The sequence below is a fragment of the Salmo salar genome, chromosome ssa08, assembly GCF_905237065.1.
Source record: "Salmo salar chromosome ssa08, Ssal_v3.1, whole genome shotgun sequence".
Classification (NCBI taxonomy): domain Eukaryota; kingdom Metazoa; phylum Chordata; class Actinopteri; order Salmoniformes; family Salmonidae; genus Salmo; species Salmo salar.
In genome coordinates, this window is record NC_059449.1 from 16,916,992 (window position 1) to 17,168,808 (window position 251,817).

The 251,817-nt window shown below is 43.2% G+C and overlaps 7 protein-coding genes across 12 annotated transcripts in view; 6 read left to right on the forward strand and 1 right to left on the reverse strand.

Annotated features, from left to right (window-relative positions):
* Positions 1–884, forward strand: part of LOC106610336 (bifunctional 3'-phosphoadenosine 5'-phosphosulfate synthase 1) — a 21,435-nt gene extending 20,551 nt beyond the window's left edge. The window contains exon 12 of the mRNA XM_014209634.2: positions 1–884. This exon is cut by the window's left edge and continues 735 nt beyond it. The gene's annotated coding sequence lies outside the window, so the exon portion shown is untranslated.
* Positions 885–34,321: 33,437 nt separating this feature from the next.
* LOC106610362 (dickkopf-related protein 2) lies at positions 34,322–51,702 on the forward strand. Its single transcript, XM_014209683.2, has 4 exons — positions 34,322–34,930; positions 46,096–46,246; positions 46,941–47,081; positions 49,167–51,702. Exons 1-4 carry the CDS (start codon positions 34,730–34,732, stop codon positions 49,415–49,417), a joined length of 744 nt encoding a protein of 247 aa, XP_014065158.2. The 5' UTR covers positions 34,322–34,729; the 3' UTR covers positions 49,418–51,702.
* A 35,411-nt stretch (positions 51,703–87,113) lies between these two features.
* Positions 87,114–106,599, reverse strand: aimp1a (aminoacyl tRNA synthetase complex interacting multifunctional protein 1a). 4 transcript variants are annotated; one of them, XM_045722874.1, is made up of 7 exons: positions 106,581–106,599; positions 101,588–101,730; positions 101,187–101,300; positions 98,859–99,026; positions 96,243–96,442; positions 92,262–92,430; positions 87,114–87,512 (listed from the first exon to the last, which is right to left on the reverse strand). In XM_045722874.1, exons 2-7 carry the CDS (start codon positions 101,694–101,696, stop codon positions 87,346–87,348), a joined length of 927 nt encoding a protein of 308 aa, XP_045578830.1. In that variant the 5' UTR covers positions 101,697–101,730; positions 106,581–106,599; the 3' UTR covers positions 87,114–87,345. The 4 variants fall into 4 exon arrangements, with proteins under 4 accessions (XP_045578830.1, XP_014065107.1, XP_014065106.1 ...); XM_014209632.2 differs by lacking the exon at positions 106,581–106,599 and adding an exon at positions 106,434–106,558; XM_014209631.1 differs by lacking the exon at positions 106,581–106,599 and adding an exon at positions 106,025–106,155.
* LOC106610360 (TBC domain-containing protein kinase-like protein) lies at positions 106,419–174,536 on the forward strand. 2 transcript variants are annotated; one of them, XM_014209681.2, is made up of 26 exons: positions 106,419–106,686; positions 107,111–107,367; positions 115,126–115,198; positions 116,096–116,210; positions 116,403–116,476; positions 119,157–119,298; positions 119,497–119,557; positions 119,663–119,724; positions 120,220–120,281; positions 120,605–120,753; positions 121,110–121,248; positions 122,862–122,961; positions 125,518–125,567; positions 126,056–126,185; positions 126,625–126,723; positions 127,587–127,649; positions 127,796–127,922; positions 128,081–128,131; positions 128,242–128,325; positions 128,978–129,063; positions 131,591–131,627; positions 137,188–137,349; positions 149,462–149,643; positions 155,073–155,236; positions 161,118–161,277; positions 174,140–174,536. In XM_014209681.2, exons 2-26 carry the CDS (start codon positions 107,175–107,177, stop codon positions 174,248–174,250), a joined length of 2,676 nt encoding a protein of 891 aa, XP_014065156.2. In that variant the 5' UTR covers positions 106,419–106,686; positions 107,111–107,174; the 3' UTR covers positions 174,251–174,536. The 2 variants fall into 2 exon arrangements, with proteins under 2 accessions (XP_014065156.2, XP_045578828.1); XM_045722872.1 differs by lacking the exon at positions 106,419–106,686 and adding an exon at positions 106,852–106,870.
* On the forward strand, positions 121,263–122,849 carry LOC106610361 (uncharacterized). Its single transcript, XM_014209682.2, has 2 exons — positions 121,263–122,387; positions 122,478–122,849. The coding sequence occupies exons 1-2, from the start codon at positions 121,311–121,313 to the stop codon at positions 122,556–122,558; spliced, it is 1,158 nt and encodes a 385-aa protein (XP_014065157.2). The 5' UTR covers positions 121,263–121,310; the 3' UTR covers positions 122,559–122,849.
* A 4,966-nt stretch (positions 174,537–179,502) lies between the features above and the next one.
* loxe3 (Epidermis-type lipoxygenase 3) lies at positions 179,503–191,251 on the forward strand. 2 transcript variants are annotated; one of them, XM_014209592.2, is made up of 15 exons: positions 179,503–179,635; positions 180,141–180,304; positions 180,958–181,165; positions 181,410–181,491; positions 181,615–181,737; positions 182,419–182,522; positions 183,058–183,230; positions 184,592–184,735; positions 187,181–187,384; positions 188,841–188,927; positions 189,204–189,373; positions 189,510–189,631; positions 189,849–189,949; positions 190,152–190,322; positions 190,477–191,251. In XM_014209592.2, the coding sequence occupies exons 2-15, from the start codon at positions 180,158–180,160 to the stop codon at positions 190,654–190,656; spliced, it is 2,016 nt and encodes a 671-aa protein (XP_014065067.2). In that variant the 5' UTR covers positions 179,503–179,635; positions 180,141–180,157; the 3' UTR covers positions 190,657–191,251.
* A 30,084-nt stretch (positions 191,252–221,335) lies between these two features.
* Positions 221,336–225,258, forward strand: LOC106610315 (hydroperoxide isomerase ALOXE3-like). Its single transcript, XM_045722615.1, has 4 exons — positions 221,336–221,545; positions 221,781–221,867; positions 224,729–224,898; positions 225,180–225,258. Exons 1-4 carry the CDS (start codon positions 221,339–221,341, stop codon positions 225,256–225,258), a joined length of 543 nt encoding a protein of 180 aa, XP_045578571.1. The 5' UTR covers positions 221,336–221,338.
* The last annotated feature ends 26,559 nt before the right edge of the window (positions 225,259–251,817 follow it).

Below are 251,817 nucleotides of genomic sequence, written 5' to 3' on the forward strand. Positions count from 1 at the left end.
GCATGTAGGAAGTCAATGCCCCTCTTAGTAATGTACCCTACAACTGTTACCGTGTCCATGGCTAATGTGATCATATTGATTCTTTTGAGTGTTTGGCTTTGTCCCTTTGTCCCCATGCACACTTCAAATAAGTTACTGGAAAGCGTAGACTCATTTAGTGATCTTAAAACAAGCCATCACTGTGTCGCTGCAGTATGTGGGTAACTCATCTGAGGTTGTTGGCCTGACTGGAACTGTGGTTTGAATTGGAGTTTGAGGTCAAGTTGAGTGCCTTGTCTTTTGTCAATCGTTCTCACACAGAGACATTGCATTCACACACACACACACACACACCAACACACACCTGTTCATTCTCCCACTTGCCTCTGTTACGTTAAAGCGGTCCAATAGATCCAGGAAACAATCATGAGACAGGAACTAATGACTAAACCTTTAGAAATACTTCCTGTTTTACCATTAGCTTTATTTCTCCATACTGATAACATCGTTTATCTTTTTACCTTGATGTAGCATGTAGTGAAGTGTTCACCACCGATGACTGTTTTAGTTAACTCAGTATTTATTGTTTTGTTGGTGGCATCTTACTTGGGGAGGACAGGCTGGTGGTAGTGACTGGAGCAGGATAGGTGGAATGGTATTCCATTTGTTCTGTTCCAGCCATTATAATGAGCTGTCCTCCCCTCAGCAGCCCCCTGTGGTCTGCCACTATATATACATTTTAGTTTGTTTGCTTGTTTTAATATTCTTTGTACTGAGTTATAATATTTTCCATTTGGTTACTACTGTACAAACATGGGTCTGCTCTGCCAGTATGGCTGGAAGAAAAGATATCGGTTTATATATTATTGTCCATGTTCTCCAATAAACCATTTTTAGCAAATGGATACATTTCGTTTCATGTTTTTTGTTGGTTAGCCACAGGCCACGATAGCTACATATAAATAAAATGGTTCCAGACTCTCAAATATACTGTGTCAAAGAATTCATGTTTAACTCAGAACAAAATCTAATTTGCTTCAAAAAGAACTACTATTGATGAGCTTTTACTGACTTAAACCAGAGTAGGTGATCTCATTCCCAATGTATACCGTTAAAATACCCCGCCATCTCCCATCAGGCACATCTAGTGCTGACGTATGTGTGACAACCTGTAATGTTTCAACTGGTCCTGTTGTACGTCTCAGTGCCTCACGTCCACACGATTTATATAGGAATTTCCATTCGCTTTTAATATTCTCAGACCCGGTACATTGTGCTCACTGCTCAATCACGGTAAAGAACCCCTTCATGCTCCATCTCTCTCCTTCTGTCTCTGTTTCTGTCACACACACACACACACACACACACACACACCATCCCAACTCCCAGCTGTGGCCCAGATGCGTGGGCCCTGTGAAAGTGGAACACACAGGGTTAATGCATGGCCTTAGGTCGCCCCTCTCAGACAGGAGGACCCTGGATATTCCATCTAATCCACCTCATTAACCTCCGTAACCAATAGACCTGGCTGCCAGCAGCCATTTTCCTACACCGCGTTGCCAGAACTTGTTCAATCTCATATGGTAATCAAGCTCGGACCTCGATACCTCTTCAAAGGGAGTGTTGTTTTTTTTTAGCTGTAAATGAAGGAATGCTGTAGGGATTGGGAAGCTTGCCTTACATTTTGGTTGTCCTTTTAACTTTCTCTGAGGGAATGAGGGGGTGTAGTTCTCTTTTGGGGGGGGGGGGGTTCACTGCAGATTCCCTTCAACCCTTGTGATGTTTTAGATGGATCACACACATTGTATAAGAAGTGATTATACCATCTATCACTCCTTTTCATCTGTATGAAGAATCAAGACCATTTTTCAGATAGCTCTACCTTTAGTCATCTCTGATTTCATCAAATTTGCCAAAGAGTATTCCTTTACAACATGGCTGGCTGCCAGCCCAAAATATATTACTAGAAAGATGTTAATGCTTCTACTAATGTTACTGTGCCATGTACCTGTCTGTCTACTCACCTGTGTCTACTCAGCTCACCTGTCTGTCTACTCACCTCACCTGTCTGTCTACTCACCTCTCCTCACCTGTCTGTCTACTCACCTGTCTCTCTCCTCAACTCACCTGTCTCTCTCCTCACCTGTCTGTCTACATTTTTTTACATTTACATTTTAGTCATTTAGCAGACGCTCTTATCCAGAGCGACTTACAGTAGAGTGCATACATTTTTAAATACTGGCCCCCCGTGGGAATCGAACCCACAACCCTGGCGTTGCAAGCGCCATGCTCTACCAACTGAGCTACAGTGGGACAACTCATCTCTACTCACCTGTCTGTCTACTTACCTAACTTGCCTGTCTACTCACCTCTACTCACCTGTCTGTCTACTTACCTAACTTGCCTGTCTACTCACCTCTACTCACCTGTCTGTCTACTTACCTAACTTGCCTGTCTACTCACCTCTCCTCACCTGTCTGTCTACTCACCTCTCCTCACCTGTCTGTCTACTCACCTCTCCTCACCTGTCTGTCTACTCACCTCTCCTCACCTGTCTGTCTACTCACCTCTCCTCACCTGTCTGTCTACTTACCTGTCTGTCTACTCTCCTCACCTGTCTGTTTACCCACCTCACCTATCTCACTTATTCATATTGACTTGAATTACAGTCTCACATCGTCAGGACAGTCTCACCATTTACTTTTTGTCATCTTGGCTTAAACTGTAGAACAACTTTGCTGAAACTGTTTCCAGACAGTTTTATGTACAGTACAGTTTTTGAGATTGCCAGAAATGCTAGACTTGACTGGAGGTGCTATGGTGTGGTACAGTGGGGGGGGGTATTTGATCCCCTGCTGATTTTCTACGTTTGCCCACTGACAAAGAAATTATCAGTCTATAATTTTAATGGTAGGTTTATTTGAACAGTGAGAGACAGAATAACAACAAAAAAATCCAGAAAAATGCATGTCAAAAATGTTATAAATTGATTTGCATTTTAAAGAGGGAAATAAGTATTTGACCCCTCTGCAAAACATGACTTAGTACTTGGTGGCAAAACCCTTGTTGGCAATCAGAGGTCAGACGTTTCTTGTAGTTGGCCACCAGGTTTACACACATCTCAGGAGGGGTTCTCACCCAAGATTTGACGGTACATGGCCCTGTCCATTGTCCCTTTGATGCGGTGAAGTTGTCCTGTCCCCTTAGCAGAAAAACACCCCCAAAGCATAATGTTTCCACCTCCATGTTTGACGGTGGGGATGGTGTTCTTGGGGTCATAGGCAGCATTCCTCCTCCTCCAAACACGGTGAGTTGAGTTGATGCCAAAGAGCTCCATTTTGGTCTCATCTGACCACAACACTTTCACCCAGTTGTCCTCTGAATCATTCAGATGTTCATTGGCAAACTTCAGACGGGTATGTATATGTGCTTTCTTGAGCAGGGGGACCTTGCGGGCGCTGCAAGATTTCAGTCCTTCACGGCGTAGTGTGTTACCAATTGTTTTCTTGGTGACTATGGTCCCAGCTGCCTTGAGATCATTGACAAGATCCTCCCATGTAGTTCTGGGCTGTTTCCTCACCGTTCTCATGATCATTGCAACTCCACGAGGTGAGATCTTGCATGGAGCCCCAGGCCGAGGGATATTGACAGTTCTTTTGTGTTTCTTCCATTTGCGAATAATCGCACCAACTGTTGTCACCTTCTCACCTAAGCTGCTTGGTAATGGTCTTGTAGCCCATTCCAGCCTTGTGTAGGTCTACAATCTTGTCCCTGACATCCTTGGCCATGGTGGAGAGTTTGGAATCTGATTGATTGATTGCTTCTGTGGACAGGTGTCTTTTATACAGGTAACAAACTGAGATTAGGAGCACTCCCTTTAAGAGTGTGCTCCTAATCTCAGCTCATTACCTGTATAAAAGACACCTGGGAGCCAGAAATCTTTCTGATTGAGAGGGGGTCAAATACTTATTTCCCTCATTAAAATGCAAATCAATTTCTAACATTTTTGACATGTGTTTTTCTGGAATTTTTTGTTATTCTGTCTCACTGTTCAAATAAACCTACCATTGAAATTATAGACTGATCATTTCTTTGTCAGTGGGCAAACATAGAAAATCAGCAGGGGATCAAATACTTTTCCCCCCTCACTGTATATCTACTTTCAAAGCAGTTTAGAAAATGGCAATGCATATACTAGAACGGAGGCAAATGCAATAAAAAAAAAATGCAACTCAAGTAACATCTAAGGACTTACATATAACTAGTGGCCAGCTGATCAACTAGTAGTGGCCAGCTGATCAACTAGGTGTTCATGGGCAATGCAACACGATGCCATAGTACAGCAAGCTTAATGTACTGTAATGCCACTTGTGATTGATGCTCTGTTTCTCCTCCAGCACATCCACCAATATCTCTGCTATCCCAGAGATACTCCAGTCCATAGAGATGCACAGTGACCCATGCGTGGCATGTATGATGACATCACACCCCTCTCCACCGCCAAAAGGTTCTGCTGCTTACATGGATTACAGCTGCATTTAACTTCAATTTCCCCCCATCTGGTTCTAGTTCCATTCAAAGGCAGCCATTATAAAAACAGGCTTCTTCTTCTTCTTCTTCTCTGCAAAATGCAATACAATGGTATATACACCAGGATGTCTGGGGACTCTGGACAGATGAATCAAAGCAAAGCCAACTCCAGCCTGTCATAAAATAGGACAGGGGGATTGTCATCCTTATGTCTCTGTTCCCAGATCAAGTCCATACTGACTCCATAGCATCCTGGTCACATGGTCTAGAGAGATGACTATATAATAACAGCATAGTACAGTAGGCTAGCCTGGTTCCAGATCCGTTTCTGCTGTATAGCCAACTCCTATGGTCATTTGCATGACAACGATCAGGAACCAGGCTAAATACAGTATACTAAGTCTTGGAGCTTGGCGTAACATTAAGGGGTGTTGTGGAGACAGCTGTGGTTGGGTAATGATCGTTTCTCTTTATCGGAGTATCGTCACCACGGTGTTTACACTGTCGCTATGTGATCCTATGACTTTTTTTGGCTCCCATTATGAATTAGTGTAGTGATGTCATCCAAAGTGGACATAAATCTCTGAAAAGACTTGATAACATCAGCCTGGGGGTTAACGACAAATGATTGGCCGCTGCCACGTAAACACACATCGTGCAGCCTTGCTACTTCTTCTACTCGCTGTTGATATATGATACTGAAGACATGTTATTACTATATCTCGGCTGGGATAAATCCATTACGGTTTATTATGTTATCCTGTCTGTTGGTCGTGTCGGAGTGAGACGGGACAGGCCGGGAGACCATTACCTCAGAGGGGGAAGACTAGAACATATGAAGAGGAGGATATCATTCATCAAATGATCCTGCTCTGGCCCGCCGCACATCAAAAGGCTAAGCATCTGTTTCGGGCAGGGGAGGACCAAGGAGGAATTCTTCCTGGCTGTTTTACCACACAGGGGTAAACTGCCTGACAGGCACGTACTGAGGTGGGCTTTGAGACCAGCCTAGCTCCAGGCCAGCTCCAGCCTGCTGTATCTACCCAGCCCATCGCCTTCCCCCTACAGTCCCACCTACAGGGCACTAGCTGTTTGACAATGGCAACATTCCACCTGCCTGGTATGCCTGCCTGCCTACCACCTACCTGGAGGAAAGAGAAGAGGGATTTTCATGATGTCACTGCTGTGTGCAGTCCCCAAGCATGTGATGTCATTGACTGCATGATATGGGGACAGCAAGGTGGGAGAAGCTGGGCCTAGTTCTAGCAACATTACCATGGCAACAGCATCTAAACATTTCTTTGTTTTATTTGCGAATTCCACCAGACCAGTCAGCCCTCTCTCTCTCTCTCTCTCTCTCTCTCTAGAACAACTGCAGGCATCATTATGGAATTGTCAGTCAAAGACAGCCACACGTGGTTGTTTATAATGGCAGGTTTTCAATGAGCCTTGCTTGAACGCAAGTTGTCAACTGCCTACTAACAAACAAAGTACAAAGATGATGAATTAATCGTTGATAGTAGCCTTTGATAGCATGACACCGTTTATGCCACTGCAACACAGAGGGGATGACCGTGACGTTCAAGTGATAGGCTGGCACGCCAGTAGTCATTGTGAAGAATTCCCGCTCATAATCTCTATCAATCTCCCCACACGCCTCTCATGTTGAACAACGAACTACATGTAACCGCCAGAATAAAGGAAAGGCCTCAGTAAATAAGGGAAACAAAGTATATTGAAAGGTTAAGCACGAGTTAATTAAGCATTTAACATCCCATCGTGCTGAGGGTCATGTAGAAAATGCCCAGTGGCCCATTATTTTGGCTACCATGTCTAGAAGAAGAGATCTCAGTGACTTTGAAAGAGGGGTCTCAAAGGAGCTTAGGGGGTTTAAAGGGTGTGTATGTGTGTATCTCAGTCACCAGACATCAACCAAATTGAAGACTTATGGGAGATTCTGGAGCGGCGCCTGAGACAGCATCAACAAAACACTCAATTATGACATTTATCATGGAAGAATGGTGTTCCATCTCTCCCGTAGAGTTCCAGACACTTGTAGAATCTATGCCAAGGTGCATTGAAGCTGTTCCGGATAGCCTTTATTTTGGCACTTACCTGTATATTTCTTCATGAAGGCTTGGAGTTGTAAACTTGGTTTCACTACTGTTACTATTGATACTTGGAAGTTGTGCAGCGAAGGGATGTTACTATTGATACTTGGAAGTTGTGCAGCGAAGGGATGTTACTATTGATACTTGGAAGTTGTGCAGCGAAGGGATGTTACTATTGATACTTGGAAGTTGTGCAGCGAAGGGATGTTACTATTGATACTTGGAAGTTGTGCAGCGAAGGGATGTTACTATTGATACTTGGAAGTTGTGCAGCGAAGGGATGTTACTATTGATACTTGGAAGTTGTGCAGCGAAGGGATGTTACTATTGATACTTGGAAGTTGTGCAGCGAAGGGATGTTACTATTGATACTTGGAAGTTGTGCAGCGAAGGGATGTTACTATTGCGAGCAATGGACTTTTGAAAGGTGAGTATCCTAATGAAATAGAATACAAACCTGAATGTTTAAAACTATAGTTTATAGTGCTCAATAGTCAGCAAACTTGGCTAGCTGTGAATGCTAACTATTGTCATTGGCTCCTAGCTCTCAACATCGCAGGATGTAGCTTTTCCTCTAGTCTAGGCCCATGTCCAATGACCTCCTGCATATTTCACACCTGCACCATAGTACCACGCCTCTGGAACTACACAAGCCCCAACAAGAGAACCATTCAATCCACTGTACTGTTTGCAGGTGCATTTGAATGGCATGAATGAATAGACTTAAAGCACCTGGACACACATGAGGACGACAACACATGGATTGTTCCCCCCCTGCACAGCGCCTCTGTCTGCATGATATCTCCTGTCTGCTGGGGTTCCCCAAAACTTCACACCTTGACACGTAGTGTACTACTCTACTGTTGTCCGCATGCCAAGAAGGGTTGATCGGTCGCTCGCTCAATATATATCTATATATCGTCCTCATTCTCTCTCAAGAAACCACTGCCAGTGCAGTTGGAGCATAAGCAGTGTAGGATCCGAACACATCACATCTTTCCTAAACCAATCTCAGAACTGTAGTCAGACTGTAGACAGTGGAGATACAGTATGCCTGAAGGGCACAGGAGAGATAGGGTGCTACAGCAGGCAGCCTGTTATGTCTCAAAGTTGAAAAGGGTTTGGAGAGAGACAGAGTGAATGGGTCATTTTGATGCATAGAATATGGGGGAAAGAATGTTGAAGTATAGGCCTAGGTCACGTGATCAAGCTTATAGTACAATGAAGGAATGTCAATCCAATCTATCCACATTGAGATAAACAGGTGTCTCCTGACATGATCTCCACTACGTCTTTGCACCTGGAAATAAATCAAACCGACCACATGTTTTTACTGCTTTTAATAATCCACTTTACCGCGATACCGCCGCTATACAATAGCTCCCTGTACAACATCTGTGTGTTGACCCCATATCATATATCCTGTGCAACGTAGATCACACAACACAGGCACCTGAGTTCACTCCAAGTTCACAAGGTAAAACTCAACGTCGTAAGGGATAATTAGTACCTGTGTGAGTGACTTCCAGACGCTTGTTGTTCAGTAATAAAGTGTAGTGATGCGGTTTCAGCTCTCAGCAGCCTCTACCTTGGCAGGGCACCTTTTGGCAGTCTCAGCTTCCCCGTGTATCATCAGATGTGCCGCTATCCGATGTCACCTTGTGTTGGTCTTGGACATTGTTCTAGCTTTGATCATAAATTGCTGTAATTATTCCGGTGGCCTATACTTTACAGCCTACTTCCTGTAAGAAACACAATTCATGGAACAGGAGAAGCCGGTGCTGGGGTAGTTGTACAGTACACAAGCACAGCGGGGTAAAGGGGAGTGGCCTACCTGACTGGATAAATGGGCCCCATTAAATGCGTCTTTTCTGTTTTTCATCAGCAATGCACTTTGCAGCTCTCGCTGCGGCTATTGTGCCACGTCGTCTCTCAGGCTCTTCATGAGTGAGTCCGGATGTGTAAACGAACCGAGGGTGAAATTGAACCAGCTTTTTTTTTTCTCTACCTCCTCCCTCCCTCCAACCTCCTTCTATTTTTCTTTCATCTCCAAAACACAGATAAATAAATAAATACATGAAGAGAACCTGAGAGGTGAATGCGGGGAATTGTTCATTTGCGGGTTCCGGAAAACAGGAGAAATCAGGACTTAGACAGGGGGTGTTTGACTGACTCATTTGGCTTTTAATAGTGACACACACACACACACACACACACACACACACACTTAACCCTAGAGTGCCCACAGCCCACACCTTACCGTAATCACATAGGCTACTGTGTTGCTTGTCTTTCTTATACCCTCTTGTATATATGGCTGGGAATTGCCAAGGACCTCACGACACGATATTATCACGATACTTTGGTGCCGATACGATAGGTATTGCGATTCTCACGATTCTATATGTATTATGATTTGATACTGAAATGTTATTGCGATTCGATGTTCCAAACATATTGCTCACCATATGTCTATTGCAGAGGGACAATAGAGAGCCATGAGAAATCAAGTTTTGATCGGTCATGGAAATAAAAGTGGTGAAAACAAATTGGCTCCTTATTTAAAAAGAAGATGGAGAACAAGCTATGAAGGAAAAATACTGGAGTTTGCAGGTACAGCCAACTTGTGTAAAAATAACATTGTGATATTGTCAAATCAAGCTTTATTTATACATCACATTTCAGACATTGAATGCAATGCAATGTGCTTTACAGGAGAAAAAAAAAAAACTATGAAAATAAAAGCTGAAATATTTACTACACAACAAACATAAGATAAAAAACAAGATAAAAACATAAGATAAAAAACAAGAATGACACAAACCGGACACTAAAAAGCACCCTGAGGAAAAGCAAGCTAAAAAGATGTTTTAAGATCTCTTTATATGTCCACAGTTTCAGCCCCCATTTCAACCCCCTCAGGTTCATATCGTCCAAAATAATATCATGTTATGTAACTGTAGCAACTTTTCCCCCCATCACTACTTGTACACAATGCTAACATTTAAGCAATGAGACCCAAGGGGGCGTGGTATATTGTGAATGTACCACAGCGAAGGGCTGTTGTTTGGCACGATGCGTTACCCTTTCTTAACTTGTTATTATATGCAACAAACATGTAAGAATTCACAGCATCAGTGATATGTTCATAATTTGTATGTCGCTGAAACATTTTCCCAATTACACAGTCATTTATTTCTGTCAGACATTTACTGCAGACCACTTACTGGCTTATTCTGGTCATTGTTTTCTAGTCGTTAAAGCACTAAGACTTGGTCTGTTCAGTCAGTGTGGTTATCCAGAAATATGGAGAGAGAAATTCCAGTGATTCTCTATTTTTGCCCATAAAACATTTTATTGCTGTGAGAATTATGGGATTCCCTTTTCACTGTTCGTTGGAGAGACAGTGCATGCAGTCTCCCTGTGGTATAGCCATTCTCATTGCTCCCCACTGGAACTTGTGGCTGCAGGTTGAATGACTGTCTGAGCAGCTCCTGAAGTAGCCTAGCTGTCTTGACTGGCTCATTACTGATCATCAGCAAAAGTCCTATACCATCGTCCTCCTCTTTAGCAATACACAGGCTACGGCTGTATCAACGCATATAACTTCAGTCAGAACTGAGAGGAGAAACCGAATACTGCTTCTCCTTCGCGTTCCAAGGGGTTACGCATGTTTTCGTTTCCATTGTCCAGAAACTCCCTCGTCCTCATATCACAGTTAGTTAATCACTCGTCTCCACCGAGGCCTGGTGCCCACAGACGAGCTGAGCTGAGCTGAAATTTTGAAACCCAATCATTGTTTGCCCTATAACACAGTTAACGTAAGCCAATTTTCAAGGTTAAGTGTAAAAGCTAATTCAATTTTGATCCTCAGGATTTAAACCGCCGATGACTATCTGAGAAAAGGAGAGACATGGCGTGGCACTCAGACAACAAGAACGTGAAAATCACAGTTTGGAACGGAACACTGGCCCAGACTCAAATTGATCTCCAACATGATTTTTCTCTCAGTCTTTTCATTCTCAGCCACTTACCGAAAAAGGCAATATTATGAGACATGCCCTGATCTAGTATAAAAAATATGACTTGGACTGGGCCTGTAGTTATGTTGAAATGGTAAGTGTTATCATCAGTTGATCTGTCACGTCCTTGTAACGGCCGTCGAAAGGAGTAGACCAAGGCGCAGCGTGGTGAGTGCTCATCATTAACTTTTAATAGAACACTTTCAACAAAACAAGAAAACGAACGACAGCTAAACAGTTCTGTCAGGAACATGAACTAAACAGAAAGTAACCACCCACAAAACCCAAAGGAAAACAGGCTGCCTAAGTATGGCTCCCAATCAGAGACAAAGATATACAGCTGTCTCTGATTGAGAAACCCAGCCAAAACAAAGAAATACACAAAACATAGAAAAAAGGACATAGAATGCCCACCCTAGTCACACCCTGGCCTAACCAAAATAGAGAATAAAACCCTCTCTATGGCCAGGGCGTGACAGTCCTGACCAGTGAAAAAGGGTCATTTGCCATAGTAGTATAGTCAGGGCGTGGCAGGGGGGTTGTTTTGTGTGTTTTGGGGTTTTTTGTTTCTAGGGGAATTTGTTATAGTTTTCTATTTCTATGTTTCGTTTTCCATGTTTGGCCGAGTATGGTTTCCAATCAGAGGCAGGTGTCTTTCGTTGTCTCTGATTGGAAGCCATACTTAGGCTGCCTGTTTTCCTTTGGGTTTTGTGGGTGGTTACTTTCCGTTTAGTTGTTGTACCTGACGGAACTGTTGAGCGTTTGTTATTTTGTTGTTTGAAGTGCATTCATTAAAATCTAAAGATGAGCACTATACACGCTGCGCCTTGGTCTAATCTGTTCGATGCCTGTAACATGAACGTGTTTGAATAGGATTAAAGGAAGTTGCAATTTTTTGTCCTAGTGTATAACCTCTCTTGATATATGGTAGTAAAATACAACACAGAAAAGATGATCTCTCATATCCAAGACTAATACGAAACAGCTTTTTCTGGCCTGTAGGCCTGCAGAATATTCATCCTTATTGCACAGCACAATGATTCATACGTTTCTACAAAATCAGAATTCTCTGAAAATGTATTCTGGTTGCCGGGGACAAAACTCCTCTAGTAGTTTGTCCAAAAAATAACTGATGATAATTGAAAACCTGACTTTCTGTCATTTCAAAAGGGACCTCGGCGCCCACAACAATTATGAAATGCAACAGCTGGCCTCTTTACTTTATAGAATGCCCTGTCTTGGAGTTTGGACATTGTGCATATTGCTAAATAACATGGTTCCAGTTTCTTTACCGTGACATTTCTTTTTGGGAATCGTCTTGGTAACAGTAATGAAAATATAGACCCATCAACAGTATCAGATATACATCCTCTGGGAGGTCATTACTTTATGATGTGGTATGTTCAGAATCAGATGCCATCCACAAAGGATTCACCAGTCCCAAAGACGCTTCCTTGCGTGCCTTGTGTCAGTCAGTCAACCCTTTGCTTTGGGTACATATCACAGGAGGCTTCTGAGGGCAGGACGGCTCATAATAATGGCCGAAGTGCACTGAATGGAAACCATGTACAGTGCATTCGGAAAGTATTCAGACACTTTTTACGCATTTTATTATGTTACAACTTTATTCTATTATTACATTACAACCTTATTCCCCTCATCAATCTACACACAATACCGCTTAATGACAAAGCCAAAACAGGTCTCTAGACATTTTTGAACATGTATTAAAAATAAAAACCAAAATATCACATTTACATAAGTATTCAGACCCTTTACTCAGTACTTTGTTGAAGCACCTTTGGCAGTGATTACAGCCTTGAGTCTTCTTGGGTATGACGTTACAAGCGTGGCACACCTGTATTTGGGGACTTTCTCCCATTCTTCTCTGCAGATCTTCTCAAGCTCTGTCAGGTTGGATGGGGAGCGTCGCTGCGCAGCTATTTTCAGGTTTTTCAAGAGATGTCTGATCAGGTTTAAATCTGGGCTCTGGCTGGGCCACTCAAGGACATTCAGAGACTTGTCCTGAAGCCACTCCTGTGTTGTCTTGGCTGTGTGCTTATGGTCGCTCCAGTCTGAGGTCCTGAGTGCTCTGGAGCAGGTTTTCATCAAGGATCTCTCTGTACTTTGCTCTGTTCATCTTTCCCTCAATCCTGACTAGTCTTCCAGTCCCTGCTGCTGAAAAACATCCCCACAGCATGATGCTGCCTCCACCATGCTTCACCATAGGGATGGTGCCATATTTCCTCCAGACGTGATGCTTGGTATTCAGGCCAAAGAGTTCAATCTTGGTTTCATCAGACCAGAGAATCTTTTTTCTCATGGTCTGAGTCCTTAAAGTGCCTTTTGGCAAACTCCAAGTGGGCTGTCATGTGCCTTTTACAGATGATTGGGATCTGTGTGGCCACTCTACCATAAAAAACCTGATTGGTGGAGTGCTGCAGAGATGGTTGTCCTTCTGGAAGGTTCTCATATCTCCACAGAGGAACTCTGGAGCTCTATCAGAGTGACCATCGGGTTCTTGGTCACCTCCCTGACCAAGGCCCGTCTCCCCTGATTGCTCAGTTTGGCCGGGCGGCCAGCTCTAGGAAGAGTCTTGGTGGTTCCAAACTTCTTCCATTTAAGAATGATGGAGGCCTGTGTATTATTGGGGACCTACAATACTGCAGAAATGTTTTAGTACCCTTTCCCAGATCTGTGCCTTGACACAATCCTGTCTCAGAGCTCTACGAACAATTCCTTTGACCTCATGGCTTGGTTTTTGCTCTGACATTCACTGTCAACTGTGGGACCTTATATAGACAGGTGTGTGCCTTTCCAAATCATGTTCAATCAATATAATTTAACACAGGGGGACTCCAATCAAGTTGTAGAAACATTTCAAGGATGATCAATGGAAACAGGATTCAACTGAGCAAAATTTACCCCATTACCCTTTTTTTGGACAAGCTAAGTTTCAAAACTGTAATGTTTACATTTATTCTGATTATTTCCAGGGATAAACAACATATTGAAATATATGTAGATATCTTTGTTAGAAAGAATACTATATTTCCCTTGACGTAATAAGTGTGAATGTAAAGAATTGCTCAATATACCCCACTCTCCCATATATGTAAGTTATTTGTTATTTTTACTATGTATAAGGTTGATTGGGATGCCAAAAGCTGTTTACATACACACTGCCTGACACCCGACTTTTGCCAACAAACGTCCAGCCACCAACCTACATGTGACCTGTCATCTGGCATGTGACAGGTCTGCGGTGTTTGTCTCCCCTGTGGCAACATTGTGCTAACATTAGCTAGAGTAGTGTTACTCCACTTTTTCCCACTCTTGAAAAATTGCAGCGTTGAGAGGCACCAAAGTGAGAAATACAAGTGCAAACAGCTTCGCTCCCTCCAACACTGCTGAAATACACCATACTGCCAAGACACTAGCTGGGTACAGTATAATTCAGTCTTTGGCTCCCTGTGCTATTAAGCTGTCAAATATAAAATCCAACTGTATTATGACTACTGTTTTCTGCCTAGATGCAATACTTTAAAGCGACTCATAAAGAGGCACAATCATTTATTTCCAGACTTTTATTATGTATTTTCACCTTTTTATGTTGCAATAACAAACATTTATTTGAATAATGATTTTAAAAATAAAGAAGGTAAAAAGTATTTTTATTGGCATACAACAATTTAAAAAATAATCTTAATCCAAACCACACCAAGACAAACATTTGATATAACGAAACTGAAAAGCACCTCCATAAAGCTCTGAGAATTTTCATCATTTTGTGGTGGAATTGGACACTACAATTATCTTTGAAATGAGATGCTAAGTGTAAACATTTTGAATAATCAAATGCAACTGGTTGGCCATGAACAATAATCAGAAATTGTATCCAACGGACATATATAAAGGTAATAGCTCTTTCGATTAGTCAAATCAAATGTACTTGTAATACCGTGAAGTGCTGAGATAGGAAGGTTTTTATGGTACGTTTTAAACTTATTAATGAACCTCTATATCTGCCGCTCATCCTTACTGAACCCTGTTCCTCCTGTCTGTCTGCTTTAGCTGTTTATTTGCTAGTTCGATTGTCTGGCTGCAGCTCCCAGCTTTCTCTGAGATTTTTCTACTGTAAATCACAGCGAAGCAGACAGTCTGACTGCCTAAAGCCCTGGCTGGTGTACAGAAACTCAACCTTTCTCAGGAGATAGGTTAAATTAAAGGATTTAGTAGTACGCTGATCTAGGATCAGGCTTCCTGTGACAATGCACACCTGTACATTGGAACCGTCATGAGATCTGAAGCTGGTCTTCTTTCTCAAAACACTGACGGATCATTATCGTCTCCACGCAAGTGTAATTACTGTCATCGAGAAAGGTTGTTGTTTAATTATGTTAACACTATAATCTGCTTGCTGCTAGTTGGCTTTGGTAAGCTCAGGTAACATGTGGGTGTGTTGGGTCTGTTGACTAGATGAAACCACACCAGATAACACGATGGGACAGTATGGGGACGGCGATGTAAGACGACATGCTTCAGCATGTATTGTAAAGGTATCAATTCAAGTCAATATTGTTCAAGTCAAGGGCGCAACTTTCACTGGGGGGGCATGTCCCACATTCTGAAATTGCATTTTTGTCCCTCCCAGTTTTATCATTGGAATGTGATCCTAAACCAGGCAACAGTGTGTTTTTAGGACCATGGGGACGTCTCCAAGCGGTTGGGTACGCTGTTTGGAGTGTCAATCCGACTGGATAACAAAAAAACGAACAAAAATGATTATGTCCCCCCCCACTTCTAAAACCAAAGTTGCACCCCTGGTGGGGGACGGTTATGTAAAAGGACATGCTTCAGCCTGTATTGTAACGGTATCAGTGTACTCAATCGGAGACTGTTTGTTTAAGTCAATATCAAAGTGTCTTAGATTGCCTGTTTATCTCATATTCCCCCTGTGTAACAGTTCATTAAAACAATTTCCGTGCCCATTTGTTGTTAGTCGGACTCCCATGTCATAGGTGCACAGATTTTGTTTTTAACATGGCCCATAGCTCTTATGATCTTATTAAGAGTCAACATTTCTGGGAAATATTTATAGCTGCACTTTACATGGAAAGGAGGGGACATTTTGTTCTTTGCCGTCGCTTGGTGAGACGGTTTTCTCTTTGTGGCGGCTCAGTACAATGGTTTTCGGTGGTTTCCCCCCGTTGACCACAGACACTTTGTTCACTTTCTCAAGGCGGAATTCCAGGCCCAGCGGCCAAGGCCGCCTCCGCATAGTGACTGAGCATCAAAACATGTCCAATATGCATCACATCTGCCCCCAACAACTCCCATGGGGACGGTATGTTGGCGAGTCAGTTGGAAATGACGTTCTCCAGACCTGGTCTTAGCTTCTCAACCTGTGAGTGTAGCCCAAAACGCCATAACAAATGTGTTTCTCTGTGCCACAATTAGGCCCCAGACTACAATTTCAAACTAAATATTGCAGCTGAAGACTTGAAGTGCAATTGTGAAGGACATCATGAGCCTTCTACGCTCTGTTAAATTAGAATTTACATATCCTGATTTGGCTTTGGCTTCCACTTATATAAACGGCTCTCCAATTGTTGCCACTTTTATTAGGGTTAACCTACTGGAGTTCGTTAAGCGTGGGTGTGGTGACAGACCAACAGACCTCCATGAAGTCTAAATGGGGTAGGGACGTCCAAAGGATCCCCGATAGCAAGGACCGTCTGAAAACTAGACTAGTGGTGGAGCTGGCTAGCCATTCTTGGTATCTAGTTAGCTAGTCATCTAGTGACATTGAAAGCTAGCCATGTTAGCACCTGGTACTGTACTAGCCTCACATAGTTAACGTTAGATTACTTTGTGAATGTTGAAATAGTTATGCAAATGCGTGAACCAAGGTAGTTTGTCAGCAAACTAAACGGATTGGAGTATGTTACGCAAATACACTTGTCCCATACAGGCCTACATTTCTCATCACTCACCCTTCATTGGTGCCATCTCATTCAGTCACCGAAACCCAGGGTTTCCCAAACTCAGTCCTCGGGACCCCAAGAGGTGCACGTTTTGGTGTTTGCCGTAGCACTACACAGCTGATTGAGATAATCAACAAATTATCAAGCTTTGATCATTTGAATCAGCTGTGTAGTGTTAAGGAAAAATACTAAGTGTGAACCCCTTGGAGTCCCGAGGACAGAGTTTGGGAAACACTGATAACCATCCTCTCTCACACAACGTCTATCCAACCATGTGTCAATACACCGTCAGCCCATCCTCCATCAGTATAGCCTCTCATTTGTACAAGTGGACTAAGAGATTTACTACAGCGCAAGTCTTTCACACCTAATCAGTCTTCATAGTGGAGGGTTATACCCAGGACTTCCCAGCTGGCATGCATTATAACATAGGCTTACATATGCTTGCATACACACACACACACACACACACACACACACACACACACACACACACACACACACGCAAATGTTCACATACACACACACTCACACTCACACACACAATGCTTGCATACACACACATGCATGCACAGTACACACACACACACACACACACACACACACACACACACACACACACACACACACACACACACACACACACACACACACACACACACACACACGCTGTTATAGCGTAGGTAGACACAGTGTGTAGTTAAATAACCCTGTCAGAGGGACAGTCGGATCCCTGCTTGCACATGGATCCTATTTGTAAAGCTGGAGCCAACAGGGCCCTCTCTAGTTGTATCTCCTTATGAATCATTTTAATTCAGTCTCGTTGTTAGTGACACATCGCTCCAAACCAGTGGCGTTGTTGGTGCTGATGAATACGTTGTCCGTGTCTGTCAGACCAAGAAAAACAGACACCTCGCTGCGTGGCTGCTGTGCTGAGATGGATCTAGTTCAAATAAACGACCGAAAAAGTAGGCTATACTGTAGGTGCCAACTGACCTGAACACCTTATGTCCATATGGGATTGGTGTGTTTCTCAGGGAGGGTTCTTCTTCTCTGTTCTAGAGAGTGAGAGGGTTCTTCTTCTCTTTTCTAGAGAGTGAGAGGGTTCTTCTTCTTCTCTTTTTTAGAAAGTGAGAGGGTTCTTCTTATTCTCTTTTCTAGAGAGTGAAAGGGTTCTTCATCTCTTTTCTAGAGAGTGAGAGGGTTCTTCTTCTCTTTTCTAGAGAGTGAAAGGGTTCTTCTCTTTTCTATAGAGTGAGAGGGTTCTTCTCTTTTCTAGAGAGTGAGAGGGTTCTTCTCTTTTCTAGAGAGTGAGAGGGTTCTTCGCTTTTCTAGAGAGTGAGAGGGTTCTTCTTCTCTTTTCTAGAGAGTGAGAGGGTTCTTCTCTTTTCTAGAGAGTGAGTGTATTTGAATCACTGTACCAATCTGGAGCATAAAACCACCACAACAAGAGACAAGAACAACAACAAAATAACACGTGTGCTTTGTATATCCCTTTTATAACTAATATATTCAGCCTCTACCTGTTCCTGAGGCGTTGTGTTTTAGTTTTCTACTGTCCTGAAGCTCCCAATCTCAGGTCAATTATTTCAGGTTGGAATTCAGAAATAAATCAGTTGATGGTCGATGCCAAGTTTACCTCAAACATTATTAAAGGCAGAATCTGCAGTCATACTGTAGTTGAATGATTTAGCGAAGACAATATCTGCCCTCATGCCGCGGATTATCTTGTCATTGGATGTCATAGGTAAATGGAATGGAATGGATAGCTCCATTCCTCTCTAGCTTTCTTCATAGGTTCCTGGCTTCTAGGGAGTTTCTCCTAGCCACTGTGCTTCTACATCTGTATTGCTTGCAGGTTGATGTTTATTGTCCTGAATCTTGGCCTGGAGGCAGAACTGAGCGATTTCCACTAGATGGGCCAGTTGCAAAGTCAAAATATTGTAAAAATTCATGAAAACAAAAATGTGCTTTTCGGTCTTCATTTAAGGTTAGGGTTAGGCATTAGGGTTAGCAGTGTGGTTAAGGTTAGGTTTAACATAATATTCTATGACTTAAAACCTGTTCCAGCTAGTGATCACTATGCAGAGCTGCCTCCAGTTAAAATGGCGAAAAAGGTTAACCTGTGCATTGCTTGCTCTTTGGGAGTTTTAGGCAGGGTATCTGTAAAGCACTTTGTTACAACTGCTGATGTAAAAAGGGTTTAAAAAATACATTTGATGGATGGATGGATGATACATAAAGTGGAGGGAAAAGGATGAGTGATTTATAATGTTAATCATCCCAAGCAGCATCATTGGTCAGTTGAGACTAAAAGAAGCCACTGATTAGATGTAAGTGGAGAGAGAGAGAGAGAGAGAGAGAGAGAGAGAGAGAGAGAGAGAGAGAGAGAGAGAGAGAGAGAGAGAGAGAGAGAGAGAGAGAGAGAGAGAGAGAGAGAGAGAGAGAGAGAGAGAGAGAGAGAGAGAGAGAGAGAGAGAGAGAGAGAGAGAGAGAGAGAGAGAGAGAGAGAGAGAGAGAGAGAGAGAGAGAGAGAGAGAGAGAGAGAGAGAGAGAGAGAGAGAGAGAGACTGACTACCTCACCAGTCACCACACAATGGTAAAGAAGAGAAGATTGAGATTTTTGGACCGAAGACACATAACAGGATGTTATCTTTTGGAATAGTCTCCTCTCAAAGACCATCCAGTTTTACCTCATCTTCCCTTACCACCGTTAGCATAGAATTGCTTAGGTTTTGGCTTCACTATGGTGAAATTGGAAACATACCCCGAGTCGCTGGGCACGCCGCTCTCTTTCTTTTTAAGTTCCTCCTTCCTTTTTAATGTGGCCTTTTGAGGAGAGAAGACAAAACAGGCTTTCGCAGGTCACAGTTAACACCTTGAACCATCTGGACAGAGAGCATATCCAACCAATAAAAACATCAAGGCCCAGGAGGGATTATAGTCTGATCGTAGTAAAAAACAACCCACCTCTCTGTTAGGAGGATTAGTGTGTGTGTGTGTGTGTGTGTGTGTGTGTGTGTGTGTGAGACCCATGGAATATAGACAAAATAGAGAAAGAACAGTAAGAGTGGGCATTTCACTCTAAGGTGAATAATAAAAAAAAAAGATTTGAAGAGTCCATTTGTTTCAGTATACTTCTCCTTGTATGGATGTTTTCCTACTAGACATACTAGATGCCGTCTTCAAATTATTATATAGATACAGGTAACTGCCAAAATAAAGGAAACACCAGCATAAACTGTCTTGATAAGGCGTTGGGCCGTCACGATCCAGAACAGCTTCAATGCATCTTGGCATAGATTCTACAAGTGTCTGGATTTCTATTGGAGAGATGCGACACCATTCTTACACGAGAAATTTCATAATTTGGTGTTTTGTTGATGGCGGAGGAAAACCCTGTCTCAGGCGTTGCTCCAGAATCTCCCATAAGTGTTCGAATGGGTTGAGATCTGGTGGCTGAGACGGCCAGGGCATATGGTTTACATCGTTTTCATGCTCCTCAAACCATTACGTCACCACTCGTGCCCTGTGGATGGGGTTATTATCATCCTATGGGGGCATCGCCATGGTAGCCAAAATAATGGCCTGCCCAGCATGATGGGATGTTAATTGCTTAATTAACTCAGAGACCACACCTGTGTGGAAGCACCTGCTTTCAATATACTTTGTAGCCCTCATTTATTCAAGTGTTTCCATTATTTTGGCAGTTACCTGTACGCACTGCAGCCTATATTAATTAATGACAGTGAGGAGATTCAGCTCACCAACACATTACCTTTTACAGTACCTCCTCAACATGTTTTTGTCTTTACTGTGTGTGTGTGTGTGTGTGTGTGTGTGTGTGTGTGTGTGTGTGTGTGTGTGTGTGTGTGTGTGTGTGTGTGTGTGTGTGTGTGTGGTATGTGTGTGTGTGTGTGGTATGTAGTCACAGGTGGCTGAAATGTGTTGTTTACCGCTGCATCTGTTTCCTGTATGTCCCTAACCATGGTCACACCCAAAGACTCACATTTTCCCAGTCGCCCGACCGCATCACTTCCTGTATCTAGCGTCTGTAACTGACCTCAAAGACTTTGGTAGGCAGTGTTATCTATCTTCTCTGGCCTGGCTATAGTGTGCATCATGGGATACGACCGTCTTGTGTGCGTGTTGGAGATTACAGTATGACTTCGGTCCTAAGGAGGCTGTGGCCAAAGCCTCAAAATGGGGTGTGAAATTCCTCTTTTGGCTAAATGGTGGTTTGTGTTGATTGCATGCTTACTCATAGTTGACTGTTCCCCTTCACCAAGATAGATCATTGTCCATATCTTCTAGGACATTTTTCCCCAAGTAAAAGTTTTTCAATTTTTTTTGTCCAAACCTCAAATTATCACAACACCGACTCACATATTTTGGTGACCCATGACTGAACTGGATCAAAATACACACTGAAGTTACAGAGGGGGTATTCACAGTCACACACGGATTCTTGCGGTAGAGAGTGAATTGTGGGTATATTTCATTTGAAATGTGTCTCACAATTCTCCCCCTGACACCCTGAAGGTCTTCTGGAATCAATTGTCGCCTCAACAGAGTGTCAGCACTCTCAAAGAAAGACTGTCTCTCAATAAACCCACAGTCGCTTCTTCTACAATATTAACTGTCCTGGCTTCAGGCATTGAGTGGCGGTTAGGCTAGGGTACAAACATTCACTCATTGAGAGAATGTTACTTAATAGAAATGAATGATTATTACCTCTGTAGCTCGGTCGGTAGAGCATGGTGATTGCAATTCCAGGAATGTGGGTTCGATTCCCGGGACCACCCTAAATGTATGTGTGACAGTAAATCGCTTTTGATAAAAGCATCTGCTCAATGGTATACATTATATGTTATAGGTGGATATAATGTAGGGTAATGTTCTCAACAGTGGGTCATCATGAAGTTAAGCATTGACTCATTGTACTACCAGAGCTCATCCCTTTCATGCAGCTTTTTTCAAATCATCATTAGAGTTGCATCATGCAGCCTTACCATGTATTAAACATCATAACATATAGCCCAACGTTTGTATCACAACTAAAGTTGGATAAATAGCTCTAAATGAAGCATATAGGAGGACCTGCTTCTTTGTTAACCACTCAACACAGAATAGCCCCATGTGCGCACTGCCTCAAATCGTTTGGAGAAAATATCCTTTCTATTTTATTGATCTATGTTCAATTGTATTCTTCATACTATAAAATAATATAAAATAATGTCACGGAATTCTAAGCAAATCTTGTCTGCTAAATGAACTAGTGTAGCCCACAGACATCAAGGCCTAACATAAGGACAACTCAGAGTATGCTATTCTGCTCTTCTGAAATAGACGACCTTTTCTTCATATCGTATTTCTTTAGACCTGTCTAAAATAACTAATGGATTTATTGTGATGGTACTACTTAGTCACCTCTTTGAAAATCAGCCATAGAATGCCAACTATTTCATATAGTGTACCTACAGTACTTAAGTAACGCTAAGGGGTCACTGATGTGTTGGGGGAAGATCTAAAGGGGAATTTAGCTTATCGAAACCGACACTTGAAATCAGTATATGGGTCCCGCTCTGTGACTTTCCTGTCTGCTGCCAACATCACAGGTTTGGGGACAATGGCACATTGTGTGGTCGTCATTCAAAGCCAGCGCTGCCATGCCGTAACATTGACACTGAGTGATGGCATAAAAATGATGTCACCGCGGCTGCCTTCGGGGAAAAACAAAGACCTACTTAACTTAAGACATGGCAAATCTGATCTGTGGTCAGATTAAAGCCAGAGATCACTGGGAAGAAGAAAGACCTGCCTACAGTGAAGACAATCTGATCTGTGGTCAGATTAAAGCTGTATGGATCACTAGGAGCGTGAAGAGACCCTAATAACATAGATGGGCTCATTGATTACACAGCAATAAGGGACTCCAACTTCTCCTCCAGAGTGACGGAGTGGCAAAGATATTTTGTTGACTCTTTCTGGGGTTTGACCCCTCGCCGCCTCACATCAAGATGCTCCAGAATGACTTCAGTTTACATACCTCTGAGCTGAGGGATGACATCTGCTTATTTAGTATCTCAATGTGACATGCACAGCAGAGGAGGCTGGTGGGAGGGGCTATAGGAGGACAAGCTCATTGTAATGGCTTGAATGGAATATTATATAACGGTATCAAACACATTAAACATATGGAAACAACATGTTTGATACCGTTCCATTTATTCCATTCCAGCCATTACAATGAGCCTGTCCTCCTATAGCTCCTCCCACCAGCCTCCTCTGATGTTCAGTACCACTCCCAGAATACTCTATCTTTACTGTCCCTCAGTAAGCTTACCGTAAAGAGGCCGATCATTTACTTCATGGTCTATTTGTTTTGTTTCATGGCACAAATACTGCATTATTTCTGCCTGCTGATTTGAAAAATGTCTCTGGACTCAGATGGAAACTAAGTAGTTGTACATTTTCTCCTACAGGGAGTAACAAAATGCATGCCTTGGTAATTTTTGTGGACATTTTTACAGAAGCCCTCTACAGTAAAGTGTTGTGAGTGTGTATAATAACACAGGACCAGCATCTATACTATACCACCATGTGTGCATACATGCATACATACTGTACATGCTTACACGCACATGCATGCACGCTCACACACACACTCACACACAGATAGATTTTTCTTACCCAATCAACACTCTTCACAACAATAATTACCCTTACATTGATCTGCAGCTGTCCACACTGCCTGTAAGTCTTCCATTAACAATACCACAGTACGGTATTGTCACATTTTCGAGGTTGACCATTGATTCAATGGAATATTTGGAAAATCACAGTTTACAATGAGAACATCTTTATACGCTATATTGGTCAAGCACGTCGTAAATCTCTCCCAAAGCGTTGCCCCCCCAATGCATGCTGGGATTTTGGAATACTATACATACCTTGCTACAAGCGCTTTTCAGTCACGCTCTAGTGTAGTCAATAGACAGGCGTGCATAAATGCTCTGCTTAGATATGTCAGACAGCCACGGTGTGGAATAGTATGACTTTATTTGGTTGTGGAGATGAATAAAAGCCTTACTAGTATCTGTATTTATCATTGCTCTCCATACTCCACCTGTAGACAGATACCATGAGGCTTTAGGTTTAATGTCCTGGTAAGGCTTTACTGTGCATCTAACGCATGAGACATCATCATGAAACGCTACCAGTCTCCAAACGTCTTTTAATCTCTCATATCAGTTGTCTGTAGTAGCGTATCAGTAGGAGATCTGTCCCACTGAGACATTTCAACTCAACAAATATATGTGATGACGTGGAATCAACGTGGAAAACTGATTGGATTTGCAAAAAGTCATCAACATAAGGGCATTCCGTCTTGTTTTTCACCCAACCTTTAACGTAACATTGTTGAATTCACGTTAGTTATCATTTTAACCAAATGTAAATGAGAACTAGACGTTGAACTGACGTCTGTGCCCAGCGGGGTGTCTTCTTCAGAGACCTGCGACTCACTACTGTCACACTGCTGACAACAATGGTAGCGTGTCAGTGTGTCTCCACAGCCCCAGGCAAGGCAGAGGAGAGGGCATCATCAGACGGCCGTTTGATTTAGAGTCAGGGGACGGCCTTTCGGGACACTTGATTATCAGAGCCCGGCTTTCATGTGGTCAGCGTTCTCGCTAAAGAGGGGTCACTGTTATCAATTCAATAATCTGAGGCATTTAAAGGGAGCAACAGAGCGGCATTCTTGTTTCCGAAAAGGCTTGACTCTTGGCAAATAAACCTAATCCATCTTCCAGGCAAAACAGAGGAATTGCCCCCGATAGGTAGGCAGCAGCATCTCTTTAAACAGAGCCACACACGCGCACACGCACACACACACTCCTTTTCAAAATGCCTCCAATTGAACTTCCTGGAATGTGCTCCACAATGTGAGAAGTCAGAGCTTGCGCAAGAAGTCGCCCAGTTTTTGATTAGAGTGGAGGAAGCTAACGATGCAAATCAGAGGAACGGCAGGACTTGTATGTAGTCTGGGTTACAGCCATGCAGAGGCCGGAACAATGACCCGTTTGAATGAAATGTACTGTAGTTCCACTGAGATGCTCAATCGCCTTATAACGTACAGCTACTGTAAACACGTAGCCTATGGATAGGCTAACATATAGAACATGATGTCAGTTACCAGCCATAGAAATACAAAAAAATAACAGCACTATTTTCCACAATTAAACAAAACACAATTTTCAATTGGAAGTGCATGGGATAACACTTTCTTAGCCTAACATGCAGCACATGTACAGTACAGGGGCGGAAATCCCGGGGGGGACACGACCCCCCCATCCTGGGAAAAATTTGATTTGTCCCCCCCCCAATATATCACTGAAACATAACTATGTAATTTAAATAATATTAATAATACGCAATGAAAGCAATTGTGCTGATTATAGACACTTAATAGCGCGTTTTTAAGTTTCAAAAGATTGCGACCCCCCCACCCTTTGCCTCACAATGGTTTGATCCACTGCCAGTTCCTTAGCTTGCTAGGTAACAGAGAGGTCGTATCTACTGTCTGAAAGGCACTCAATGCACGTAACTGACGTGAGGTTAATCCAGTCAATCGCGCACACACACTAGCTGAATATGCAGAGCTAGCGTGCAAATATTAACTATTAAGCTAGCTAGTACCTATTCCATTTATGTGGCATCGTCAAAGATGGAATCTTTGCTATTGTCAATTTATTCCAAGTTCAGCATGCAGATGATGTAAGTTAGTGCTTCAAAGTCCCTGTGATAAGGTTAGCGATAAACTGAAGTCCAAACTGAACAGAACTACACTCTCTTCTACCATTGTCTTAAATATATTTAATGGTCTCGTTGCAAAAGCTAAATTGTCGCAAGATAACTTTTATTTATTTATTTTATTTCACCTTTATTTAACCCAGGTAGCAAAGATTATAGCAAACACCACTGAAACTGAATTTGCAAATTCAGCTATTGTTGGAAGCCAGCCAATATGAAACAAACTATTAAAATTACAAAAGGTTGCAGCATATGTTGTGTAAATGGTGAACTCATACAGCTGTCAACTCTTGTCATTTTAATCCGTTTCACATTTGCTAGCTACCTTTTAGATCGAAGCCGAAATAGAATGATTGAAGATGATAGAAGCCCATCTCCTACTGTAAATAACCTACACATTGTGTGTGTGTGTGTAAACCAGCCAGCCAGCCAGGTGGAAAAATGGCAGAAAAATAAAAAAGACGGACATCAGAGTATTTTTCAATACACCAAAACGCATAGTAAGAACCCTAGTAGCCTAATATCTCAAAGACTAGTTGATAAAATGTTCATAAGAAAGAAATGAAATTCTAATGGAAATGTTTCACAATGATGTCATTAGGCAGAGCAGGCAACAGATGGCACACACACAGCAGTGTTGGGGACAGATATGCAGGGACAGACTGGCAGAGACAGGGAGTCTCAGGTAAGTTTGTTAAGTCTTTGTTTGTCAACATTATGAAAGGTTCTCAATTTTTTTTACTTGTAAAATAGGAACATAATTGGAAAATGCCATGGATACCCCCACTCTCAACTTAAACTGGTGACTGAACTAAGATTTGTTATTGCTGTTGTGATTAGTTGTGTAGTTTGGGGTACCGGTAGTTAGGGGTACGGCAAACACCTTATTTCTTTGGTTCCTCAATATACATTTACCATATTACAATGTAGGCTATGTGTTACAGCACTACTTTTGGTGTCCCCCTCAGGAATTGCTCTTGAGAAAATTTCATGTAATTGTCCCCTCCAAAATTGATATCAGATTTTCGCCCCTGGTACAGTAGTTGCGTCCACGTAGCCTATGGATAAACAGACAATATTCACTTAGAAATAGAAAGCATTTGAGTCATGGTTAATCAGTCCTTGAGGGCTTTAAATGGAATTGAGTGCCAAGCCTTAACAAGATGGCTGGCAGATGTAGTAGGAAGTGGTGGTGCCTCTCCAAAAACACAATGTGTTCCTGTCTAATCCGTCTACGTCTTTGTCTTCTTGGTGATAATAGTCAAGTATGAACAAGACCCTTTTGATGCTCTCTCCAGGATGTCGTCTTCACTACAGATGTAGGATCTTAATTTGATCACCCTGTTGCAGGAGAACATTCCTGTAATACAGGACATTTTAAACTTGTAGTGTATTAGTGGTTTAAAAAGGTTTCGGAAGTTTGTAATCTCCTCTTGTCTTTCCCTTACCGAAAATGTTTTGTCCTTTACAACAACCTCCATGAATTATAATCCACATAATAATTCCCATTTCCTGTTGCTACAGGATTATTTTCCTGCTGTAGAAAACGGGCTCAAATTTAAGATCCTACATCTGTAACTGTCATCTGCCCACTCTCCTTCTCTCCTGTTAGCCAAGAAAACGGAGGACTTGACTTTCCCCTCTTAATATTGCCAATTTCAATGATTCATTCATTATTTTCTTATTCTGTGGTCCTGATAGGCTACATTTAGTAAGGGATGTATGTTGCAGCTGACGCACGTAGTTGTTGCTTATTGTTTTTCATTTGGCAGGAGTTGAAACAAAACCCATTTCACATCATGTAGTTCTTATCAGGATTTCACAAGAAAAATGAATAACTCAGTCAAATAATACTGGAAACCACATGCTTTATTTTTCCAACTTTTTGTGGAAATACATTTCCAGACAGGCCGTTAACAACGGAATAAGTGATTTTATTCCAGTCATAGAAATATGAAAAACACAACATTATTATCTGCAATTAAACAAAATAAAATATTCTCCGTTGGAATTACATGGGATAATGGCTTTCTTCTTCCAGGATCTCATTATGGTTCACGTTCCGGAATCAAACATGTTTGTCCTTCCTTTAATGGCCAACTGTGCTACAAATGTTTAGCCACCTGCTGAAACGACTCAGCCATCAAACGGTTCAAACCGCGTCATCATCATCACGTTGTCATGTCCTGACCATAGTAAGATGTTATTTTCTATGGTAGAGTAGGTCAGGGCGTAACAGGGGGTGTTTTTCTATGTTTTCTATTTCTATGTTCACGTTCTAGTTTTGTATTTCTATGTTGGTTTTGTTTGGGATGATCTCCAATTAGAGGCAGCTGGTCCTCGTTGTCTCTAATTGGAGATCATACTTAAGTAGGTTTTTTTTCCACCTGGGTTTTGTGGGTGATTATCTTTTGAGTAGTGTATGTTTCACCTCTGCGTCACGGTTTGTTGTTTTGTTTATTCAGTTTATTTATGTATTGCATAGTTTCACAGAGTAAATAAAATGTGGAATGACACACACGCTGCACTTTGGTCCAGCCTGTAGGGATAATCCATGGCAAGAAGCCTGTAGGGATGATGGCCTGCAGCCCGGAACCTCCTGAGACGGCCTGCAGCCCGGAACCTCCAGCGACGATCCACAGTCCGGAACCTCCAGCGACGATCCACGGTCCGGTGGTACAGAAGCAGAGGGATCAGCGGGCGGAGCGGGGGGATGAGAAGGTTATGGGTACTGCACCAGAGCCGCCATAGACAATAGTTACCCACCCTGCCCTCCCTTTTTTTGGGGGGGGTTGTTGTTTTGTTTAGGTGCGGTCGGAGTCCGCACCTTTGGGGGGGTCACTGGTTTGCGTCACGGTTTGTTGTTTTGTTTATTCAGTTTATTTATGTATTGCATAGTTTCACAGTGTAAATAAAATGTGGAACGACACACACGCTGCACTTTGGTCCGCTCCTCCTTATGACAACCGTGACACATGTCTGCTTGGACCACAGAGGTGGTGGTGTATACACTACAGGAGACAGACAGACCGCTTGGATCATCTGTTTATCGTCTAGCTGGCCTGGGTGTGGCCAGCCCATCTGCAGGAAACTCAGTGACTCACATCAAAGTCATACATAAAAAAGAGCGCTACATCTTCTCTGGGTTTGACTTTGACCACACCAGCGACCAACCCCAACGTCACCACGCATGATTTATAGATGTCTAGTCTGGACCCAACTGTGGGGATGGGGAACGCTGATTTTACAACTGCACAGGTCACAAGCCTTCCGATTCAACTCCCCTCAATCCAAGTCAGAGGTAGTCAGGGTGGACTCCAGGCAGCATACAGGGCCAGTCGACCTGCCCTTGCCCCCTGATGTTTTTGGGATTGATGCGTGGGTGATTGTGTCCGACGTGGAGGGTGGAGGAGGCGAAACCCAACCCAACCCAACCCAAGGCAATACATGCTGTGTGATCCATTAATAAGAACCAGTTCTGATGTGCCGGGTCGAGAAGGTTTACAACAACATGGGTTGCATCCAAGACCTAAACCACAATTACTTAACCAAGTTCCCAGCGTTTGAATCTCCCAGTCAGTGGAATGCTTTAAAAGCAAACATAAAAGCATCATGTCATTCATTTCCTCAACCCCTCCCCCCACCCATACATGGTAACGCATCTTTCCATATGATGATTAAAGATTGTAGACATATTGTTTGTTTAGAACCACAGACTGACAACCAGCCGCGAAAGAGAAAAGGCAGTCTGCTGTAAATTCTGTAAGTCAACACAACGGCCGACAGTCTCTGGGTATACATTATGTACGTACCCTTATGTTGTTGTTTGGAATATATATGGATTTTACTGTATAGCCTGTGACTTCAGCAGACAGATTCAAATGAGGATGGAAAATAATGCTGAGAGAAGTGATTTGTGACTGTTAGTGACCCCCGAAGGAAAGTTTGCATCTGGCTCATTAATTGGCAGATATGACCACCTTGGTCATGGACTGTAAGGCCGATTTTTCTCATGTTGCCATGACTCCATTGGGCTGGAGTTGGTCCAGTTATGGTCTGGCATAGAGAGAGAGGGACTCTCTACCTGGTATTGGATTCTTCCTTTAATCTTTGACTTCATAATCGTAATCAAAAACAACGATGCCTGCCTTCTCTGTTGTCAGTTTGTCTCCACATATCGTTTTACAGATGGTTTGAATCTGTTCAATCGATAAATCGCCAGGACTAAATACCTTTTCGTTATTCGAGCGCATAAACATGGCATGATAGTGGTCAAAACTCAATTACCTTATGGTCGCTGGGGTGATGATAGAATCTCAGAACACCAACACTGTTCCAAACATTCCGAAATCAATTACCCCGGTTAGCACTGGCCAACTGCTTTTACACTGCATACTCGTCAATCGTCGCTGCTGTGAAGAACTCCCAAACCTGCTGTTTCCTTTAAATGTTATGATGATCCAATTTTTGGGGGCATGAAATCTTCATTCAATCTTTTTTTTCCTAGGGACTTGTCCATCATTGCATCGAAGAGGTGCCAGGGCACCAGATCAACCTCACAGCCATCTCCAAAACCTCTAAATAACCTCCAGATAACCCTCTCCAAAACATCTAAATAACCTCCAGATAGCCCTCTCCAGAACCTCTAAATAACCTCCAGATAGCCCTCTCCAAAACCTCTAAATAACCTCCAGATAGCCCTCTCCAAAACCTCTAAATAACCTCCAGATAGCCCTCTCCAAAACATCTAAATAACCTCCAGATAACCCTCTCCAAAACATCTAAATAACCTCCAGATAACCCTCTCCAAAACCTCTAAATAACCTCCAGATAGCCCTCTCCAAAACCTCTAAATAACCTCCAGATAGCCCTCTCCAAAACCTCTAAATAACCTCCAGATAACCCTCTCCAAAACATCTAAATAACCTCCAGATAGCCCTCTCCAAAACATCTAAATAACCTCCAGATAGCCCTCTCCAAAACCTCTAAATAACCTCCAGATAGCCCTCTCCAAAACCTCTAAATAACCTCCAGATAGCCCTCTCCAAAACCTCTAAATTATCTCCAGATAGCCCTCTCCAAAACCTCTAAATAACCTCCAGATAACCCTCTCCAAAACATCTAAATAACCTCCAGATAGCCCTCTCCAGAACATCTAAATAATCTCCAGATAGCCCTCTCCAGAACCTCTAAATAACCTCCAGGTAGCCCTCTCCAAAACCTCTAAATAAACTCCAGATAACCCTCTCCAAAACATCTAAATAACCTCCAGATAGCCCTCTCCAAAACCTCTAAATAACCTCCAGATAACCCACTCCAAAACCTCTAAATAACCTCCAGATAGCCCTCTCCAAAACCTCTAAATAACCTCCAGATAGCCCTCTCCAAAATCCTCTAAATAACCTCCAGATAGCCCTCTCCAAAACCTCTAAATTATCTCCAGATAGCCCTCTCCAAAGAAAAAAACAGGTTTTTAGAAATGTTTGCAAATTTATGTAAATAAGGTATTTCTGTTTAATTTGTTAGAAGTATTCAAACGCTTTGCTATGATACTTGAAATTGAGCTCAGGTGCATCCTGTTTCCATTGATCATCCTTGAGATGTTTCTACAACTGTGGTAAATTCAATTGATTGGGCATGATTTGGAAAGGCACACACCTGTCTATATAAGGTCCCACAGTTGACAGTGCATGTCAGAACAAAAACCAAGCCATGAGGTCGAAGGAATTGTCCGTAGAGCTCCGAGACAGGATTGTGTCGAGGCACAGATCTGGGAAAGGGTCCCCAAAAATATTTGCAGCATTGAAGGTCCCCAAGAACACGGTGGGCTCCATCATTCTAAAATGGAAGAAGTTTGGAACCACCAAAACTCTTCCTAGAGCTGGAAGTTTGCCAAAAGGCACCTAAAGGATGCAGAACATGAGAAACAAGATTTTCTGGTTTGATGAAACCAAGACTGAACTCTTTGGCCTGAATGCAAAGCATCACATCTGGAGGTGGTGGCAGCATCATACTGTGGGGAAAGATGAACGGAGCAAAGTACAGAGAGATCTTTGATGAAAACCTGCTCCAGAGCGCTCAGGACCTCTGACTGAGGTGCAGGTTCACCTTTGAATAGGACAACAACCTTAAGCACACAGCCAAGACAACACAGGAGTGGCTTCGGGACAAGTCTCTGAATGTCCTTGAGTGGCCCAGCCAGAGCCCGGTCTTGAACTCGATCAATCATCTCTGGAGAGTCCTGAAAATAGCTGTGCAGTGACGCTCCCCATCCAACCTGACAGAGCTTGAGAGGATCTGCAGAGAAGAATGGGAGAAACTCCCCAAAAACAGGTGTACCAAGCTTATAGTGTCATACCCAAGAAGACTCAAGGCTGTAATCGCTACAAAAGTACTGAGTAACAGGTCTGAATACTTATGTAAATGTGATATTTCCGTTTTTTATTTGTAATAAGTTTGCAAACATTTCTAAAAACCTGTTTTGGCTTTGTCATTATGGGGTATTGTGTGCAGATTGATGAGGGAAAAAAAAGTTTTAATCAATTTTAGAATAAAGCTGTAACGGAACAAAATGTCAAGCGGTCTGAATACTTTTCGAATGCACTGTATGTCATTCATTCATGGTGATGTTTGTGATTGAAATCCTCCATCTTCTCTGGTCTTCCTGGTGCTCTGGGCCACTTGTCTTTCATCCCCGGTGGCTTTTTAAACTGTTCCAATGCAAAAACATTGCTGGGGCTTTTAAAACAAAAGCCTAGAGAAACTGACAGATTCCAGCTGAGCAGCGCTTTGGATTTATGGGATAAATCATATTGGTATTACAGACAGTTGATGTTGTGGAGCTTTGTGTTCTTCACTTGGATGTTTGAGTGTGATTTCATTCAAACCACAAAAATAACATCATCAAATCTACACTGCATGGATAGTGTTACTTCAAAGTGCAAAAGTCTACGTTCTGGTTGGTTCCCCTTCCTGTTCTCTATTAAAAGCTGATGGTATTGACGCCTCTTGTCAAACAATGTCTTTTTCTTTTACAACTTCCCTGAGTATAAAGAGAGTAGTGAATAGTGCTGTAACCATCACACCATTCAAAGGCCTCAATGTCACTGTTATGATAGGCGTGTACAAAAATGCATTTGTTCATTCAATCAAGCTAGAGTACAGGCCCATCACAGGAAGTATTCACTATTGTAATACATCACAGAAGCACAATACATCCGTCCCGCTTCCCTGATTGGCTGCTTGCCCAAACAAAAGAGGTTGGCACACTGGTTTGAGGCGTGTGACGGATCACTTTTAAGGTCAGAAGTGTGTGTGTGTGTGTGTGTGTGTGTGTGTGTGTGTGTGTGTGTGTGTGTGTGTGTGTGTGTGTGTGTGCTAGAGCATTGCACATACCATAGAGTCATAGAGACTTTGTGGGTGCAGCATTCTGGTTTCAGTAACTTGCTCTTCATCGTTGATGTTGATAAGGCAGCTGTAGTTCTTGATTAACATGCACTGTGGTTTCTGCTGGTGAATCATATGTTCCATTAATTATCCTTAGAGACAAAAAACATCCAGGTCACTGATAGATACACGAGTGTCTGGTTGATGACGTTTGGCTGATTTCTACAGATTCCCTTATCAGGAATGAGTAGGAATATTGATTTCTGGGCCCATATTCACAAAGCATCTCAGAGTAGGAGTGCTGATCTAGGATCAGGTCTCCCCTGTCAATATAATCCTATTAATTGTCATCTAAAATGCAAAACTGATGCTAGATCAGCACAATGATTCTTCATTCTACAGATCTCACAATTCTCCATAGCACAATTCTAGATACGTTTGTATTCCCGATGGCCTTCACCTAAAGTAAGTATACATGTATTATTCAATGTACCTTACCACTTCAAGAAGGTATTATACTGTTGTGATGTTATCGAACCATCATGAACATAGGTTATTCTGATGCAGGGACCATACACCCAGATATCTAACAAAAGGAGTCTCTATATGTTAGGTATATCACTAACCATATCACTGAGAACATTCCTCGCATCATGAGGGAAGCCTTTCCCATCGGCCAAAACAATGGTTATCTGATTGTCTTATACAAGCTATTTTTGTGAATACCGATTTAAATTGGTGGTGTCAATGAGTCCAAGCCACATCACCCCATATAATTAAGGTGGGAAAGATAAGTTAGTATGTCAATGATGAACCAATGATGTCCTCATGAACCGTGTCATAGAAGGCTACATTTTTATCCCAACCAGATCCACATACGGCAGGGTAGCCTAGTGGTTAGAGCGTTGCAAGTTCAAATCCCCGAGTCTGACATGGTACAAATCTGTTGTTCTGCCCCTGAACAAGGCAGTTAACCCACTGCTCCTAGGCCATATAAGAATTTGTTCATAACTGACTTGCCAAGTTAAATAAAGAAAATACCATAGGTTAAAATCCCATACCTCATTACAAGTACATAAGCACATTATGACTATAGGCCTATTGAAAATAAATGTGTTTGTTGTGTTTTTATTTTTTAAATAATAATTAGATACTTGTCCATTACATGAAGGTGTGATGGAGGTTACAGACCAAGAAAAAATTTGGACAAACTATCTGAAGTTTTATTCATTCCTCTCTTTCATTTCCTTTGCCCCCAACCGTCTCGTTATAAAAAAGGTCAGCACACACAGTTAAACTATACAGTGTATAATTTTATAGGTTTTTCCCCAACAGGGCTTCTGGTGCAGGCGTCTGGGACCAGTCTGGGACGGGGGCTCGAGACGACAATGCGCAGCGCGCACGTACAGATCGGTTTCAGTCTTTGTCAGTTCTGAATGGGGGCGGAGGAAGTAAACCCATTAGAATCCTATAAAAAGAAAGTATCCGAGATCATAAAATATCAGGCTGCCGCACTAAGCATTCACTTACTGCCAGAGAGACAGACTGGAAGTCGCTTGTCAAGTTTCACCCTGACCTTGTGAGCGTCAGCGTTTTTTTATTCATTGAAGCTCATCATTTTGATTTGATTTTTAGATTGACCTATTGGTGTTGCCATAAAAGTGGCATTTATGTCGATGGCAATAACCCGTTTCCTTTTCTGATTCGTTGAAAAGAGAACACTTACCGTTATTGACTTTATTCGCAAGCGGTCAACTTAACCACATGGACACAGTGTAACAGAGCGCGCGTTTCTGTGATACCTTTATGCGTAATTGGCTAGGTCCGGGTCGCCCGCTTTATCCAATTCGAATCAGTTTAAATTTTTTGGGCAACATTTCTAAACAATTGTTTCCCAAGGATGCTCGTCCTGACTCGGAATAGATTCTGGTGTGTTTTCGCGCTGCTTGTCGCGGCCTTGAGGATGGGAGAGTCGCAGAGAGCAGAGCGCTCCAAGCCAAACTCCATCAAAGCGGCTCTGTTGGGAGAGCCCACGCCGGCCACGAACCGTTCAGCCACCCTCCAACCCGGGATCACCAAGAAAGGCAACATCCTTGCGCAGGTAATCTCATCGTTCTCTTTACATTTACACACATATTACTGTAGTTATGATTTGATTGTAACAACTTTTGGCGTGGACATTGGTAATAATTTACTGTTTTGACATCCCTTTTCATGTTTTGAATAATCGTATTGGTATAAGTATTTCAGATGTCTCCGTTTTGCATTTAAATGGCAGGTTACAACTGTTCCAATACATGCGTTTTTGCTTTACGCGTGCCCCCAAACATTGCGCGTGGTGCCCAACTGCCCATGGAAGTTTTTTTGACGAGAACTAAAATAGCGGTATCAGCCCCTGTACCATGTAAACTCCTCTCATGTGTGAATCGTTATTGGAAATTACAGGGATTGGACCCCTCATAAACCTTAATTGCATCTCAGACCTTGACGCCACTGTCGGGTCCAACACGCTTCCAAGGCAAATCATTAACATGATCAGTAGAAATGTGAGAGAAAGTAAGTTAACACCGAGGATTATTTTCTGTCTGGTTCTTTTAATGTCATTAAACCGCTCCAGACGCTTTCTGGAATTATTAGACGGAACTGTGGGCTGAGTGTGAAGGATACTCTTACCGACCACTTAATATGCACTCCAGGTGTTATCAGTTCCTGCTGTTTCAACACAGTGGGGAATTAGCCTGGCTGTCTGCATAGGCCTGGTGCCTCGGGGTAAAGAGCTACACAGTGGTAGAAAAAGTAACCAATTGTCATACTTGACAAAGTCAAGATACCTTAATAGACAACGGAAAATGACTAAAGTAAAAGTGAAAGTCACCCAGTAAAATACTACTTGAGCAAAAGTCTAAAAGTATTTCAATTTAAATATAATTAAGTATCAAAAGTAAATGTAATTGCAAAAATATACTTAAGTAAAAGTATAAATCATTTCAAATTCCTTATATTAAGCAAACCAGACGGTGCCACTTACATCTGTTTAAAGCATGGATAACAAGGAGCACATCCCAATACCCCAACATAATTTACAAACGAAGCATATGTGTTTAGTGAGTCCGCCAGATCAGCGGCAATAGGGATGACCAGGGATGTTCTCTTGATAAGTCCGTGAATCGGATCATTTTCCTATCCTGCTAAGCATTCAAAATGTAACGAGAAAATGTATGGAGTACAAAGTACATTATTTTCTTTAGGAATGTAGTGAAGTAAAAGTTGTCAAAAATATAAATAGTAAAGTACAGATATCCCCAAAAATACTTATATAGTACTTTAAAGTATTTTTTACTTAAGTACTTTATACCACTGGAGCTACGCTATAGTTTGGTTCATGTGTGAATTGTAGAAAAGCATTCTACCTAATTAGTTCTCCAATTGTTTTATTTAAACTGGATCTCAGTTGCCGTACTGTATGTTTAGGTATATAATGGGTTCATACTGTATGTTTAGGTATATAATGGGTTCATACTGTATGTTATGGTATATAATGGGTTCACACTGTATGTTTAGGTATATAATGTCTTCATATTGTATGTTTAGGTATATAATGTCTTCATATTGTATGTTTAGGTATATAATGTGTTCATACTGTATGTTTAGGTATATAATGTGTTCATACTGTATGTTTAGGTATATAATGTGTTCATACTGTGTGTTTAGGTATATAATGTGTTCCTATTTTGTAGGTGAAGTTAAATAAATAGGATACATATATAAATAGTTCCCTCCCTCCCTCCCTCCCTCCCTCCCTCCCTCCCTCCCTCCCTCCCTCCCTCCCTCCCTCCCTCCCTCCCTCCCTCCCTCCCTCCCTCCCTCCCTCCCTCCCTCCCTCCCTCCCTCCCTCCCTCCCTCCCTCCCTCCCTCCCTCCCTCTCTGTACCCCACCTGCTGTCTCGAACCTCTGAATGCTCGGCTATGCAAAGCCAACTGACATTTACTCTTGAGGTGCTGACCTGTTGCACCCTCTACAACCTCTGTGATTATTATTTGACCCTGCTGGTCATCTTTGAACGTTTGAAAATCTTAAAGAACGACCTGGCCTTAATGGCCATGTACTCTTATAATCTCCACTTGGCACAGCCAGAAGAGGTGTGGTTTCTACCTAGGTTCCTGCTTTTCTAGGGAGTTTTTCCTAGCCACCGGGCTTCTACATCTGCATTGCTTTCTGTTTGCTGTTTTAGGCTGGGTTTCTGTATAAGCACTTTGTGACAACTGCTGTGTAAAAATAGCTTTATAAATACATTTGATTAGAATTTTGACATATTCTCATGAGACTATTTATGAACATTTTATAAAGTAAATTAATATGAAAGTTGACAAAATTAGTTTAGATCTTTTTTTTTGTTGCTTTGTTATCAAATGTAAAAGGCAACACTGTTTATGTGATTTCTGGCATCTTCTTGAACAGTAGATGGCGCCACATTTCTGTTTTCCCTGTTACACATTTAAGCCAGCGTTTCACATTAAAAAAATAATAATAATAATTTCAACTCAACAGAGAAGAAACAGCTGATTCTTTTTGTCTTTTACAATCAAAGTGTTTATACCAGGGTAACTACTGGTTGGCTACAGTTTAGCTTTGGCTTGGACTAGTGTCTGCTGTAGGCTTATATAGGTCTCCAGAATGTCACTTGGAATGATACCAGTGGATGAAGTGGATATGCCTGTCTGTAGCCTATGTAGGGAGGTGTGTGTGTGTGTGTGTGTGTGTGTGTGTGTGTGTGTGTGTGTGTGTGTGTGTGTGTGTGTGTGTGTGTGTGTGTGTGTGTGTGTGTGTGTGTGTGTGTGTGTGTGTGTGTGTGTGTGTGTGTGTGTGTGTGTGTGTGTGTGTGTGTGGGAGCTGCTCCCTACTGCTGAGAGCACTGTTCTGAGATCCTACCACTCAGACAGTGAGGATTAAAGGGAATAGCTTCAGTCTCTTCTGCGTAGTGGGAACCATTCCAGCCAACAGAGCTGTGCCAGACCTCTGTTTAAATGTCTGCTTACAACTTTACCATTGCAATAAACTGGAGTGGTTTGGATAGAATGGACCACTGGGGATGAGTGTGTGTATGTGTGGAGACCACCACCATACTGTTATAAGAGTGAAATGCTACGGCACATTTAGATGGCTAATGGTTTCAATGGGAGGTGGTGTGTCTCCCCGTCTCTCCTGTCTGCTAGAATGGTTTCCAACATTGTAACGTTACAGCCAGCACTCAACAACAGCCAGACATGAATCACGGGCCACAGGCAAACTCTATTGACCTGCTGTGTGGCATCTGAAGTGGTTGTTTATGATGTAAATCAAAGATAACGAACCTTGAAGTCTTCACTGGCTTTTAATTGGCAACGTGTGGCATCGATTTGTGATGGCTTATAGGATCTTTTGTTATAGTGTGGATGATACTGCGCAGTCAACCATGCAAATAGTGGGTCATGGTGATTGCTTTGTTTGCGACTAAAGGTCCTCACTAGCTTTTTATGTTAGATGATATACTCATAATGAACAACTTACTCTATAGAGAATGGCCTGACTCTGAAGTGAACCTGCCTTGATTTTTTGATTTGCACCAACACTTGTTCGGTGATCAGGGTGCCTGCCGGGCCAGAGACATGGGGTGGGTCAGAGACATGCGGTGGGTCAGAGACATGCGGTGGGTCAGAGACATGGGCCGGGTCAGAGACATGCGGTGGGTCAGAGCTGTGTGGGTCAGAGACATGCGATGGGTCAGAGACATGGGGTGGGTCAGAGACATGGGCCGGGTCAGAGACATGCGGTGGGTCAGAGACATGGGCCGGGTCAGAGACATGCGGTGGGTCAGAGCTGTGTGGGTCAGAGACATGCGGTGGGTCAGAGACATGTGGTGGGTCAGAGACATGGGCCGGGTCAGAGACATGGGCCGGGTCAGAGACATGTGGTGGGTCAGAGACATGGGCCGGGTCAGAGACATGCGGTGGGTCAGAGACATGCGGTGGGTCAGAGACATGGGCCGGGTCAGAGACATGGGGCCGGGTCAGAGACATGCGGTGGGTCAGAGACATGCGGTGGGTCAGAGACATGCGGCGGGTCAGAGACATGCGGTGGGTCAGAGACATGGGGTGGGTCAGAGACATGCGGTGGGTCAGAGACATGCGGTGGGTCAGAGACATGGGGTGGGTCAGAGACATGGGGTGGCTCAGAGACATGCGGTGGGTCAGAGACATGCGGTGGGTCAGAGACATGGGGCGGGTCAGAGACATGCGGTGGGTCAGAGACATGCGGTGGGTCAGAGACATGGGGTGGGTCAGAGACATGGGGCGGGTCAGAGACATGCGGTGGGTCAGAGACATGGGGTGGGTCAGAGACATGCGGTGGGTCAGAGACATGCGGCGGGTCAGAGACATGTGGTGGGTTAGAGCTGCGTGGGTCAGAGACATGCGGTGGGTTAGAGCTGCGTGGGTCAGAGACATGCGGCGGGTCAGAGACATGGGCCGGGTCAGAGACATGCGGTGGGTTAGAGCTGCGTGGGGGGCATCAGTGGAAAGCGGAGGTGTGAAACCTCAACTATTATAACCAATCTCTTCTGGCTGAAGCTTGGGTATCTCTACCCTGTAGATCTATGAAGACGTTGGCGTAATGTTGAGGTTGTTATAATTGGTGATGAAGCGTTGGCAGAATATTACACCTTCCTTCACAGAGGCAGTGGATCAGGACATGAGTGATCGTCCACTTATAACACTTCTAAACTTCACAGTTTGAGAGACTATCGCCGTAATTCACCATCACATCCATGTCGTCACTTTCCCACATTTCTCCCTCAGATTCCTCCAACAGCAGACCTCAAAAGAAGGGTGTTCATTTTTATACAACATTATTCAAGCTGTTGAAATGTATTCCTTCAGGGCCTCCAATTCTCCGACATGAAAGGATATGCAAAAGATTGCAACATAAGCTCTCAATAAATCACCCCCACTGGCTCACTTTCAAAAGTCACAAATTAGAGACGGGGAGTCGGGGAGGGGAGCACGGCGGCCACCCAGAGAAGCCTGCAGGAAACCCGGGTGTAATTTGGGGTTTAAATGGTCAGATTAGTAAAGTTGGGCTCTATCCAACATGTCAAAGCTATTGGTGGATCTATATAGGAAGTACCATGACAGCCTAATGTTTTTTTGTTTCCCTCGGCTGTTGATAAAGTTTTGCACTGACTTTGCCGCTCTCCGCTCTCGCTGACTATAAATGTCACATGAATCACTTTGCGCTCCAACCTCAAGGTCAGGTTGTGACTGTCCCAAGTGATTCAATCATTACAATTAAGACAAGCTGCATGGGTGTGTGGCTCCGTCCCCTATTCCCCCATCACATTGAATTGACTTGAGTGAAACCAAACCGAAGTAACGCAAAGTAAAAGGCCCTCTTGACTGGGAGATGTTCAGACCCGATGCTCCTGGGTGGCCACTGGTTCCCAGTAAGTTAGAGAACCAGTACAGATGGATGGTATGGGCAGGGAACCTTCATCACCCTAACCTTTGAACCCACAAGGGGAAGTGGAGGCATGCGTACAGTAACAGTGGTTGGCTGTTTCTACCAGTGCCTGGACATCCATATAGTTTTAAGTAGTCTTAAAACGGTGTTTAATTCAACACAGAGATTATTTTAACAAGCCAGGACCGAATCGCTTAGGCTCCCCCTGTAAAAGTTGAGCGCTAGGTCCCCTCTCTTCCCCCCTCTCGCCCCGCCAGCACCCCGCCCTACCCCCTCCAGGGTTAAGTAACTGTTTAGTGATCTTAACGATCTGAGAGGGGGAAACAAAGCAGGCCGAGGTGTGAGTGCTAGTTAGCGCTAGGCTAGCCGCCGTCAAGGCTCCGTCTCCTCCGTCTCAGGGGTCCGGCGGGTCTCCTGGCTGTCTCTCAGCCCTCCAGTCAGGGGGGCCCAGCGGGTCTCCTGGCTCTCTCTCACCCCTCCAGTCAGCAGGCCCTGGAGGGCAAGTGTGGGCCCCAGATGGGCCATAATGGATATCAGGGGCCCTAGCAGGCCAGCAGAGTATCCTGAGGGGAATTCATTTCACTTCCCTCTGTACTTAGACCTGTTAATGAGAGTCAGGAGACACAGAGCCCTTCTCTATCCACAGGCTAACACCTCACAGCTACACCCAGCTCTGACTGGGGTTTCCGGCTCAGTCATGTGCCCTTCTTTTGATCGCTGCTGTTGGGCCAATATGGTTCTGAGTGTATTTAAAGAGTTAGGACATTGAGGTTTCTGCATTCTGATACGCTTCCATGACACTTTAACATTCTACACTGAGTGTACAAAACATTAAGAACACCTGCTCTTTTCATGACCAGGTGAATCCAGGTGGAAGCCTTGATCCCTTATTGATGTCACTTGTTAAATCTACTTCAATCAGTGTAGATGAAGGAGAGGAGACAGGTTCATGAAGGATTTTTAAGCATTGAGACATGGATTGTGAATGTGTGGCATTCAGACGGTGAATGGGCAGACAAAAGATTGAAGTGCCTTTGAACGTTGTATGGTACAGTAGTAGGTACCAGGCGCACCGGTTTCAGTCAAAAACAGTGACGCTGCTGGGTTTTTAATGTACAACAGTTTCCCGTGTGTGTCAGTAATGGTCCACCACCCAAAGGACATCCAGCCAACTTGACACAACTGTGGGAAGCGTTGGAGTCAACATGGGCCAGCATCCCTGTGGAACGCTTTCGACACCTTGTAGAGTCCATGCCCCTACTAATTGAGGCTGATCTGAGGACAATAGGTGTTCCTAATGTTTTGTATAGTCAGTGTACGGCAGCCATGTTAGCTCTCCATTAACATTACATGGGGAATATTTAAACACATTTATGTAACTGAATGTCTGGAATTAGAACAACATACAAAATGTTCCAAGTTGACCCAACTCTCTAAATTCAGCACATGACTCTGGTGTAGCCTATCTGGAGACTCTGTCACCAGAGTCAGAGACCGATACAATCCAGGATTTAACCCGTCAAAGACCTGTGTTTTGAGTGATGAAAGAGCCAAAGTTGTATTCTTAAGGTTCTTATGACGCGTACGTGTTTTATGCTGTCCCTTTGTTATCTGATACTGTGAGACCGTCTCTCCTTAGAGGGCAGAGGGACGTTTGTTTACTTGGTGACATAGTTTATTAGACTCAGTGAGGCTCGGTGCTGCTGACCGTGATTACCAATCACAGTTTCAGGTTTCAATGCTTGATTATCCAAGGTCAAGTTCAATTGCCCTCCAAGTTCTCTTAACGGTGTGTGTGTGTGTGTGTGTGTGTGTGTGTGTGTGTGTGTGTGTGTGTGTGTGTGTGTGTGTGTGTGTGTGTGTGTGTGTGTGTGTGTGTGTGTGTGTGTGTGTGTTACTGTTAAAACGCCAGTCTTTTAATCTTCTTAAGTGAATAGTGAGCAGAGCTCGCCTTTCTAACCAGACTTTTGAACGGTTTGAATACACATTCTGACAGTTGGCTAAATGACAGAATCTTACGTGTCACAGTTGCCCTGAAGTACAGTAGCTGCCTCATCTGCCGTGACTAGACTTGAGGTAAATAACACTCCACTAACTTTGTGTTGTGGTGTGAAGAACATGTGTTACACTCCTATCATATTATGATATCAGTCCTTAGGAATGGCTGATGCTGGGTAAATACGGGCAAATACAGAGTAAGGGACAGGTTCAAAGACTCATGTATCCTGGAGTTAAACTGGTGTATGCTGGAGATTGCTCCCTCCCTCCCTCCCTCCCTCCCTCCCTCCCTCCCTCCTCCCTCCCTCCCTCCCTCCCTCCCTTTACCTTCAAAGCCCAGGCCACTTATAACACCACGAGAGCAGCACGAGACAGGACTTGGGAGCCAGGGACCTTCCCTCATCGCTCCGCGTCTGTCTCCCTCTTTATGGTCTAGCCTGCATGCCCAGAGAGGTACACAGCCCACTTCCTCTAACAGGGATAGCCTCTTGCTTTCATGTGATATGGTGCGTCTAGGGAAAATAGGGGACCGGGAGTGGCGGCGACACAAAAAAAAAGTGGCCAATAAAGTCAGCTAGTGGAGTCGTGATCAAATGAGACGCATCCAAACGAAACCGCCGCCTCCCCTCAGAGGACCGTGGCGTCAGTGAGGTGTTTTGAAACATGGCAAGATAAAGTGAGATTATCGGTCATTGGATTTCAAAGGGCTCCTGTGAAATGATGGAGGCTTGATGGAAGAGGTGAGGGAGGAAGGGGAGGATAGTGAGGGGAGGGAGGGAAGGGGAGAGGCCCTTCCTACAGCAGAGTACAGTACAGCTCCATTGTAATCAATCCTAAACTGCTTAGCCAGGAACCACCTGCTAAAAATCTGAGAGGCAGTATAGGGTACTGTAGGGCCAAAATATGTATCTTCACATTTCAAGATTAAAGGCTATTTTTCAACATCAGAACATAGCTACACACTTTCCTGTGGTGTTGATCTCATTGGTCAATGCTTCAGAGCATTGTGGGGTTAACCAAGTCTTATTTCTTCTTCTCTTAGGGCTAGTTAATTGTTCATGGGCAGCAGAGTTGCCAACGACCGGATACAACCTAGCTTCCTTTTCCGCTGAAGACCGGATGTGGGAACTCCGCTCAGGCGTTTTCTTTCATGCCTGCTACATTAGGTTATGGGCAGCCACAGGCCTAAATTGATACCACTGAACTTGAGAACATGAACATGATCTGAAAGTCTTGGCTATGACGATGTCATTGTGGACATAGGCTAGCATGTAAAATACCCTGTTAGCTCTACATTACATTCGCCTCGCTTCACTGCAGGAGAAATTGGGCACAAGCCCAGTTCAGAAACACGTCAACCTTTTATGGTTGGAAGGACTTGCTTTTGCAAGACTTATCAAGACATTTCCAATTATTATTATTATTATTATTGCTTAATGGTTTCACTTCCAAGAACGTATTATTGCTTAATGGTTATTAATCAATAATACCTTCTTGGAAATGTCTTGATAAGTCTTGGAAAAGCAAGTCCTTCCAAACGTAAAAGGTTGACCTGAGCTTCAATAACAGCTGTGGCACCATTTAGGATATTACCGTGCTGCAACTTATTATTTTTCTGTTTCCTCTTATTGTCATTGTATTACTGGACGTTTATTAGTTTCTCCATGTGTTTTCAATGTGACAAACTCGACGTTGCTCACACAAGGTCCAAATACCTCTAAGCCTGTTCAGTTTATTTAAGCACATGGATATTAAATAACATCTGATCTGAAGATATTGAGATATTCGGGTTTTTGAGAGCCCGCTCGAACATGTGGTGTACATTTTGCTTTAGCAACAAGGCCTGTTATGGTGACGTAACCCTTCTGAATCCTAATCCACGTTCATTATTGTGACTGTAATGATTTTGTGTTCTAGTATTCACATGTTTATTATTCAATGCTTTGCAATGGTGGTCAGTTCTGATGCAGATATGTCAGTACAGCACCAGCCCGACGTAGAGCAGCCCAAACATGTTGCTATTTCGTCAATCTAACATTGGACGGAGAAAACCTAAATAGGCTTTTTGTGGCAATGTCTGTTGTCATTGTTGTGCATTTTTGGGGTTGGTATTGTGTAGCTCATACAAACTGGATACTAATGCATGTTGACGGGTGCCTGGTGGCTGGTGGCATGTTGCCTGGTGGCTGGTGGCTGATGTTGGAGTGGCCAGACCCCAGCAAAAGACTGAAAGAGCCTCATCGATCGACTCTGGACTTTGTCCAAGGAGGAGTTGCTTGTGTACAGTACAGTGTCCCCTCTCACTCGACATGTTCAAAACTCTCTCACAACACTATATAATCTGACTACGATATTATTTCATTTCAACTCGTTTGCCCTCATACTCGTGCGATGCTGGGGGCTACCAGACGTTACGCCATGTGTAAAAAAAAAAAGTACAATCCCGTGGTTGTGTGTATTGCTGTATGCACTTGTTGTGGAAAAAGTGAGCCGGGCCCTTTCGTTATGGCTGCCGTGTGGACTGTGGTTGAATGGTTGCTATGTTTATGGACACACCGCGCTTCTACCTCGGTCATCTCGGTTCACCTAAATCAATGCGTTCAGCAGACCCGGTTGGTGGCTGAGGAATGAAGGAAATCACATTGAATTGTTATCACGTTGCCATCGCTTCACCAGACTACGGCCTATGTCTCAGGCACTGTCTGAAATGGCATCCCGTTTGCCTAAATAGTAGACTTTTGACCAGGTGCCATTTCAGACGTACCCTCAGGGATCTTAGAGAATCAATCTGGGGAATTATGAGATGGAAAAGTAAGAAAAGAACCACGGATGCCAAATACTTGCTTTTCAAATCCCCAGGTACCCAATTAGAAAAACGGTTGGTCGCAAAACGGACTAACTCCATAGCCAAGTGGTGCTATTATCCAATGACTGCTTCATTGAACTATTTAGGCTTCTGAAAGCCATCTCGATATAGAGTGAACCTTGACTTGTGTTTTTCTTGGGTGGGGATACGGTAATGGCTCCATTGTTTGGAATATCTGAAGATATTCCTGGCCGTAGGTTGGCACGTAGAAGCTGAGTGAGAGGCAGTGAGAGGCAGCTGTCCCCCTTCTCTCTCTCTCTCTAGTCTACGGACTGTTTTCCACCGTTGGAAAAAGGTCTGGTTCTTCAGAAGGAATTCCTACAGAACACACTCTGCTAATCTGCTTACTGTCTTGGGCAATTTCTGTTGGACTTTTTAAAGCCGTCACATAAAAATGCCATGGGAGACAGGGAAATTAGTGACGGTTAGGAGAAGTAGTGGAGTCTAGGAGTGGGGTTTATATGACTGTAAGTGGAACCAAAAGCGTTTTCCGTCATGTCTGGTAACCATTACCGACAAAACATTATGTTTTTATGATGCAATTATAAAAAACGGCAACGTTATGGGTGACAGGTTTGTTGAAAGTTAGCCTGAGTTGAACCGCAGTGTCACTGTTCCCTAACTAATGACTGTACGTGACCGTATTAGTGACCTTAGTCCAATACCTAGTGACCTCGTCCAGAGGTTTCAGACCTCTTGGCATAGCCGCTAAGATGTTTTACTAACAGCCACATGCAGGGACCAGGGTTCGAGTCCCGGTCGGGGCTACCACCCTAATAAACCCCAATATTATCAGTTGATTTATTATTTTGTAGGTTCCCAGCCCATACGGCCTAACAAGACACTAACTGATACATACATGTGATCATTATCCATGATTCTAAATGTGTCTGTTTTGACATCTACAGGTGTACCCATGCAGCAGCGATAAGGAGTGCACTGTAGGAAGCTACTGCCACAGCCCTCAGCAAGCACCCTCCCGCTGTCTCACCTGCCGACGGAGGAAGAAGCGTTGCCATAGAGATGCCATGTGCTGCCCCAGCAACCGCTGCAGCAACTGTACGTTGTCTTGACTGACCTCTCTTACTTCTTAAGTCGGCATTTCTAAATTCGGTGTGAAGTGAAAACTTGTCAGCACACCATGCCTCTGTCATATTACAAGAACATTCCTAACAGACATCCTGGATGGGTGTCATGCAACAGAGAGGGATATCTATCTAGTACAGAGGAAATGTAAATGGGGCGGCAGGTAGCCTAGTGGTTAGAGCGTTGGGCCAGTAACCCGAAAGGTTGCTGGATTGAATCCCCGAGCTGACAAAGTAAAAATCTGTTGTTCTGCCCCTGAACAAGGCAGTGTTCCTAGGCCGTCATTGAAAATAAGAATTTGTTCTTAACTGACTTGAGGGAGCAATGAGGGAGCAATTACATTTAAACCATATTGAACACATGCTTTCTACCCATAGGTCAGCACTGAATTCTCTGCTCTGTGTTCTCTGAGAGATGAACTGCAACAGACATGAATGATAACCACATGTACTAGTCACGGAGTAGCTGTAATGGCAATATGACCTCTAATAACACAAGTTAAACAACTGTCATTGACCAACCTCATATATAAATTCATATAGAAGACGGAATATGTATCTATCAAACCCTGGCTTGTCTTTAGCTGTAATGAAATCAATCAATCATGACTATGTGGTGGTTGATCTCACCTCTAACTTCTCTCTCTCCGCTGGCCGTATCCATGTAGACGTCTGTGTCCCTATCTCGGAGAGCATCCTCTCACCTCACATCTCAGCCTTGGACGACCACAACAAGCTCTCCACCAAGGACAGCACTGTCGACTGGAAGAAGAGTGGGAAAGCAGCGCAAGCCAAACACTCTATTAAAGGTAGCCATTTCACCTACTTGTTATACAGCTTTAACAGACCAGGGTTTAAATAGTATTTAAAATCTGCTTAAAATGCTTTGAGTGTTCGATTGAGATTGCCTGGAGAGATGGGTGGGGTTTGTACTTCTGGAACTACTCCATTGGTTCCATTGCACCAGGCACGCTTAGTCAAGCACAGCTGTAGTATGTGAAAGATCTTCGATACCAGTTGAACCCAGGTCTGAAGACTGCCTCTCGGCCTGGCCTGGGAGAAGATATACAGTCATATGAAGGGATCTCTGTTTCCTTTTCCAATTTTGCAAACGCAATATCTCTGGCTGTTCCTGGTCCACGGCGCTGAATCTCTGTTGTCCCTGTTCTCTGTTACTTGTCTGTAGTCACACGAAGTTAAAGAGATGCCAGTCCGCGAACGACCGCTATAATTACCCGCTAGCTCGTATATCAGCTGCGAACCTCAGAGACCACGGCTCAGCATGGGGGCCTGGCTGAGAGAAACCAAACCACAGTGGCCCCTTGCTGTTCCCCACGGCACCTACATAAACCAGGCATACAAACACTCTCGCTGACAGCACCACGCTGTCTCATATACATTTGTGAAACCACAGAATGTAGAGTTGGCGAGGTTCGTAGGGGTATTAATAACTGGAGTTATTATTGAGTCCCCTTTTGGCATTCGTTTTAGCCTGATTCAACAAGTGAATAGGCCTACACTTCGTATAAGCAGTGTTGTTGTCAATAAAGTTCTACCTCTAATGAGACACCTTAATGGCGGTGCAATAAATGCCCTCTGGAGAAAGGAATAGCCGCAATGCAAAATGCCAGTATAAAAAAGGGTGCGGTGTTTGAGGTCATTTTGAGTAAACGCTAGGCCTATTCACTTTTTCATTTGCGTCTGACTCTCATCTTGCTTGCCTCTGCAACTCAATTGCAGTGACATTGGAGGGAGAGTCGAGAGATCAACACAACATATTAAACATTCCATTCAGGCAGAGCACTGAGTGGGAACTTCATGTTGTTGATTGGAACTTCATTTCGAAACAAACCCCTTACAAGAAACGGTTTTGCCAGAGTTACAGGACGGCTGGGGTGGGTCGAGAAAGCCCCTCTGGCACAGGGGAAACTGGGTTGTTTCACAGAAAACTTGCGTGACTAAATAACATGGATCATAAATATTTGTCGTACTAATTACATCCTTTGAAAGACTATATAAACCTGTAATATAAATCTCCTGCCAAGAATATCAAGTTCTACCCGAAATAGGTTAATTTAGTTGATAAATCTGAGGACATTTCCAGTCCACTAATATAATAGCCCTGTAATGTAATTTGAATTGAGATGAAAAGAAAGCTAGAGGTATGGTTGAGCTCTTTCCTATGGAAGTCAAAACAAAGATAATGGGCATTTCCTGTGGCTTAGTAGTTGGGGGATTTTCCCTGTAGAGTGTACTGTACATTTCACATGTAAGAGCATGATTACTCTCTACATATTGATGAATGGCCATGAATTGTCCATGCTCTAAACCAGGGTTTCCCAAACTTGGTCCTGCCACCATCCCTTGATGCACATTTTGGTTGTTGCCCTATCACAACACAGCTAATTCAAATCATCAAAGCTTGATGATGAGTTGGTTATTTGAATCAGCTGTGTAGTGCTAGGGTTTGGAAAACCTTGCTCCAAACCACACATAGATTCAATGTTTTACATTCCACAGTCTAGAACAGGGATGGGCAACTTTGATGGTGGTGAGGGCCACAAAAAAATCTGAATTCATCATGTGGGGCCACAGTTGCTCCATCCATCAATGGGGACCCCCTGGGCTCTAATTCGACCTTGATATATAGCTGGCCGCTGAGTCCGAGGGCCTTCCCCGCAGACCGCCAGTTGCCCATCCCTGGCCTAAATAAGGAATGGTAATAGAATCCACAGTAGGTTATATAGTATTATATACTAGTACATGCAGTAAAGGGTCAGAGTATATCAATACATGCTGAAAAGTAAGAAAAGGTCTATGTTTTGCATGTGCACCCTACATCTTCCCTCATACTAGTCCATGTTAAGACTCCTTTCTCTCCATCCCTTGACCAGGACACGAGGGCGACCCGTGCCTGCGCTCGTCAGACTGCTCCGTGGGCTACTGCTGCGCTCGCCACTTCTGGACCAAGATTTGCAAGCCGGTGCTGCGGCAGGGCGAGGTGTGCACCAAGCAGAGGAAGAAGGGCTCCCACGGCCTGGAGATCTTCCAGCGCTGCGACTGTGCCAAGGGCCTCTCCTGCAAGGTCTGGAAGGACGCCACTTCCTCCTCCAAATCCAGGCTTCACATGTGCCAGAGGATCTGAAGGGTGAGGCAGGGCTGTCCGCCGAGGCCTTTCTCTTTGTCTTCCTCCGACCTGCTTTCGGGGGAGGAGAACCAGGAAATGACATGAGATGAGAGACTGGGAAAGAGAGATTAAGAGAGAGAATGGAAGATGCTAAGGGCTGGTTGATACCCAGCAAACTAAAGCAAAGAAGAAGGTTCTTCTGAGAACATATGGCACCGTTCCATGTATGATCCTTCCTGTTTGGTTGTGTTCCAGCTCAGAACATTCCCACAAACTTCTGAGAATGTTGCATTCATCATTAAGTTGTTCAGCGGGTTCTCGGGGACTTTATGCAAAATAACTTCTTTATGCCGAAGGCTCTTCACAAAGTTGGATGTGGTTTATGTACAAGTTCCTTATAATGTTGCATATATTTTCACGTCATGAAAAGAAAAGACATATCTTTATTACAGCCATCATTAACCAATGGCATAGAAACATCATCCTCTTCCTATCTCTCCTTATGAAGGCAAGACTGCTGTGATGCACCCTTTGTTTACTAGTTCTGCTTGTTTTTGGCACATATTTCACATATGATATTTTCACACTAAGGGAATGACAGAACCCCAGCTAACCGATACAAGCTCTATTGTAATCTCACTATTCTGATTCTATTTGTAATGTTCACTCCAATAGTGTAACCAATGTGGGAATCTCCAAACGAATAGACGCCTACAATAACAATGACTCTCAAACCAACATGTAGGCTCAACCATGCTAGTACAGAACAAAAAGCAAATATGCTTTGTATAGATTATGAACATAGATATACAGGTTACTGTCAAAATAAAGGAATCACCAACATAAAGTGTTTCAATAGGTCCTTGAGCAACCACGATCCAGAACAGCTTCAGTGCACCTTGGCTTAGATTCTACAAGTGTCTGGAACTCTGCTGGAGGGATGTGACTCCATTCTTCCATGAGAAATTCCATCATTTGGTGTTTTGTTGATGGTGGTGGAAAATGCTGTCTCAGGCGCCGCTCCAGAATCTCGCATTCGTGTTCATTTGGGTTGAGAACTAGCCTGGATTTGTCTCAGTTGAGTCTTAAGTGTAGACGTATGCCATAGTAAGGCTATTAAGAGCCTGGAATCCAAACATGTTTAGTTTTCTATATTTTGATAGAATCCAGGCTAGAATCCAAACATATTCAGTTTGATTGCAGGCTAGAATCCAAAGAGATTCAGTTTGATTGGTTCAACCACAGGACTGGAGGGTCAGTGGTGTAGAACTGATACCAGACCCCAAAGTGCCTCTAGTCTTCAAATGACATCCATATGACTGGAGCTGAGACCACAACCAGGAATCCAGGAATTCAATCAGGACATATTGAACACATGGTTTTATCTGTTACTACTACTTACAATTTCTGAAAATATTACCGTAATTGCAAATATGCCCAATAACCTTTTGGTCTTTCCCCCACATTTGCAATCTGTATTCAATTGATAATGATAATATAATTCACTATACAATACCTATGAAATGTGACCTGCACCTTCTAGAATGTTTTTATCTTTTTTATTTGTCATGAGTCTGGGAAAATGCTTACTTTTTACACGTCTTACTGGATGTACAGTGTACCTACCTGCTCATTGTTTTTCATATTAGATGATTTTCAATGTTAAACTTAACCAGTTGTTCACTACAGTACATAGTCAATGCAATAATATGTACCTCCATTTTGTTTTACATTTGTTTTCCAGGCACCATTTCCACCAGTTTTCTAACGTCAATAAGCTCTTATATTGTATATAATGAGGAAATGATTGAAATTGTATTTAAGAATCAATGTATATCATGTACAGATGATAATAAACATTAGAAAGATATGAAGGTAACAACAAAAAGGACTGGGTGAGATGATTAAAAGGGGACATTGCAGCAAGGTTAGTTCAAGTCTGCCGCGTAGGCACTGGTGGTCCTGGGTGGGCTTGGGCCCAATCAGATTGTGCTGTGTTTATAGGCTCTCTACTTGTCAGTGTTCCAAACGGGACATTATTGGTATTTTTACCTAAACATGCAAACACAATCAGATAGACTTCATAGCAAGCAGTGCACTGGAATGACGTTCAGATGAACTGGAATGACATTCACTTTCATGGGATGGGTGGCCAAAAATAACTAACTGAAAGCCACACACCTAATAAGCCACGAATATGACCGCATTGAGGCAAATGTCACTGTCCTACTGTTTTCAGCAGATATTTTCTGTGCATTTACAGTGATGGATGAATAAATAAAGAATGTATTTTGTATTACAAACGACTTGTTACTTTACTGTTATCAATAGTTGATACCAGAACACTCTGAACACTGTTTAGTAGGCCTAAAAAAACGTGCTATCTAGAACCTAGAAGGTTCTTTGGCTGCCCCCATATGAGAACCCTTTGAAGAACCCTTTTTGGTTCCAGGTAGAACTCTTTTGGGTTCAATGTAGAACCCTTTCCACAGAGGGTTCTACATAGAACCCAAAATGGTTTTACCTGGAACCAAAAAGGGTTCTCCTATGGGGACAGCCGAATAACCATTTTTGAACCCTTTTTTCTAAGAGTGTATAGGCTACTGCAGTTTCCCAAACCTCCATCTTGTTCCTTATTTGATACAATACAAGCACACCTGATTCAAATGTCCAACTAATCACCAAGCCCTTCATTAGTGGTCCGCTGTAGCTCATTTGGTAGAGCATGGCACTTGCAATAGTAGGTTTGATTCCCAGGACCACCCATACATGTAAAATACAGTATATGCAAACATGACTGAAGTCGCTTTGGATAAAAACTGCCTGCTTATTGCGTATATTATTATTAGTTCAGCTTATCACCAGGCTCTTCATTAGTTGAACTGGCTGGGTGTAATGGAGGAGAGGTTTGGGAAACAGTTTGCTACAGTTTACTCCAGTCATTTCAGTAGATGTTCATATCTTCAGAGTCCAACAATAAAGAACTAGATGGACTAGGTAAGAGGACACTGTCTTCTGGCCACTGACAATTCTCCACTCATGCTTACGAGACAGTGGTAACCTTCGTATGGGTCTCTCATTGGGCAAGGCACAAGCTGTGGCGGCCAAAGACAAGACAATTTTCTTGAAATATTGGCTAAATGAAATTGTATGTTTGTGAGGCTGAAAATAAGAGGCATTTTGCCTCCAGTTTCCTTTCTACAGTTAATAGTCAACGATTTATCATAATCAATTGTCTAATGCAGAATATAAAGCCATGCTGAGTTAGTGTGTGTTTGGCACGCAAGGAGCAATGCTATGTTCATGTGTTTGTCGGTAATAGGAAACTCTGAAATGTCCAGCTGGGAAATTGGCGAAACAACTATGAGTTATGATGCATCTGGCACGTTATCAAGGGAGTGAATGCACAAATACTAACTTCCTCTCTCATTTGAAGACTATAAATATGACAAAACACCAACAAGTCAAGTAGGCCTTCCATTTTTCACTCATTTGCAACAACCTTGAAGCTGTGGCCTAAATGTGCTCATTGAGAGCGGCATGATTGGCATTGTCGACTGTCAAATCTTAGGTTTGTCTTTGAAATGAACCAAAACAAACAAACAAAGAAATCTTTCAGTAGGATCATTACTCTTACTCCCCACTTCACAAGGCCTGGAAGGCTGGAACCAACCAAATAATCCCTCATTGCTTTACTCAAAGATCACTCTGAAAACCATCAAGTTTGTTCTCAATGGTTGTACATGACTTTATTGAGTCCTGTTTTGTCTGCAGCCAAATCATAGAGATTTATCGTCCACATTCAGATTTTTTTCCATCAAAAGTCTGGGATTGCACAGCTGCATTGAGCAGTCAAAGACCAACATTTGCATTGATAGGGTACAATGGGCTTATATTCTTGGAGATGTTTCTACTTTTTTAACATGATACACACTGTGTAGAACCTACATTGAATGTATACTGTAAAGTAGCTATACAGTAGCCTCCTAATTTTATCACTTATTTTCTGTGGCATTCCACGCTCGGAAATCTTACATTTTTCTACATATATATTTTTTTTCCTAAGTTATTAAACTATTTTACAGACTAAAATGATACTTTTCGGGAAGTGACCTTTTGTTGGAAATGTGTTTGACAGATGTTCAATAACCTTGAAAAACCATCAATACGTCCCTGAAAATGTTTGAATGAGCTTGTTTTTCACTACTTCCACGCCAAAGTGAAATCTGTTCTTTTTCAATTCGGCAGATCAACATATTGTGTAATATGACCGGGCATATTCCAATGGAAATGTCAGTACTGATATTGGTATTAAAATGGATTATTACTATACACTATGGGCACTTTAAAAATGAGGCCCTGTCGGCAATGGAGGTCTGGGTGTGTAGACTAGTAGTACACAAAATCCTCAATTAGTTGGGTCATTTTAGTTGACCTTTTATCACTGTCTCCCTGTGGCTCAGTTGGTAGAGCATAGTGTGTGCAACACCAGGGTTGTGGGTTTGATTCCCACGGGGGGCCAGTACGGAAAAGAAAAAAATAAATGTATGAATTGAAATGTATACATTTGCAACTGTAAGTCGCTCTGGACAAGAGCGTCTGCTAAATGACTAAAATTTAAATGTCTTTGGTGAGTCTTGCTAATTTGGAGACTCTGCAAATGTTCATGAAAATTTTAATTGGGTTATGATGAATCAGCTGTACATCGTCAACCTCAATCACCCTCCACACTACCCTTTCCCACCTGGACAAAAGGAACACCTATGTGAGAATGCTGTTCATTGACTATAGCTCAGTGTTCAACACCATAGTGCCCTCAAAGCTCATCACTAAGCTAAGGACCCTGGGACTAAATACCTCCCTCTGCAACTGGATCCTGGACTTCCTGACGGGCCACCCCCAGGTGGTAAGGGTACGCAACAACACATTTGCCACGGTGATCCTCGACACTGGGGCCACTCAGGAGTGTGTGTTTAGTCCTCTCTTGTACTTACTGTTCACTCATGACTGAGTGGCCAGGCACAACTCCAACACCATCATTAAGTTTGCTGACAACACAACAGTGGTAGACCTGATCACAGACTACAATGAGACAGCCTACAGGACAGCCTACATGGAGGAGGTCAGAGACCTGGCAGTGTAGTGCCTGGATAACAACCTCTCCCTCAACGTGATCAAGACAAAGGAGATGATTGTGGACTACAGGAAAAGGCGGGCCGAACACGCCCCCATTCTCATCGACGGGGCTGTAGTGGAGCAGATTGAGAGCTTCAAATTCCTTGGCGTCCACATCACCAACCAACTAACATGGTCCAAACACACCAAGACACTCATGAAGAGGGCACGACAAAACATTTCCCCCTCAGGAGACTGAAAAGATTTGGCATGGGTCCTCAGATCCTCAAAAGGTTCTACAGCTGCATCATCGAGAGCATCCTGACTGGTTGCATCACTGCCTGGTATGGCAACTGCTCGGCATCTGACCGTAAGGCACTACAGAGGGTAGTGCGTACAGCCCAGTACGTCACTGGGGCTAAGCTTCCTGAAAATTGTCAAAGACTCCAGTCACCCAAGTCATAGACTGTTCTCTCTACTACCGCCAAGCTTCTACCCCCAAGCTATAAGACTGCTGAACAATTAATGAAATGGCCACCCAAACTATTTAAATTGACCCCCCCAACCCTTGTTTTTACACTGCTGCTACTTGCTGTTTATTATCAATGCATAGTCACTTTACCCCTACCTACATGTACAAATTACCTCGACTAACCTGTACCGCCGCTCATTGACTCGGTACCGGTACCCCCTCTATACAGCCTCGTTATTGTTATGTAATTTTATTGTGTTACTTTTTACTTTAGTTTATTTAGTAAATATTTTCATAACTCTATTTCTTGAACTGCATTGTTGGTAAGCTTGCATTTCATGGTAAGGTCTACACTTGTTGTATTCGGTGCATGTGACAAATAAAATTAGATTTTATTTTATTTATTTTTTATTTATTTATTTTATTTAACCTTTATTTAACTAAGCAAGTCAGTTAAGAACAAATTCTTATTTACAATGACGGCCTACCAAAAGGCAAAAGGCCCCCTGCGGGGACGGGGGCCTGGGATTAAAAATAAAAAATAAATACAATGTAAATATAGGACAAAACACACATCACGACAAGAGAGACAACACAACACTGCATAAAGAGAGACCTAAGACAACAACATAGCAAGGCAGCAACACATAACAACACAGCATGTTAGCAACACAACATGATAGCAACACAAAACATGGTACAAACATTATTGGGCACAGGCAACAGCACAAAGGGCAAGAAGGTAGAGACAACAATAAATCACACAAACCAGCCACAACTATCAGAAATAGTGTCCATGATTGAGTCTTTGAATGAAGAGATTGAGATAAAACGGTCCAGTTTTAGTTTGAGTACGTTCCCAACTTAAAAGTCTTAAGAGCAGTGAATCAGATGAACCGCTAGCCGCTGAAGCCACGCTGCTTGGTAATGAAGCAGGGTTTCTCCAAAGTTTCTCTAGATGGCATGGACCTTGAAACTATAAACACCTCCCTTTGCAAAAATAAATATATAATAATTTGCTGCCACATTCCATGGAAACTGCACTTTATGAAGAGATTTATATCATTTTTAATATCCAGGCCAGCGCTGGTATGCTATGACCGTTTCATTCTAAGTGGCCTAGAATTGTTACACCGTGAAGAGGCAATTAGTAAAGCACACTAAGTACTATTTTCAATAATTTGCACTTTTACGGATATTTTACAGCCGCCTCGTTTGAGGTGCTGCGATATGCAATAAATCATTTTCTCACTTCTCGTGACAGTACAAAGAGACAATCTGCCATAATTACAGAATAGCGAGGCCTTAACTCCACGGCGGTTAACAAAGTTACGCTTTCTCTCCGTTAGATGACTGTCCAGACGTTATTTACATATTCCACATGTGTTTCTGATATAAAATAACGACCCTACCCTACCTATGTTGGGAGAGAGTTCTGGAGGCTAGTCTGAAATATTGGCTGTTCCTTGGAGTGGTTGTCATCTACTCAGACTCAATACTACTCACTCAGATAGATACAGGGAAGAGGACCATTAGATTGTATGTAGACTTTTGGGCGCCTTGGAAAAGAACGGTTGGATACTGAGTAGAGATTTTCTGCAGCGATAGGCCACCCGAACAGAGCGTGGTACTCATATAGACGCAGGGAAGATGAGACCAGGAGTACCATGAGAGTGTGAAGACTTCAGGTCTCCCTGGAAAGAGCAGTCGGATACTGAATGCTAATATCCAACTTTTGCTTAGTGGCAGGGCCACCCACAGACTCCACGGTACACATCAAGATTAACGAGGCAGCGTCAAGTCTCTGGGTACACAGATTCCAAAATGTATCAGCAAGAGGAACAAACGAGTCGTCCTCGTAGAAAGTTCTAGTGCTGCCATTGTAGGTTCCAGAAGACTGAAACGCTTGATGATTAATAGAATGCCTTTATTTGGCACTCGTATTGGCATCCAAGGCCTAGACAGGCCGACTATAGCACTTAGGACTGGTAAGAAATCTGTCTCTTCACATACAGCTGATGAGGGTAATGGGAGAGAAGCAGACTAATGACATACTACAGAATGATTCGTATCCTGATATTGTCGTCTTTTTTTGGGCCTGTTTTGGATGTCTGTGTTGGTAAGAGTAGTGTTTGCAATGACAGCTGTCCTTCCTGTTTCCGTAGGACTTTACAAAGAAAAATGGATGTATGACAGTGTTCTTCTAAAGAGTAAGACGTGATGAAAATGTGTACGGTGCATTTCAAGAATTACAGTATGCTTTATGTGTTCGTCTGACCACGGGGTTGGTGTCAGTGTTCATACCCCTTACATTACTTTACAGACCGCTGACACAGTCACTTCTGTGCTCGCCTGTATAGAAAAGCGTATTGTTAGCTTAAACAAAGATGTGTCAGTGTCTCTCGATGACTCTCTCCACTTGTTCATCTGGAGTCTTCCAGTCATAACTTGTCAGCAGTAACCGCAAAGAATATGTGGTCGGACACTCACAAACACCAAGCCCCGTTTCACAGTGTCTTCTGTCTAATGTCTTTGTTTTTGTACATAGAAAATCAAGTCATTTTCCAGGTGGGGAAAAAAGTAATTTGGCCATAAAGTATTTTAGAAAAGCTGATAGACTCATTGTTATAGCAAAGGTGCAGACAATGAATTATATTAATGTCTAAAGTTATTATTTTCCGTTGCTAAATTGCTAAATCTTTCGCTCAACACCAGCTAAGTGGCAGTCTGTTCATTGGGCATGGCAGTCATTACGATTGGCTGAGACTGAAGGCTTTATCATCCTAAAGCTCACATTTTCCATTACCTCTTGTTGTTGCAGCATACTTTTTACATAATCCGTTTTTTCTCTTGCAAATTGTCAAATCATTTCAATCAGCCTAAAATGACGCTTTGCCCCGAGTCCAAGAAAAGAGCCGTTCTTACTTCAGCGGTGATCCAAACAGACTGGCTGCGTAGCCTCATTGCCAACTTCCAATTCCTGGCTGGACCCCTGCCTGGTCCAACCACTGCTCTCTGTCTATTCTCAACTTCTCAGTCACTTTGCCCCAGCGATGATTAAACAGTTGTATTAGTGCCTAATGGAAATACCCAGAGCCATACAGCAAGTATTTAATAGCTACATAATAACTCATCTAGAAGACCATGCTCAAGCGCAGACATCATGGGCCTTGGGCTCTGTGACGTGAAGGATCACCAATTCATCCTGTGTGTAGTGAAGGATCACCAATTAATCCTGTGTGTAGTAACTGTCGGCCAGTCTGATCTACTGTAACATCGGCTTCAGAGAAGAATTGGAAGTATGGTAAAGGGAGACGAGATATAAATGTTGTGTAGTTCAGTGATTTTGTGATGAGAATCTGGATCTCATATAAAATGATGCTGAGGCATTCCTCTGTGTTTGATTTCCTTATCTCTCGTCTTAGTTATTTTAGAGTATGGCCCTGTATCCTCCCTACATAGACTAGTATCCTCATTGGGTCCATATGGTCTATATATTTGCTAACTGTCTACAAAAGCCAAGGTTTCCTGATTTAGGCTACCTGCCCACCCACCCATTCTATGATATAGAAATTCCTGTTTCCAGCCAAAATAATTTCTACAACCACCGATGAAATGTGACCGATTTTATCTATTTGAAGACATTTTAAAGGACAAGCTCTTTTCTTTCATGTTATTCAATTGTTACCATGCACATGCAACAAGATAGCTCAGATGTGCGAGTGCCTATTAGAATTTTAAAGGACAAGCACTAAAAACAAGAATTTGAATACAAGGCGCTGTGTCGACACAAAGTCGAGACAGACTCGTTGTAAACGTGATGCGCATCAAAGTTGCCAGTTGATGTAGACACGTCTGACCGTCCGGCATATCTTTCAAATCAAACGTTTCTAGCCTAAACGCGGGTTCTTATGCAACGTTATTTATCGTATGGAGAATGCAGAAGAAGGCTCCGCCGGTCTGCAATCATGTCCTAAGTGTATTTTACTGGGTTTTACCTGGAAGACGGATAGGCCTGCTGGCACGCACTGGAGCGTCATTATAGACGGATGAGAGCAACAGCGAAAACACTCGTGCCTTGGCAGAACAGGTCCTACCCAGGTTGTTACATGGACCCCTACTTTGATCTCTGAGAGATTTGTTATATTTTATTCCTTAATCAGCCCAGTGGAAATCCTCTGATGTATAGATTGGGAAGGGCGCGCTGAGTAGCGATAAACTGCAGGAGCCGAGAAGATAAACGTTGTTATCGTTTGACTGGTTGAAATAATGGAGTGAGGATGCATGATGGATGATGGAGGTTTATTGATGTGGCGCCAAAGCACTCACTCTCTCCTTTTCCTTTCTGTTTATCCTGGCGGCCATCTTTGTTTTTCTGCCTCCATGAGAACCACATTTCCACCATACTGTACAGGTCCAGGTGTGACCGACTAGTGCATGCCAGCAGGCCTATCTAGGCCCGTTACAAAGAGATCTCCTGCATGTCACAAGACTGTTAGCCCTCTGAGCCGAAGCCTGGGCATTAGCTCTGGGTCTTCAGGTCTCGGGCAAGGGTACTTATCATAAGAGTGTGGGTCACAGAATCACCTCTGTTACAAAGGCCTCTCCTTTGGTTGGGAGGAAAGGCCCATCGATATAGTGCTTGAGGATCGGGCCATCTGTCTGCTGTATCGTACTAGCAGACCTATTAGCAGTGTGATGACAGACTGGAGAATCAAACATGTTCCCCGAAGTTGTTGGTTTCATCACTGTTTCAATACACCTAACAGTTGTTTTAGGGTCAGATAGCCTACTGTGCCACTCACAGACAGGTGTAAATCAAACACCCCCACTTCAGACCCCACACATTCACAGTTTAAATAGAGCCGGGTCTTCAACCCTTAGGCCTTTGGCCTGCAAACGCTATTCTTAGAAAAAATATGATTTGTGGGATGGGTAGGGTCAACCAAAGAATGCTTTACGTTCCCAGGTAGCATCTTATTTCTACCCTTTGAGCTCTCCCTCCGTCTCAGTAGCATCCTGCTAAGCTAACAGATGGTGTTAACCTTTCTCATCATGTAGAGGGTTTTAGTTGGTTCATCCAGACATCCAGTAGCTGTGTTAACACCTCGTACCATTGTCAGTAAGATTGATGGGACTGTTGTTATCACATTTCAGATCCTTTATAGACCAGGACCTGGAGGAAGAGATGGATTTCTCGGGACACCTGTATAAATACAGATGATCGAGTTTCTTGTCCATTTATATTGTCCATGTCAGAATCTCTCCGTTCTAATTCCATTTACACCTGTTGGGTTTTCATTTCTCTGTCTCCCTTTCTCTCTCTATCGGTCTCTCTCTCTCTTTCTACCTCTCTCTTTCTTTCATGATTCTCACTCCTTTGAGCATGGCCCATCTGTTTTTTGGTCCGCCTTCGTCGGCCCTTTGCCGGGTGCCAAGCGCTGCGCAGTCGAGAATTTGAGTAAATCTTAGCGGATTAGCTATTTCTAATATACACAGTGATTTGCTTTTCAGGAAAAGAGCGCAGTAAGTGCAGCCAAACGAATGTGTGCGTGAGCAAGAGAATCACAACGATGTTGTTGTGCTGCATGTCGTATGTCCGCTCTCATAAAAATAGTCAAAAACTTTTTGCGAGCCAACATCATTAAGTCTTGTGGCGAAGGAGTCGTCTCAGACCTTTGATTTATGTGAAGTGGAATGCTTGTCTATTCGAATTGGAAATGACCCATCCATAAAGTCAAACAGCATGTGAAGGTATCCCCACAACTGGACACATACATGTTCCTGCAATGTCCTATGAAAGGTGTCTAGAACTCTGATGTTGTATATTCTGAGAACGTGGTAATCACCTTTTGGGTGTGTGCCAAAGCATGCTCAAGATTTCTCAGAAGGTTTTTTTCTAACGTAGATGGAATGTTCCATAAACTAACTGAAAACTGAACACTCAAACATTACTGGTAACATTACAAAAACGTTCACTCTCCCTAGGATTGTTAGCTGGGAGCAGAGGTGAGGGGTCAACAAATAAGCGGCACACATTGGAAGCCCAGCATGTGAATGCGTTTAGGCAGGAATGCAGGATATGCCATCTAAGATTCACGACCGTGCTTTGATCAGTGTCTGCCCCTGATTTACTGGCCTGGATCGAAGATTTGTGTGTGGGTTTATTGGCGAGAGTAAATTGAGGACAGCGGACTCCTAGTTCAAAACTGTTAGCAGTTTCAAAGTGCTATACCTCCTTCATTCCCAGGTATGTCAGATCAGGTTATGGAGTCATTTTAATGGTGTGGCTGTGTGTGTGTGTGTGGGTGTGTGTTGGTGTGCGTGCGTGCGTGGGTGAACTTTTTATCCGAGTAGACAGCATTTGGTTGTGCTCACCCTTATGAAAAAATATTGCAGTCAGAGTGCAGTATAACTGCAGTATAACTGTAGTTAGAGTGCATTATAACTGCAGTATGCTGAAAAAACGGTGTCCAAAATAACATTTTTTTTACTGCTGTATTTTTGCAGTGTAACTGCAGTTAGAGTGCAGTATAACTGCAGTTCAACTCAAATTCTGCAATTACTGCGTCCAAAATACCACAGTCACCTGCAGTGACTAAACTTTTACTGCAGTTTCAATTGCAATCTTTTTTTGTAAGGGGAGTAGCAACTGATCCATGCTACCGTAAGTCACCGTGCTGGCTGTGATATCACATCTATATGTTTGGATCTATAGAAATACTTCAGCTAAATATGTAGACGTGGATGATGCATGTATCACCTAGCTTTGTCCCAGACCTGTTGGTGCTGTGAACTGTTGTGTCATGCCAAACATGTTTGACAATAGGAGTTGGCAAGACATTACAAAGTGATGCGGAACCAGGATATCATCTACTAGCAGACTTCATTTGACTGGCCCCACAGACTGACCCCTGTCTGAATCACAGGAGCTGGTGGTGAGGTGTGAAACAGGCCAAGTAGTGTTGTTTCTCCATAATATCCCAACATTAAGTCAATCTGTGTTTCGTCTTGGATCAGGACGTTGATAGAAGAGAAATAACCATGCTGTATTGCTCCCCTTCAACTCATTTGCGGGTGGTGGTTCCAATTCATCTAAACCCGGGTTTCCATTTTGTTTACATCTTCAACATGTTTCGGGACCCAAATGAGTCTGCCAGTAAACAAACAACTGCCTGTGTTTGTGTCACGCACCCTTAGAAGTCGAGAGGAGTGACGATTTTGGACGTTCGGGTTCAAATAAGCGGTTTGTGCGGCGGGTGTTTGCGTCCATCTTGTTCTCACATTCTCTCACAGAGCAGCATCTTCCCAAATGTGTTTCATTAGGGATCTTTCAACAGGACTCAAAACGTTTTGCCACTGTGTCCAACACCGAAACACATGTAGGGAAATGAGGACATAGTGCATTACATGGAGAGCTAGGCACCATATTCAAACCCTCCCTAACTTGTATGTGGTTAGAGTACTGTATTTAATACTGTGTTGTTTCCAATATCATCCTAATCTCAGATGAGTCAGCATACAGTACGTAGGGATATGATGTGGCATTTTTTAATCATCAACAACATCCATTGCCGTTCTGTGCTCACTTAGATACGAGCGCTAGCACTTGCCCACATCCTCAGTCAACGGGACTGTGGGAGCTCCATTTGTCAAAGAGGCAAACCTGATACACTGTGTTATTGTGCTACTTTCAACAGCTCCAAACGGTGACACTGCCCCTCCTACTCCCAGGAGGGGGGTCTCAACCACCACCCCACCCCGTCATTCCCCCATCCACTGTCATCCCTCATCTGCAAAAGGAAGGCTTTGTCAGGATGTCTCACTTTGGCAGTTTAACTTGATAGGGAACCATTGAGGGCTTGTGGGTGGCAAAGGGTACAATTTCCTCCTCCTCTATCTCTCTGTCCTCTATACATATGTCTCTTCTCTGTCGCTCTGTTCTCTCTATCTCTCTGTCCTCTATCCATAAGTCTCCTTTCTGTCTCTCTGTCACTCTGTTCTCTATATGCCTCTGTCCTCTATCCATGTCTCCTCTCTGTCGCTGAGTTCTCTATATCTCTCTATCTTTCTGTCCTCTATCCATGTCTCCTCTCTGTCGCTCTGTTCTCTCGTTCTCTCTGTCCTCTATCCATGTCTCCTCTCTGTCTCTCTCTTCTCTATATAGTGACAGAGGACACCTATGTATAGAAGAGAGAGAACCCTATGTTTACGTTGTAGAGAGATTGAGAGAAGAAAGATGAGATCTAAGAGAATAGAGAGAAAAAGAGAAGAGAGATCTAGGAATAGAGGACATCTAGAGCAGACCACAGAGAAGCATTAGAGGAAGGTGGGATATATCACATAGCACAGGCAGCAGCAGAACCACCACTACTTTGATTTAACTCTGAGCAGCACAGTCTCTCTGAGCCAGCTGTCTCTGTAAGCAATCAACACAGAGGCAGAAACACATGGCCCAGCCTCGGCTACAAGTCATGCAATCCTCATTCTTTTGGGTTTATTGTTTACATGCCGGCCCAGCGCCGGCCAAACAGCCACTTCAGTCAGTGTATGCCTAATTGAGCGGACAATGTGGACATGACCATTTTTCCTAGTAGGGTAGTCTAGTATAATTGTCATGACGAGGGCGGCAGGTAGCCTAGCGGTTTGAGTGTTGGGCCAGTAACCGAAAGGTCACTAGTTCGAATCTCAGAGCCGACAGAGTGAACAATCGGTCGATGAGCAAGGCACTTGACCCTAATTGCTCCAGGGTCGTTGGTGATAATGGCTGACCCTGTCTGTGACCCCACTCTCTGAGGATGTCTCATTAGGACAAATGTAAGCACCCACCGAATTATCAGTTGGGGCACTCGCAGCATTCTGGTGCTGGAGAAAATGGGACAGTGGGTGGAATGCTGTAAGTAGTGGAGTGTTCTGGATTGAGTATTCCGGAGTCTGTTAGTACTCCTAGAGAGCTTGTCCAGTACTCCAGTGCTGCGGAGAGACCTTGGGTCATCTGGCAGATAGTGCTCTGTGCGCCACTAGAGGTTGCTTAAGACTAGATGGGTGGTTTTGAGGATAGCAGGTTCTCTCTCTCTTCTCTCCTCCTCCCTCCCTCACTTTCCGGTGGGAGACAGTTCAGGAGAAGTGCACGGCCACACGTACACTAGAGAGAATTCACATTCACGAAGTCCTCGTTCTTGGTTTGTGCCTGATCATGTATTACAGTGAATGGTGTATTTGTAGTTTATCTGACGCCCTTCCAAATGTTTTTTTTTTTTTAAATTCCAAAATGTTTCTTTAATTAATTCGCTCTCTGGATGTAATGACCACCCAGATGCAGCCAATGCCACATGCTGTGAGTCAGGACGTGTGTTGAGCTTGTATTTACATGTACTGGACAATGTGTGCTGTATCACAAATAAACTGTATAAATTCATAGTGAACTTTAGCAAAAGTGCAGACTGCAGCCCTGTTGAATGAATCCAGTGTGTATTGAAAAGGGGATGGAAAAGTCAGGATTTAGCAATGCTGACTCAAAACGCAGCTGAATTTCATTACAAGTCAATTTGTGACCTCTCTTACCATTGGAGACTGGTTTATAAACTACTCACTTTAGAGACTGCAACTTAATAGCATGGCGTGTCGTGATACACTATATATATACAAAAGTATGTGGACACCCCTTCGAATTAGTGGATTCGACTATTTCAGCCACACCCGTTGCTGACAGGTGTATAAAATCGAGCACACAGCCATGCAATCTCCAAAGACAAACATTGACAGTAGAATGACCTTACTGAAGAGCTCAGTGACTTTCAATGTGATACCGTCACAGGATGCCACCTTTCCAACAAGTCAGTTTGTCAAATGTCAGCCCTGCTAGAGCTGCCCCGGTCAACTGTAAGGGCTGTTATTGTGAAGTGGAAATGTCTAGGAGCAATAACGGCTCAGTCGCGAAATGGTAGGCCACACAAGCTCACAGAACGAGACTTGCTGAGTGCTGAAGTGCGTAACGTTTAAAAATCGTCTGTCTGCGGTTGCAACACTCACTACGAGTTCCAAACTGCCTCTGGATGCAACATCAGCACAATAACTTTTCGTCAGGATTTTCATGAAATGGGTTTCCATGGCCAAGCAGCCTCACTCAAGCCTAAGATCACCATGTGCAATGCCAAGCGTCGGCTGGAATGGTCCAAAGCTTGCCGCCATTGGACTCTGGAGCAGTGGAAACGTGCTCTCTGGAATGATGAATCATGCGTCACAATCTGGCAGTCCGACGGACAAATCTGGGTTTGGCGGATGCCAGGAGAACACTATTTGCCCCAATGCATAGTGCCAACTGTAAAGTTTGGTGGAGGAGGAATAATGGTCTACGGCCTTTTTCATGGTTCGGGTTAGGCCCCTTAGTTCCAGTGACGGGAAATGTTAACACTACAGCATACAATGTCATTCTAGATGATTCTGTGTTTCCAACTTTGTGGCAATAGTTTGGGGAAGGCCCTTTCCCATTTCAGAATGACAATGCCCCCTCGCACAAAGCGAGGTCCATACAGAAATGGTTTGTCGAGATCAGTGTGTAAGAACTTGTCTGGCCTGCACAGAGCTCTGACAATAACCCCATCAAACACCTTTGGGATGAATTGGAAAGCAGACTGGGAGCCAGACCTAATCGCCCAACATCAGTGCCCAACCTCATTAACGCTCTTGTGGCTGAATGGAAGTAAGTCCCCGAAGAAATTTTCCAACATCTATTGGAAAGCCTTCCCAGAAGAGTAGAGGCTGGAATGGCAGCAAAGGAGGGACCAACTCAATATTAATGCCCACGATTTTGGAATGAGATGTTCGACAAGCAGGTGTCCACATACTTTTGGTCATGTAGTGTATCTTGTAGTTTTAGCCTTAACTACAGTATGTTACATCTGTTGATACTGTAGATATCTAAATAGTGGATACACCTGGTTTAAGGGTGTACATACTTTCTATACTAACTGGTTGAAGGGTGTACATACTTCTAACATGCCTGATTTAAGGGTGTATATTCCCCATTGGTATCTCTTTTCATCTTTTAGCACCTGTTCCTCTGTCAGTTGGTGGTGGTAGAGTAAACAGATAAATAGTGCAGTAAAATGTCCTATTTTCTGTAGTATGCAGTTTAATCCTGGCCTCAGTATTGCTGCCTTCTGTTATATTTCTGCCGTGTAGTTATTTACTATAGTTGCTGTGTACACTTTCTGAGAATGAGCTGTTTATAACCGTTCTTCTCCTGCTTTTACCTACCATATGCCCTCCTCTCCTGTTTCCTTTACCAGGCTATTCCCCAACCCACTACCCCTTACATAACACCACACTCACTCACACACACCACCCCACCCCCACCGTACTCAGTGGGAACTAAGTGGGATGAATGGGCTACCTGGAAATCTCACTGTTTCAAATGACGGCCGTGTGGAAGTGGAGCTGTGAGCCCTGGTGTTATTATCCTCCTGCCGTTCATTCACAAAAATCCCAGGGACACTAAAGAGGTAGGAAGGGACAGGGAGAGCCCCACCCAGTTACCTACACCCCTCACCCCACCGGCCACCGCTCTCCTCCCTCACAGAGAGACACTAGAGAGGTAGGAAGGGACAGGGAGAGCCCCACCCAGTTACCTACACCCCTCACCCCACCGGCCACCGCTCTCCTCCCTCACAGAGAGACACTAGAGAGGTAGGAAGGGACAGGGAGAGCCCCACCCAGTTACCTACACCCCTCACCCCACCGGCCACCGCTCTCCTCCCTCACAGAGAGATACTAGAGAGGTAGGAAGGGACAGGGAGAGCCCCACCCAGTTACCTACACCCCTCACCCCACCGGCCACCGCTCTCCTCCCTCACAGAGAGATACTAGAGAGGTAGGAAGGGACAGGGAGAGCCCCACCCAGTTACCTACACCCCTCACCCCACCGGCCACCGCTCTCCTCCCTCACAGAGAGACACTAGAGAGGTAGGAAGGGACTGGGAGAGCCCCACCCAGTTACCTACACCCCTCACCCCACCGGCCACCGCTCTCCTCCCTCACAGAGAGACACTAGAGAGGTAGGAAGGGACTGGGAGAGCCCCACCCAGTTACCTACACCCCTCACCCCACCAGCCACCCCTCACGCCAGGGACCTCATGGTGACATCATGTCTCTGCCAGAGAGCAGATGCATTGTTGTCTGTGACTGGCTCAAACGTCCTTTTTTTTATTTCTCTCTCACTCTCTTTCCCTCCCCTCTTTTTTTCCCTTCTTCCCTCCCTCTGTCCTCTTCCCCTTTTTGTGTTTTGTTTTCACAAACAACAAAGGGACGCCAAAGTTTCATCAAGACAGGAGACATCCTTCCTCTCTTTGGCCGTTGAAAAGGGCCGCTCCCCCCTCCTCTCCTCCCCCTTCTCTCTTCCCCTCCGTCCCACTTCAATGGCCACATCACACACAGGCAGGGCGTCTGCCACAGGATAGCTTTACCTTGGTCTTTCCTTTCTCTTCTTCAGCACCAGTGTGTGTGTGTGTGCTTGTGTGTGTGTTCCATCAGTCATCGGTGGTCTGCTGTTTTTCTTTCCTCACAGGCGCTCAAGGTGACGTCCCGCCTCACTTCTCTGTGATTAACTGGAACCAATGGCACCATCTCTGTTCCGCGGGTCGCATCTCAAATGGCACCCTATTCCCTATAAAGTTCACTACTTTTGACTGGGCCCACAAGGCTGTTGTCGAAAGTGGTGCACTATATGGGGAATAGGGTGAATTTGCGATACATCCAGGGAATGATTTGTCGCTGGCTAGAATGAATGGTTCAAGTTCTGGAAAGATTTTCCTGAGGAGTTGATTAAAACATTCTCTCCCTCCTATTTGTGCGGAGTTAATTCATCATTCTTTTTCAGAGAGCTTTCTCTGGGCATCAGCTCAAGAAAAGTCAGATTAAACCATGCAGTACAGTGATATCCCTTGAGGAAGACATCCTTGCGTGCGCACACACACACACACACACACACACACACACACACACACACACACACACACACACACACACACACACACACACACACACACACTCTGTTATGACCTTCAAGATGATATTGATCTTAGATTAGAAATAGCACAATGAATGAATGGAGAAACATATGCCCAGGAAATGATTCTGCATGTATGACTTGGCCTGTGTCTTGATGTTCGGAACATCTGTCTTCTACTAGATATATTTCATCCTTCCTTCTCTCTTTCCATCCTTTGTCCATCGTTCCTGGAGCCTCTGAAACGTCTGCGTTTATCATGTTTCTGGAGAGATACTCATATCAAGTGGAATTATTTAGATTTGTTTAAACCTACATATGTCGCTCAAGGGGATGGATGCTGAATGTTTTTCTGACCATGTACGATTGTATTATGTTGAAATTCAGCATCATGAACATCCACTTTCACTTGGATTGACTTCTTTGAGAATGGTCTGATATCTGACCCTTATTGAATGTCTTTGGAACATCAAGATGTGCTGGCTGCCGAAGGCTCAGTTCCAATGTCCACACAGGCATATTACTTCCAATGAAGCAATGTATTGGCCATGCTAATATGGATATTGGAAACGTAGCCTTTATTTACACCTGGTCCATTAAAACTCCGGCATGCTAACGTTAGGTGGTCATCCCTCAATCTAAAGTCTGGTTGAGATGCACCTCGGGCTACACTGACTTCAGCCGCACTGCAGACAATAGCAGATTCTGTATTCAGTGTCAATGCAGGAATGCTGGTCTAGGAACAGTTCCCCCATGTCCATGTAATGTCATTCATCATGATCTAAAGGTAAAACTGATCCTATATCAGCCCTATGACACGTATATAGAAGTATTATAACATCCCACCTGTGCAGCAGCACCAGAAATGACACCATCTGTTTACCCAGATCAGAGAGAGAGAGAGAAAGAGAGAGTAGGTCTGTGTCCTGTACTTTAAAAAAAATAGATGTATTTCACCTTTATTCAACCAGGTAGGCAAGTTGAGAACAAGTTCTCATTTACAATTGCGACCTGGCAAAGATAAAGCAAAGCAGTTTGACACATACAACAACACAGAGTTACACATGGAGTAAAACAAACATACAGTCAATAATACAGTAGAAAAATAAGTCTATATACAATGTGAGCAAATGAGGTGAGATAAGGGAGGTAAAGGCAAAAAAGTCCATGGTGACAAAGCAAATACAATATAGTAAGTAAAACACTGGAATGGTAGATTTGTAGTGGAAGAAAGTGCAAAGTAGAAATAATGGGGTGCAAAGGAGCAAAATAAATAAATAAATAAATACAGTAGTTGTTTGGGCTAAATTATAGATGGGCTATGTACAGGTGCAGTGATCTGTGAGCTGCTCTGACAGCTGGTGCTTAAAGCTAGTGAGGGAGATAAGTGTTTCCAGTTTCAGAGATTTTTGTAGTTCGCTCCAGTCATTGGCAGCAGAGAACTGGAAGGAGAGACGGCCAAAGGAGGAATTGGCTTTGGGGGTGACCAGAGAGATATACCTGCTGGAGCGCGTGCTACAGGTGGGTGCTGCTATGGTGACCAGTGAGTGGAGATAAGGGGGGACTTTACCTAGCAGGGTCTTGTAGATGATCTGGAGCTAGTGGGTTTGGCGATGAGTATGAAGCGAGGGCCAGCCAACGAGAGCGTATAGGTCGCAGTGGTGGGTAGTATGTGGGGCTTTGGTGACAAAACGGATGGCACTGTGATAGACTGTATCCAGTTTATTGAGTAGGGTATTGGAGGCTATTTTGTAAATGACATCGCCGAAGTCGAGGATCGGTAGGATGGTCAGTTTTACGAGGGTATGTTTGGCAGCATGAGTGAAGGATGCTTTGTTGCGAAATAGGAAGCCAATTCTAGATTTAACTTTGGATTGGAGATGTTTGATGTGAGTCTGGAAGGAGAGTTTAAAGTCTAACCAGACACCTAGGTATTTGTAGTTGTCCACATATTCTAAGTCAGAACCGTCCAGAGTAGGGATGCTGGACGGGCGGGCAGGTGCAGGCAGCGATCGGTTGAAGAGCATTCATTTAGTTTTACTTGTATTTAAGAGCAGTTGGAGGCCACGGAAGGAGAGTTGTATGGCATTGAAGCTTGTCTGGAGGGTTGTTAACACAGTGTCCAAAGAAGGGCCAGAAGTATACAGAATGGTGTTGTCTGCGTAGAGGTGGATCAGAGAATCACCAGCAGCAAGAGCGACATCACTGATGTATACAGAGAAAAGAGTTGGCCCAAGAATTGAACCCTGTGGCACCCCCATAGAGACTGCCAGAGGCCCGGACAACAGGCCATCTGATTTGACACATTGAACTCTATCAGAGAAGTAGTTGGTGAACCAGGCGAGGCAATCATTTGAGAAACCAAGGCTATTGAGTCTGCTGATGAGGATGTGGTGATTGACAGAGTTGAAAGCCTTGGCCAGGTCAATGAATACGGCAGCACAGTATTGTTTCTTATCAATGGCGGTTACGATATCGTTTAGGATCTTGAGCGTGGCTGAGGTGCACCCATGACCAGCTCTGAAACCAGATTGCATAGCGGAGAAGGTGCGCTGGGATTCGAAATGGTCGGTAATCTGTTTGTTGACTTGGCTTTCGAAGACCTTAGAAAGTCAGGGTAGGATAGATATAGGTCTGTAGCAGTTTGGGTCAAGAGTGTCCCCCCCTTTGAAGAGGGAGATGACCGCAGCTGCTTTCCAATCTTTGGGAATCTCAGACGACACGAAAGAGAGGTTGAACAGGCTAGTAATAGGGGTTGCAACAATTTTGGCAGATAATTTTATAAAGAAAGGGTCCAGATTGTGTAGCCCGGCTGATTTGTAGGTGTCCAGATTGTGCAGCACTTTCAGAACATCAGCTGACTGGATTTGGGAGAATGAGAAATGGGGAAGGCTTGGGCGAGTAGTTGTGGGGGGTGCAGTGCTGTTGACCGCGGTAGGGGTAGCCAGGTGGAAAGCATGGCCAGCCGTAGAAAAATGCTTATTGAAATTCTCAATTATAGTGGATTTATCGGTGGTGACAGAGTTTCCTATCCTCAGTGCAGTGGGCAGCTTGGAGGAGGTGTTCTTATTCTCCATGGACTTTACAGTGTCCCAGAACTTTTTGGAGTTTGTGTTGCACGAAGCAAATTTCTCCTTGAAAAAGCTAGCCTTGGCTTTTCTAACTGCCTGTGTATATTGGTTTCTAACTTCCCTGAAAAGTTGCATATCACGGGGGCTGTTCGATGCTAATGCAGAACGCCACAGGATGTCTTTGTGTTGGTTAAGGGCAGTCAGGTCTGGAGAGAACCAAGGGCTATATCTGTTCCTGGTTCTAAATTTCTTGAATGGGGCATGCTTATTTAAGATGGTGAGGAAGGCATTTAAAAAAAATAACCAGGCATCCTCTACTGACGGGATGAGGTCAATATCCTTCCAGGATACCCGGGCCAGGTCGATTAGAAAGGCTTGGGTGGTATGATGTAGTCATTGGCAGGTAAAACAATCCTCTATATAAAAAAGCAGATCTTACACTGTCATGCGACATTAGCAGTAGCACTCCCCTAAGACTCAAATTTTTTCAAGGATATGGCAAAACACTTGTTACCATATAAATGATGGTGGCTCGGTGTGAGGGTATCCATGGAAATTGGAACAACAGCTGTAAAACAAACCGGCGAGGGAAGACATTTTCAGGGTGGGTGGGGATGAGAAATCGGAGGCTTACAGGGTGCTGACGGTGCGTGACCAGGCTAACGAAGTCACACTCTCCAGTCTCCAAGTACCAAACATGTGACCTTCAAAGCATACTCTTTTACGGATAGCAGTCACAGACTGTGACAAATAGCAGCTTTTTATTGAAGAAGTGTGCAACTCGAAACCGAACCAGTTTACAGGATTGGCAGTCTTTGCCAAGAGTGTCAGGGCTTGTATTGTATTAGTGGCTTGATTAAATTGAGATATTCAATATTATACCCATAGAAATATAATTACTAGAATGGGGTTCCCCATCCAAGTCAATGTCCCATGACCTGGTTATTCTTGTTAATAAACTGGGTGTTTCGAGCCCAGTTTATGACAAAAACTGGGTATGACAAAATGTTTATTTTTACTGCTTTAATTACGTTGGTAACCAGTTTATAATAGCAATAAGGTACCTGGGAGGTTTGTGGTATATAGCCAATATACCACGGCTAAGGGCTATATCCAGTCACTCCTCGTTGAGTCGTGCCTAAGAACAGCCTTTAGCCGTGGTATATTGGCCATATACCACAACCCTCGGGCCTTATTGTTTAAATTATCTCTTCTTCTCTCCTCTAAGTAGGCTGTTGTCTGAGGTGACGACAAAATACAACTCAAAACAAAACAACTCCTTTCATGTGTATCGTTCATAAGAAGATAAATGAACAACAACAGCAAAATGTTTCTGTGCTAGTCGCTCCACAGAAACTCATTAAGGAAGATGGCCGCAGAAAAATGAACGTCAGGAGAATGAAACCGTAACGAAGTGAAGGCCTCCAGCACAACTCCTGTTTCATGTGGCCATAGATGTAAGCCAGGAGCTCCCTCTGCTTCACTCACTAGGCCTATCAAAGGCCTATAATAAGAGAGAGTTGTATTATTACATTAAGAATGACATTTGTTCTTCTTCTCTCCTCCTCTCTTGTTTTCCCCTACAGTAGGCCTAATTTCATAATCCACTCGCCAATGTTGTATGGTGGAGAGGCGGCTGCCTCTTAAAATGAAATAAACCCATAATGATAATGTCTACAGGGTTTAGAGGTTTCAGAGGCCTCAAGTGTACATTTCTGCCCCAACCGAAAGCCCTTGACCACACTGAATGGCAGTTAGATTCTGGTTTCCAACTCTTGGTGGGTGGCGTGGCACTGAACTCTGACTAAGTCCTGATTCAGAGGGGGAATTTTCATTGTAGTGCATTCTTAAGTGTTCTCGACATGCTGCTCACTTCGCTGAGGCCCAATAAAAACCTAGTGCTTTTTGCACTTCTCTTGGGCCTTGTTTTTACAACAAGCGAGTGCCACATAGACATAGCATTTTTTGGGGCACAAAACTCAGATAGCCAGCCGAGCACAGATGTGAGTTGTTGGTGGTAGCACTTCATTTGATCCCTCCTTGTCAAAGATTCAGATAGTGAGGGATAGTCAGTTAGAATTGCTCTAGAATGGAAACTGATATGCTCAGTTTCAGTTTCAGGTCCGAGACAGTCTATTCATCCAATTCTGCTTTGGATGAGTTGAGTTGCTGGAATACTAGCCTTAGTAACCTGGGTGATGACAATGGTTGAAGTTGACCTCTCTCACCTTTACTTTCATGGTTTCTCCTTCATGTCACGACCTCATTGACCATCAGCTGACGTGATTGGCCACAGGCCCCTTTCAGCCAATTAGAGGCCCTGGTGAGTCCAGAATTTTCCCCAGGCCACCGTCGATCACGGACTACTCCCGAGCCAAACATCATCCACCACTCAACCAGCACCAATTATTATATCAGGTCTCCTCTCTGGCCCTTTGTCTGGAGGCCTTAGAGGATGTTGTTTTGTGTTTGTTGGAGAAATGATGGCCTGTGTCCGGTCTGTAAGAAGAGTTACCCCCGGAATTGAAGATAGAGGGAACAACAATGGTTTTTCACAATGCCTTTTGCGCTCCTTTCTTTCCCAATAGCCCCGGCTGCAACCGGACACCTCCTCTATGTTACTTCAGTGCTTATTCAAGCGTCTCCGCGGGATGCGACCGCTCACTGTGACAATAAAAAAGTTATATTACCATGTGATCTATTCTCCTTATACAATGATTGGACAGGTCAGGTCTATATTGCACCTGACGAACACAGTTATTTGAAAGCAGAGCTTTTTGTGTTTCCCCACAACCATGGACTGCCCTGATATTCTTTCCCCAGTGATGTTTTCCCCTGTCTGTTCCTCAGGACTATCCAGGAGTGAACAGCACACAGTTTATTATACTGTATAGGCCATTTGGCATATGCTTTTATCCACAGCGACGTACAGTCAGGCGTGTATACATTTTATGCATGAGTGGCCCCGGGAATCGAACCCACAATCCTTGCATTGCAAGCGCCATGCTCTACCAACTGAGCCATACAGGACCAGGGTTTGATGATCAGTTGGCTAGTTGACTCTGGTGTGTTAGTGATGTACTAGAACAAAGGATAGCGATGCAGTAAAAAAAAGGGTGGTGGGGATCCTTGAGGAAAGATTTGAAACCACTGAACACTACTCGAAAACACACGTGTTACTGTAGCTATCCGTGTTGGACAGCTGTACAAACACTGCAAAACAACATGACTCATGGGGAAATACAGCTCAATAAAAATGAATCATTATTGCTCTGGAATTCAGAACACTGGACAGCTCATAATCATAGGAGCCTGGCCTTGCTCATTGACCCACTCCTAAACACTTGTTCACGTGTTGGACAGGGCCGCTTGTATAATCAATAATTGGTATAATCTCTTGTTTGTTTAATAACTTGTCCCAAAGTGACTGGAGAACTCAGAGTTCCAGTACACTGTCCAGACAAAACAATAGGGACATGAAACTTCAGTCTTAGTACCCAAAATACCCCCTCCCCTTCCCCTCCTCTCTTCTCCCCACCAGCTGAGGGAGGCAGGCAACACTACCCATGCATGGTAAGGCAGGCAGAATAGATTTCAGGACAGATAACCCCAATGTGATGGAGATAAACCAGATAAACCATGCACTTATCAGGAGGAGATGATTTACATGGCATCGTCCTCCTTGTTACAAGGAACAATCTCTTGTGTTGATGCTCCTTTATCTGCTCGTTGTCTCTCTTTTCTGTGTTTACTGCTAACCTAATCTGAGGCCTGGAACAGATCAAATACCATCACCGGGGAAGACGGCTATATACTCTGTACGTGACATTGAACATATCTCTCGCTCTCTCCCTCTCTTCGGCTCAATGAAGACAGGGACTTGGTGCGGTGACTCACTGACTGGAGATTCAAACAGGCGGGTCAACCAAATAGGGATTAAACAGGGGGTCACCCAAATGGGGATTAAACAGGGGGTCACCAAAATGGGGATTAAACAGGGGGTCACTCAAATGGGGATTAAACAGGGGGTCTACCAAATGGGGATTAAACAGGGGGTCACCAAAATGGGGATTTGGGGGTCTGTAAATGTTGATGTATGTGGTGATGAGCCCTAAATTGCAGGGTTTAAGTTCTGCTAGTTCTCTCTTGTTGTTTAGGCTGCTGTTACAGTTTTTCTCCATCAACGGAGGAACTGACTGACTCCATATTTCTGCCCCTTGAAACATTGTCCAGTTTAGTATGAAAGGGGAATACTATACAGTAATATGGAAACCCCCTGGCATATTAACGTTAGTATTAGTGATGATGGGACTGCTAGGAATGATGGTAATTCCATGTGGTAGGTTTCACCCACTAAGTGGACATGGGATAAAGCTCTTTGGGAGTGTAGTTTTCCATCCTGTACTGACCTGCCAAGCCTGGTCATATAGTCGGTGTGTTTTTCCAGAGGCATGTCATCTGGGATCAGACCCCACTGAGGCTGGCTGCTTTACTCTGCTGTTGGCCCCATCTGCTGCTGACTGACCTGTGTGTGTATGTATGTATGTGTGTGTGTGTGGGGGGGGGTAAGGGTTTGAGTTAGGGTTAGGGTTTGGGAAAATAGGATTTTGAATGTGACTGAATAATGTGTCCCCACAAAGTTAGTTGTACAAGACTGTGTGTGTGTGCGTGTGTGTGTGTGTGTGTGTGCTTGTAACCAGGACACTCACACAAACAACAGACAGAGGAGAGTGAATCAGAGCTCCCTGGAACACCTCAGGTGTGTGTTTGGGGTCTACATTTCAGACCTAGATTTCTCTCTCTGTGTGTGTGTGTGTGTGTGTGTGTGTGTGTGTGTGTGTGTGTGTGTGTGTGTGTGTGTGTGTGTGTGTGTGTGTGTGTGTGTGTGTGTGTGTGTGTGTGTGTGTGTGTGTGTGTGAGACAGATGATGTCAGTGACTTCTTCATTATTTCCATTGTCTACTGCTTCCTTACACAACTTATTGATGCTTCACTGGCTACTGAAAACGACTCTTCTCATTACAGTGAGTTATAGCCTAACGGAGTCATCTTTGTACAGCAAAAATAGTTCCATAATTATACTGTAGCCATAGAGGCACCTGCCCAATCTGCTTCTGTTCATGATGTGAAAATAAAAACCAATTTAAAGCAGTAAAACATCAGGACCAGTAAAACATCCCTACCTGCCCTCCTCCTCTCCCTGTCCTCCTTCTCCTCTACCTCCTCCTCCTCCATCACAGTGCTAAATCAATCTTAGCTGTGAGTGGTCACAGACTGACTGGGCCTGTAAGGGGAGAACATCCCTTCCTTCCAGCATATTTCTGCCTGGGATCCATAAGGGGTCAAGTCCACACTACTTCAGAGGTTGATTGGGTGCACATGTGGGTTATTGAGTGAGTCAGCGCTGGCAACCCAAAATGTTAAAACCTGGATCAGCAGTTAATGCCCTCTTATAAAGGGGGTTTCCCCTAAACGCCACAGGGAAACTCAGCCAAATCAACAGGCACTCAAACAGCCAGGCACACTATATCTCATTCTGGAAACGCAGAACTGTGGGCACCAATAATGCCCCTCCAATCATCCCCTTTGTTTACACTTGAACCAGCTGCTCCATTGAGCATGCCCTATGTTATTTAAGACAAAGCTGGATTACATGGTGCTGTTCACTAATATCACTTACACCCGTCCGCATTATCCTAATTGACTGCATGCATGATCGTCTCACAATGACTTTCATTTGAGTCGGACGTTGTCTTTGAGGGGGGAAAAGTCCCTTGATGGAGCTTAGAGACGTAAGCTGATATCGTTTGAGAACGCAGCGTAAAAAAACACAACCGCAGAGCACGAAACAAGAGTCTCTGTGTCCAGCCTCGCGCACTGTAAATCAAATATTCCCTTCACCGATTAATTCGACGTCTTAAATTACTGCATTTCTGTTCTGTCGTCCATCCACCACCAAAGCCAAGGAATACATCTTGCTAACCAGCGGCATGCTAATAAGCGGTAGTGCCAACTGATGTTAACAAGGGGGCCGTTAAGTTGGACTGTAACCCAAAACACACCGCAGGTCCTTAATCTAAGCCTTAATCTGTCCCTAAACTCCCTATGTTGATCGTGTCTTGAGTTTCACCTGTAGCGTCTCAGGACACTAGTGTCCTTGTTTGGCTCTAATTACGGTGCTCACCTCAAAGTTTCCCCGGGGAACCCCCCCCTAAGTTCCTGATGCCACATAGGCTGAGACAGTGACTCATTAGGTGTGAAGGAAAATGAAGACACTCCAGTGCTGTCTGACTGTTCAGTTCAGTTCAGACTCTATAGTAGCCTTAGTGTCTGTCTACCTCCTCAATCCCACAGAATGTTCTCCAGACTCCCCACAAGCCTCATTGGCTGGTGAGAGATACTGAGGTACCAGCCATAGAAGATGAACTACTCATTGAAGGATATGTCACTTGAGCTATACTCATGGTATTGTCATAGAGAGATTCTCATGGTTTTGTCATAGAGAAATTCTCATGGTTTTGTCATAGAGATATTCTCATGGTTTGTCATAGAGAAATTCTCATCATTTTGTCAGAGATATTCTCATGGTTTGTCATAGAGAGATTCCCATAGTGTGTTATAGAGAGGATCTCATGGGTTTGTCATAGAGAGATTCTCATGGTTTTGTCATAGAGAGATTCTCATGGGTTTGTCATAGAGAGGTTCTCATGGTTTTGTCATAGAGAGATTCTCATGGGTTTGTCATAGAGAGGTTCTCATGGTTTTGTCATAGAGAGATTCTCATGGGTTTGTCATAGAGAGGTTCTCATGGTTTTGTCATAGAGATTGTCATGGGTTTGTCATAGAGAGATTATTATGGTTTTGTCATAGAAAAATGCTCATGGGTTTGTCATAGAGAGGTTCTCATGGTTTTGTCATAGAGAGATTCTCATGGTTTTGTCATAGAGAGATTATTATGGTTTTGTCATAGAGAAATGCTCATGGGTTTGTCATAGAGAGGTTCTCATGGTTTTGTCATAGAGAGATTCTCATGGTTTTGTCATAGAGAGATTATTATGGTTTTGTCATAGAGAAATGCTCATGGTTTTGTCATAGAGAGATTCTCATGGGTTTGTCATAAAGAGATTCTCATGGTTTTACTAGGCATACAGTACAGTATATTCGTTGTATCTTCCCAGTCATGTTACTTACTTCACTCCTTGCAGCCTGGTTCCTCTCTAGGTTTTATCCTAGGTTCCTGCCTTCTAGAGAGTTCTTCCTAGACCCTGCTCGGCATTGATTCCTCTCTGGGGTTTTAGGCTGGGTTTCTGTAAAGCACTTTGTGACAGCTGCTGATATAAAAGATATTAAATACATGTGATTGATCGATTACTTTGCATATGTTTTGGCCATGGACTGTCCGAGAGGACTGAGGAGACTTGAGTTTCACTGGAGACTCTTATAGGAAGTGTGTATATTTCTCGGCCCTGTGCGTTATCTCCACAAGCCCCATTGGCTGGTGATTGATAAACTCGGTACCAGAAAGGAAACTTTGGACTCTGAGCTTGTCGTGGTTTTACAGATAATTGGGAATCCTAATAAAATACTAAATAAATACTAAATACCAAAACCCCAAAATACACACCTAGAAAAATGTAATGCAAGCTTATATCTTGTTCTAAATGTAAGGGTGAATGAATATCTGTGGAGCCTGTCATTCTAATCTCAATTTACGGTCTCATCTTTTTATGTCTAATGCCTCTATGGGAATCTGAAACAGACAAGCACAATGTGCCAACTCAACCCCTTCTAAAACGCACACACTGCACAATGAATGAGCTCACTGAAGTAGCAGACATGAAACGTTGGACTCGGAGCTTGTCGTGGTTTTACAGCAGACAGTACCCTGGTGTCATCCTGTATGTGTGTTACTTCTCAAAGGTTGCAGCCAACTTCCCTGCAGTTTTCTTTGCAGCTGTCATTGGACATTTCCATAATTTGCTTTAAATTGTGAGCCAGAGACGCCCCCTACTATTCCTGATGAATCATTTCATATTTCAAATATGCGATTCAGTCATTCAGTCTCCGTCTGAGAAGAATATGTTTAGTGAGAGACTGAGGGGATTGTCTCAGTGCACGTGTCAAAACACAACTCGGCCCACTTCCCTTTTCATGCTTTGGAAATGGGGCCGTCCGGTAATCAGCAACTATCCTAACCACATCCTCATTTCCTGTTATGATATTTGAGTTTTCCTTCACTCAATTTTGGCTCATTAAGTAATATTTCATCACATTAAGCATAGACATGAAGTGCTTGCTTTCACCCGTAAATGAATTAGACCATAAGATTATGAAATACATTTGAGCTAAATTATCAGAGGGACCTAGCCTATTGGTGCTGATTGAGACTTTACATACACAAACTATACAGTAGGATATATTCACTTCCTGTTCTTCTTCTTCTTCTTCTCTTCCATTGCACTCAACACATTTCCATTCCAGATATGTACAGCACTATATGAAATTAATAGTAATAATCGTAGTCAAGGAAATTGGACGTGTAATGCCCTGGCCATAGAAAGTTTTTTTTTGTTCGTTATTTTGGTTAGGCCAGGGTGTTACATTGGGTGGGCGTTCTATGTTCTTTTTTCTAGGTTGGTTTGTTTCGTTGATTTTGGCCGTGTGGCTTCCAATCAGGCACAGCTGTAGTTTGTTGTTGCTGATTGGGAGTCACACATAAGTAGCCTGTTTTTTCCTTTGGGTTTTGTGGGTGATTGTTTTCTGTTTCGTTCATTTTTGACCAGACAGGACTGTTTGCTGTCGTTGCTATCGAGTGTTTTGTTTGTAGTGGTTCATTTTTATTAAATATTTAAAATGAATACACATCCTCCGCTGCACCTTGGTTTTCTTACGACGACAGCCCTTACAAGACGGAGAGACAGTAAACAGTAAAAGTGCAGTAGCATCCTGTAGTAGAATGCAACATCCTTTATCTTTGAGGAATTCTCCCACTGTCTCTGTCTAGGAATGTTTATTATTAATGGTGTGGCTCTGCCCTCCTGTGGTCGCCATAGCTACTGGATCAACCTCCCTAGTGCCTCATCAGAAGGCTCAGCCCCACAGAAGCTGTCTGTCCGACTGACTGACAGCCAGGTACTACAGTCGCACTGGCAGAACTGTCATCACTATCTGTAAGTGACATTTTTGATTAGTCCAGTCAAGGGCTGTGTTGAGTAGTTCTGTGACTCCAATGGATGGGAGGGACACTCACAAATGATGACGTTGGGCATTGTCTAGAGTGGCGAGAACAACACGGTGCTCTCACTGCTGTTGTTTTCCTGACCCAATGGGGACATAGTGACAGTGTTAGTAGTATTGTTCTACTGATGGATTATGCGGTGACCATGTTTTCTACCATCCCCTGAATCAGAAACCAATGAGGTGGATTATTCTGTAGTAAACTGTATGGCCCAGAAGGAAATTGTCAGAGTTTCTCTTGTTTTCTAGACTTGTTCAAAGTAGTTCAGTTTGTCATTATGAATTTCACAGGGGAATGGTTTTAGGCTACTACATTGTGGCTGCCTGGCTCTCTGTGTGTTTTTGCCAAATCCACATCACACAGCAGCACTGAGAGAACAAGAACTTTCAGAACCCTGTTCTGTGTTCTACAGAAGACATGCAGAGATGCTCATTAGAATTTGCTGTGTTGGAGGAAACACCGTACACCTAGCGACCTGGTCAGCGTGCACTGCGCCCAGCCCACCACAGGAGTCGCTAGTGCGCGATGAAACAAGGATATCCCTGCCGGCCAAAGCCTCCCTAACCCGGACGACGCTGGACCAATTGTGCGCGTGTCTGCTTTTTTTTTTAAATCTACCAATGGGTGCCCTTCTTTGCGAGGCATTGGAACACCTCCCTGGTCTTTGTGGTTGAATCTGTGCTTGAAATTCACTACTCGATTGAGGGACCTTACAGATAATTGTATGTGTATGTGTGGGGTACAGAGACGAAGTAGTCGTAAAAATATCATGTTAAAAACTATTCTTGGACACAGTGAGTCCATGCAACTTATTAAGTGATATTTCAGCATTTTCTTTAAAATTATTATTATTTTGTCATCTAAAAACATAATTCCACTTTGACATTACGGGGTACTGTGTTTAGGCCGGTGATTAAATCTCAATGTGCTTAGGCAAGTGATTATATCTCAATTTAAGTTTAGGCTGTAATACAACAAAATGTGGAAAAAGTCAAGGGGTGTGAATACTTTCTGAAGGCACTGTATGTAGGTTCTCGTTATTTGCTAAATAATCAGTACAATAATTTGCTTATTAATGTTTTGAAACATCAATATAAATCTTTCTCAAAAGGTCGAAATCTGTCCCGCATAGAACCTTAACCAAGGTGAGCACATTTAGCCTATAAATCCAAATGTTGTCACGCAAGGGCTCTTAAAAGCACAATCAACATGGCCACAGAGACAAAAAAAGCAATGTTTGCTGTTCGTAACCAGCATTTTTAAAAGTCCCTGCTGACCCATTATATGGCTAATAGATTTCCTTATAGCTGAGAGGAGCTGTGGTAATCTGTGTTGATTGGCTAGCCATCAAACCACACAGAGGAGCATGCAAAGAGCTGCCTGACTTTCAGCTCAAGCCAAAATATGTCCATGGAGAGTGTTTTCCCAGTATGCACTACTTTCTACGTATGCGTTTTCCCTCTCTCCTTCTCGCTCTCTCTACTTTTAATATTGACAAGAGGTAAGTTGTCTTGAATAATTTGTAATCCTCCCAATAAAGGTTTTCATAGTGTTTGTACTAGTTGGTTTGATAAGATACTGAAGACATACTGAACACATTTGAATGTGTTAACCATTTAATGTGCAGTCAATCAGTGATGCTTAGTACCCTGTCTCATTGCACACTTGTTTGTCACATTTATTGTCCCTTTTGTGACAGTTTGTGTTTTGTCACATAACACTTTAATTACAGTTTAGTGGGGCAGTATGTGGTTTAGTGTACATATGGATCCTTCGTAGGGGCTAGGGATATAAATGGGTCTGGACCATGGCAGGGGCTAGGGATAGAAATGGGTCTGGACCATGGCAGGGGCTAGGGATAGAAATGGGTCTGGACCATGGCAGGGGCTAGGGATAGAAATGGGTCTGGACCATGGCAGGGGCTAGGGATAGAAACGGGTCTAGGTCATGGTAGGGGCTAGGGATAGAAATGGATCTGGGCCATCTAGGCAGTCCCTCTCCTCTCTCTGTTGATCCATGTGCTGTGCGTGTTCCCTGTTATTTGTCGCTCATAGCAGTGAGACTGTAAGTGCACAAGTATGCTTTGATGATCTTTGTTTATACATCAGGCCCCTTTGAATCAGTAGTGTTCCAGACCGCCATTGTTGTTAATGAATTAGCTCAGTGTTACGTTCAGATGAGAATTTCCAAACAAATTATTTTCATGGTTTTCCTCGCCTTTGTACCACTTTTAAAAGAGGGCAACGGGGGAAATACCACAATACTGATCTAAGTTCTGGTATTATTTGTCTACAAAAAGCTTAATCAAGATTCCACTAGATCACAGTGGAAAATGTGAGAAATTCAACACATTCTTCCTTCGATACAGAATAAGTTTTAATGCTAGCGCTTTCATCAAAAAGAAACCATTGAAAATAATGAAGATAGAAATGATGATTGGTAGTCGACTCGTCCAAGGTGCAGAGTGACAGCCAAAACATCCCTACTCTGCCCTGCCAGGTTAGGATAGAAGATACTCAGTTAACACATCCAATGAGAAATCTGTAGCATTTCTAACACAAAGTAGACATGGAGGAGCCCTCAGAATGGTGTAAATTGTGCCGCTCGCAGATTCTAGAACTGTTCATGGACCAAGTCTTTCTTACATTTGCCAAAGAAAAGAGGTTATCGCTTTTTACTGCTAGATGAAAAAGGAGTATACTCTCCCCTGACAGTTTCAGTTGGCATTTGATCCCTCTTTCTGTATTGTTGATTGTTAACATTGTGCGAAGGCAGTTCAATTAATCATGTATACTCCAGTCCCATGATCTGTTACAATATTCCATTGCAAACCTGGGTTCAAATAGTCTTTCAAATCTTTCAAATACTTATACCGTGCTCAATTGAGCTTGTCTGGCGCAATGGAACCAATAGACTAGTCCTAAAAGTGCAAACGCAGACCATCTGGCACTCCAGGCAGACTCAATTGAACACTCTTTGAGATCTCTCAAACACAATTTGAACCCTGGTCCACATTCTTCGGTGTCATAGTTAAAACATAGTGGCGTTTAGGGGTTACTACAATCTGGGGCATGTGACACTGTAGTGTGGTTGTGCGGTGCAACAAGAATGTACCACAGAGATTATACATTAGGGCAGCATCCCAAATGGCACCCTATTACATATATAGTGCACCACTTTTGACCACGGGCTCTGGTCAAAAGTAGTGCACTATGTAGGGAATAGGGTGCTATTTGGGACGCAATATAAGTCTGGATGAGGTCAGTGTTATACATACTGACAGGGAAAGCAAACGGGCATAGAGTGATTTTCTCACTACATAACACAAGCAAAAGGATAACATGGAATCAAGAGATTATAAATCATTTCAGAAACCAAAACAAGCCATTCATCACATTGACACATTATCCAACAGGTCTTGAAGTAATCAGGAACACATGAACTTACATTAGATTTTCTTCACATCACATGTCATCATTATCACACAATATTGAAAAGGTAATCAACTGAACTGGATGAATCAACACTTTTTAAATGACACGATGATTGTCACACCTCAACTCGGCCTAACGAACAGTCCGATGGTGTTGAAAAAGGAGAGACAGTCCTCACGCACTTTACAGCTTTTAGGAAGTTTCAGCTTTTAGCCACTGGTTGAGTAACTTGTGCTATCATGGACATGCTAGGTGCTGACATGTTTAAAAAGCTAACTGAAGTTTTCCAGTTATAGCTGTCAGGTAGCCTAGGGGCTTTGAGTGTTAGGCCAGTAACCGAAGGGTTGCTAGTTAGAATCCCTGTGCCGGCAAAGTGGAACAATTTGACGTTCTGCCCTTGAGCATGGCAGTAAACCCCCAACAACAACAACTGCTCCTCGGGCACGGATGACGTGATATTGATTAAGGCAGCCCCCCGCACCTCTCTGATTCAGAGGGGTTGGGTTAAATGCGTATGACACATTTCGGTTGAATGCATTCAGTTGTGCAACTGACTAGGTATCCCCTTTCCCTTCCCCATCATAGCCGCCATCAAAGCCGTCCTCATAGCCATCATCATAACCGTTATCAAAGCCATCATCATAACCGTCATCAAAGATGTCATCATAGCCGCCATCATAACCATCATAACCGTCATCAAAGCCGTCATCAAAGCTGTCATCATAGCCATCATAACCGTCATCAAAGCCGTCCTCATAGCCATCATCATAACCGTCATCAAAGCATCATCATAACCGTCATCAAAGATGTCATCATAGCCGCCATCATAACCATCATAACCGTCATCAAAGCCGTCATCAAAGCTGTCATCATAGCCATCATAACCGTCATCAAAGCCGTCCTCATAGCCATCATCATAACCGTCATCAAAGCCATCATCATAACCGTCATCAAAGATGTCATCATAACCATCATAACCGTCATCAAAGCCGCCATCAAAGCTGTCATCAAAGCTGTCATCATAACCATCATAACCGTCATCAAAGCCGTCCTCATAGCCATCATCATAACCGTCATCATAGCCGTCCTCATAGCTGTCATCATAGCCGTAGATAGGAATGGTTTACTGTCTCCATCACCGAGTAAGTTGAGGGTTCAAGTACAGGTGCAGGATGACGTTCTGTAGGAGCCAGGACAGGGTGGAGACGGATAACTATTCAGCAGCTTTAATGGTCAAACCACATTGAACACCATCAGCCACCGGAACTAGAACTGTCTCACTTCCTGTGTCAATAAAGCTTAACCCTACACAATTAAAGCATTTGCCAATAGGAAAACAGATAATTAGTTACCAGGTAAACACAGTTATTTAGTGTAACACAAATTCCCAACATATCAGCAATGTGTATAACTGCCATAAAAATGAAATAATTACTCAGGAAATAATCCTACAACAGCAACACTGCTCTCCAATACTCTCGAAATCTCTCCAATACTCTCCAATACTCTCGAAATCTCTCCAATACTCTCGAAGGCTCTCCCCTTCTTCTCTTCATAACTACTGATATATGAACAGGTTTTTCCCACCACCTATCAAGTCCTTTCAGATCTGTTGCTTTGAGTGAAATGTTGTGGGTGAGACGTGAGAAAATGTTTTTGAGGGTATTGGAAACAAAATTGTAGGATGGTTTTGACTTCTGAGATACTGTCAGATTTCCACCATTTTAATTACGCATATCAAATTCTTTCCAAAAAAACTATTCTCTTTCTCATTCACTCATGACCAACTGATGAGATGTGTCCCATGTCTCAACATTACCCCAGTGGTCTTGGGACACTCATCTAAGTCTAATTGCCCATTCCTACAGGAGAATGAGGGTCATGTTCATTCGGGCAAGTCTATGTAGTCTGGTTCAGTCCGGTTACTAGCCAAAATATATTATTTCACAATATGCATCACATCAGATATGCGAATGACGTCCACACACTAAACAGAGCATCATATAATAATGAAATCTACAAAGGAGGGCAGAGTGAATGGGACATTAAACACTAGGCTATGCTACACTCGGCTTCTTCAGTCTACAGATGTTCAGGCTGTGTGTACATGGACTTGATTACTATCGATGCAAGAGAACAGACCGGCAATGAGGACATATGAATCAGTCCTGCTAGAACCAGGACCCAGACCATTCTAGAACCAGGACCCAGACAGACTGGTATGGCCCCTGGCTGAGGAACCCAGTGCACTCTGGTGTGTCAGAGAGCTAGAACTTTTGATCCAGTCCTTGTTGTTCTGATTGCCTGAGATTATACTAAAGAGATCCTTGATTCAGGTGTTGGTCAGTTAGAAATCAAATGATTTTATTTGCTGTCGTGGAATGCGTGTGTGTTGTAATGGTAGGAGACGGTCTTTCCTGAGGGAAACAATGTAAATGTTCTGGATATGGCTGGATGGTAATACCAGGCAAATGACACTGGTACCAGGAGCCTTCTTTTCAGAACATGTCATCTATATAAAAATGATTCAGTGCTGTGTTTATAATGGGTAACATGTGATTCTGTTAACCATTAGATTCCTTCAAATAAACCAAGGCAATACAAGTGTATGTCATATCATGGGACATGACCTTAGCTGTAGCATATGAAGGGGTACCACTGAAAGAGATTAGTTTGATCCAAAAGCTCAGAGGGAACAAATCTGATGGGAGGAACAGAATTAAACAACACAAGATACTTTGATCCTGAAAAAAACTGGGCTGAGCAACAGCCTTGAAGAGCGGGCTAATGACTGAACCTTGAAGAGCGGGCTAATGACTGAACCTTGAAGAGCGGGCTAATGACTGAACCTTGAAGAGCGGGCTAATGACTGAACCTTGAAGAGCGGGCTAATGACTGAACCTTGAAGAGCGGGCTAATGACTGAACCTTGAAGAGCGGGCTAATGACTGAACCTTGAAGAGCGGGCTAATGACTGTGAGAACAGGAATGGTGGTAGAAGGACTGAGTACATGGGCAATTCCACTTTGTGACGGCACAAACAGTCATTCTGTTACCAAACTTAGCATCTCAGCATCATTCTGTTACCATGGAATTGCCCACTATCCAAAAGGCCTGCTGCGTAGCATCTGTGAAATTGATCCGTCTGTTCGTTGGCTTTGTAGAATGACATCCCCATTTCTCTCCTTCGGCTCATAACGAACCAGAGAAATCAAAGCACTAATCAAACTAATAAATCACAAAAGTGACTTGCAGGATGAGTTCAGAATGCTAGAGAGCATTATAAAGGATTTCTAGGATGTAAACACACTTGTATAGTCTTGTACGACGGACGTCAGGCTTTACAAAGAAGAACCAAACAAGAAATCAACTGCAAGGAGTTTAAGACCAACTGATAACCTTTTTATTGAACATCTTCAAAACATTTCATTTTCCTCCGTCGACATCACCCTCAGCACCATGGATGAGTAGCAGTTCCACAGGCTGAATGAGGACCGTTGCTAGTTCCACATATAGAAATAAAATGACTGGAGCGGTCATTCACACTTTTCCCAATCCCACTTTTCCCCACCATTCTAGTTCTACGGCTCCGTCCTCTGCATCCGTCTTCCTTTATTTGATGCCGCTGTTGCTCATGGTCTGAGCTTTGCATACTCCCTTGCCGGCGATCTCGAAGGGGGCTCCCTTGTAGTTGGCCACACACTGGCCGTCTGTCTTCAGGTCCGGCTGCACCGCCTCCCACACCTTCTTCTTGGGGTTCAGCTCCTTGTCTGGCTCACCTGGAAACATAGGAGAGAGAAACTAGATGACAGCTCCGCTAGTTATGATGACACGCACACCTTGTATGGAGCAATGCAGTGGTGTTATGCACTAGATTTTTTTGAGGGGGCCATATTGAATATCTCATTGTGCATCGCTTGTATCTTTTTGAATAAAATTGGAGGGGGAACGTGCCTCCTTCGTTTCGATGACATGACGCCTCTAGGGGCAACCACAGTAGATGACAACTCCAATGGCAGCACTTATCTGTCTTGCTAGCTTTTCTGTAGCCTTGTGATAGACCATTGGTTTGTGCTGCTGGAGTACTTCCTTGGCGTAGTGTCGATTTTGAAACGTAAAAAAAGCTGAACCAGAAGTTTTACAGAAGCTTTTACTCTTTTAGCGCTAATTCAAAACGTATACAACTTCCATGTTTGTCGGCAACTAATGGAGTCAGGGAGTTCTTCATTACCTCAGCATTGTGTTATTGGCAGTGTTTGGATATTACTTGGCATCTGTATGGATTCATAACTGGCACTCCACATTGGATTCATAACGTGCTTCTGTTGGGGTGTGATCTTTTCCTACTCATCATCACAAACATCCTGGGAAGATATGCGAAGGAATTTTTTTGTCTAATTTTCCCAGCTTTGACACCCTCTACAGTTTGAACAGGAACCCGGACGCTCATTAGGGCTGGTGAATGTGTGAGCAATTACTGTTATCTATCCACACCAAGCCCAATGCTGGACTGACTTACTGACTTGGTGCTACTAGCTAGCACAGAAATGTCACTATAAAATAGGGGTGCACAATTCTGGAAAGTTTCCCAAAGTTCATAGGAAAATCTCAAATTTTGCAAACAGTACAACTCCCTAAAATCTGGAGAAAAATCTGGAATCCTGGGGGACCAAAGCTGACATCAAAATAAGAGAGAAGGAATGTCAAGAAGAGGGAATAATAGGCCATCATCCCGCAATGTCAACAACATCCTGTTTGGAAAAGCGTTGGCCACCACCGCCCCGGCTATGTTTTTTAACGACCCAGAGGTGTGTACAGAACAGCTAGAAACCGACGAGACCGCCTTAGCACCCCTGCCTCCTCCTTCCTTCTCTCCTCTCTTCCATTCCGTGGTCGTTCTCTGTGTGCGTAGAGTCGTAAAAAACACCGCTGGGAATTGAATGACCGCCCTAGTGGGATCGCTCGTTAAACTAACAGCTTGAGGAGGGGCCGGTGAGAGGAGATGAAAGGAGAACCCAGGCTGATGTCAGCGGGCTCCAGTCCTGACGGGGCGTCTGTGTGATGGAAAATCCCTCGTCATGTTCCACCTCTCTCTCTCCCCACAACTCACTCCCCAACTCCCAGTTCAGGTACTGTTCCCTACCAACAACTGCACGACTCAACTCCCCCCCCAGCCCCACAACCATATTTTTGTATTAGCTCCGGGACAAAAACAAATCTAAAATCAGTCACATTGATGGTGGGTTTCCCCCTTCAACGTCAGGTGAGGCATGAGGTTGGATATTCTATGACGTGGAAGGTTTATTCTGGGGGACCAAAGCTGATATCAAAATAAGAGAGAGGGAATGAACCTAAAACCAAGTCCATCATCCTTTATCCCTCACTGTAAACAACATCCTGTTTGGAAAAGCGTTTGCCATCACCGCCGTGGCGATGTTTTTTTAAACGACCCAGACGTGTGTACAGAACAGCTAGAAACCGATGAGACCGCCTTAGCACCCCTGCCCATCTCCTCCCTCCATCCCCTCTCCTCTCTGCCATCCTGTGGTCCTTCTCTGTGCGACCAACCTGAATGTGGCTCTAATTGACGTGCGTAGTCGTAAAACAAGTATTTTTGGCCGAGGGGGATCCCTCGTTAAACAAACAGCTTGAGGAAGGGCCGCTATGAGAGGAGGGAAGGAGAAGAGAGGAGAGGGAAGGAGAAGAGAGGAGAGAGGAGCAGAATAGAAAGGACAGGGGAGAGGAGAATAGAAAGGGGACGGAAGAGGGAAGGAGAAGAGAGGAGGAAAGAGAAGATGAAAGGGTGTCTGTGTGATGGACACTCCCTCGTCCCCATTCTACCTCTCTATCGCCACAGCAACTATCTTAGGGAAACTCCCAGTTCAGTTATTGTTCCCTACCAACAACCGCACAACCCCTCTCCTCACCCCTCCTCCACCCCCCCAAAATGTTTTGTTTTGCCAGCCCCACAACCATATTTTCTTATTAGCTCAAGAGCAAATCTAAAATCAGTCACATCGATGGTGGTGGGTTTCCCCCTTCAACGTCCGGCGAGGCATGAGGTTGGACATTTTATGACGTTCAGGCAGGCTTTCCTCTAGTTCGGGTTTCTGTTCATTTCCCAGGCATGACATTGAACATGGAGTATGGTTAAAAGGCACTGGGATAGTGTATAGTCACTCTGTTAAAGAGGAGTTCCATAAGCTGTGTTTTGTTGGGGGATTTGGTATAAAGAGCTCTTTAAATTCTCTACATCTGAATCAAACCAGTCCTAGGTCCTTGAACAAGGCATTTAGGGCCTTTGAAATACTCTCCCACCTCCTAAACTCCCTACGCTTGGTTGTGGATTCAGATTTATTAGGATCCCTATTAGCCGACACCAATGGCGGCAGCTAGTCTTACTGGGGTCCGACATGACGAAAAAGACAAAATACTTTACATTTAATTGTGGGATTGTGGGAAAAGAGGACCTGACTTACACTTTAGTCAGAGGGAGTTGATTCGTTTGTCTATTCCGTTAACAGTCACAGTCCATTTAGCTCCAATCACTAAAGAGAACAGAGGAGTAAACACTGCAATAGGAAAAACTCTGCGGGGTCTTGAGAAGGCTTTGTGATTCCTCTCTTCAAAGATATGAAAAAAAAAAAAAAGCCTTTGTTACCCTTGGCAAGATGGCAAGAGGACAGTTGGTTTTTCACATGTCATTTCATGTACAAATGTAAAGGCAATAAGGCCAACCATGTTATTTTGCTCAGGGCAATGCATTCAGCCATTTTCCCCTTGGTTGGAATCTATTGATGTTCTTTAGTGTTGGGTCATCTGAAGTGGCTTGTTGGTAATAAATAATTCATGACTCGAGCACACTGGCTGTGTCCCATTCCACCAGATGCAGCTAAAGCTAATGTGGTGTTCCACCATCATACCACACTCATTGTATGCTCATTTTATTTTAACCAGTGGAATGGCAAACATCAAGCCTTCAACTACTTTACCACATTTAAATCAGTTACCCCACGTGACATGGCCTGGATTTGAACCAACTAGATGAACTAACCAATAATTGGTCTACAAACTACTTATACTGAACAAAAATATAAAAACTCACCATGCAACAATTTCAACTATTTTACTGAGTTAGAGTTCATATAAGGACATCAATCAAATAACATATATTCATTAGGCCCTAATTTATGGATTTCACAGCCATGGGAGGGTCTGGGAGGGCATAGCCCCACCAACTTGGGAGCCAGGCCCAGACAATCAGAATGAAATTTCCCCCATAAAAACAGCTTTATTACAGACAGAAAAACCCCCTCAGTTCATCAGCGGTCAGGGTGGCTGGCCTCAGACGATCCTGCAGGTGAAGAAGCCAGATTTTGAGGTCCTGGGCTGGCGTGATTACACGTCGTCTGCGGTTGAGACTGGTTGGAAAAACTGCCAAATTCTCTAAAATGACATTGAAGGCAGCTTATGGTAGAGAAATGATTAAACGCTCTGGCAACAGCTCTGGTGGACATTCATGCACTCAGAATGCCAATTGCTCGCTCCCTCAAAACTTGAGACATCTGCGGCATTGTGTGGTGTGACAAAACTTACATTTTAGAGTTGCCTTTTATTGCCCCCAGCCTAAGGTGCACCTGTGTAATGATCATGCTGTTTAATCAGCTTCTTGATATGCCACACCTGTCAGGTGGATGGATTATCTTGGCAAAGGAGAAATGCTCACTAACAGGGATGTAAACAAATTTGAGCAAAAAATTGGAGAGAAATAAGCTTTTTGTACATATGGAACATTCTGGGATCTTTTATTTCAGCTCATGAAACATAGGACCATCACTTTACATGTTGCGTTTATATTTTTGTTCAGTTTATAAACCTTTGACAACCCCCCTGTATAAAGATATATGTGAAGTGTTATCGAGGTTAGGATACCCTGTGAAAGTGACGGGTACCTCCGCTTTACTTCCGTTTCCCATGCTTTTTTGAATGGCCGTTGTGATTCTATCATCAAATTCATGAAAACGCAGTCATTTAAGATAGATATAAAATATGGTTGAGGATGAATGTACTTCTACCAGATGCCCTTTAGGAAGTTTTTGTGCTTGAAGACCATCACGTTTCGTTTTTGCACATTGAAGATCATAAAAGAAAACTCCAAAAGTTGAAAAACTACAAGGCTGTGGGGGCAGTCACTTCCTGGTTACAGCTTATTAGCTTAGTCAAAAGCAGGTCTAGAGTCAAAAGCAGGTTGAGCTGTCGAGGGTATGATAAAGTAGCCTGGCTAAACCAGACTGAACACTGTGCTCCCCATTGAGTGCAGCATTCAGTCTAGTTTAACCAGGCTGATGAAGTAGACCCTAGAGGTCAGGGCCCATATTCACAAAGCCTCTCAGAAAAGGAGTGCTGATCTAGGACCTGTCCATAGAATCTTCTTCATTATGATCTAAAAGGCAAACTGATCCTAGATCAGCACTCCTACTCTGAGACTTTGTGGATACGGGCCAAGATGGTCAGGGGTGTTACAGTACCTGGGAAGCCCTGGAAGATGACTCTGTCCCCAGGCACGGCACCGCTGGGAGGGTCTAGAATCTCCACCTTGTCTGGGGAGCTGGCACACATCACCATGGCCTGGGACACCACGCCTCTCATCTTAGCTGGCTTCAGGTTGCACAGCAGCACCGCCATGCGATTCTGCATCTGGGGGGGGGGAATAAGACAAAGGGAAAAGGTTTACAACTATACTGAGATATTAAATACATATATTTAACATTCTTCTGACGGACAAGAGGAAAAAGTATTGCAATAAAGAATAGATATTTTACAAGTAGAGAGAGATTAGGGAGCGCTGCTTTGATTCTGTACAAACCACACAGGGCATCTTACAGTGCTGTCTTCAGAATGAATGGCCTACTTTATGACTTGATTGATTGAGAAGAGAAAACACCAATTGGTGTGGTCTCCATTCTCGATCTCTTTGCAGTACTGTGGTTTTCAGAATCCTATTCACACAATTCCCCCATGTCCAATCTTGTCATGTAAAATGACTGCCTCCGGCGGCATATGGTTTGTGTGTATGGTGTGCCTTATTTCAGAAACCAAGAAGAGCGAGAGAAAACAACATTATTCTTTCATGTCTGTGGAGTGACCTCGGAGGTTTACCCAAACTCTGAGAAGGCCAGAAGCCATTTCCATCAAAAGAGAAGAGGATGGAGAGAATACAGTGTACAAAGTCATAGTGCGTGTCACAGCTAGGAAAATAATGAGGTCTTCATTTTGGAAACATCCCCTTAAAAAGTAAATGTTGACATACATCTGCATACATTCCCTTCAGTGTGACACATTGTTTTGACAGCCTTCTTGCGGCAGCTTTTCTTCCTCAAGCGCCATTTGCTTAGCGGGGAAAGAGTGTGTGTGTGTGTGTGTTAGGTGTGTGACGTTAGTTTTGTAAATCGGTCGGATGTGCGGACTACAGAAGTCAAGTTTTGTGCGTGTATGTCACAGCTCTACTCTCACCCTGTGATTATGTGATTTCCTCAATTGAGGGGTTGACATTCAATTTCATGTAATGGCAATGAGGCCTGAAATCACTTGTCAAAGGTTAAAACTGAACACAATCCAAACACGCTAGGATTTGGGTTTCCAGAGTTTCCTTATTCCGGCCAACGTACAAGGGACAAACATGCCAGGGCACTAAAATCAACATGCTGCCAGTGGGCCCTCTACATTGCTGCCAGTGGGCCCTCTACATTGCTGCCAGTGGGCCCTCTACATTGCTGCCAGTGGGCCCTCTACATTGCTGCCAGTGGGCCCTCTACATTGCTGCCAGTGGGCCCTCTACATTGCTGCCAGTGGGCCCTCTACATTGCTGCCAGTGGGCCCTCTACATTGCTGCCAGTGGGCCCTCTACATTGCTGCCAGTGGGCCCTCTACATTGCTGCCAGTGAAAGTGTTTAGCTTTTTACTCCTCATGTCGTTCTTCAGACTCCAGTATGTTCCTTGAAACAGGGAAGGCTTAATGTCTTGTATGCATGGTCTGTCGTCACGTCAACTCTCGCACAATGAATGACTTGACGAGAAAATAAAAGTAAGGATTTTGTTAACTGTGGGTTCTACTTGTCCAAATGCTCCTCGTCTAGCCCCGGTGTGGAAGGAAGAAGGCCGCTCGTCTAGCCCCGGTGTGGAAGGAAGAAGGCTGCTCGTCTAGCCCCGGTGTGGAAGGAAGAAGGCTGCTCGTCTAGCCTCGGTGTGGAAGGAAGAAGGCTGCTCGTCAAGCCCCGGTGTGGAAGGAAGAAGGCTGCTCGTCAAGCCCCGGTGTGGAAGCCCCGGTGCTCGTCTAGCCCCGGTGTGGAAGGAAGAAGGCTGCTCGTCTAGCCCCGGTGTGGAAGGAAGAAGGCTGCTCGTCTAGCCCCGGTGTGGAAGCCCCGGTGCTCGTCTAGCCCCGGTGTGGAAGGAAGAAGGCTGCTCGTCTAGCCCCGGTGTGGAAGGAAGAAGGCTGCTCGTCTAGCCCCGGTGTGGAAGGAAGAAGGCTGCTCGTCAAGCCCCGGTGTGGAAGGAAGAAGGCTGCTCGTCAAGCCCCGGTGTGGAAGGAAGAAGGCTGCTCGTCAAGCCCCGGTGTGGAAGGAAGAAGGCTGCTCGTCAAGCCCCGGTGTGGAAGGAAGAAGGCTGCTCGTCAAGCCCCGGTGTGGAAGGAAGAAGGCTGCTCGTCAAGCCCCGGTGTGGAAGGAAGAAGGCTGCTCGTCAAGCCCCGGTGTGGAAGGAAGAAGGCTGCTCGTCAAGCCCCGGTGTGGAAGGAAGAAGGCTGCTCGTCAAGCCCCGGTGTGGAAGGAAGAAGGCTGCTCGTCAAGCCCCGGTGTGGAAGGAAGAAGGCTGTTCGTCAAGCCCCGGTGTGGAAGGAAGAAGGCTGCTCGTCAAGCCCCGGTGTGGAAGGAAGAAGGTCGCTCGTCAAGCCCCGGTGTGGAAGGAAGAAGGCTGCTCGTCAAGCCCCGGTGTGGAAGAAAGAAGGCATTCTCTCTTTAAATGACCAAAATGAAATCCAGTCATTACAGGGACATGTGCTTGGACTGTCTTGGAGTCTCTGTGTAATTGACTACGGCTTATGACAAATGTCTCAGTGAAAAAGGTTATTTCAGTGGTGAAGAAACACTTCACAATTCAACACACTTCAACTACAGAACGTACATTAAAATGCAATAAAAATGATTGTCAAACAAATGTCGGCCCTTGCTTAGTAATATAGCAGATAGCTACGCAACTACAAGTCTTTCAATAAATATATATAAAAATTTAATAAAAAATGTCATTTCCAATTACTCTTCTCATAGAACCATAGATATATGACTCCGACAGTGTTTGGGTACAAAGAGTCCAACGTGCATGTGCTTTCATTTATAAGGATTATACATTGTCTATGTAAAGCAGGATGTACAAAGACTCCCTATGTTTTGGAGATGAATCAAAAGAGGCAAACCGAGAAAAGAGGTTTGATTGTAAAGAGAAACTGAGGACTTCTGCTAGGTGAATAAGACTGCAAACAAATTACTTTTGCGTCTCGCAGACAAATCGTAAATTCCGGGGCAATAACTAACTGAAAACCAAGTCTGTGTGTGCAGAAACCTAAGTCGTAGACTTTAGAAAGCGTCACGTGAACCCTGACACAGACTACATTGGAGTAGTCACTTTACATGGGCTATTAAAACCAGAACAGGGCCCTGGCTAGCCAGAGTTATAGCACCCGTGTGTCCAATAAAAACAGCTGAATTTATTATAGTGAAAATAAGGCAAAAAAAACCACACAGTAGTGTTAAAACAGCAATCTTTAAAACCAATGTTATTTGACTAACAAAAGCATGTAGACAGCTTTGTAGTCTAGTAGGTCAGCCTCCCAAGTCTTCCTGAATGACCGTTAAGCTCCCAGTACCTGTTAAGTACAGTAACAGTCTTACTCTGTATTGGTCGGTGGGCAGACTGGGTTCCAGACACACAAAACATTCCAAAGGGGCATTTGTCCGGCAGCAACCCGACGAGTTGGTCCGGCAGCAACCCGACGAGTTGTTCCGGCAGCAACCCGACGAGTTGTTCCGGCAGCAACCCGACGAGTTGTTCCGGCAGCAACCCGACGAGTTGTTCCGGCAGCAACCCGACGAGTTGGTCCGGCAGCAACCCGACGAGTTGGTCCGGCAGCAACCCGACGAGTTGGTCCGGCAGCAACCCGACGAGTTGGTCCGGCAGCAACCCGACGAGTTGGTCCGGCAGCAACCCGACGAGTTGTCTGACTGACACAGACCTTGCGTGAATACTTGACATTATGATGCTCTTTGGCTGCGTTTAGACAGGTAGCCCAATTCTGAACGTTTTTTTCCCCCACAAATTTGTCTTTTGACCAATCACATCAGATCTTTTCACATTGGATCGTATTAAGAGCGGATCTGATTTTTCAGAGTGGATCTGACATTTGGTTGGGCAGTAGCCGGTGTTAGACTGTGTTGGTACTAGGCTGTGCATTCCAGTACCTGATCTATGGGTATGTGCTTGACCAGCCCGCTGACCACCGTCCTGGGGGCTGCCTCTCCCACGTCCACCTGCTCCACATAGAGTGAGTCGGCGTCCGGGTGCTTCTCGGCCGTGACGATGCGTCCCACCCTCATGTCCAGACGTGACACATCTACCTTAGCCTCCTCCTGGGGGGCCGCAGGCTTCTTCTCGCCCTTCTCTGTGACAGGACACACAGAGAGGAAAGGGTTAAACCACCACCACACACACACACACACACACACAATATGAACTTGAAGTTAAGTCACTTTGGATAAGAGTGAGTTTGTATGACTGGCATGTAAAGTAGCTTGACAAAGCTGTGGTCCTCTGTAGCTGTGGTCCTCTGTAGCTGCGTGACTGCGGTCCTCTGCAGCTGCGGTCCTCTGCAGCTGCGTGACTGCGGTCCTCTGCAGCTGCGTGACTGCGGTCCTCTGCAGCTGCGTGACTGCGGTCCTCTGCAGCTGCGTGACTGCGGTCCTCTGTAGATCAGTTGGTAGAGCATGGGGCTTGCTACGCCAGGATAGTGGGTCTGATTCCCAGGACCAACCATACGTAAAATGTATGCAAGCATGACTAAGTCGCTTTGGATAAAGGTGTCTGTTCAAATGGTATATATTATATAAGCTACAATACAGGCTCTGCCACAGCAGGTATAGTATACTGGACTGGGTTAAGGGATGCCATACTGACTCCCTGCCTTTATTACATTAAAGGTCCACCAGAGAAGATCATTTTTCCAGGTATCTAATGCAATACTTTTTGTTAAGCCCACTGCTATGGTAGTGTTCCCTGGGGACTCATTAGGATCCATTTGAACCTAGTCTGTGTGGAAACTATGCTGAGTGGTTCAGCCATCTTGACTGTTCCGATCCAATTTACCCCAAAGTGAAAACAAATCTGCACGGCGACTCTGAAGCCCCAGCGTGCCATTCTTGACTGTGATCACCGCAGGCGTTAAATAATAGTACATTTACTTTTCCACCAGAATTCTGAGGAGACTTAAAGCAAATACCAATACCACTGTTAAAACGTAGGCCCCGACAAGCTTTGCACGGATACTAGGGGGTTGTAGCGTGCCAGACCCTTCCAATGATATGGGGTGGATAGTATGAAGTGGTCTCGTCTCCTAGTCTCGTCTCCTTGATTTATTTTCTAGATGGTGAGAACCTTCCAGTTGGGAGCTCAACTCCCCTATTGCTCGAACCAGCAACCTACTGGTCCGCTTCTCTAACCTCTGTGCTACCGACTTAACGCCCCTGTCAACTTCTGCACTGTTACGAAAACAGCGTATTGATGTGTGACGTCATCCGCCCTGGCCCCTGAGCAGCAGAGCACCCCACCATGGGCCGGATCATTTATTGGATTGCCAGGCGATGATTGTTTAGATGAGGTGCGAACACAGTCACATCAAAGCCTTTGTGTGGAAACGAGGATATCCACACGTACTAAAACAAAGCAATCTGCAACAGCGGAGATAAAAAGCAAACAGCATCAGGTATTTACTGCTCTGTTTTCCATTGACATCTGGCAGTCAGAAAAGCCAGATACAAACCGGTTCAGTCTACATCGCAAAGCATTCTCTTCTTCTTCTCTGAATTATAACCTTGTAAATAATCTGGGGGAAATCATTCCTAATTTGTTGCCGTGACAGTTAATTAGCCCAGATGGGTTTGACATCTGAGTGGAACGAGGCTTCGACTGATTTATTGTATATAGAATTTTAATAATAAACCAAAAAAAGTTCAAAAGAATAAAACCCAACACCGCTGCATTTCAATAATTTAGCTGGAAACATATTTTTAGATCTAATTTGACACCGAGGAAATGAACAGCATGTTATATTACACTGCATTATAGCATCTCTGGTTTAGCCCTGGGGGGGTTGTGCAAAGCCTCAAGATGAATGGCGTCGACACAATATAAACATCCAAACCGGAATTCTGCCTGTCTCTCATTACAGCGTTGACACTTCTGCTAAGACTATTCTCTCATCACCGAAACAAGTCAATACATTTTTTTTATTTTATTAAAATCATCAAGGTTAAAAATCTACTTCAGGATAAACCACAGAAAGGTTTCGGAGAAAGTTCATTTGTTTTGGGAAAAGGCCCGTCTGTAACATTGGAAATTGAAACGTTAGGCCAAAGTTTGAAACGGATCCCCTTTATTTGCAGATTCCCCGTGCGCCTTTCGTCCATTATCGCCAGATATTAGAAATTCAGATGGAGAATACCTGCCTGGGAAATCACAAATGGCCATTGAAGTACAGACAGATCGCTGCATCCAGCCAAGCATTGATGGAAATGCTGGATCTAAGACAAGGGCTTGTGTTCCAAATGGAAAGAAATGTCAGAGAAGTGCAGACAAAAAAAACCATCCCAAAGCTAAATCACGGAGCACTTCAACTCAAATTGTCATTGAAGAGGCGCTTAGGACTACTTCAATTTTTGCTGACAAATCGAAAACCCAAATATGACATATTTCACTTTAGTGTGGTGGAACGTTGAGGGGTTTGACAATTATGAGTGTGTGAAATCACAGATGTGGAAGGGCCCTGCAATTTCAACAACAAGTCAATTCTTGCTTTGCTTTACCCTTTTTCTCTGGTTTATTCTTCTTGCCCTCGCTGTTTTTGGGAGGGGGGCTGGCAGTGACAACAAGAGAGGTGGAGGACCTTGCTGGGGATAAGGGCTGAGGTGGTGTGGACTTGGAGGCACACTGGATACTCGAGTCTCCTGCTGTTGGCATGGCCACCTCCCTCACTGCAGAAGGAAAAAACAGAGAGAAGATTAATTGAACACTTTTATCCAAAAGAGACTTAGGGCTCTATTCAGTCTAAGGCTGAAGCATTACAGATTTCGCAATACAAACTTAAAAGTTCATTTCCGATTGAGCTGACATAAGCAGCATTTACCATGAATGCAGTCTCCGCTAAAATAGGAACACTGCCTTTAAATTTCAATCCCGCTGAATCCCCTTAAACTCTGTTCTAATAGTCACACTAGCATACAATATTGGACACATGCTAAGTGGTATGCCAGTATGGATATTGGAATGTTGCCTTACAGTTGACAGTGATACATGAATTAAGTACATCTGGCCCATGCAGGAATTGAACCCAGAACCCTGGTGTTGCATGCACTATGCTCTGACTAACCCACTGAGCCATGAGTGAGGATATTCAACTCCAGTTACAGCAGTACTGCTGGTTTTAATGTGATGCTACTGGTTAGAATCCAGGGAAGTGGTTTGTAACGTGGACATCAGAGGCTGATTATAAGGGATGGATAAAAACCAGCAGAACTGGAGTTGAACGCTCCTCTGCATTACCATTCAGATAGGCTGTATGATACTGTAGCATGATACTGTAGCATGATACTGTAGCAAGTTCCAATAGACAATACATCTTGAGGTTGGCTATTTTGCGTTTGAACCCAGAGGCATTATTAATATCCTTTTTCACACTACTGAGCCAAGCCATACTGAGCTGGCCTGGCTATGCAGCCACCATAGTTGCTGGAATCGTTCAGGAAAGAACAATGCGAAAATAAAATATCCGAACCAGGGCAGTACGGTTTGGGTGGGTACGATAGTATGAAAGGGGTATAACGAAGCCACCGAACCTGACAGAATTTGAATTGAGAATGACGGCGAGGGATCGTTGGATATGAAGGTTTTTCATCGAGCTGTACTTTGCCTAATTAGTTTCAGCAACATCATTTTGCTTAATGATAAAACCTTATTTATAGACCCAATGGGAGGAAAGACCAGCATCCTAAAGCGTGTTTGGAATGGAAAATGACAGTGTCCATGGCAACATGGAAAACAAGGAAATATAGTTTTAAATCTCCTCAATCAATATCCGGATTGTTTTTGGGTGGGGAACCCATCATTTCAGGTTGAAGTTTGGACGTAAAGTCATACTTTATCCACGTTTTAATTCTGTGTTGAGAGCTGAGGTTCGGAACTTTAAAGGTTTACCTTTTAAAAATGCTGTCGTTCCTCCTGCTGTTGCCATGTCGTTCTCTGTTGCTCAAAATGCCCAGACAGGACCCATGAAGGTCTTTACTTTACTTCAGTTAGTCATCTCCATAACAACACTGTGATTTAGCTTATTTTACAGCATCACAAAGCCCCATTGAAACAAACACCAAAAATAAACAGCGGAATTGGATACGTGGAAAAACTTGAAAAACATAATTCTGCACTCCTTTTCGCACACATTCCTGAGCGCTCCAAAAATAACATGTAGAGATAGCCTTTTGATGAGGGCTACATTGCCTATTTGTACGAATCCTCTGGTTTCTTACCACCTAGTTCTCCTCTCTGGAAGCCATTACTGACGTGTTAATGATCACAGAGACTGTTTGCCCTTGTATGTTAATGCCTGACAGAGGTGCGATATCACAACAGGGTTGTAGCACGCCGCCAGTCACGCAGACGGCATGCCGTTTGAGTTTGGCAGTTGGGGGGGGGGGTTGCCTAGTACCCCCCATCATGGCTCTAATGACGGACATACTTGGGCACTTGAGTTCAATTATTTGTTTGAACTTTGATAGTTAAAAAAAAGATCTGGTTGTAATATTACACTGAGACGAGAAGGCATTTTATTAAGATCTAGGACGGTTACTAATACAGCTAAACAAACAATGTGTCGCTAATGAGTTGCCTCAGACACCGTCAACCACTCAAGTGTGAGAACTTTACCCTACAGCTAGCTATAGCTATGTGGTTGATAACATCAAGGCCGTACCAAAGGAATGGCGTCTGTTCTTTGAAGAATCAAGTTCCCCCTCAGGAAAAATTAAGTTCTTCTCAATCGCAGTCTGAACAGCATCAGTATTTAATCTCAGAGGAGGTCTTAGCAGAAGTTAAACAGGATGTGACAGAGGATGGAACACTGTCACCAACCAACTACGTACCTCCTCTGCTCTTCTCCTTCTCCAGCAGTGTTTGCTTCAGTTGCTCGATGTCCCTCTTCAGCTTGGTGTTCTCCACCTTCAGTTTCTTCTCTTCTCTGACGGTGGCCTGCACCTCTATGTTCAGACAGAATGCTCCTGTCAGACTTTTATAGGGTCAAACATGTATCACTTCGTTTTAGCCTACAGCCTCTTTCCCTCCCCAACTTTGGCTTTAAACCGTTTCTCCGGCTAGGCTACTTCGCCCTGAGAATGTGCACTCACGTAGAGTTGAGGTCAAACTCAAAAAAGGATTTCAACGACTTGAGGAATACATTTGACCCCATACTCTGCTTGAGATTGACTGTGCGCATGCATCTCTATGTCTGCTTGTGTGTGTGTGTGTGTGTGTGTGTGTCTCTTACTGGCTTTCTCCTTGAGCAGCTGGACCTGCTGTTTGAGGTAGTCTATGATGTGGTCAGCCTCAGCTGCCCGCTGTTCCAGCCTCATCACGGAGGGAGTGTGACCCGACATCTTGACCAGGGGTAGGGAGCGTGTTACTAGGAACCTGGAACCAGAAAACAGAACCTACCAGTGAGAAAGAACCACAGGTATTTACAGTACAAGACACACTTGAAACAGAGACATTCTGGAATTTGGGAAAGCAACCCCAACACAAGACACAATGAGAAATAGAGAAAGAGAAATAGAATTGTGACAATCCACCGATCAGTTAAAATGGAAAAGTATGTTCTAAGAATTATATTTCTGTGCTAGAGTACAGCACAGACATTTAAAAAATGAGGGATGTAATATACAGGCTCATATCATCAGGGAACCTGGGAAGTTGGAAGCATCCCAAAGACAAGACAACCACAAGAGAATCCCAGGTTGCTGCTACAGCACACAGGCATGTTAGCTCATAATAATAGCGCATGTGGGACATCTGCCTGGCCTATTCAAGAGGCTGGCTTCCTTCCACAAGCAATGCAGAGATAATCAAATCTCATTTTATTTGTCACATGCGCCGAACACAACAAGTGAAGACTTTATTGTGAAATGCTTACTAACGAGCCCTTTCCCAACAATGCAGTTCAAAAGTAGGAAAATATATATATAAAAAAAAAAAGTAGTAACACAATAACGAGGAGATTGTGCACACACACACACACACACACACACACGGTACAGAGTCAGTGCACTGGGATACGTGGTAGTTGGGGTGATTTATTGAGGTAATATGTAGGTTTGGTTAGGTGATTGATTGAAGTACAATGTACATGTATGTAGGGGGTGAAAAGCTGAAAGATAAGAGGATAAAATGTTGATAGTCATAAAAATAGGTCAATAAATGAGCTTATCCCTTCTTTCCCCCCTCCCTCTATCATTCCCTCTCTGGCAATGTAGAGGGAGCTGTTTCTTCTCAGTGCAGAGTCTGGAAACCAAAAAATGGTCTCAACAAGCTCCAGGTCAACTCGGTCAAACCGAATTATTCAATGACACGGCAAAAAAGCTAAACCATATGACAATTAATGAAATAAACTGTTGTTTTCTTTTAATCTCTTTTTGTTGTTTGCTCAGTTTTTTTCCTTTACAGGCACAAATGGGCAAATGACATTATAGACATCATCGGCGATGTGTGTGTTTGGTTTTAGGGATACTTATAAAGTTCAAAAGGGATCAAACGACAGCCTCGTGCCACTCAACCAAAATGCAGCTGGACAACAGTTAGGGCTTTTCTTGTAATGTGTAATGTGCCTTGGACATGTACAGGCTTTGGCAATCCTCTCCCATTGACAAAGGAAAGGAAAAGAGGGGGATTTTTACAAGGGCTCGGGCGAAAAGGGAGGAGAAGAAAACGTCCAACACATCGGCCTAGTACAGGGTGGCGCTGGAAAACAACAGCTGGAGAGAGATGAAAACAAAACCAAAAAAAAAGTCAGGGATGAGGAAATTAGAAACACAAAAAGAGCTGGAGTTGATAATATAGGGGATCAAAGAAGTTTGTTTGCTCGAAGGCTCGGAATCGATTTAACTGGGCTCTGTGGTGGAAAAATTTAGGAGCGCCACTATAGGGCTGTTTTCATTTGCAGAACTCCTGAAAATGAGCCCCGGGGCTGGGGGCGGTGGGGCTTGGCCGAGACACCTCTGACAGTACCCCAGGCCGGGCCTCCAGGCAGAAACAAGGAGTCCCCCAGGGGTCAGTATCCCTACCGTGGACATTGGACAACACTGCAGAGCAGATAGCTTAAAAGAGGAGTTGATCATAATAACTGGCTCTGGATGTCATTCAATTCACAAGTTAGCCCGTTGGAACTAGAACTGCGTTGAGAGCAATGTTCCATCTCATAGTTTTTTCGGCACTGAGCAAATTTCAAGCCTGCTGAGTGCAAACTTGAACGTTGCGAAAATTCTGTGCAACTTCCGGCGCGCGTTTACTGTGAACACGGAGGTGGTACCCACTTTATAACCCGTCACTTACTGAACGGGAGCTGGATTTTTAGCAATAATGCAACCAATAGGTTTATTGTTTGTCCAAAGTGTTTTGGGCATTTCAAGTCTGTTGACGCACCTGATGTGTCAATCTAAGTAACATTAAAAAAAAAATGTAAAGCCCCATCAAAGTCCATCAGTTTAAGCTAGAGATATCAGGGTGGCGTCTCAATCCACCGCATCCGCTTATGTCGGCCTTCCGTATCTGCGGTGGAAGGTGGCCGACCTACAGAGGTGTTTGTCACGAACCTTACTCCTTACGATTTATTTTTTTGACTGTCTTTTTTTTACATTCATGAATGTGTTATTCAATGCGTTTCTATGGGCTATTGTAGTAAAGTCCAAATTCAATATTTTATCAGATCATTTTAAAATATTTTTCCCCATACCTAAAGGGGTCCTAAAATTCGAAATCAAACAGCAGAATGATACATGGTATGAGCTTAGACTTTAATGGCAATAACTGATGCACTGCATGGTCTATTTCTGGGACTGATATTCACATATATAATGATGGGTGCACTTACAGTAAAATGTGTCTGACTGCTATCTGAACAGATCAGTCACTTGATAGATTAGAATGATTTGGGACAATAATGGCGTTGTTTTGACAGAAACCAGTGCTTTGCATGACATTCTCCAATTGTTTTAATGTTGTGGTTCTGGCCAAGACAGTTCTGGCTGGGACTAGGGACATTCTTGTTACATGCCTCCACAGCCTCCACTGTACTTTGACACTTTGTGAGCATTTTTTTGTAACAAGGTAGTTCAGTTCATTTATGTTTGAAAAGACAGTTACTGACAAGGCTAGCTAGCTCTGGGACACAACATCGGGAGTCTGTATTGGGGTGTGTTCATTAAATTCACTCTGGAGTGACAGAGTGTGCTCTGTGCGTTCGTAAATTCAGAGCGTTTCGCTCTCGGAGCGTTCAGGTCGCACACTGGACGCTCTGGCCGAGGAGTAGGGTTGATCTGAGCGTTCTGACCTCACAACTGCAGTCAAGCCCCCAAGCTATCTGGCTAACGTTGGCTAGCTTCTTCCAGACACAAATTAGAGAACAATCACTCTGACCCTTTTACTCGCCCTAGCAGAGATGGTTAGGCTGTTTTCATGTTATTTAGAGCGTTGGTTACTGTAACTGTTATGCCGGCTCAATGGGTGTTGCGTGTTCGTAAATTCATCAGTTATTCTGTGAATTTACAAATGCATCCTTGGTTGGATTTCCTGAGCTGTGCATATTGCATATTATTGGTGGGTGGCGATGGAAAATAATCCACTGAAGTAAAGGCAGTTTCAGATTGGATATTCACACTTTCAAACCTCAATCGCTTTAAAACCACTGGAGCCACAGACTCCAAACAAGTGTCATGTTATTGGAAAAATTCCGCATAACATTGCACTGGTCGTATTTTCACAATTTGGACATTAATTTGGTTTCCAAAGCTAATAAACGTGAGGAAATGTGAGCAGCATTCCGTATTCCTAGTTGAATAAATGATGGAGCATAAACAAAGTACCAACTTTTTTTTACATTTGAATTTCAATAGCTCTTTTGTCACAAAGGGTGTGCAATGTGTAGGCCCACTGAGTGTACATTATGAACCTTGTTTGAGGTGTGTGGGTCACATGACCAACGCGCTGTTGAATTTCAAAAATTAAAATAAATACATTTTAAATAGTGCGAGATGTAAATCGACAAACAAAGTGTGTGCAATAGGTGTCAGCTAGAACCAGTTTTAAAGTTTTAGGAGTAATGGTCAAAGAGCTATTGCAATTTTAAAAAATTTGATTTGTCACTATGTAGACGGTCCCTAACTGATGTTGGTGGACGTAAGGAAAACTACAGGGGAATATCCAACTATAGCCGGCTTTCCTGTCAACAAAAACACATGTATAATCTCTAGGAACTCTACTTACCAGACGTAAAGTCAAATGTGTCCCTCGCTCTCAAATGTACATTTGAGTCCAACGTTTGCCCAAACCGCAACATATTCCTGCTGTGTAAGAAGTCTCGCATGAAGTGCGCGGCCCGCTGTCTAACTTCACAAGAATTTGGTGTGATTTTGACCCCAAAAAATATTCTGACATGTATTTCATAGCAAGGGACACATTTCACTTTATGTCTGGTAAATAAAGTTCCTAGAAATTATACATATGCTTTTTTTTTTTACAAGAAACGTGTGAGCACATGCCGGCTAACGTTAGTTATATAGTTGTATCTGTGGTGAAATAACAGTATTGACGTTAGCTAGCTCAGTTTAGCAATAGGGGTTGCATCGTTCTAACGCTAAAATACCAAGAATTCAGAAATAACTGGCTGATTTGAAATATATACTAAGGATCAGAAATAAACATGTATTCAACTTACATGAAACTGTGACCGCCTGCCTGTGATTGATACGTTTCGAATACCCACAGCTGTTCGAGAAAAGACCCACGTAGCCCCATGCGCATTGTCACTGGTCTGCATACCATCTGGCTAGCTCGGGCCTGCTGGCATGCAATCTCTATCCATATGATTAGACATTTGATATATGCGCCGCAGTTGCACAGTTTATACCATGAGGAGTTTTGGGGCTAACTTGCTAATGCCTGCGTAACCAGTAAATGTATACATTATTTGACATTCAGAAGCAATTAGTAAATTACATTTCGAGCGAATACAAAATAAAAACAGCAAGAATCGTACTACGAATGTTTGGTTATTTTTGTAGAAACATTGTTTATGAGATTTGATCAGGCATAGAAAATAAAGACATGCAGATAAAGTAAGATACCTGTTATATCCTTTGGTTTGTCAATATAAACACTAAGCAATAGATACATTTAACCAAAAGCTACTAACACCGGTTTATTGGTAAGCAAGGTTGCAATGTTTACAAATCATTTTGACAGCTGAGCTTCGTTGCTGAAAAATGACGTACCGGTCACGTTATCTCAGCTGCTCACAGCATCCCGTGAAAGAGAAGATTCTGCAAAATAAAATACAAATAAAATCTATGGTCAGAATTTTTGGGATTTTCACTAAACGTAAGTGTTCATTCAAATTTTGAAAAGTCGTTGCAGTTTTATTCATTCAAAGTTTTCAGCATACTGCATCCCTTATTGTACAAGCTAACTGCAGCACTGTCGCTTGCTTTCGATTTAGTTAGCTGCCTGTATCCACTTTTACTGTTTACAAACCGGTTATGTGCCTCCCTAAATACACTATTAGGTAATGCTTGTACAATATGACAAAGTAAATGAAGTGGATATGAAAGTGTGTGGTAACCATTCTTTTGTGTTATATCTTAAGTTATTTCTGCGTTTAAAAGCTGTGATATAACTTGTATTTTAGCTACATTGCACCTGTTGTGTTTAGATATAGTTTCAAATTAAAATGAGTGTTTGTAAACATGAACCAAACTGTTCATAATTTGTTTCACTGCCTCTAATGTCTCTGTGTTTTCCATAGGGTGTGTGGGTTGGTGGAGCTGTCAACTGTGAGTCTGAAGTGGACACTGGAGCAGTGAGTAGTCATGAGGCCACTGAGAGACGCCCAGCTAGGGGCCTTCACCTTCTTTGCCTCGGCTCTCCCCCACGATGTGTGCGGGAGCAACGGCCTCCCCCTCACCCCCAACTCCATCAAGATCCTGGGCCGCTTCCAGCTGCTCAAGACCATTACCCACCCCAGGCTCTGCCAGTACGTAGACATCTCCAGAGGGAAGCATGGTAGGACTACGCATCTCTGTCTGTTTGTCAATGGGTCTTCTGGGTCCTATTCTTGATACGGTGAAAATACATCACTCCCTCAACCTACCTTCCTTGGAGTAAAAGTGATCTGAATGCACAGAATACACCAATGGTAAAGCACTGGTAGGCCTATATAAGTGCTATAACTGGAATGGTGAAAGATAAAATCAAATTTTAATGCGAGTGTAGATGTTAATGCGAGTGTAGCGAAATGCTTGTACTTCTATTTCCGACCGTGCAGTAATATCTAACAAGTATTCAATCAATTCCCCAACAACTACCTAATACACATATCTTAAGGGGTGAATGAGAACATGTACATATAAATATATGGATGAGCGATGGCCCAGCGGCATAGGCAAGGTGCAATAGATGGTATAAAATACAGTATATACAAATGATATGAGTAATGTAAGATATGTAAACATTATTAAAGTGGCATTGTTTAAAGTGACTAGTGATCCATTTATTAAAGTGGTCAGTGATTGGGTCTCAATGTAGGCAGCAGCCTCTCTGAGTTAGTGATTGCTGTTTAGCAGTCTGATGGCCTTGAGATAGGAGCTGTTTTTCAGTCTCTCTGTCCCAGCTTTGATGCACCTGTACTGACCTCGCCTTCTGGATGGTAGGGGTGTGAACAGGCAGTGGCTCGGGTGGTTGTTGTCCTTGATGATCTTTTTGACCTTCCTGTGACATCGGGTGCTGTAGGTGTCATGGAGGGCAGGTAGTTTACCCCCGGTAATGCGTTGTGCAGACCGCACCACCCTCTGGAGAGCCTTGCGGTTGAGGGCGGTGCAGTTGCCGTACCAGGCTGTGATACAGCCCGACAGGATGCTCTCAATTGTGCATCTGTAAAAGTTTGTCAGGGTTTTTGGTGACAAGCCAAATTTCTTCAGCCTCCTGAGGTCGAAGAGGCGCTGTTGATCCTTCTTCACCAAACTGTCTTGTGTGGGTGGACCATTTCAGTTTGTCTGTGATGTGTACGCCGAGGAACTTAAAACGTTCCACCTTCTCCACTACTGTCCCGTCGATGTCAATGGGGGGGGGGGTGTGCTCCCTCTGCTGTTTCCTGAAGTTCACGATCATCTCCTTTGTTTTGTTGACGTTGAGTGAAAGTTTGTTTTCCTGACACCACACTCCGAGTGTTCTCACCTCCTCCTGTTGTTTAGTCATTGTTGGTAATCAAGCCCACTACTGTTGTGTCGTCTGCAAACTTGATGATTGAGTTGGAGGCGTGCATGGCTACACATTTGTGGGTCAAGAGGGAGTACAAGAAGGGGCTGAGCACGCACCCTTGTGGGGCCCCAGTGTTGAGGGTGAGTGGAGATGTTGTTTCCTACCTTTACCATACGTCAGAAAGTCCAGGACCCAATTGCACAGGGCAGGATTGAGACCCATGGCCTCGAACTTGGAGGGTACTATGGTGTTGAATGCAGAGCTGTAGTCAATGAACAGCATTCTTACATAGGTATTCCTCTTGTCCAGATGGGATAGGGCAGTGTGATTGCGATTGCATCGTCTGTGGACCTGTTGGGGCGGTATGCAAACTGAAGTGGGTCTAGTGTGGCCGGTAAGGTGGAGGTGATATGATCCTTGACTAGTCTCTCAAAGCATTTCATGATGACAGAAGTGAGTGCTACAGGGCAGTAGTCATTTAGTTCAGTTCCCTTTGCCTTCTTGGGTACAGGGACAATGGTGGCCATCTTGAAGCATGTGGGGACAGCAGACTGGGATAAGGAGCGATTGAATATGTCTGTAAACACACCAGCCAGCTGGTCTGCGCATGCTCTGAGGACGTGGCTTGGAATGCCGTCTGGGCCAGCAGCCTTGCGAGGGTTAACACGTTTAAATGTTTTACTCACGTCAGCCACGGAGAAGGATGGGGGGGGGGCCGTGACAGTGGCACTATATTATCCTCAAAGCAGGCAAAGAAGGTGTTTAGTTTGTCTGGAAGCTTGACGTCGGTGTCCGTATCGTGGCTGGTTTTCTTTTTGTAGTCTGTGATTTCATGTAGACCCTGCCATGTGCCTCGTGTCTGAGCCGTTGAGTGTCTGCACTTTGTCCCTGTACCAGCATTTCGCTTGCTTGATTTCCTTGCGGAGGGAATAACTACACTGTTTATATTCAGCCATATTCACAGACCTCTTTCCATGGTTAAATGCGGTGGTTCGCGAGTTCAGTTTTGCGACAATGCCGCCATCCATCCACAGTTTCTGGTTAGGGTAGGTTTTATTACTCCAATGCACTTCCTTATAAACTCACTCACCAAGTCAGCGTATAGATCGATGTTGTTCTCTGAGGCTGACCGGAACATATCCCAGTCTGCGTGATCAAAACAATCCTGAAGCGTGGCTTCCGATTGGTCAGACCTGCGTTGAATGGTTCTAGTCCCTGGTACATCCTGTTTGAGTTTCTGCCTATAAAACGGTAGGAGAAAGATGGCGTCGTGGTCGGATTTGCCGAAGGGAGGGCAGGGGAGGGCTTTGTATGCATCGCTGAAGTTAGAGTAGCAGTGATCGAGTGTATTACCCTTGCGCGTAGTGCAATCAATATTTTGATAGAATTTAGGAAGCCTTGATCTCAAATTTGATTTGTTTAAAATCCCCAGCTACAGTTAATGCAGCCTCAGGATTACGGTTGCAAAGGGTCTGAAACTTTCCCTGAAATTTCCAGAATTTTTCTGAACATTTTCCATGGGAAGTTGAGCCTGGGAATTTGGGGAATTTTCCTTAAATCATCAAAAAAGTTAGCGTATAACAGTGAACCTTTTTTGTGGGTACACATAAGTCAATTCTAGGTCTTGTGGCATATTTTGGTTAAACTATCCCCAATTCAATGGAATTGCAACCCTCTGCATGCACAGTGCATTCTTCCATCACATGTGCAGTGCACTCTTCCATTACATGTACAGCTGATTCTCAAGACCTTGCACACTAATGAGATGCTATTGAGCCCACACTACTACACTGTCTGAGACAAGGACTACATGCTTTCTGGTGAGTTTTGATTACAATACTGGGTTGGGTGAATATATTTTATACGACAAACATGACGTTTTGTTAACTAGTAAATAGTAGCCTACAGCAAAGTGTGTTTAAATCATTTCTAACTTGTTAACAATTTCTGCTAGTTAGTTTTTGCTACCATGTGGGTTTTAGCTTGCTTGAGCCTCCTAACTGAGGAGTGTTAATTCACCTGTGTCCATAAAAGCTGTGTACATTTGCATATACTGTGCCAAATCATATGTGAAGAATGCAACAAAGATGCAGAATCATCTGGCCAAGTGCTTAGAATTCCCTCAGCGCTCACAACAAGCAACCTCTGACAAAAGTCCCTGTACTTCTATTCGAGGTGGAAATGAGGAATCAGACACCTTACTGATAGCAACAGCTCATGGTCCTCAAGGAATCAAATGTTTTTTTTGACTCAATGGAGGAATGTAGTCAGAGAAATGCTGATGAATGTCTTGCTCAAGCTGTCTATGCAACTTCTTCACCTCTGATGCTTACAGGCAATGTGTATTGGAAGAAATTTCTGAATGTTCTTCGCCCAGCATACACCTCTCCAACCAGACATGCTTTATCTAGACATTTTGCTGGATGCAGAGTTCAACAGAGTTCAAGTGAAGATCAAGCTAATTGTAGAGAAAGCGGACTGTATTGCAATCATCTCTGTTGGGTGGTCGAATGTTCGTGGGCAAGGAATAATTAACTACATCATCTCCACCACTCAACCTGTACTCTACAAGAGCACAGACACAAGGGACAACAGACACACCAGTCTCTACATTGCAGATGAGCTGAAGGCAATCCTCAATGACCTTGGACCACAGAAGGTATTTGCACTGGTGACAGACAATGCTGCGGACATGAAGGCTGCTTGGTCTAAAGTGGAGGAGTCCTACCCTCACATCACACCAATTGGCTGTGCTGCTCATGCATTGAATCTGCTCCTCAAGGACATCATGGCTTTGAAAACAATGGATACCCTCTACAAGAAAGCCAAGGAAATGGTTAGGTATGTGAAGGGTCATCAAGATGGCAGCAATTTACCTCACCAAGCAAAGTGAGATGACTAAGAGCACCACATTGAAGCTGCCCAGCAACACCCGTTGGGGTGGTGTTGTCATCATGTTTGACAGTCTCCTGGAGGGGAAGGAGTCTCTCCAAGAAATGGCCATATCACAGTTTGCCGATATGGACAGCCCCATCAAGAGGATCCTCCTGGATGATGTATTTTGGGAGAGGGTGGTAAGCAGCCTGAAACGCCAGAAACCTATAGCAGTAGCCATTGCACAGATTGAGGGCGACAGTGCCATCCTGTCTGATGTTCTGATGTTTGCAGATGTAAGAGAAGAAATGTGTACTGCCCTGCCCACTTCACTGTTGCTCAAGCAGAGGAAACTGCAGTTCTGAAATACATCAAAAAGCGTGAAGACTTCTACCTGAAGCCCTTACACGCAGCAGCGTACATGTTGGACCCCAAGTATGCTGGGAAGCGCATCCTGTCTGGTGCAGAGATCAACAAAGCCTATGGTGTCATCACTACCATGTTTCGCCACCTTGGCCTGGATGAGGGCAAGGTTCTTGGCAGTCTGGTGAAGTACACTTCCAAGCAAGGGCTTTGGGATGGAGATGCAATATGGCAGTCTTGCCAACATATCTCATCAACCACCTGGTGGAGGGGACTTTGTGGTTCTGAGGCTCTTTCCCCTGTTGCCTCCATCATCCTCCAAATCCCACCAACATCAGCCGCCTCAGAGCGCAACTGGTCCTTGTTTGGGAACACAAACACCAAAGCACGCAAAAGGCTGACCAATACAGGCTGACCAGGTTGAAAAATTGTGGCCATCCGGGCAGATTTGGGGCTTTTTGAGCCTGAAACGAGCCATCCTCATCAAGGTTCGAAAGTGACAGTGAAGATGAGGCCTCAGTCTGATGTTCAAGAGGTGGACATTGAGGAGGTCCAGGAAGAAGACATGGACGCCTGAGAGGAAGACAACCAAAGCTTTAGTTTCTAGACTATCATTTTACAGATGTATGTTGAAAACGTTTTTGGGAGATGCGATGGATCATTGGGGATCATTCAATATTCCCTTTTGTTGTTCAGTGAAATCATCCCATGTTAAGAGTCAACTCATTTAATTAAAGTTCAATTAAAAAACTAAATTGTTTACGAATTTCTTTTGGAAGGATTTAATAATTTGCAATTATGTCTACTTATGATAAGGTAAAAGGTTTATGTTTCTGTCTCCATATGATATGGTAAATATATCCAATGCAGAAAAAACATCTACATTTAAATGGTATTAATATTAATTTGCATATTTCTGTTAATTCCCACAAAGTTTCCACTTCTGAATATTCCCCAAAATGTCCAACCCTACTCAGGATATATGGTTTCCAGTTTACATAGAGTCCAGTGAAGTTCCTTGAGGGCCGTCTTGGTGTCTGCTTGAGGAGGAATGTACACAGTTGTGACGATAACTGACGAGAATTCTCTTGGGAGGTAATATGTCCGGCATTTTATTGTAAGGAATTCGAGGTCGGGTGAGCAGAAGGACTTGAGTTCCTGTATGTTGTTATGATTACACCATGAGTTGTTAATCGTGAAGCGTACACCCCCGCCCTTCCTCTTCCCAGAGAGGTTTTTATCTCTGTCGGCACGATGCATGGAGAAGCCCAGTGGCTGAACCAATTCCGAGAGAGCGATGTTTCCGTAAAACAGAGAATGTTACAATCTCTGATGTCTCTCTGGAAGGCAACCCTTGCTTGAATTTCGTCTATCTTGTTGTTAAGAGACTGGACATTGGCGAGTAGTATACTTGAGAGCTGTGGGCGATGTGCACGTCTACGGAGCCTGACCAGGAGGCCGCTCCGTCTGTCCCTTCTGCGGCATGTTGTTTTGGGTCGGCTTTTGGGATCTGATCCATTGTCCTGGGTGGTGGTCCAAACAGAGGATCTGAAACAGAGGATCTGCTTCGGGAAAGTCGTATTCCTGGTCGTAATGTTGGTAAGTTCACGTCGCTTTTATATCCAATAGTTCTTCCCGGCTGTATGTAATAAGAGGTCATTGATGACTGCCTTCCTGGGGTAACAATGTAAGAAATAATACATAAACTAAATACTGCATAGTTTCCTAAGGACTCGAAGCGAGGCGACCATCTATGTCGGCGCCATCTTGAGTGACTTTGTAGTGGAATCCTTGTTTTCCTCTATTCAACTGTATCTGGCTTTCAGTGATTTGTGAAGATGGGAAGAATACATGGAAAATCAGGTATCCTAGTATCACAATACTGGTATCGTGACAACACTTCACTACCAGAAATATCCTAGTATTGGGAGGGTGGGATGGAGAGTGAAACTAAAGAGGACTAGGGGAGATTGGTACTGACGTGACAGACCGACAGCAGCTTTTAAATCAAATCCCTTTCCCTTTGGCATCTACTATTGTATATGACTGGTGTCCTATTAATATCAAATAAAATGTTATTCATCATACGCTTCGTAAACAACAGGTGTAGACTAACAGTGAAATGCTTACTTACGGTGTGCATTCAGAAGGAAGAGGGAACAGAGTGCATTCAGCGTATTCCAACAGAGCCTTGACCTTCCCTTTCTATTTGGAAAAACACCTAATAATCTTGTGTATTGTGTGAAAAGAGGCTGTTCATATTGACTTCATTGTGGTCATACCCATAAGTTTACATGTTGACTTGTACCCCAGTTTGTCATTTACAGTTGAGCAAATATGGAGAAACTTCATCACAGGTTATACCTCTTCAAGAGGCTCTCTCAGCTTTCAACAATGTCTCTGTTTTTGAGTAGTGTTTTCTGTTTCATCCGAGTCACTGTAAAATAACTGAATGTGTTTGGCAAACTCCAACTGCACAATCTAACTTCTTTCGCTTTTGTTTGCCACGCGTATTACCACAATAATGTGTTTTATTAAAAGTCTCAACAAAAAACAGAAATCATCCCAAATCCACAATATGCAGATTTTATTGGACACTGTAATGTTGACACATTAATGATTTTTGGCCAAAGTATACACAGTACTGTCATTATGGACTTCCTGAGTTGTTAAAAGCTTACATTAGCCTGCTTTGTTTCATCCTTTTATATGCCCAGATGTTTTATAGTCATGGCTAGAAGCTTATGTCAAATGTATGTCAAAAGTATATATTTTTTTGTGCATTTTATCTAACCCTAACCCTTTTCCTAACCTTTACCTAATTCTCCAAACTGCTGCGAAAGTTCTCCTAACCTGCTAAGAAAAGTCAATTCTGACATGAACTGTATTCATTTAATCAAAACCATGTTTTAAGGCCCTGAACGCTGGACCCTTTGTCAGATTTTGTAGATAACATTTTGTTTTTCCATTTATTGTGTGGGCTGGGTGGATGGGAAGTTATAAAGGACTGAGTACAGCTTTAAAGCTTTGTAATTGCATATGTATGTTATCACAACACATGGCGCTAGCATTTCATTTAGAAGATTCTTCTTGACTATGTTTAACCAATCATGTGGTGGCTAAACCTTTAACTTAAAGGCACACTCCTTCATTGGAAAAACAACAAAATGACAGCCTTGCTGGGAAAAAAAAAATGGAGACCAAGCAGCAGACCGTAAAACAAATGTTTTGAAATCACATATTAAACTAATAAATGAATAAAATGCCAGGGCTGACCAGTGTCATATTGATCTACCATTTCACACCTTTTCTTCTTCCTTCTTCCAGAACGACTTGTTGTTGTAACGGAACACTACGAAAGCAGTCTAAATGATTTCCAGAAACAGTTTCAAACTGTCAGGTAAGAATACACGTTTTTTTTTATTAGTTGCACTGGGTTGACCAACTGGCGGGCTGAATTTGGCCCCGCTGTTATTTTATTTAGGCCCCTAAGTTTTCTTATATAAAAAGGAAATGTTATTTTATTTTGTATTTTTATTGTTGGACATAAAAGGCTAAAAACACCAGCAAATCAGCTCCAAGTGATTTTAATTTTGGAATCTGTTCCAGAGTATTCCCACACGTTATAGAGAGATACTGTATATGTAAACGTATACAACTGCAAGCAAGGTTTGAAATGGCTGTTTTAGACAAATATTATATCTGTTTAGGATACTTGTGGTCAATTTGCAGTCAACAAATTATTTGTTTTCATGCACTGTCCACCGAAATGCTTTCTTGCAGGTTCCTTCTCGACAAGGCAACAACAATAAGAAATAGTATAATACCCGAAGGCACTATATCTATATAGTACAATATTTACACAATATGAAGACTATATATAGATATAGTACATTATCATTGTACTATGTTATTGAATGTTAGGAGGACTCAGTTCTATATCTCTGTCAGTAGAATGATCATGGTTTAGCTGAACAAAGAAGAATGGCTTCATTACATCAGGACTAGGCTATGCACTACCCTTGCCATCTACTGGTTGACACCGATAATAACACAAACCTCTTCCATCTAAAACACTTACCGAATGAACTCCTCAACTCTACAGACCCGGCAGGGGGAAAATGACTACATATTTAGTACACACAATGACCTGTTGTAGCTTTGTTGGCTGGAAAACAAAGACGCTCTGAGTAACATACATAACTCTTTTTCAAGCCAAACACCACAGGTCCTAAAGCTACGCCCAAGTTCTATAATGTGTATATAATATTTCTCAGGCCTTGTCTGTCTGTTACAGCCCAGAGAGGGTTCTCCAGATAGCCTATGAGGCCTTGGAGGGACTAGAGTTTATGAACAAACATGGGATGGTTCACAGAGCGCTCAATGCAAAGAATGTCCTCATGGACGGCAAGGTAGGTTACCTCCCTTCCCTATCAGTTGGGGTCTAATGGAATGGCTTTTAACGCCGTTTGCCATTGTCATCTAGCCTGGTTAAACCTGTGCTCTCGTTTAAACAGGCTAATTGTCATCACGTTATTGATGCATTATTGATTTATCATAAGGCCATCAATACATTGTCATTTGTAACATTTGTTTCTTTGTAGGGCAAGGTGAAGCTGGCTAAGTTTGGGCTCTATTACATGACAGACCACGGGGCGGATGTGGACTTTCCTATTGGGTAAGTCCTGTTCATATCTAACCTCCCATGTACAACGACTGTGTCGATAGATGTGAAAAGCTATTACATTGTGACTGACATTAGATTAGGCAGTGAAAACACAATTATTTTACATTCTAGTCATTTAGCCGACGCTCTTTGAGCAACATACAGGAGTGAGTGCATACATTGGTGCCCCGTGGGAGTTGAAGCCACAACCCTGGCCTGCAAGCGCCATGCTCTACCAACTCATCTATAAGGGTTAAAAGCAATACATGTTCCACTGTCATATAGAGATAACTATGATAAATGATGATGTGATAATGGAAGATTTTAACCTTGAACGTCTGGAACTTGTAGTACTGTGGATCTTCTGATAATGGAAGATTTGAGCCTTGAACGTCTGGAACTTGTAGTACTGTGGATCTTCTGATAATGGAAGATTTTAACCTTGAACGTCTGGAACTTGTAGTACTGTGGATCTTCTGATAATGGAAGATTTTAACCTTGAACGTCTGGAACTTGTAGTACTGTGGATCTTCTGATAATGGAAGATTTGAACCTTGAACGTCTGGAACTTGTAGTACTGTGGATCTTCTGATAATGGAGGTCATAGGTCCCTCTGTGAACACAACACAGTATTTCATTGCTGTTAGTGAAATAGAATGCATTACTATGACATGTATGTGTAATGGTCAATCTATTGTTTATCAAATCACATTTTGTCACTTGCGCCGAATACAACAGGTGTTGTACAGTGAAATGCTTACTTACAAGTCCTTAACCAACAATGCAGTTTTATGGAAATCCCTAAAAAAGTAAGAGCTAAGAATAACAAATAATTCAAGAGCAACAGTAAATAACAATAGCGGGGCTATATACAGGGGGGTACCGGTACAGAGTCAATGTGCTGGGGCCACCGGTGTCGAGGTAATTATGTACATGTAGGTAGAGTTATTAAAGTGGCTATGCATAGATAATAACAGAGAGTAGCAGCAGGGGTGGGGGGTCAGGCAATGCAAATAGTATTGGTAGCCATTTGATTAGATGTTCAGGAGTCTTAAGGCTTGGAGGTAGAAGCTGTTTAGAAGCCTCTTGGACCTAGACTTTGTGCTCTGGTACCGCTTGCCGTGCGGTAGCAGCGAGAACAGTCTATGACTGGGGTGGCTGGAGTATTTGACCATTTCTAGGGCCTTCCTCTGACCCTGCCTGGTATAGAGGTCCTGGATGACAGGAAGCTTGGCCCCGGTGATGTACTGGGCCGTACGCACTACCCTCTGTGGTGCCTTGCGGTCGGAGGCCGAGCAGTTGCCATACCAGGCAGTGATGCAACCCGTCAGGATGCTCTCGATGGTGCAGCTGTAAAACCTTTTGAGGATCTGGGGGCCCATGCCAAATATTTTCAGTCTCCTGAGGGGGAATAGGTTTTGTCATGCCCTCTTCACGACTGTCTTTGTGTGCTTGGACCATGTTAGTTTGTTGGTGATGTGGACGCCAAGGAACTTGAAGCTCTCAACCTGCTCCACTACAACCCCGTCGATGAGAATGGGGACGTGCTCGGTGCTCCTTTTCCTGTAGTCCACAATCATCTCCTTTGTCTTGATCGCGTTGAGGGAGAGGTTGTTGTCCTGGCACCACACTGCCAGGTCTCTGACCTCCTCCCTGTAGGCTGTCTCATCGTTGTCGGTGGTCAGGCCAACCACTGTTGTGTCATCAGCAAACTTAATGATGGTGTTGGAGTTGTGCCTGGCCGTGCAGTCATGAGTGAACAGGGAGTACATTTACATTTACGTCATTTAGCAGACGCTCTTCTCCAGAGCGACTTACAAATTGGGAGTACAGGAGGGGACTGAGCACGCACTGTTGAGGGGCCCCTGTGTTGAGGATCAGCTTAGCGGATGTGTCGTTACCTACCCTTACCACCTGGGAGCGGCCCGTCAGGAAGTCCATGATCCAGTTGCAGTGGGAGGTATTTAGTCCCAGGGTCCTTAGCTTAGTGATGAGCTTTGAGGGCACTATGGTGTTGAACGCTGAGCTGTAGTCAATGAATAGCATTCTCACATAGGTGTTCCTTTTGTCCAGGCGCGAAAGGGCAGTGTGGAGTGCAATAGAGATTGCATCATCTGTGGATCTGTTGGTGCGATATGCAAATTGCATAGTGGGTCTAGGGTTTCTGGGATAGTGGTGTTGATGTCAGCCATGACCAGCCATTATGATATCCAGGTTTTGGATATTGAAGTAATCCATTGTTTCAAGTACTGTAATAGATAGCTGAAGTCTTATCCAAAACCCAAAGGCCCTCATGTTTTAGAAAGTCTTTGTGGGTAATAGCCTGTTGTTGAATGGGGGAATGATTGTGTGTGTTCGCCGCTGCCTCTGATGTCCTGTGTTATCTAGTCTCCAAGTAAAACATCTGGTTTGAAGATGAAATAAGCTTTATCTGTCTAGTGTTTACGGAGATTCCTTGATATGAAGCAATGTACTGTACATGCATCATTTAAACAATGACTTCAACGAAACAGGAAGTACCTGGAATATTTAGGTAGATTAATCATCAAAGTCTGTTCATTGTCAAATGTTATCTGTTGCAAACATGTTTCATTGAATTTAATTCAAGACAACCTCAACGCTCTCAAGTTTTCTATGCCTTGCGGGGTATTCAATTGACCTTTGACCTTCAATTGACTATCTCTGTCCACAGGTACCCATCCTATCTGGCTCCAGAGGTCATCGCCCAGGGCTCAGTCCACCCTAGTGACCCCTCCCAGGGGGAGAACCCGCTTCCCTCGGGGCCCAAGACAGACGTGTGGACCCTGGGAGTCCTGCTCTTTGAGCTGTGTGCAGTAAGCTCTCTTACACCACCATGTCTTGACCTAATGATTGATTGGTTGATTGAGCTGTCAATCAAAAGTCAGGACTGTCATTGACAGATGTTATGACAGTGTTATATAGCCATTGAACTGAGGGTTCAAGTGAAGTGTGATATTGTGGTTAGGAGGAAGTCATTCTGTCCTCATGTACTATCAACCTTTTATTTACAGGGTAGAAGACTACTGCAGAACATTGAAATAAGCGAGAGATTGAAATTCATCATCACCTTGGGTAAGTGAACGTGTTGCCTTGTCCGTCAGCCTGGTGAGCCACAGATTGGTTATGATGGGGTTGTTCATTGTTTATGGCATGGTGGTCTGTGTTTGTTGTTCTCAGGTTGCATTGACGACATAGTCACAGTCCTTGCAGAGGAGCACGGATGCTTGGATGCGATTAGGGTGAGTTTGAAATCAATCACAAGTCACTATTTATTACACTGGCCCGCTAAAACCACTCTAAGAAAGGTTGATTGTCCTAGAATCCCTAGTTTGCCTAATGTGTAGATTGCCTAATGTGTAGATTGCCTAATGTGTGGTAAAGTCATGCTTTATGATGTTGTAGATAAGACTACTCCTTATTATACTGTATTGTTGATCCAGAGACGAACGTAATTTTAAAGGACTACAATTCATCAAATGCCTAAACAATGCCCTGTAACTTGTAACCACTAGCTGTGTGTGTTTGTGCGCGAATCTGTTTGCGTGTATATGTGTGCTAATGAAACTCATATGCCCTCCATTTGCCGAAGTGTTTTCCTTGTAAAAAATACTTTTAACCTTTCTCAGGCTATTTTATTTCTTTAGGATGCTGAAAAGCCATAAAAGCAGAGGGAGATTGGGGCTGTGGGTCTGGATTGTAGCATAACTAATGTGATTGTCAACGTTCTGTTACAGGAGCTGCCTGAGAACGTCCTAACATTATTAAGGAAATGCCTGACCTTCCTGCCCTCCAGAAGGTAACTCGACCAGAGATGTTTTATATCATGTGGATTGGACTCTGTTGTGTTGGCTATCATTTCCTGTTGGGAGGCCCATTCTCCATTCCTTCTCCAGGTACTTTTGTCATGCAGCTGAACTATGTGCAGGGTAATAACAGGGTAATAACAGGGGAAAGTGATCTTAAACATGCCCAAATGAGGACATGGTACGTTTTAGAGAGAACATTTGAGAACACTTCACATAACATTTTTGTCGTGCAATCTGAACCTTTGATGAAGTGCGTCTATGTTTTTGATGCATGTTCAAAAAGTTTGACATTTCACTCTGTGCTTCCATCCAGACCCACCCCTGCAGAGCTGCTGGTTGACCCAGTGTTTGAGGGCGTGTCGTGTCTCTACGCCCCGTTCCAGCAGCCCGTCGGGCTGTTCTCCTCCTCCCTGCGCTGTGCCCACCTGGAACTACCAGAGGACATCAGCCAGCTCTGCAAAGGTCAGTGCACACATGCATGCCCTGACATGGGCACACCCACGCATGGACACACACATGGACACACACACAAGCAAGCACACACTTACGGACCCACATACATTATAAATTGTTGTTTACCATCATAGACCTGGCTCTATGGATAAAGGATACATCTCAGACGACCACATTTTACCATGTAGAGGACCACAGTGTATCATCCTTGATGCTTAGTGTGGGATTTAATGGAACCCAGGAATGCCTGAAAAACAGTGGCAATTGTTATCGATTGGACTATCCTGCATAAAATGACATTCATTGAAATGTGACTTATTTTGAATGTATTAGACAGTTAAATCAATCTGTCAATCATGTCCCAGATAATGATGAGGAGTACCTGGGGGAGAGGGCCATAGACGAGGTGTACCACCTGTGGTGTTTGGCGGGAGGAGACCTGGAGAAGGAACTGACCAACAAGGAGATCATCCAGTCCAAGCCTCCCGTCTGCACCCTGCCCAAGTACTGTACAACACACCCTTTCTACCTAGTGGACTCTTTCAGATAATGTAGTTATACACAGCATGTCTTTCTACTGTTCTGTTTCAGATAATGTAGTTATATACAGCATGTCTTTCTACTGTTCTGTTTCAGATTATGTAGTTATATACAGCATGTCTTTCTACTGTTCTGTTTCAGATAATGTAGTTATTTACAGCATGTCTTTCTACTGTTCTGTTTCAGATTATGTAGTTATTTACAGCATGTCTTTCTACTGTTCTGTTTCAGATTATGTAGTTATATACAGCATGTCTTTCTACTGTTCTGTTTCAGATTATGTAGTTATATACAGCACTTCTTTCTACTGTTCTGTTTCAGATGATGTAGTTATATACAGCATGTCTTTCTACTGTTCTGTTTCAGATTATGTAGTTATTTACAGCATGTCTTTCTACTGTTCTGTTTCAGATTATGTAGTTATATACAGCATGTCTTTCTACTGTTCTGTTTCAGATTATGTAGTTATTTACAGCATGTCTTTCTACTGTTCTGTTTCAGATTATGTAGTTATATACAGCATGTCTTTCTACTGTTCTGTTTCAGATTATGTAGTTATATACAGCACTTCTTTCTACTGTTCTGTTTCAGATGATGTAGTTATATACAGCATGTCTTTCTACTGTTCTGTTTCAGATTATGTAGTTATTTACAGCATGTCTTTCTACTGTTCTGTTTCAGATTATGTAGTTATATACAGCATGTCTTTCTACTGTTCTGTTTCAGATTATGTAGTTATATACAGCATGTCTTTCTACTGTTCTGTTTCAGATTATGTAGTTATATACAGCATGTCTTTCTACTGTTCTGTTTCAGATAATGTAGTTATTTACAGCATGTCTTTCTACTGTTCTGTTTCAGATGATGTAGTTATATACAGCATGTCTTTCTACTGTTCTGTTTCAGATTATGTAGTTATTTACAGCATGTCTTTCTACTGTTCTGTTTCAGATTATGTAGTTATATACAGCATGTCTTTCTACTGTTCTGTTTCAGATTATGTAGTTATTTACAGCATGTCTTTCTACTGTTCTGTTTCAGATAATGTAGTTATATACAGCATGTCTTTCTACTGTTCTGTTTCAGATTATGTAGTTATATACATCATGTCTTTCTACTGTTCTGTTTCAGATTATGTAGTTATATACAGCATGTCTTTCTACTGTTCTGTTTCAGATGATGTAGTTATATACATCATGCCTTTCCCCTCAAAGCACAAAGTTAGGATAATGTTTACATCTGAATTAGTTCTCCCGAGTGACACAATAGTCTAAGGCACTGCATCTCAGTGCTAGAGACGTCACTACAGACACCCTGGTTCTAATCCAGGCTGTATCACAACCGGCCGTGATTGGGAGTCCCATAGGGCGGCGCACAGTTGTCCGGGTTTGGCCGGTGTAGGCCGTCATTGTAAATAAGAATTTGTTCTTAACTGACTTGCCTAGTTAAATAAAGGTTAAATAAATAAATAAAATAAAAAAATATATATAGTTAACTATATTATTTATAAGTAGATCCGTGCTATTCTATAGTTTCTCATCCGAATGAATAAATGTTGAGTTCAATCTCTGTGTTAGTTTCCTGCTGGAGGACGGGGAGTCGTTTGGCCAAGGCAGGGACAGGAGCTTCCTCCTGGATGACACCACCGTCACACTGTCTCTGTGCCAGCTGAAGAACGTGAGCACACCACTGTGACTAATAGATTTAACATTACCGTACAATAACAGGAGCAAGACATTGTAGTAGTGCATTGGTCTCTACTAGGTCTGTAATGACCAGTGTTCTACCAACACCACACGACAGGTCTATACTAGGTCTGTAATGACCAGTGTTCTACCAACACCACACGACAGGTCTCTACTAGGTCTGTAATGACCAGTGTACTACCAACACCACACGACAGGTCTATACTAGGTCTGTAATGACCAGTGTTCTACCAACACCACACGACAGGTCTCTACTAGGTCTGTAATGACCAGTGTTCTACCAACACCACACGACAGGTCTCTACTAGGTCTGTAATGACCAGTGTTCTACCAACACCACACGACAGGTCTATACTAGGTCTGTAATGACCAGTGTACTACCAACAACACACGACAGGTCTCTACTAGGTCTGTAATGACCAGTGTACTACCAACACCACACGACAGGTCTATACTAGGTCTGTAATGACCAGTGTACTACCAACACCACACGACAGGTCTATACTAGGTCTGTAATGACCAGTGTTCTACCAACACCACACGACAGGTCTATACTAGGTCTGTAATGACCAGTGTTCTACCAACACCACACGACAGGTCTCTACTAGGTCTGTAATGACCAGTGTACTACCAACACCACACGACAGGTCTATACTAGGTCTGTAATGACCAGTGTTCTACCAACACCACACGACAGGTCTCTACTAGGTCTGTAATGACCAGTGTACTACCAACACCACACGACAGGTCTATACTAGGTCTGTAATGACCAGTGTTCTACCAACACCACACGACAGGTCTCTACTAGGTCTGTAATGACCAGTGTTCTACCAACACCACACGACAGGTCTCTACTAGGTCTGTAATGACCAGTGTTCTACCAACACCACACGACAGGTCTATACTAGGTCTGTAATGACCAGTGTACTACCAACACCACACGACAGGTCTATACTAGGTCTGTAATGACCAGTGTTCTACCAACACCACACGACAGGTCTCTACTAGGTCTGTAATGACCAGTGTTCTACCAACACCACACGACAGGTCTCTACTAGGTCTGTAATGACCAGTGTTCTACCAACACCACACGACAGGTCTCTACTAGGTCTGTAATGACCAGTGTTCTACCAACACCACACGACAGGTCTCTACTAGGTCTGTAATGACCAGTGTACTACCAACACCACACGACAGGTCTCTACTAGGTCTGTAATGACCAGTGTTCTACCAACACCACACGACAGGTCTATACTAGGTCTGTAATGACCAGTGTTCTTCCAACACCACACGACAGGTCTATACTAGGTCTGTAATGACCAGTGTTCTACCAACACCACACGACAGGTCTCTACTAGGTCTGTAATGACCAGTGTACTACCAACACCACACGACAGGTCTCTACTAGGTCTGTAATGACCAGTGTTCTACCAACACCACACGACAGGTCTCTACTAGGTCTGTAATGACCAGTGTTCTACCAACACCACACGACAGGTCTCTACTAGGTCTGTAATGACCAGTGTTCTACCAACACCACACGACAGGTCTCTACTAGGTCTGTAATGACCAGTGTTCTACCAACACCACACGACAGGTCTCTACTAGGTCTGTAATGACCAGTGTACTACCAACACCACACGACAGGTCTCTACTAGGTCTGTAATGACCAGTGTACTACCAACACCACACGACAGGTCTCTACTAGGTCTGTAATGACCAGTGTACTACCAACACCACACGACAGGTCTCTACTAGGTCTGTAATGACCAGTGTTCTACCAACACCACACGACAGGTCTCTACTAGGTCTGTAATGACCAGTGTACTACCAACACCACACGACAGGTCTATACTAGGTCTGTAATGACCAGTGTACTACCAACACCACACGACAGGTCTCTACTAGGTCTGTAATGACCAGTGTTCTACCAACACCACACGACAGGTCTCTACTAGGTCTGTAATGACCAGTGTACTACCAACACCACACGACAGGTCTCTACTAGGTCTGTAATGACCAGTGTTCTACCAACACCACACGACAGGTCTATACTAGGTCTGTAATGACCAGTGTACTACCAACACCACACGACAGGTCTCTACTAGGTCTGTAATGACCAGTGTACTACCAACACCACACGACAGGTCTCTACTAGGTCTGTAATGACCAGTGTACTACCAACACCACACGACAGGTCTATACTAGGTCTGTAATGACCAGTGTTCTACCAACACCACACGACAGGTCTCTACTTGGACTGTAATGACCAGTGTACTACCAACACCACACGACAGGTCTCTACTTGGACTGTAATGACCAGTGTACTACCAACACCACACGACAGGTCTCTACTTGGACTGTAATGACCAGTGTACTACCAACACCACACGACAGGTCTCTACTTGGACTGTAATGACCAGTGTACTACCAACACCACACAACAGTTTATTTTCTCCACGTGGTTGAATCTGAAATGAACCAGAACATTTGTGTTGAGAATTAAAATCTGGCTTCTCTCTTTCAGAGACTGAAAGATGTGGCAGGAGAGGCATATTACCCTTTATTGGAAGACGAGTATGAATCCCCTCATCTTTTACTTGTCTTTTGTCACGTATTGACTTGGTCTATCTGTCCTCAGCTCTCACATCCCTTCTCTATTTTTCATTTTATGGCTTGTTCTTTTCAATGACTGATGGAGATGTGTAATGTTCCCTTCTTACTTTTCTGTTCCCTTCTGTCTCGCTCTCTCGCGTGCTCTCTCTCTCTGTGTCTCTCTCTGTCTGTCTGTCTGTCTGTCTGTCTGTCTGTCTGTCTGTCTGTCTGTCTGTCTGTCTGTCTGTCTGTCTGTCTGTCTGTCTGTCTGTCTGTCTGTCTGTCTGTCTGTCTGTCTGTCTGTCTGTCTGTCTGTCTGTCTGTCTGTCTGTCTGTCTGTCTGTCTGTCTGTCTGTCTGTCTGTCTCTCTTTCTCTCTCTTTCTCTCTCTTTCTCTCTCTTTCTCTCTCTCTGTGTCTCTCTCTCTCTCTCTCGCTGTGTCTGTGTGTCTGTCTCTCTCTCTCTCTCCAGACAGTCTAGTCTGTCCCAGTCCAACAGCAGCAATGAGCTTTCTTGCACCGTCACGCTGCCACTCATTATCAGGGAGAGGGACACAGAGTACCAACTTATCCGCATCATCCTCTTCGACAGGCTCCTCAAGGTCTGTGCTCTAACACATACATACACACACACACACACACACACACACACACACACACACCCATTCTCTCACAACCCAGTACAAATGTAATCACTCTTCCTCCGCAGTTTTTAAGATCCCCCTGTTCCCAATGATTCCAGGAATAGAAAGACGAGGTGTACCCAAAGTCACATTTACCCTGTCCTGAGCTCACACTCTTTTACTCATATTTGTGTTCCTGTCTGGTGATTATTAAAGTCTTCTATTGGTGTGTCCAGGCCTTGGTGTCTGTTTTGATTGTATCAAGTGTTGAATTAAAGTGGAGCTGTGTGTTATATCAACCAGATGAGTAATATACAGTGTCTTCTCAATGACTTATCTGGATAAATAAAGGTTTTAATTACAATAGAATCTAATCTTATGATTAGAAAATGATCTGGTTGTGCTGTTTGTCCCACAGGCATACCCATACAAGAAGAACCTGGTGTGGAAGGAGGCGAGGGTGGACATTCCTCCTCTCATACGTGGACTGGCCTGGGCTGCTCTCCTGGGAGTCGAGGTAGGACAAACTGATAACCATAGAGAGGAATACATTGTTTTGTTTGTGGAGATATATCAAGCCGATAACCATAGAGAGAAATGCATTGTTTTGTTTGTGGAGATAAATAAAGCTGATAACCATAGAGAGAAATGCATTGTTTTGTTTGTGGAGATATATCAAGCTGATAACCATAGAGAGAAATGCATTGTTTTGTTTGTGGAGATAAATAAAGCTGATAACCATAGAGAAGAATACATTGTTTTGTTTGTGGAGATATATCAAGCTGATAACCATAGAGAGAAATGCATTGTTTTATTTGTAGAGATAAATAAAGCTGATAACCATAGAGAAGAATACATTGTTTTGTTTGTGGAGATATATCAAGCTGATAACCATAGAGAGAAATGCATTGTTTTGTTTGTGGAGATAAATAAAGCTGATAACCATAGAGAGAAATGCATTGTTTTGTTTGTGGAGATAAATAAAGCAGATAACAGTGTATTCCTCTCTGTGGTTATCAGCTTTATTTATCTCTACAAACAAAACAATGTATTCCTCTCTATGGTTTTGTTTGTGGAGATAAATACAGCTGATAACCATAGAGAGTAATACATCGTTTTGTTTGTGGAGATAAATACAGCTGATAACCATAGAGGAATACATCGTTTTGTTTGTGGAGATAAATACAGCTGATAACCATAGAGGAATACATCGTTTTGTTTGTGGAGATAAATACAGCTGATAACCATAGAGGAATACATCGTTTTGTTTGTGGAGATAAATACAGCTGATAACCATAGAGATTATGAACTTGGTTTACTGCTGATTTTGATTTAATACTGAAGCTATTTTGGTTGATTAGAATTTATTTTTCTCTCCAGGGGGACATTCAAGCCAAATATGACAGCATTGATAAGGATACCCCTATACCCACTGACAGACAGGTACCGCCTCTTCTCGTTATCGACTGGTTATCAGTTGATGGGCAAATGTTATTATTTTTGGCAGTTTTATAATGTCATATTAAACAGATTTCTATCACATGCCTTGGTTCACACACTTCTAATGTGTGTGTGTGTCTTCCTTCCAGATTGAGGTGGACATCCCTCGCTGCCACCAGTATGACGAGCTGCTGTCCTCGCCACAGGGCCACAGGAAGTTCAGGCGTGTGCTCAAGGCCTGGGTGGTGTCTCACCCTGACCTGGTCTACTGGCAGGGTGAGTCTCTCTCTGCTGTCACAATCTGATGCAGTGACTCACATCCACACTGTGTTGTGGTCAATAGACCACTAGGTGGCAGTCAAGTCATACATTTTCAATCTAGCCTATCCAATTCTAGTGTTGTGGTTTACGATTGTATCTCATATTTTGTTCAGGTTTGGATTCACTTTGTGCACCATTCCTCTGGCTGAATTTCAACAATGAAGGTCAGGGTATTTCAAACCTTCTTAAAATGGGGAGTTGTTGATTTGCAGAAGTACAATGTGTCTCGCTGATACTCCTCTCTTCTCCTCATCTTCCTCTTTGTTGTCTGCAGCCCTGGCGTACGCCTGCATGTCGGCCTTCATCCCCAAATACCTGTACAACTTCTTCCTGAAGGACAACTCTCACGTTATCCAAGGTGAGTCCCTCCATGTACAGTGACACTTGAATAACAAGCAGCCTCCATCATCATCCCAATAAATCAGTCTTTAATCTACATAAACATGTTCAATGTATGCCACTGATAGGTGTATTTATAGAACTGCACCTATGAGTTGTCTAATAACACCCTTTTTTTGTGTGATATTCACAATATACTACAGTCTCTCTGCCTTATTACTCAAAGGAAAACTCCACCCAAACTATCTTTTGTTACATTAGTCCATTGTTGATATAGTCCCACAATGTGATCTGGGACAACAAACACAACACTTGAACTCAATGTGGAATGTTGTTTATTGTCCCGCCACAGTCTCATATAATCTCACCAATGTTGGTCGGTCTTGGATTTTAGTGTACTTCTGTTTTGGAATCAAAATAATGAAGCTCAGTTACGTTTTTGTGTAGAGGCCATACACGACACAAACCTCTCTTTTATATTCCTGGTACAAAATATCGACAGACAATGCCCAATCTAATCTGATGTCACAATAGCTTCTGGGTCTTGTTCAATATGGCACAACGTAGTTAAATGTTTTGCAACAGACACCCATGAATAGCGTTCCTCAGATAGGACCACCACTGCTTTCTCGCTAGATTTGAACTCTCCCTCTGTGCTGCACCTGTTTCAGAGTACCTCACCGTCTTCTCCCAGATGATCGCCTTCCACGACCCGGAGCTCAGCAACCACCTCAATGAGATCGGATTCATACCTGACGTAAGCACTGAAATGCCGTCTGGGCTGCGTCGTCCTAACGTAAAAACTGACTGGAGAACAGTGCCAAAGGATCATAAAACTGACATGAGGGGGCTGACCGTCATATGACTGATAAGGGAACAGTTGTCGTGGATGAGCTGAAAAGTTTTTATACACAGACGTCCTACAGCAGAACAGTCTGAGGGGAAGTACTTAACTGGAGGGGCCCTACTGTACATCTGACAGCAGAACAGTGGTGAAGGGTACTTATTAGAAAACGTTTCTTTCCTTCTGTGAGTTTTTAGATCGTGAAAGGTGAGGGACAATGGGGAGGATGGAGAAGTCTGGAATCTGGCCCAGTCCCAGACTCCCTGGTCAGGGATAAAGAATCACCACGATCACACCCTTCTAATAGAATCCTGGTTGTCATTGAGAGTTTTTGTTCGGTTGGCCCCTCTCAGTTTTGGGCCAAGGCCAAGTTGCCTCCACTCAGTACATTTGTGGTAATGTATTCTGGGTCTAATGACAGCCTGGCCTTGCCGTAAGGTCGTCGGACACCCGGCCCTCCATCCCCCGTTCCAGAACACTCTCTCTCTCGTCACACCGTAGCAAGGCTAAAGGCTCTATAGGCGCTAATCAAGGCGTTATCGTGCTGATGAATGTGTGTCACCTCAGTGGACCAGCCCTGGGGACCTCTTCCAGAGAAAGGCTGAGTCTATCAAACAGGGGCCAGGGTTTTATGGTGCCCTGTTTTTAAAGATGGATGGTGGACGTGTCTGATGACGTGTGTAACTCCGCTCCTGTATGAAACACTGACTTTGTTTCAAGTTCACATTTATTTAACCAGCTGGGTCAGTTTAGAAGCATTTCTCATTTACAATGACAACCTGAAACCATGAAACCACAGACCTAATATCAGTGAAACCATGGTGATTAGAAGATGTCCCTGTCTGAAAACACTTAGTGTGGGGAGAAAATAATGACAATTCGATGTTTTACTGGTTTTCCTGTGGGTGTTTTACAGGTTCCTTTTAGGGAAATAAAGGAAGTGGCACACTAAAACAATTAAAGAACCAACTTTTCTGTCCACATCTACATAGTCATTTCAACAAAGGCATTTGTTCTTCTGCTACAAAGCATTACCTTGAGCATATTTCTTAGAATGGTTCTTCCTTTGTCGTCAAGCAACGATGCTGGTGGACATTAGTTTCCAAGCCGCCTCTTCAGAGGTTAACCGAGTGCATGGTTTTCTAATGATGTCATCTCGACACTTGTGAACCGCTGTTTTATTTGTATTTAACTTCCCTTTCAAAGGCGACGGATTGGAATGTTATTTTCCCAGTCTGGTCGGTGATAATGATATTTGAACTCGGTGTGTTGATACAGCTTTTAATGTTTTGAAGTTTTATCCAAACCATAAATAAGTAACTTCTGAAGTTCGCAGGGTGTGGAGAGATGGAGGGATTTCATGAGTGTTGTTCTCTCAAAGTAATAAATCCGTACGGAGGCTATAAAAAGCCCTAATGTTAGACTACCCAGTAACCACAACATGAACCCTCAGTTTGATTTCCCCTGTATACGTGTCAAAGTACAGTGTGCTGTGGTGGTTATACAATAACAGACAATGTCATATAATACTATGTTGTCAAATACACATAAGTCACCAGCCCAGTGTACTGTAGCTGTCTCCTCCTGTAATGCTTCAAGCCATAGGACCTCTACTGCCATGCTGCACGTAGGCTAGACTCCCCGGCCCGCTTGTTCAATTTAGGCTTTTTTCAATTTGGCCACATATATTTTGCCCCCCCCCCCTGGCAGCCATTCACACCTTTCTACGACAACTAATCCCATGAGGCCTAGCCAGGGCTCTGTGGAGGAGACTGCTCAGATTGAGGCCGAGGCTCTGAGTAACTCATTACCCTTGGGTATGGAGGGGGTCTGCCAGCTCCAGGAAGGCAGCCTACCAGCCCCGCTTAGCGTTTTCCTCACCTATTCAATTAACCAGCTGAAATCAATTCCATTGCAATATCCCCCCCCCAACCCTAACCCTGGAACAGGTGGTTGATCGTTTGTGGTGTGTGTGTGTGTGTGTGTGTGTGGGAGGGAGGAGGGAAAGATGGAGGGAAAGGGAGAGAGCGAGATTTCATTGTTATCCGTTTCTCCATAGACTTCAAGTACTCAGCAGTTTGTTCTTATTGCCACCTCTCTCTCTCTCTCTCTCTCTCTCTCTCTCTCTCTCTCTCTCTCTCTCTCTCTCTCTCTCTCACCACACACACACAGAGGCTATGCAGACATCAGATAAGACAAAGTTTGTGTGACTGATGTGGCTGAATTACAAAATGTCTCTGCTGAAAAAGTTAAATCGATGTAACAGTTTAGTGGATTTTGTATGACATTGATTTGATGTGTTTTGGGTTGGAATGTGTACTAACAAAAGTGTATAGCTAGGAATGTTCCATAAAGAATACTACTGTAATGCACAGAACAGAGTAGAAATGCATGACATTATTTATTTCATTGACTAGATCGTCTCTCTTTCACCTTGCAGCTCTATGCCATTCCGTGGTTCCTCACCATGTTCACACGTAAGTTGACCTTCTTTATTATTATGAATGTGCTAGTGTGCATATTCTATAGGCCTTGTCACGGTGTGGGGTCAGCAGCATTTGGAACTCATAACAGAGCACTTTGGAAAGGTCAAAGCCTCCAGTACGGTAAGGATTAGTTGCTTTTGACAGTAGTGTGACCTTTATAACCAACCCTATTACATAATGTCTCTAGTCTACTGGGTTTACATTATACCACAGAAACTGCTGCCATGAAGGATATTATATTCTAATCTATTCTACTCTATTATAATGCTCTACTTGCTATCTTGGTCTATTACTTCTGTGGTAATATCTTCCTATAACCTTTATATGGCCACGTAAAGAGTGGTGTAACGGTCGTTGTATATAGTGGACCAAGGCGCAGCGGTTTGAGTGCTCATATGAACTTTTATTAGAAGACTTAATGAAACAAAACAAGAAAACGAACGAACAGTAATGCAGGCTAACCCTAGCAGTGCAAAAACAACTTCCCTCAAGGGACATGTGAAAACAGGGCTACCTAAGTATGACTCCCAATCAGCAACAAAGATGTACAGCTGTTCCTGATTGAGAGCCATACCAGGCCAACACAAAGAAATACACAACATAGACAGAGCATAGAACTAAAATACATAGAACATAACCGAAAACCCCGGAATACTCTAAACAAACACCCCTCTACATAAACACACATCCCAAAAAACCCCGAACCACATAAAAAAACACCCCCCTGCCACGTCCTGACCAAACTACAATAACAAATAACCCCCTTTACTGGTCAGGACGTGACAAGTGGACATCATTTATACGGCCACGTCAAGAGTGGACATCATTTATACGGCCACGTCAAGAGTGGACATCATTTATACGGCAACGTCAAGAGTGGACATCATTTATACGGCCACGTCAAGAGTGGACATCATTTATACGGCCACGTCAAGAGTGGACATCGTTTTTGTCTACTGGCTGAATACCATTTGGAATTCAGCCAACAAGACAATCACATGATTGTGGCTAGTTATTAACTGAAGTAGCCTCAAAGTATTATTTGCCTACTCAGGATGTACAGTTCCGTGTCATGCAGAAGGTGAACAGCGGGTGGCAGCATTATGCTTGATCCTATAGTCGCCAAGGAATAGCAGACTGAAACGGTAGTGTTAGGACATGTGTAGTAGTATTATAATATCTATTTCATATTACTTTATTCTCAGTTGGAGTTTGATAAGAAGAGGAAGAAGACACACAAAATATAGTGTTTTCCTATTTAAATTTGGGACAAGGATTGACGAGTTGTGCGTTCTGAGATGCAGTTCTGCACACCACTGTTGTACTGCGCTGTTATTTGTCTGTTGGTGGCCCACCTGTTACATTGTACAATTCTTGCAATTCTCCTTCGACCTCTCTTATCAAAAGAGCTGTTTTCGCCCACAGGACTACCGCTGACTGGATGTTTTTTGTTTGTCGCGCCATTCTCGGTAAATCCTAGACACTGTTGTGCGTGAAAAGCCCAGGAGGGCGGCCGTTTGATATACTGGACCCTGCGCACCTAGCACCGTTGATCGTACCACACTCAAAGTCTAACGTTCACTCGAACAGTAACTGAATGCCTTGATGCCTGTCTGCCTGCTTTATAGCAGATCATAGCCACGTGACTCACTGACTGTAGGAGCGATCCATTTTGGTGAATGTGGTGGTGTACCTAATAAACTGAGTCTAAGTGTACAGTGCATTCGGAAAGTATTCAAACCACCTGACTTTTTCCACATTTTGTTACATTATAGCCTAAACGGAAATAACTTCCGTTTAAGTATTCAGTATTCAGACCCTTTGCTATGAGACTCGAAATTGAGCTCAGGTGCATCCTGTTTCCATTGATCATCCTTGAGATGTTTCTAGAACTTGATTGGACTCCACCTGTGGTAAATTCAATTGATAGGGCATGATTTGGAAAGGCACACACCTGTCTATATAAGGTCCCACAATTGACAGTGCATGTCAGAGCAAAAACAAAGGCATGAGGTCGAATGAATTGTCCGTAGAGCTTCGAGATAGGATTGTGTCAAGGCACAGATCTGGGGAAGGGTACCAAAAACGTTCTGCAGCATTGAAGGTCCCCAAGAACACAGTGGCCTCCATCATTCTTAAATGGAAGAAGTTTGGAACCACCAAGACTGTTCCTAGAGCTGGCCACTCGGCCAAACTGAACAATTGGGGGAGAAGGGCCTTGGTTACTCTGACAGCGCTTCAGAGTTCCTCTGTGGAGATGGGAGAACCTTCCAGAAGGACAACCATCTCTGCAGAACTCCACGAATCAGGCCTTTATGGTAGAGTGGCCAGACGGAAGCCACTCCTCAGTAAAAAGCACATGACAGACCGCTTTGAGTCTCCCCACAAATGCACCTAAAAGACTGACCATGAGAAACAAGATTCTCTGGTCTGATGAAGCCAAGATTGAACTCTTTGGCCTGAATTCCAAGCGTCACGTCTCGAGGAAACCTAGCACCATCGCTACGGTGAAGAATGGTGGTGGTGGCATCATGCTGTGGGGATGTCTTTCAGTGGCAGGGACTGGGAGACTAGTCAGGATCGAGGGAAAGATGCACGGAGCAAAGTACAGAGAGATCCTTGATGAAAACCTGCTCCAGAGCGCTCAGGATCTTAGACTGAGGCACACAGCCAAGACAACGCAGGAGTGGCTTCAGGACAAGTCTCTGACAAGCCTGGACTTGAACCAGATCGAACATCTTTGGAGAGACCTGAAAATAGCTGTGCAGCGATGCTCCCCATCCAACCAGACAGAGCTTGAGAGGATCTGCAGAGAAGAATGGGAGAAACTCCCCAAGTACATTTGTACCAAGCTTGTAGCATAATACCTCAAGGCTGTAAATAAAAGACTCAAGGCTGTAATCGCTGCCAAAGCTGCTTCAAAAAAGTACTCAATAAAGGGTCTGAATACTTATGTAAATGTAATATTTACATTTTTTTTTTTTATACATTTGCAAAAATGTAATGACTGAACTATAAATCCTTATCTTCTTGTCTCCCTGGGTCCGGGTCCCCTTTTAACGATCCCTATATCCTCCCTTTCCTCCTCTTTCTAATCCCTCCCTCTTTCCTCGCCCTCCCTCTCTCCCTCCTTCTCTCCTCGCCCTCCCTCCCTCCGCCTCTCCTTGCCCTCCCTCCCCCTCTACCCCTCTCCACCCTTGCTCCCCCTTTTGCTTCTGCATGTATTTAATGGGCTAGGTTGGTGTATTGTAAAAGCACTTTGTGACAACTGGTGATGTAGAAAAGGCTTTATAAATACAAATGTAATGGGGGTATTGTGTCTAGATTTGATGAAAAAACGGTTTAATCCATTTTTGATTAAGGCTGTAACGTAACAAAATGTGTAAAAGATGAAGGGGTCTGAATGCTTCGTGAATGCACTGTATGTTTTACATTCAATGTAAATCCTACAATGCACGCACACACACACACACACACACACACACACACACACACACACACACACACACACACACACTTGAGAATTCTCAAGCATGCACACACACGTACACACGGCTCCCAGGGGCTCTGAGTGTGAGGCCTGCCCTCCATCCTTCCCAAACCAGCGTGAGTCCCTCGCCCCTCTCCTCCATCCTACTTCCTGACTGCTAATGCACACAGCCGAGGAGAGTGTCGGAGGGCCATCTCCCTGCCTCCACACACACACACACACACACACACACACTCTGCCCGTCACTCACACCCACCGGCTGCTCAGTGGACTGTTAATGTGCTGAAGAGTCTCAGCTTAACTCCCAGTCCTACCGCTCCTCTCTACCGCTCCTCTCTACCGCTCCTCTCCACCAGTCCTACCACTCCTCTCTACCTCCTCTCCACCAGTCCTACCACTCCTCTCTACCTCCTCTCCACCAGTCCTACCGCTCCTCTCTACCGCTCCTCTCTACCGGTCCTCACTACCGCTCCTGTCCACCAGTCCTACCACTCCTCTCTACCACTCCTACCGCTCCTCTCTACCACTCCTATCACTCCTCTCTACTGCTCCTCTCCACCGCTCCTCTCTACCGCTCCTGTCCACCAGTCCTACCACTCCTCTCTACCACTCCTCTCTACCACTCCTCTCTACCGCTCCTCTCTACCAGTCCTACCACACTTCTCCCATTCCTCTCCATCCACTCCTCCCACTTCTCTCCCGGTCCTCTACATCCAGTCCTCCCACTTCTCTCCCAGTCCTATCCACCAGTCCTCCCACTCCTCTCCATCCAGTCCTCCCACTTCTCTCCCGGTCCTTTCCACCAGTCCTCCCACTCCTCTCCCGGTCCTCTCCATCCAGTCCTCCCACTTCTCTCCCGGTCCTCTCCATCCAGTCCTCCCACTTCTCTCCCGGTCCTCTCCATCCAGTCCTCCCACTCCTCTCCATCCAGTCCTCCCACTTCTCTCCCGGTCCTTTCCACCAGTCCTCCCACTCCTCTTCATCCAGTCCTCCCACTTCTCTCCCGGTCCTCTCCATCCAGTCCTCCCACTTCTCTCCCGGTCCTCTCCATCCAGTCCTCCCACTTCTCTCCCGGTCCTCTCCATCCAGTCCTCCCACTTCTCTCCCGGTCCTCTCCATCCAGTCCTCCCACTTCTCTCCCGGTCCTCTCCATCCAGTCCTCCCACTTCTCTCCCGGTCCTCTCCATCCAGTCCTCCCACTCCTCTCCACCAGTCCTACCTCTCACACATACATCCTGCCTAGTATCCACTTCTAGGTACTGGTTATGACATTAACAGACGGATGTTGTTTTGATCCAATGTAGTGTATGTGTCAGAGCCTCTCAGGAATAGGTAGAGGACATTAGATTAGCTAAATGGAATAAAAATAAAGCGTGGGATGGTACAGGAAGCACTTGTATTTGGCGTAACAGACCCAAGACCTGTACAGTAAGTTTTCCCATTCCACACAGGTCAATGGTGAATAGCTCTGTGATGTCCTGCAGTATTAATGTGTCCATCACTCCTCCTCCATATATGGGCCTTCTTGGAAACTATTGGACAGCCAGACACTCAGTCCCCCTTCTGCCCATACTGTATACAGCCTTATGAAATGTAAAGAGTTTGAGAGAACCTGAAAAAGCACTTATAGCTGCAATGTTTTCACTTTTTTTTTACTGCCACTAAGGTTGTACTTGCAATTACTATTTGTTAAATGAACCTTGTAATGCACTTTTCTGTCTCTGGTTAAGATCATCTGCCAGATGACTGAACTATAAATCATTATCTTCTTGTCTCCCTGGGTCACCTCTTAACGATCCCTATATCCTTCTCCCTTTCCTCCTCTTTCTAATCCCTCCCTCTCTCCTCGCCCTCCCACCCTCTCTCCTCGCCCTCCCTCTGCCTCTCCTTGCCCTCCCTCCCCCTCTACCCCTCTCCACCCTTGCTCCCCCTTTTGCTTCTGCATGTATTTAATGGGCTAGGTTGGTGTATTGTAAAAGCACTTTGTGACAACTGGTGATGTAGAAAAGGCTTTATAAATACATTTGCTTGATTGAGGGATCTCCCCCTCTTCCTCTACAGACGTCTTCCCCCTACACAAGATCTTCCACCTGTGGGACACCCTGCTCCTGGGGAACAGCTCCTTCCCCTTCTGCATCGGCGTGGCCATCCTGCAGCAGCTCCGAGACCGCCTGCTGGCCAACGGCTTCAACGAGTGCATCCTGCTGTTCTCCGACCTGCCAGGTAAGATGGGGGGAGGGAGTGTGAGCGGGAGAGAGGGAGGGGGCAAGGACCAGTGGCGATAGGAAATCAATCCCTCTTTTAGAGTGCATCCTCAATGGCTCCCTATTCCCTATAGAGTGCACTACTTTTGACTGGAGACCTATTATAATGCACTGCTTTTGATTGCAGGGAATCCAATCCCTATTTAGTGCAAAGTACGTCCACTATGTAGGGAAGAGGCTGCCATTTTGGACAGACCTCCACTCCCCCATTGTTTGATTTGATTCATGTGTAGGGAACAGGGCCAGTGCTGGACCTCCTGGGTGTGTAGTCGTCTTTATTGATTTGTTGAATGCTAGATGTCCTGTTGGTCCTCCAGGACTGCTGATGTGACTTACTGTAAGTGAAGTGGCACCATCTTACAGGAACCACTTAATGAGCCCGCTTGAAACAGACCGCTTGTTTTTATATTCAAACCCTCCTTCAAAAGCCCTCTAAAAACAAGAAGTGCTCTGTACGCACTCGGACACTGCAGGTTGGGGAACGATGACACTTTTAAGATGGTATTTTCTTTCTGAACTACTTCAGTAACCCTCTCCTTCCTTGCATCTGGGGCTCTGACTGTTCCTTGCTTTACTTTTAATGATGTTGTGGCTCCCCAAAGGGCTAATGTGTGTGACTGATGTCTTCTAGCCTAGTGAATGATATCCCTGTAGGGAGATGCTGTGAGGTCTTCTAGCCTAGTGAATGATATCCCTGTAGGGAGATGCTGTGAGGTCCTCTGCTGAGAGACACTCACGCCTTTTGTGTTTTATAAGTGTGTCACGCTGTGCTCGGCAGCTGTCGGAAGACTCGCCCGCTGAGAGGGTGATTTGGGAACGCGTAGACTGCTGGCCGCAGGATAACAGCGTGGCGTCCGGCGCTCAAAATCTTCCTGATGGATCTCTGTCGAGTCGAGTGCAAGGGGGGGGCTACTTCCATTTGGGCTCGGCGTCATTTATAGTGATGGGACGATGAGTAGGGTGTCAGTGTATTACCTGGAGCCTTCAGAGATGCCTTGTGGCGTTAATTCTGTCTAGGCCACAATGGCAGGATTACTCCCCAAAACAGACAGATGGGGGGGAGAATAAATACATGTTGCCATGGTAGTAGAGGCTGGGTAACCAAACTGTCTCGAGCATGCCACTATAGCACTGAAGCTTAACACCCAAAGGTAGTGTTGTGTGTTGTGAAAAGCTGTCCTGATGTGAAGTAAGTTTGTAGTCTAGCTGTGAAACGCTGTCCTGGCGTGAAGTAAGTTTGTAGTCTAGCTGTGAAAAGCTGTCCTGGCGTGAAGTAAGTTTGTAGTCTAGCTGTGAAAAGCTGTCCTGACGTGAAGTAAGTTTGTAGTCTAGCTGTGAAAAGCTGTCCTGGCGTGAAGTAAGTTTGTAGTCTAGTTGTGAAAAGCTGTCCTGGCGTGAAGTAAGTTTGTAGTCTAGCTGTGAAACGCTGTCCTGGCGTGAAGTAAGTTTGTAGTCTAGCTGTGAAAAGCTGTCCTGGCGTGAAGTAAGTTTGTAGTCTAGTTGTGAAAAGCTGTCCTGAAGTAAGTTTGTAGTCTAGCTGTGAAAAGCTGTCCTGGCGTGAAGTAAGTTTGTAGTCTAGTTGTGAAAAGCTGTCCTGTTGTGAAGTAAGTTTGTAGTCTAGCTGTGAAACGCTGTCCTGGTGTGAAGTAAGTTTGTAGTCTAGTTGTGAAAAGCTGTCCTGGCGTGAAGTAAGTTTTTGTAGTCTAGCTGTGAAACGCTGTCCTGGCGTGAAGTAAGTTTTTGTAGTCTAGCTGTGAAACGCTGTCCTGGTGTGAAGTAAGTTTGTAGTCTAGCTGTGAAAAGAAAGGAAAATAACCTGAGAGGAAAAAAAACGGCAAACTTACCGAATGAGTGACAGGATTTGATCTTCCTGTTTGGTCTTGTATCCATTACAGTAGATCAGTGTCCTCGGTTCAACCCCCAGCCCTGATTAATGACACATTTCAAGTGGCTGTGGATTTCAGCTTATAGGTCCTCATTTGGCCTCTCATTACGGAAGTGTGTATTGCGTTCTGAGTGTCTGTCAGCGAGGTAAAAAGTTATTTCGGGGTCACAAATTGTTCAGGGAGAATTTATTAACTGGGCTGCACGGTTCCTAAGCTTGTCTGTGGTGTGCAGTGTGTGAAACCGTCAGGTCTCAGGACATTAGGTACAAGGGTAGCTTTCCTACAGAGGCATGACCATACAGATTCACTTAAAGAGGAACACACACGCTGGCACTGGATCTGAGACGGGACTGTGCTTTAACCCTGTGAAGAAGCCCCGCCTCCCTCGCAATACACTCTAGTCATTCTATTTCTATACTTCCTCCAACCCGACAGTTTTGAGATGCACTGGCATATGACAATGTCATGTTTGCTGATGTTCATGTGATTTATGCAGTAGCATTTGGGGGACTGGTAATCTTCTCTCTTCTTTCTATGCAAGGCTTCCCTACTGAGTTTCTTCCAGCTTTGGGATTTTGAGTGGGTGGAGGAATTTCGGGAATAGACTTTGACAGGTCAGTTGGCAAGAACAAGTACATTTTAATGCAACTTTGAGAGTAGTAGTAGTTTGAGCCTCTACGCCACACAGGAATCAAGTTCTCTAACAACCCCTCTTTCTAATCCCTCTCTCCTCGCTCTCTCTCCTCGCCCTCTCTCCTCGCCCTCCCTCCCTCTCTCCTCGCCCTCTCTCCCCCTCTCCTCGCCCTCTCTCCCCCTCTCTGTACTACCTACCTCTATCATCAGTCCCCCACTGCAAAGTATCAGCAAAGTGTCAGTGACAGAAAATCCAGGGGCCGGCAGCATCCATAATGAATGTATCTCACAGAGCTCTCAACGCCAGTGGAATATCTCAGTCAGTTTCCCTTAAACCCCATTGGCAAACTGAAGCGGTGATTACCCCGTTTGGCTGAGAGGCAGGTGACATTAAAGTTTAAATAACAGTTGTGAGACGGCAGATGTTTTTATGCCAAAGGGGACGCTAGTGTACTCTTACTGCGGATGGCTGGCTGGCTGCTTCCAGTTGTTCTGTCTCTCTCTCTCTCTCTTATTTATTTATTATATATGCTGCTACACTTCACTGTGTTTTATTGGTCCAGCAGGCACGTGATGAGAAAAAACAGGCGAAAGGAGAGGGCTCCTTATAAAGGTAAAATATGTTAGCCCTGGAGGAGTTCTCTCTCTGTGAGAGAGCACAGCTGCCAGCTTCAGTATTACCACTGGTATCCCAACACCTGGGCCCATAGGACATCACTCACTCACCAACCTTTAGGCCTGTACTGACACTTAAAAACTAAGACCCATTCACTCAAACCTATGACCAGGAACAACCCGCTAAATGACTGGTGTTGTCCTTGTTGTAATAGGGGAGACTTGATACTAGGGCTAACGGTACCATGACACTTTGTTGTCACAAGGTGCTTTACAGGTATGAAGGGGTTAGTGGGTTCAGTGCTAGTTTGGTAACCTCCAGGGGTTTAGTGGCTGGTTCAACTCCCAGTTTTAGATTTAGTATGCTGGCGTTGTAGCGCTCATCATTGTGTTGAGACGTGTGGTGCATTAGGGCTGAAAACACTGAGCTCTCTCTCTCTCTCTGACCTGGAGGGTTTGTGTGTATGTGTGAAGTTCACCTTCTGCCAACGGCCAAATCATCAATGCTGTCAGTACACACCTGTGTGCGTGTGCGTGTGCGTGTGTGCGTGTGTGTGTGGGTGGGTGGGAGGGAGGGAGGGAGGGAGTGTGGTTGTTCATGCTACTGTGTGTGTGTGGGTGGGAGGGAGTGTGGTTGTTCATGCTACTGTGTGTGTGGGAGGGAGGGAGTGTGGTTGTTCATGCTACTGTGTGTGTGTGGGAAGGAGTGTGGTTGTTCATGCTACTGTGTGTGTGGGTGGGTGGGAGGGAGTGTGGTTGTTCATGCTACTGTGTGTGTGTGTGTGTGTGTGTGTGGGAGGGAGTGTGGTTGTTCATGCTACTGTGTGTGTGGGAGGGAGTGTGGTTGTTCATGCTACTGTGTGTGGGTGGGAGGGAGTGGGGTTGTTCATGCTACTGTGTGTGTGTGGGTGGGAGGGAGTGTGGTTGTTCATGCTACTGTGTGTGTGTGGGTGGGAGGGAGTGTGGTTGTTCATGCTACTGTGTGTGTGTGGGTGGGTGGGAGGGAGTGTGGTTGTTCATGCTACTGTGTGTGTGTGTGTGTGTGGGAGGGAGTGTGGTTGTTCATGCTACTGTGTGTGTGTGGGAGAGAGTGTGGCTGTTCATGCTACTCTGTGTGTGTGTGTGTGTGTGTGTGTGTGTGTGTGTGTGTGTGTGTGTGTGTGTGTGTGTGTGTGTGTGTGTGTGTGTGTGTGTGGGTGTGTTTTTTTTTTGTGTTGGGGGAGGGAATGTGGTTGTTCATGCTACTGTGTGTGTGGGAGGGAGGGAGTGTGGTTGTTCATGCTACTGTGTGTGTGGGAGGGAGGGAGTGTGGTTGTTCATGCTACTGTGTGTGTGTGGGAGAGAGTGTGGCTGTTCATGCTCCTGTGTGTCTTTGTGTGGGAGGGAGTGTGGTTGTTCATGCTACTCTGTGTGTGTGTGTGGGTGGGAGGGAGTGTGGTTGTTCATGCTACTCTGTGTGTGTGTGGGGTGGGAGGGAGTGTGGTTGTTCATGCTACTCTGTGTGTGTGTGTGTGTGTGTGTGTGGGAGGGAATGTGGTTGTTCATGCTACTGTGTGTGTGTGGGTGGGAGGGAGTGTGGTTGTTCATGCTACTCTGTCTGTGTGTGTGTGGGTGGGAGGGAGTGTGGTTGTTCATGCTACTCTGTGTGTGTGTGGGTGGGAGGGAGTGTGGTTGTTCATGCTACTCTGTGTGTGTGTGTGTGTGTGTGTGTGTGTGTGTGTGTGTGTGTGTGTGTGTGTGTGTGTGTGTGTGTGTGTGTGTGGGAGGGAATGTGGTTGTTCATGCTACTGTGTGGGACGGAGTGGGGTTGTTCATGCTACTGTGTGTGTGTGTGTGTGTGTGTGTGTGTGTGGGAGGGAGGGAGGGAGTGTGGTTGTTCATGCTACTGTGTGTGTGGGAGGGAGGGAGTGTGGTTGTTCATGCTACTGTGTGTGTGTGGGAGGGAGTGTGGTTGTTCATGCTACTGTGTGTGTGTGTGTGTGGGAGGGAGTGTGGTTGTTCATGCTACTGTGTGTGTGGGAGGGAGTGTGGTTGTTCATGCTACTGTGTGTGTGGGAGGGAGTGTGGTTGTTCATGCTACTGTGTGTGTGGGAGGGAGTGTGGTTGTTCATGCTACTGTGTGCCCCATTTCATTTAAAAACACACTCGCGCACACACACTGATTTGTGACACACGTCTGTCTGTCTGTCTGTCTGTCTGTCTGTCTGTCTGTCTGTCTGTCTGTCTGTCTGTCTGTCTGTCTGTCAATTCAAGGGTGTGTGGTTAGTGAAATAGATAATAAACAAAAGTGAAATAAACAATAAAAACATTTACACTAAACATTACACTCACAAAAGTTCCCAAAGAGTAAAGACATTTCAAATGTCATATTATGTGCAAATAGTTAAAGTACAAAAGGGAATTAAATAAACATAAATATGGGTTGTATTTACAATGGTGTTTGTTCTTCACTGGTTGCTCTTTTCTTGTGGCAACAGGTCACAAATCGTGCTGCTGTGATGGCACACTGTGGTATTTCACCCTGTAGATATGGGAGTTTATCAAAATTGAATTTGTTTTCGAGTTCTTTGTGGGTCTGTGTCTCTAATATGGTCATACATTTGGCAGGAGGTTAGGAAGTGCAGCTCAGTTTCCATCTCATTTTGTGGGCAGTGTGCACATAGCCTGTCTTCTCTTGAGAGCCAGATCTGCCTACAGCAGCCTTTCTCTATAGCAACTGTAATTTAAAAAATACAATTATATTAACCTTTATTTAACTAGGCGAGTCAGTTAAGAACAAATTCTTATTTACAGTGACGGCCTACACCGTCCAAACCTGGAAGACGCTGGGCCAATTGTGGGTCGCCCTATGGGACTCCCAATCACGGCCGGTTGTGATACAGCTTGGATTCGAACCAGGGTGTCTGTAGTGACGCCTCAAGCACTGAGATGCAGTGCCTTAGACCTCTGCGCCACTCGGGAGTGGGGGTTGGGGTTGGGCCTCTTTGCCTGCTCACGGCCTGGGTGTATGTATGACTTCCATGTTGAGGCCCTCTTTGTGGGAGTGGGGGGCATGGGGTGGGCAGGAGGGGCATAGTTCTGATCTGAGGGGGCCTAAATGGGGTGCTAAATGGGGTGTGGGCATGGTTGACTTGGGGGGGGTGTCGATTGGTGGGGCTGTGGATGTGGCTGGTGGTGTTGTGGTCTGGATGTAGAGCCTCTCGGTGTGGGTCCTCTGTGTGGGGGGGGTCCCGCAGGTCTGGGAGAGTGTCTCGCTGGTCTGGGCGGGGTGTCTATTGATCTGTTGCTCCTGTGTGAAGTGGTGGGCCTGCGTCTGATGTCCTTTAGGGTCCGGGCGAAGATGGGCACTGCTGCCTTGTATAGGTGGACCTGGTCGCAAAGGCTGTTCTAGTCCAGGGTGGAGTGGTGGGCCAGGAAAACATTTGGTTTTGAGCCACAGTCACAGGAAATACTGTATGGTAGCAGGGTGGAAGTCTTTTGGTGGTAGCTGTATGGAGATAACCACTTGTGCGTTGGGGAAAGTAGAAGAAGCTTTTTCAATCACCCTTTCCTGCTGTGCTCTCAGGTCGTTTGTTCCTGTGTGTATTATTATGTGGCTGTGTGACCCTGGTTGGTCCTCATCAGGGTGGCTGACGGGACGGGGGGGGGGGGGCTCAGAGGGAGTGAGATCCCATGGGCTTTGGGTTCTTCATTTGTCTGTCCCGCTGTGATTTCGACGCTATGGTCAGGGGTGGACTGCTCTGCTATGGTGTCCAGACTTTTGTCCGGTGCCGAGGTGGGCTGTTCTGCTGGCTTCTCTGTGGTGGTGGCCACCTCTCTAGTGGGTTGTTCTCTGTCACATGCCATCCCCCTCACCCTCTCCTCCAGCAGTCTGATCCTCTCCTCTAGTGCTCTGTTCTTCACCACCTCCTGCTCTCTGTCCTGTTTATGCTGTCTCACTACAGTCCAGAGTGCAGATATGTCTCTCTACAGCTCTCCAGGTCTAGTTAAGGGGGTGGTGTTGTGCTGGACTGTTGTCTGGGACTTCTCTGTCTCCCTCTGTGTGTGTCTGTCAGGCCGTGAAGGATTGATATCCTCTTACCTGTGGAGCCCCAGATTCCTTTTGTTTAGTTGCATACTTGTGTTTTACCGGCTTGTAGCTACAAGAGATTCATGTGTACACCTCAAATAAAACCGTCTGTGTTGCAGTAGGAACCAGAAACACTCTACCTCTCCATCAGCATGCAGACAGGCAGCTTTGGTGTCCTTATACACGTACCTTACTACATACAAACCTGCTTTTCATGTGCAAGTTGTCATCGTCTGGCTCTCAGCCAAGTACTGTAAACTTCAGAGCAGCGTATTTCATTTATCTTTCATCAACCAGTCAATTACCCTAGCTGTTTTCTCTTCCCTCGGGTGATGCTATTAATTGTGTTTATTTAGTGCCTAGGCTGCCAAGCAATTTCTGGTTATGACCTTTTACAGGTCGCACTACGACATCATGCCTCACAGTCACTATATATTTGGACAGAAAGTTCATCTCTAACACACACACACACACACACACACACACACACACACACACACACACACACACACACACACACACACACACTGCCATGGAATGACCAGCCGCATGCTGGGGCTTGTTAAACCGGTTGTCAATCTCTCCTCAAGTATTAGGCTAGCCTCTGTTTGCTGGAGGTGTGTGTGTGTGTGTGTGTGTGTGTGTGTGTGTGTGTGTGTGTGTGTGTGTGTGTGTGTGTGTGTGTGTGTGTGTGTGTGTGTGTGTGTGTGTGTGTGTGTGTGTGTGATTGCATGCAATATTCATGACCCTGGGCACTACGACATTATGCCTGACAGTCACTATGTAAGCCTGATAGATAATGTATTAAGCAATAGCTTTTTCGTGACCATAGATTCAAATATTGTAGATAGTTGAATGAAGGGGTATTTCAGACTGGTTAAAATGTTTGTAGTTTATTTTTGTGATGGGGAAAGAAGCACCTCTCGGATTCTCTCTCTGTCTCTCTCTCTCTCTTTCTGTCTCTGAGCGTCGGAATAAAAGTTACCAGTCAAGATAAAGTTACAAGCGAGCGGGCTCTTAAATGATCCATCTCTTCTCCTCTTTTCCCTCCATAAACGGTGAATGGTGCCAGGGTCATTTAATTCTCACTGACAAGACTATTACAGTTAATACCAGGGGAGGACAGTTCCCAGAGTGCTTAGAGGGAGGTGGAGCACGCACACCGTCATAAGGTTCTCTTGGTCATGCAGATGGATCCCAGATCTCTGTCTGAACGACGTCTCTCAAAGTAAAACTGGCAAGAGACACATTAAGGATGTGCCATATGCCTCTATTGTGCCCATCGAGTGACGCTCGGTCTCTGATCTCTGACCCGGATAGCTCTTCTCCTCCTCCGCCAAATCGTTTGGCAAAACTGTTAAACAAAAGTCGCCCACCATGACAGCATGTCAAGATTAGGTGTTATCTTTTGTGTCATTAATTTCGGACGGAAGATTAGAAGGCAGGAATTCGCTCCTGAAATTCAAAGATTGGGAGTTAAAATTGAATTGAATGAGGAACCAAAGCGAGGCAGGACTAAGCACGCTAAGTAAACCGAGGCAGGCACAGAAAGCTTATTTTCGCCCTGCGGGCATTCTAGAACGCAACGTCTCAACCTGCTGATTTTGTCCCCTCTTTGTTCCTCTGTTAGTTCAACATGTTGCCTTTTTAAAGTCATCTGTAACTTTTTCTTGTTTGGAAACTTGCCAACACATGAACACACACGTTACAATGGCTGGCTTGGCATTAGGTAAGGCCCTGTCATGGGTGTACTGATGATGCGGCAGCATTTGCCTTCACGCAAGATTAGCATCCGCCTCAATGAGGAGCACAGCTCACAGGCCTGATGAACTGTAGTTCTAGACATGTAGCTAGGAGTAATACAACCACCAAGAGCTGCCAGACCACTTCTCAGACAGGAAGTCGAATGTTTGGATAGACGGAAGCGGTGAGGATATAAGGGTTGGATAGAAAGTGGATTGGATAGGGTTGCTTTATGGGTTTTGTGTTACGAATGTCACTGTGTGCGCGTACCATTTGAACCAGAATGGCCCGAGAGGCTACAGTACAGCTCCGTCAATCAATTTGCATTTTAAATGTAATCAAAGAAAGTGCCCGGGAGCGTTTTCTTTTCTTCTGGTTTACAGTAGACCATCTATTTACATTCTGTAGACAGTGTCCACATTGACATGTAGGGAGCATTTGCCAGTGATTCAGTTGTCTCCTTCCTTCCGTTGTGTCTGATTGGGGCTGTGGCACTAGTCACTACCCGATCATTCAGAGTCACATCCATCTCCCACAGGGCCGTTGGCACAGACATTTTAAAGGCACAATCTGCGATTTGTGTTTCAACCTTAAAACATAGCCAATGGAGTAGTGCAGTCTCATATCTTGGGTTATGGTAGGCCAATGGAGTGGTGCAGTCTCATATCTTGGGTTATGGTAGGCCAATAGAGTGGTGCAGTCTCATATCTTGGGTTATGGTAGGCCAATGGAGTAGTGCAGTCTCATATCTTGGGTTATGGTAGGCCAATGGAGTAGTGCAGTCTCATATCTTGGGTTATGGTAGACCAATGGAGTAGTGCAGTCTCATATCTTGCGTTATGGTAGGCCAGGGCAGGACAGTTGTACTTAGACATGCATTAAGTTATATTCTTCATGAATCAAGGGGTATTTAATCAAAATGGCCATTGAATAGAAGAGGCCATATCCCAGACTGCCTTTTTAATAGGGTTCCATATACCCATTACCTAGCTAGCAGTTGCCAGAGTCCCTCCAGTCCAACGGTTGATTTGTAGCCCTGACTGTGTCAGAGCCCCCCTCATTCAATCAACTGCCACATAATCAACTGAATCAAATCACATCTATCTGACAAAGTGTATCTCCACACACACACACACACACACACACACACACACACACACACACACACACACACACACACACACACACACACACACACACTGCCATGGAATGCCCAGCTGCCTGTCTGTCGGTCTCCCTCTGTCTCTCGTCTGTCTGTGTGCATGGTTGACTGGAGAGGAATCTGACTACCAGTGTTTCACTGGAATGACCTCCTGTCTGTAACCATATATTTGTGAGGTCCTGTACACTGAGAGCATACCGCCCCTCTACCGTAGCCTGTCCTGACAAACCCTCACCCCCCTTTCCTGGAATAAAGATCCATCTCATATTTGATTTTGTCTGGGTCAGTGGCAGGCCATGCCAAAAGCTCTCATTAGCCATGCGTTTCATTAGCACAGAAAAAGGGGGCAGTGAAATAGAGAACAAAATAAAGAACAGGAGGATTCTGAATTCCCAATTTGCTACAAATCCTTTGCTAATCCAGTGAGTGGCGTTCTCTAATCCCCCGCTCCGTATACAACGTGAGAAAGAGGAGGGGCTCAGTGAGTGGCGTTCTCTAATCCACCGCTCCGTATACAACGTGAGAAAGAGGAGGGGCTCAGTGAGTGGCGTTCTCTAATCCCCTGCTCCGTACACGACGTGAGAAAGAGGAGGGGCTCAGTGAGTGGCGTTCTCTAATCCCCTGCTCCGTACACGACGTGAGAAAGAGGGGCTCAGTGAGTGGCGTTCTCTAATCCCCTGCTCCGTACACGACGTGAGAAAGAGGAGGGGCTCAGTGAGCGGATGAAGCACTAGGAGAATGGATTCAAAGTAACTTGGCTATCTTTTCTCTCAACCTGATTTTGTGTTTTGTTGTAGTCAAGAGATCTTGAAGTAAAGGAAGGGGTTTGTCTGTCACAGATAAACTATAGGCCCCTGGCTTGCACTTGGTCTCTCTCTCACACACAGACAGACAGACAGACAGACAGACAGACAGACAGACAGACAGACAGACAGACAGACAGACAGACAGACAGACAGACAGACAGACAGACAGACAGACAGACAGAGCTCAGTCAAGGTGTTTCGTGATGACTTACAGATGATTTATTTACGGTATCTGCCTTGAAGGTCAAACTAGTAGAATTGTCAGGAAGTGAGTGAGCGGCTCACGTTCGCGCTAAACCCTGATGCTAATTTGCATAATCTCCTCTGCTTTTGTGCCCGGGGTGAGAGATGGTGCAGAAAATACATGGATAAAGGCGTGAAAGTTGTTTTAGATGTCATTCACGAGTTCTGGAATTTGTGAAGTCGTTCTTTCACTTTCCCAGACACACCCATTTTTTTGTATCAGAGATTCCACCACATCTGCTCAGGCCTTTCACACTTATTTAATTACCTACTCTGTTGTTTAATTAGACTTACTATGCTGTTTTACTTAGATAACTGTCCATTGTTATTTTGTTATTTTGTTGATACAGGCTTGTCTTGTGTGGGTGCGACTGCAGTATGTGACATCCTGTTTTCACCATCTGCAGGAATGTAGAGGTGTGGAAACATGCAGAAAGGAACAGACAATGGTGGTAACGTCAGCTATCTTAATCTGCACAGACAAGCTAAATCAGCTTTTACACACCATGTTTCGTTCCTGTTTCCACCCATCTGCTAAACTGCCACGTAGGCAAATTAGGTTGTATTTTTTCTATAAGAGGAGAGAGACAACTCTGTTCGTTGGGCTTTCCTAACGATGCACTGTTGAGTGGTTGTTATTGATTGCTTCATTTTTGCAAATCTTATAATAAAGTTATTTTGAAGAATACAGTCTCATTTTTGGTTAGAATTACCATGACACACTACGAACTGCTTCAGTTCCCACCCTGATTATTATTATTATTTTTAAATGTGTTGCCTTATTTAATTACTTCTATGTGCTGCAATTCAGCTTTTATCTGCCAAGTACGGCCTACATGAATAAATAAATTCATGAATCAATAATAAAAATCATGACCCCCCCTTCTTATCTTTGTTTCCCTTCCTCCTTCCAGAGATTGACATTGAGCGCTGCGTCCGGGAATCCATCAACCTGTTCTGTTGGACTCCCAAGAGTGCCACTTACCGTCAGCACGCCCAGCCTCCCAAGGCCCAGGGAGACAGCAGCACCAACGGCTTCGGCAAGACGGCCAACTACTACTCCTCAGACTACCAGGACATGCCCAAGACGGACCTGGTGAGTGCTCCTCCATCACAAACGACTCACACAGATATGGACACATTCACTCACACACAGATATGGACACATTCATACACTCACTCGTGTGTATATATGTACTCACTCACATCCACCTATGCCCAAACTCATATACACACACACACACACACACACACACACACACACACACACACACACACACACACACACACACACACACGTACACACACACACACGTACACACACGTACACACACACACGTACACACACGTACGTACATACAGGCACACCATTTAACTCTATTCTAGCTCCTTCATGCCCAGACAGGCCTTGCTGTAAGGCAGTGGGCCCTATTTAACCTGTTTGCAGCTACCTCAATCCGCCTATCTCGTCATGAGTATACATGTGTTCCCACTCAGACATGGGTTGTCCTAGGCCCCATGATTGAGTGGTGATGTCATAGACAGAATGTGCCTCTTGTGTGGTTTTCACACCCTAATGAAATCGTACGCCACGTGTCTATTGGTTGCTCTCGGTTACTCTCTCGGTGACATTTAGTCAAATGTACACCGCCTCATTCTCAGACAGACAGCACTACAGTACACATGTTATGACGATGGGGGACATTGAGGGTCAGTGAGAACTCTAGACCCAAAATGGCCGCTATATTGCTGTATTAATTCATTCCGGAATCAGTCAGTTTTTTTTTCAGTTGCTCAATCTTTCATATATTATTTATTGGAGGTTTTCATTTTCCTATGGTCAGGCTGTCAGCTTTGACTGGCTATTTAATTTATGATTGTTCAGACGGATAAAACTTGACTGGCTGTTAATTTATGATTCGTCCAAGGGGAATAAATCCTGGGTTGTAATCGGAGCCTAATGGCTGGTTAACGCAGACACGGGGGGCTCAACCCTAAACCATATAAGCACGTCCAGTCTCTGGGGGCCCGATTACCACCCACAAGTATCCTGGCTAGCTTACTACTGCCCTCTTGAGAAGATTCAGACAAATTTACTAGACAGACACGATCCTCTCAATCCCTATATGACGTGAGGCACGTTTGACAGAACCGAAAGTAACAAATTGTAGTACCAAACCATTTTTCATGTTGTAGTATTGGGAAAAGTACCCAAGGTTCGGTATACCGTGTAACGATAGTCTGCAGTGCCCTCAAGATTCTTCCTCAGAAAGCACATAAAGGCAGGGAGGAACAGGAACACGGCGGTGAAACGTCAGTCTCATCAGAGAGATTGGTTTACAGCGCTAGGCTTTCTTTTGGGGGTAACACAGAGGAGAACCACGTACATGCAACATAATGGCCAATCTTAGAGGGAGGCTAGAGTATTGACCTGAATCCAGTTTTTCTTATTAATACCATGTTATAGGAGTGGTGGTTTTAATGCAGCTATAGAAACCATAGGATACCAAAACCATAATGCTTCCCACTTTAATGCTTCTACTACTGTGTGTTCCATACATTTCAGCAAATAATGTTATAGTATATATATTTTTGAATTGCACATGAAATTGTTATTCTTTTTAAAATACTCTCCTTCAAGACCCTAGTCTGCCTATCTGGGTTTGATCGTTTTAGTTAAATAACATCACATTTTACTGGACACCCAGAAGTTGTAAGAAACGACCACATCTGAAGATGGATTCTGTCATTTCATTTATCAATATGTGTGTTGAGTTCATATCTGTTTGGTTGAATGTATGCCCTACAGCGTGCAGTGACTTAACTTATTCAATTTCCCAAAGAACATTTCATTAAATCCGGGCGAGATGCTGTTTTCATGACACCAGAGAAATGAGGTGTTTACTGTATGCCTGGACCCAGGACCCGGCTCCGCTCTGGGCCTAGCTCCAGTCTGTCTGTCAGCAAAAACACTGAGGCGTTTTATTAAAATGTGCCGCTCTGCTCTGCTTGCCCCTGCTGCCAGAAAAGTTCCTTCACTTTAGGGGGACATTGGTAACTGCTGCGTGGCCATTAATGGAACATAAAAGACATTAGGGTTTGTATTTATAAAGTGCTGTTCAAAGATCATCGGGAGGACCCCCCCGTCCATATAATCTTATTCAATATGATCTAAAAGGAACAAATGTGGGGAGGACTATCCTTCCTCCTTTGGAATCCTTTATTTCTTTGTGAAGGTTATTCCTTAATGGATTTCATGGCGGCTCCTTAGGTTTCAAGTTAGCCATTTTCTGATCAGTTTCTTTACTCATGATTTGAATTAATCTGCTCTGTCGCGACTGCAATTTACACTGAAATCCTTGATAGGGGATAGAGTCGTGCCATGAGAAATTATGCCAGCGTTTGTGCTAATACTGTAACTTAATGCCTGTACGTCACCATGACTATAATGGGAGTAATTGCAAATGCTTTCCGTATAGAATTACACTGAGGGATAATTGCCCTGTATGTATGGGAGTTCAAATTGGGATGACAAATCGCTGCATGTTGAATGTACAACACGACTGTTGGCTATTCATTATCACTAGACCTCAGTCCTAGCTGGTTATTACCATGATGGGCATTGTCGTTATAGTACTGTACATTCATGTTCTCATGCAGTTGATCATGTGAACCAATAGGGGCTATCAGGTTCCTCTGCACAGTAAACGTTGGTGAGGAAAAACAAGCTCTGGGTAGTGTTCAGTAGTGCACACCATCGTAAAGTGTTTTGCAACAGATAGTACAAATCTAAAACGTTATTGGACAAATGTGGAAAGGTTTCTCCCTCTTTCACACCATTTAAAAATGCTAACTCCATGCTGAACTGAGCCTGGGTCGTTACCATTTAGCAGATACTTTTATCCAATCAATGCGTGCATACATTTTCCATACGTATGGTCCCGGGAATCAAACCCACTATCCTGGCATAGCCAGCACCATATTGTGTGTGTGTGTGTGTGTGTGTGTGTGTGTGTGTGTGTGTGTGTGTGTGTGTGGTCATTGTACAGCCTTTATTACCTCTTTATGGAGCCCTCCTATCAGTTATGGCTGTTTAGTGACTTCAAAGACTCTCTCAGCCTATTGGGGACAGTCTGAGCACTGATGGAGGGATTGTGCATTCCTGGTTTAACTCGGGCAGTTGTTGTTGCCATCCTGTACCTGTTCCGCAGGTGTGATGTTCGGATGGACCAATCCTGTGCAGGTGTTGTTACACGTGGTCTTCCACTGCGAGGACGATCAGCTGTCTCCCTGTAGCGCTGTCTTAGGCGTCTCACAGTACAGACATTGCAATTTATTGCCCTGGCCACATCTGCAGTCCTCATGCCTCCTTGCAGCATGCCTAAGGCATGTTCCCGTAGATGAGCAGGGACCCCGGGCATCTTTATTTTGGTGTTTTTCAGAGTCAGTAGAAAGGCCTCTTTAGTGTCCTAAGTTTTCATAACTGTGACCTTAATTGCCTACCGTCGGTAAGCTGTTTGTGTCTTAACGACCGTTCCACAGGTGCATGTTCATTAATTGTTTATGGTTCATTGAAGAAGCATGGGAAACAGTGTTTAAACCCTTTACAATGAAGATCTGTGAAGTTATTTGGATATTTCGAATTATCTTTGAGAGACAGGGTCCTGAAAAAGGGACGTTTCTTTTTTTGTTGATTTTAGATGGAACTATAAAGGGTTCTCCTTTGGAGACAGCCGAAGAACCCTTTTAGGTTGTAGATGGCACTTTTTTGATCATAGTGTATCAGTGAAATGCTTACTTACTGGCCTTTCCCAACAATGCAGAGAGAAACATAGAGATAGAATAGAAGAAAAGATTTACACGAGGAATAAAAACACAATGAGTAAGGATAACTTGGCTATAAACATGGGCTACCAGTACTTAAGCTGGAGGAACAGGTACATGTTGACTTATAGGCCTTGAAGGCCCAGTGCAGTCAACATTCAGTTTTCCTGTGTCTTATCATATTGTACAACAGCTGATGAAAACTAACACTGTAAAAGTGTGAAAGAATTCTAATGGCTGGTTTTAGTCCAACTGTGTGGTTGTATACGTTGCAAAGATGCTCAGAGGTCTTAAAGCATTGAGTGCCTCCTTCCGATTCAATGACTGGACAGTTAAGGGACTGCGGTTGAATATTAGCCTGCTGGCTAAAACCGGCATTTTTACTGAAACGTTGATTTAATGTGCACTGGTCCCTGTAAAAATAAAATAAACTCAAACTCAAGTGAATAAAATACACCCGCTGAACCTAATGATAGTGAACTGCCTCTCGTTTGTATGAGTAAAGCACCCTTCTCCGTCTTCATCCTCTCCTTGTTTGTACAATTGCCTCTTGTGGGATAAATAGCCTAAAGTATTTTTAATTGAATTCTCTCTCACTCTTTTAATCTCTTCCTCTCACCCCTGCTCTCTCGTTCATGCTCCATGCTTCCTATTGACTCATGACAGCCAGTGAAATGTGTGATCTGTGCCAGCAGATCATTGGGCTCGTTGATTCATGTACCAATAGCAATCATCCCACTATCCCATCCTTCTCGCTCGCTCGCTCCCTCTCTCCTCTCTCCTCTCTCCTCTCTCTCTCTCCTCTCTTCTCTCCTCTCTTCTCTCTCTCTTCTCTCTCTCTTCTCTCTCTCTTCTCTCTCCATCAGTGAACGTGAGAGGTCTTCGCAACTTGATTTGCGCTGAATCCCGAGGAGGATATCTTTTTTTGACTACATTCAACTGCCAAAGGCGTCGCCATCCATCGAAAAGTTCTACTTCAGATGATGCATTGACGCATATCACCTGCCCCTTGCCATGTATTGCCGTAGATTCTGTAATTGTATATATTTGCAAGGAGATGTTTCGTGGAAGCTTTAAGGTTAAGGTGACATTATACAAGAGTCATCTGGAAGGCAGAACTGCAGTGGCACACCTCTAGAGATGTCAAGACTGCTTATAAGGGGAAACCTAAGTATGATTCCTCCTCAGGCTGCACACTCTGTTCACAGGAGATACTGGCACCTCAGTGCCACCATTGTCCCTGCCACACAGACTCCTAAAACGTGCTTATACTCTCAAGTCTTTGATGACAAATAGCCACAGTGCCAGTGGACTCTCTGGCTCTTCCCATTAACACTGCTCATCAGAGCCTGTCTGCGCTGTCACCTCCAGGGCAGCATTATCCTGTAGTGTCGACTGGAAAGGGAGAGTGCCTTTCCAAAATCCTCTGTCCTCAGTACAAAGTATTTTCTTCTTTGCCGGCAATGGCACTGATATCGCTTCGGGTCCTTCCTTGAGAACTACATACAGTATTTACATATGTATAAAAGACTGACAAAGCTATTGTACAGTACCACTGAATGCTGTAATTGTCACCAAGATATTCAAGTCTTCCTTTGAGAGTTCGATGTTTGCTGGCCAACTAAATAACAAACTGTGTACTGAGAGAACCTATTCTACCTGAGTGGTCATAATAACTCTCTCTTATCTCCTTCTCTCCAGTCGCGGGAGCCCTTGGCGCTGAGTGACCTGAAAGCCGAGGTGTCCCCCCGTATCTCAGCCGAGGACCTCATTGACCTGTGTGAGCTGTCGGTGGGGGGTCAAACCAAGAGGAGCAAGGCCAGCAAGCCTAAGATCCTTGCCGTCGACATCCGCAGCATCGAGGAGTATCCTTCAGTGTGTGTGTGTGTGAGAGAGAGAGAGAGAGGGGGGAATTAATCAATCGATCGGTTAAATTAATGAAGCCTTTTCTACTACATCAGCACATTAAGAAGTCACAAAGTGCTTTTACAATAAAAGCGACCTAGATGCTTCTTCTACCCCCCAGGCTGTTTTGTGTTAGCACAGCACCACATAGAGAGACAAGAGCCCAAGTGTTCTGTTTTACTTTGAAGGGGAATTTATAGCATGTTGTCGTGAAAGACGGGTCTTACTGTACCTCTTCTGAATAAATGCACGTGTTATTGGCCTCGGCTATGTCTCCAGAGAAGGGATCACTACTTAAATATGCTTTTCACCTTCAGGCTGTATTGGTGTTGTGCAGTACCACCACCAGTACTGTGTGTGTGTGTGTGTGTGTGTGTGTGTGTGTGTGTGTGTGTGTGTGTGTGTGTGTGTGTGTGTGTGTGTGTGTGTTTTGTTTGTTTGTTTGTTTGTTTGTTTTAGGCTTGCATGTAGCTTTTAGCTCCATCAAGACTGATCTACTCCATTCACACAGTCTTGGAAATATTTTCTGTTGGTTCAGTTCAGCTATGGCTTTGTGCAGAGTATACATTGGCTGTGTATATGGCTGGTCCTGTGTACAAGAACTGGCTTGCCTTCTGTGCTCTCCTCTATCTGGCTGAGGAGTGTATGGAGGTCTGGAGCGTTAGCTACTACATTAAATCAAACTTTATTTGCCACATGCGCCGAATACAGCAAGTGTAGACTTTACCGTGAAATGCTTACTTACAAGCCCTTAACCAACAGAGCAGTTCAAGAAGAAGAAAAATTTACCAAGTAGGCTAAAATAAAAAGTAACACAATAAGAATAATGAGGCAATATACTGGGGGCAACGGTACCGAGTCAGTGTGCAGGGGTACAGGCAAGTTGAGGCAATCTGTACATGTAGGTGGGGGTGAAGTGACTATGCATAGGTAGCAAACGAACAGTGAGTAGCAGCAGTGTACGGGGGGGGTGTCAATGTAAATTGTCCGGTGGCGATTTTTATGAATTGTTCAGCAGTCTTATGGCTTGGGGGTAGAAGCTGTTGAGGAACCTTTTGGTCCTAGACTTGACGCTCCGGTACTGCTCAAAGTCTAACTTGGGTGACTGGAGTCTCTGACAATTGTATGGGCTTTCCTCTTACACCACCTATTATATAGGTCCTGGATGGCAGGAAGCTTGGCCCCAATGATGTACTGGGCCGTTCGCACTACCCTCTGTAGCGCCTTACGGTCAGATGCCAAGCAGTTGCCATACCAGGCGGTGATGCAACCGGTCAGGATGCTCTCGATGGTGCAGCTGTAGAACCTTTTGAGAATCTGGGTGCCCATGCCAAATCTTTTCAGTCTCCTGAGGGGGAAAAGGTTTTGTCGTGCCCTCTTCACGACTGTCTTGGTATGTTTGACCTGCTCCACTACAGCCCCATCGATGTTAATGGGGGCCTGTTCGGCCCGCCTTTTCCTGTAGTCCAAGATCAGCTCCTTTGTCTTGCCCACATTGAGGGAGAGGTTGTTGTCCTGGCACCACACTGTCAGTTCTTAGACCTCCTCCCTATAGGCCATCACATCATTGTTGGTGATCAGGCCTACCACTGTTGGGTCATCAGCAAACTTAGTGATGGTGTTGGAGTCATGTTTGGCCACGCAGTCGTGGGTGAACAGAGAATACAGGAGGGGACTAAGTACACACCCCTGAGGGGCCCCACGGTCTGGACCTGAGGAGAATCCATTCTGCCTGCTGGTTAGCTACCCCATAGCCTGTTAGCTACCCCATAGCCTGTTAGCTACCCCATAGCATGTTAGCCGCCTGCTAGCATGTTAGCCGCCTGCTAGCATGTTAGCCGCCTGCTAGCATGTTAGCCGCCTGCTAGCCGCCTGTTAGCCGCCTGCTAGCCGCCTGCTAGCCGCCTGCTAGCCGCCTGCTAGCTGCCTGCTAGCCACCTGCTAGCCTGTTAGCCACCTGTTAGCCACCTGTTAGCCACCTGTTAGCCTGTTAGCCACCTGTTAGCCTGTTAGCCACCTGTTAGCCACCTGCTAGCCTGTTAGCCACCTGTTAGCCACCTGCTAGCCACCTGCTAGCCTGTTAGCAACCTACTAGCAAAAATGACTTGTGTGGGCTAAAGTTAAAAAACCTCCACTGGATGGGAGGTTTATGGGTTAACTGAAAATCATTTTGACTTTTTGTTACAGGGTGGAGAATACCTGTGAAATTCATATATCAGAAGTATGAGATGGACTAATTTGCTCTGCTGATTGGAGAAGCTGCTGTCATCTGCCGTTCAGTCATGGGAATCTATTACTAAAGTGAGACTGCCTGGGTTGTGAATTGACCTTGTACGAGGTATCATTGTTGAAGTCCTTGGAGTAATTCTTCTAGAAAAACCTCCAGCCCTATCACTGGGTGTGAACACGTCTGGCACATTTGACAGCCAATGGACAAAGTTACCCTGGATAAGAGTATGCTAAGAAAATAAGGAGAGTGAATGTGCAGGGGGTTAGATCTGATTAGAAGTCCAACTTAACCTCTGGTTCTAATTACATAGTTACCCAGACACATTTTTTATTAATGTTTTTTTACCTTTCTTGGAGGAAAGAAAAGGCAAACTCCTTAAGTGGGATGTGATTTGTTCCCTCAACGGGTGCGGCTGAATTATTGATTCATTATTGTGTGTGTGTGCATGACACAGCCTAACACACACTCAGCGCACACACACACTCCCCAGTGGATACACCTGATAAGTCCCTTAGATTAAAAACGGGTTGCCAGAATCAATAACCCAGTAATCCATCTTGGCTATTCATAAAAGTGCAACATCACAAAACAAAAACACAGTTTGTCTGCACAGATGGACTGTTTGTTTTCTTCTAGTTCTATTTCCCTGACGGCTGTTCAGTTTATCAGGAGTAGACTTTCCAGCGCTAAGTAACCAATACTCTTTCATCTTAAAAGTGAGCCACACTCTGAAGAGTCATCGTAGGAGGTCAGTGGAATGATAATTGTTTTAGGCGGGAGTTAAAGCTCCATTAATCAGGGGGGGATTAGGGGTAGAATACCTGGCAACCGTCCTCTCCATTCTATAGAGTCCTGATAGACAGCGGTCCCCAGGGCTCCTGACCCAGAATAACAAAGAGGGATTTGGGCCACTTAGAGCTGGCTACCCTGCATTGTGATGACTGTGAGATAAAATACAGTGTTGGGTCTCCAGTTGGTCACAAAGTTATTGAACTGATTACACCAATCCAGTGTTTTACTAGTGGTCGGTTTCCATGCCTGGATATATTCAAGAATGTAAATGATAATTGAACAGAGTCCCAGATTTCAGACTGTAGCTACCTTTTTAAGTAGTTAGTGCACAGCTGTTTTAAACAACAGCTGTGTAGACTACCTTACATTTAGGGGTTCTAGAGCAAAGATTCAGTAACTCAAGTTAAATCGACTAAAGTGAAATATGTCAGTGTGTGTATAATGGCCTCTCTCTTCCCAGGAATAATTTAGTACGTGGCCTAAAGTGCTTCAGGAAAGCAGTTGAGCACCGTTCGTCTTAAAATTATGTAGCAATAATGTCGATAACTACACTTGGAAACGGAGCAAGCCAGAGAATGATTATTAAATTATACAAGTATGTTTTTTGTTCTTCTCTCTGGCTCGCTTGTGCCTAGCTTTCACTGTTCCCTCAGCGCGAGCTGCCTGGCACTCAGCAGATAGCTAACACTGTTCCCTCAGCACGAGCTGCCTGGCACTCAGCAGATAGCTAACACTGTTCCCTCAGCGCGAGCTGCCTGGCACTCGGCAGATAGCTAACACTGTTCCCTCAGCGTGAGCTGCCTGGCTCTCAGCAGATAGCTAACACTGTTCCCTCAGCGAGAGCTGCCTGGCACTCAGCAGATAGCTAACACTGTTCCCTCAGCGAGAGCTGCCTGGCACTCAGCAGATAGCTAACAAAGTTCCCTCAGCGCGAGCTGCCTGGCACTCAGCAGATAGCTAACACTGTTCCCTCAGCGAGAGCTGCCTGGCACTCAGCAGATAGCTAACACTGTTCCCTCAGCGAGAGCTGCCTGGCACTCAGCAGATAGCTAACACTGTTCCCTCAGCGCGAGCTGCCTGGCACTCAGCAGAGCTTAACAGACGTATTGTCTTTTTTCTTTCTTTCCCCTCATTATGTCAATTTAAGCAGCCTTCCAGTTCCCAGCCTCCCCATTCACCCCTCCCCGAGATTGAGTTATTACTTTAATTTGCCTGGCTCGTGGTATTTACTCTGCTCCTCCTTTCTCCTCCCTCCTATTTCTGGAGACTGTCTTTGGCAGCCAGAGCAGCTGCTGTCTCATAATAGAAACTTCTGGTAGCCTCTGTTAGGCTGACAGATCAAGACAGACCCCCTGTCTCAAGTTCACCGCAGACAATGACATGCACACATTAAATTATTACACTCTGGGTGGGGGGTGGTCATGTGGGGGATGCACTGTGTACTGTGATGCACTGTGTCCATGATTGCATTTACCCAGAAGGTATTTTTTAATCAGTGATCTTGTGTTGTCTTGTAGTATTCATTATGCATGACTAAACAGAGGTGGAGAAATGATTGAGTTAAAGATTTCTTTAGCATCACTTTCAGTCATTTTCCATATTGTGGACATCAAGCATATTTTACACCCAATTGCGCACAGACATTTTAAGTGATGTCTGCAATGAATCTGATTGGAGCAAGCAAGTTACCATGGCCTTGGTGTATTAGCTAGCCCTCGACAGGCCTAGTCCACTATAGATCCCTGTATTTTATAATAGACAGACATGGCCTGGACATGGCCCTGTAAATTTGAACCGACCCCATTCGGAGCCTGAGATTCTTCACTGTGTCAGAGCCCCAAATCATATCCAATTGCATGGTTTTAGGCCCATAACAGTGAAACTGCAGTCTGTGGGACATTTCCCTCCACTCAGTCATGTTCTATTACTGCAGCAGTGTTAAACTGTCTTTTATCAGGATGAGGGATTGGAAACAGTTTCTGTCTATATATATATATATATATATATATGATTTGACATACAATTGTAAGGCAACCAGCTGCAATACGATTGAGTTTTTTTCAACAAACTTTTCACACACAAAGTTTTTGTTGAGTTTGCTCAACAATTTGTTTTTGTTTAAACTCACAATCCTATTGCTGCTGGTTGCCATGAAATTGTACGTTGAATCAACATTATTTATTAAAAAAATTACAGTCACAGGTACATATAAAACACTTGCAGAACCTTCAAGAAGTTAAAAGTAAACTTGTGAAATTAGGTAACAGTTTAGCTGAACAGCACTATACTGTAGTGTAAGATACCACATCAGACATTCATACCCGTTGTGGTATGCAGGGATATAAACACCTTTATGGAGCTCACGGTATCACTACTGAATGCTAATAGACTTAATGAATGAATTATGATGTGGTTATAATCATAGCCGCGGGAGGTAGGGGTGCCGAGGGTGCTGCAGCACCCCCTGAAAAATCAGAATAAAAATCAAATATATTTATTATATTAATTATTATTATATAAAAAAATCACAAAAGTAGTGCACTGGGCCTTTAATAATCCTGTATTAGTGACCGATATAGCCGTCTGCAGCACGGGCAAACAAACCCCCCCCCCCCCCCCCCACCCATGGAAGAAGAAAATCGCAGCACCCCCACCCCCAAACCACTTCCCGCGGCTATGGTAATAATGCAGTGTTTGACATAAGCATGTATGCCCCTCTTCTAATTACTTATTGGTCACCCTAACTTATTGAGGACATTGAGACTTTACATAGACTGGTGTACATTTTAAAGCGTTGTCCCTTAACCCAGGGTGTTCAGCTTTGGCCGAGGCCACATCTCGGGCAGCATCAGCATCCCCTACAGCACGGCGTTCTCTCCGGACGGGGAGCTGGTGCAGTGTCCCGCCACCGGCACCCTCCAGAGCTTCAGGGGACGTGTCATCGTGGTCATCAGCCATGCCATGAAGAGCGCCGCCATGGTGAGAGAAAACACACGCGCGTTTAGGGATACACAGACATGCATGCATGAATGCAAATGCACACACATTGAACCTTTATTCATGCGGGGAAGTCCCATTGAGACCAATTTGTCTTTTACAAAGGAGCCCTGATTCACAAGTGCATGCATCTGCACACACTCAAACACACATGTATGCATGTGCACCCTACGCACACACATACATACACACACACACACACACACACACACACACACTCTATGTCTGCAGCTAGGACGGTTAACTTGCACAATGAGCAATTTAATTTATTCCACCTGCAAGTTCAACAAGCCAGACTGTTTAGGATTCAATTAGGCTCATATTCCGTTCCTCCACAGACCTCCACTCTAAGTCATACAGAAGTTATGGATTGTTCAATCAGACAGGAGTCCAGCTTGTGTTTTCCCCACTGAAATCAGTTCACCTCGTCTATGCTGCATGCTTCAGCTGTTTCTGGGGCAAAGCTATTTGCTGTCTTCTCAGCATATTTTTGAACTATAATTGAAGTGCATCACCATTTTTCCAAATGAAGCATAAAAGTATGATTTGGTTCTGTTTTTCCCTGTTTGGAATGATTTACTGATAGTCACATTGCTATAAATGACCATTCTTACTGTTATGGGTTTTTGGTATTCATATGTATTTCTTATAGATCCCAATTGCTTCTCAAACCTCATGTACATAAACAGCATTTTCACTTTAATTCCCCTCGGTATAATCCATATTTAGTTTAATTCCCCTCTGTATAATCTGTCTTTACTTTAATTCCCCTCGGTATAATCCATCTTTACTTTAATTCCCCTCGGTATAATCCATCTTTACTTTAATTCCCCTTGGTATAATCCATCTTTACTTTAATTCCTCTCGGTATAATCCATCTTTAGTTTTATTCCTCTTGGTATAATCCATCTTTACTTTAATTCCCCTCTGTATAATCTGTCTTTACTTTAATTCCCCTCGGTATAATCCTTCTTTAGTTTAATTCCCCTCGGTATAATCCATCTTTAGTTTAATTCCCCTCGGTATAATCCATCTTTAGTTTTATTCCTCTCGGTATAATCCATCTTTAGTTTTATTCCTCTCGGTATAATCCATTTTTTGTTTTATTCCTCTTGGTATAATCCATCTTTAGTTTTATTCCCCTCGGTATAATCCATCTTTATTTTTATTCCCCTCGGTATAATCTGTCTTTAGTTTTATTCCCCTCGGTATAATCTGTCTTTACTTTAATTCCCCTTGGTATAATCCATCTTTACTTTAATTCCCCTCGGTATAATCTGTCTTTACTTTAATTCCCCTCGGTATAATCTGTCTTTACTTTAATTCCCCTCGGTATAATCTGTCTTTACTTTAATTCCTCTCAGTATAATCCATCTTGAGTTTTATTCCCCTCGGTATAATCGATCTTTAGTTTTATTCCCCTCGGTATAATCCATTTTTAGTTTTATTCCCCTCGCTATAATCCATTTTTAGTTTTATTCCCCTCGGTATAATCCATTTTTAGTTTTATTCCCCTCGGTATAATCCATCTTTAGTTTAATTCACCTCGGTATAATCCATATTTAGGTTAATTCACCTCGGTATAATACATCAAATCAGAATAGTACACCTGAACTCCTTATTATGAACAATGTATTAGGCTACATGTACTGCAGGTTTAGATATGATTCATGTGGCATTCTGTTGCATCACCTTGCATCTCTTCTTGGCAGTTGGCCCCAAGATGACAGTTGGGCTCCTTCAAAGGTTGGCCTTCTTGCCTGGGAAGCCCCAGTTGGAAGCCCCAGTTCAGGGGGTATAGTTCTGATCGGATCCTCTCAGATCCACACAGTGATCAGAGGGCTTTAAGAGGGGATATCTGGGATGTCATAACTCCTTAGGTCAGCGCACAGCGTCACATGAACCAGTATCTGTGCATTAGAGATCTCTCTAACACCCAGAAAGCTCAGATTCAAACTCCCATTAACCAGCTCTGCAAGCGTTATGTCAAAATATGTTCGTTGATCACCAAATATGGAGTTTCTTCTTCATTTACTTCCGTTACGGCCGGTATGTACTTCCAAAAAGAGAGAATGAGTTAATTATTTGTGGGGTCTAGCGTAGAGGTCGACCGGTTAGGATTTTTCAACGCCGATACCGATTATTGGAGGACCAAAAAAAAAGCCTAGACCGATTAATCGTCCAATTTCTTTTTATTATATATATATATATATAAGAATAATAAAACAAAAATTGGACGATTAATCGACAATTAAATATATATATATATTTCTAATAATGACAATTACAACAATACTGAATGAACAATGAACACTTTTATTTTAACTTAATATAATACATCAATAAAATCAATTTAGTCTCAAATAAATAATGAAACATGTTCGATTTGGTTTAAATAATGCAAAAACAAAGTAAGTAAAAGTGCAATATGTGCCATGTAAAAAAGCTAACGTTTAAGTTCCTTGCTCAGAACATGAGAACATATGAAAGCTGGTTGTTCCTTTTAACATTAGTCTTCAATATTCCCAGGTAAGAAGTTTTAGGTTGTAGTTATTATAGGACTCTTTCTCTCTATACCATTTTGTGTTTCATATACCTTTGACTATTGGATGTTCTAATAGGTACTTTAGTATTGCCAGCCTAACCTCGGGAGTTGATAGGCTTGAAGTCATAAACAGTGCAATGCTTGAAGCATTGCAAAGAGCTGCTGGCAAACGCAGTAAAGTGCTGTTTGAATGAATGCTTACGAGCCTGCTGCTGCCTGTCACCGCTCAGTCAGACTGCTCTATCAAATCATAGACTTAATTATAATATAACACACACAAATATGAGCCTTAGGTCATTAGTATGGTCAAATCCAGAAACTGTCATTTCGAAAACAAAACGTTTATTCTTTCAGTGAAATACGAAACCGTTCCGTATTTTATCTAACGGGTGGCATCCATAAGTCTAAATATTGCTGTTACATTGCACAACCTTCAATGTTATGTCATAATTATGTAAACTTCTGGCAAATTAGTTCGCAACGAGCCAGGCAGCCAGAACTGTTGCATATACCCTGACTCTGCGTGCAATGAACGCAAGAGAAGTGACACAATTTCCCTAGTTAATATTGCCTGCTAACATGAATTTATTTTAACTAAATATGCAGGTTTAAAGAATATGTGTATTGATTTTAAGAAAGCCATTGATGTTTATGCTTAGGTACAGTCGTGCAACGATTGTGCTTTTTTCGCAAATGCGCTTTTGTTAAATCATCCCCCGTTTGGCGAAGTTGGCTGTCTTTGTTAGGAAGAGAGTCTTCACATATTTCACAACGAGCCAGGCGGCCCAAACTGCTGCATATACCCTGACTCTGTTGCACAGAACACAAGAGAAGTGACACAATTTCCCTAGTTATTAATAGAAATTCATGTTAGCCGGCAATATTAACTAAATAGGCAGGTTTAAAAATATATACTTGTGTATTGATTTTAAGAAAGGCGTTGATGTTTATGGTTAGGTACACATTGTTGCAACGGCAGTGCTTTTTTCGCGAATGCGGTTGTTAAATGATCCGTTTGGCGAAGTAGGCTGTGATTCAATGATAAATGAACAGGCACTGCATCGATTATATGCAACGCAGGACAAGCTAGATAAACTAGTAATATCATCAACCATGTGTAGTTAACTAGTGATTATGTTAAGATTGATTGTTTTTTATAAGATACGTTTAATGCTAGCTAGCACCTTACCTTGGCTCCTTGCTGCACTCACATAACAAGCACTGCCATGCAGTCTCCTCGTGGAGTGCAATGTAATCGGCCATGATCGGTGTCCAAAAATGCAGATTACCGATTGTTATGAAAACTTGAAAACGGCCCTAATTAATCGGCCATTCCGATGAATCGGTCGACCTCTAGTCTAGCGGCCCTCATCCCCTTTTTGTAGCTGTTAATGAGCACTTTGAAAAGGTGAGACCATACTTACTCTGCAGTAAGTAAGACATGTATTCATATTGAAATGAATGGGCAACCTGAATGAACTTAGCCTGTGAACCAGATACTTACCAAATGCTCTGTGTTGACTGTGTATCTGACCTCCTGTAAAAGAGAGACCAGACCAGTGAGACAGACTGATAGAGATGGTAACAAACAGATAGTGACAGACAGGCAGGCAGACTGACAGGGGGTAGAGTAATCCATTTAGAAGAAATACCATGGACAGCCTAGTCAGTCTGGGGTGTATGTGACGTGTGGCTCAAGGTCAGAGGCGAGACGAACTGCCGTGATAAAGTCGACCTACCCATCTACGCTGGTGTTTCTGCAAAGACAGAGCCCAGTCTGCACAGGCATCGTCCAGCCTTTGCAGCCAATAGAAAAACAACCTGTCTACGATGACTCTTCAAAGTCACATTTTGTTTGTCATCAAATAAGTTCTAAATTGTTACATGTCATTTTCCTTCATCGCCTGAATGTTGTGGGCAGAAATTGGAGTTGTGCTATACAGCAAGCAGAGAACAGCAAAGTAGACACATCTCAACAACTCAGATTGATGTTGATGATCCTATCAAGTGGATAAAGCCTCATCCCAAAACGGAATACATATTTTGGCACAACGACGTCTGTTGTGAGAATCTGCCTCACAGTAGCTCTTAGATGTCTCAGTCAATATGCAGAGCAGGGAGGATAAAGCCCAGTGCTACAGACGGATACACAGGAATATGGCCTTGTTACTCTAGATGAAGGCCCTACTGAGCGGCCCTGTCTACCTGACGCCACTTCCACTGTACTCCTACCTCCTCGCTCCATTTCCTGTCATCTTATCTTCCCCCACCAGAGCCTACATCCACCTGGATAGCGTGAAAGGCAAACACTTCTCCTTCATAACCTTCCCTTCCTCTTTGTATCCCTCTCTCTTTTTTTGTCCTTTAACTTGGCGGTGTATTCATTTGGGATTTAACCATGCATGGATGTTGTGTGTGCCTTAGTCACAGACTTACCGTCGGCTTTGAGCAGAGTGATTACAGCACGGTTACTGGTTTCTCGGGCATCACGACAGGATTAAAGGGTTTACAGGGAGGCTTTGGACTGTCCTTCTGTTTGGAGCCTCGCTTAAATGCTTCCTTAGAAAGTGTGTGCTGCTGCAGTCTCGTTGTTGTGAGTTTCCCTCCCTCTTGCTCTCTGATTTGAACTCTCTCGCTATCGTTCCCTCTTTCTCCCCCCCTCTCTCGCTCCCTGTTTTCCTTTCCATTTCCTTCCTCAATCTCTCTTACTTATCCTCCCTCTCTCTACACTTCTCTCTCTCTCTCTCTACACATCTCTCTCTCTTTACACATCTCTCTCTCTCTCTACACATCTCTCTCTCTCTCTCTCTACACATCTCTCTCTCTCTCTCTACACATCTCTCTCTCTCTCTCTCTCACACATCTCTCTCTCTCTCTCTACACATCTCTCTCTCTCTCTCTACACATCTCTCTCTCGCTCTCTACACATCTCTCTCTCGCTCTCTACACATCTCTCTCTCGCTCTACACATCTCTCTCTACACATCTCTCTCTCTCTCTCTCTACACATCTCGGTCTCTCTCTCAATTCAATTTGCTTTATTGGCATGACGTAACAATGTACATATTGCCAAAGCTTACTTTGGAGATTTACAATATTAACATAATAAAAATAATAATAATCAATATTGTTAACGGGACAACAGTAACAACAAAAATCAGGGGTCAAAATAACCATACATTGAACAATAACAATAAGCATACAGTAGAGGACATGTGCAGGTTGGTTGGTCTGTCAGACACTGTCCCTCATCTTATGGCAGGCAGCAATGTAGTGTGCTGCCAACCCACAGCTCTCTGCGTCCTCCCCCAACAGGACGGGTAGCCTATTCTCATCAGAGAGGTCTTTGTAGCCTTGAAAAAGGGTTTCAAATTTTGGGAAATGACACACTCTCTCATTGTTTTATACACTGCTCAAAAAAATAAAGGGAACACTTAAACAACACAATGTAACTCCAAGTCAATCACACTTCTGTGAAAACAAACTGTCCACTTAGGAAGCAACACTGATTGACAATAAATTTCACATGCTGTTGTGCAAATGGAATAGACAACAGGTGGAAATTATAGGCAATTAGCAAGACACCCCCAATAAAGGAGTGGTTCAGCAGGTGGGGACCACAGACCACTTCTCAGTTCCTCTGCTTCCTGGCTGATGTTTTGGTCACTTTTGAATGCTGGCGGTGCTTTCACTCTAGTGGTAGCATGAGACGGAGTCTACAACCCACACAAGTGGCTCAGGTAGTGCAGCTCATCCAGGATGGCACATCAATGCGAGCTGTGGCAAGAAGGTTTGCTGATTCTGTCAGCGTAGTGTCCAGAGCATGGAGGCGCTACCAGGAGACAGGCCAGTATATCAGGAGACATGGAGGAGGCCGTAGGAGGGCAACAACCCAGCAGCAGGACCGCTACCTCCGCCTTTGTGCAAGGAGGAGCAGGAGAAGCACTGCCAGAGTCCTGCAAAATGACCTCCAGCAGGCCACAAATGTGCATGTGTCTGCTCAAACGGTCAGAAACAGACTCCATGAGGGTGGTATGAGGGCCCGACGTCCACAGGTGGGGATTGTGCTTACAGCCCAACACCGTGCAGGACGTTTGGCATTTGCCAGAGGACACCAAGATTGGCAAATTCGCCACTGGCGCCCTGTGCTCTTCACAGATGAAGGCAGGTTCACACTGAGCACGTGACAGACGTGACAGAGTCTGGAGACGCCGTGGAGAACGTTCTGCTGCCTGCAACATCCTCCAGTATGACCGGTTTGGCAGTGGGTCAGTCATGGTGTGGGGTGGCATTTCTTTGGGGGGCCGCACAGCCTTCCATGTGCTCGCCAGAGGTAGCCTGACTGCCATTAGGTACCGAGATGAGATCCTCAGACCCCTTGTGAGACCATATGCTGGTGCGGTTGGCCCTGGGTTCCTCCTAATGCAAGACAATGCTAGACCTCATGTGGCTGGAGTATGTCAGCAGTTCCTGCAAGAGGAAGGCATTGATGCTATGGACTGGCCCGCCCGTTCCCCAGACCTGAATCCAATTGAGCACATCTGGGACATCATGTCTCGCTCCATCCACCAACGCCACGTTGCACCACAGACTGTCCAGGAGTTGGCGGATGCTTTAGTCCAGGTCTGGGAGGAGATCCCTCAGGAGACCATCCGCCACCTCATCAGGAGCATGCCCAGGCGTTGTAGGGAGGTCATACAGGCACGTGGAGGCCACACACACTAATGAGCCTCATTTTGACTTGTTTTAAGGACATTACATCAAAGTTGGATCAGCCTGTAGTGTGGTTTTCCACTTTAATTTTGAGTGTGACTCCAAATCCAGACCTCCATGGGTTGATAAATTGGATTTCCATTGATTATTTTTGTGTGATTTTGTTGTCAGCACATTCAACTATGTAAAGAAAAAAGTATTTAATAAGATTATTTCTTTCATTCAGATCTAGGATGTGTTGTTTAAGTGTTCCCTTTATTTTTTTGAGCAGTATATTTTTTACATTTTGTCAGGAAATGCAGCTCTCTCTCAGGTTCTGCTGTGGTGCAGTGGTTGCACAGCCTTTCCTCTACAGGAGCCAGGTTTTCCTGTGTCTACCCTTCTCAATAGCAAGGCTGTGCTCACTGAGCCTGTACTATGTCAAGATTTTGATCAGTAACCATGGTCAAATATTTAGCCACGGTGTACTGTCGATGTAGGGCCAGACAGCACTGCATTTTGCATTGTGCTTGTGTTTCCCAATAAGCAATGTAGTTTTGACTGTGTTGTACTTTGGTTTATTCTGATTCATTGGATGTTCTGGTCCTGAGGCTTCAGTGTGTTAGTAGAACAGGTTTGTGAACTCAGCCCCAGGACCAGCTGGATGAGGGGACTCTTTTCTTTGTTCAGCTCTTGGCATTGCAGGGCTTGGTAATGATATGAGAGGGGGTCACTGTATTTTAGATGTTTCCAAAACTTAATTGTTCTTTTTTTAGTTTTTATTATTAGTGGAAATTGGCCTAATTCTCTCATATCTCTCTCTCTCTTTCTCCCTACCATATCTGTCTCTTTCTCTCTGCCTACCATCTCTGTCTCTCTCACATTCACTTTTCCTCCCTCTCTCAATTTCTCACTGGCTGCTGTAGTTTTTCTTAATGAATGGACTGTTTTGCTTGCCCTTTACATCCCAAATGATCTGCCCTGAGGCTGGATGGAAGATCTTTTCTGTCTGTGACAGTCTAGTTTGAGGATATTTAAGAAATTGATTCCGTGTGTGCCTGCTTGTGTGGGTTCATACTGTGTGTGTGAAGCCCCCACAAGAATAGTAAACAAACAAAAAGTTGACTAACTGGGGACATTTTGTTAGTTCCCACGAGGTCAAATGCTATTTGTATGGGGTTTAGGGTTAAGGTTAGAATTAGTGTTAGGGCTAGAATTATGTTTAGGGTTAGGAGCTAGGGTTAGTTTTAGGGTTAGGTTTTTGGGTTAGGGTAAGAGTATGGGTTAGTGTTTATGGAAAATAGGATTTTGAATGGGACTGAATGTTGTGTCCCCACAAGGTTTAGTGGTGAAGGAATTAAAGCACCTGCAATTCATTCTGGTCGAGAATAGAGGTCGACCGATTAATCGGAATAGCCGATTAATTAGGGCCGATTTCAAGTTTTCATAACAATCGGTAATCCGGTATTTTTGGCCACCGATTTGCCTAATTAAAAAAAATATATATATATTTATTTTTTTATTTTTTACACCTTTATTTAACTAGGCAAGTCAGATTAAGAACACATTCTTATTTTCAATGACGGCCTAGGAACGGGGGTTAACTGCCTTGTTCAGGGGGGATTCGTTTTTGCAACCTTCTGGTTACTAGTCCAACGCTCTAACCACCTGCCTTACATTGCACTCCACGAGGAGCCTGCATGGCAGGCTGACTACCTGTTACGTGAGGGCAGCAAGAAGCCAAGGTAAGTTGCTAGCTAGCATTAAACTTATCATATAAAAAAACGATCAATCTTAACATAATCACTAGTTAACTACACATGGTTGATGATATTACTAGTTTATCTAACGTGTCCTGCGTTGCATATAATCGATGCGGTGCCTGTTAATTTCTCATCGAATCACAGCCTACCTCAACAAACGGGTGATTATTTAACAAGCGCATTTGCGAAAAAAGCACTGTTGTTGCACCAATGTACCTAACCATAAACATCAATGCCTTTCTTTAAAATCAATACACAAGTATATATTTTTAAACCTGCATATTTAGTTAATATTGCCTGCTAACATGAAATTGTGTCACTGCTCTTGCGTTCATTGCCTGGCTCGTTGCGAACTAATTTGCCAGAATTTTACGTAATTATGACATACCATTGAAGGTTGTGCAATGTAACAGGAATATTTAGACTTAGGGATGCCACCCGTTAGATAAAATACGGAACGGTTCCGTATTTCACTGAAAGAAAAAAAACTTTTGGTTTTCGAGATTATAGTTTCCGGATTCGACCATATTAATGACCTAAGGCTCGTATTTCTGTGTGTTATTATGTTATAATTAAGTCTATGATTTGATAGAGCAGTCTGACTGAGCTGTGGTAGGCACCAGCAGGCTCGTAAGCATTCATTCAGACAGCACTTTGCCCAGCAGCTCTTCGCAATGCATTGCGCTGTTTATGACTTCAAGCCTATCAACCCCAGAGATTAGGCTGGTGTAATTGATGTGAAATGGCTAGCTAGTTAGCGGGTGCTCGCTAATAGCGTTTCAAACGTCACTCGCTCTGAGACTTGGAGTAGTTGTTTCCCTTGCTCTACATGGGTAACGCTGCTTCAAGGGTGGCTGTTGTCGATGTGTTCCTGGATCGAGCCCAGGTAGGAGTGAGGAGAGGGACGGAAGCTATACTGTTACACTGGCAATACTAAAGTGCCTGTAAGAACATCCAATAGTCAAAGGTATATGAAATACAAATCGTATAGAGAGAAATAGTCCTATAATTCCTATAATAACTACAACCTAAAACTTCTTACCTGGGAATATTGAAGACTCATGTTAAAAGGAACCACCAGCTTTCATATGTTCCCATGTTCTGAGCAAGGCACTTAAACGTTAGCTTTCTTACATGGCACATATTGCACTTTTACTTTCTTCTCCAACACTTTGTTTTTGCATTATTTAAACCAAATTGAACATGTTTCATTATTTATTTGAGGCTAAATTGATTTTATTGATGTATTATATTAAGTTTAAATAAGTGTTCATTCAGTCATAATCGGTCGACCTCTAGTCGAGAAGATGGAAGATGTAGCCGTGAGAAATGTGTTTTGACCTGGCAGGCAAACATTGTGTGTGTGTGTGTGTGTGTGTGTGTGTGTGTGTGTGTGTAATGCTGTTTGTAGAAGGACTGCAAATGACCCTAATGCATTAGTGATCAATGTTCGTTTACTGCCTAGTGTGACTTCTCTCCCAGTCTATGGGTGAATTGAAAATGGCACCATATTCCCATAGGGCTCTGGTCAAAAGAATGTGCTACGGTATGTAGGGAATGGGTGCCATTTGGGATGCACCCTATACATGGCTCAGTGAGACTGGAGATGTATAACACATAGCTAGGTCTTTAGTCTTCTATATCATTTATGTCTGATAGATATTGTTTTGTACCTACTGAGTGAGAAGTCTATTTACAATCAGAACATGCATGAAAACATGACTGTAAATATAACAGATTATATATACAGAGACACAAGCCTGCATACATTGGCCAGACGTCGATGTATCTTTCATTATTTACCAAGCAGTGCACTTCCCTTAACCAATTCCAGTGGCTGTTGTACTCTGAGGTGTGATGTTTGGGTACTACTTCACCTTGCTTGTTAGTCTGCGCCGTGTTTGTTCTTCTCTCAGCCACTGATCAACACTAGCAAACAAATTCAACTTGCTAATGCGAGCACCACAGTAGAAACGTCTGTGTTATTTGAAAGAATTTGGAAGTTGTCCTCGAGCTACACTAGATACTGTAACTACTGTAGACAACTGGACAAGACTGGATGTGTTGCAGACCACCTAACCTACTGTTACCAGAGTCTGGGAACAATTTCATTCCCCAGATGTGATGCCATAGATGTGGTGAGCAACACGAGTTGCACCAGGCTCCAGTTCTGGGGAAGTCAGAATTACGAAAAGCGGTATTACAGCATATTTTCAACACATTGTTGCTCTTTTATGTTGAAGAAACAAGTTTCACCCTGACCTAGATAAGAACCTGTATCAGATGATACCTAGATAAGAACCTGTATCAGATGATACCTAGATAAGAACCTGTATCAGATGATACCTAGATAAGAACCTGTATCAAATCAAATCAAACTTTGTCACATGCGCCGAATACAACAAGTGTAGACTTTACCATGAAATGCTTACTTACAAGCCCTTAACCAACAGTGCAGTTCAAGAAGAGTTAAGAAAATATTTACCAAGCAGACTAAAGTAACACAATAACAATAACGAGACTATATACAGGGGGCACCAGTACCGAGTCAGTGTTGAGATAATTTGTACATGTAGGTGGGGGTGAAGTGACTATGCATAGATGATACCTAGATAAGGGCCTGTATCAGATGATACCTACATCAGGGCCTGTATCAGATGATACCTACATCAGGGCCTGTATCAGATGATACCTACATCAGGGCCTGTATCAGATGATACCTACATCAGGGCCTGTATCAGATGATACCTACATCAGGGCCTGTATCTGATGATACCTACATCAGGGCCTGTATCAGATGATACCTACATCAGGGCCTGTATCAGATGATACCTACATCAGGGCCTGTATCAGATGATACCTACATCAGGGCCTGTATCAGATGATACCTACATCAGGGCCTGTATCAGATGATACCTACATCAGGGCCTGTATCAGATGATACCTACATCAGGGCCTGTATCAGATGATACCTACATCAGGGCCTGTATCAGATGATACCTACATCAGGGCCTGTATCAGATGATGCCTACATCAGGGCCTGTATCAGATGATACCTACATCAGGGCCTGTATCAGATGATACCTACATCAGGGCCTGTATCAGATGATACCTACATCAGGGCCTGTATCAGATGATACCTACATCAGGGCCTGTATCAGATGATACCTACATCAGGGCCTGTATCAGATGATACCTACATCAGGGCCTGTATCAGATGATACCTACATCAGGGCCTGTATCAGATGATGCCTACATCAGGGCCTGTATCAGATGATGCCTACATCAGGGCCTGTATCAGATGATACCTACATCAGGGCCTGTATCAGATGATGCCTACATCAGGGCCTGTATCAGATGATACCTACATCAGGGCCTGTATCAGATGATGCCTACATCAGGGCCTGTATCAGATGATGCCTACATCAGGGCCTGTATCAGATGATACCTACATCAGGGCCTGTATCAGATGATGCCTACATCAGGGCCTGTATCAGATGATACAGTCTGCCTTGGTCTTGTTGTCCCCCTTCCTGTTTGGTAAATGTTCCTCCATGTTGTTAATGGTTTGCCTTGGTCTTGTTGTCCCCCTTCCTGTTTGGTAAATGTTCCTCCATGTTGTTAATGGTTTGCCTTGGTCTTGTTGTCCCCCTTCCTGTTTGGTAAATGTTCCTCCATGTTGTTAATGGTCTGCCTTGGTCTTGTTGTCCCCCCTCCAGTTTGGTAAATGTTCCTCCATGTTGTTAATGGTCTGCCTTGGTCTTGTTGTTCCCCCTCCCCTCCAGTTTGGTATTGTTCCTCCATGTTGTTAATGGTTTGCCTTGGTCTTGTTGTCCCCCCTCCAGTTTGCGACCCACCTGGTGAAGGTAAACTACCCTCGAGTGACCACCCTGGACGGAGGCATCAACAAGTTGAAGCCCACAGGCCTCCTCACTGTCCCCTCCCCCCAGATCTGATCAGAGACCACACCCGCCAGCTGCCAAACAAACTCGGTCCCGCCCACACAAACAAAAGGGAACCACTCATTCATCGTCTACCAACGGGCATTCTTTTTATTTTATTTTAATAAACTTATTATAAGAAAATGTTGAAAATAATTTGCTTGTGTTTCTGTATATTGTTTTAGATTTCATAATTTGATGTAGCAGTCCCTCTTTTTTTATTTCTTACGTTGCAGTACTGTATGTGCTCAGAGATGTCACAGCATTAAAATGACTTAGATCAGCTCCTCACTGTACAAAGTGTCTGACTTCTGTTTGCATAAGAGATAAGAAAGTGTGTATCATTTGAAGATATAAGGGAAGAGGTCACATTGATAAACTCTTGAGGTCTTCCGTCTCATCATAGAAGAGAACTCAAGGGTTGCGTTGATAGGTGTTGCATCAAAGGCATTGTACTACTCACAGTTCATGTCTGCTATCACTGCTCAGTGCGTATGTAAGTGTCTGTTAAAATAGTGTATTTACAAATTACAACTGTATGGGTCTCTCATTTACTGTAGAGACACTAAGCTCACTGGAAACCTAGCTCCATGATGAAGACATTATATATGAGTTTGACCTCAAACCTGACCCCTGTCTACCCTGTGTTTGTCCTGCAGGAATCCCTGTATTATGTACACAGTGAAGGTTATCTACAGATTCCATATGTAAATACTACAGTCCCTGCAACTCCATTTCTGAACAGAAGGGCAGCATACAGTGAGTGGGATTTGTCCTGATTATGACCCAAATAGATGTCCCGCATTCCATCCCAGTGGGCAAAAATGATATGATTTTCTGGTTTTCAACTGGCTTTGTGGTTGAGAAGACTTCGTGCAACCAGGTAAAGATGTACTTTCATGACGACGTTGCGGGAAAGACATCGTATTTTGGTTGTTATCGAATCTGATGTTTTTCTGGTTGCTAAGAAGACATAAACGTTAAATAAAATGTATTTTATTAGAATTCTTTTTAAAGATATGCTGTCCTGGGGGCTGGTCTCGTGGTAGTGCCCGACTACCCTTTGTCCCTGGAGGCAAGGGTTCAATTCCCAGCTGTGCCACTTTCCGACCTAGATCCCTTTCTTTAATCTCCCCTACTATCTCAACTACTTCTACCCGTTAGCTGTCAACAAAAACTATAAAATACTGGAAGGAGAGTACTTCAAGAGAATGGAATTCCATAGGCTAACCTGACCCCCAATGTATCTGCTTCCTGATGTTACCAAGTAAAAGTGCCTAGTTAAAACAAAAAAGGACAATCACTACTTGGTCTGCTTAAAGTAACATGCTTTTCCACACTTTACTTTATTTATTTACAGTAGCCTATGTTATTCGGCAACCCTTTTCCATCAGCAGTGGGCCTCACACAGAGGAGGCTGGTGGGAGGAGCTATAGGAGGATGGGCTCATTGTAAAGACTGCAGTAAATGGAACGGCATAAAACACATCAAACGTATGAAAACCACATTTGACCCTGTTCCATTTGTATTTATATTCATTATGGATCCCCATTAGTTCCTGCCAAGGCAGCAGCTACTCTTCCTGGGGTCCAGCAGAATTAAGACAGTTAAACAATTGAAAAAACATTACAATGCATTCATTACAGAATTCACAGCACACTGTGTGCCTTCAGGCCCATACTCCACTAGAAAGGTCCTTGTTTTTGAAAGAAAAGCACATTTTTGGTCCATTAAAATAGCATCAAATTGATCAGAAATACAGTGTAGACATTGTTAATGTTGTAAATGACTATTGTAGCTGGAAACGGCTGATTTCTTTTAATGGAATATCTACATAGGCATACAGAGGCCCATTTATCAGCAACCATCACACAACGTGCCATGTGTTCCAATGGCACGTTGTGTTAGCCTTTTAAAATGATAAACTTGGATTAGCTAATTGATCATTAGAAAGCCCTTTTTCAATTATGTTAGCACAGCTGAAAACTGTTGTTCTGATTAAAAAAAGCAATAAAACTGGCCTTTAGACTAGTTGGGTATCTGGAGCATCAGCATTTGTAGGTTCGATTACAGGCTCAAATGGCCAGAAACAAAGCCCTTTCTTCTGAAACTTGTCAATCTATTCTTGTTTTGAAAAATGAAGGCTATTCCATGTGAGAAATTGCCAAGAAACTGAAGATCTCGTACAACACTGTGTACCACTCCCTTCACAGAACAGCGCAAACTGGCTCTAACCAGAATAGACATGTATAGTGTTGAGTCATCCGCATACATAGACACAGTGGCCTTACTCAAAGCTAGTGGCATGTCGTAAGTAAAGATTGAAAAAAGCAAGGGGCCTAAACAGCTACCCTGGGAAATTCCTGCTTCTACCTGGATTATGTTTGAGAGGCTTCCATTAAAGAACACCCTCTGTGTTCTGTTAGACAAGTAACTCTTTATCCACATTATAGAAGGGGGGTGTAAAGCCATAACATCAGTTTTTCCAGCAGCATACTATGATCAATAATGTCAAAAGCTGCACTGAACTCTAACAAGACAGCCCCCACAATAATTTTATCATAAATTTCTCGCAGCCAATCATCAGTCATTTGTGTAAGTGCTGTGCTTGTTGAGTGTCCTTCTCTATATGCATGCTGAAAGTCTGTTGTCAATTTGTTTATTGTGACATATCATTGTATCTGGTCAAACACTTTTTTTCCAGAAGTTTACTAAGGGTTGGTAGCAGGCTGATTGGTCGGTTATTTGAGCTAATAAAGGGGGCTTTACTATTCTTGGGTAGCGGAATGACTTTAGCTTCCGTCCAGGCTTAAGGGCACCCACTTTCTAGTAGTTTGAAGATGTGGCAAATAGGAGTGGCAATATCGTCCGCTATTATCCTCAGTAATTTTCCATCCAGATTGTCAGACCCCGGTGGCTTGTCATTGTCGCTAGACAACAATAATTTTGTTCACCTCTTCCACACTGACTTTACAGAATTCATAAAGTACAATTCTTGTCTTTCATAATTTGGATAGATATACTTGGATGTGTAGTGTCAGCGTTTGTTGCTGACATGTCATCCCTAAGTTTGTTTATCTTGCCAATGAAAAAGTAATTCAAGTATTTGGCAATATCATTGGGTATTGTGATAAATGAGCCATTGATTCCATTCCTGCCATTACGATGAGCCATTCCTTCTATAGCTCCTCCCCTCAGCCTCCTCTGGCCTCACCTATTCTTTGGAATTTTCCAAGCAGGATATGCAATAAGATGCAAGTTAGTGATACATATTGACCGTATGTGTCCTGCCAAAGAAGCACAATGGAAGTTGCATCATCAGTGTGAGTAGGAAGGATCTGGAGGCTGTCCTCGAGATACTGTACAGTATAGTAGATATAGTACTAACTCCATATATAGTTGAAGTCAGAAGTTTACAAACACTTAGGTTGGAGTCATTAAAACTCGTTTTTTAACCACTCCACAAATTTCTTGTTAACAAACTACAGTTTTGGTAAGTTGGTTAGGACATCTACTTTGTGCATGACAAGTCATTTTTCCAACAATTGTTTACAGACAGATTATTTCACTTATAATTCACTGTATCACAATTCCAGCGGGTCAGAAGTTTTCGTACACTAAGTTGACTGTGCCTTTAAACAACTTGGACATTTTCTGAAAATTATGTCATGGCTTTAGAAGCTTCTGATAGGCTAATTGACATAATTTGAGTCAATTGGAGGTGTACCTGTGGATGTATTTCAGGGCCTACCTTCAAACTCAGTGCCTATTTGCTTGACATCATGGGACAATCAAAATAAATCAGCCAAGACCTCAGAAAATAAATTAGATACCTCCACAAGTCTGGTTCATCCTTAGGAGCAATTTCCAAACGCCGGAAGGTACCACGTTCATCTGTACAAACAATAGTACGCAAGTATAAACACCATGGGACCACGCAGCCATCATACCGCTCAGGAAGGAGACGCGTTCTGTCTCCTAGAGATTAACTTACTTTGGTGCGAAAAGTGCAAATCAATCCATGAACAACGGCAAAGGACCTTGTGAAGATGCTGGAGGAAACCAGTACAAAAGTATCTATATCCACAGTAAAACGAGTCCTATATCGACATAACCTGAAAGGCCACCCAGCAAGGAAGAAGCCACTGCTCCAAAACCGGCATAAAAAATCCAGACTACGGTTTGCAACTGAACATGGGGACAAAGATCGTACTTCTTGGAGAAATGTCCTCTGGTCTGATGAAACAAAAATAGAACTGTTTGGCCATAATGGCCATCGTGATGTTTGGAGGGAAAAGGGGGAGGCTTGCAAGCCGAAGAACACCATCCCAACCGTGAAGCACGGGGGTGGCAGCATCATGTTGTGGGGTTGCATTGCTGCAGGAGGGACTGGTGCGCTTCACAAAATAGATAGCATCATGAGGCAGGAAAATTATGCGGATATATTGAAGCAACATCTCAAGACATCAGTCAGGAAGTTAAAGCTTGGTCGCAAATGGGTCTTCCAAATGGACAATGACCCCAAGCATACTTCCAAAGTTGTGGCAAAATAGCTTAAGGACAACAAAGTTAAGGTTTTGGAGTGGCCATCACAAAGCCCTGACCTCACACCTGACTCAGTTACACCCGCTCTGTCAGGAGGAATGGACCAAAATTCACCCAACTTATTGTGGGAAGCTTGTGGAAGGCGACCCGAAACATTTGACCCAAGTTAAACAATTTAAAGGCAATGCTACCAAATACTAATTGAGGGTATGTAAACTTTTGACCCACTGGGAATCTGATGAAAGAAATAAAAGCTGAAATAAATCACTCTCTACTATTATTCTGACATTTCACATTCTTAAAATAAAGTGGTGATCCTAACTGACCTAAGACAGGGAATTTTTACTAAGATAAATGTCAGGAATAGTGAAAAACTGAGTTTAAATGTATTTGGCTAAAGTGTATGTAATCTTCCGACTTCAACTGTAGTGACTATTCAAGACTTGTGAAATCCTGTTTGGAAGTCTTGCAGACCACCTAAACAGAGTGTCTTACAATAATGCGATTTCCCACGTGTAACTTGCATTGCAGTCCTGAGCAAACGTTTAACCACATGCCCTCAGAATAGGGAAGTGGCGTTACAACACCCTTTCAACCATGGCTCAACCTTTACAAGCAGATTCAACACTTCTACTATGTATTTACAATCAGTGATTGGGCAATGCTTCGCTGTCAACAGTGCCAGAATTTATCATGCAGGATATGCAAGGTCAATGGTGGGAAGCAACACCCAGATATGTACATATGGTTCTACACACACCTCCAGCCAGGTATAAAACAAGCAGTAGGGAAGGTGATCATTACATGCATGTTAAGGCACAGTTAACAGGGTACTACAAACTATCAACCAATCAGGTAAGGGAACACTGAATGTTTTATTTTTGATAATATGGGAGACATTTTCATCAAGCAGAAGAGCACAGATGTGTGCAAAGAAATACAGTTAAACTTGATGTGCAGCGTGATTTCATGTTTTATTTTCTTCAACTATGTGTAGAATGAGGAGGCTATTATTTAACCAGAGATCAGTGTACTGAGCCATGAATGCAATGCACACAATGCAATGGGTATATTGGATAATATGTACATTGAATAAGCATATTACTCCTGTCTATGGTTAATTTGCTCACGGCCATTTGCTTGTGCAAAATGTCCCCCCACATGCTGTGTGTATGCAATAACTGTGGCTTTGCAAGTTTGTTATTCAAGCAAGAATTCCCTCCAAAAATGTTTTTGTTATTAGAATGGATCAACAGATATCATGCAAGTCTTTATATTTGCAGAAATGTTTGCACCATCTACATTGAATGAACTGTTGTTTGGTATGCAGTCTTAGTGTGTGCAGATAAGCCTATTGTAGTGTTTTTCAGAGTCAAAATGGCAAAATACAAGGTAACTGTGCACACACACAACATCGCAACTGCCACCACGATGAACAATGTCTTCATCAAGCTGGTTGGCGAAAATGGAGAGAGTAAGCGCACGTGGCTCACTAGCTTGAAGGGAGGCTTCTATCAAGGCACGGTAAGTCAGTCATGCTCCTATCAGTACTAAGAGATATTTCAATTTAATGCTAGAATCCTTAATTGAAACAATAAAAGAGGCACCCCGCCTCTGTTTTGGTAAAAAGCTGAGGGATGGGCTTGTAGAAATGTCACTATTCTCAAATTCATAGAAGAATGTATACTTTTTACCATGTTTTGTGACTATAGCTTATTTGTTTACATTTACATTGCTCACAATCATTGTGTTCTGATTGGGTATGACAGTTGAATTAAGCAATTATAAATGATATTCTTCAAGAATCAATGAGTATATATAATCTATAAGTCAAAAAAATTGATGTAGCAACAAATTATTCTAGCTTTAATAAGGCTTACCATTTGCATTTTTCGAATACTGTACTCAAAACACACCCAATATGTTCATACACATATAGTGTTAATGACATGAAGACTTTGTTGCCTGTATGTTGGGCCCTTATGTAATAATACTGGTAGTACAGGATTAGTTATATTTGCCTTTGTTATTTGCTTTCTCACACAGTCCAGGTTCTGCTCTCTCTCACTCTCTCTGCCCCTCCCTTTCTCTCTCACTCCCTCCATCTCATTCTTTCATTCCCTCAATCTATCTCTCACTTCCTCCATCTCTCTCTCTCTCCCCTGCTCTCTCTGCAGGTGTCTCGTGAATTCGACGTGGTGTGCCCCTCCTCCCTCGGCACGCTGGTGCTGATAGAGTTGGACAAACAGCCACTCCCACTCTTCCCCCAGGACGCCTGGTTCCCGTCCAAGGTTGTCGTGACGACGCCAGAGGGAGACACATGCCAGTTCCCCATCTATCGTTGGATTATGGATAAGGAAGTGCACCTGTTCAGAGAGGGCACAGGTCAGCACGGTGTGACGTTATGAAACGACATGTTAGAATGAGTAATGCATGGGGAAAAAAGTGGATACTTGCAGCCATTGTGAGGGGGAGGCATTTTCTTTGTGTGTGCACACTGTCACTAAGTTTTCAAAGCTACTTTGCCTCTTAGGGCCACCGTACATACAGTAATACATGCAACACTGGTTATGAAGGATTAGTGCAATAATACGTGTGATTAACTTGATTTATAATTTATATTTTTCAGCTAAAAGACTCTGTGATGAAACTAATCATCTTGCCAGGTACAGCAGGGAAAAGGAGATGAAGACGAGAACTGAGCAGTACTGGTAGGTGCTGTGGTCTTTCGTCCTATCTGCCCAGTCTGTCCATTATATCTGACCAACCTCCATATATTTCCTGCTCCTCCTCTTTCTCGTGCTCCTCCTGTTCCTGCTCCTCCTCCTACTCAGCTGGGATACCTACAAGGAGGGTTTCCCCGGCAGCATGAAGGCAGACAACCCTCTGGATCTTCCCAGCGAGATCCAATTCTCGTTCACCAAGGCCACCCAGTTCCTCTTCACCGCCGCCACCGGGTGAGTTCCTCACCTAAGCCAAATGTATACCCGACTTCAGTACACAACACGAGAATGCAATGTGCCACTCATACTGGCTTCCCTATGTGGTAAGTTACAGAATGAGGAATTGGCGTGCTCAACTCCGTAGTAACAAAAAGTTGTTGGTTGCCGGGTTCAAAAGGCATGCATTTTTAGGCGCTAGAAGTTGTGAAAAATAGTAGATCAATGTATGTAAATAATGAATGTAAATTATGATTGTGAAAAAAGATATTACAATGTTTCATCATTTATAACTATGTGTGAATGCCTATTTTTCTCCAAACGCTGATGAAGGCTGTCGCCCAAATGTGTCTGATTGCTCTGACCTCTCCTGCTGATAATTACATTAAAACGTAAGAATAGTCCAGTGCGGATTTGATCTTTTTTCCCTTGTCCAATACGTGGTGAGTTTAACATTTTGGGTTGCACACACTTGCATATTTTTGCGACTATGCAGGACAGCCATTTTTGCGTTAGCGTATTGCGTTGCGTACGTCGGGCATAATTCATCCTCTAAGGATAGTTCAAATAGTACTTCCTGCAGCAGATCATCAAAGCTCTTCTAAAGTATTCCATTCATTTATATTGTTGAGTTTTACATTTGCTCTGTGAAACTCTATTGGCTCAGCTTGACATAGTTCCTTGTCTCCCGTTCTGTAGGATCACTGAGCTGAAACTGAAGGGGTATTCTGACAGCAAGAAGAACTGGAAAAACATTGATGAAATCAGCAAAGTCTTCTGCTGCAATAGAACTGTCATCTCAGGTGAGTGCATTTCATAGGTGCATTTGCAGTATTAACTCCAGGGGGCCTGTTTATTAGGTGGCAAACGTTTTGAAACAAAGTGAAAGGGGGAAGTAATACTACTTGAATATGTCTAATAAAAATATACATACAGTACCAGTCAAAGGTTTGGACACACCTACTCATTCCAAATTTTTTTTTTTTACATTTTCACTATTTTCTACATTGTAGAATAATAGTGAAGACATCAAAACTATGAAATAACACATATGGAATCATGTAGTAACCAAAAAAGTGTTAAACAAATATTTGAGATTCTTCAAAGTAGCCACCCTTTGGCTTGATGACAGCTTTGCACACTCTTGGCATTCTCTCAACCAGCTTCAAACTTTTGACTGGTTCTGTATATTCTGAAAACGACCCTGATTTACTAAGCATCATCTGGAAGAAAACAGACTTACCTGTCCAATAACAAACTCTTGATTTTGTTTTCTGTTGCAAAAGGTTTTGCTACGGTGTGCACTAATTAATACGACCCAGAATTTCCTCCTTCCAGACTACGCACAGGAGCACTGGAAGGAAGATGAGTTTTTCGGGTACCAGTATCTGAATGGCTGCAACCCCATGTTGATCCGTCGCTGCTCGGAGTTGCCGGCAAATTTCCCCGTCACAGAAGACATGGTCAAGCCCTCTCTTCGTGGATCGTCCAGCCTCCTAAGAGAATTGCAGGTACTGTACAGTATGTCAAAATGGGACTCTTTGGTAAAATAAATTAATTTTTGAAAGTTGCCTAAATTATTGCAATACCAGTTATATTATGGGGGGCGCTGGACTAGGGGCAGTCCTCTTGGACCTAGATGAATATATTGGATATTCACAATTATCAATGGAAGTCTATAGAGATCCCTTTGTTGGATGTCTAGATGTCCACTTTCTTGGACCATCAGAGGCATGTACCAGATTCCTTTTTAGACCTCCAGATGACTTTTGTGGAGGTCCATCCAGAATGTTTCTCAATAGCTAGGTTTCCATCCAATTGGCGACAGATTTACATGCAAATATTCTCAAATGCGCATAAAAACAATATGCACATTTCCCCACCATAGATGTTTCCATCAAATTGACCTATATAAGGCTGTGTGATGACGTAGTTTCCATAAAAATAACCTTTGCGGTTCCCATGTACCCAAACATTAAAAAAAAAAAAAATGTAAATGGCATTTCCATCGCATTTTCAACTCTGATGGCTTTGCCACAATTATTTTTCTGTTATATAGCGAATGTGCCCACTCTGGTCTTGGCAAGTGCACTCTAGCCAACAGCTGGCAGATACAGTGCAGGTAAAGCCTACATGATGACATTATTATGTGGACAAAAAATATTATTTTTACTTATCAATGGCAGTCAAGCATCGGTCATCATGTCACCAGAAAAATACACTAGATATTTATTGGAAATGAGCATCAAGCTCATCACTATGCACTTTCACCACCCTGTGAAGTTCATCATAACTTATTTCATCTGTACCCTAATAAACTGCATGTTTTCCCGAGTCATAGTGAGAGGACCACACAACACATCATCATGTGACTCCAAGTTTACTTAGATATGATTGTTATTATATCCATTTTTGCAAATAAAAGTGCCATTCCACCACCATTTCTCGCATAATACATTTTACCGACACAAAAATATCCCACCTTGTCTAGCATATTTTGTTTTGTTGACATGCTGAAAGTTTACAGAGAAATGTTCTGTTTCCTTCAGGCCTGTCGTGACATTTTCTATCCGACAAGACCTTCTAAAATGTTGGATGGAAACCTGGTTACTGAAAAAATGAAAAACATCCCTGTATTACTTTCTTTTATGTTTTTGTGGGGGGATGGTAACCCTAAAATCCAAGAAAGTAATCGCAAAAATAACTTTATTGGATGTTTTTTGGGATAATCCTAGTAAAACACAGAGCTACAATATCTGGCGCATTCCAAAATACCAAGAAAGTGAACTGTAATCTTAACCTGTTGCATTTTTGCATTCTATCCTACAGTAACCTTTGGATTTATTCTCCCATGTCATCCAATCCCAAACAGAGCGGCACCATATTCCTGCTTGACTACAAGAACCTGGATGGATTAAAGGCAAACGTGATCAATAGGAAAAAACAGTACATGGCGGCTCCTCTGGTCCTGCTCTACAGAACTCCTGATGAAAAGCTGATTCCCATCGCCATCCAGGTAAGGTTGACCTAACTAATGTTGAAGTGAAGACTACAGTCACGGAGACCATTACAAGTGAGAGAGTCTGTAAACCCATCCTGTTTCAATCTCCTTTAAAGAGCCCACTTACCCGTGGAGGCTGTTGGAAGTAGAAATGGAGAGTACGGGCTCATTACTACCGTTCCCTTCTTTACGTTCCAGACATTACGACGAGCCCACCCTCCCCATGTTGCCCTCCACCAGCCTCCACTGTGTCTGGCAGTGTCCAAAGAAAATATGTTTCATATTGTCTTCAAATGCTTTTAATTAATGCATTACACACTTAGAACATATGGTTCATCAAGGGTTATTTGGGAAGGGAGAGTCCTTCAATGCTTCTTTGGAGTTCAGAAAAGGGTTCTTTCCTCTTTTGTGTGTGTGTGGGGGGGGGGGGGGGGGGGGCAGCTCATAATTCTTTGGGGGGGCTCGTTTTGAGTGAGAGTGTCATTCCAGTTTAATCTAATCTGTTGTGTTATTATGCCATTACATGTTAAATCTGACTATGGCCAGTGAAAGTGTCTTGTGAAATACATAAGGGATAATCAACGACTATGTGCTCTCTGGAAAATAATCAATAATGAGGTGTTCCACAACGTGCTAGCAGAGTGGAACTAATCTTCCACAGAGTTACATTATTTTCCAGAGTACGCATAGAGCCCCGAGTTGATTATCCCTTTTATACCATGGCTATAATTTAGCACATTTACTGCTAGAAATGTGTTCATTTGCAGGGATAAATGAGTTCAATATCCACTGAAATAGCTAGCAAGTTTACTACCGTAATTTCTGGACTATTGAGCGCACCTGAATATAAGCCGCACCCACTGAATAAAAAAAATATATATTATTTTGAACATAAATAAGCCGCACATGTCTATAAACCGCAGGTGCCTACCGGTACATTGAAACAAATGAACTTTACACAGGCTTTAACGAAACACGGCTTGTAACAAAAATAAATAGGCTTTAACGAAACACGGATTGTAACAAAAATAAATAGGCTTTAACGAATCACGGCTTGTAACAAAAATAAATAGGCTTTAATGAAACACGGCTTGTCATCGACTCATTAAGACCAAGCTCCCATGCAGCAGCTCTATTTCCTTTTCCAACAGCCAGATCAATCGCCTTCAACTTGAAAGCTGCATCATATGCATTTCTCCGTGTCTTTGCCATGATGAGGGTGACAAAATGACTACCGTAATCAGAATGATGGGAAGTTTGAGAGCGCTCGATTTAATCTAAACAGTAAACAAAAAAGTTGTTTGACCTTAACCCGTTCGGCAATTTGATTGGTCTAATGAAAGCTTCATGCCGCCAAAAAACTGAGCACGTCACAGAATGTGTTTTTTTGGAAAAAAAAAATTGAAAGCGGGAAAAATCCATAGCGTCATTGTTTAAGCCGCGAGGTTCAAAGCCTGGGAAAAAAGTTGCGGTTTATAGTCCGGAAATTACGGTAGATAGCGACACTAGTTGGCTGGGTAACCAAAAAGACTTGCTAGTTTAGCTAACCAAACCATCAGTCCTAGCTTGCTATTATGAATTCGAATTCAACAATGCCACTAACATTAGCCTACAGCCATGTGCGCATTATTGAGCTTATAATATGAATAAAAAATTTTTTTAAACAAATGTATCAACAGTTTAAGCTAAACGGTCTGATCTGTTGCGTCAGCCTATTGCATTTTTACATTTTTGATGTGCAGTGGTTGTATGCATTTTGAATCTGTCAGATTCTTTTGAACCGTAGACATATTTTTTTATCATCCCAGGGATGACGGGAAGCCTTTAATTATAAAGACATAACACGTAGTCTATTTGGTTGTAATTGGAATGTTGCAACATTTTATAGACTACCAAGGGTGTCCAACCATCCTCCAGAGAGCCTTAAAGGGGCAGTGTTGTATTTTGAATATGCAAAGAAGCCAATATACAGAGTGTAGCCTCCATGTTTGTCTGATTCTCTATGGTAAAAAAAAAAGATAGTAATGCATTTTATTTTGTAAACTGGTTCCTTGCATCATACAATGATGTACAAATGGTGTTACAGACCCTTTTTTTGTGTCTTGAGCTTTTGGACAAGTAAAACATATTTCTACTTGTCCAAAGGACAAGTGGCTAAAAAAGTTAATCTCAAGCCCTGAACCGAAAAGAGTTGAAACGATAGCAGAACCCTTTTTGGTGCTATATAGAACAAGTTTTATTAATAGTTATTTATAGAACCTTAGGACAGGGTTCTTTATAGCACCATGAACGTTCCATTTATAACCTTATGTTCATGGTTATTCACAGAACCTTCAAAAAAGGCTTCTATGTAGCACCAAAAAGGAATCCGCTGTTGTTATTATTTGTATTTTTGTATTAAACAGAGATAATGTTGCTGGTAGCCATCTATGGGGTCCCTAACACTCTCTCTCTCCACAGCTGAAGCAGACGCCTGGAGAAGACAACCCCATCTTCCTTCCTACTGACTCTGAGTATGACTGGCTCCTGGCCAAGATCTTTGTGAGGAGCGCTGACTTTCAAGAGCACCAGCTCAACGTCCACCTGCTGCGCACTCACCTCCTGGCTGAGGTGTTCGCCGTAGCCCTGCTGCGCAACATGCCCATGGTGCACCCTCTCTACAAGGTACATAACACAGCATAGCATAACATAGCATGAACCCAGGTGGTTGGTGGCACCCTAATTGGGGAGGACGGGCTCGTGGTAATAGCTGGAGTGGAAAGAGTGGAACGTTATCAAACACATGGTTTCCATTTGTCATTCACTCCATTCCAGCCATTATTATGAGCTGTCCTCCCCTCAGCTGCCTCCACTGAGCATAACATAGCATAGCATAATATAGCATAACATAATATAGCATAACATAATATAGCATAACATAACATAATATATCATAGCATAACATATCATAGCATAATATAACATAATATAGCATAACATAATGTAACATAACATAGCATAACATAACATAGCATAACATAATATAGCATAACATAATATAGCATAACATAATATATCATAGCATAACATAATATAGCATAACATAGCATAAAATAGCATAGAATAACGTAACTTAATAAAGCATAGCATAAGATAAGATAACATAATATATCATAGCATAATATAATATATTATATCATAGCATAATATAATATATTATATCATAGCATAACAGAATATAACATAATATGGCATAGCATGTCCAGTTAGTGCTCCGAGGATCAAATAAAATCACATTTATTTGTCACATGTGCCGAATACAAGAGCTGTAGACCTTACCGTGAAATGCTTACTTACCAACAATGCAGTTTTAAGTAAATAGAGTTAAGAAAATATTGACTAAATAAAATAAAGTTTAAAAAAGTAACACAATAAAATAACAATAACGAGGCTATATACAGGTGGTACCGGTACTGAGTCAATGTGCGGGGATACAGGTTATTCGAGGTAATTGAGATAATTTGTACATGTAGGCAGTGGTAAAGTGGTGAGGTCAATATAAATAGTGCCCATTTAATTGATCGTTCAGCAATCTAATGGCTTGGGGGTAGAAGCTGTTAATGAGCCTTTTGGACCTAGACTTGGCGCTCCAGTACCGCTTGCTGTGCGGTAACAGAGAGAACAGTCTATGACTTGGGTGAATGGAGTCCTTGACAATTTTTGGGGCCTTCCTATGACACCGCCTAGTATATAGGTCCTGGATGGCAGGAAGCTTGACCCCAGTGATGTACTGGGCTGTACGCACTACCCTATGTAGCGCCTTACAGTCGAATGCTGAGCAGTTGCCATACCAGGCGGTGATGCAACCAGTCAGGATGCTCTCAATGGTGCATCTGTAGAACTTTTTGATGATCGGAGGACCCATGGCAAATTTTTTTAGTCTCCTGAGGGGGAATATGCATTGTCGTGCCCTCTTCCTGACTGTCTTGGTGTGTTTGGACCATGACAGAGGATAATGACACATGAAAGTATAATACACTTATTTCCAATGTGGTCCTCCAGACTGTCCTTACTAATGCCAGTTTCTCTCTTGGGATTGTTGACCATCCATCCTTCTCTCCACCCTGGTTTACTGCTTTAGCTTCTGATTCCACACACCCGCTACACCCTCCAGATCAACCTCTTGGCCCGGGCATTTCTAATAGCTGATGAAGGAGTTTTCACTAAGGTAGGCTACTGAGTGGACTGTTTCCATAGAAGTGTGTGGTGTCCATATTAGGAATCACACATCCATGGAAGTTGTGTCAGAGTCAGCATACATGCGGTTGTATGTCTTGTAGTGAACCTACAGTACCCCCAAGTATGGTCATTTGGCCCTCCGGGTCAACATACTTGCTGGTAGGTTCACTATCTCTCATAGAACCAGTGTAATATTGCAGATTAGTTAAAGTTCATTATAATGTTACAGAATTATGTAATCAAGTAACTTTAAGTGACGTTGTAGTTTGCTGCTTCGGGCGGAGAGGGGATGATTGAGATCCTGAGGAGATCTGTGGCCTCATTGACCTACAGCTCCCTCTGTTTGCCGGAAGACATCACTGCACGAGGTCTGGAGTCAGTCCCCAACAACTCCTACAGGGATGATGGACTCAAGCTGTGGGACATCATCTACAGGTAGGCTACGACAGAGCCGACCTACATGGTGGTAGTACAGTATCATCTGCTGGTAGAATCTAGAGTGAAAGCATAGCTCTACATAGATATGATATCTTCTTCTTCCTTCGTTCTTTCGTTGTCATCTTTGGTATAGGTTTGTAGAGGAAGTAATTCATTTCTATTACAAGAGGGACTCAGAGGTCCAGGAAGACCAGGAACTACAGAACTGGATCAAGGATATCTTTGACCATGGTTTCCTGGCCCAAGAATGCACAGGTGACGATGTACAGGGTAATAGGGGGGTGTGTGGTAATGACGTATGGTGAAATGTCTTGTTTTTACCCGTATGTTTTTTTTGTTTCTGGACCATAACTTCCCCGGCATAACTCACAACTTCCATGGACGTGACTGTCCTATAGTAACAGTCCACCCAGCTCCCCTGGCATAACTCCATTCATCACACACCTCTCTCGGTTCTTATCTTTCTGTCCAGGAATCCCTCAGTCTTTCTCCACTGTGCCAGAGGTCGTCAAGTTCGTCACCGTGGTGATCTTCACCTGCTCAGGCCAACATTCTGCTGTCAACTCTGGACAGGTGGGTGTAGCGTAGCCCATACTTTTCTTTCAAGTGTGTTATTAAGCTACATTATCTGCCTCATCTACCATTTAGGAAGAGACATATTTGTAAAAATGTTGCAAGGTTTTTGCTGTAATTCCTTGCCACTATCATACCATCATTTCAGAATACCACCATATTGGCTGTCTGTAATAATCAGTCATTCTTCTTCATGTTACAGTATGACTATGGTGGCTGGATGCCCAACACCCCCATCTCTCTGCAACAGCCTCCTCCCACCACTAAGGGGCAGTCTACTGAGAGCACCATGCTGGAGACCTTCCCCGATGTCGGCACAACAGCACAGGGCATGTCCACCATGTGGCTCCTTAGCAAGCAATCCAGTGACTTTGTGAGTCTGCCATCTTTCATTAACTATTATCAATATCATCTAGGCCCAAAATACTATATTTAGGTACAAAATATCCTATTTAAGTGTCCTTTTTAATGTTTATGATATTGTAACTATCAATATTTTACTAACTTTGATTTTTCTCCATATGCAGGTGGCCCTTGGCCAGTACCCAGAGGAGCACTTCAACGAGGAACCACCCTGCAGGATGATTCAGAAATTCCAGACGGAGCTGAAGGTCTTCAGCGAGACCATCAATGCCAGGAACTCTAGGCTACCAGTGCCATACACCTACATGGACCCTGCTGTGGTGGAGAACAGCGTGGCCATTTAGATAAGCCAAGGGCCTAGACCAGGGTCCAGTTCATTAGGCACAAATTGAAAGAAAACTGAGGAACTACCTTATTTTTGTTGTCCTTTGTTTAGCGCTTTAAAACATTTTGCATTGCGTGCCCTGATGAACACGACCCAATGATTCTGGAGGCATACAATAGTAAACATTCTAAAATCTATAAAATGTATTGAGTATGTCAATTTTTGTTGCTTTGCTAAACTAATGTCCCACTTCAATCAGATAAAGGGAAAATCACACTGTGGGTTCAGTCAGAATGTTATCGCTGTATCACAAGGTTTAACACAGTTAATACAATACACACCTCCACATGGTGTCCCTCTCACGGACAAAGACCTTGTTGATGTTATTATTACCTTTGTACGTGTTAATGGATGTTAAGAAATACAGGGTCTTTCTGACGGATTAATTTCTGGTGCCTTATAACTACGGACTACAGGGACTGCTGGTGAAAATGAGCTCTCCTGCTAAATGATGCGACACTGAAATGTTGATTAACAGTAAAGAAGTGTCAGAATAATATGAGAGAACAATAGGTGTGACTCTCGTTTGCAATTAAAAGCTAATAATTTTTTTATCTAAAGTCTTCTTGTGATATTTGCCTCATCTCATTTTGGTTGAAGCCCTGTCTACCTCCCTCATCTATTAAATAAATAAAAATATACATGCATAAAACGATTAGGAAATTATATGAATTCCAGATATATATATATATATATATATATATTAAAAAATATATATATATATTTTTTTAAGCCTGGATTAGCTTGATATTGCGGAAGATTTTTGCTTCTATCAACATAATTTTCTGCATTATTTCCAATCCCCCATATATTTTTGGGGAAAAATATATCCACATACATACATGCATACATACACGTATATACCCATATATATATATATATACATACATACATACATATATACAGTTGAAGTCGGAAGTTTACATACAACTTAGCCAAATACATTTAAACTCAGTTTTTCACAATTCCTGACATTTAAACCTAGTAAAAATTCCCTGTCTTAGGTCAGTTAGGATCATCATGTTATTTTAAGAATGTGAAATGTCAGAATAATAGTAGTAGAGTAGTAGAGAGAATGATTTATTTCAGCTTTTACTTTCATCACATTCCCAGTGGGTCAGAAGTTCACATACACTCAATTAGTATTTGGTAGCATTGCTTTTAAATTGTTTAACTTGAGTCAAACATTTCGGGTAGCCTTCCCCAAGCTTCCCACAATAAGTTGGGTGAATTTTGGCCCATTCCTCCTGACAGAGCTGGTGTAACTGAGTCAGGTTTGTAGGCCTCCTTGCTCGCACATGCTTTTTCAGTTCTGCCCACACATTTTCTATGGGATTGAGGTCAGGGCTTTGTGATGGCCACTCCAATACCTTGACTTTGTTGTCCTTAAGCCATTTTGCCACAACTTTAGAAGTATACTTGGGGTCATTGTCCATTTGGAAGACCCATTTGCGACCAAGCTTTAACTTCCTGACTGATGTCTTGAGATGTTGCTTCAATATATCCACATAATTTTCCTGCCTCATGATGCTTCCTATTTTGTGAAGTGCACCAGTCCCTCCTGCAGCAATGCAACCCCACAACATGATGCTGCCACCCCCGTGCTTCACGGTTGAGATGGTGTTCTTCGGCTTGCAAGCCTCCCCCTTTTTCCTCTAAACATAACAATGGTCATTATGGCCAAAGTTCTATTTTTGTTTCATCAGACCAGAGGACATTTCTCCAAGAAGTACGATCTTTGTCCCCATGTGCAGGAGCAAACCGTAGTCTGGCTTTTCTATGGCGTTTTTGGAGCAGTGGCTTCTTCCTTGCTGAGTGGCCTTTCAGGTTATGTCGATATAGGACTCGTTTTACTGTGGATATAGATACTTTTGTACTGGTTTCCTCCAGCATCTTCACAAGGTCCTTTGCTGTTGTTCTGGGATTGATTTGCACTTTTCGCACCAAAGTACATTCATCTCTAGGAGACAGAACGCGTCTCCTTCCTGAGCGGTATGATGGCTGCATGGTCCCATGGTGTTTACACTTGTGTACTATTGTTTGTACAGATGAACGTGGTACCTTCAGGCGTATGACACCTCACGCCCATTGTAAATCTAAGGCAGCAGACAAAATGTCTTTGTCCTCTCAGTATGGAGAACCGGCCTCAGAACATTAACATGCAATAAATGGACTTTGGGACAATGGGTTTCGTCAGCCACAATGGTGGTAATGACTAAAGATGGAATACGAAAATTAATGTCATTTTTGTTTTGTTATTAAAAGTTAAAGGACGACGTTATAATGAAAACAGTGTAACTTTAAGAGTTGTCCTAGTATATGCTTGATGTTTATACAGTGGGGGAAAAAAGTATTTGATCCCCTGCTGATTTTGTACGTTTGCCCACTGACAAAGAAAGGATCAGTCAATAATTTTAATGGTAGGTTTATTTGAACAGTGAGAGACAGAATAATAACAAAAATATCCAGAAAAACGCATGTCAAAAATGTTATAAATTGATTTGCATTTTAAAGAGGGAAATAAGTATTTGACCCCCTCTCAATCAGAAAGATTTCTGGCCTCCCAGGTGTCTTTTATACAGGTAACGAGCTGAGATTAGGAGCACACTCTTAAAGGGAGTGCTCCTAACCGCAGCTTGTTACCTGTAAAAAAGACACCTGTCCACAGAAGCAATCAATCAGATTCCAAACTCTCCACAATGGCCAAGACCAAAGAGCTCTTCAAGTATGTCAGGGACAAGATTGTAGACCTACACAAGGCTGGAATGGGCTACAAGACCATCGCCAAGCAGCTTGGTGAGAAGGTGACAACATTTGCTGCAATTATTCGCAAATGGAAGAAACACAAAAGAACTGTCAATCTCCCTCGGCCTGGGGCTCCATGCAAGATCTCACCTCGTGGAGTTGCAATGATCATGAGAACGGTGAGGAATCAGCCCAGAACTACACAGGAGGATCTTGTCAATGATCTCAAGGCAGCTGGGACCATAGTCACGCAAGGTCCCCCTGCTCAAGAATACATATACAGGCCCGTCTGAAGTCTACCAATGAACATCTGAATGACTCAGAGGACAACTGGTGAAAGTGTTGTGGTCAGATGAGACCAAAATGGAGCTCTTTGACATCAACTCAACTCGCCATGTTTGGAGGAGGATGAATGCTGCCTATGACCCCAAGAACACCATCTCCACCGTCAAACATGGAGGTGGAAACATTATGCTTTGGGGGTGTTTTTCTGCTAAGGGGACAGGACAACTTCACCGCATCAAAGGGATGATGGACGGGGCCATGTACCGTCAAATCTTGGGTGAGAACCTCCTTCCCTCAGCCAGGGCATTGAAAATGGGTCGTGGATGGGTATTCCAGCATGACAATGACCCAAAACACACGGCCAAGGCAGCAAAGGAGTGGCACAAGAAGAAGCACATTAAGGTCCTAGAGTGGCCTAGCCAGTCTCCAGACCTGAATCCCATAGAAAATCTGTGGAGGGAGCTGAAGGTTCGAGTTGCCAAACGTCAGCCTCAAAACCTTAACGACTTGGAGAAGATCTGCAAAGAGGAATGGGACAAAATCCCTCCTGAGATGTGTGCAAACCTGGTGGCCAAATACAAGAAACGTCTGACCTCTGTGATTGCCAACAAGGGTTTTGCCATCAAGTACTAAGTCATGTTTTGCAGAGGGGTCAAATACTTATTTCCCTCATTAAAATTTTGACATGCGTTTTCTGGATTTTTTGTTGTTATTCTGTCTCTCACTGTTAAAATAAACCTACTATTAAAATTATAGACTGATAATTTCTTTGTCAGTGGGCAAACGTACATAATCAGCAGGGGATCAAATACTTTTTTCCCCCACTGTACATGGTATGTTGGGTGGAAAATGTCCAAATCAAAGAGAATGTTTTGGTAAAGATGAAATGTGAAGTTAGTTGTCTAAATTGGATCTGAGTAAAATCCAGACCTTGCCTCGTAACTTGGTACGCCCAGAGAATTGCTCAAAAGGCGGAAACGCCCACTTCTGACCCGAGGGTATAAGACGTGTGAGTTAAGAATTAACATGCCAGACTAAGTGACCCGAGCTGCAGCCAAGGTCTGAGTAGTCAACGAACCCAAAACACAACACGAGGTTGAAGACAAAGGAACCCTCTTCTATCCATGCTACAGATGAGTAGCTCCGTCTAAGAGGGTGAATTCAAGCAGGACCACCCAGTCACCACTCTCCGTCGAATCGTGTATCTACACTGCTTTCATTCCTACGCTGTGAGCCCTGAGCTACAGGGCTGGCTGTCCTCAGAAGACCCCTTTCAGAACAAGGGTGAGGAAACAGACCACTAAGACAAAGGACACTGATATCGTGAGGGCAACCAGAGAGTTACACCAGAGAAGTGCGTCATCCGAGAAGACGAAACGGTCCACGCGGAGACCCCCATCGGAGACCTTCAACAGGTAATTACATCATTATATTCTGACCCATAAGAGCGGCAGTTTGGGGCAATGCTAGGGTTAAAATAAGCATAGCTGACAAATGCACCCAAATGTATATTTCTCTCGTGTACTTTCTCTCTCTTTTAAATCCCCATTTCGGGTAACACGTGTCATAGTGTGTTGGCCCGTTGTACTAAGTTCTAATCAATAGCCTAAACTGTGTATTTGTGTATCTTATATTATCATTTTAGCTTGCTAGTAAATAAATAATCAACTAAGTTGGTGTGGTATGGACTCATTGGTGGGACTCGGGTTTGTGCAGATTCCCAGATTATGCGACGTTCAGAATGAGACTGTAGAGGAAATTGATTAATTAGCGACTGTTGTAAAATCGATATTCTGATATTCTTTGAGTTAATTTGGGAAATAGAAACTCAGTAAAACCAACTTTCCCATGGTGCCCCAGGTTAAGGAGTTAATAATTGCCTGATTAATTTAATCGCGCAATTATAAACCGTTAATCATTCGATGAGCAGCAGTCGTCACATTAACCAATACAACGTCACGACAGTTGCAATTCTTCAGCCATTCCTGGACCTGTGACCAAAAACGAGCTACATATGGAGAGTGCCAAAAATAAATGATCTAATGACTCTGCCTCCTCACAGCAAAATCTGCAGAGCTGGGAAGATTGTATCCCCCATATAAACTCAGTAAAAAAATAAACGTCCTCTCACTGTCAACTGCGTTTATTTTCAGCAAACTTAACGTGTAAATATTTGTATGAACATAACAAGATTCAACAACTGAGACATAAGCTGAACAAGTTCCACAGACATGTGATTTACAGAAATTGAATAATGTGTCCCTGAACAAAGGGGGGGTCAAAATCTAAATTAACAGTCAGTATCTGGTGTGGCCAGCAGCTGCATTAAGTGCTGCAGTGCATTTCCTCCTCATGGACTGCACCAGATGTGCCAGTTCTTGCTGTGAGATTTTACCCCACTCTTCAACCAAGGCACCTGCAAGTTCCCGGACATTTCTGGGGGGAATGGCCCTAGCCCTCACCCTCCAATCCAACAGGTCCCAGACGTGCTCATTGGGATTGAGATCCGGGCTCTTCGCTGGCCATGGCAAAACACTGACATTCATGTCTTGCAGGAAATCACACACAGAACGAGCAGTATGGCTGATAGCATTGTCATGCTGGAGGGTCATGTCACGATGAGCCTGCAGGAAGGGTACCACATGAGGGAGGAGGATGTCTTCCCTGTAATGCACAGCATTGAAATTGCCTGCAATAATAACAAGCTCAGTCCGATGATGCAGTGACCCACCGCCCCAGACCATAACGGACCCTCCACTTCCAAATCGATCCCGCTCTAGAGTACAGGCCTCAGTGTAACGCTCATTCCTTTGACAATAAACGCAAATCCGACCATTACCCCTGGTGAGACAAAACCGTGACTCGTCAGTGAAGAGCACTTTTGCCAGTCCTGTTTGGTCCAGGGACGGGGGTTTGGTGCCCATAGGCGACGTTGTTGCCGGTGATGTCTGGTGAGGACCTGCCTTACAACAGGCCTACAAGCCCTCAGTCCAGCCTCTCTCAGCCTATTGCAGACAGTCTTAGCACTGATGGAGGGATTGTGCATTCCTGGTGTAACTCGGGCAGTTGTTGTTGCCATCCTGTACCTGTCCCACAGATGTGATGTTCGGGTGTACCGATCCCGTGCAGGTGTTATTACACCTGTCCGTCCTGTCTCCCTGTAGAGCTATCTTAGGCGTCTCACAGTACGGACATTGCAATTTCTTGCCCTGGCCACATCTGCAGTCCTCATGCCTCCTTGCAGCATGCCTAAGCCACGTTCACGCAGATGAGCAGGGACCCTGGTCATCTTTCTTTTGGTGTTTTTCAGAGTTAGTAGAAATCCTTCTTTAGTGTCCTAACTTTTCATAACTGTGACCTTAATTGTCTACCGTCTGTAAGCTGTTAGTGTCTTAACGACCGTTCCATGTGTGCATGTTCATTAATTGTTTATGGTTCATTGAACAAGCATGTGATAAAACCCTTTACAATGAAGATCTGTGAAGTTATTTTGATTTTTACGAATTATCTTTGAAAGACAGGGTCCTGAAAAAGGGATGTTTCTTTTTTTGCTGAGTTTATTTAACATTCTATTGGTTGTAAGAATTTTGTATAATAATTTAAATTGACAAATTTGAAGTTTTGAATCCGGCTTTTTTCCCCCTGTCAATTCATAAACCATGTGCCATGGAATGGGTACATCGAAAATATCTTCCCAACTATTTTGCAATTTATATGGTACAGCTGTCAATTGTTTGGTCTTTAAATTAAATTGGTATATGTTTTTATTTATCACAATTTTCTTTAACCATTTATGTTCTTTAATGCAGGGCTGACAGACAAGTTCCTTACTTTTTCTCCCTTCTACTTGCCTCTTCCATTTTTGTGGTTATGCTGCAATTAGTTATTTGTAATTTTGGGTAGAGCAGACATTTCCATGTCTGTGTTAGCTGCATGTGTGACATAACTCCACCAGTCCTATTTATGATATCATTTACAAAAAGTGTACTTTTTAAAAACATTTGATCAAAAATACATTTTTTTTTATCAATTAGTATATTTGAGTTTAACCACAATATTTGTTGTATTATTTGTTCTGTCTTTTCAGGTGGATTAAACTGAAATTGCAACCAACTTTCTAAGGCTTGTTTAAAAAATAACAATGTTTTGGAGATTATTTCGTTTTCAAACAACTGAAAGTGAGCAGTTGTAATCTGAATAAAGGGGAAAAGGCCATTCTTGAACATGGGGTGAGACATTCCTACCAATTTACTAAAGAACCAGTTTGGATTTAAGTATAACTTTTGTATGACTGATGCCTTTAGTGAGAGGTCTAATGCTTTAATATTTTAATAATTTATGCCCTCTGAATTCATATTTATTATATAAATAGGCCCTTTTAATTTTGTCTGAATTGCCATTCCAAATAAAATGTAATGTTTTTTGTTCATATAATTTAAAAAGCAGGTCACTAGGTGTAGGCAAAACCATAACCAAATAGGTAAACAGTGATATAACTAAAGAGTTAATCAGGGTGATTTTTACACAAATAGACAGGTATTTTCCTTTCCATGGTAGCAAGATCTTATTTTATTTTGCTCACTTTCTATTAAAATGTATTGGAGTGAGATCATTTCCTTCTTTCGGGATTTGTATACCGAGTATGTCCACATCCCCGTCAGACCATTTTATTGTTAAACTACACGGTAATGTAAAAGTTGCATTTTTGTGATCAAATACATAATATAGTACATTTATCATAATTTGGTTTTAATCCAGAGAGGTTAGCAAAAGTATCTAGATCCTCTATGAGGCTGTGGAGAGATTCTAATTGTGGTTTTAAAAGAAAACATGAATCATCAGCGTACAATGACACCTTTGTTTTTAAGCTCCAGATTTCTAATCCCTTAATATTATTGTTGGATCTAATTTTAACAGCTAACATTTTGATGGCAATAATAAATAGATATGCCGATAGTGGACAACCTTGCTTTACTCCTCTTGACAAACAAGCCAGTAAATGATATGCGTTACAGCTGGATGAGTCAACAGATGTGGTGGGCCTGGCACAGATCTTGGTATATGTCCGTTATGTTTATGGGAGGTCAATTAAGGAAGACATCCTCTTCTGGAAACCAGGACAACATGAGAGGATATTTTTGAAGTACTTGACAGCTTTGTGATATCAAATGGATTTTGGTGGTCAAGATGTGTTGGTATCTGTACTTATGGCCCAAAAGCCATGACAGGGAGACATAGCGGAGTGATAACGCACGTGCAAGCAGTTGCTCCCAACGCCACTTGGGTACACTGCAGCATCCACCGAGAGGCTCATGCTGCCAAGGGAATACCTGACAGCTTGAAAGACGTTTTGGACACTACAGTGAAAATTGTTAACTTTGTTAAAGCAAGGCCCCTGAACTCTCGTGTATTTTCTGCATTATGTAATGATATGGGCAGCGACCATGTAACGCTTTTACAACATACAGAAGTGCACTGGTTATCAAGGGACAAAGTATTGACACGTTTTTTTTTTAATTGAGAGATGAGCTTAAAGTTTTCTTTACTGACCATCATTTTCACTTGTCTGACTGCCTGCATGATGATGAGTTTCTCACCCGACTGGCCTATCTGGGTGATGTTTTTTCTTGCCTGAATGATCTGAATCTAGGATTACAGGGACTCTCCGCAACTATATTCAATGTGCGGGACAAAATTGAGGCTATGATTAAGAAGTTGGAGCTCTTCTTTGTCTGCATTCACAAGGACATCACAAAGGTTTTTCCAACATTGTATGATTTTCTTGTGTGCAAATGAACTCAAGCTTACGGAAAATGTCAAATGTGATATAGTGAAGCACCGGAGTGAGCTGAGTGCGCAATTAGGCAGGTACTTTCCAGAAACGAACGACACAAACAACTGGATTCGTTACCCTCTCGTTATCCCTCTCATGCCCTGCCTCCAGTCCGCTTACCGATATCTGAACAAAATTGCAACAAGCGGTTCTGTGAAAATGTAATTTAATCAGAAGCCACTGCCAGATTTCTGGATAGGGCTACGCTCAGAGTTTCTTGCCCCAGAAATAATCTAATTGACCATGAGCAAAAGCATATACTGTTAGCCTAAAACGAAGGATTATGTGTTATCATGAGTTAAGAATTTGATTGTTATATCATATGCCCATATGTACCATACAGACAACACTCAAGCCAAAGTTTTAACCTCTTGAGGCTACAATCCCGCTAATGGGATTGGTTGGACAACAACCAGTGAGATAGCACGGCGCGATATTCAAAACAAAATAATCTCAAAATTAAAATTCAAGTATTATACGGCATTTTAAAGATAATCAACTCGTTAATCCAATCACATTGTCTTATTTCAAAAAGGCTTTACGGTGAAAGAAAAACATTCAATTATTTTAGCATAGCACCTCAGCAAAGAAAAAAAAAACATTTTCCAAGCATCACAAAACCAGATATACAGCTAAAATTAAGCACTAACCTTTGACAATCTTCATCAGATGACACTCCTAGGACATCATGTTAGACAATACATGCATTTTTTGTTCGATCAAGTTTATATTTATATCCAAAAACCAAATTTTTACATTGGCGCCTGGCGTTCAGAAAATGTTTTCTCCCCATAACTTTCGGTGAATAGGCACATTTAATTTACGGAAGAACTGATAAACGTTGAACATTTTTATAATTATTTAAAGAATTAGAGATAATCTACTCCTTTATGCAACCACTTTGTCAGATTTCAAAATAACGTTACGGAAAAAGCACATTGTTCAATATTCTGAGTACAGAACTTAGCCTTCAATGCTAAGCTATACAGTTAGCCTACAACCACGGCGTCGACAAATCTCTAACAATATGTTAGAAATATTTACTTACCTTTGCTGATCTTTGGCGGAATGCACTCGGATGGGCACCCACTTCCACAAGAAATGTTCATTTGTTCTGCAAAGTCCATCATTTATGTCCAAATACGTCCGTTTTGTTGACCCATCCAGAACACTTTACAATGCCATGTGGCGTGGACGCAAATCCATAGACGAAATGTTCAAAGTTCCATTACCGTTTGTAGAAACACGTAAAACGATGTTTACAATCAATCCTTTAGGGTATTTTTTAACGTAAAATTGCAATAATTTTACAACCAGGCAATAGCTATTCATCCCAGAGGAAAAAATAAAAAGACGATGACGTCACGTGTACACGCATCATAACACCTCTCCTCAGACTGGCCAATGATTGACTGAGCCAAAATGATCTGCCCGGTAACAGATGACGGTTGAAACCTGTTCATAAAGATTGTTGACAGCCAATGGAAGAGTTAGGAGGTGTAACATAAATCCTATGTCACTGTAGTTTTCCAAGGGATTCTAAACAAAAACTACATTTCTAAATTCTCCCACTTCCTGATTCAATTTTTCTCAGGTTTTTTGCCTGCCATATGAGTTCTGTTATACTCAGACACCATTCAAACAGTTTTAGAAACTTCAGAGTGTTTTCTATTCAAATCTACTAATAATATGCATATTCAATTTTCTGGGCCAAACAGTAGTAAGCTGTTTAAATTGGGTATGTTTTTCATCCGGCCATGAAAATACTGTCCCCTAGCCCCTAGAGTTAAGTAAACAATTAAACATATTTATGTCTTTAAATTAATTATAGTGACAATATACGCATTCTCAATGAAGCAATACTGTGTGCGTGTATTGTCACTATAATTAATTTAAAGACGTACATAAATTGAATTGTTTACTTAACTTTGGCTAGAGTGTTGTCTGTATGGTATATAAGGGCATATGATATAACATTAACCATGATTGTTCCGTTTCCTTTCACAGCTGAAGCAGGAGCCTGGAGAAGACAACCCCATCTTCCTTGCTACTGACTCTGAGTATGACTGGCTCCTGGCCACGATCTTTGTGAGGAGTGCTGACTTCATTGAACATGAGCTGAACTTCCACCTGCTGACACTGAGCAACCTACCATTGGTGCATCCCATTTACAAGGCACATACCTGCTGCTGTGCATGCAGACACAGAGTTTGTTTACAACTGTTATTAAGCAATATCTGTGTGAGTTATTTTCCAATCAACTGAATATGTTTAACATGATAATTCAAGAGAAAGCTGAAGAATTTGAAAAAATTCAATACAAAATGCATGTATTTTTTTACAATTGAAAGTTGCAGTAGGTTGTAGTATACTACAGTACATAGCTTCTTTAGGTGTGAATTTCATGTATGATCATTCCATCTTTCTCCATAGCTCCTGATCTCTCACTTCCGCTACACTCTGCAGATCAACACTCTGGCTAGACAGACCCTCATATCAGAGAATGGGGTGATCACAGAGGTACAGCCTATTCCATTCTTATAGTGTTATGTTCTATAAGCCAAAGTCTCCTTTTTCCATTTTCGAATGAAATATACCTTCCTGCAACCCACCTCACCCAATGTGGTACGGATCTGCTATTTTTTAAACCATACAACTGGAACCTCCATCAGAAGCTAGCCATCAGAAGCTAGCCAGCTAATTAACTACTAGCTATTTAGTCATTGTTAGTCACTGCTAGCGGTCTTTACCTTTAGCTCAGACACCAGCCACTTTAGCTTTAGCCCGGATAGCCCGGATAATACCTGCCAGTCTGCACAGCGCGATACCAGCCATGAGCATATCGGACTGCTTTTTTCCACTACATCACCGGATTCCTGCTGCAAGCTCTGGACCATTACACCGGTTCATCGCAGCTAGCTAGCTGCTACCGAGTGGCTATTGTGGTTAACGACCTTGTCCAGAAGCAAGCACCAGTTAGCCTCGAGCTAGCCTCGAGCTAGGCCCATCTCCCGGCTAGCAAACGAAGTACACCAACTACAATACCTCTCTTGCCAATTGTCCTGGACCCTTTGTCGACATGAAGCCCCGCCGATCCATAACGACTGGTCTGCTGGTTTGCTGACGTAATGCGGCCGATGTGCTCTCAACCGGCGTATGCGTCGTGGATGTCGATGAAGACCCTTCTGCTAGCCCCGGCCTGCTAGCTTCCTGAACGCTGTGTCTCCCGCTCGCCTAGCGTAGTAACGACTACCGAACAGCTCCCTGTTTCATCTATTGCTGCTCATTGGACCCTATGACCACTTGGCTACACAGCTGATGCCTGCTGGACTGTTCAATAACACGGTACTTCATTTTGTTTATCTGTCGGCCCCGGCCTCAAACACAGGCCCTGTGGGTAGCTAACTGACCCTCTCTGTCCATTCATCACCATTTACCCGTTGTTGTTGTCTTAGCTGTTTACCCGTTGTTGTCTTAGCTATCCCAATCTACACCTGTGATTGCTTTATGCCTCTCTCTAATGTCAATATGCCTTGTACACTGGGGGTAGCTCTCATTGTTTTATTTTACTGCGGAGCCCCTAGTCCCGCTCAACATGCCTCAGATAGCTCCTTTGCCCCACCCCCCACACACGCGGAGACCGCACCTAGCTTAACTGGTGCCTCCAGAGACGCAAACTCTCTCATCGTCACTCAATGCCTAGGTTTACCTCTACTGTACTTGCACCCTACCATACCCTTGTCTGTACATTATACCCCGAATCTATCCTACCACGCACAGAAATCTCATTTGTTGACTTCTGTAACCATCAAAGCCTTGGGTTCATGCATGTTAACATCAGAAGCCTCCTCCCTAAGTTTGCTTTATTCACTGGCTTAGCACACTCCGCCAACCCTGATGTCCTAGCCGTGTCTGAATCCTGGCTTAGAAAGGCCACTAAAAATTCTGAAATTTCCATCCCCAATTACAACATTTTTTGTCAAGATAGAACTTCTAAAGGGGCCGGAGTTGCAATATACTGTAGAGATAGCCTGCAGAGTTCTGTCATACTATCCAGGTCTATGCCCAAACAGTTGGAGCTTCTACTTTTAAAAATCCATCTCTCCAAAAATAAGTCTCTCACTGTTGTCGCTTGTTATAGACCCCCCCCTCAGCTCCCAAACTGTTAAAGACCTATATCCATCCTGCCCTACCTTTCTAAAGTCTTCGAAAGCCAAGTGAACAAACAGATCACCGATAATTTCGAATCCCACCATACCTTCTCCGCTATGCAATCCGGTTTCCGAGCTGGTCACCGGTGCACCTCAGCCACGCTCCAGGTCCTAAACGACATCATAACCACCATCGATAAAAGACAGTACTGTGCAGCCGTCTTCATCGACCTGGCCAAGGCTTTCGACTCTGTCAATCATCGTATTCTTATCGGCAGACTCAACAGCCTTGGTTTCTCTAATGACTGCCTCGCCTGGTTCACCAACTACTTCTCAGATAGAGTTCAGTGTGTCAAATCAGAGGGCCTGCTGTCCGGACCTCTGGCAGTCTCTATGGGGGTGCCACAGGGTTCAATTCTCGGGCCGACTCTTTTCTCTGTATATATCAATGATGTCGCTCTTGCTGCGGGTGATTCTTTGATCCACCTCTATGCAGACAACACCAGTCTGTGTACATCTGGCCCTTCTTTGGACACTGTGTTAACTAACCTCTAAACGAGCTTTAATGCCATACAACACTCCTTCCATGGCCTCCAACTGCTCTTAAATGCTAGTAAAACCAAATGCATGCTCTTCAATCGATCACTGCCCGCACCCGCCCGCCTGACTAGCATCACTACTCTGGACGGTTCTGACTTAGAATATGTGGACAACTATAAATACCTAGGTGTCTGGCTAGACTGTAAACTCTCCTTCCAGACTCATATGAAGCATCTCCAATCCAAAATGAAATCTAGAATCGGCTTCCTATTTCGCAACAAAGCCTCCTTCACTCATGCTGCCAAACATACCCTCGTAAAACTGACTATCCTACTGATCCTTGACTTTGGCGATGTCATTTACAAAATAGCCTCCAACACTCTACTCAGCAAATTGGATGCTGTCTATCACAGTGACATCCGTTTTGTCACCAAAGCCCCATATACCACCCACCACAGCGACCTGTATGCTCTTGTCGGCCGGTCCTCGCTACATATTTGTCGCCAAACCCACTGGCTCCAGGCCATCTATAAGTCACTGCTAGGTAAAGGTCCACCTTATCTCAGCTCACTGGTCACCATAGCAACACCCACCCGTAGCACGCTCTCCAGCAGGTATATTTCACTGGTCATCCCCAAAGCCAACACCTCATTTGGCCGCCTTTCCTTCCAGTTCTCTGCTGCCAATGACTGGAACAAATTGCAAAAATCACTGAAGTTGGAGACTTATATCTCCCTCACTAACTTTAAGCATCAGCTGTCAGAGCAGCTAACCGATCGCTGCAGCTGTACACAGCCCATCTGTAAATAGCCCAACCAACTACCTACCTCATCCCCATATTTGTTTGTGTTTTTCAGCTCTTTTGCACACCAGTCTTTCTACTTGCACACCCTCATCTGCACATATATCACTCCAGTGTAAATTGCTAAATTGTAATTACTTCGCCACTATGGCATATGTATTGCCTTACATCCTTACTTCATTTGCACACACTGTATGCAGATTTTTCTATTATGTTATTGACTGTACGTTTGTTTATCCCATGTGTAACTCTGTGTTGTTTTTTGTCACGCTGCTTTGCTTTATCTTGGCCAGGTCGCAGTTGTAAATGAGAACTTGTTCTCAACTGGCCTACCTGGTTAAATAAAGGTGAAAAAATATATAAATAATATGATAGTACTGTCTCCAACATGTCCCACCCCTGGTTAACCACTATTGGCTTAAAAAGCGAACCTAACACAATATCAGCCAATTAATTTCCAGCAATATTGCTCCCATCTGTTGGTGTGATGCGTGCGTTTGTCTATCACTCCGTCCGTGTGTAGCCAGTTGATGTGATAACGGTATCGTGGGTTGACAGAAATACTTTCCCGAAAACCTTCTTCTCTATTTGGAATTTTAGGACCCCTTTAGGTATCCCAAAATATATGTACAAATTATTTGATAAAATATTGAATTTGGCCTTTACTATAGCCCATAGAAACACAATTGAGAAATCACAATGAATACGATTTTCAAGTGTCTGTCCTATATCTAGGAGATATAAGAAAGCTCAGAAGAAGAAAAAAATATTTGTATATATTTAACCCCTTATTTTTATTGGCACAAAACTACCTTCATACTTCCATTCATTTGGTGTAAAATCACAGATTTTATAGGGCCACCCTTAGAGTTGTTTATTAACCATTATTTTACCAGGTATATTAACAAAAAACAGTGCACTACCTTCTCTTGCACACCAAGGACCCAGGGAAGAGTTGCAGGGGAGAGGAGAAGAGAAGAATGTGCCTATATGGAAGCTAGAAAACAAACAGTAGCTTGTGACCTTTCATTTATTTTTTTAAGTAGCTGTCATGCTAGAAAAGGTTGGAGACCGCTGAGTACACACTAGCAGTGCATTCAAAAGTCTAGGGAAAGAGCTCTGCACTCCACAAAAATAAGCACAGATTTGGAACCACCCTGCATTCCCCATGCTTTTGAATTCACAGCTAACTGATACAATTCATTTTCACTATCATTGCTGCGTTCTCCAAAAATTCTAGACAGATTATTTTGGATTTGCTAAATTACCAGCTAACATATTTAAAAACTGTTCGAATGAAACAACAACACTCTAGTTAAATCTAAAATAAGGCATTCTGAACACTATACAATTATACAATCTTAACATTGGGGTACCTCTCACATTTGAAGTGTCAGTCAAACCAAATCGTAATGAGCTGGTTATCGTTATGAGACGTACACCTAGCGACACATACCTCAGTAGAGTGATTCGATCATCGGGCTAAACTCTGTCAGGTTTGCACTGTTGTGATACATTCACGTGAACCTCTCAGCAGTAAAAAGGTAATTCACAGCCCATCATTTTTTTCACTTCAACCACGGCGTCTGTCAATCACAAGTTCTGTACTCAATAACCCCCTTTGATGTTTAAAACACTGATCGCCGTTAGAAAACACTGCATACAGACAAATTAATGCGGATAAATTAGCTGACGCATAACAAAACTGCTGACAGACCTGACGGAAATAGCACATTTTTCAGGAAAATATCCTAATATTGACAAAACAAAATACTCTAGACAAAGGTGGATAATTTTTTGTCGGTGAAAGAGATTATGCAACAATTTCGGTGGAAATGCTTTTATGCTCAAATATTGATGTAATAACTATCAAGTTGAAGTGAACTTGGAGACATGCAATATGTTGTATTGTCCTCCCACCACAATGTGGAAAAGCATGAAGAGTTTATTAGGCTACAGATTAAACAAATTATGGTGATGAGCATGATGTGAATTTTCAAAAAATATCGAGGGTACTATTTGTATGCTGTTGACATGGTGCTCGGCTGCCAATAATTATTATAAAATAAAAATGATTTTCTCTTATCCATATCTCATCATGTAACCTACCCTCCCCACTTCATCAGCAAATTGTTATTTAGACTAGAGAGCATGCGCAACAGTTTGTGACAAAACCGTTGGTAGAGTTGAAAATGCGAAGGAAACATGTTGAACTTCTGTTTTTTATTCTGTACATAGAAACGATTTGATTTGTGTGGAAATCAAGCCAGTTTGATAGAAGCACTCCTATCTGTTAAAATGCACATCTTTTTTAGGTAATAATTATATACTTTTGATCTGTTATTTGTTAAAGTATTAAATGGTAACACTTAACTAGCTGCCTTGAACGCAGCTCCGTACAAATTCATCAAGCACCAGCTGTTAGCCATTGCCAATCAGCCTCAACTACTGTTGGCAACACTAGCTGCCTTGAACGTAACTCCTCAAACAAGCTCCAGCTGCTACTAACTGCTATTCATCCTCAACACCTGTTCTCACTCTCCTTAATCACCACTGCTACTTAAACCTGACCAAACAGTCATTCGTTCTCTCTGTTTTGCGTCGCATGCAAGACACTGAACGTGATATTTAGCGTCCTTACTTTGTTTACTATGGAGATTGATCTCACTGCCTCGGTTTCCGATGTGTTTTCAGACCAAGTTCTAGACTCTACCCATCTCCATTATCAGGGACACACCACCTCTAACCATACGGCCACTGTTCCAGGCCTAAAAAAATTATTGGAATGCCGTGGCTGGCCTCCAGCCCATTCTCCCCACCGCCCTGCACGCCGGCGCTCACCAGCCGCCCTGCCAAGGGCCTTCCATCTCTCTCTGTGTGTCCTCCGATCCACCAGTTCCTCTCTACGGCCACCCCGGCTCATTCTCCACCCAACGCCCTGATCTTCAATCCGCCTGAAGTCTCTTTCTCTCTTTGCCAGAAGATACTAAAAGGTACAGGTGTTAATCGTGCCTCTCTCCTCACTCCTTCTCCTGCACAGGCTTTACCCCACATCATCACCTGCACCCTCTTCCACATAAGCATGTTTAATTAATTAGTATGCTCCCGGTTTCTTCTGCCAAGTAGGTCCCTTCCTCTTATCCTGCTCATTCCTCAAACTGACAACTCTCTTTTTCTCTCAGACACTGCTCACTCATCTATATTCCTCTTCTCCTTCCCAGCTTGCTTATGCTACAATGTACAGTAGGTACGACACACATTCTTGTTTATGTCCGGCGTTTAGTAATACTCAAACATATGTCTGTGGAATCTACATATAGCTTAGGTGATGCTATGCTATTAAGCTAAATGGTGGCTCATAAAGAAACTGTGTACCCGGTCCAGCTATTCCCCCACATCTAAATCACTTGCTGTCAGATACGTGTGTCATTGTAACCACCTTCACCTCTGAAGAGCTGCCTCTTATCAGTGGTGTCAGAAAGGCTCCTCCCACAGGCCACCCTCACTCTCCCTTTTAAATGGACTACAGGAAAAGGCGGGCCGAACAGGCCCCCATTAACATTGACGGGGCTGTAGTGGAGCGGGTCGAGAGTTTCAAGTTCCTTGTTGTTCACATCACCAACGAACTATCATGGTCCAGACATATCAAGACATTCGTGAAGAGTGCACGACAAAACCTTTTCCCCCCTCAGGAGACTGAAAAGATTTGGCATGGGTCCCCAGATCCTCAAAAGGTTCTACAGCTGCACCATCGAGAGCATCCTGACCGGTTGCTTCACTGCCTGGTATGGCAACTGCTTGGAATCTGACCGTAAGGCGCTACAGAGGGTAGTGTGAATGGCCCAGTACATCACTGGGGCCGAGCTTCCTGCCATCCAGGACCTATATAATAGGCGCTGTCAGAGGAAAGCCCCAAAAATTGTCAGACTCCAGTCACCCAAGTTATAGACTGTTTTCTCTGCTACTGCACGGCAAGCGGTACCTGAGCACCAAGTCTAGGACCAAAAGGCTCCTCAACAGCTTCTACCCCCAAGCCGTAAGACTGCTGAACAACAAATAAAATCGCTTTGCATTTGTGATCTATGACAAGTCACTTTGCCCCCCCCCCACACACCTACATGGACAGATTACCTCAACTAGCCTGTACCCCCGCACATTGACTCGGTACCGGAGCCCCCTGTATAGAGCCTCATTATTGTTATTCATATTGTGTTACTTTTTATTATTACTTATTTTAGTTTACTTGGTAAATATTTTCTTAACCAACAGTGCAGTTCAAGAAGAGTTAAGGGCTTGTAAGTAAGCATTTCACAGTAAAGTCTACACTTGTTGTATTCGGCGCCTTTGAAATGCTTTTCTATTAAGAACAGTGTTTTGTACCTCTGATAGTGTCTGGCCCTGCACTTCATCATTCATAAATCACTATGGGCATCAATGGGGCAGCCTCTCCAGACAAACCAAAGGCTCTGTCATTCACCGCCACTAAAAACCTCGTAAATGAGAATGCTAATCTGAGGCATTCATTCAAAGAGACTAGGAAGTGGTCGATCGGGTGAAAACACTCTCCTCCAGAATGGTCCACTGGAGGGCATTAACCAAGACCACTGCACGTGGTTTGGTTTTAAGGTTTTAGGGGATTAACTATTTCAGGGTGTCTGGTCTACAGCAAGCTGAACAAATACAATCTGCTGTGTATCATGTAATCTCCAGATCTCTCAGGAGGATTGTCAAATGGGTTTTTCGTTTTTCACAAGCAGCGTAAATAAGAGGGTGGAAGTGAAACACATTTCCTCCTGTTTTTCCTTGTAAACATCCTCTCATATGTTGCATACTGTTGGAAGGTGTTAGAATAACTCCCCTGAAGTATACAAGCACCTTGTCTGCCCTCCATACCATGAAGGGTGCATAGGATAAAGAGAGGAGAATTAACAAACTACTCCTCCGTGTAATGAGTACTGTAGGTGCTAACTGTCAGTAGCTGAAAAAGTCCAAAGCGGAGTTCCCTCACCAGAGTTGTGAAATCCTGCTGTGTGCCACTGGCATGATAAGCAGCATCCCCCTCAAGTCTTCTCATTATTCTGTAAATAGGTCTGGGCATGTCCTCAGTAAACACAGGACTGACTGCTCAGGTACCAAAAAAGTTGCGACATCTTAACCCCAATGCTGACCTTCCTGACCTGCATGTCATACTTTCCCATTTCCAACAGAAAACAAAAACAAATCTTGTCATGCGCCTCTGACTGAAAAAAGTGTCCCACTAGCGGATGACCTGAGACTTCTGGTAGTCTCTATTTGACAGTTGCACAAGAAAGGTGAAGCCATGTGTGTTCATCTCAGTCTAAACAATCTCCTCTTCCCAATCTCTCTCTCCTCATTCCTCGTTGTCTGCACAACTTTAATCGACAAGTCATGGTATATTCCTATTATGGAATCTCTGGAAAAGGGCCCAGACATTCTCAGATGGAGATCCTGGATCTCCATCTTGAGGAGCCACTCACTCTGCCCCCCTCCTCCAACCTCACTGTGTTCTGGAGAAGCTACGCTGCTGAGATGGAGCCACTCACTCTGCCCCCCTCCTCCAACCTCACTGTGTTCTGGAGAAGCTACGCTGCTGAGATGGAGCCACTCACTCTGCCCCCCTCCTCCAACCTCACTGTTCTGGAGAAGCTACGCTGCTGAGATGGCTTTCACTCTCCACTGGATACAATAAGATTGTATTGTCAGACCAGGTTTACTCTATTCGCATCGACAAGCCATTTTAATAACAGAACACAATAGTGGCATTGAATAAAACATTCTCTTTAGTCTGAACCAATAGGAAGGTCTCAAACTGTCCAAATATTTTCTTAAGAGTGGGAGTGATTTGCAAAGAGCCTGTTGTTATGAGGGCGCAGCGTCCCTCTAAGAAAGCAAACTGGAGCTGCAGTCCAAACAAGGCCAGCGGTGAGGGAGCAGAGCAATACCAGGCAGCTAGGGTTAAGTGTCGGCTCTGACCTGGCTGGCCCAGTCCCTGCACAGCCCTCAGTCAGCCTCTCCAGGACAAACAACCAGCCCTTACACAGGGACAACCAGGGCAGAGATGGTGCCACTGAGGAGGGAGCTCTATTGGGTTTGCTTTCTAACACAATGTAATGAGTTCTAGACTGGCTGGACCAACGCTGGTAAAAGGTCCCTGCTCTCCTGTTGGTCTGGCCTGAGTATAGCTCCAAACAGAAAAAAATGTGCGCTCCCTCGTGGCTTTCTCCATCATTATATAACTGTAAACTCCTGGATGTCAGAGATTGGGGATCATTTATTTTGGATGTCTGTCGGCCAGCACTGGGATTCGAACTAGCTGGATGGGAACAGTTATTTTACATAGGGTTGGGGGGGAGGAAGTCAGGGAGAATAGAACTAAGACAAGATGCAGAAATACCAGGATCTGGAGCTGCTAGGGTTGCTCTATACTCTGGGCTCTAATAGTGAGTGTGTGGGAGGGAGAGAGTATGTCTGTGTGAGGGTGGGATAACGAGAGGGAGGCCTATTCCAATCAAGCCACACGATGTCTTGTCATTGTGTTAACGTGCAGAAATCAAGCTGCACATGGCTGAACCCATGCTTACAGCATTCCGTTTCAATTTCAGACAGATTTGACATGAAAGTTGGTTCTTCCATACAATGGTTCTTCCTTCAAAAGTTACAAGCTTATGCCACAACTGTCAATGGTAGATGGTGACATTCTGTCATTGCACCAGGTGGCGAATCGCATCTCTGCATGTCTGTCAGACATATCAGTGTGGATGACGGATCACCTCCTCAAGCTGAACCTCGGCAAGACGGAGCTGTTCTTCCTCCCGGGGAAGGACTGCCCGTTCCATGATCTCGCCATCACGGTTGACAACTCCATTGTGTCCTCCTCCCAGAGTGCTAAGAGCCTTGGCGTGACCCTGGACAACACCCTGTCGTTCTCCGCTAACATCAAGGCGGTGACCTGATCCTGCAGGTTCATGCTCTACAACATTCACAGAGTATGACCCTGCCTCACACACGAAGCGGCGCAGGTCCTAATCCAGGCACTTGTCATCTCCCGTCTGGATTACTGCAACTCGCTGTTGGCGGGGCTCCCTGCCTGTGCCATTAAACCCCTACAACTCATCCAGAACACCGTAGCCCGTCTGGTGTTCAACCTTTCCAAGTTCTCTCACGTCACCCCGCTCCTCCGCACACTCCACTGGCTTCCAGTTGAAGCTCGCATCTGCTACAAGACCATGGTGCTTGCCTACGGAGCTGTGAGGGGAACGGCACCTCGGTACCTTCAGGCTCTGATCAGTCCCTACACCCAAAGAAGGGCACTGCGTTCATCCACCTCTGGCCTGCTCGCTTCCCTACCTCTGAGGAAGCACAGTTCCCGCTCAGCCCAGTCAAAACTGTTCGCTGCTCTGGCACCCCAATGGTGGAACAAGCTCCCTCACGACGCCAGGACAGCGGAGTCAATCACCACCTTCCGGAGACACCTGAAACCCCACCTCTTTAAGGAATACCTAGGATAGGATTAAGTAATCCTTCTAACCCCCCCCCCCAAAAAAAAAAAAAGATATATATAGATGTACTACTGTAAAGTGGTTGTTCCACTGGATATCATAAGGAGAATGCACCAATTTGTAAGTCGCTCTGGATAAGAGCGTCTACTAAATGATGTAAATGTAAATGCACCACACTACCACAAGGGGGAGGTAGAACACTGACCTATCGCTATTCTAAACTGTGGCACAAATTATCTTTTCGTAAATTAATGGAGGCGTTTTCAATCGGACTCTCTTCTCTAGCACTAGTCCTGCAACAACAACAAACTGCCGGTGGTCCTGGAGTTAAGAGAGAACTTGGTTAAATACAATGGGGGAATTACATTTGCGGACTGACGATTTTCGAAAAATTGGCATGGTGGACTTTTGGTTTCTCTCCCTCTAAAAAGAGAAATGAATAATTCTAAATAACAAACTGGCTTTATTTACAAATTTGTAAGAATGTCTCACCCTATGTTCAAGAATGGCCTTTACTCCCTTAATTCAGATTACAACCGCTCTCTTTCGGTTATTTAAAAACGAAATAATCTCCAAAATATTGGTAATTTTTAAACAAGACAAAGAAAGTTGGTTGCAATTTCAGTTTAATCCACCAGAAAAGACAGAAATAATACCACAAATATTGTGGTTAAACACAAATGCACTAATTTCTAAATGTAATGACATCAAAAGTCACTTGTGAAATATTTAAAGCTCCCTCCTGCACTGAATCTTTGTGATAGCTGTTAGGCTTATACTGTATCTAACGTATTTTTTTAAAATAATTATTTCCCTTAAAAAAAATCCTGAGAATCTGCATGAAACTCAGAGAAATTAGGGTAAATGGATGTCTGGCTTGACCACAGGAAAATAGGACACATTTGGAATGATAGGTTTCCTAAACTCCGTCGGATATGCCAGACCCATGGGAACGCTAGTTAATGTCTTGCTAGATGCCAGCTAGCTGTGTATGCTTTCCCCTCGTGCCATCTGGGAAAATGTTACAGCGAGGTAATGCCATCAATGACTCACTCTAAATCTTTTTCTTAAAGGTTGTGCTATGCTACTCTTTCTCTAGGGATTGTGGCAGAGCTGAAGATCTTTTAGCTGCCTACATTACAGTATATCTAAGACATGACTGATTCAACAATCAGTCTGTGTTTCACACGCTCAACTCTCTTCATTTAAAAATCCCTTTTAGCCAGAAGCAACCGCAGCACAGGTGTCACTCACAATTTGGATGAGAAACAGACGCTTTATAACATCTCACCCATATGTTCACTTAAAATGACTATATACTGGGTGACACTTGTATGCAGTACGTACACGTCAGTGATTTTGTTAACCCTGAAACTCCACAACTAGCCGTTCTGCAACCCACTCTCGTCAATGGGAAGTAGTGTGGGTCTGGGAGGGTGAACTGATCTGCTCATAGTTACGACATGCAGACAATGGGAGGGCCTAATGTGGAACATATACTTTTGTGATTCAACAGACCTGCTCATTGGGCGAGGGGAAAACTATACTCTACTCCAATTCACTCCTGTCACAAAAATCTGAGCCTTTTTTCAGAGCTGGTTGAGCTTACAATATCCATCTGCTTCTCTTTTTCCGCTTAGCATTCATCTTGGCTATTGTACTTATGTTCCGTGTTTTGTCCCACAGATTGAGGAACAATATAGTGTGAAACTCAACTCAATGAAGGCGGTGAGGCAGTACAAATTAAACTTAAAGGCAGCAGAGATAAGTGATATGTTTAGGTGACCTAAGCTCTCCAAATATGGAGTTGCAGGTTTGCCATATCTGTCATGTCTGCGCATATCTCTCCTATGTGCAAATCATTATGGCAGTCATTTTACTTAAGGCCCTTGGAAATGACCTGCATATCTGCAGTTATATATTTTTTTGGTTTCTACTTATTTGTACAGATCATGATACACATACAAAATGCATGCTGTGTGTTTACAATACATTCGGCATGATATTGAGCCCATACTAAAAAGCTCGCTGATCACTACCAGTTAGCACAGTGGATCTGGGCTGATTCCGGCTGAGTCGGGGCACTCTGCTGAGAGTCAGACTCGGCCGACGTCATGTGGCCTGAGTCTGGGCCGCCTTCGGCAGTATTACTTATGGCTAGGATGTGGGGATTGAGCTCGGGCCGATTCCAGTGTGTTCTTTGGCCCAAATGTATTGCTTGGGCTGATTAGGGCTGCTCTCTGGCAGATGATTACACAGGCTGCTTTTATATAATTAACATTTCATTATTTATTTTTCCATATTTTCTCATTGTTTCTGTGATAACACACACCCATAGCACACGCTCCAGCAGGTATATCTCACTGGTCATCCCCAAAGCCAACACCTCATTTGGCCGCCTTTCCTCCCAGTTCTCTGCTGCCACTGACTGGAACGAATTGCAAAAATCGCTGAAGCTGGAGACTTATATTTCCCTCACTAACTTTAAACATCAGCTATCTGAGCAGCTAAGCGATCGCTGCAGCTGGACATAGCCCACCTGTAAATAGCCCACCCTATCTACCTACCTCATCCCCATATTGTTTTTATTTTATTTTCTGCTCTTTTGCACACCAGTATTTCTACTTGCACATCATCTGCTCATCTTTCACTCCATTGTTAATTTGCTAAATTGTAATTACTTCGCCACTATGGCTTGTTTATTGCCTTACCTCCTCACGCCATTTGCACACACTGTATATAGACTTTCTTTTTTTCTATTGTGTTATTGACTGTACGCTTGTTTATTCCATGTGTAACTCTGTGTTGTTGTTTGTGTCGCACTGCTTTGCTTTATCTTGGCCAGGTCGCAGTTGTAAATAAGAACTTGTTCTCAACTAGCCTACCTGGTTAAATAAAGGTGAAATAAAAATTAAATAAATAGATGTACATCCCTAAAACCGCCTGCCAAGGATCTGTAAGTCCAACAAAAAAATGTAAGTAAGTTGTATTATGCCATAATGCATCTGAGTGTGGAAGTCTAACAAAGTATTAAACCACTTGTACTGTAAAAATGGCCAAATGAAAGCTACATTCTGGTATTCGAAAAACAACTAAAGAAACAGAGTCAAAGCTGATAGGATGTATGTTTGCAGGATCATTATAACGTTTCACCTATTTCTCTGTAGGTGACAGAACACACCGTGCTCAATCACTCCTCCCTGGGCAATCTGGAGTTTGTAGCACGTTTGGACGTGCTACCTGTCCCAGACCTGCTGTTTTCAACTCTCTAGAGACAGCAGGAGCGGTAGAGATACTCTCAATGATCGGCTATGAAAAGCCAACTGACATTTACTCCTGAGGTACTGACCTGTTGCACCGTCTACAACCAATGCGATTATTATTATTTGACCCTGCTGGTCATCTATGAACATTTGAACATCTTGGCCATGTTCTGTTATAATCTCCACCCGGCACAGCCAGAAGAGGACTGGCCACCCCTCATAGCCTGGTTCCTCTCTAGGTTTCTTCCTAGGTTCCTGCCTTTCTAGGGAGTTTTTCCTAGCCACTGTGCTTCTACACCTGCATTGCTTGCTGTTCGGGGTTTTAGACTGGGTTTCTGTACAGCACTTTGTGACATCAGCTGATGTAAGAAGGGCTTTATAAATACATTTGATTGATTGTAGTGCTGGAAACAGAGCCGTGTCCCCTGCTCCGTTACATCAACAATGACTGGTTCTGCTCTAAAGTAGTGGTGACCACACCAGAGGGAGACACGGCCAACTTCCCCTGTTACCACTGGATCTCAGGCCATGAGCGTCTGGTGTTCAGAGAGGCCACTGGTCAGTATGTTGGTATACAGTATAGATCATTGTGTAGGTTTAGTTTTGGGTAGAACTACTGTGCCTATGACACACAGCTATAGGTCAGCTAGCTGAATGTCATTTGTAGTTTCAAATCTTATTTTATTTGTCACGTGCTGAATACAACCGGTGTAAACCTTACTGTGAAATGCATACTTACAAGCTCTTAACCAACAATGCCAATTTAAAGAAAATTACACTAAGTATCACAATAACATTAACGAGGCTATATACAAGAGATACCGGTACCGAGTCAATGTACAGGTTAGTCGTGGTAATTGAGGTACTACGTACATGAAGGGTAGGTGTAAAGTGCATAGATAATAACCAGAGAAAAGCAGCAGCATATGTGAATGTAGTACTAAATAAGAATAAAGAGGGGTTCATTGCAAATAGTCTGGGTAGTCATAGTTTATTTTGAAGTGTGTGTGAAAGGGGCCATATTTATGGAATAATGGTCGATCTACACAGTGGATTTCTTAAGATGTTGACCAATCCATAAAAACATGAAAATGATCAACATTTCTGGTCTTTGTATATAAGGTAAGCTAATATTCAATGAGACCTGCCCAGAGGCCATAGAGGAGAGAAAGAAGGAGCTGCAGAGTCGCCATGGGGTGTACCGGTGAACTTTGTGGAAACATTACTAATTTGTAAAGATACAGTAACAACTTTAAAGAACATCCAAATAAAAACATAGCTCTTACACATAGATAAATTGATGTGCGGTTGTAATAAAAACGGCGGGTGGCCAAGCTGTTAAGAGCGCTGAGCCAGTAACCGAAAGGTTGCTGGTTTGGATCCCTGAGCTGACTAGTTGAACAATCTGTTGATATGCCCTTGAGCAAGGCACTTAACCCTAATTGCTCTGGATAAGTGTCTGCTTATTAACAACATCATTTTTATTTAAGCCCCCTCCCTTTTTGCATGGTTTAGGCCTGGGTTCAAATACTATTGGAAATCTTTCAAATACTTTGAGCATTTAGTTTAGCCTGCCTGGAGTAGCAGGTGGGCGGGGTTTGCACTTAAAAGAATCAACCCAGGTCTGGTATGGTAGTGTGTTGTGTAATAGTGAATGACAGGCTGTGTATCCCGTCTTGATTTACCATCTCTATTCCCTTCAGCTGGAGTATATATGCAGAGGGTGTACCCCAAATAATGAAATGTGTTGGAGTTCAAGTTCACAGCAGCCAAAGTGTAAGTTATATCACTGGTTCTCAACCTTTTTTTGCTTAATGTACCCCAATCACATTTAGCTCTGTGTGGAGTACACCTGAAGTACAGCCTTCGTGTCAAGTTCACCTTTATGCCTATTTTCTTATGGGTCTTCCCAAGTACAGGCCAAGAACCCCCAAGGGTACTGTCGTGGAAAATCCAATCAATAATGAGGAGAGACAAGGTCAATCACCAATCAGGATATTACTTTATTCAGAACATATTAATACAGGAGCAGGTGCAAAGGAGCAAAATAAATAAATACAGTAGGAGAAGAGGTAGTTGTTTGGGCAATTTATAGATGGGCTATGTACAGGTGCAGTGGTCTGTGAGCTGTTCTGACAGCTGGTGCTTAAAGCTAGTGAGGGAGATAAGTGTTTCCAGTTTCAGAGATTTTTGTAGTTCGTTCCAGTCATTGGCAGCAGAGAACTGGAAGGAGGCGCGGCCAAAGGAGGAATTGGCTTTGGGGGTGACAAGTGAGATATACCTGCTGGAGTGCGTGCTACGGGTGGGTGCATCTATGGTGACCAGCGAGCAGAGATAAAGCGGGACTTTACCTAGCAGGGTCTTGTAGATGACCTGGAGCCAGTGGGTTTGGCGACGAGTATGAAGCGAGGGCCAGCCAACGAGAGCGTACAGGTCGCAGTGGTGGGTAGTATAAGGGGCTTTGGTGACAAAACGGATGACACTGAGACTGCATCCAATTTGTTGAGTAGGGTGTTGGAGGCTATTTTGTAAATGACATCACCAAAGTCGAGGATCGGTAAGATGGTCAGTTTTACGAGGGTATGTTTGGCAGCATGAGTGAAGGATGCTTTGTTGCGAAATAGGAAGCCAATTCTAGATTTAACTTTTGATTGGAGATGTTTTATGTGAGTCTGGAAGGAGAGTTTATAGTCTAACCAGACACGTAGGTATTTGTAGTTGTCCACATATTCTAAGTCAGAACCGTCCAGAGTAGTGATGCTGGACGGGCGGGCAGGTAGCGATCGGTTGAAGAGCATGCATTTAGTTTTACTTGTATTTAAGAGCAGTTGTAGGCCACGGAAGGAGAGTTGTATGGCATTGAAGCTCGTCTGGAGGGTTGTTAACAGTGTCCAAAGAGGGGCCAGAAGTATACGGAATGGTGTCGTTATCATTATCAACAAATGTAATTTCAGTAACGGATTAGGATCAGATTCACTCTCAGGATCAGAGTTCACCCTCTCCATTCACCAGGTCATGGTGAAAACAATGTCAACATCTTTAGTACACAACTTCTTTACACGTCACAATCAGCATAACAATCAATCCATAATACATTCGTTGCTTCACTCATAGAATTATTAACATACTAAACTTACTCAAATGAATTACTCATTTTTAAAAATCATTCAGTTACCCTTAACATACTGTGGTGGACTTCCATCAGTTGTCACATATGTCGGAAGGATTAGACCAAAGCGCAGCGTGTTGAGTGCTAATCTTCTTTTATTAACGTATAAAGTGAACACTTAAACAAAAATAACAAAATGACAGTCGACTATACGAAAAAACAACCACCCACAACCCACAGGAAAAAAACAGGCAGCCTAAGTATGGCTTCCAATCAGACACCTGCCTCTGATTGGAAACCATACTCGGCCACACATAGAAAATTAACATAGAAAATGAAAACTAGAACAAATCCCCATGAAACAAACCAACCCCAAAACACACCAAAACAACACCCCCTGCCACGCCCTGAGCATACTACAATGACAAATGACCCCTTTTACTGGTCAGGACGTGACATCAGTCCTGGAAAAAAAGAATCCTACTCAAAACACATCAGATAATACAGTGTTCCATTTAGTGGAATAGACACCTTCTAAAGTAAACAATCCCAGAGCTGCTTTCTGGTAATCCTATCATTTTAACCTGATGCATTCATTTAGTCAAATTAAAACCTGTTGTAACAAATCTAGCATCTTCAAAAAGTTGGTGCTCTCATCAGCGTAATAGTCAAAACTAACTGCAATCCACTTCAATTACCTGACCATGTTCCATGTAATGGAAAGAGATTATCATTTTAGAATACATTAACTGCTTGCTTAAATCACTGATGTTACCTAAACTACAGAATTTAGTAATAATTAGAATAAATTATCTCCGTATTCAGCTTAGTCATACCTCTACACCAAATTTAACTCACTTCGTCCCTTACAGCCCGCTCGATTTCAACTGCAGCTAATCTATCTCCATCTCAAGGCTCAATCATTTAACCTTGTATTGAAACCTCAGCTTCTTCAAATGATACAATTTTGCATTATTAGAGCTATAGAAAAAACCCACTAAACATATTACCATTCACATATTATCAACACTCATTAAGTTTACATCAACCCTCCTTATCAACGTCTTCATCACTGTCTCCCATCGTAAGGTTTAGAAAATAAAATGAATGATTATTCTCTCCTTACTAGAAGGCAATGTCTACCCTAACAATATTACTTTATATTTTGAATACCACCCTCTGCTTCACACTTATTAAATGTCTATTATTATAAGATTAACATGTATTGCACAAAATACATCAACCAATTCCAAAGGGAAAATCTACATTTAGTTGGGATCTAAAATAGTTCACAAGACTCCCAGATGCAAGGATGATTAGACACAACGAGGGATTGGTCCCACTCCTACAGGCTCTCTGTTACACCCACCACATCCTGCCTATGGAATACAGGCTGAAATCTTACTATTTGTTAAGTACATATTTTATCTATTAATATGAAACAAATCTGGTAAATACATCATTTCTCTCACAGTACATGGACCCCAGGTTGAGAATCATGAGGCAACACCAGGAAATGCATTCGATCTGCCATAATCTATGTTGGCATGTCCCAAACATAGCTGTGAAAATATTTCATTTTAACTGAGATGTGATTCTCCTAGACCTGTTTAGGTAATTGCAAGATCATGTGAAGAGGGGAATTTGGCCGCCAGGTTTGTGAAGCGTGGAATATGGCAATAATGCCAAGAATGACACCTCAGGCTATGTTTGCCTAAATTATTTATATTTTTAGCTACTCAGATCATATCGAAAAGTGTATATCTAACAAGCCATTCAATCATTTAGCAGAAACTGTATTTAAGTGAGGAACACACCTCCATTCAAACTGTTAGAAAAAAAAGAATTTTCTAACAACTTGTTAGAAAATAATTTGAAATTGAAAAGGTGAAACACAGCCTATAGATAATTAGCAGGCAGTCCATGTTAACTGTTCTGTTGCGTAAAATCACATTTTGAAACAGTGAGTGCATTCTGACATCAAGTGCATAAAACAACTCACACTGGGGTGACCGTTAGACATATTTGGAACTCACATGTGAAAAGGTTAACAAGGCACACCAGTTAATTGAAATGCATTCCAGGTGACTACCTCTTGAAGCTGGTTGAGAGAATGCCAAGAGTGTGCAAAGCTGTCAAGGCAAAGGGTGGCTACTTTGAAGAATCTCAAATATAAAATATATTTTGATTTGTTGAACACTTTTTTTTTGGTTGCTACATGATTACATATCTGTTATTTCATAGTTTTGATGTCTTCACTACTACTCTACAATGTAGAAAATAGTAAAAATAAAGAAAAACACGAATGAGTAGGTGTGTCAACTTTGACTGGTACTGTATGTCTTAAAATGTAATTATAGTAATATACACGTTCTCAATTAATAAAGCAAGCTATGATTTGTGTTTTGCCTGGATATGACAACCCCATCTTTCTCCCTACTGACTCTGAGTATACCTGGCTCCTGGCCAAGATCTTTGTGAGGAACGCTGCCTTCGCTGAACATGAGTTGAACTTTCACTTGCTGAGGACTCACCTGCTGGCTGAGATGTTTGCCGTGTCGACACTGTGCAGCCTACCAATGGTGCATCCCCTCAACAAGGTACCTACCTGGTGCTCTGTTTGCAGACAGTTTGTTTTCAACTGTTATTAAAATATATCTGTTATTATCCAATCAACTGAATGAGTTTAACATGATAATTCAAGAGAAACCTGAATTTGAAAATATTCTACAGAAAAAGCATGTATTTTTTTATAATTGAAAGTTGCAGTATACTACAGTACATAGCTTATTTAGGTGTGAATTTCATGTATGATCGTTCCATCTTTCTCCATAGCTCCTGATCTCTCACTTCCGCTACACTCTGCAGATCAACACTCTGGCTAGACAGACCCTCATATCAGAGAATGGGGTGATCACAGAGGTACTGCCTATTCCATTCTTATAGTGTTATGTTCTATAATACGCTAATACTTATGGAATGTCACAATGCTAGTGGAAACTGATTGTATCAGTTAGCACAGGGGTCTCCTACAGGTCGATCGCAAGATACCAGTAGCTCGCAGACCACATGAGTAGCTCGCCAAACAATTCTCAGTCATTCTTAATGTTTTCCTCCAGAAACTGTTAAACAAATCTCATTAGTATTAGACACCATCTAATCAATGCAACATTATCCCACCCCTGGTTAGCCACTATTGGCTTAAAAACGAAACCTAACACAATATCTGCCAATTAATTTCCAGCAATATTGCTCCCGTCTGTTGGTGTGATGCGTGCGTTTGTCTATCACTCTGTCCGTGTGTAGCCAGTTGATGTGATAACTGAATTGTGGGTTGACAGAAATACTTTCCCGAAAACCTTCTTCTGAATTTTGAATTTTAGGACCCCTTTAGGTTAAATAAAAGATTGAATTTAGCCTTTATGTCACTCCCTGACCATAGAGAGCCCTCGGGGTTCTCTATGGTGTTTTAGGTCAGGGTGTGACTGGGGGGGGGGGTTGTTTATCTAGTATTTATATTTCTATGTTGCTGTTTTTTGTATGGTTCCCAATTAGAGGCAGCTGATTATCATTGTCTCTAATTGGGGATCATACTTAAGTTGGGGGGGGGGGGAACTACTACTTCTGTCCTCCTGACTTTTGGATTTTGCTGACCATCAACAGGCTTCCATTTATGTTCTGATGGTCGCCCTTCCATCAGGTTAGGTGGTTTCTACAGTGGTTGTTGGTTTGCTGCGGCATGGCCTGCCAAACTTGCTTCCTCTCCTGCAGCCCCCTCTGCCCTTTTCTAGTTTTACCTAGTTGTAGCTACTTCTCTCTGGGGGGAATGACTGGTCGAAGGGCCACACTCAACCATTCTGACAACTTTCCATGGTATACATTAACAAGGGCCGTTCTGACTACCTCCCTATCAGACGTTTCCTAAGACGTCTAACCTGGCTATCCGTCACCCATTAGTTCCTTCTCAGAGCTGCACATGTTCCCGGTCAATGTAACTCAATCGCTGATTCTCTGTCCCATTTCCAATTTCAGAGATTCAGGTGCTTGGCCCCGTATGGAGAACCCCTACCAACCCCAGTTCCTCCTTACTCCATGACAACCTTCCCATGAACCATTCACTCCTTCTCATCTCCCAGCCACTCCATCTTATCTGCCGTTGCACCAATGACATGGTCCTCTTACTGGACAGCCTGGAGATGTTTCCATACCACCTATTACCTGCCTTTAGCATTCAACTTGGTCATCATGTCTGCCTTTTGTCATCCCTCTCCACATCCTCCATCTGGACACATCTGGCCGGGATCCAATTCTTTCAAGTTTCTTACTGGGTCTTCATGTTCCTCCTCTCTCCCGCAAGCCTCCCTTCTCAAGGGCCTCCAATGCACCGAAGTCCACCACCCCCCTCGTCACCAGCCCATCACACTCAATATCGTCTGCTTGAATCCAGAAGCTGTGGTCTGGTTACATCTCAATCGCAGTCTCTTCCACATTAGAATACATGTTTATTTTGGGAGTCCTGCAATGTTCACATCTGTTATCTACAACCCTTGTCATCCCAGCATGTCAGATTTCACCATCCTCAACAAAGATTTCACCATCAAACATTGCAAAACCGATCAGTTTGGCAGAACCACACAAGTGTACCTGTTCCAGCTACCATCATCCCTTACGAACCACCCTTCTGCTTCCTGCAGCTCAATCTCAACATGCCTCTCCATCCGATCCACTATTCATCATAGATTCTGGTTCCATCGCCAATGGTCCCACCTGAGGCAAATACTATCCCTGTTCGGCTATCCTGCTGACTAATTCTCTGGACAATAATTCCGCATCGGCGCCACTTCCATGGCATCGAAGACTACACTGTACAACTCCTTGGCCGCTTGTCCTCACAAGCCTATCATTCCTACATCTGTTCTGACATCAACAACATCAGGACAGCCCACAACATGCTCGTCTCTCAGAACCTGCATTAACTCTGTCACAGTCCTTCAGTCTATGCCTCATTTCACAGACACCATCTACCTCACGCACCATATCGTACCTAACCAGCCAAAAGAGGATTGGCTCCCCAGCTGAGCCTGGTTCCTCAAGGTTTCCTTCCTTGAAGGGATTTTTTTCCTTGCCACCGTCGCTTCTGCTTGCTCTCCTGGGGTCTGTTGGCTCACTCATGGGCGTCTTGTTCGTACGTCTGTACTACTTCAAATATATCACCAACCATTCAGCACCTGCAGTCCAGAACAGCACACTTCCTCTCCAGGGTCCATCTAACTTGGAGTTCTCTTATTGCGGATTTGTCTTCACCACAGCAGCCTAGCCTGACTGTCTACCTGAGACGCAAAGCCAAACCCTACAGTCAACCCTTCATCTGCTGCCCTTAGTTTCCTCCGATCCATTCTCATTTCCCTCCTTAATCCTCATTCTCACATCCATTTCATCAATAAATATTCTAAACTAATTTTCATGTCTGGTCCTTAAACTTGTGAAATGGAAGTTGTATGGTAGTTTTGAGTATCTGATTGACTGACACTAGATTAGCACTACTCTCACTAAAGTTGAGGCAGAATTTTTCTAACATGTAATTTTTTTTTAGGTATGCTGTAGAGTGCCCGGGAGCCCGTAAAAATCTAAATTCTGGGCTGCTATGTAATGTTCGCCCCTGAGTTTACTTTATCTGCGATTTCAGAAATACTCTTCGGGAGTCCACAGACACTGCAACATTTTTTGCTCTATCTGCCCTAAAGTTAAAAAAAGGTGAACTATCCCTTTAACCCATCTTGAAGAATGCCAGTGTAGGAGGTTCGGGGATGATGGAGTTCCTGAAGAAAGTGGTGGCCTCATTGACCTACAGCTCCCTCTGTATGCCGGAGGACATCACTGCACGCGGGCTGGAGTCAATCCCCAACTTCCTCTACAGGGATGACGGACTCAGGTTGCGGGACATCATCCACAGGTAATGTTTGTACAGGCCTATAGATTTCCATGGTGCAAAAAAGCCCAGATCTGCACAAAGAAATTCTGTAAACCTCATAAAGCAGCATGATTTGTGTATTAAGGATTGTACATTCATGCAACTACATTTTGCATTGCCCAGTTTACTAAACTCTAGTATACCCTCCCCTCATGCTGCCAGATAATATTGACATTTACAGTGTCTTTTGCACATACTGTGTCTGTGCTCTTTTGCCATGTTGTCATTGTGTTTTGGCTAATGCCTGATGTTGTTTTGTATAGGTTTGTTCACAATGTGATTGGTCACTACTACACCTGTGACTCAGACGTCCAGAACGACTCCAGACCAGACCTTCCCTGACATCAATACCACCGTCCATGGCATGGCAGTGGTGTACCTTCTGAGCATGCAGTCAACTGACTTTGTGAGTATACGAGAGAAACTATATTTTGACGTTTGTAATGAAATGTTTAATCTCAATCGAATTGTTTCCTTAGTAGTCATAATTAGTATATCAGAGGTTCATGAATTTCAAATTTTGTCAACTCTTGCCTACTTAGGTCGCTCTTGGAAATGGCTATCAGGATCATTTCAGTGAGAACACCCTTCTGAAACTGATCCACGAAACTCAAGATGTGCTGGAGAAATAGAACTTTGAAATCCAAGGCAGGAATGTCTCTTTGCCCTGAATCCCAACAATGTGGAGAACAGTGTGGCCCTGTAATGAGTCAGGGCTGTGTTTATTAGGCCACAAATGGAAGGAAACTCACTGATACAGGGAGACTACCTTGTTTTCTGTTGAAACATGTTTTAACCTCTCTAGGGTCGGCGGGACGAAATCGTCCCACCTACGTAACAGCCAGTGGAATCCTGTGGCGCGTTATTCAAATACCTTAGAAATGCTATTACTTCAATTTCTCAAACATATGACTATTTTACACCATTTTAAAGACAAGACTCTCGTTAATCTAACCACACTGTCCGATTTCAAAAAGGCTTTACCACGAAAGCAAAACATTAGATTATGTCAGCAGAGTACCCAGCCAGAAATAATCAGACACCCATTTTTCAAGCTAGCATATAATGTCACAAAAACCCAAACCACAGCTAAATGCAGCACTAACCTTTGATCTTCATCAGATGACACACCTAGGACATTATGTTATACAATACATGCATGTTTTGTTCAATCAAGTTCATATTTATATCAAAAACCAGCTTTTTACATTAGCATTACATAGCTAAATTACTCACGATAAACGTTCACAAAAAGCATAACAATTATTTTAAGAATTATAGATACAGAACTCCTCTATGCACTCGATATGTCCGATTTTAAAATAGCTTTTCGGTGAAAGCACATTTTGCAATATTCTCAGTAGATAGCCCGGCATCACAGGGCTAGCTATTTAGACACCCAGCAAGTTTAGCACTCACCAAAGTCAGATTTACTATAAGAAAAATGTTATTACCTTTGCTGTCTTCATCAGAATGCACTCCCAGGACTTCTACTTCAATAACAAATGTTGGTTTGGTCCAAAATAATCCATCGTTATATCCAAATAGCGGCGTTTTGTTCGTGCGTTCAAGACACTATCCGAAAGGGTAAATAAGGGTGACGAGCATGGCGCAATTCGTGACAAAACATTTCTAAATATTCCATTACCGTACTTCGAAGCATGTCAACCGCTGTTTAAAATCAATTTTTATGCCATTTTTCTCATAAAAAAGCGGTAATATTCCGACCGGGAATCTGCGTTTAGGTAAACAGACAAAAGAAAATAAAGCATGGGGTCGACTCGGGCATGCGCCTAAGCCCATAGTACTCTGATCGGCCACTTGCCAAACGCAATAAAGTGTTTCAGCCAGAGGCTGCCTCGATATCGTTCAGCTTTTTCCCGGGCTCTGAGAGCCTATGGGAGCCGTAGGAAGTGTCACGTTATAGCAAAGATCCTCAGTCTTCAATAAAAAGAGCCAAGATGAAACACAATTTGTCAGACAGGCCACTTCCTGCATGGAATCTTCTCAGGTTTTGGCCTGCCATATGAGTTCTGTTATACTCACAAGCACCATTCAAACAGTTTTAGGAACTTTAGGGTGTTTTCTATCCAAAGCCAATGATTATATGCATATTCTAGTTACTGGGCAGGAGTAGTAACCAGATTAAATCGGGTACGTTTTTTATCCGGCCGTGTCAATACTGCCCCCTAGCCCTAACAGGCTAAAGGAGTAGACTAAGGCGCAGCGTACTTAGAGTTCCACATGTTTAATAAATATGAAACTCACCAAAATAATACAGAAGAAACCGAAATGTGATGTTCTGGGCTGCTCACAGGCAGCTACACAAACACAAGATCCCACCAAGCACAGGTGGGAAGAGGCTGCCTAAGTATGATTCCTAATCAGAGACAACAATAGACAGCTGCCTCTGATTAGGAACCATACTCGGCCCCAAAACAAAGAAATACAAAAACATAGAACGCCCACCCTAGTCACACCCTGGCCAAACCAAAATAGAGAACAAAACCCTCTCTATGGCCAGGGCGTGACAATCTCAAAATCAACTGCTCAGAGGAGACTGTGTGAATCAGGCCTTCATGGTTGAATTGCTGCAAAGAAACCACTACTAAAGGACACCAATAAGAAGACTTGCTTGGGCCAAGAAACACAAGCAATGGATATTAGACCATTGGAAATCTGTCCTTTGGTCTGATGAGTCCAAATTTGAGATTTTTGGTTCCAACCGCCGTTTCTTTGTGAGATGCAGAGTAGGTGAACGGATGCATTTGTTCCCACCGTGAAGCATGGAGCAGGATGTTTGATGATGTTGGGGTGCTTTGCTGGTGACGCTGTCTGTGATTTATTTAGAATTCAAGGCACACTTAACCAGCATGGCTACAACAGCATTCTGCAGTGATACACCAACCCATCTGTTTTGTGCTTCGTGGGACTATAATTTGTTTTTCAACAAGACAATGACCCAACACACCTCCAGGCTGTGTAAGGGCTATTTGACCAAGAAAGAGAATGATGGAGTGCTGCATCAGATGACCTGGCCTCCACAATCACCTACCTCAACAGAATTGGGAAGGTTTGGGATGAGTTGGACAGCAGAGTGAATGAAAAGCAGCCAGCAAGTGCTCAGCATATGTGGGAACTCCTTCAAGACTGCTGGAAAAGCATTCCAGGTGAAGCTGGTTGAGAGAATGCCAAGAGTGTGCAAAGCTCTCATAAAGGCAAAAGGTGGCTACTTTGGAGAATCTCAAATATAAAATATATTTTGATTTGTTTAGCACCTTTTTTTGGTTTCTGCATGAAGGTTTGTGTGTTTTCATAGTTTTTATGTCTACACTATTATTCTACAATGTAGAAAATATTACAATTAAGAGGAACCCTTGAATGAGTAGGTGTGCCCAAACTTTTGACTGGTACTGTAGATATGAAGACAAAGCTGAAGTCTATCCATTGATGTAAATAAATCCTAATTCCCAGTTCGCCCACTAGATAGCGGTAAAGATCACATGACGTCTCCTGGAAAGTTGAAACTAGTTGCGTCTGGTTGGGGTAGTGAGTCAAAATTGCCAAAATTGCTGAAAAGATTTTCAAGCTTGACAACTTAAAATGACCTTAGCAATCAGGGCTTTGAATTTTTATTTTTTTGAAAGACAGGTGAAGAAACTTCAAACTTGTTTTCCTATTCACTTATCCTATTGTAAACGATGAGCTCGCTAAATGGCGCATGTGGAGGATGCATATAAGGTAATGTGGATGGATTCGAAAATGCATTGCTTTACAATGACCATCAGGGTGTACCCTTTCCATTCATATTAAAATCTTGTACCTTTGGTGAATTGACCTACATTGCATACTCCATGAGAATGTCCATAGTGCATTCATAGTGCATTATTTATGGCCTTGAGGGGGGGGATTCCTATGACATTGCCAGCAGCAAGCTTTGAGTTTGATTTCTGAAAAGACATCGCTTATAGCTTTCAAATGATATGTCACTATCTATTTTCTGGTTATTTTTTGGAGGAGGGGGGTACTCCACAAACTCACTGGGCCCTGTACTGGGCCCAAAACAACTGCTCAGAGTTTAACTGGTTAACATTACCTTTATGAATTATGAAGCCTTTAAGTGCTATATGTGCTTGTTTTTTATTACCTAAATGGTTCATAATTCACAAAGTGATGACAGCTGAAGATGATCTCATAGAACAAAACGTATAAGATCTCCTAAGCCTGTGTTTTACCACAGGACATTTCTTTCTGAATTTATCCAAAACCCTATAATAAAAACCATTAATTTCCCCGTAGGCTTTGGCCAACGAGCCATGGCAGAGTTGGTGCATACAAAATAAATATCTCATAAGAAGAGGTCTATGCCAATGCTAGCAAGCCTGCCTAGCTGTGCCTATCTCCATCATGTGTGGATAAGATGATGACTCCAGTAATAACTAAAAGTACAATATCCAGTAATGTTTTACAACAAGGAAAATTGCAACTTCAGGCGCTAGCTAGCATGAGTTAACTGGTTATCTATCAAGCATCAGCTAACTGCCTATACTTGAGTAGCCATCACAGTCAGAAAAGGTGAGGAACTCATGGAAATTAAATAGGAAATAGTTGTCTATTTCTAACTATTTTAGAATACAAAGACGGCAAAAAATATGCTCGCTCTGCTCATTAACGGCAAATGATTGCATCTTATAATTATATTTACCTGTTTCGTTTGTTATGAATAAGCATGTCATCATATCCCCACTAGAAACTGTGAGTACGCATGGTCTAAAGCAGTGGTTCCCAAACGTTTTATAGTCCCCTTCAAACATTCAACCTCCAGCTGCGTACCCACTCTAGCACCAGGGTCAGCACACTCTCAAATGTCGTTTTTTGACATCATTGTAAGCCTACCACTCACACCCTATACCATAAATTGAATAAACATATAAGAATGATTTTGAGTTTGTCACAACCCGGCTCGTGGGAAGTGACAAAGAGCTCTTATAGGACCAGGGCACAAATAATAACATAATAATAATCATTAATTTTGCTTTTTATTTAACCGTCTTACATGCAGTGAGGGGAAAAAAGTATTTGATCCCCTGCTGATTTTGTACGTTTGCCCACTGACAAAGTAATGATCAGTCTATAATTTTAATGATAGGTTTATTTGAACAGTGAGAGACAGAATACCAACAAAAAAATCCAGAAAAACGCATGTCAAAAATGATATAAATTGATTTGCATTTTAATGAGGGAAATAAGTATTTGACCCCCTCTCAATCAGAAAGTTCTCTGTCTCCCAGGTGTCTTTTATACAGGTAACGAGCTGAGATTAGGAGCACACTCTTTAAGGTTAGTGCTCCTAATCTCAGCTTGTTATCTGTATAAAAGACACCTGTCCACAGAAGCAATCAATCAATCAGATTCCAAACTCTCCAAAATGGCCAAGACCAAAGAGCTCTCCATGGATGTCAGGGACAAGATTGTAGACCTACACAAGGCTGGAATGGGCTACAAGACCATCGCCAAGCAGCTTGGTGAGAAGGTGACAACAGTTGGTGCGATTATTCGCAAATGGAAGAAACACAAAAGAACTGTCAATCTCCCTCGGCCTGGGGCTCATGCAAGATCTCACCTCGTGGAGTTGCAATGATCATGAGAACGGTGAGGAATCAGCCCAGAACTACACGGGAGGATCTTGTCAATGATCTCAAGGCAGCAGGGACCATAGTCACCAAGAAAACAATTGGTAACACACTACGCCGTGAAGGACTGAAATCCTGCAGCGCCCGCAAGGTCCCCCTGCTCAAGAAAGCACATATACATGCCCGTCTGAAGTTTGCCAATGAACATCTGAATGATTCAGAGGACAACTGGGTGAAAGTGTTGTGGTCAGATGAGACCAAAATGGAGCTCTTTGGCATCAATTCAACTCGCCGTGTTTGGAGGAGGAGGAATGCTGCCTATGACCCCAAGAACACCATCCCCACCGTCAAACATGGAGGTGGAAACATTATGCTTTGGGGGTGTTTTTCTGCTAAGGGGACAGGACAACTTCACCGCATCAAAGGGACGATGGACGGAGCCATGTACCGTCAAATCTTGAGTGAGAACCTCCTTCCCTCAGCCAGGGCATTGAAAATGGGTCGTGGATGGGTATTCCAGCATGACAATGACCCAAAACACACGGCCAAAGCAACAAAGGAGTGGCTTAAGAAGAAGCACATTAAGGTGGCCTAGCCAGAGTGGCCTAGCCAGTCTCCAGACCTTAATCCCATAGAAAATCTGTGGAGGGAGCTGAAGGTTCCAGTTGCCAAACGTCAGCCTCGAAACCTTAATGACTTGGAGAAGATCTGCAAAGAGGAGTGGGACAAAATCCCTCCTGAGATGTGTGCAAACCTGGTGGCCAACTACAAGAAACGTCTTACCTCTGATTGCCAACAAGGGTTTTGCCACCAAGTACTAAGTCATGTTTTGCAGAGGGGTCAAATACTTGTTTCCCTCATTAAAATGCAAATCAATTTATAACATTTTTGACATGCGTTTTTATGGATTTTTTTGTTGTTATTCTGTCTCTCACTGTTCAAATAAACCTACCATTAAAATTGTAGACTGATAATTTCTTTCAGTGGGCAAACGTACAAAATCAGCAGGGGATCAAATACTTTTTTCCCTCACTGTATAAAAGCTTATTTGTTCATGAAAAATTGTGAATAACTCACCACAGGTTAATGAGAAGGGTGTGCTTGAAAGGATTCACAAAACTCTGCAATGTTGGGTTGTATTGGAGAGAGTCTCAGTCTTAAATCATTTTCCACAGACAGTGTACACACAGCCTGTATTTAGTTTTCATGCTAGTGAGGGCTGAGAATCCACTCTCACATAGGTACGTGGTTGCAAAGTTCATCAGTGTCTTAACAGCGGGATTTGCCAAGGCAGGAAACTCTGAGCACAGCCCAAACCAGAAATCTGGCAGTGGCTTCTGATTAAATTCAATTTTCACACAACCGCTTGTTGTAATTTCGATGAGGCTCTCTTGTTCAGATATCGGTAAGTGGACTGGAGGCAGGGCATGGAAGGGATGTCAACTGTTTCAGGAAAGTACCTTCGTAATTGCGCACCCAACTCACTCAGGTGCTTTGCTATATCACATTTGACATTGTCCATAAGCTTGAGTTCATTTGCACACCAAAAAATCATACAATGATGGAAAGACTTGTGTGTTGTTCTTGTTAATGCAGACAGAGAAGAGCTCCAACTTCTTAATCATAGCCTCAATTTTGTTCCGCACATTGAATATAGTTGCGGAGAGTCCCTGTAATCCTAGATTCAGATAAAAAAACATCACCCAGATAGACCAGTCGTGTGAGAAACTCATTATCATGCAAGGGGTCAGACAAGTGAAAATTATGGTCAGCAAAGAAAACTTTAAGCTTGTCTCTCAATTTAAAAAAACCTGTCAATACAAAGAAAATCATGAGCTTAGATAAATTCCAGATGTTTTTGTTACGCCACTCTCATTCCTGCTCTAAAGCCAACGTATGTCCTGTATTTTAATATCAAATAACTTATCTTCCCACTAACTCACTCACTCTCTAGTATTTTGAGCATCCCTTTGAAATCTTGCTCTTCCAAATATTATCCAATGTAATATTCTTGCTTGGCCAAAAGTCCAGTTCTTCTCTGAGGCCAGAGGGAAGAAAGAGAGACATCCCCCTGGGCACAGACATTAGTTCAACGTTTAGTTTTCATTTACATTTGATTGAGTTGTCAGAATTCAACGTGAAATCCAACAAAATGTGAACCTTGTAATTGGTTTTAGGTTAAAAATCCAAATGTTCCTTTACGTTGATAATATTTTTCAAATACAATTATGTGACAGTGACATCCTTTGTTGAAATGACGTGGAAACAAAGTTGATTCAACCAGTTTGTGCCCATGTTGTTCACTACATCAAAACTACCTGGTGATTTAATGAGACACCCCACTGGGATAAAACTGGTTAAATCAATGTTCTTTCCACGTCATTTCAACCAAAAAAATCTGTGTTATTACATTGATTCATTGTGGAAAACTGATTGGATTTGAAAACAGTCATCAACCTAAGGATTACTTTTTTTTTTTTTTTTTTATCAACCTTTAACATAAATCCAATGACATGGTGACATTTGTTGTTGAATTCAAGGTTAGTGTAAATCAAAACTAGATGTTGAACTGATGTCTGTGCCCAATGGGCCTGTTCTTTCTGAACCTTCACGATACAGAACTTGAGTCTTTAGAACTAGACATTTTATCTGCTAGGCCAATAACTCTCTTTTTCAAAGTGGTCCTATCAACTTAGTTGTCTGAGCAGAGTTTTTAATTCACACGGCACATTAATTATATTATTTTACTTAAATGTTTTGCCAAAAGTAATTAACTACTGCAAACACTACGAAGATTTGAATTAAGTTAAACCAGGTATGTGATTTTGTTGACCATGTATGATGTAAACATACCTGTGTATGATGTCTGGCCTAGACTTTAAAAAATGCTTTCCTCATTCCTCTCTTCATTAAAAAAAAGTTTTCATTCCACTGAATCAGAGATCTCTCGAGGACATTCTTAACTTTTCATAGAAATGGAAACCCCTGAACTGCAGTGCCTAGTGTAAATCTACACACACCTTGCACAGTTTTCCCCAAAACTCTAATTATGATGGTGTCACGACTTCCGCCGAAGTCGGCTCCTCTCCTTGTTCGGGCGGCGTTCGGCGATCGACGTCACTGGCTTTCTAGCCATCACCGCTCCATTTTTTTCATTGTTCCATTTGTTTTGTCTTCCCTGCGCACCTGGTTTACATTCCCTAATCACACTGCATGTATTTATTCCTCTGTTCCCCCCCATGTCTTTGTGTGAAATTGTTTTTGTCGTGTTTTGTGTTATGCGCCAGGCTGGGTTTTTCCCCTGTATTTCTGTGGTATTTCACGAGGGATGTTTAATTGTTAAACATTTGCTTATTTTTGTGACTATTTCGCGCCTTGCACTTTTTACCTTTGGCTGGAGGTTTTGACGCAGTGCCATCTGTCTGTTTTATTGCCTCTGCCTAAATAAAGTGTGCGCCTGTTCACAACTCTCTGCTCTCCTGCACCTGACTCCTCCACCTGTAGCACACAACCTTGACAGATTTTCACACCACCCATGGAGTCAGCAGGAGCAGGTACCTCGGTCAGAGGAGTCGAGGAGCGCGTCCGGGAACACTCGGCAATGCTGCAACATCTTGGTGCCACGATGGATCGTGTTGTCCAGACCATGGATTGCTGGGAGAGACAGAAATGTCTTTATTCACATAACAAAATCTGATGCATAGAATTGTCCATGTGGTCTATATTAAAGGGCACTTCATTTAATATAACATCATTTTAAAATTGAGTGCACAATATCTTCTTAAAATTTCAAAGGCGACGCTAAGTCTACTCTATTTCTGGAACGGCCGCAGAAAGCACAAGCATTTCAAAATGACCAGTCTCCACACTCTCACCTACAGTATGTAAAGCATTCCAGTTTCCAGTAAGACTTAAAAGATTTTCCAAAGAGAAGCATTACGTGAACACCAGCTCCAAAAATCAGGTGCATGGAATTTGATTGATGAGAAAAGATGTTGTATTCCTGCATAGTCATGTTTGTGAAGCCAGCATGTCCCTCATCATCTTATCAAGGAAATAATAGTTTGTTTGTAGGGTTGTAACAATATATTCCTCACCAGGAGCCATAGTCAGACCAATTTCATTTGTATATTAACAAAGTCTAGTACATTCCATAGGTAATTGGCAATGCACAATAAAGTATTAGGCTATGAGTTATAATTGACTATAAAAAATTGGTCTGAAAGTTAAATCAAAGGCATATAATAACATTGTAAAATGAATGAATTCCATTATACAACACAAAAGCATACGTTTAAATGAATGATCATTTAGAGAGAGAAAACCTCAGGACAGCATCAAAAAGAGATCTGAGAACCTTTTAAAACCGTTTGTTCTGCTGGTATTCAAACTATGAGTTGTTGACCAATAGAATCCTGTAAAAGTTAACTTCCAATCAGATCACCAGACCTACAGGATGTGATCAAAACAGGTCTACTCCCCAGAGGTGGGAACAATGCAGATAGGCAGAATTCCTCAGAAAGACATGTTTGTGTAATGATTATATTCCTCAGAAGAGTTCCATGCCAATACCTGACACTCCCATGTTTGTGTAATGATTGTATTCCTCTGAAAGACATGTTTGTGTAATGATTATATTCCTCAGAAAGACATGTTTGTGTAATGATTGTATTCCTCAGAAGAGTTCCATGCCAATACCTGACACTCCCAAACCTACAGTAACAGTCAATAGTTTGGACACACTTACTCATTGCAACTTTTCTTTATTTTTACTATTTTCTACATTGTAGAATAATAGTAAAGATATCAAAACTACGAAAAAAACACATGGAATCATGTAGAAACCAAAAAAGTGTTAAGCAAATCAAAATATATTTTATATTTCAGATTCTTCAAAGTAGCCACCATTTGCCTTGATGACAGCGTTGCACACTTTTGGCATACTCTCAACCAGCTTCACCTGGAATGCTTTTACAACAGTCTTGAATTAGTTCCCACATATGCTGAGCACTTGTTGGCAACTTTTCCTTCACTCTGCGGTCCAACTCATCCCAAACCTTCTCAATTGGGTTGAGGTCGGTTGATTGTGGAGGCCAGGTCATCTGATGCAGCACTCCATTATTCTCCTTCTTGGTCAAATAGCCAACTGGTTTAGTGGAAGTTTGACACAAGTGAAATGAGAAATAGTCAGTTGCCAGTCCCTCTCTTTTAGTCATATTGAGAACCAGATCTCCCCTTCTTTCCTTATCCACTCCCATTCTTTTTTTAAATCTGTTTTCACCTGTTTTCTGGAGCTCATCTAACTTGTGCCAACATGCCTCCCAGATGATTTCAACACAACGCATCACCTATCATGTCCTGTTGTTGTAGTGTAAAAAAACTGTTGCCCCAATTTACAGTACACATGTGACTATATTAACAACTGTTATCACACCAAGAAAGTAGAATCACTATTAGATCACATTTAAGTATCTACATTTGGCATTAAAATAGTTTTCTTCAGATCATAATGCATCCTTTATGTTTCTAGACAACACCAGGGTCGTATACGAACCAAGCGGAATTTGTCCAATAAGAAATGCGTGTTATTCTTTTTTCGTTGTGAAACATTTTGCTAAGAATATGTCCCCGATTTGGACCAATGTGGCCATGATCCATGCACCACATGTTCCTATCACATTGCATGTTTATGCAAGTTGTAAATGGGGGCTTACCCAGCTAGCAAGTATAGGGAGAGAGAACATTTTTGTAATGTTCCCCTGATGTTTGAATTCCTAGTTTCCCGTTAGTCCTTGGAACATTCTACAGTGCCGTGAAAAAGTATTTGGCCAAATTTTCTCAACTTTTGCACATTTTTGATGCTGAATGTTATCAGATCTTCAACCAAAACCTAATATTAGATAAAGGGAACCTGAGTGAACAAATATCACAACAATGACATATTTTCATAAACAAAGTTATGTATGTATGTATGTATGTATGTATGTATGTATGTATGTATGTATGTATGTATGTATGTATGTATGTATGTATGTATGTTTTATCAAATAAAATAAAATAACATGTATTTATATAGCCCTTCTTACATCAGCTGATATCTGTATGTATTTATAACGTTCTTTATTATTTGGCATTTAACTTCTTAAGGTATAGGTGGCAATATTTTCACGGCCGGATGAAAAACGTACCCAAATTAAACTGGATACTACTCTGGCTCAGAAACTACAATATGCATATTATTAGTAGATTTGGATAGAAAACACTCTGAAGTTTCTAAAACTGTTTGAACGGTGTCTGTGAGTATAACAGGACTCATATGGCAGGCCAAAACCTGAGAAAAATCCAACCAGGAAGTGGAAAGTCTGAGAATTATAGTTCTTCTTTTGAATCTCTATCGAAACTACAGTGTCTGTGGGGTCACGTTGCACTTCCTAAGGCTTCCATTGGCTGTCAAAAGCCTTCAGAAAGTTGTTTCATCTGTCTCCTGTTACTAGGCAGATAATAGGAGCTCAGTCACTGAGTGGACTGCCTGGGGACAAAGGGATTGGATATGCGCGGTCCCGCTAGCGCGCTGTTCCTTCTTTTTCTCCTTGAATGAATACGCTATTGTCCGGTTGGAATATTATCGCAATTTTACGTTAAAAATACCATAAAGATTGATTTTAAACAATGTTTGACATGCTTCTAAGAACGGTTATGGAACATTTTGACTTTTCGTCTCTGGTACTGCGCTTGCGCGTTATGCCTTTGGATAGTGCTCTGTAAGCACGAACAAAACGGATGTATTTGGACATAAATATGGATTATTTCGAACAAAAACAACATTTCTTGTGGAAGTAGCAGTCCTGGGAGTGCATTCTGACGAAGATCAGCAAAGGTAAGAGAATATTTCTAATACTAATTCTGAGTTTAGCTGACCCCGAACTTGGCGGGTGTCTGTATAGCTTGCTGTGATTGCGAGCTATGTACTCAGAATATTGAAAAATGTGTTTCTCCGTAAAGCTATTTTAAAATCTGACACAGCGGTTGCATCCAGGAGTATCTATAATTCTTTAAATAATTGTTATATATTTTGTCAACGTTTATGAGTATTTTTGTAAATTGATGTGCACATTCACCGGCCGTTTTGGTGGGAATACATTTTCTGAACATCATGCACCAATGTAAAATGCTGTTTTTGGATATAAATATGAACTTTATCGAACAAAACATACATGTATTGTGTAACATGATGTCCTAGGAGTGTCATCTGATGAAGATCGTCAAAGGTTAGTGCTTCATTTAGCTGTGTTTTGGGTTTTTGTGACATATGTCCTTGCTTGGAAAATGGCTGTGTGGTTATTTTTGTCTATGTACTCTCCTAACATAATCTAATGTTTTGCTTTCGCTGTAAAGCCTTTTTGAAATCGGACAATGTGGTTACATTAAGGACAAGTGTATCTTTAAAATGGTGTAAAATAGTCGTATGTTTGAGAAATTTGAATTATGAGATTTGTTGTTTTGAATTTGCCGCCCTGATATTTCACTGGCTGTGTCCCGCAGACGCTAGCGTCCCTCGTAGCCCATAGAAGTTAATAGATGGACAGCCTCCACTCTTCTGGGAAGGCTTTCCACTAGAATTTGGAAAATTTCTGTGGGGACTTCCTTCCATTCAACCACAAGAACATTAGTGAGTTTGGGCACTGATGTTGTGCGATTAGGCCTGTCTCACAGTCGGCGTTCCAATTCATCCCAAAGTTGTTCTGTGTTGAGGTCAGGGCTCTGTGCAGGCCAGTCAACTTCTTCCACACCGGTCTCGACAAACAATTTCTGTACAGACTTTGCTTTGTGCAAGGGGGCATTGTCATGCTGAAACAGGAAAGGGTCTTCCCCAAACTGTTGCCACAAATTTGGAAGCACAGAATCGTCTACAATGTCATTGTATGCTTTAGCGTTAATATTTCCCTTCACTGGAACTAAGGGGCTTAGCCCAAACCATGAAAAACAGCCCAGACAATTATTCCTCCTCCACCAAACTTTAAAGTTGGCACTATGCATTGAGGCAGGCACAGAAGCGTTCTCCTGGCATCCGCCAAACCCAGATTAATTTGTCGGACTGCCAGATGGTGAAGCGTGATTCATCATTCCAGATGGCGGCGACTTTTACACCACGCCAGCTGACGGTTGGCATTGTGCCTGGTGATCTTAGGCTTGTGTGCGGCTGCTCGGCCTTGGAAACCCATTTCATGAAGCTCCCGGCAAACAGTTCTTGTGCTTACTTTGCTTCCAGAGGCAGTTTGGAACTCGGTAGTGTGTTGCAACTGAGGACAGACAATTTTTTCATCACTCGGCGGATCCGTTTTGTGAGCTTCTGTGGCCTTCACCGCTGAGCCATTGTTGCTACTAGACATTTCCACTTCACTTCAATAACAGCACTTACAGTTGACCGGGGCAGCTCTAACAGGGCAGAAATTTGACGAACTGACTTGTTGTAAAGTTGGCATCCAATGATGGTGCCACGTTGAAAGTCACTGAGCTCTTCAGTATGGGCCATTCTACTGCCAATGTTTGTCTATGGAGATTGCATGGCGGTGTGCTCGATTTTACATACAATAAAGTTGAAGCGCTCAGGCCGAGGATCTCCTTCCAGAGAGACATCATGGCTCTCTCTGGATATACTGTCCCCATCCATACAGCCAGCTGGGTTCTCAGTACATTGTGCAGACAGGAATAAAGAACTCTACAGAAAAAATAAAGTCGGTGGTGTCGTGTCTTTGGCTATGCCGGATTAAGTGATATGACATGCTATTCTATAAAATAATTTCTCTGTAATTAATATTACCTGATTAAGCTAATCAGGTAAATAATTAACTAGAAAGTCGGGGCACCACGAAAGAATGTTTATAGAGCTGTTATCTTCCGAATAAACTCTTAAAGACCTAGTAATCTTTTACATCAATAGCAGTCAATATTTAATCATCACCTTGTTTAGTCTCATCTGAAAGTTGTAAATTCTTCACGAACCCTGGCTAACAAGTTGAATCAGCAATACAAAATTTGGTTTAATTATTTATTTACTAAATACCTAAATAATTACATATACACAGAATGTATCATACATTGATAACAAAATATGTCATAAAGGAAAACGTCCCTAGCGGACGGAACAGATATGACAGCTGGTTACACAAAGAAAGGGGGTGGGGTTTTGAATGAAAGAGCGGGAAGACTGAGGAACAAAGGGAGAAGCTATGTCTCTGTCGGGCCGTAGGCAGCTACTCTATCGTAAATACAGAATCTTATGCATTCTAAATAACCGCCCATTTGGAAAAGGAAAATGCAGTAAATATTTACACTGAGCTGCGCTTCGATCGGTTGGTCGTAGATAGGAGGCCGGGTTGTCCTTTGAAGAATGTCTGGTGGTAGAATGGATACTTGGTAGTACCGTCGTCATGTGGTAGAACAGTTACTCTGTCCGTCCTCTCCTCGCCCACGTCTACAGTTGCTGCGCTAACGCGACGGCTAGGATGAATCACTTCTTTAGTGAATAAGAGTTCAAAGTTCATATCAAGTTGCCATACTCTAAGCTCATGCTATATTCTGGCTGGTATAGTCAAAATTCATCCTTCCGCCTTGTAGGTCGTCACCTTCACATTGAAATTCGATGCCAATTTCATTAGGTTCTTGCTGAGGTTGGCTTAGTTCTGTAGGTGGTCTTTGTCCTTTCAACGTGGGGATGGTAAGTCCTCACGTCCTTGGAACCGAAAGTTACATTTTCGTAAAGGGGCTTATATAGGTTTGGGAGAGAGGGCCGTGTTTCACAGTTTACAACCACTGTCTGTTCACATGGGCGGGGCCACTGAGTTGGCAGAGTTTACTCTATGACAAACTGTTCTCTCATTAAGAAGCTAAAATTACATTTAATCTTTTCACAAATAGTTTCATATTTAAACACTTAAATTGCACAACAATTCCGTGTGAATCTGATAGAATGTGTCGATTTTCCAAGATACAGTTTATGTCATCCTGTCATTAGTAATAATGTCTCAGACAACAACTGATCTGAGATCATATTCATTAAGTTAACAACCCTCCATCATATTCACAGTGCCATGCCCCATTCAAGAAATGTAGAACCAGGAACAGATATAGCCCTTGGTTCTCTTCAGACCTGACTGCCCTTAACCAACACAAAAACATCCTGTGGCGTTCAGCATTAGCATCGAACAGCCCCCGTGATATGCAACGTTTCAGGGAAGTTAGAAACCAATATACACAGGCAGTTAGAAAAGCCAAGGCTAGCTTTTCAAGCTGAAATTTTCTTCCTGCAACACAAACTCAAAAAAGTTCTGGGACACTGTAAAGTCCATGGAGAATAAGAACACCTCCTCCCAGCTGCCCACTGCACGGAGGATAGGAAACTCTGTCACCACCAATAAATCCACTATAATTGAGAATTTCAATAAGCATTTTTCTATGGCTGGCCATGCTTTCCACCTGGCTACCCCTACCCAGCTCAACAGCACTGCACCCCCCACAGCAACTCACCCAAGCCTTGCCCATTTCTCCTTCTCCCAAATCCAGTCAGCTGATGTTCTGAAAGAGCTGCAAAATCTGGACCCCTACAAATCAGCCGGGCTAGACAATCTGGACCCTTTCTTTCTAAAATTATCTGCCGGAATTGTTGCAACCCCTATTACTAGGCTGTTCAAACTCTCTTTCGTATCGTCTGAGATTCCCAAAGATTGGAAAGCAGCTGCGGTCATCCCCCTCTTCAAAGGGGGGGTCACTCTTGACCCAAACTGCTACAGACCTATATCTATCCTACCCTGCCTTTCTAAGGTCTTCGAAAGCCAAGTCAACAAACAGATTACCGACCATTTCGAATCCCAGCGCACCTTCTCCGCTATGCAATCTGGTTTCAGAGCTGGTCATGGGTGCACCTTAGCCACGCTCAAGGTCCTAAACGATATCTTAACCGCCATCGATAAGAAACAATACTGTGCAGCCGTATTCATTGACCTGGCCAAAGCTTTCGACTCTGTCAATCACCACATCCTCATCGGCAGACTCAATAGCCCTAGTTTCTCAAATGATTGCCTCGCCTGGTTCACCAACTACTTCTCTGATAGACTTCAGTGTGTCAAATCGGAGGGCCTGTTGTCCGGGCCTCTGGCAGTCTCTATGGGGGTGCCACAGGGTTCAATTCTTGGGCCGACTCTCTTCTCTGTATACATCAATGATGTCGCTCTTGCTGCTGGTGAGTCTCTGATCCACCTCTACGCAGACAACACCATTCTGTATACTTCTGGCCCTTCTTTGGACACTGTGTTAACAACCCTCCAGACAAGCTTCAATGCCATACAACTCTCCTTCCGTGGCCTACAACTGCTCTTGAATACAAGTAAAACTAAATGCATGCTCTTCAACCGATCGCTGACTGCACCTGCCCGCATCACTACTCTGGACAGTTCTGACTTAGAGTATGTGGGCAACTACAAATACCTAGGTGTCTGGTTAGACTGTAAACTCTCCTTCCAGACTCACATCAAACATCTCCAATCCAAAGTTAAACCTAGAATTGGCTTCCTATTTCGCAACAAAGCATCCTTCACTCATGCTGCCAAACATACCCTCGTAAAATTGTCCATCCTACCGATCCTCGACTTCGGCGATGTCATTTACAAATTAGCCTCCAATACTGTACTCAACAAATTGGATGCAGTCTATCACAGTGTCATCCGTTTTGTCACCAAAGCCCCATACACTACCCACCACTACGACCTGTACGCTCTCGTTGGCTGGCCCTCGCTTCATACTCGTCGCCAAACTCACTGGCTCCAGGTCATCTACAAGACCCTGCTAGGTAAAGTCCCCCCTTATCTCAGCTCGCTGGTCACCATAGCAGCACCCACCTGTAGCACGTGCTCCAGCAGGTATATCTCTCTGGTCACCCAAAGCCAATTCCTCCTTTGGCCGCGCCTCCTTCCAGTTCTCTGCTGCCAATGACTGGAACGAACTACAAAAATCTCTGAAACTGGAAACACTTATCTCCCTCACTAGCTTTAAGGACCAGCTGTCAGAGCAGCTCACAGATTACTGCACCTGTACATAGCCCATCTATAATTTAGCCCAAACAACTACCTCTTCCCCTACTGTATTTACTTATTTATTTATTTTGCTCCTTTGCACCCCATTATTTCTATTTCTACTTTGCACATTCTTCCACTGCAAATCTACCATTCCAGTGTTTTACTTGCTATATTGTATTTACTTCGCCACCATGGCCTTTTTTGCATTTACCTCCCTTACCTCACCTCATTTGCTCACATTGTATATCGACTTATTTTTCTACTGTATTATTAACTGTATGTTTGTTTTATCCCATGTGTAACTGTGTTGTTCTATGTGTCGAACTGCTTTGCTTTATCTTGGCCAGGTCGCAATTGTAAATGAGAACTTGTTCTCAACTTGCCTACCTAGTTAAATAAAGGTGAAATAAAAAATAAATAAAACAGTACCAACGCATATTTTCAACTGGTTGGATTACCGAAATATTGTTCCGTTTCCCATCTTTTGATGTCACCAGTCTCTCTCTCAATCTTAACAACGGGATTTTCAATAGTCACATCGGTAGAGTAGAGAGAGGAAAAAGGGGAAAGGTATTTATGGGGGTCATAAACCTCCCTCCTCAGGCTAGCGTCATGACAGTGGTGTTTGTTTCATGATTAACTACTCTCAAGATACTTCTCTTTGGTTATAGTCACAGCTGTGTATATTCCCCCTCAAACCGATACCACGACGGCCCTCAAGGAACTACACTGGACTTTGTGCAAACTGGAAATCACATATGTGACCAAACGGCTCGATTCGTTCATATGTAGCAGAATTTGAAACTGTGTTTGTCACATTGGATAAAAGTAGACTTGGAGCTAGAAAAGGGCATATCATACATTACATTTGAGGATCAATGGAAAAGTATTTCTGCTTTGAAAGTTGATAAACTTGTAAACTCACTTTTGAGAAAATGGCCTTTGAATGTTTTGGTGCACCCACTGGAGAGCTCTTGTTTGTATATGCCCATTCAGCATCGTTCACACCCTCTTCATTTATTGCCCAGCCCGTAAACTCAGAGCGTTGTCAGTTTGTCCATTCATAAATTCATAGCGTTTCGATCTCAGGAACGTTCAAAGCGCACACTGGACGCTCTGGCCGAGGAGTAGGGTTGAACCGAGCGTTCTGTCCTAACAGCAGTCAAGCACCCAAGCTAACTGGCTAATCTTGGCTAGCTTACTTGCTACTTCAGACACAAATGAGAGAACAGCTCACTCTGACCATTTTTTACTCACCCTAGCAGAGCTGGTTAGGCTGTTTTTATGTTATCCAGAGTGTTGGTGGCTGCTACTGTGCTGCTGGCAACAATTGAATTACGCTTTTTTGCCAACGTTTACTGACACTGCTCCATATTCAATGGATCTTAAGCTTTGGCACACTCAGACGAGAGTGCTCTGAAGTCGGAGTAGATAGCCACCGCGAATTTACCAGCTACGTCTATCAACAGTTGTCGCAGTGACATCATGAACATTCTATTGAAATGGTTACTTGCATAGTGGAGTATTTTGTTAAGACATGTTAGCTAAACAATTAACCATACTCTCAACTCATTCCGTTACTACCTTGCATAAATCTGCAGGTAGCTAACCAACCAGGTTAAATATTAGCTAGCTGACATTAGGCTATAACTAGCAAAGCAAATGGCTCTGAGATACGAATAATATTACTACACAGATCACACACGTAACGTTGGCTAGCGAGCCAGCCAGCTAACAGTACTTGAACTGAAAACGACTTTCTGACAACATTAGAAACGTGTAATATCAGAAAATGTAGTTAGTCTAGCTATCTTCTCCCTCTCTGTAACGGATGCCATGGTTGCCCTTAGTTTGAAGATGTAATCCGGAGACAGGTGTTTTCTCCATCTCCTTAGCTATCATACTCTAATTCCACTGGTTTCAAAACTCGATCTCTCGGCATGTCCAGCCCACTCATTATCTCAGCCAATCATGGCTAGCGGGAAGGTTGCTGACTTTTTACGTGGCTAGACCAACTAGGCTCGGAATTTAAATGTTTTATTCATATTTACAGTTGGCATACAATTTTGTTAGTAAGTCACATGAAATGTAATATGTTCCAGAAGGCATTTCTGACATAAATGCATTTTGATAAAAAACAAAGTTAATGTTCAAATGGCTCTCCTGTGAAGTAGTGACTCACGACATATGCCTAGTTTCCTGAAATGAGTTTCATATCCTGAGGCCTCATTTATTGTAGCTGGGGATTTTAACAAAGCAAATTTGAGGAAAACGCTACCGAAGTTACATCAACACATTGCCTCTAGTACTCGCACATCAAAAACTCTCAACCATTGTTACTCCCCCTTCCGGGATGGCTACAGGGCCCTTACCCGACTTCCCTTTGGCAAATCAGATCACGACTCCATCCGGCTCCTTCCTTCCTACAAGCAGAAACTCAAACAGGAAGTACCCGTGCTAAGGTCTATTCAATGCTGGTCTGACCAATCAGAATTCATACTTCAAGATTGTTTTGATCACGTGGACTGGGATATGTTCCGGGTTGCCTCAGAATAACATTGGACCTATACACTGACACGGTGACTTTCATCAGGAAGTGTATAGGGGGTGTTGTTCCCACTGTGACTATTAAAACCTATCCAAACCAAAAACCGTGGATAGATGGCAGCATTTGCCCAAAACTGAACGCACGAACCACCGCATTTAACCACAGGAAGGTGACTGGGAATATGGTACAATACAGTATAGTTATTCCCCCTGTAAGGCAATCAAACAGGCAAATCACGGATTACAAAGGGAAAACAAGCCACGTCGTGGACAGCGACGTCTTGCTCCCAGACAAGTTAAACACCTTCGCCTGCTTTGAGGATAACACAGTGCCGCCGACTCGGCCTGCTCCCAAGGACTGTGGGCTCTCGTTCTCCATGGCAGAAGTGAGTAAGACATTTAACCCTCGCAAGGCTGTCAGCCCAGACGGCATCCCAAGCTGTGTCCTCAGAGCATCCGCAGACCACCTGGTTGGAGTGTTTACGGACATATTCAATCTCTCCCTATCCCAGTGTGCTGTCCCCACTTGCATCAAGATGTCCACCATTGTTCCTGTATGCAAGAAAGCAAAAGTAACTGAACTAAATGACTATTGCCCTGTAGCACTCACTTCTGTCATCACGAAGTGCATTGAGAGGCTAGTTAAGGATCATATCACCTCCACCTTACCTGAAACCCTAAACCCACTTCAATTTGCATACCGCCCCAATAGATCCGTAGACGATGCAATCGCCATCGCACTGCACTCTGAGTCTGAACCCCGCCCTGTGCAACTGGGTCCTGAACTTCCTGACGAGCCGCCCCCAGGTGGTGAAGGTTGGAAACAACACCTCCACTATGTTGATCCTCAACAAAGTGGCCCCACAAGGGTGCATGCTCAGCCTCCTCCTGTACTCCCTGTTCACCCATGACTGCATGGCCACTCACGCCTCCAACTCAATCATGAAATTTGCAGACGACTTAACAGTAGTAGGCCTGATTACCAACAATGATGAGACAGCCTACAGGAAGGAGGTGAGGGCCCTGGCGGAGTGGTGCCAGGAAAATAACCTCTCCCTAAACGTCAACAAAACCAAGGAGCTTATCATGGACTTCAGGAGACAGCAGAGGGAGTAAGTCCCTATCCACATCGATGGGACCACAGTGTAAAAGGTGAAAAGTTCCTCAAAGTACGCATCAATGACAATCTGAAATTGTCCACCCACACAGACAGTGTGGTGAAGAAGGCGCAACAACCTCAGGAGGCTGAAGATTTCGGCTTGTCCCCTAAGACCCTCACAAACTTTTACAGATGCACAATTGAAAGCATCCTGTCGGGCTGTGTCACTGCCTGGTACAGCAACTGCACCGCCCACAACCGCAGGGCTATTCAGAGGGTGGTGCGGTCTGCACAACGCATCACCGGGGGCACACTGCCTGCCCTCCAGGACACCTACATCACCCGATGTCACAGGAAGGCCAAAAAGATCATCAGGACATCCCGAGCCACGGCCTGTTTACCCCGCTATCATCCAGAAGGCAAGGTCAGTACAGGTGCATCAAAGCTGGGACCAAGAGACTGAAAAACAGCTTCTATCTCAAGGCCATCAGACTGTTAAACAGCCATCACTAGCCGGCTACCACCCAGTTACTCAACTCTGCACCTTAGAGGTTGCTTCCCTATGTACATAGACATGGAATTACTGGTCACTTTAATAATGTAACAGAAGTCACTTTAATAATGTTTACATACTGCTTTACTCATTTCATATGTATACACTGTATTCTATTGTATTTTAGTCAATGTCATTCCGACATTGCTCATCCTTATATTTATATATTTCTTAATTGCATTCTTTTACTTTTAGATTTGTGTGTATTGTTTTGAATTGTTAGATACTACTGCACTGTTGGAGCTAGGAACACAAGCATGTTTCTACACTTTGTAAGGCTTGGGTGTCGTGCTGGCGAGGAATGAAATGCAGGAAGCAGCGATACAGGGTAGAGGCTTTAATGAGCACAATGGCTAAAACACAACCCACCCCAAACAGCGATCAGAGCGCACACAAACAAAGTGCCCCAAACACAGGGGACAAAACACTGTTGGCGCAAACACACGCACTAAGGCAAAATACAAATCAGCGTGTCACCAAGCACAGCATACAGAGAAACAATCCCGCACAAAGAGCAGGTGGGCCTACTGGCTAATAAAGCCCGCTAATCACCCCAACACAGAACAGGTGCACCTAATAATGAAAAGGGGGAAAACAAAAGGGAATCAGTGGCAGCTAGTAGGCCGGTGACGATGACCGCCGAGCGCCACCCGAGCAGGAGGGGAGCCACCTTAGGTAGGAGTCGTGACACACTTGCAATAACATCCGCTAAATATGTCTATGTGACCAATAAATATGTGTATGTGTGTATGTGTATGTGACCAATAACATTTTCTAAGCTTGAGCAAATACAATTCACACTAAGGGGCTTGGTTGACAAGATTCATACAAAGTTGCAACATTTTGTTTCTCGGGGGGGTTGGGTTGTGAGCACATCTTGTCTTACTACTCTGAATACATTGCAGAAGCAGGATAGTTTTTTTGTTCTGTCTTGGTTCTAGAGAATGTCCATTTGTCATAAGCAAATAAAAATGGTCCTTTTTCCACTGAATCAGAAAGGTGTGTCAATGAACTCTTTTCATTGTCCATACGAGATAACAAACCATATAAAAGAGCCACGACGTCTGAGATGCTGAGTACAGTGGAACTACGATTTCTCATTGCTGAATTACTGCATCTTATCGGGGTAAGAAAGCTTATATGAACCTATATATTCATAACGTTCTTTATTATTTGACATGTAATAGATGGATTCCATGGCCTTTTCTAATTTGACTTTGCTGTTGAATATAACGTTTCACATTGTCAGAAGGAACCTGCGAGTAAGCATTTCGTTGGACGTGTATACCATGCGTATCCCGTACATACGACTAACTTTTAACTTTATATTGCAATAAGTGTTGACTCAAATGTTTTTACTTGTACCTAATATTTGTGGATCTTTGTATAAAGTATACTGTACTGATTGTCATCCATATGGTTTTAGAAAACAAAAATACTAAGATAACAATCCTTTTGGATCATTGTGTGGCCTTTTCTGACACAATAGCTAAACAAAATGATTGGTCATCAGTCTCTCAATTAAATATACCATTTATTTTATACAACGTGTGGGTCTAATCCTGGATGCTCATTTGTTAAAACCGCGTTCCAGCTGGTGTGTATTACACAAGTCACCGGCTAAATCTGATGTTGAAATGCCTAATTACTCTGTTCCATCTGACTGCACAATCCACTGTCTCATCAGCTCAGCCAGGCAATGTATATACTAGATCTACACTGTAAAAAGCATCTAGACATTATCTCCCATTTCTTTTAGACTACCATTTTGGTTTTCAACAGCGGCGATTTGTGGTAACCTTGCTGTCTGTCTCTCTGAATTTCACTGTTGCAAATATCGATCTCCAGCTGTCCTATGGTAATGAATGTGTCGGGACAAGACAGACAGGCTGGCAGCTTTTCTCAGCCCAAGCGAAATCATGAATCAGCATGAGTTTTATGCATATATACAAAGAAATCAATAGAAAAACACAAAATGCAGCTAGTTTGCTGTCATTCCAGCTTCAGTTTGAAGTGATTGTGTTAGCTGTGTAGTTGGCAATCTCTTAAGAACAGTGGCCTGGCGAAAGAGCAAATGTTCTATGCCATGCGAAATGGCACATCATTAGCTGATTGTTATGGATGTATATAAAATACATCACTAGAAAACAGCTTGAACAAATGAATATGAAGCTACTTTGTTGTTATTCTGGCTGCGCTGTTTGACATGACTGTGTTAGCCAAAGTTGGCTAGCTAGCAAGCAAGGGATAAGAACATTGCCAGAAAAAAATGTACCTGTTTAACATCAGCGCTCAGATGGGAGGGGTGGAAATATTTGATGTGTGTCCTTAAAAATATGATTCAAAGTGCTAATTTCAGGCAGCGCTGGTAGGGATATTTAAGACCAACCAAAGCTGGTTTTAGTGGTAACGCAGTTGGTCATGGCATGAATTTTGACATCGGAAATGCAGGTTATACAGCCATGACGCACATTGCCCATATGTGTATGGAACGAGATGTGCTTTTGGTGCCTGTATACTTAATATTTAGAAACATCAAAGACTAATGATTTTTCCCCATTTCATTTTATTTAATTAAAAACCATACATTGCCTCCCCTCTTCTCAATGAAGGCTGTTTTCTTTTTGTCCTGCCCAATGTGATCAAATAGGCTAGTCAAGACCATTGATAAAGGGAAAATATGAAGAGTAATGTGTTGTCTTGGATTTGCCCCAAACATAACACTTGTATTCAGGCGAAAAAGTGAATGGCTTTGCCACATTTTTTGCAATATTACTTTAGTGCCTTGTTGCAAACAGGATGCATGTTTTGGAATATTTGTATTCTGTACAGGCTTCCTTCTTTTCACTCTGTCAATTAGGTTAGTATTGTGGAGTAACTACAATGTTGTTGTTCCATCCTCAGTTTTCTCCTATCACAGCCTTTGATGAACGGTAATTGTTTTAAACTCATCATTGTCCCCATGGTGAAATCCCTGAGTGGTTTCCTTCCTCTCCGGCAACTGAGTTAGGAAGGATGACTGCATCTTGGTACACTGAAAAAGAATGGTGCATTGAATTTACTTAATTCAAATGTGTACATCGGTTCCACATGAATGAAACATGTTATACACAAATGTATCTTTTTGTGAAGCAAATATAATAATTTTCATAAATGCATTGTAATGGAATAAAATCAATTTAACATGATTTGGTAAAGCTAATTTTATTTGAATTAAATGTGTAGCTTCAAATGGATTTGATCATGTTCCCTAAACCTGATAACTACTTAATAACTAACATTCTTTTATTGATGACATTACTCTGTATTATGGACAAGGTTCTACATAATTATTAATGTAAGCACAAGATTAAATGCTGCCATTTTCTACCTTAGTGTTTGTATTCATACAAATGAATAGGGAAATATAAAATACATGCTAAATATGTGTAACCAAGGAGCAAGAGACCATTTGCATCAGTGACAAAGGCAAAAGGCATGCGTTTCAAAAATTATACTGTATGTAAATTCACTGACATTCAGTGTTCAATGAATTGCACAGGTCTAAATCACAGTGCTGTAGGCTATATGACTGTATAAAAAAAAAGAGTTGCCTAACAATGATTGGGCACTCTCTCTAATGTATTTTGTTACAAAATGAAGTAGTTATTTTTCATAAGGAGTAACAGACAAAGAATGAGGTAGGTATGTGTACATATTTGTTCATGTTAGTTCTATTGACTAAAAGTCATTACAAAGTGAAGCTGAACTTTTTCCATAAGCAGAAAACTAAGGGCATCTATACAAAATATCTAACAAAATCACATCTTTGGACATGCACATTCTGTTTTGAGTGTTTGTGAACAAGTTCAACATAAGTCAAACATACAGTGTGAAACACAACATACAGTCTGAAACACACAACAAAACAACTCACTGAAACAGCCTGTTTTTAAATGCAACAGCTTTGTTCGAAAGTTTGTTCCTATTCAGCTCCATTAAAACCTTCTGAAAGACTTCAAAGGTGTGGCGGAGCTCAGTAGGGTAACTGAGGTTCATGCCATACATCAGGCCGAACAGCAAATGCTACGTTGCCCAGATCCTGCACCACCTTGACGCCTTCAAGGACAATCCTAGCATCCTCTGGTTCCTCACTCGCGGCAATGGTCTTCGATAATGTAGATCCCCCACAGTAGTTTCCTCAATGGCTGCCTTGGTGGACTCTTCATCCATGCCCTGAACAAGACACAAAGGCAACATTTGTCAATCATACAAAATTAATCATTCATCAATGAAGTGTTTACAGTTAGGGACTCTAGATTGCAAAAAAGTATAGCTCATGAAGCACCAGAGTATGATACAGACAGAAATAAATCAAGACTGGAGTCATTTTAAGTGTCAACTAAATCAAGAACTGCTGGTAATATTTGAACACCGCCTATTACAAGGCTAAAATTAAGTGGTTCTAACCAAGATTTTCATTCTATTCAGATTACATTTGAGACATAGCCAATGTGATCACTGTATTCAGCATTCATGCAACAAAAAAAGACATGGAGTCTAATCTGAATAATACAATTCTGAATTTAAAAAAAGTGCATCTAACCACTGCTATTGAAATAAGATGGCAGACAGAGGAGATGACACAGTAATAGAATAGCTAGTGATAGAATATGATGGTGGCACGGAACAGGAAAGGAAAAGGAAGGAAGAAGGAAACGCTTCAATCTATTAACACACAATAACATTGTTTTATTGACTGTACGTTTGTTTATGTGTAACTCTGTGTTGTTGTTTTTGTCGCACTGCTTTGCTTTATCTTGGCCAGGTCGCAGTTGTAAATGAGAACTTGTTTTCCACTGGCCTACCTGGTTAAATAATGGTGAAATAATAAAAAATAAAAACAATAACATACCACATATTCCAGAACAAGGTTTTCTGGGTCTTCACCCATATACACCCACACTTCCTTTATGATGCACTCTCGTCCGACATCTATATTGCTATTCTAAGAAAAGA

What these genes read in the sequence shown, in the direction of transcription:
- LOC106610362 (XM_014209683.2), top strand. Translation starts at nt 34,730, where the DNA reads ATGCTCGTCCTGACTCGGAATAGATTCTGGTGTGTTTTCGCGCTGCTT. An exon ending in AAGGCAACATCCTTGCGCAG is followed by an intron (nt 34,931 to 46,095) that starts GTAATCTCATCG and finishes TGACATCTACAG; the next exon opens with GTGTACCCATGCAGCAGCGA. An exon ending in CAGCAACCGCTGCAGCAACT is followed by an intron (nt 46,247 to 46,940) that starts GTACGTTGTCTT and finishes GTATCCATGTAG; the next exon opens with ACGTCTGTGTCCCTATCTCG.
- aimp1a (XM_045722873.1), bottom strand. Translation starts at nt 106,126, where the DNA reads ATGCAGACCAGTGACAATGCGCATGGGGCTACGTGGGTCTTTTCTCGA. An exon ending in GAATAAACCAGAGAAAAAGG is followed by an intron (nt 96,443 to 98,858) that starts GTAAAGCAAAGC and finishes GTCCTGTCACAG; the next exon opens with AGAAGGGCGAGAAGAAGCCT. An exon ending in CATCTTCCAGGGCTTCCCAG is followed by an intron (nt 87,513 to 92,261) that starts GTACTGTAACAC and finishes CTATGTTTCCAG; the next exon opens with GTGAGCCAGACAAGGAGCTG.
- LOC106610361 (XM_014209682.2), top strand. Translation starts at nt 121,311, where the DNA reads ATGTCTTTCTACTGTTCTGTTTCAGATAATGTAGTTATATACAGCATG. An exon ending in CAGATTATGTAGTTATATAC is followed by an intron (nt 122,388 to 122,477) that starts ATCATGTCTTTC and finishes GTAGTTATATAC; the next exon opens with ATCATGCCTTTCCCCTCAAA.
- loxe3 (XM_014209592.2), top strand. Translation starts at nt 180,158, where the DNA reads ATGGCAAAATACAAGGTAACTGTGCACACACACAACATCGCAACTGCC. An exon ending in CCTGTTCAGAGAGGGCACAG is followed by an intron (nt 181,166 to 181,409) that starts GTCAGCACGGTG and finishes TATATTTTTCAG; the next exon opens with CTAAAAGACTCTGTGATGAA. An exon ending in TGATTCCCATCGCCATCCAG is followed by an intron (nt 184,736 to 187,180) that starts GTAAGGTTGACC and finishes CTCTCTCCACAG; the next exon opens with CTGAAGCAGACGCCTGGAGA.
- LOC106610315 (XM_045722615.1), top strand. Translation starts at nt 221,339, where the DNA reads ATGATTTGTGTTTTGCCTGGATATGACAACCCCATCTTTCTCCCTACT. An exon ending in TGGTGCATCCCCTCAACAAG is followed by an intron (nt 221,546 to 221,780) that starts GTACCTACCTGG and finishes CTTTCTCCATAG; the next exon opens with CTCCTGATCTCTCACTTCCG. An exon ending in TTGCGGGACATCATCCACAG is followed by an intron (nt 224,899 to 225,179) that starts GTAATGTTTGTA and finishes TGTTTTGTATAG; the next exon opens with GTTTGTTCACAATGTGATTG.
- LOC106610360 (XM_014209681.2), top strand. Translation starts at nt 107,175, where the DNA reads ATGAGGCCACTGAGAGACGCCCAGCTAGGGGCCTTCACCTTCTTTGCC. An exon ending in TACCCTTTATTGGAAGACGA is followed by an intron (nt 125,568 to 126,055) that starts GTATGAATCCCC and finishes CTCTCTCTCCAG; the next exon opens with ACAGTCTAGTCTGTCCCAGT. An exon ending in CAACTCTCACGTTATCCAAG is followed by an intron (nt 128,326 to 128,977) that starts GTGAGTCCCTCC and finishes CACCTGTTTCAG; the next exon opens with AGTACCTCACCGTCTTCTCC.